The sequence below is a fragment of the Xenopus tropicalis genome, chromosome 8 (genome assembly GCF_000004195.4).
Source record: "Xenopus tropicalis strain Nigerian chromosome 8, UCB_Xtro_10.0, whole genome shotgun sequence".
NCBI classification, from domain to species: Eukaryota; Metazoa; Chordata; class Amphibia; order Anura; family Pipidae; genus Xenopus; species Xenopus tropicalis.
The window spans coordinates 119,609,465-119,897,822 of record NC_030684.2 but is presented as its reverse complement, the minus strand read 5'-3'; the positions used below and the strand labels follow the sequence as shown (position 1 = coordinate 119,897,822).

Genomic DNA, 288,358 nt, shown 5'->3' with positions numbered 1-288,358 from the left:
CAGAAGATCGGCACTGACGATGTTTACATTCCTTTAAAGGTATTCAAAGGATCCACTAATAAGTCATTGTGAAATAATTCAGCTTTGGTGAGCTCCTTGAACAGAAGTGAAAACTGTTTTGTAGTAGATTTGATTTAACTTTTCCCCTTAAGGTCCCCATTCACTCGTTGTGCGACGAACAATTATATCAACAAACGATCGTATGGCGATCGGGTTTCCAATAGATATGCCATCCATGAGCAACGATAATTTGCAAAAGATTTCGTCGTATCATTATCGTACTATACGTACGATCGTACATCTACGTACGATCCAATGTCGTGGTGGAAGCGGTATTTATTTATTTATGTTCGTTGACTTCCGCTGCTGGCAATCATGACAGGCGCAGAGAACAATCGTTTGAAGACAAATGTCTGACACTCACACCAACTGGCAGATTTTATCGTTAAACGACTAAAATTTTTAAACCTGGCCGATGGATTTTGGGGACGATAATGTCGGGTCGATTAGTGGGCCGACGATGGTTCGCACACCATCAACTATACGATAACTTAACGATAGTATCGGATCGTTCGGGAATCGGTCGTTTGACAGTAAAAAATCGTCCCGTGTATGGGGGCCTTTACTCTTGGAATTATATTTTTTATATTAACCTGTACAGTAGCACTCAATCCCCCAAAATCTTCTGCTCCAAATCTTCCCTGGTACCAATTGGACACTAAGCTTCAGATCAGGTGCTTAGCATGTACCTAAATGTCTAATAGTGGTTGGAAAACAAGTGCAGAGAATTATTCGACGTAATGAACCGAAAAAAACTAGTAGGAGGAGGCACAGACCTGCTTTTCACACTAGCTAACTAGTTCTATATAAGGTATCAGGGCTAGGCCAAGCCTGAGAGAGATAATAGTTCCTAAGGCTGCCATGAATAATACAAATACAAATATAGCCGGCCATACACTTACTAATATTATCTTTTAACCTCGCAGCTCAACGAGACGACCGATATCGCAAAGGCTGAGGATATCGGATTTTGATCAGGCGCCCGAGCAAAATCTACGTTTTAGGGACGTTTAGGGCTGAATGGTTGCACGAAAGATCGTTATTGCTAAGTGTTTGGCCACCTTAAGGGCTCTGGCACACAGGGAGATTAGTCGCCCGCGACAAATCTCCCTGTTTGCGGGCGACTAATCTCCCCGAAATGCCATCCCACCGGCGAAAATGTAAATCACCGGTGGGATGGCACACGCGGCGGTGCGATTTCCCTGAAATCACAGAAGTTTCCTCTCAAGGCAAACTAATTTGGATTATCTTGTAATTTACATAGCTTTATAGGCACAATGCTGAAGCAATAAAATGAAATTAAGACAAAAGGAGCAAATGATCTAGACAAACATAAGAAAACAAAATAAGAGCTAGAAATAAAATAAAACTAATCAAGAGAAAGGACAATAAGTTGCTAAAGCCAAATTAAACAAAGGGAAAGAGCAGACTATACCCAGAAGAACTGAGAAGATGAAAAGAATCTCAAAATCTAAAAACAGGCAACAAATCAAAAGGAAAGAGCGGCAATAACTAAATGAAATGAAAATGAATATCACAAGCCAAAACTAACCAATAAATCAAACCCAGAGGAACAACTGAAAGAATGAACTATATGAGGAGGTACAGTCTGAGGGCACAAAGTCTAAAGTCTGGATGTCAAGGGAGGTTTCCCAAAATGGCAACAATAGTTATCAGTCCAGCCTAGCTTTTGCACTGGTGTCTGCCTAACCCTTTAACCCAACTGGCTGTATTTTCTCTAAAACACTTGCCAATCACTGGGGGTTTATAGCCAAATTATAAAAATGCCCAGAAAAATAGACATCACCCTACACAAGGTGAATAAGTATACACAAGTTCAGTATAAAGCTTTGTTTTGATACCTTTCTAGCACAAAAAAGGTATCCAGAGATTTATTTTTAAATGAAATTTGTCATCGCTGACTCAAGTTCTTTGATAAACATCTTAAGGTGGCCATACAGGAGCAGATTTAAGATGCTGATGCAGGTCCCTCAGACTGATTAGCTTCTCTGCCCGTGTATGGGGCCCTCTGATGTACTCCCTGACTGATATCTGGTTGAAAATTGTCCAGCTGTCATTTGGATTTTTCCGTCGGATCCTGTTGGCTCATTGACGCGCTCCTCGCTTCGACAGCTCCTATCCTCTTCATTGTAATGTAAGCATTGGATTAGAACAATATTGCTCACCATAGGAGGGCAAATCAGGGGAAAGATCTGTTCATTTGGTGACCTCACTAAACTTAAAGTTCAGGGGTCCCCAACCTTTCTTACTCGTGAGCCACAGTCAAATGTAAAAATACTTGGAGAGCAACACAAGCACCATAAAAGTTCTTGGAGGTGCCAAATAAGGGCTGTGATTGGCTATTAGGGAGCCTCTATGCACACTATCAGCTTACAGGGGGCTTTATTTGGTAGTAAATCTTGTTTTTATTCGACCAAATTTTCAAGTCAGGAATTCAAAAATAACTCCCTGGTTTGGGGGCACTGAGAGCAACACCCAAGGGGATGGGGAGCAACATGTTGCCCCTGAGCCACTGGTTGAGGATCACTGTTATAGTGTATGGCCACCTTTAGGGTAGACCTAGGGGCTCTATTGCTAATCCTAAGCAAATTTGACCTTGTTTACTAACCCATAGCAGTTAATTAGCTTTGATCAGCTAATTGCCGGCTAAATAATAAAAACAAATTTCTGTTTGGTTGGTAAGTTTTGCTGCACTCTGGCAAACAATTATTAAATGAGACCCTACATATCTCTGGTTGTGTGCAAGTATTATCTTAGCAGAGTATTTGTTAGAACAAAATAGAGCCCTTTTTCACTGGGGATCCCCTACTTAGGCACTGGGTAATGCCAGCTTCAGCTGCTGGCTGGCATGTCTTTTCTGTTGGGCTAATCTGCCTGGGTATCTTTCTTGGCATTCTCCCTCACACTTGTTCTACAAGCCCCCCACCGTTCAAATGTTCCTTGTTGGGTCTCTTCCAGCCAAACCTTAGCAACATCACCTGCCGCTGCTTGGAGAGCACCCCCCCACCGCACAGATCTATGGAAAGTTGAAAATCTGGACAGTTATGGGGGGGTTCTCAGCCTCAGCTATTTTACACTTAGGGGCCGCTTCATTAAAACAAGAGTTTGAATCCCGAATGGGAAAAATTCGGATTGGATACGATAATTTCTGAAGTTCGCAAATATCACAAAAATGCTTACAAAAAAATCGTATTAGTCACGATAATATTGTATTGGAGATCCGAAAGTCACAAAATTTTCGTACCGAATGATTGTAAACAGCGGGAAAACCTTTCTGATTTTTTCGCGCAAGCGTCGAAAAATTCGGCGAAAATACGCTCCGAGCGTTCGTGTCTTAATAAATCTGCCCCTTTGTTGTCACTTGCTTTCTCATATAGGTACAGATATGCAATGGTATTTACTTTAAATATAAATGTAAAACCAAGGCACAGCTGAAGCTCCCCGGCGCCATGTAAATAAAGGATGATAAATAATGTTTTTGCTGATCAGTACATTCTTATTCGTGAATATTTTTCTGTCCTCTATAATCATTTTTAATTTTCTTTCTTCCTCTGCCATCAGTTGCACAGTTCCTCTCCAGCCCTTTCTTTCTCAGCTGAAATGACACTGTGTACAAATAAGAGCTTCCTGTTATCTGCGCCCAAATGTAAATCACTTTATTAAATCCAATTACTGGAGCACAAAAGTAAAACTCCGTATTTTCTAAGCTTCTGTGGGCTGACGGTGATTTAATGATGTTTTTTAAAAGCAAATAAACTATAAACATATTAGGTATTTGTTCGGCTCCTCGTGGGAGCCCACTGTTCGAATTCAATCAAAACACGGTTCTATAAATCAAAAGAATGAAAATTAAAACACAGTTTTGTGGGGAGGGGGTGTATAATTCCCTGCTAGGTGCACGTAGGGTCAGAGCTGATGGGAGCCCAGAACAAATGTCCTCTCCGACCTACCCAAACAACAGCTCCAGTCGGTCCTACATGGAGTAGATAAGTTAGAGATTAATGGCCGCCCAGGTATTTAAGGCTCCACAGAGAGTCTGGCTGGTTACATTGTATAATAAACTACAAGAAGAGCATGTTCAAAGTCATTTGTATGTGTTTGGGAATTGATAGCTGTCTCCTGCTCATCTGTCATTACTGGAGCCCTAGGGAGAGCCCTGGGTGCTATAATGACAAGGCTGTGCATGCTTTAGTGGGAAAGATCACATTCTAATATCCATACCTGCCATGCTCTTATTATTTTTAACTGTCATGATGAATTGCTGTTTTACGTTTAGTGCAAGAACCACAGACAGCGATTAGCTCTAGAAGTGCAGTTTAAAGGCTATGGTAGACGTAACTAAGGGAATTTTGCTCACCATGTTCCCCCCCCAATCAGAAGTCCTGGAATCACCCCAACCACCCCTTGTGTGAAAATGCCAGTTTGGGATTCTCACCGTTTTCATGCCAGTAATGGTGGGAAACATTCAGCAAGGTAAAACCCAGCAGGCAAAAAGCCAGAAATCACAAGGTGAAAACGTGTGTATTGTGCATTGTTTAGTAGAACTGAGTCATTTTGGAAAAACAAATATTTACACTGATATATTAAATATAGCACGTGATATGGTGGAAAGTATTTGGACTTATTTATAGACTAAAGTATCTGGACAGTGTGTCTAAAATACCATGTCCTATGTTGGAACAGTCACTGCTGTGTTCCAAATTCTCCAAAAGCAATGTCAGTACAAGAACTATTCCTTGGGAGTGTGAGGTATATTTATAACAAACAAACCTATCATCACTAGGTGCAATTCCAAACATGTGCTAGAGAACTCACTGCCACTGGAGCAGTTCTGATGGAAAACTCTGTATTTGGCAGATGACTGGAGAACACTCCCTGCCTAAATGCCCAAATGGCTAAGGAGTAATAATGGTATGGGACTGCTTTTGTGGTTTTAACTGGGGACCTTAGTTCCATTGAAAAAACTTAGTGCTAGAGCATGCAATGGCAGTCCTACTATGTCAAAATGGTTTAGGGGGTTCAGTTAAAGCACAATAATGTCCTTATGCAAAAAGCAAGATACATACAGAGTGAGTTTTCTTAGGTGGGTGTGTAAGAATTTTTCTGACCTGTGAAGAGCCCTGACCTTTTGGAACTGCAAGCTACAGTGATTATATCAGTGCTCAACTTCACTAATGCTCTTGTGGCTGAATAAAAGACAGTTCCTCCAACACTGTCCCATCATATAGTAGAAAGCCTCCCCAGAAGAGTAAAGGCTGTTGTAGTAGCAAAGAGTGGAGCAGCTACATACAGTATAAATATCCTTGGATAGGAATGAGATGTTGGACAGGCAGTGGTCTGGATACTTTTGGCCATATTGTGAATGTGTTACTTTGAAATTCATCTAGGCTCAATATGATGCAAAATGACAATTAAAAGACCAATACATCCTTATCCTGAAAAAGGAAAGCTAATTACACACTTTAATTTAATTAAGTTATGTTCAAACGCAATTATCTTGCTGTTCCCTCCACAGATTGTCCTGACTACGTGTACCAAACACGGGTCAGCTCTACTGCAGCCAATATTCCAATTCCCATAATTCTTTTTTCCTATTTGGGTGGAGTCTCTCTTTATAAATGACTGCCTTGCATCTCCTATATGTCAGTGCTGTCCAATCACATTCTGATAATATGCTATATATCACTGGAGTCCTTGGAACATAAAAACCATACAAATATTTTGCAGCTGTTAGCTTTCATTGGGACAGCTTGGTTTTAGGGTTATCTGTCCAAACAGGACAATGTGAAAATGTCCTATATGTCAATGTAGAGCTTGGAACACAAAATCCATTAAATTCCTTTGGGGGCCACATTCCGCTGTTGGCTTCCAGTTGGACACCCTTGCTCTAGGGTAAATTATCCACACTCAGGACATTGCGATAATACTCTATATGTCAGTGAAGCCCTTGGAACATAAAAATCATAAAAATATGTTGGAGGCTACATGCAGCTGTTGGCTTTCACTGGGACAGCCTTGCTCTTGGGCAGGGTCCCCAAACGTTTTAACCCATGAGTCTCATTCAAATATAAAACAAATTGGAGAGCAACACAAGCATGAAACATGTTCCTGGGGAGCCAAATAAGGGCTATGGTTGGCTATTTGGTAGCCCCTATGTGGACTGGCAGCCTTCAGGAGGCTCTGTTTATCATTATGCCTGTTTTTTATACAACCAAAACTTGCCTCCAAGCCAGGAATTCAAAAATAAGCACCTGCTTTGAGACCTCTGGGAGCAATATCTAAGGGGTTGCCCCAAATCCACTGGTTGGGGATCACAGCTCTAGGGTAAAGTGCCCAACCTCAAACAGGACAATGTGATAAAGTCCTATATGTCAATGTAGCTTGGAACATGAAACCCATAAATGCTTGCTGTTGGCTTCCATTTGGACAGCCTTGCCCAAACTCATATCGGATAATGCCCTTGGAACATGAAGGCCATAAAAATCTCTTGGAGGGCCACATGCATGGGCGCACTGTTTTCTAATCTCATAAACTGGGCACATTGCTGAAAATGCAAAGCAATAAATACAGGAGCATTTATCATTTTCCTTTCAGCTTTTTTGCAATATTGAATAATATTGAATTCTTCCAGTAGAAAGAGCCTGACGCTAAGATGATTTATCTCTTCTACTCATGTTTGTTGACTTTGCTGATTTTCCTTTTAGATTAAGGCTGGATATATTTAGGTGTGGTTCATAATCCTAAATACAAATAAAATAAATGCATAGACGAGCAGTAAGAAAATACATTCCACTCATATCCAGTGTAATGTATCTAAATACACTGGATAAACATTGTATTTCCCCCAAAAAATAATAGTATAGTAATATAGTAATATAAGTCTAAATGAAGTAAAATAAAGTGCTGTTGTTGGAATAAAACACGTGGAACTCATAGAAAATGCTAAGTTTCAGGATATTTGGACATTGCTTCTTGGATCCAACATAACAAAGGGATGCAGCAGACCTGTACAAAACCCAAAATGTGGTTGGCACTGCTGCCTCCTGTGTTTGCTTCAACCTCCTTGAGGTCCTGTGGTTGCCATACTCAGTTCCAAAACCTACTTGTCAGCTTATTGGCCTCTTATGAAATTAACCCTTGCTTGTTTTTGTGTGCATTTTACAGGGAAAATAGATTGTAAGCTCCACTGGAAAGGGACTGATAGAGATGCTGGTGCTATATAATGAATAACCACTTGATCACATGGTTCAAATCAAACTTTGATTGCTTTAAAGATGATAATGTTACAATGTTTGAAATGCTCCCAAGGCAAAATGTTCTTCTAACACAAGATCAGGAGGTGTTGCTTGAGAAATGTTGAACTGCTGACAGCTAGATGTACTTATATAAACTGTGCTGGTTCAACTAAAAATGTGCCTTTGGGGAAATGTCCAGCTACACTAGAACAATTTACTAGTGTGTGAAGGAATGAAGGGCTGCTGAAGTTGCACATACTGTATGTGGGGGTAACATGGCAATATCTACATTTTGCTATTAAATTAGAAAGAAATGGGATTGTGCCAACTGGGAGGGGGTTTAAGGCTCAATTGGCAACCATTGAATTGCATTATTTTTTTGTCTTAATGTAGGCATTGACTACAATTTATTGGTTCAAGTGCTATATAAATATCTGCATGCATCTTTCTTGCTTTGTCTTAAACTGATGTGTAGGCTGAGGCCACATAGGAGTTTAGTTTAATGCTGCCAAAAAGTCACCCATCTGTCATTAGTAGCATAAAACCATTTCTTTCTCTCCATGATGAACTCTAGCACACTATAAGACCTTTCCTACTATAGATCAAGTGTAAGACTTACCTTGCAGGGATCTCGATCTTCTTGATACTGTGTCCATTTTAGTTTAGTCACATGTGTATGATACTGGGCCCAGTATGTCATACCAATGCACGGCACAGTCTCCTTAGATGTGCTTAGCTGCACAATTGGAAATGCCTCTCCACTTTGGTGCATGGCATCATTGGAACATTATCATGTTATGTTGGATGTGCCTTAATGTCATTGCAGCATGAAGGAAGAGATTTTGATGAGTACATCATTTGAATTCCTGGTTTCTGATCATGGAGCTTGTCTTGTCTTCTGCCTGCCAGGGCCTGAACCTGTTATGTGGATTTTCCTGTTTGCTGCCTGCCCTGACCTGTGCCTCTTACCAGATATTCCCCCTTCTCACATGCCCTTGATCTTCAGCCTGCCAAAACTTCTCTCTCTGATCTCGACCCCTGTCTGCCCCATAATTCTACTGCTTCCTTCTTGTACAGGTCCAGTTCACAGAAGAGCATTGCAGTTTATTTCACTTTCGGCTTTTCTTTTATTTTTCTTCTTCAAAATTTTGTCTTTTTTTTACAGATAATCGGCCCAGACATAATCACAAATATTGGGAACCAGTTTTTGATCTTCTTGGGACTCAAGAAGATCTGGTTGGGGCTTATTTTGATATTGATCAGATTGAGAGACAATCATTGTCTAACTAAATTCATTCTGCAGGATGGCTTAATCAAGTACAGATCTGCTTATTTGGAAACCTGGGCAAAAAGGGGTCCTTTAATGTATGGACAATTCCAGAAATCCTAACCCTAATACCCTTCAGGCTCCACTGGAAAATTTAAAGGTATTAAGTGACTTGTGGTCTTCAGCTCTAACATTGCTTGAACACTTCTACCTTTTAGTTGATACTGGGTACCAAGTTTTGATCTTCTTGGGGCTCAAGAAAATCTGATTGGTGATTAATTAGAGAGACAAAATTCTTATGGCTAAGAGCTACATTGGTCATGCAAAATGTGATCCAATCATTGTCCCTGGTGACGCATGTTCTAATTAAATTCAATCTGCCAACCACAAGGGTGGCTTAATCAAGAACAGATCTGCTTATCTGGCAACCTGGGCAAAAAAGGGGTCTTTTAATACATGCAACAACAAAAAATTCCACCAGCACACCCTTACCTACTCCAATAATTTGTACTCAGTGCACAACCCTGAGAGTCGACGCTCCCACCACTGTCCAGCAAAACAATTGACCAGCACAATGAATGCGATGCAAGTGGGGCTTAGCCCCTGCGTGTTTATTCAAAGTATAGCAGCAACGTTTCGGGGGCGTACCCCTTCATCAGGCATGGGGTATCTCACTCATTTTTTTCATACATGACCAGTTTCAGAAATCCTAACCCTAATACCTAATACCCTTTAGGCACCACTGGAAAATGTAAAGGCATGAAGTGACACGTGGTCCTCAGCTCTAACATTGCTTGAACAGTTTATCCTTTCTAGTAAACAAAATGTCTTAAAAACAGCAAGTAAACCATTTTCTTGCTCACATTTAGAAACTGGGGGCAAATATTTATTAACATGCATAAGAACAACAATAACTAAAAGATAATCATTATAAATAAGAAAAGAGTTTCCCTTTGACTCAATGAATATGGTTCTAGTAGGAATATTTACCTTTAGGAGAAATACATTCCACACTGAGGTTATGTAGCATAATTTAGGCTTCAATAAGCAGCAGCAATTCAAAGAAGATTATTTACAGGCATGTTATAAATCAGCCATATTTCTATGTCAGACTGTTCTGTGCAATCAGGCGCCCAAGGTCTCCCAGCAAATGGTGCAGGTACATAGAGCAGTACATACAGTATCAACCCAAAGGGCAGAATATCAGCCTTGCAGAGTGCAGAAATTAATTTACCGGCTTTGGGGTCGGTGCCCCATATGTGGGTTATGGGGTTGAAGTGGAATTTGGCTCTTGGGGTTAGTAGTTGTGTTCCACGGGGGGTACCTGGAGGTTAGGCATTACTGTGTGGCACTCTCTGTGCTGTTCTGTGCCCAATGAGCTGCCACACAGGGACATTGTGTACCTGATTGTAAATAAGTGCCAGTGTCTAGAGTGTAACAGCAGCTGAATTATTCATATACGTCTGCTCTGGGCACTGTAGTCGCCCCTCTGCATTTATTGAATGTAAGAGTAAAATCACACTGGCAGTCCCTCAAAGTTCCAACAATCCCATTTAAATATGGTCACTACTGACGAATGCGTTCAGCTACGCTGTGCCAGAGTCTCTGCAGACCCGCAGGTGTCTTCCTTCCAACATTCCTCTTTGAGGAGGGAGATTAATGAAGGACACCTGATACTTGGCTGCACGCATTTCAGCTCGGCTAGGCAAGAGCATTTTAAGCAGCGACCCTTTTTAAAGGACAATGCTGGGTGTTGGTCTGTGTTTGTACTCCTAAAAATCTGTTACTGTCCAAGGGTACGGCACAACCATGCATTCTACTACCTGGATATACACAGGCAGCTTCAGAGGTGTGTTAAATGAATGCCTCTCAGTGGCGTAAGGAGACATACCCAATCCAAGCCCATCAGTATCATGTGACCTGCAATCCCCCCACACCACACATGCACAGGCACGGGCAGGAGGGAAGGCATTACCCAGTCTCCCCCAGGGTCACAGGGTCTGATGTAGTGAAGTTATGCCTTTCTCACCTGAACTATTTGTTTAAGCAAACAAAAAATATCCACTTTGGCAACCAATCAGCATGCTTTGCAGATCTTCCTATATGTACCCAGCTTTACACAACAAGGTGCAACATTGTCTTATGTCAGTGGGCTAGTAATGTAACTAAAGGTGGCCATACATGCTAAGAACCACTTGCTTGGCGAGATCTTCTCCCTATATCCCCACTTACGGGTGGGTGATATCGGGCTGATTCAGTCTACCTTTAGGTTCCAGACAAAAGGAGAACCAAGAATTAATTCTTGCAGAAATAGGCCGGCACAAACTGGACCATAGTCAATAGCTATTGCTCAACATTATATTAAAATGTTTCAACACCCTTTAACAAATAAAACGCGTTTCATAGGCCTATGATTCCGTTTCCTATGCAGGCATGAAACATGTTGGGCTTTATTTGCACTATGTTAAAGGGTTTTGGAACCTTGAGTTCTACTAAAGCTGAAGGTATGGGACATGGGCACCTGGACCCGCCATGTGATGTGGTGAGGAACCTGGTTCTTCTTGTACAAACCTCTAGACAAGGCATGAACATTACAGGAATAAAATTTGTTCTTTCTCAATTAAGTGTCTATTTTGTTCCTGGCTAATTTACTAAGAAGTGCCAATGATTGCAATCCTCAATTTCAGTTGGGGCAGTTGATATAAAAAAATGCTGCATTGTTGGGAAAAAAATGGAAAATTGCACCATTTTGCACCGTGTAACTCAGGGATCCCCAACCTTTTTTACTTGTGAGCCACACTGAGATGTAAAAAGTGTTGGTGAGCAGCACAAGCAGAAAAAAAGTTCTTTGGTGGTGCTAAATAAGGGCTGCGATTGGCTATTTGGTAGCCCCATTTAGACTGATGGCTTGCAGGGGGCTCTAGTTGGTGTAAAACTGTAGGGAGTGGTGAGCAACATATTGGGGATCACTGGTATAAATGCAGCCCTGCATTACCAAACGTCCAAATGCAGCCTCCCCAAGGGTGGAGCCAAATAAAACTGATTAAGAAAAATCAAATGGAGTAAATTTCCACGAACAGAATATCAAATTCACAATAAAGGGGACTGCCTTGCTCTGTTGGAGCCAGCGTCATAAATACAAGTTACTGGGCCTTCCAGTAAATACTTTTAGGGCCCCTAAACTTGAATATGTATCTTTTATGAACACATATTGAAGTTGGTGCCCTATTGGGCCCCATAGCAGTGGCAGGGTCAGCTTCTTCCATGGTTGGAGGCAGACCTAACGGCCCCAGATCTATCAGAATGCTATTTGTTGTGTGGCTTTTACTTCAGCTAAACTTTGCTGATGGCCAACTTCCATGGCGACAGAATCGTAGCCAACACCTTGAATGATGCAAATACTTAAGTAAATGATGCACTCTCCTCTCTAAATTTACTTTCTGTACATTATAATGTTTTCTAATGCTCCTCTGAGTGCATTTTACCTTTTGGCCTTGAGAGTTTTTTTCTCTCTAATTGCCCTGGCCATTCGCCATGGATCCAAGTTTGCTTCCAGTGTCTGAACAATCAGTTCAGGGTTTGGGACCTTAGCAATCATTTTCATCAGACCTTTCATTTTTTTAATGGTTTAACATAATGTCTGCCTGGGATAAATTTATATTATATTGATTGAATGCAAAAGGCTATTTTTCCAGCATTTCATGGTTGCTTTCTCCTTTTGGTTTTTAAAAATTGTAATCAGGCCACAAGAAATCTTTGGTAGCATTTATTGCATCCTTCAGTTAAGTACTCCATGTTCTACTAATGTAACTAGTAACAATTTGCATTGCTTTCCAGTGGGTTAAGAGTTATTTTAGGTCTGCGTCTCTTTATATTGCCATGCAAACCAACGTGTGGCTCCTGGGGTCAGAAACTACACAAACTGTTCATAGCAATTATAACATGACTGTTAGTTAACAGAGTGTTCTGAGTAGGGGTAAGAAACATCCTTGCAAGTGCAACTTTGTCTTTGTAGATGCCCATTAGTAAATATAATACTAGGGGCAAGAGTCCATCAAGTTCAACCCTTCCAAGTAAACCCAGCACACACAACCTATACTGACCTATCTATCCACTCACATACAGACCCACACTGATCTATCTATCCACTCACATACAGACCCACACTGACCTATCTATCCACTCACATACAGACCCATACTGACCTATCTATCCACTCACATACAGACCCACACTGACCTATCTATCCACTCACATACAGACCCACACTGACCTATCTATCCACTCACATACAGACCCATACTGACCTATCTATCCACTCACATACAGACCCACACTGACCTATCTATCCACTCACATACAGACCCACACTGACCTATCTATCCACTCACATACAGACCCATACTTACCTATCTATCCACTCACATACAGACCCATACTGACCTATCTATCCACTCACATACAGACCCATACTGACCTATCTATCCACTCACATACAGACCCACACTGACCTATCTATCCACTCACATACAGACCCATACTGACCTATCTATCCACTCACATACAGACCCATACTGACCTATCTATACACTCACATACAGACCCACACTGACCTATCTATACACTCACATACAGACCCACACTGACCTATCTATACACTCACATACAGACCCACACTGACCTATCTATACACTCACATACAGACCCACACTGACCTATCTATACACTCACATACCCAACCCTGACAGTCTCACCTCATAGCTTAAATCTTCCATCCCCTTTACCAGTTTAGTTGCATGTCTCTGCACTCTCTCCAGCTCATTAATATCCTTCTTTAGGACTGGAGCCCAAAACTGCACTGTATACCCAACTAGGTTCTGATCCCAATACAAGAGAACAGCATACTTGGACATGGGCATGGTGTCAGACTCAAGAAGCACCCATCTTTTACCTTGTTGATTTACATGGAGCACCCTTGTGGTGAGGTAGTCTGATGGGTCACTGGTATCAAATACTGGATCAAAATTATATTCAGTGCTTCTCAACAATTAGTAGTAGCTTTCTGCCCTTCTCACTTATAGCAAATGATCAAAGAGCATAACAAGCTAACACAGGTAATAATAAATAAAAATAAAATAAAATGATATTTCACTACTGACAAGCATGGGTTCATATTAAAATGAAGATATATAGTTGTGCTTCTCTAGCAACTCTACTCCTAATGCAATGCAATGTGATGCTGTGTTGTTGGAATACATTATTACTGGAAATGATGATACTGTATGTAAATCTGCTCTGGTAATGGAAAGTAAAATAATGGAAAGTTAAGGTGATCGTGGCTTTTCACTAGGGTTTTTTCAATTCATCTCTGTCCTTGGTGATGTACTATTCAGGGCCATGAACCTCTGTAAGTAGAAGGGATGTGTGAATCACTTGTACAGCTACAAGAGGATATGTATTCTGCAGACATAAAAGACTAATAATAAAGGCAGGATTCTCTGGAATCCACAGAGTTTCAGGGCTAGGGAGAGGTGGGTTACCAGGAGGTTATGAATGCAGTCATTTGAATTGAATATATATATTTTAGATGAAGCCAGAAGCTCTGCACTCACAGACATGGCTGACATCCTTGTGAGCACAAAGGTCTCATAACATGCAACACTAATATAAAGAATTTCTTGGACTACTGCTGCCATCTTGCCCTGCTGCAGCCATCTATTCTATACACGGCAGAGGGTGGTGGTTAAAACATTGCTGCCATTTTGTGAAGGAATTATGATATACTGTATATCATAACAAGGCACCACACTCAACTAGATCAATTGCAATTTATTACTCAAACATTGGTGCTACATTGCCGTGTTCTCTGCACCCAGGAAAGCTGACTATTGTGTTTTGTGAGTGGCCCTCCATACTGTTATATATAACACCTTTGAACTTTGCCTTAGGAGCAGTTTTTTTGCGTTTAGTCACAATGTTCTGCTGAGTAGTTATAATACAATATGGAATATTATAATCTGATTGTTCAGATGGGCTAATGTTATAATTTGGGACAAACAGATGGCAAATTGAAGTTCAGCAGCTTTAAAAACCCCTAAGCACATGTTTTATTCTTAGCTACAATGCAATGCCAGGTAATTCTCTGATACTATGGAATGGTAGAATCTCATTTGTCAGATGGGCAGGCATGTATGGCAGGCTGAAGCTCAGCACCTGATTTGTCTTTTACCATAAAGCTCTGCTTAGTATTTTTATGATTCTATGGAATGGATCAATCTGATTGGTCAGATAGCAGGCATGGTGTGGGGGTTACAGATTGCAGAATAAAGCCCAGCACCCTTGAAAAACCTTGGTACATAATTTGCCACAGTGCATTGCTGAGTGGCCATGGAATAGATTGGAGACTTGATTTTTGGAGTAAACGGATGGCAGAATTTATCTCTGCTCCTTTGGAAACATGCTTTGCTGTATTTGGTCTTACCCTATGGCAGTGATCCCCAACCAGTGGCTCGTGAGGAACATGTTGCTCCCCACCCCCTTGGATGTTGCTCCCAGTGGCCTCAAAGCAGGTAGTTATTTTTGAATTCCTGGTAAGGAGGCAAGTTTTGGTTGCATAAAAAGTATAATGCTAAACAGAGCCTTCTGTAGGCTGCCAGTCCACATAGGGGCTATTAAGTAGCCAATTATAGCTCTTATTGGCACCACCCAGGAATTGTTTTCATGCTTGTGTTGCTCCCCAACACTTATTCCATTTGAATGTGGCTCACGGGTATAAAAGGTTGGGGATGCCTGCTCTATGGAATACTGATATCTGATTGCCCAGATAGTATGGCGAGCTGAAGCATTCAAGTTTAATGTACAAAAGTTAGTCATTGATCTTCTCCCGGATGTGAGGAGGATCCCTGACAAGTTTTATTTCATTTCATGTCTAACTGATTGATTGGAAATTCAGAATCATTGTACCAGTTGACCTTCACGTGGATGAGAGGATGCTTTCTGAGAAACTCCCTTACATTTGGCCATACTGTGTCCCAACGCATAAAGAATTTGCAATCGAACTTGCTTCTTTAAATACACAGTATATATATATACAGTATATATAAAACAGTCCACACAACAGCACCACACTCCAAAATCCGCTGCTCTGCAGCTGCCCCTGTGCACGGGATATCATATAAATATCAAAATAAAACAGCCAGCACCAAGGGTCTTTGTGTTTCAAAAAATCTCTTGTGTATTATAATTGCATGTACAACCGACGTGCAATTATAATACACAAGAGATTTTTTGAAACACAAAGACCCTTGGTGCTGGCTGTTTTATTTTGATATATATATATATATATATATATATATGAGGGTAGAAAAGAGCATATTTAGGAACACGTCAAGTATAAACGGGTATTACTATCAAAAAGCCCAAGGCTAGCATTATAAATCATGATATTGATCTCAATAAAAAATGTCAAATCAATGTGTATTAGAAAAGGCTGATAGGAGAGAGGCAGATATAACCCAATGAAAGGTAAAGCCACAACCTCTACTATACGTGTCAGAACCGGGGGGGGGCCCCCGGAATTCCCCCCCCCTCCAGTTTTGGAAGTCGTGGCAGACTCACTGCTGCTTCCATCTCTACTCTTCCATTCTGCTACTTCCATCTTTATTATGTAGCAGTCTACGCAGAGTAGAGATGGAAGTGGGAAAGGCAGCTCGGGAGGGAGGTGCAGGTGAATCGGGCAGCTGGTGCGGGAGAGGGACAGGTGGATCGGGCGGGGAGGCAAGCAACTTCTGGGAACTGAAGGAGAACTGAGAAGAAAAGAAAAAAGTAATAAAGAGAAGATAGAAGTGAAAAATGACTTCTTTGAAATGTAAGGACAGAGGGGGCTACAAGGAGAGAACAAATAAAAGAGCATATGGAGAAAAAGGAAAAGAATGGGGACATAAGAAGAGTTTAAGTGTAGGGGAGAGGGACAGAGAAAAATCACTGTGTGATGGGATATAGAACAAAAATGGCTAAATAATGTGGCTTGATTTAGAAGGGAACGTGGCAGAAACAGAACAAAAGGAAAAGTAACCTTGAAAGAAATGAAATAAAAAAGTAAAGCACATAAGTAAAAGAACAGACAGAAAGGGAACAGAATGAAGAAGAGGCCATTGGATAACAAGCTGAGCCATAACTACATGTGTATGTTATCAGCTCCATGGGAGAAAATACAGGGTTAAAGATCATCTTAATATAAAGCTGGTCCAGGGACTGATCATATTGCCCACTTGGAGTCAGGAAGGAATATTTTTGAGGCCAATTGGAGAGGCTTTAGATGGGTTTTTCTCCTTCCTATTCCTCCAACTAGCAGTTATGCAGATTCTAATTAGACCAAAAGGTTGGATGTGTTTCTTTCTCAACCTAAATTACTTTGTTTATGTATAATTATGGACCTTTAATGCTGATGCATTGGGATTGGTGGGAATGTACAACTGCCCCAATATCACATAATATTGCTGTTTAACCAGCAGAAAAAGCATCAATGCAGTGAGAGATATTTGCGTTTTCAGCATTACCAATGCAGTCACTGCAGGGCCTTCCCTTCAACAGGTTACACAGCCCCACATACCTTGCTTTACGGCAGGGGATAGAGTCAGGCAGTGATTGGGGAGATGCTAGAATCTCAATTGTTACAATATACTTGGAATGCCTGTGTTCATTGCTTCTTACTATATCATGTATTTTTGATGCCAATGCCCACTTTGTTTTATTGTATATTGCGCTTGGTGTGCTAGTATTCACTGCCTCTTACTGCTTGTGGTGCCGTTATCCATTGATTCTTGTGTATGCACTTGGTGTGCCCTTTGCTTATTACTATATAATGTTCAGTATGGTGCCATAATTAGGGGGTCAGTACCCACTACTTCTCTCTGTATATAATGTCCTTGGGGTACCCCATAGCCTCTACATGTAATGTACTTTGGGTGCTAGCATTAATTTTTTATGTTGGTATAATGTGCTGGGGATGACAATTGCAATGTCTCCATGGCAGTGAGTACTGCTAAAACATGCTACAAATCAACAGTGTCCTGATACCAATGAATGTATTATGTCTTGTACAGCATTATTCTTACCCTCTTTGAACGAAAACTAAACTCACAAAACTTTCTCTTAAACTTTATCAAAAGTAAAGAAACCAAAAAACTTATTTACCTGGTATATAGCTCCCTTGTTCCATCAGTTTTTACGCAGAAATGTAGGATGAAGGGAAGGGGAAGGTTTGGTAAGGTCATATAACCCATACATAGCAACCAGCCATCTGCTGGCTAACTGCATTTATAATCCTAATCATTTTGTCTTGAATTACCAGACTAAGCAAATGTTGAAAATTTGTTGAAAACACAAATTAAAGTGGGTGGAGCGGCCAGAATTTTCAGGAATCTACCATTTTTTGTTAAGACTTTGCTTTTCCTCTGGGAGGCTGGAGAAATTCTTCCCCAAAATAAGTTGCAAACTACATTTGTCAGCTCCAGGATAACATATGGCAAATGTGCATTATAAGCTTGAATAATGTGCAAGGCTTCTGTGCCTTAGGGGAGCTTTGAATCTAGACATACATAATAATTAAAGAAATAAAATGATAATGAAAAGCTGCCTCATTTGCCTTATGGCATTTTTCATACCTCATGTATTTTCCATAGCCATAAGCCACTTACTATGGGTTGGAGTAGCCCACGGAAAGTGGGATTAGCTCCCACCTACTCCTTCCTTTAGGGTAATTGTTCCCTTCCCTTCATCCTTTCCTTCCGTCTTCCCTCATATCTTTCCATTTAATCTGCAATTCAGAGATACAAACGTTCATACAAAGGAAACACAAATCATTAGAGATTCTGTAAACTTCTACTGATTCAAATTGCTGGAATAAAGCACAGTTCCAGACAATATCTAGAGCAGAAGGAAATCTGAATAGACACAGAGGTGTATCGGGGGAAATTCGCCTCAACCTGTCACGGCAGATCCATCTGTAGGAAGGCAAAGTCTTATGGGACCTTCACCTCCTAGAAACTGACACGCAGATGGACAATACATCTGAAACTATAAAAAGCCCTGTCAATTAGAGCCCTCATTAAGGGCATTTATTGTCAGGCACTGCGTCTCCTTAAGCCCCAGTCCTTGCCTCTGTAAGCGTAACTTCTGCCAATCACCTGCGCTCTTCACTTTATGGGCACTATTAATCTGATGGAATCCTCCTGGGTCGACATTAAATAGTGCTTTGAGGAATGCTTTTCTACTGGAGAAAAGAAACTACTAAATGAAAACATGATGTGTATATGGAAACAGATTATGTTTGCCATTTTCCAGGGCACTATCTACATGCTACAAAGCTACAATGCCAGTGCCGTGTCTTTTCCAGGGTAAATGAACCTCATCCAAACAGCTGCATGGCCACTAGTCTTCTGACCCAAGACTTTCAACCTAACAACAACAAAACCTGACATTTTTGATCTTTTCCAGTGCTGCTCTTACTTCATCTTACATTTTAAAAAGCTTATAGAGATATGGAAACATTGTTGTTGTTCCAGGAATATTTAGAAGAAAAAAACAAATATTCACCCGAAAGTTTATCTTAACTGAGATTCAAGATGGGCCAATTGTCCACTGCTTTGGGGCCCCCACCATTTTGTAATCTATGGTCTAAACATACTAGAGGATCATAGTTCATAGGCTCTTATAGTCATTCCCCTATGTTCTACAGATTATCTGCTCTACAACTGACCCATGTATCATCTGTATGTCCATACCATTCCGGACTATTATGCTAGATTAATTTTCTACAGCCAGGCTTGAATCGTGGATCCCAAAATCGGAAGTGGCCAGGGGTTTTTGGCAGATCCGTGGCAAACAGGTAGTGATCAGGAGCGCAACACAGACACCAAGAATAACTATACAGAAATCCAACAAGCGAAGCTTTAAGTAGCTTAAAGAATGGGGTGGATCTGATAGGCGTGAACCTGATAGCTGTGGATCTGATAGCCGGGGATCTGATAGCCGTGGATCTGATAGCTGTGGATCTGATAGCCGGGGATCTGATAGCCGTGGATCTGATAGCCGTGGATCTGATAGCCTTGGATCTGATACCATGGATCTGATAGCCTTGGATCTGATAGCTGTGAATCTGATAGCCTTGGATCTGATACCATGGATCTGATAGCTGTGGATCTGATAGCTGTGGATCTGATAGCTGTGGATCTGATAGCCATGGATCTGATAGCCGTTGATCTGATAGCCGTGGATCTGATAGCCATGGATCTGATAGCCGTTGATCTGATAGCTGTGGGTCTGATAGCCGTTGATCTGATAGCTGTGGGTCTGATAGCCGTTGATCTGATAGCTGTGGGTCTGATAGCCGTTGATCTGATAGCCATGGATCTGATAGCCGTTGATCTGATAGCCGTGGATCTGATAGCCATGGATCTGATAGCCGTTGATCTGATAGCCGTGGATCTGATAGCCATGGATCTGATAGCCGTTGATCTGATAGCCGTGGATCTGATAGCCATGGATCTGATATCCATTGATCTGATAGCTGTGGGTCTGATAGCCGTTGATCTGATAGCTGTGGGTCTGATAGCCGTTGATCTGATAGCTGTGGGTCTGATAGCCATTGATCTGATAGCCATGGATCTGATAGCCGTTGATCTGATAGCTGTGGGTCTGATAGCTGTGGGTCTGATAGCCGTGGATATGATAGCTGTGGATCTGATAGCCGTGAATCTGATAGCCGTAGATCTGATAGCCGTTGATCTGATAGCCATGGATCTGATAGCCATGGATCTGATAGCCGTTGATCTGATAGCCGTTGATCTGATAGCCGTGGATCTGATAGCCATGGATCTGATAGCCGTTGATCTGATAGCCGTGGATCTGATAGCTGTGGATCTGATAGCTGTGGATCTGATAGCCGTGAATCTGATAGCCGTAGATCTGATAGCCATGGATCTGATAGCCATGGATCTGATAGCCGTTGATCTGATAGCCGTTGATCTGATAGCCGTGGATCTGATAGCCGTGGATCTGATAGCCGTTGATCTGATAGCCGTGGATCTGATAGCTGTGGATCTGATAGCTGTGGGTCTGATAGCCGTGGATATGATAGCCGTGGATCTGATAGCTGTGAATCTGATAGCCGTATATCTGATAGCCGTTGATCTGATAGCCGTTGATCTGATAGCTGTGGGTCTGATAGCCGTGGATATGATAGCCGTGGATCTGATAGCTGTGAATCTGATAGCCGTAGATCTGATAGCCGTTGATCTGATAGCCGTGGATCTGATAGCTGTGGGTCTGATAGCCGTGGATATGATAGCCATGGATCTGATAGCTGTTGATCTGATAGCCGTTGATCTGATAGCCGTGGATCTGATAGCCATGGATCTGATAGCCGTTGATCTGATAGCTGTGGGTCTGATAGCCGTTGATCTGATAGCTGTGGGTCTGATAGCTGTGGGTCTGATAGCCGTGGATATGATAGCCGTGGATATGATAGCCGTTGATCTGATAGCTGTGGGTCTGATAGCCGTGGATCTGATAGCCATGGATCTGATAGCCGTTGATCTGATAGCTGTGGGTCTGATAGCCGTGGATCTGATAGCCATGGATCTGATAGCCGTTGATCTGATAGCTGTGGGTCTGATAGCCGTTGATCTGATAGCTGTGGGTCTGATAGCCGTGGATCTGATAGCCATGGATCTGATAGCCGTTGATCTGATAGCTGTGGGTCTGATAGCCGTTGATCTGATAGCTGTGGGTCTGATAGCCGTGGATCTGATAGCCATGGATCTGATAGCCGTTGATCTGATAGCTGTGGGTCTGATAGCCGTGGATCTGATAGCCATGGATCTGATAGCCGTTGATCTGATAGCTGTGGGTCTGATAGCCGTTGATCTGATAGCCGTAGATCTGATAGCCGTGGATATGATAGCCGTGGATATGATAGCCGTGGATCTGATAGCCATGGATCTGATAGCTGTTGATCTGATAGCCGTGGATCTGATAGCTGTGGATCTGATAGCCGTAGATCTGATAGCCGTTGATCTGATAGCCGTGGATCTGATAGCCATGGATCTGATAGCTGTTGATCTGATAGCTGTGGGTCTGATAGCCGTTGATCTGATAGCTGTGGGTCTGATAGCCGTGGATATGATAGCCGTGGATCTGATAGCTGCGAATCTGATAGCCGTAGATCTGATAGCCGTAGATCTGATAGCTGTGGATCTGATACGATGGATCTGATAGCCGTGGATCTAATACCATGGATCTGATAGCTGATATAGACAGAAGTTACAGAGTGAGCTGACGTGTATATTGTTCAAATCTGCCTCTGTCGCTGGACTGTAAATCATGTTATACAAGTGCTTTGCTTAAATCTACTGTATTGTATTGAATTCTCACTGCTTCTGATGTACCACCACTGGGCAGCTGGCAACATAGCTGTTAATTAAACAGGCCTGCTTTAAGGCTTGATATGGCTTCCTTCGCCCCCCTGAGAGCTGTTTTTTTTGCACTGCCCTGCTCTAGGCTTTATGGCCCTGCAGTTCAGGAACATCTGATTTAAGGGTTCTAAATGTAATTTATGTTCTGCATTTACATGATTAGAGGGGTTTATGAGTCCCTCATTAGTAAGAACATACACTGATTTGCATTCAACCCAACTATAGAATATTGGACTTAAATTACTGCCCGACTGAATGTAATTGCTGATATATGCACAACACAAGGAACCAACCCCCATGCTACAGAGCCTCCTGACATGTATATTGTTCCACTGAGAGGTATTTAAATCTGCGTTTTTCACTGGTCTGTAAATTACGTTATATGACTGGTTTGCATAAAGGAATGGTATCTGAAGGTCCTGGTCCTGTCAGCAAGATAAATGTAAATATTTGCGATGTGCAGAGAGAACAATGGTCACATTGTTTTACATCAAGGGGAAAAAAACGGTCTTAGGAAAAATAAAATATTAAACTCTGCTGCCTGCCAGGTTCTGTTCCAGAATTCCCCTAAAGTTGGTTCAGCCCGACACATTTAGGCTCCTATTACTATAGTTTGCCATCGCTCTGCATAAGATGGGCCTCAGCTGGGACGGTTTAGCCAATGCTGGCACTCTGTATTTGCTAAAAAGCTCCCCATGTAGGGTTGCTAAGGCAGGGCCAGAATTACACATTTACCGGCAATGTAATTGCCATTAAATTTGTAATACCCAATAAAACCATCCCTTTTTCTGACCTTCTAAGCTGCCAGATTCCCCCTTATAAGTGTAGGGATGCATATGGTTAACAATCTCTATGGCCTTATCCCCTACACTTCCTAGTTTGCGTTTACTATGCAGAATCACGTTGCAAAATTTGCTATTTGCATCTGTGCATTTATTGGCCCCTAGATAGGATGACCACTTCCTGCACACTCTAATATAGTGTCAGGTAGGGGGTGGGCACTTCCTTTTTGGCCTTCCTCTTTCCTGCAGAAGGTTGTGTTCTAGGGAGCCTGGACCAACTAGGCCCAGAAGACTTGAGCCCTAGAGGAAGGCAATACTCTAGTGATATAAGTCCGGGACCCCATCAGTCAGTGTGCCGGTTAGACCCCTGTAAGAGCACTCTCTAGGAGTGTGAGTTAGTACAGGATTATTTAGAAAGAGCAGCTGTGTGCTCCAACAAAGGAGGAATTAGTGGGATTAGTACTCCCAAGGCTCTCTTGCCTAAGTGAAGGCACCGCAGTAGCGACAGGGAACTCAGTCTACTTTCAGGGCTTCGGTCTACTTTCCCACATCAGTATCCACAGTGGTGCTACAATACTCTGCCTTTATACAGCTGCACCTGATATTCTTCCATTATACCTGCACATCTTTTGTCTTGGACAAATAAATCAAATTCTAGTTATTTGGAAAGAACCTTTGGTGTCCCAATTTAATTATTAATACCTTTGGCAGTGGAGAGTTCTAGTTATGCATCATCTCTCAAGTGCATTCTTCCCCTTTGCGAAGGCCCATCCTGCGTGTTAGAGTCATGTGTGCCTGTGCATAATACCAGCCAACATAGGATTACATAAGGATAGACCTGCCTATGTATGCCCTGCCCATTTCCCCACCCAGTATGCTCATTATCTGACCAAGTCCACCCATTTTCACGCCCTGTGATGTCATTACCTACCCCCATGTGACATCAGCGCTTACTCCTGAAGGCTGGTATTGTTTTACAAAAAAGGTGACAACCCTATCTCCATGGGGAAGGTGTTGTGTGAGCCCAAAATAGGGATTTTTGGTCCAAGTTCAAAGGGCTACTTTTCATCACCTGGGTCTTGGATTCTTGTTAAAACAGATGGAAGAATGGATGGTGCAAGATACAGGGAAATACTGCAATAGAACCTATTCAGTCTGACAAAAAACAAATAAACTGCAACTTGGGCAAAAATTAATCTTTTGGCAGCACATTGATTCCAAACTCAAACGTTGGAGAGGTTTATTAACAAAGCAGTGATGTCCTAAAATGGCCCATTCAAAGCTCAGTCCAGTTGAGAATCTGTATTTGAATACTGAGGCGCACAATATCCATCACACTAACCTGAATTCAATTTATTTTGTAATAAAAACACTGCATTGGAAGAGGAATTTTCGGTATGTAACAATATTGCAGAGAACAAAATGTCACTGTTTTTCACTAAAATAACAAAAGTGGTCAAGGGCCTTTTTATTTCAAAACATTGTATGGATTTTCTAGGGTTCAGATCCTGGTTATGTCAGTGTCAGGCCGCAGGGTGTCATGCCGCAGGTTGAAGTCAAGCCAAGTGATGGGTCATAGCGAGCAAGCCCACAAACGTTTCACACTAACCGGAGGCTTACCTGAAGATGAGAACAGGAAGCATGGTAGTGAAGAGAGGCCGGAGAGCCAAAACGAAGTACAGTAGGATCAAGCGAAGGGATGGTCAAACGGGTCCGAGTCAAGGCAGGCAGAACAAGCGGTATTCAGGCAGAGATTCACAACAGAAGGATCAGGATAGGGAAAAACGCCAGGCAACAGAGTTAACTTGATAACCAAGCAAAGAACACATGTAATTGGCGTCTATTTACAGGCTGGCGACAAGACACACGTATGTGTTGCGTCAAGACGCACACCGGAGCGTGCGTACGTGCGCGCGCGACTTTTCGCTGTGCCATGCGCGACTACACTCGCGCGACCTTTATCCATAACGCGTATGGCTAAACGCGCGCTTGTTCTTGTGCACCGGCTATTAGGCGCGTGCACGGAACGGCAGACAGCCTTACAGTCAGATGGACAAACATATCTGTGCCATTGGCCGCAGCAGATATAACCCGTCCCTCCGACACCATTGGTCCCCGGTTCCATGCAGCACTTTATAACACAATCACCATCAGAATATACTTAAAAGGGTGGTTCCCCTAATTACTAGCAAAGTAGTTTTTGAATTATTTACCTTACTCTTCTGACCCTTTTGTGCTTTTAAATGGGCAGCAGCTAAACACTATTGGTCTGTAAGGCTACAATATTATTGTTATAGTTACTTTTAATTACTTATCTTTAAGTAAATGGAAGAAGTAGGGTTCTTGGAGCCTGAAGCAGACATAGGTTCCAGTAGGTTAGTAAGTGCTAGATTTGTAATAGCTCGCTCACTTGAATTGCTCACTCTATGAGCAAGAGGCAGGATTAAGGTAGTTAGTAGAGCATCCAAAGGCTCCAACATGGAGGCAAGTAGGGATTAGTTCCCAGTGGTGACAAGGCTGCCAGTATAGGGACTCAAGCACGCTCTAGTAGTGTGACTTAGTTCAGGGCTATTTAGCAAGAGCAGCTGTGTGCTCCAACAAAGGAGAATTTAGTGGGTTTGGTACACCCAAGGCTCTGCTGCCTTATTGTAGGGACCACAGTTCAGACTTAGAATTCAGGCTGTCTTTAACCCCTGAACCACCGTTGGCTGTAGGGATCCAGTCCAGTAAAGGTAGACACCCCTGGGACTCCTGTCTATTATCTCACATCTGTCTCCACCGCGGTGCTACACTGTTCTGCTACAACTGCATTTGACAAATTGTGCTATGCTACCTCAATGCTGTGAGTATTAACCCTGCATATGCTGTGTACCATCAATAAACCAAGTTCTAGTTCAATGCAAAGAACCTCTGGCGTCCATAATTACATTATATACATCTTTGGCAGGGGAGTTGCAATTCAGCAACATCTCACAAGTGCATACCTTCCATTTTGCAAAGGCACCGCCTGCGTGTTGGAGTCACATGTGCCCGTGCTTATACCTACTAGCCAGAATTGGCAAATACTGCCCAAAATAGGGTTACAAGCATTTGAAGCATTTACTGATTTGATCTTGTACCATAAAATGAGCACCACTAAGAGATATTGGAGCTTTTCCATCAGTAAAGAGTTCATTTGTTTTTAAAGAACCACTGGCACCCAAGTTATTTGAGACATCAGGTTCTGTGTGTGGAATCAGCGTGGTTAACCCTTTCATTAACAATACAGTGCTGGGAGTTTGACCCAATCTGACAGGGTCTAAGATATACCAGCTGGGGTATTACATATATATATATATCTATTTACAGCAATGTATATGCAGAGTGGAAGAGAATGTAGACAAAATGAAAATTATAGGTACATTGTTTTATTCCTGTAATACAAACCTCAGGGGAATGACTCTGCTGCGTGGATTTATCTCACAGGATATTTCCGGAGGAAATTCACTTTGCCAAAATCATATTATGTTAGTAGCTTATCCTTTATAAATATAGAAGTCCAACTATCTGAGGAGGGAATCGTCGCTGGTTATTTGCCGCTGTGTGGCTCATACATGCTCTGCCCTATAGCTGTTTGTATTACACTGCCCTGGGCCGGCGCTGCTAGGGAAATAAGCCTCATTCTCTCTCTTCCACTAACTGAGGAAGATCATTTACGCCATTATAATGTCTTTTTTAATTAAGAAAGAAAAAAAAAATCAATAGAAGTACTGCTATTTTCTAACATTTAAACGTAACATAAACTCACACAAGGGTTTTGTACATGGAAAAAGGATACAAAATCCAATAAACCTAAATACATAGTTTTTATACTTACAAAATCCCTTCTACCTGGGCTCTGTATTATCCAGTGTCAGCAGCACTCCATCATTATTTAGGTATGTAAGACTCTCCAATTAGGATTCAGTATATTCTGCAGGCTTCCTAACATGCAGTTTTATATATGTACATGGAATTCATAGGGTTTTACCCCTGGGTGAGAAATGTTGGACCCTACAGTAGTTGTTAACTATAATTTGCAGCCCAACTGCAGCCAAGGAGTCACTTAGGCCGCCTTTATATCATTCTAAGAGTCCTATTTACTATAGTGTGTAAGCGAACATCACCAGTGATGTTGCCCATAGCAACCAATCAGATCTTTGTTTTTGTTTTCAAACTTGTAGGTGACCATTCAAATCTAATTGCTGATCACTGGTGAAGTTGGCTTACACACTATATTAAATATAAATATGCCCCAATATGCTCAGGACAGCTGGAACAGGGTTGGACTGGGCCGCTGGGATCCAGGGAAAAAAACGGTGGACCCCGTCCATAGTGGGATCTGGCGTCCCAGACCCGACCATTGCCGGTGCTCCCACGGCTGAAGGTGTTCCTTCCCTGACGCATTACATTTACGCGCGCTCAGGGTAGGACATCGGCCGGGGGCCCTGCAGGGGGTTAGGGAGGCTCAGCAGGGGCCCTGCAGGGGATGTGGTCGGTGAGGGCACCTAAAGGGCCCCTGGGGTGGCAGCAGATAAGATTTTCAAACCTGCCCCATATCTGAACAAACCAATATTGGTTGGGTCAGCTGGTGGCAATACACGTAGCCAACATCTTTTGAAGCAAAGTTTCATCAATACTGTTGGTTTATGTCATGAGCAGAAACCCATAGCAACCATTTTCATCAATACTATTGGTACTTGTCATGGGTAGAAACCAATAGCAACCAATCAGAGATTGCAAAAATGTGATTGGTTTCCATGAGTCACTGCCCAGGTGCAAATTTGCCCAATGTTTAAAAACAAGCCCTAATATAGTCCTTACCCAGTGACTGCCATTTATGGATACAGTGCTCTGTGTATATGTTAGCCACAAATTCCCCTTTTTCCCAACAATATGGAAGCAAATTAGCAAACTGGAAGTTTTATTTATTACTTTTCAAACCTATAAATTTAAGAGGTTTTTTTTCAGTTCAAATAAACTCGAAATTTTACTAAACTAGACGTCTACTTATTTATTAATAAGTTCAAATATAAACAACTTGATCAATTGTAACATAAAAAAAAAAACCTTATATGCACCAAATTGCTATTTTTCTCCCATTGACTTTTACATGAACTTGCATTCAACTTTTTTTTAATAAATATCGAACTTCAGGTTTTGGAAACCAATCATTCGAATCTGGGAGTTTTTGTGCAGAAAAAAATTGAATTTGCATGTTAAATCAGCCCTGATTTGTTTTAATTCCACCACTGAAAGAAGGGTAAGTCCTGAGGATATCTATTCCCATCCAAATTAGGTACAGGTATAGGACCTATTATCCAGAATGCTCTGGACCTGGGGTTTTCCGGATAAGGGATCTTTCCATAATTTGGATCTCCATAAATTAAGTCTGCTAAAAATCATTCAAATATTAAATAAACCCAAACCCAATAGGGCTGTTCTGCCCCCAATAAGGGGTAATTATATCTTAGTTGGGATCAAGTACAGGTACTGTTTTATTATTACAGAGAAAAGGGAATCATTTAACCATTAAATAAACCCAATAGGGCAGTTCTGCCCCCAATAAGGGGTAATTATATCTTAGTTGGGAACAAGTACAAGGTACTGTTTTATTATTATAGAGAAAAGGGAATCATTTAACCATTAAATAAACCCAATAGGGCTGTTCTGCCCCCAATAAGGGGTAATTATATCTTAGTTGGGATCAAGTACAGGTACTGTTTTATTATTACAGAGAAAAGGGAATCATTTAACCATTAAATAAACCCAATAGGGCTGTTCTGCCCCCAATAAGGGGTAATTATATCTTAGTTGGGATCAAGTACAGGTACTGTACTTTTCCATAATTTGGAACTTTCTGGATAACAGGTTTCCGGATAAGGGATCCTATACCTGTATATAGGTAAAGGTCTGCAGACCGGAAGAATCACACTGACACAACAGGTTCAGTAGTAAGAAACTTCTTCTGTTTATGGTTTTCAGCGCAGGGGGGTTTATACTCAAGGGGGGGTTTAGCTAGCAGAGCTAAGCATCAAAGCAATTTTGCATAAGTCCCGGGGGTGGCCCCCCTTTGGGTAGTACGTGGTTAGCCTTCTTCGAGTCCTATGCAGCGAGGTTTGGCCCTCGGAGAGGAGCGTTCTTGTTACTAGGCAGTTGTGACAGCGTATGTGGATATTATATTGGTTACATATCTGCAAGGTTTGGGTCACAGGTACAGTATGTTGGTTATTGTCATCTAAGCAGAATAGGTATCTGAGCAAAATATCTGAGCAAGGAAAGTGAAGGTTGGGACAGTAAAACCGACTTTTTTACAAAACAGCAGTTAGCCTACGTACACAATATAGAGTATATATTATATATCCTTCACAGTATCACAAATTGCTTTCGGGCAGACGTTATTATTTTGATGACAGCATCCCTTTAAATTTTCCCATGGTGACAATGCCCTCAAGGTTATTTAATATCTTCCTTCCAATGGTGTAATCTTCCTTTATATTTACCCTGGATTTGGGTGATAATGCTCTGCCTCTGTATGTTCTGTGGAAGTTCGCTTCCCAGGGCATCGTTTTTTGTTGGCGGAGGGATTAAAGTCAAATCAGGTTCTGATTCAATCCTCCGACATAGTACATTAAATTATTCCTATAAAAGTATGGGGACTGATATAAATTATTTGATTGTCTTTCAGCTTGTGCTTTAGAGTCAGGAAGAAAAGAAACTTAGCTCGTTCCTAAAGCCCATTGTCACTGCCCCAGTCAGGGTCTTACTGGGGGTTGCTGGGCCCACTGGGGCTTCCGCCTCAAGGGCTCCGCACCCCCCAAGGTACCCCCATCGGCCGTACCCCCGCCTGGCATCCTCCCCGGAACGCACTTAAGTGAAACGCGTCAGGGGCGGGCCCATCGGGTTTTTTCCCGGTATCCCGGCGGCCCACTCCAACCCTGGCCCAGAATAAGTTAATAGAACCTTAGTGAACAATCTAAACTATCATTTTATCATTAAAAATAGATTTTTACATACAACTTGGCTACAAAAATCAGGTCTAAAAAAGAATCTTTTAACCTGGTACAAATGATTTAGGCCCAATAAAATGACAGACACCTGTTTTTTTAGCAAAATGATTGGTGGGTTTGTATCAGTAGCTGTGGTTGAAAAAAACACATCCACCAAGTTGAAACTTTTGTCCTAGCAAAACCTACTTAACTGCTAGCTGCTTGTTTGTGTAGCATACACAAGGGGCCTGGAGAAAATTATGGTCCTGTGCGCTTATGTTTATGGGGGGCCCATATAAATAACTTGCACAGGGCCCCAAAGTTTCTGATGGCAGCCCTGTCTGCAGTAGCGTAACCACATGGTACTGGGCCCCACTGCAGATTCAATTTGGGGCCCCAAAACATTGGCAAATTTACATATTCTATCAATATACAGGTATAGGACCCGTTATCCAGAATGCTTGGGACCAAGGGTATTCCAGATAAGGGGTTTTTCTGTATGTTAAGTCTATTAAAAAATCAATAAAACATTAATTAAACCCAATAGGATTGTTTTGTATCCAATAAGGATTATTTATATTTTAGTTGGGATCAATTACAAGGTACTGTTTTATTATTACAGAGAAAAGGGAATCATTTAACCATTAAATAAACCCAATAGGGCTGTTCTGCCCCCAATAAGGGGTAATTATATCTTAGTTGGGATCAAGTACAGGTACTGTTTTATTATTACAGAGAAAAGGGAATCATTTAACCATTAAATAAACCCAATAGGGCTGTTCTGCCCCCAATAAGGGGTAATTATATCTTAGTTGGGATCAAGTACAGGTACTGTTTTATTATTACAGAGAAAAGGGAATCATTTAACCATTAAATAAACCCAATAGGGCTGTTCTGCCCCCAATAAGGGGTAATTATATCTTAGTTGGGATCAAGTACAGGTACTGTTTTATTATTACAGAGAAAAGGGAATCATTTAACCATGAAATAAACCCAATAGGGCTGTTCTGCCCCCAATAAGGGGTAATTATATCTTAGTTGGGATCAATTACAGGTACTGTTTTATTATTACAGAGAAAAAGGAAATTAGTTCTAAAATTCTGAATTATTTGATTAAAATGGAGGCTATGGGAGGCGGGCTTTCCTTAATTCGGAGCTTTCTGGATAATGGGTTTCCGCATAAGTGATCCCATACCTGTATATTGAAACTGCTCACTAATTAGAGCTTCACTGGGTCCCCTACTCTCCTAGGCCCCCCTGGGACTACTGGGTCTGCTTCCTCTGTAGTTACACCCCTGCCTGTCTGGCTGAATCTGTAAAATGGCTCAGTTTGTATAATGCTCTTCTTCCTTCCTATTTATTGATTCTAAAATTGTTTTTATGTAACATTGTTCCTTTATTCATCCCGCTGAATTAATCACCTATGGCTTGGTTCTGCAATGGCAAGGTAAAGAGCAAATGTGCTACCAAATCTATAAATGAATGGCTTTCTGACATGAATTTTCCATTCTTTTGCTCAATCGTAACCACATCCCAGACTGTTTTCTGAGTGCCTGCCGGTGTGTCATGCAGGGAGGGTCCCTGATAGAAACCTCTTCATCTCAAGATAAATAATTGAAACTCAATAGTATGCGCTGTGTGGCTTCTCCATTAAAAGTTCGTGCAACATAAAAGGGGTTATTTATGAACACAAGTGCAATGCACACACTGCCATTTCATATAAAAATTATTCTTTTTACCCCAATGCATAATTTTCTCCATAAAACCAGCATATCCAATTGCATCCAATTCACTGGGTTTGTGCCGATTGAAACACCTGCTGTGAGAACCATAAATTTACCTCCAGGCTTAGGGCAGTGATAGCTGCATGTTTCCCCCGTATAAGTAGGCAAAGCTGAGCGCCATTCATCATAAGAGGCAGGATGGACATATTAGCAACCAGGTGAAAGTGCAGGAGTGTGTTTGGACACAAATTTGGTCAATACCACAGGCGGAGGGTGACTTTTTTGTTTGGGGAGACTAAAGATGGGCCATATACAGTATAGACTGAAGCTAATGTGAGACTTACTGGATTCGCTGCTGGTGTAAAAAATTAACCTCCCAACTATCTCTTGGGGTTCCCACTGACTTCCAAGGATTCTGTACAAAAGTGCGGGTGGGGGTGCTTTTTCTTTTTTACCCTAAGGGGCCTGCATGGAAAAATAAGTAATAAAAAATGATAATAATAGTAAAATTGTAGCCTCGCAGAACAATAATTTTTGGCCCCCATTTGAAATCTGGAAAGAGGCAGAAGAGAAAGGCAAATTATTCAAGAACTATAAAAAAATTAATTAGGAAGACCAATTGCAAAGTTGCTAGGAATAGGCGATTTTATAACATACTAAAAGTTAACTTAAATGTGAACCACCCCTTTAGATGTGTTTACGTTAGTTTTATAGCAAGAAAGGCAGTGGGTACTGACACCCCAGGCACATTATATGCAGTGAGACACAGTCTGTATTTACAAAACCAGCACATTATATGCAGTGAGAAGCAGTGGGTACTGATGGCAGATATTCAGGTCCTGGCACTATAACACTGGCACGGATACACAGCATTGGCTCCACTGTAAGTAACTAGAAATGAACAAAACAATGACAAAAAAAAAATATAGTAAGTGTAAAAAACAACAACAACCAATATATAAAAGCACAATGAACTTTTTTAGGGGGAAAGAGTTAACTTACCATCCATCTGTTAGGACAGGTGATAGATTATATATTATTATAGATGTCAGGTCAGGCAAAAAAAAAAATGTCAGCTAGTGATTCAGCCTTTAGAACTGTATAGTGCCTGGGTATAGTACCTGTGGGAGTGGGATGAAATCTGCAGCAAATGTTCAAAGTTGGTTCTTAGGTAAAGTTTACAGTCTGCAGATTCTTCTTTTCAGTCTTCATTTCTGCACTGCCTTCAGTTTGTAATATCTCCCAAACCCTGACTGCGTCTGTGCTTTGATTTGTCAATTTTACTGTCTGTCAAGAAAGCTGTGCTCTGATTGGAGAATCCACAAGAAGAAAGATCCAATCAGAGCACAGGAGAACGGGCTTGCAGGAACAGAAGATTTCCAGGACAGTGCAGAAACAGAGTGAGGTTTTTGTTTTGGATTTTTTTAATGTGCCAAGCAGGTTTGGGGAGGCTTAGCCTCCCCTGGCCTTATTGAAAATCCTCCTATGGTCAATACAATCTCTTCATCATAAATGAGTCCTAAGGAGACCCGAACTCTGAGACATACTCATAACCTACTCTTGGGGGCACATTTACTAACCCACGAACGGGCCGAATGCGTCCGATTGCGTTTTTTTCGTAATGATCGGTATTTTGCGATTTTTTTCGGAAAATTGTCGCAACTTTTTCGTTACCAATACGATTTGCGCGAATATACGTGAGTTTTTCGTAGCCATTCCGAAAGTTGCGCAAAATCTGGCGATTTTTTCGTAGTGTTAAAACTTGCGCGAAAAGTCGCGCCTTTTTCGTAGCGTTAAAACTTAAAAGGCACAATGTTTCGCGCAAGTTTTAACGCTACGAAAAAATCGCGACTTTTCGCGCAAGTTTTAACACTATGAAAAAATCGCCAGATTTTGCGCAACTTTCGGAATGGCTACGAAAAACTCGCGTTTTTTCGCGCAAATCGTATTGGTAACGAAAAAGTCGCGATAATTTCCGAAAAATACGAAAAAGTCGCCAAAATGTTCATTTTCCAATCGGAATTTTTCCAATTCGGTTGGAATTCATGTCTTAGTAAATCAGCCCCTTAGGGTGCACTAGAGAACCTGACACCAAGAGCCCACTTTTACAACTAATATATTGTGTTAAATGTTATAAGTGTTATTTTGTTCTATAATAGAAATAAGGTGCCAATAGAAATTGCCTTTAGCTGAGGCTCACTAGGACCTCTGCCCACCAGGAGATCTTCTGCCACTCTTGCAGGCCTGTCTGACTCGTTTTCTTCTGCCTATAGCAGTCACATCTGCTCACACATGTGGCCCTTGAGTAACTAGCAGGTCTTAAATGCCCAAGATACCAGTGCTTCCAGTGGGGCATTTAGGGTGCCGAATATACACTTCAGCCTAAAGTAGAGGAGGGGAAGCCAAAGAAAAGCCAAAGCCTAAAAAAACAAGGCTTGGAATGCTGTAGCCCTATACTGGATTTAGTGCACCTGCTTAAGGTTTAAACCAGGCACATTCAGATAAGCATATTGGTATCTACGCAACTATGTGGTGCTCAGAATAATTACCAATCAGCCGTGCAAAGAGTACATGCTAAAGGGCTGAATGATAATTAGTTCAGATATGAATCTCTGAGCTGCATAGACATCACTGCATTCAGTAATTGGCATCAGCTCTGAAGCACAGAGTATTATTCTGTAATTGTGTGATTCTCAACTCCTTGGATAAAATACCGACCCTTTATCTGAATGAAAAGTTACTACTTTAGCCAGACGATACTTCACTTTGTGCTCGGTATATTGTGCGTCAGTCCCTAAGCCCAGGTGACAGTCACAGATCTTCAGGATGGCACAGAAGCCCAAGACATAAACTGCAGCATTTCTAGCCCAAGTCTTTTTGGGCTTTTGTCCGAGACAGAACAAACCAGTAACAGACAGGCAAAACAGCAGAAACGTTATTAAGCACACAGAGGTTGGGGCAGGCAACAATGGATTACAAATGGTAAAATACTAATTGTAGATTTAGTATCACAATAGCTTTGGATATTGTGCTTGTTTAAGAAATCATCCAGGCTACTTTTAAAGGCATTAATATAATCTGCTCCCTGTAGTGAAAGGGATCACAAATAATATGTCCTGGGGACCCTATCAATGCTCGTGCCAAAGGACACAAACAAACCCCTCTCCATAATAAATATATTTTCATATAACAGGCAAGCTCCTGACAATGACAGAGCTACATGTACTTGCAGGGAATTGCTTTTAAAAATGAGTTTCCCATGGACTGGGCTTGGCAGCCTGTGATGAAGTGGATTTCTTAAAAAGATGGTTTATGAAATTGCAATAAATATAGATTTTCCTAACGCTACGCCATAACTTACTTTGCCTACTGAAACACACCAAAGCCAATGTAGAGTAAACAGAAAAAGAAGGGGAACAAAAACTCTAGGCTTTAAAAACAAAAGTATTATTTTATTATGTACTGTTAATAAATAATTGCATTTTCTTAACCCCTTGATTTCTGATAGTGGCCTTGCTCATCACTTCTCCTTGATCCAATCATGTCCTTCCAGGTTGCCTACTAAGCATTCAGTGGTTTGGGATGTTCTTATGTTGCTGTAGGGAATGGTGTCACCAAGGTTTGGCACATTCATATTAGTGCCTCCTACAAATAATGGTTTTGTCTTTGCCTCCATTGCATACCTCCATGTCATTCCATCCCACAAATTAGGGAGGCTTTGATAAATCTTTCTAAGGGGTGTTTTCTCAGCATATTTGCTTAAACGCGCCTCTGCTGCGATCTGCTTTATGGTGTCTCCACTAAGGGACACTGTGCCTGGGTGCAAACACAATGAGCAGATTTTGGCATGAAAATGCATACTCATATGTTTCAGCAGCAAAATCTGCTCCTTTGGGGTTACACCTGTAATATTGTGTTGCTACTGCCACATGGGGTGTTTCGGCCCCTCTGCCCCGATCTGCTCTATGGTGTGCCTGCACCCAGAGACTCTGCGTTGGCCTGGGTGCTGACATAAGGAACACGTGTCAATAGTCACACTATATTGCGGGGGTCCCTGACCTTTTTTACCTTTGAGCCACATTCAAATGTGAAAAGAGTTGAGGAACAACATAAGCTTGAAAAATGTAGCCGGGGGTACCAAATAAAGGGCTGTGATTGGTTATTTGGTAGCCCCCTATGTGGACTGGCAGCCTACAGGAGACTCTCAAAAATGGCTGAGGTTAAACCAGAAAACAAAACAAGGCAGGATCTGAGGCAGAAACCAGCTTGGGCAGGGATACATTATAAGAACAGACCCCCTAGATGCCTAGAAATGACTCCCAACACCAAAACAAAGTGCTGCACACTTGATAATGTGAGCAGGGGAGCTAAAATGGAGTCAGGGATCGGCACTAGGAAAGATTGGGATGGTCTCCCAGTGCGTGTCTTAGTCCCTTACTCACTGAGAACATACTATAAGTAGAATGGCCAATTCTTAGCAGCTTTTCAATTGGTCTTAATTTTTATATGTTATAGTTTTTACTTACTGTATTTGCTTTCCTCTTCTGACTCTTTCCAGCTTTCAAATGGGGCTTGCTGACCCCAACAGCCAAAAAACGATTGTTCACGAAGGTTACATTATTATCGTAATTGTTAGTTATTATTACTTATCTTGCTATCCAGTCCTATTCCTATTCATATGCCTGTGTCTCATTTAAACCACTGCCTGGTTGCTAGGGTAATATGGACCTTAGCAACCAGATAGCTGCTAGTATTCCAAATTGCACAGCTGCTGAACAAAAAGCTAAAACTTCAAAAATAATAATAAAAAAAATAAGACCAATAGCAAATAGTCTCAGAATAGCACTCTCTAAAACATACTAAAAGTTAATTTAAAGGTGATTAACCCCTTTGAGATAAAGCCATATACTGGGGTTGGGATATAGAGCACCAAGTACTCGTCACCTTGTGGGAGCCCAGGACTGGGTGAGAGACTCCCTATGCATTCGCTATTGGCGCACTTTACAAAAATGACAATTTTTTACAGTTCTAAAAAGAACTTTCTAGGGCAAGGAACAATATTAAGAAGGAGTATTTTCCCCTTTAAATAAAATATTTGGACATTGCCTGAACACTAACATTTAAAAAAAATCTGTACGGATGTTTATCCAAAAGAAGAATCATAAATGGGTCATTTCGGGGAAAAAATAAATAAACATTTCATAAACAAGTCATCCAACTAATTGGCTGAATGTCTCGCTAGCCCTATTTCCCTGGGAAGCTTTGATGCAGTAAGAGGAAGATGTGGCATTTAAATAAGCATTTTGCTCATCGCCTATTACTGGATGGTTGGTGGGAAGGCTAATTAGACTGTAGTTCTCAAGTAAACAACATATGTACTTTGCCAAAGACTGCAAATACTTGTTTTTTTAATAATGCAAGGCTATTTATATTTTTGTTTTATCTTGTTCTTGTACTATGCTGATTGTTATTTACCAAAGCCGAGAGCATTTAATGGAGTTGATACACAGCACTGAGATGGGCTCTTTAATCTCCCGCCGACCCCAAAGCCGCCATAGACTTCTTTATGTGACATCTTCATCAGGTTCATGACATGTGGGTGGCCAACTGCATAGAACGGGGGGGGGGGGTGCCTTCGTTATGATCAAAGCCTCATCTAACAAACAGCTCCCTTTGATGAACTCCTGAAACCTTTGATCGTATTGGAGTAAATGTTTTGAGTGGCTCTTTAATATCGTGTGATATCTCTTTTGTGCTTAGTGGAACCTACAGAACCCCCGCCCCTAGATGCCTGACTTACTGCATTATGTGCCTGTAGACTGCAGTTCATAAGGAGGAGTATCCATCATTGGGCAACCAGATAGAATACTAATTAGCCTGAGCACCGGCATCTTGCTAGCAGTTTTAGCCAGTCATTCTGTCTGCTGAAAATGTGCGTACATTCCAGAATAACCACTGGGAATGAGAGGAAAATTCTGTACTGATTGGTGCACATACCCCAAGTATCTGAAGCTAAAGTCACTCCATGCCTCAATGCCTTCTCCTATACTTTCTTAATTAATCAAAGTATAGTTCAACACTGCTTTTATTGCTATTGAAATATGAGCTTTTTGTGCAGGAATGCAGGAACCCCTGCTTTTTTAAAGGAGAACTAAACCACAACAAAAGAATTGGGCTAGAAATGCAACACATTAGGTGACATGTAGGTCCTCAAGTGCAGTATTGAGCTCCATGTTTTTTCCAACAATGCAACATTTGTTCCCAAATTCCAGCATCATGTGCTTGGTGAAATTGGGTTAAATTTGCCAAAATTACTGCAACTGCATGCACATTTTGTTGCAAAACGAGGCAATTGCACAGTAGTTCATTTGGATTTGTTTCCAGTGTTCAACATGCAAGTGATATCTGTGCCCAAAGAGTGAGCTGCACCTATTGACACTGGGTGCAAAGGGAACCCTGAAGCTATTGCCTGGTCAGGGGGTGGTGGTAGCTCTAGAGTTCCTCTGTATCAATACGTGCAGCTCACTCAGTTCAGAACAGAATGCAGGAAGGACTAAGCGCCACCAAGTAAAACTATACAGAAGTCCAATGAGCGCATTGTGGATGAAAGTGGCTCTATGCACAACTGACTGCGGGGAATTTGCAAGACCTGCAACTTCACTTGCGGACATAAATGAACCCTTTGATGTTTTGAACATCTGTACCAGCTCAAGACCACCATTAATCATTTATGGCTATGACTGACGAGGAGTTTAGTCGAGCACGATAAACCTTCTGTACCACGGGTTACTAATCTCCTGAAACCATTTTCCTACTGGCAAAAATGTAAATATGAATATTTCCAACTGGCGATTTACATTACTGCCAGTGGGAAAACATTTTCAGGAGACTGATCACACATAGGTAGATTACCTCCTTTAGCAGGTGACTAATCTCCTGGTCTCCCATGAGCCTTAGGGCATAATAAATCCTAACTACCATGGGCAACTAATCTCCCCGATATGCCATCCCACTGGCAAGAATGTAAATCGCCAGTGGGATGGCAAACACATCGATTTGGTCGTCTGCAGTTGCCTCGCAAGGAAACTTCAGGCGACTTCGGGAAACCGAAGATTTATCACAGCGACTAATCTCCCCGTGTGGTACTGCCCTTAGCAATGAAGATCTGTGCCTCTGTAGTTGCCCCTAGTTGCTCCCCAACTCCTTTTCAACTGATTCAGGACACATGCTTTGGGCTGCTTTCAGTTACTTGGGACCAACTCACAATATACAGTATAAACAATATAATAATTCATGATACAAGGCTGATTAAAAAGTAATTTAGATTTATATTAAATTGGAACATAGAAAGCAGTAAAGTCTACGTCAGAATTGACTAGTAATCAGGCCTGTGGCCTCAGCTTCTGTGACAGATGTAACTTTACCTTCTGCTGATGTTTTTGTGATTTCCAACGACCCCTAAGCTTAGCTTCTCAACAGCAGCCCAGAATACACTGAGCATGTGCAGTGCCACTGACGTTTAAAAGATGGGGAGCTGCTGTGAACAACTTTGAAGGCCATTAGCGTTATATGGCTGATGAATCTCTAGGCTGGTATAGAAAGCTCTGTATATAAAATACAGCTTATCTAGGTGTAGGGATCCATAGGGTTAACTAGTCCCTATGGCTTTAAACCCTGCAGCTTCCTGGTTTTGTGCTGTTACTGGGCAAAGACCCATGTATCAGTTTTGAGTTCAGATGTGTGATTATTGGTTCACAGGGAGACCACTCCCTTGGCACTCTGATATAGTGTTTAGCAGGGGGGTGGGTCTGCCTCTTTGGCTGCCTGTGTTCACAGGGGAAGGAGCACTGTGCTGGAGGCAAAGGAACTAGGCCCCCAGTAAAGCCATGTGCCCCAGAGTGTGTCAGCCACTCTGGTGAAGTCGGGGACAGGGACCCCGTGAATGAGGACCAGTTAGATAGCAAGTTTTGTGGAGCACTTTGTAGGAAAGTGAGATAGTGAGGGAAGAGAGCACGAGCAGTTTGGCTCAGAGGAAAGTAGCTGTGGGAGTACCCTTCCAAACAGGCACTGTTGCCTTAGTGTAGGGCCACGGTTTAGACCTAGGAGGCAGGTAGATTGAACCCTGATCCAAAGTTGCCGTGGGGCCTGAGGAGTGTGGTATCCAGCTAGCTGTTCCACAGAGTGAGCAACTGATCCGGTGGCACTGATCCTGCCCAGGCTCAAGGGGAGTTGGGAGGAGCGGGTGTGCACCCTCTCTGTGCTGTCCTCAGAGAAAGCTATGCTAACTGATGTGTGTGAGTATATTGTATAACCCTGCAAGTTACTTGTTGCTGAAAATAAACCAGTTCTACTGTTAAACTGCAAGAACCTTCTGGCGCCCATTTGTTATTCTGCACTGCACACAGCTACAGTGGGTTGTAGTTGCACTACACCATAGCTCCGTTTGGTTACTTCCACATAGCGAAGGCCCATCCTGAAGGATTGAGTCACGTGTACCCCATGCTCAAGGCCTATCTAGCCGTGCTGTTGGCTTGTTACAGCCAAGAAAGGGTTACATAGGCATATCCTTTTTATGCTTTAGTTCTTTAAGATGAACTATATGCTGCTAGCCAGGAAGAAGAAAAAAAGGATAAAATTTTTATAAACTGCCACACAGCCAGCTACATTTCCATGCAGATAATTATTGCAAAGTACAAATGGACAGCTGCATTCCCCTAGTCTTTCAAAATGTCAGGTTATAAAATTCTAAATATCCTAATTTCCATTCAATCATATAGACATTATATATTTCCTCAGCCTAATATTCTCCCAGGTGTAACCTCATGAATCATGTTCTCTGTCACCAACGGGCAGCACAGCCCCAGGCAGAATGATTGAATAATTTCCCTGGTGTAACAAACTGACCCTGTTAGGGTTAAACAGTCATGTGGTGTCCCTCAAGAACAAACACTGAGAGAGCATAATTATAAAAGAGCAAATATGTCAAGAACTCTGAGGGAGAAGGAGAAGGAGCGGGTGATTGGTCACCCTCTATGATTGTTCTCTTTTGAGACACAGAAAACTCTTAAGGGTTCATTTATGCAAGTGAATGTGGTTGCTCCAAAATGGACTCAACAGTTCTTTAAGGTACTTGTGTCCAACCACACTCCGGAACTTCTACATGGTTGCCAATGTGTTAATCCTTCCTCTTCCGATGAATGGTGTGCAACTGTGCCCTTAGTTGGACGGTCATTAGCTCCAGGGTTCCCATAGCGGATTGTATCAAAAGGCATGTTCCCAGTGAATTGTAGGCATGTGCGCATAGGGTTGACATCTTTTGGAAACCTCTATACGAGCCGGGGCTGGGGGTGGGTCCATGAGGGGGTGGTTGTGATGTAGAAGGGGCAGAGCTATGACATTGAGAGGGCGAAGTTGGCTTTGGGGATGGATTGGCTGGGGATTCGGCAAGTATATGCACTAGGACAGGGAAAGAGGGGAGGATTGGAGGCAGGCAGGGTGGGGGGTTAACTAACTATTATAGATTTACCAGCAAGTACATTGCAGGTAAATTAGTAATTCTGGCCTCAGCCTTGGCTGGTATTTTACCAGCTAGGCCAGTGAATTACCAACCAGATGGCAACCCTACATGTGCACCAGAAATGATGCTTACCCCCCCTAAAAACACAATTGCAATTGCTTTCTTTTGACATAATTGTAGTGATCATAACTACAGACAAGGGGTACGCCCCCGAAACGTTGCCTTGAATAAACACACAGGGGTTATACACCGCTTGCACTTTACTTGTTGTGCCGGCTGAAATAATTTCTACTGGACTTTGCTGAGAGTGCCGACTCTCTGGGCCATGCACCAAGTAGCTAACCTGTTGGAGGAGGTAAGGGTGTGCTGGTGTAACTATTTTTCCATAACTACAGATGGCCATACACTGTAAGATCCGCTTGTTTGGCAAGGTCAGCAAGCAAATGGAACTTCGTCACCTATGGGTGGGCGATATCGGGCTAATTTGATTGTTTGGCAATAGGGCCAGACGACCAAATTAAAATGGTGGGCATAGGCGCCGTCAGATTGGGGACCGCATAAACGAGCCAATGTGGTCGGAAAAATCAAACCTGCCCGATTGAGATCTGGCCAATTTTAGGCCAGATATCGGTTGGGTAGGCCTGTAAGGGGTGCCCATACATGGGCAGATAATCTGCCGATATCGGTCCTTTAGAACAATTCAGCAGCTTATTTGCCTGTGCATGGGTACCCCCGACGGACCTACCCGACCGATATCTGCAGCTAAAATCGGCCTCTGTATGGCCACCTTAAGAGTTTGGCTGGAATTATGAAAAAAAAGATGTATTATGGGGGAAAAAAATGTGGTGTTTTTTTTCCAAACTTGCACACCACACATGCATTCAGAAATGAGCCCTCTCACCATAAGAATGAAGCTGTATTTGTTCCTGTTGAGATTTCCCTAGCACTGGCAGTTATCTGACGGCTTATTCTCTATCCCAACCCTTTATACAGGTTATGGTGTGTATCAAACAAAAACCTTCAATGAAGAATAAAGAAGGGAAAATAATCCATGACTTATAATAAACCCGCTGCCTATGCGAGCATCCAGACCGCCTGGAGAATTTGCTCAGAATAAAAATGAAACAGAGCACGAAAAAAAAAAAAAATACAGACTAAGAGAAAAATGTTAAGTGAAAACTAAATATTGTCTGTTTTAGAAGCTATTCAATTTGGTGCGCTTTGCTGAGCATCGCTAGGGACCCGTGCGTCCATCCAGCTGGAAATGAAGAAAGCATGCCTGCGGGGTATGCTGAATAGAACATCCCTTCTCTTACAGCTTCTACAAATCCAATACAATCCACAGGCTCATGAACTGGTAGCCACACACACACTTGCCGAGCCCTATAAAGAGTTTGTTGAAGAATACAGTCAGGAAGAGTGCGGGGGGCCACATCCAGTTATTAGTTCAAAGCATTATTACATTGTGCCGGATCTGCTCCACATTCAACTCCACCCTCAGCAATATCTTAACTTTCCTGTCATCTCCGTTTTGAGTTTCTGACTGCCGTGCTCTGTCCTGATTGGCTCTGGTGCCCTCCTGGTCCCACCCACCTGCTGTGCTGTGGTATTTGAGAAATCCATAAGGAATCTTTTTTTCACATTCAGCACTTTCCTAGCTGTAAAGGAAATAAATCAACATATTTAACATAGTTGACAAAGTGTCAGTTTGTCCAAAGTTGTTTCTAAGACATTAATTTTCAATGGGGTGTTTATGCTCAGCGGTGCCCAACTGCAGCATTAGGCACTAACACCTAACCAAATCAGTATTGTACATAATTATTTAGTATCTAAAGATTCTAATATAAAAGCATTGTCATCACTCATTTAAAACATGAGCAAAAAATGATAAATCAGCCCCTTGGTTTTCTCCATAGTTATCTACTGCCTGCAAGGGGCACAGGGGCTGGTATGGGAAGTGTTGCCATATGGAAAGTAAATGAAAGGCAAGTTTACATACTCTGTAATACTCCATAATGCATATTGTCCATCCCTTCCTTCCAACTCGTCCCATCCTTCGGCACTTAAGATCCAATTAGACTCTAGGATGCGCTTCCATAGATGATCTCCAGTTGGGTTAGAACTTCACTTATGGTAGAAAAATTCAAAAATGTCTTGAATGGAACAACGTCATGAGTTTTTTTCTGCAACTTAAATCTTTCTGAATTGGGTCTTTTCTTAATATCATTATCGACCAAGAAAAAAATGGCAAATCGGGAAGTTTTGAATTGAATGGCGAATTATACTATCCTTGGTCTTGCTGCAGTTGGCCAACTACAGTGGCCATACACTGAGAAATCCACTAGTTTGGCGACTTTGTTCACCTTGAGGTGGGCGATTTCGGTTTCATCCGATCATTCAGCTCTCAGTCCAAACCACTTTCCCAGGATACAGGCCATTGGCACAAGGACCACATCAACACACCAATGCGCTTTTTGTCCCAAAGGGATTTATAAACCTGCTTAATCGACACCTGTCTGATTTTCAGCCAGATATCCCATCTGGGGCCCTGTATGGCCATCTTTAGAGCTACATGCTACATTAGTCATTATCAGTCTTCTCTGGAATAAAATCACAGCTTTCTAATTTCTCTGCTGTTGGACTGTGGTGTCAGGGAGCCCACCGGTCTGCCATGAGGGGCCCCACATCCAAGTCAAAAGCTCCTGCTCCCCCTGGTGCGGTGTACCACACACACACCCCTCCGCAATCAGGGTGGGAACACCGATGCACACAGATCCCAGTAGGGGGAGCGGGAGGAGTGGGCTAGGTCAACAGGGGCCACAGGACCCACTGGGGCCCAGTCCAAGCCTGAATAAAGACAGCAATGGAAGATCATCTTCCATAGACTCCATTTTAATCACATTATCCAAATCTTTTTAAAAAATGATTACCAGGTCCCAAGCATTTTGGGTAACAGGTCCCACACAGGTCCCAAACAGAGGACACAGCCCTTGTGGCTGGAGGGGGCCCAGGAGTGTCAGTGGCCCAGTAAGACCCTAACTAATGAGCAGTTCAATCTTGGTAGAAAAGATCGACTTACCATGGTTTTAGGGCCCTAAACTGAATTTGCTATGGGGCCCATTAATGTCTAGTTACACCACTGTTCCTATCTAGAAGTTAGTTGTTTTGGGGAATTATATAGGCACAGAGGAGGCTTATGCCTGGTATTTTGTGGCAGCCATCAAAGCATTGGGATCACCTTCTGGTGTTGGCTGTCCACTATAAATACCGAGCTGCTCCAGTAATGGATATTAACAGGGTGCTTGGGAGTATTTTGTGATCAACTGGAGATTTGTGTGTGTGTGGTTTTGTGTATGTGATGCACAGATAAACTGATATATCAAATAAAAAGGGATATATTTTCCCTACATTCCCGTATACATTCTGTAACATTGATTTATTTCCAGATAATATTCAGTATACCTTTCTGTATATAATATTTTCTATTATAGTCTCTCATGGCAGAAGGAAACTTGAACTCTGTTACTGTTACTCTGAATCAGAAAATGATAGTGATCCTTTAAATAAACAGCGTATGTTTAGTATTTATAATGTATAAGGTTCTGGCTTCTTGCTGCATGTCCGACCATCTGTTCCGGCTGCTCATGATGCAAACCCTACGGCTTTAAATTTGTTAACCAAGTGAAATTTTTGAAGGCGCTGCATTTGCGTTCTCAGGCTGCCGGGGGCAAGTAGAGTCGTGAGATTCCATATCTGCCAAAATATTAAAAAATTCCAATATATTAAGTGTCCGTGTTCCAGTTTCAATAATGCCCAATAATAATCTGTTTTTATTTTTGATTCTAGAATTATTGAATAATTTTTATTTCTCTTCTTATATTTATCTTAGAGTAACCAGTACATTCAGGGGTCTCAGTAATTGGAAAGCAGTTGTTCTCACTGTAAAGGTGGCCATACAGAGGGAGATTTTAGCTGCTGATTCCTTTAGAACAATTTGGCAGCCTATCTGCCCGTGTATGGGCCCCCCCACTGCCCACCCTGATCAATATCTGGGCAAAAATCAGCCAGGTGTTTATTATCTCTCGGATTGGGGACCACATTGGCTCATTGATGCAGTCCTTGGTCCGGCAGCCCCTATACCTGCCAATTTAGGCCCTAGGGCCAAGCAACTGAATTAGCCCCATATTACCCACCTTAGATGGGCATATCAGAAGAAGATCCGTTTGTTTCCCAACCTTGCCAAACAGGCAGATCTGATCATGTATGGCTACCTTTTGATTGTCCCAACTTTTCTATATAAAAATGAATGCTGTGCAATAGCCCTATGTGTCATAGGGAGGCCCATTTATTAATATTCTCATGGTTTTAGGGGTTTTTGAAACCATGAAAAAACAAAAAGCACACACAAATGAAAGCGTCTACAAACCTCTAAAACCACAAAGCAAAGAAAGATAAGCCAATTGAAAAAGGACACCTGCCATTGACTTCTACATGACTAACAGCTTTTATACAGTGTATAGTGATGGGCAAAATGTTTTGCCAGGCATGGATTTGTGGCGAATTTACACGTTTCGCCATTGGCGGATTTTTTTCATGAAACGGATGAAAAAATTCACCACAGAAAAATTCACAGCACGTCCAAAAATTGTTGCAAGCGACAATTTTTTTGAGCACAACATTTTCACCATTTCGCAAATTTTTCGGGACAGATTTGCTCATCACTAATGGTGTATTTTTACTTCCAGATTTGTTACAGTTTTGACGCATAAAAATAAATTGTATCTTTGCACAAAAAATAGGAATCATGAAAAGAAATAAAATATAAACATTAGTAAATGCCTCTTTTAGCCTGTTACTCAGGGCCGGAACTAGGGGTAGGCAGAAGAGGCAGCTGCCTAGGGCGCAACGATTGGGGGGCGCCAGGCAGCAGCCTCTCCAGCCTACCCCTAGTACAGTTTGCGTCGCGCCATTTCGTATCGCGCATCGCACACCACGCCGCCACTACCAACGCACTCGAACTGTGCATGCACATTAAAACACACGGGGGGGGGGTGCGATGTAGTGGTGCAGGGGCGAGGTAGCCGACCAGGTTGCCTAGGGTGCCTGGTCGCCTTGACCCGCCCTTGCTGTTACTACCAACTTCTTTTCCACAAACATCTCTCAAATTCTACTGTCTCAAGCTACAATTAGTTAGTACAATTAGGAGTCCCAAGTAGTGATGAGCGAATCTGTTCCGTTTCGCTTCGCCGAAAAATTCGCGAATCTTTGAAAAGATCCGCGAAACGGCGAAAAATTCGCGAAACGGCGAAAATGTCGTGCGACAAAAAAAATTGTCGCCCGCGGCTATTATTTTGTCGCGCGGCTCTTGTTTCGTCGCCCGCGGCTCTTGTTTCGTCGCGCGGCTCTTGTTTCGTCGTCCGCGGCTCTTGTTTCGTCGCCCGCAGCTATTATTTTGTCGCACGGCTATTGTTTCGTCGCGCGCAGCTCTTGTTTCGTCGCGCGGCTCTTGTTTCGTCGCGCACTATTGTTTTGTCGCCCGCGGCTATTATTTTGTCGCCGGCGACAATTTTTGGACGTGCGGCGAATTTTTCCGCGGCGAAATTTTTCATCCATTTCGCGAAACAATCTGCCAATGGCGAAACGCGGAAATTCGCCGCGAATCCATGCCTGGCGAAACTTTTCGCCCATCACTAGTCCCAAGCCGGACTTGGATTTCTTACTATTGAGTGCTATTCTGATACCTACTGGGAGCTGCTATCTTGCTCCCTTCCCACTGTTCTGATTGGCTGCTGGGGGGGATATCACTCCAACTTGCAGCTCAGCAGTAAAGTGTGACTGAAGTTCATCAGAACACAGGTCACATGGCTGTGACACCCTGGGAAATTAAGAATATGGCAGGCCCGTGTGAAATTTCAAAATTAAATCTGTTTGTGTTTTTGAAAAACAGATTACAATGCAGGATTCTGCCGGTGAAGCTCTATTAACTGATGGGTTTAGATAAAAACATGTTTTCCCATGACAGTATTCCTTTAAAATAGGTGGCAAACTTTACATGCCAAATAACAGGGCAAAGGGTCTGGGGAGGCAGCAAGTTTCACAATCTGTAAACTGGGCAACAATAAGAGCAAGTCTTGTATTCCAGAGAAAGGCAAGGGTAAAACCCAGGCAGATCAACAGAAAAGGTAAGCAGATTAGAGCTTAATACATACACATAAAAACTCACCCATGTTCTATTCATTCCTATGGGATTTTTAAAAGTGTAATTATAGCTTCTAAAAATCCCATAGGAATGAATAGAACATTTGCGAGTTTTTATGTATTAAGCTCTAAACTCATATTTTGACAAATCTGCCCCACCACCAAACTCATTTCCACTAAAACCACAAATCTCTAGTCATTTATTAAAAGGTCCAAATTGAAAAACAAATTATGAAAACCACATTTTTTTTGTTCTTTTTACATTTTTACGTGAATCCTTGTGGACGTTTAAGCAAACCCCCCCCCCTCCCGAAAACCACTAAAAGCTCAAATTAAATAAAGATTGCTGCAATTTGCCTAGAAAAACTTCCACTGACTTCTACATGATCTCAGCAGCTTTAAGAAGTTTTGTATTAGTGGTTTTCTTGGTTTTTGTGCTTAATAAATTATGAGAATTTTGTGTTTTCTTTTTTACCCAAAATCATAAAAAAACACTAATTATGAAAAAACAAACACATTAGCTTGACTGCCCCTCTGCTCAGTTCATACTCCTTCCATATATAGAAATGCAACATGCAGAATCTTGCTATTGTAAAACAAGGTTATATTGAAAATTGTAATTTAATACAAAAATTTATATTTATTCTCTATATTTAAATGTTATATTACAGAACTGAGAGTGTAGGCCAGTGGAATCAATTTTCAAACAACCATAAAACTCAATACAGGTATAGGACCCATTATCCAGAATGCTCGGGACCAAGGGATCTTTCCGTAATTTGGATCTCCATATCTTAAGTTTACTAAAAAAATCAATAAAACATGAATTAAGGCCTCTGGCATATGGGGAGATTAGTCGCCCGCGACTTATTATTACAGAGCAAAGGGAATCATTTAACCATTAAATAAACCCAATAGGGCTGTTCTGCCCCCAATAAGGGGTAATTATATCTTAGTTGGGATCAAGTACAGGTACTGTTTTATTATTACAGAGAAAAGGGAATCATTTAACCATGAAATAAACCCAATAGGGCTGTTCTGCCCCAATAAGGGGTAATTATATCTTAGTTGGGATCAAGTACAGGTACTGTTTTATTATTACAGAGAAAAGGGAATCATTTAACCATTAAATAAACCCAATAGGGCTGTTCTGCCCCCAATAAGGGGTAATTATATCTTAGTTGGGATCAAGTACAGGTACTGTTTTATTATTACAGAGAAAAGGGAATCATTTAACCATTAAATAAACCCAATAGGGCTGTTCTGCCCCCAATAAGGGGTAATTATATCTTAGTTGGGATCAAGTACAGGTACTGTTTTATTATTACAGAGGAAAAGAAAATAATCTTTAAAATTGTGAATTATTTGATTAAAATGGAGTCTATGGGAGGCTTTCCATAATTCGGATCTTTCTGGATAATGGGTTTCTGGAGAAGGGATCCCATACCTGTACTACTCTGTAGTCTTGTGTAATGCAGTAAATATTGATATTCAGGGTGAAATCGGGTTTGATAGTTTCTTCAGAACAATGCCTTTGGCTGTTGACCTGCCACTCATGCCCTGCTAGCCAGTGGGCTTGTAGTGAGATTTTAGATGCCAAAGGGGGTGTGGGCAACCATAATATAAGCCATGAGCATAATTGGCAAGGCTGGAGTACCCATGCATGAGTGACAGAATAAAAAAGTTTGTCTTCCTGGAATTCATATACTCTACTCTAATATAAGCGCATTTTTGGTGCTGAAAAACTTGGCTTATACTCGAGTATATACGGTATATTCTCTCGGTAGAAACGCAAACATGTTATAGGGATTTTTACCCCACGCAGAATCCGTTTATGACGCTGCCCCATTTAACTGTATTTGATTTTTGGTCTACAGGCAGTTCTGATTGGTCGACAGCTGCTCAGATTTCCTTTCTGGCTTCGTCCATATATTTATGTTGTGCTTGGCAGTGAACATGTGATTGATTTGTTTACATTGGCAGATTTCATTGTATGCAGATAGTATATTATGCAATGAGTGAGTAGTGACGCGCTAATGTCATCTCTATCTCCTCGGCCCCAGTGAAAAGCAATTAGAACAGAACAGATGCGGCTTCCAAGCTCCTGATTTTATTAGATCTTGACAGGAATTTGGTTTATGTATATAAAAATACAAAGTTACTATAGTTGTCACCATGTATTACTCTAACCAGGAATAATCATGAGCAGATTGTTTCACCCTGAGTAATAAGAATCCTTATTATCCTGCCTCTCAGAGGCATAGTGGGGATCCTAAACTACAACCTAATTGTTTTATGTAGGATTCAAATGACATTGTGTCTGAGAGACTGTCGTCATATTTTTACTTGTCTGATGTATTTGTAAGTATCATTATACTGTATGCCTCAAATCTATTCAGCCTTGGTGAAATATCATTCGTCTGCTTTTATAATTGTCTTTCATTGATCTTATCTCCAGTGATACAGGGCAGATTGTTCTATTATTCTGACTTTGATTAGAACATACATTATATCCCGCAATAGCCATAGTGATATGTCTAGCTTCAAATGTCCACCTAAAGGTCTTCCTTGGCTGCTTCCTCTGGCACTTTTCCCTTTTTTTAGGGATTCCATGATCATAGTATAGTTTTTTACTATATTATACTGCTGGCATAGCAAATAATTCACTCTAAAGGTCCCCATAAATGTTAAGATTTGCTCGCTTGGCGAGATCGCCAAGTGAGCGGATCTTCACCCAATATTGGGGAACGTGTAGACTAAATTTAATCTTTTGGCCCTGGGGCCAAATGATCGAATTATATTGGTGGCAATGGGGAAGTCGGTTTGAGGACCACATCAACAAGCCGATTTCAGGCCAGATATCGGTCGGGCAGGCCCTCGTATCTGCCCCTACACAGGCCGATAAGCTGCCGAATCGGTCCAAGGGACCGATATCGGCAGCTACAATCGGCCCGTGTATGGGGACCTCGCCATCTAAAATTTTATTTTTAAACCAATAAATGTATTTTTTTAGCTGTAATATTGGTGTGTAGGTGCCATCTCATAGTATTGGGCATGAGCTTTCAGAAGGAGCCAGCGCTACACATTGGTGTAGTCCATAGCAAGTATATTGATGAAAAACACTGGGGTTATTAGCCACTCCAAGAATATCCTACACAGAAAGTGTTAATCATTCTCACTGTAGCTGACCTTCAAGCAGGACTTTCAGGTGTATCTACAAGAACATATAGGCTTTATCCCAAATGTCACACTGCACCAAACCTCCTGCATGGTGGGTGGCAGCCCCACTACTTGCGAACAACTATTATGGAATTCAGATGAATACATTGTATGATAGTAGTAATGTTGACTACAGTTTAAAGGCGCCTAAGTATACCCCACTCTTACAATTCCATTGGTAGGGGCTCCACATGCAGCATAGTAACATAGTAAAATATTAACATATTAAGTTAGGTTGAAAAAAGACATACGTCCATCACGTTCAACCATAATGCCTATATATAACCTGCCTAACTGCTAGTTGATCCAGAGGAAGGCAAAAACTCCCATCTGAAGCCTCTCTAATTTGCCGCAGAGGGGAAAAAATTCCTTCCTGACTCCAAGATGGCAATCGGACCAGTTCCTGGATCAACTTGTTCGAAGAGCTATCTCCCATACCCCTGTATTCCCTCACTTGTACTGAGAGCTATCTCCCATACCCCTGTATTCCCTCACTTGTACTGAGAGCTATCTCCCCTACCCCTGTATTCCCTCACTTGTACTGAGAGCTATCTCCCCTACCCCTGTATTCCCTCACTTGTACTGAGAGCTATCCCCCATACCCCTGTATTCCCTCACTTGTACTAAGAGCTATCTCCCCTACCCCTGTATTCCCTCACTTGTACTGAGAGCTATCTCCCCTACCCCTGTATTCCCTCACTTGTACTGAGAGCTATCTCCCCTACCCCTGTATTCCCTCACTTGTACTGAGAGCTATCTCCCATACCCCTGTATTCCCTCACTTGTACTGAGAGCTATCTCCCATACCCCTGTATTCCCTCACTTGTACTGAGAGCTATCTCCCCTACCCCTGTATTCCCTCACTTGTACTGAGAGCTATCTCCCCAACCCCTGTATTCCCTCACTTGTACTGAGAGCTATCTCCCATAACCCTGTATTCCCTCACTTGTACTGAGAGCTATCTCCCCAACCCCTGTATTCCCTCACTTGTACTGAGAGCTATCTCCCCTACCCCTGTATTCCCTCACTTGTACTGAGAGCTATCCCCCCTACCCCTGTATTCCCTCACTTGTACTGAGAGCTATCTCCCCTACCCCTGTATTCCCTCACTTGTACTGAGAGCTATCTCCCCTACCCCTGTATTCCCTCACTTGTACTGAGAGCTATCCCCCCTACCCCTGTATTCCCTCACTTGTACTGAGAGCTATCTCCCATACCCCTGCATTCCCTCACTTGTACTGAGAGCTATCTCCCATACCCCTGTATTCCCTCACTTGTACTGAGAGCTATCTCCCATACCCCTGCATTCCCTCACTTGTACTGAGAGCTATCTCCCATACCCCTGTATTCCCTCACTTGTACTGAGAGCTATCCCCCCTACCCCTGTATTCCCTCACTTGTACTGAGAGCTATCTCCCATACCCCTGTATTCCCTCACTTGTACTGAGAGCTATCTCCCATACCCCTGCATTCCCTCACTTGTACTGAGAGCTATCTCCCCTACCCCTGTATTCCCTCACTTGTACTGAGAGCTATCTCCCCTACCCCTGTATTCCCTCACTTGTACTGAGAGCTATCTCCCATACCCCTGTATTCCCTCACTTGTACTGAGAGCTATCTCCCCTACCCCTGTATTCCCTCACTTGTACTGAGAGCTATCTCCCCTACCCCTGTATTCCCTCACTTGTACTGAGAGCTATCTCCCCTACCCCTGTATTCCCTCACTTGTACTGAGAGCTATCTCCCCTACCCCTGTATTCCCTCACTTGTACTGAGAGCTATCCTCCCTACCCCTGTATTCCCTCACTTGTACTGAGAGCTATCCTCCCTACCCCTGTATTCCCTCACTTGTACTGAGAGCTATCCTCCCTACCCCTGTATTCCCTCACTTGTACTGAGAGCTATCCCCCTACCCCTGTATTCCCTCACTTGTACTGAGAGCTATCTCCCATACCCCTGTATTCCCTCACTTGTACTGAGAGCTATCTCCCCTACCCCTGTATTCCCTCACTTGTACTGAGAGCTATCTCCCCTACCCCTGTATTCCCTCACTTGTACTGAGAGCTATCTCCCCTACCCCTGTATTCCCTCACTTGTACTGAGAGCTATCCCCCCTACCCCTGTATTCCCTCACTTGTACTGAGAGCTATCCCCCCTACCCCTGTATTCCCTCACTTGTACTGAGAGCTATCCCCCCTACCTCTGTATTCCCTCACTTGTACTGAGAGCTATCCCCCCTACTCCTGTATTCCCTCACTTGTACTGAGAGCTATCTCCCATACCCCTGTATTCCCTCACTTGTACTGAGAGCTATCCCCCCTACCCCTGTATTCCCTCACTTGTACTGAGAGCTATCCCCCCTACCCCTGTATTCCCTCACTTGTACTGAGAGCTATCTCCCATACCGCTGTATTCCCTCACTTGTACTGAGAGCTATCTCCCATACCCCTGTATTCCCTCACTTGTACTGAGAGCTATCCCCCCTACCCCTGTATTCCCTCACTTGTACTGAGAGCTATCCCCCCTACCCCTGTATTCCCTCACTTGTACTGAGAGCTATCCCCCCTACCCCTGTATTCCCTCACTTGTACTGAGAGCTATCCCCCCTACCCCTGTATTCCCTCACTTGTACTGAGAGCTATCCCCCCTACCCCTGTATTCCCTCACTTGTACTGAGAGCTATCCCCCCTACCCCTGTATTCCCTCACTTGTACTGAGAGCTATCTCCCCTACCCCTGTATTCCCTCACTTGTACTGAGAGCTATCTCCCCTAGCCCTGTATTCCCTCACTTGTACTGAGAGCTATCTCCCCTACCCCTGTATTCCCTCACTTGTACTGAGAGCTATCCCCCATACCCCTGTATTCCCTCACTTGTACTGAGAGCTATCTCCCCTACCCCTGTATTCCCTCACTTGTACTGAGAGCTATCCCCCCTACCCCTGTATTCCCTCACTTGTACTGAGAGCTATCTCCCCTACCCCTGTATTCCCTCACTTGTACTGAGAGCTATCTCCCCTAGCCCTGTATTCCCTCACTTGTACTGAGAGCTATCTCCCCTACCCCTGTATTCCCTCACTTGTACTGAGAGCTATCTCCCATACCCCTGTATTCCCTCACTTGTACTGAGAGCTATCTCCCCTACCCCTGTATTCCCTCACTTGTACTGAGAGCTATCTCCCATACCCCTGTATTCCCTCACTTGTACTGAGAGCTATCCCCCCTACCGCTGTATTCCCTCACTTGTACTGAGAGCTATCTCCCATACCCCTGTATTCCCTCACTTGTACTGAGAGCTATCTCCCATACCCCTGTATTCCCTCACTTGTACTGAGAGCTATCTCCCCTACCCCTGTATTCCCTCACTTGTACTGAGAGCTATCCCCCCATACCCCTGTATTCCCTCACTTGTACTGAGAGCTATCTCCCATAACCCTGTATTCCCTCACTTGTACTGAGAGCTATCCCCTACCCCTGTATTCCCTCACTTGTACTGAGAGCTATCTCCCCTACCCCTGTATTCCCTCACTTGTACTGAGAGCTATCTCCCCTACCCCTGTATTCCCTCACTTGTACTGAGAGCTATCTCCCCTAACCCTGTATTCCCTCACTTGTACTGAGAGCTATCTCCCCTACCCCTGTATTCCCTCACTTGTACTGAGAGCTATCCCCCCTACCCCTGTATTCCCTCACTTGTACTGAGAGCTACCTCCCCTACCCCTGTATTCCCTCACTTGTACTGAGAGTTATCTCCCCTACCCCTGTATTCCCTCACTTGTACTGAGAGCTATCTCCCCTACCCCTGTATTCCCTCACTTGTACTGAGAGCTATCTCCCATAACCCTGTATTCCCTCACTTGTACTGAGAGCTATCTCCCCTACCCCTGTATTCCCTCACTTGTACTGAGAGCTATCCCCCCTACCCCTGTATTCCCTCACTTGTACTGAGAGCTATCCCCTACCCCTGTATTCCCTCACTTGTACTGAGAGCTATCTCCCATACCCCTGTATTCCCTCACTTGTACTGAGAGCTATCTCCCATACCCCTGTATTCCCTTACTTGTACTGAGAGCTATCTCCCCTACCCCTGTATTCCCTCACTTGTACTGAGAGCTATCTCCCATAACCCTGTATTCCCTCACTTGTACTGAGAGCTATCTCCCATACCCCTGTATTCCCTCACTTGTACTGAGAGCTATCTCCCCTACCCCTGTATTCCCTCACTTGTACTGAGAGCTATCTCCCATACCCCTGTATTCCCTCACTTGTACTGAGAGCTATCTCCCCTACCCCTGTATTCCCTCACTTGTACTGAGAGCTATCTCCCATAACCCTGTATTCCCTCACTTGTACTAAGAGCTATCTCCCATAACCCTGTATTCCCTCACTTGTACTAAGAGCTATCTCCCATAACCCTGTATTCCCTCACTTGTACTGAGAGCTATCTCCCATACCCCTGTATTCCCTCACTTGTACTGAGAGCTATCCCCCCTACCCCTGTATTCCCTCACTTGTACTGAGAGCTATCTCCCCTACCCCTGTATTCCCTAAAAAGCCAAAAAAAAAGTTTCCATCATAGGTTCTATATGTGGTTTCCATGAGTTCATCTCCATTCTTGGGCAAACGCAGGCCATTTGGTTAGACCCATGGCTGGTCACTTACCTTTAACAAGTCTCAAGGCTTCTAGTCAGCTCCATCTGCAGGCAGAATATAATACCAAGGCAATGTACAAAAGGGATTTCTATGCTTTATGTCCACTCAAAATCTAGAAATACTGTAGGTACAGATGGATATGAGGCAGTAGAGCGCCATGTTTACTGCAGCACAAACACTGCTATCATGCCGGTTCTTGTACTGGATGCTCTGTAGTGTTCAATCATGATCTGCATTGTATATAAGCACGTAAAGATAACATCTGCAGGAACAAAATACCAACAAGACATGAAAATAGATTTTAACTCCAATTACTTGCACAGCACATCCACTTTGTACTCCTCACTATCAGATGGATCATTAAGTCACTTATTGAGTTAATTCAACACAAGCTACCAGAAAATAACATTTTTTTTTTGCAGTGCATTAAACATAATCATGTAAGGGGGCACTTTGTATTTAATTTGTACTTTATTTTCTTATTTGATATAGTTGCCTAGGCAGAATGCAGGAAATATGGGGCTTAAATTTCAATTCCCAAGCTATGCGGGGGAGCTGATAAGTCTGCGTAATTGCAGAGTAAAGATTGAGTGTGCAACTTATTGGCCCATGTATGGGGTCCAACTGACTGATATCTGGCAGAAAATCAATCAGATTTAAGAATCCTGTTGGACCTGTCCTCTCCTGATGGGTTCTGCAGGCTCCAGTTATGCTCCAGTTGTAGCCTGAGGGCATTGTTTGTCTTTAGAGTTAATATGTCTGCATAATTACAGACTAAAGGCTGAGTGTGCAACTTATTGGCCCATGTATGGGGTTCTTCTGACTGATATCTGGACTGACTGGAGCATAACTGGGGCCTACAGAACCCATCAAGAGAGGACAGGTCCAACAGGATTCTGATTGACCAGTCAGAAGGACCCCATACATGGGCCAATAAGTTGCACACTCAATCTTTACTCTGTAATGATGCAGATATATCAACTCTAAAGACAAACCATGGCCCACGTCTCGGTATCACAGAAGCCAGTGCAGTCAATGGATAAACAGAAGTTTCTGTGTATTGGTAACAGGACTGAAGCACTGTGTAGATGTGCCTGATCCCTCTATGTATGAAGGACATGTCTATGCTTAAATCCCAAACTACATTTCTGCACATGGTCCTTACAACGTATTCCAAAGGCCTTACCATTTCATCTAATAAGCACGTTAGCAGTCTCTGCCTTTACTTGTTGAATTGACTGAGATGGAAAATAGATCAAATATGGGATAATTCCATTAAAACATGTCTCTGCACACCTTGCAGCAAAACAATTCACTAAATAAAAGAGATTCACATTCACTGTTTAATGGATTAGAAAATGTATTCCCAGATAGACTGTCCTTCACGTCTAATTAAACATACCTGCAAATACAGAGCTGATAGCACCCAAGACAAATCCAACTCTAGATAATTACAGCCAGACCAGGTAGTTTAGGTCTTGGGTGCAGATTACTGACAGTGGGAGACAGTCCTGTTACTGCTGGTAACTATGGGAAAGGGGCTTAAATCTCAGCTCCCAACAAATGTGGGGGAGTTGATATGTCTGCAAAATAACAGACTAAAAATTGAGTGAGCAGCTTATTGGCCCATGTATGGAGTTCTCCTGATCAATATCTGGCTGAAAATCAACCAGGTCTAAGAATCTTGTTGGGCCTGTGCTTTCCTAATGGGTTTCTGTAGGTCCCAATAATGATCCAGTTGTTAGTCTAAGGGTCAAATTATTGAATTAGCAAGATTTGGTCTTATACTCACTAATTCAAATTGTGCTGGTGTAATAGTTTGGCCCAGGCCTTATGACCTCACCCAGATATGACGATATTTAGGCAGGGCTGCCATTGAGGGAGAAGGGGGGAACAACAGTCATGGGCCCAATGGTTAAGGGGAGCCCACAAACACAAGGGTCTAATTCATGGACTACAAAGAAGGGAAGGCTCATGCAAGCTGTGAAGTTGTGGAATTCCCTCTCTAAATCAGTTGTTCTGGCAGATACATTATATACTGTAGCTTTAAGAAGGGGTTGGATGGCTTTTTAGCAAGTGAGGGAATACAGGGGTATGGGAGATAGCTCTCAGTACAAGTGAGGGAATACAGGGGTAGGGGGGATAGCTCTCAGTACAAGTGAGGGAATACAGGGGTATGGGAGATAGCTCTCAGTACAAGTGAAGGAATACAGGGGTAGGGGGGATAGCTCTCAGTACAAGTGAGGGAATACAGGGGTAGGGGGGATAGCTCTCAGTACAAGTGAGGGAATACAGGGGTATGGGAGATAGCTCTCAGTACAAGTGAGGGAATACAGGGGTATGGGAGATAGCTCTCAGTACAAGTGAGGGAATACAGGGGTAGGGGATAGCTCTCAGTACAAGTGAGGGAATACAGGGGTAGGGGAGATAGCTCTCAGTACAAGTGAGGGAATACAGGGGTAGGGGAGATAGCTCTCAGTACAAGTGAGGGAATACAGGGGTAGGGGAGATAGCTCTCAGTACAAGTGAGGGAATACAGGGGTAGGGGGGATAGCTCTCAGTACAAGTGAGGGAATACAGGGGTATGGGAGATAGCTCTCAGTACAAGTGAAGGAATACAGGGGTAGGGGGGATAGCTCTCAGTACAAGTGAGGGAATACAGGGGTAGGGGGATAGCTCTCAGTACAAGTGAGGGAATACAGGGGTATGGGAGATAGCTCTCAGTACAAGTGAGGGAATACAGGGGTATGGGAGATAGCTCTCAGTACAAGTGAGGGAATACAGGGGTAGGGGAGATAGCTCTCAGTACAAGTGAGGGAATACAGGGGTAGGGGAGATAGCTCTCAGTACAAGTGAGGGAATACAGGGGTAGGGGAGATAGCTCTCAGTACAAGTGAGGGAATACAGGGGTAGGGGGGATAGCTCTCAGTACAAGTGAGGGAATACAGGGGTATGGGAGATAGCTCTCAGTACAAGTGAAGGAATACAGGGGTAGGGGGGATAGCTCTCAGTACAAGTGAGGGAATACAGGGGTAGGGGGGATAGCTCTCAGTACAAGTGAGGGAATACAGGGGTATGGGAGATAGCTCTCAGTACAAGTGAGGGAATACAGGGGTATGGGAGATAGCTCTCAGTACAAGTGAGGGAATACAGGGGTAGGGGATAGCTCTCAGTACAAGTGAGGGAATACAGGGGTAGGGGAGATAGCTCTCAGTACAAGTGAGGGAATACAGGGGTAGGGGAGATAGCTCTCAGTACAAGTGAGGGAATACAGGGGTAGGGGGGATAGCTTTCAGTACAAGTGAGGGAATACAGGGTTATGGGAGATAGCTCTCAGTACAAGTGAGGGAATACAGGGGTAGGGGAGATAGCTCTCAGTACAAGTGAGGGAATACAGGGCTAGGGGAGATAGCTCTCAGTACAAGTGAGGGAATACAGGGGTAGGGGAGATAGCTCTCAGTACAAGTGAGGGAATACAGGGGTATGGGGAGATAGCTCTCAGTACAAGTGAGGGAATACAGGGGTAGGGGGATAGCTCTCAGTACAAGTGAGGGAATACAGGGCTAGGGGAGATAGCTCTCAGTACAAGTGAGGGAATACAGGGGTAGGGGGGATAGCTCTCAGTACAAGTGAGGGAATACAGGGGTAGGGGAGATAGCTCTCAGTACAAGTGAGGGAATACAGGGGTATGGGGGATAGCTCTCAGTACAAGTGAGGGAATACAGGGGTATGGGAGATAGCTCTCAGTACAAGTGAGGGAATACAGGGGTAGGGGAGATAGCTCTCAGTACAAGTGAGGGAATACAGGGGTAGGGGAGATAGCTCTCAGTACAAGTGAGGGAATACAGGGGTAGGGGAGATAGCTCTCAGTACAAGTGAGGGAATACAGGGGTAGGGGAGATAGCTCTCAGTACAAGTGAGGGAATACAGGGGTAGGGGAGATAGCTCTCAGTACAAGTGAGGGAATACAGGGGTATGGGAGATAGCTCTCAGTACAAGTGAGGGAATACAGGGTTATGGGAGATAGCTCTCAGTACAAGTGAGGGAATACAGGGGTAGGGGAGATAGCTCTCAGTACAAGTGAGGGAATACAGGGGTAGGGGAGATAGCTCTCAGTACAAGTGAGGGAATACAGGGGTAGGGGAGATAGCTCTCAGTACAAGTGAGGGAATACAGGGTTATGGGAGATAGCTCTCAGTACAAGTGAGGGAATACAGGGGTAGGAGAGATAGCTCTCAGTACAAGTGAGGGAATACAGGGTTATGGGAGATAGCTCTCAGTACAAGTGAGGGAATACAGGGGTAGGAGAGATAGCTCTCAGTACAAGTGAGGGAATACAGGGTTATGGGAGATAGCTCTCAGTACAAGTGAGGGAATACAGGGGTAGGAGAGATAGCTCTCAGTACAAGTGAGGGAATACAGGGTTATGGGAGATAGCTCTCAGTACAAGTGAGGGAATACAGGGGTAGGGAGATAGCTCTCAGTACAAGTGAGGGAATACAGGGGTAGGGGAGATAGCTCTCAGTACAAGTGAGGGAATACAGGGGTAGGGGAGATAGCTCTCAGTACAAGTGAGGGAATACAGGGGTAGGGGAGATAGCTCTCAGTACAAGTGAGGGAATACAGGGCTAGGGGAGATAGCTCTCAGTACAAGTGAGGGAATACAGGGGTAGGGGGGATAGCTCTCAGTACAAGTGAGGGAATACAGGGCTAGGGGAGATATCTCTCAGTACAAGTGAGGGAATACAGGGGTATGGGGAGATAGCTCTCAGTACAAGTGAGGGAATACAGGGGTAGGGGGGATAGCTCTCAGTACAAGTGAGGGAATACAGGGGTAGGGGGGATAGCTCTCAGTACAAGTGAGGGAATACAGGGGTAGGGGGGATAGCTCTCAGTACAAGTGAGGGAATACAGGGGTAGGGGGGATAGCTCTCAGTACAAGTGAGGGAATACAGGGGTAGGGGAGATAGCTCTCAGTACAAGTGAGGGAATACAGGGGTATGGGGAGATAGCTCTCAGTACAAGTGAGGGAATACAGGGGTAGGGGGGATAGCTCTCAGTACAAGTGAGGGAATACAGGGCTAGGGGAGATAGCTCTCAGTACAAGTGAGGGAATACAGGGGTAGGGGGGATAGCTCTCAGTACAAGTGAGGGAATACAGGGGTAGGGGAGATAGCTCTCAGTACAAGTGAGGGAATACAGGGGTAGGGGAGATAGCTCTCAGTACAAGTGAGGGAATACAGGGGTAGGGGATAGCTCTCAGTACAAGTGAGGGAATACAGGGGTAGGGGAGATAGCTCTCAGTACAAGTGAGGGAATACAGGGGTATGGAAGATAGCTCTCAGTACAAGTGAGGGAATACAGGGGTATGGGAGATAGCTCTCAGTACAAGTGAGGGAATACAGGGGTATGGGAGATAGCTCTCAGTACAAGTGAGGGAATACAGGGGTATGGGAGATAGCTCTCAGTACAAGTGAGGGAATACAGGGGTAGGGGAGATAGCTCTCAGTACAAGTGAGGGAATACAGGGGTAGGGGGGATAGCTCTCAGTACAAGTGAGGGAATACAGGGGTAGGGGAGATAGCTCTCAGTACAAGTGAGGGAATACAGGGGTATGGGAGATAGCTCTCAGTACAAGTGAGGGAATACAGGGGTATGGGAGATAGCTCTCAGTACAAGTGAGGGAATACAGGGGTAGGGGAGATAGCTCTCAGTACAAGTGAGGGAATACAGGGGTAGGGGGGATAGCTCTCAGTAGAAGTGAGGGAATACAGGGTTATGGGAGATAGCTCTTAGTACAAGTTGATCCAGGGACTGGTCCGATTGCCATCTTGGAGACAGGAAAGATTTTATTTCCCTCTGCTGCAAATTAGAGAGGCTTCAGATGGGGTTTTTAGCCTTCCTCTTCCTCTATTCAACCTAACTTATTATGTTACTATGAGAGGGTGGATCATGGGTATGGGATAGATTTACCGGAATATGGCTAGGGCTGATTGGGGAGTAGTTACAGTAGGAGTAACATGGGCAGTGGGAAGTTTCCCCTAATGGGGAAGGGCCCTGACAACGATAACTATGGTGGCCTTGTCTTTTGGTGTGTGGCTAGCTTTTACTGTAGTGAAAATTGCATGGATGTCACTATGGCAGTAACATGGCTGTGACATGGCCATTCACACACAGCCAACACTTACACATAATGTACACAATATATTTGGCACAATAGAAAACAGCATGAGGGCACAGCACTCAAAGGTAACCTTGTCCTTACCCATCCAATGGCGTTGACCAGCTGCTAGAAGCCCCCTTGTGCCAGCGCTCGGTCTAAGCCACAATCCGCAGTTGACCAGCTGCTAGAAATGATAAAAAAAAGGAGAAAGCTTGCCAGTGGTAAATAATGTTTCCAAAAAAAATGGGGTGTTAGTATCACACTTTGGACAAAATATGTAAGCTCACATTCCATGTCAAGGCCCCTCATAGTCAAACACAAGAACTACTTGCAGGTGTAGGATTATTAGCTTAAAGGAACAGTAACACCAAAAAATGAAAGAGCTTTAAAGTAATAAAAATATAATGCACTGTTGCCCTGCACTGGTAAAACTGGTGTGTTTGCTACAGTAACACTACTATAATTTATATAATAAGCTGCTGTGTAGCCATGGGGGCAGCCATTCAAGCTGGAAAAAAGGGGAAAAGGCACAGGTTACATAGCAGATAACAGATAAGTTCTGTAGAATACAATAATGTTTTATCTGTTACCTGCTATGTGCCTGTGCCTTTTCTCCTTTGAATGGCTGCCCCCATGGCTACACAGCAGCTTATTTATATAAACTATAGTAGACTTTCTAAAGTAAACACACAACTTTTACCAGTGCAGGGCAGCAGCACATTATATTTTAGTTACTTTTATACACTTTAATTTTTTGGTGTTACTGTTCCTTTAAAGCTCCTTGTCCTTACCCTCCCTGGTACAGTACATGGCTAGTAAATGGCAGGGTCTCCTTGCAACAAAACCAGCGGTTTGACCTTCAACAGGGGACTTAACTGAAGTTTGACAGCCACTCCCGTAATGGACGGCAATTTAGTTTCCTCCTGGCCGGTACTTTAGAAGTCTTCACCAGGAAAGATGATTCCTGGTACTACAATTATCAGTAGGGAAGCAAGAGAATAGAGACAGTCTGTATTTCTTTCCAGAAACGGTGGCAACAGTAATTGTTGTTGAGGCTGAGACGCCCCCGCCACACAGGGGTTCTGTAGACTCCAGCCAGGTGTTCCCCGCTCTGCCGAGGGCTTATGGGAAGTGACAGTAAGGGCTTTCATGAACTATAAAGCAGAATCCAAGGGACACGTGTACAGTATGTCACAGACAAGGCAGCTAATGTGTCACACCGAGAAGGTTCCAGGGAGTGGGAAGAGTTTGAACCTAATAACAAATGATTGTGGTGCCTGTGCATCTCTCAGCCATTAGTCAGTAATTGTTCCCCTAGCTTGAAGGAAAATGCTGCTGAGGCTGCAAAAATACTTCCATAACAATTGTCTTACTTCACGTTCATTGAGAGAGGCGGCGGAACCCACATAAAGCCTAACAGTGTGTGACAGAATTCAGCACCCAGGGATGGGGGGGGGGGCACTGATCTGATCACTCCTGTGAGGGAGTCCTGGGAACATGTAAATAAACATTTGGGGCAATTAGGAAGTCTGTCAGCCAGCGCTGCATATACAGAGGGAGAGAGGCCATGAACAATGCAAAACTTCATATAAAATCTAAACAAACTGAAGAGATACCTGAACCCCTCTAGCTGTTATGTGCCTTCGTTCCACTGAGTGGCGCCGAGCGCAACTATACAGAAGTGCAAGGAGCGCATTTTGTCTTTAATAAAAGTGCAACTGATTGTAGGAAAACTGTCAGGGGCCGCAACTGCACTTGAGGACATAAATGAGCCCTGATATATGTCAGTGCTGTATCTAGATTCCTTTGATAATATTAAAAATATCTAGTCAGGTTAGCCCAAAAACTAACTGTGTAATCAATCTGCATAATTAGGCCATAAGCATGGATGAAGACAGGTCACTGATCTGGCTTTACTGACCCAATTGGTGATATCCTTGCACTTAAGGGTAGGCCCATGCAGTTCTGGCATGCCAATGGCGATTTAGATCAACCATGGAAGTTTTCCCGCATTAATATCAGGATAGCATAATTTAGCTTGTCAGTACTGGGCTCCCGGCTGCCCCTTAATGGCATTTGCTCTCTCTCCTCGTTAAGGAGTGTTTAAATATATTTTATATGGTTTAATAACGCTATTGCTCTATGGGTTGTTTTACCCTATAACTACAAGGTCACCCTGGGCTGAAGACACTGGCACTAAAAAAATGCCAGTTTACCCAGTATAATGCCATATCATTGGGGCGACCCTAGTCATAGTTCCTATAAGCAAAAACAATGGAACATAGAGCCCCCAATGCAGGGCCTCCATCAGAAATCACGGGGCCCCTCACAACAAAATTTTCTGGGCCCCCCTCCCAATGGCCCCTCCCATAAGTACAAAGGAAACACAGACATAAAAAGTATCAGGGCCCCCCTAACACTATGCTGGCCAGGGCCCCCTAATGCAATGCTGGCCAGGGCCCCTCATACACAGTGCCCTCAATTGCCCCTACACAGTACAAACAATTGCCCCAATACACTTGCCCTCATATGCTATGCTGGCCAGGGCCCCCCAAAGACAGTGCCTCCAATGCCCCTATACACAGTGCCCCCCTAAGACAGTGCCCCCATACACAGTGCCCCCAATTGCCCTCAATCTGCAGCTTCTTCTGCGGAGTCCTGGCTAAATGCCCAACCACAAAGGGGACTGGAACCCAAGCTGAACTCAGCTCAGTTTGCTGGAAGTTCCCAATTGCACCATGCAAATCTACTAAATATGGGGATGTAAAACAAGTTGCAAAGCAGATGTAGCATAATATCCATCATCTTTCAGCAGACAAGGGCAAACTGAGCATGATGGGAGCTTATAGTTCCAATGCCACAATGGATAAGGCAGTAAATGAGTGATGGTTGATTCTGTAACAGAACTGCAAACCCAAAAGCTCTGGTGTAATTGTGAATTAAAAGTAATTGTTGTTTCTATGGCAATGTATGAGATATCAATTAAATGGCAAGAGCTAAAGCTCCTTGGGAAAAATACTCCCTGAAAACATCTGGCGTAGGCTTCCCATTGTACATCAGCTTTATACAAGGCAAACGTTGATTCTTTAAATGCTGCGCTTACCTTTTCTGCTTCTTCAGGGCCTTTTGTCACAATCATTCATCAAGGCAGCTCTGCAGCAGGAACACACGGGTGGCTGCTCAGTGTATACATAGTGTATAAAGCCAGCTGGGAGTACCTTAAATATAGAGGTCAGGACATACATGTGTTTTACAATATGCCTTGGACTCATGGCCTCGGGATGAATTGTCTGCAGTCTGTTAATAATGGGAGTTGTAGTTCATAAGAGCTGAAGGACCACAGGTGGAAGTCCCCTGGCAGATTGTTGCATTTGTTAAACTTAAAGTGACGGATGAGTGGCTGCTAAGGTAGGCCTGTAGCTCAGCTCCCAGGCTAACAGCAGAATTAAATGCAGGGGAGGATAAACAGGCCGGCCTCTGTAACATGAGCTGAATCGAGTCCTGCCAAGCCATGTATTCATGGGAGCTCCCTGGGACACAATGCTGATTTATGCCTGCTGATAAGTAAATTCCTCCAAGGACAGAGGAGATTACACGTGTAATCATTTGTAAATGGAACTCAATACATTCTCCAGCCATGTACCACTAGTCCTGCCTTGTCCAACCACTGCTATGTACAAGCACCATGGAGAGCTGATAACTTTCTATTATGTTTTCATCCCTCGGAGCTAATGCCCTCTTTTATGGAAGAAAACAGTTCCTTGGATCTCATCACACAATCCTTTGAGTGTCAGTGGCACCACACATGCTCAGTGTGCTCTGGGCAGCTGTCAAGCAGAAAATGAGCTTTGTTTTTTTCTAAAAGCTGATGCTACAGGGCTGATTATTAAATTCTGATACTAATTGCACTGGTTTCTGAGCTGCCCATGTAACAATAATCAAAATCAATAATCAGTAATCTTTTATATTGTGTACATACAGTATATTGTGAATGAGTCCCTAAACTCAGGTGAGTGACAGCAGCACAGAGCATTGTTAGGGTTCAGACGAAAAAACAACATGTACACAGATTTTTAGCACTGAGTTCATAATCATATTAACCATTGAAGCATGTGCAGGGAATCAGCAGAAAAGAAGTTGGGGGGCTACTGGGGCATCTTTTGGGGCTGTGATCACCTTTAGAGTTAGATTGTGGGGTTCAGGGTCCATCGGGTCTGCCACCTCAGGGACCCCCGGGTACCCCACCCCAGTCAAGAGTTCACCATCAAGTCCTCCAAAGAATATGCAACAGCATGACCTCCCTCCCTCCATTGCAGGTGCCTTGCAATCTCCAATATGGCAGCAATATGGAGGGGAGATCAGAGGGGAGTAGATCTGGGTCAGTGGCCCCACCGTTTTTTTTCCCAGTGTCCCACTGCCTCAATACAACATTGGTCGCCTTGGAAGCCCAAAATATAAGGTGCTGCATTTCTAGCCTACTTCTTTAATTGTAGTTCTTCTTTAACCGCTATTAGGACTGTTTTAATACATGGGCAAGAGTGGCATTTGCCTAGGGCCCACCAGTATAGGGGACCCACTAGCACACCTTTCATCTGGGATATCTTTTGGCAGAAGTACCTTGCAGAGATGGCAGACCCCTCATTTTCAGCAAATGGAGTTCTACAGTAAGTACAGATTATTTCTTGGGGCAGTGGGGGCCCCCAATGAAATTTTTTTCAGGACCCGCTAGTACTTTAAAGCGGCCCTGCTCTTCAGCATATTTTTTTTATATATATAACAATATATCTACAATAAAAAATTTTTTGATGAAACATTGAAGGGTGTGCTGGCCACAGATGATCATTTTATATATATATATATATATATATAATTTATATATATATAGCAGGCAGGCACAGGTTTTTATGGCAGCCACAGCCAGTTGGATCAGAAAGTAGAAGGGTAATTCTGGCGGAACCACCTGTTCTGCTGACTGATCCCCTGTTCTTCTGCACAAATAGCCATCAAACTTGTTGGCTTCCCAAGGAATGATTTGAAACCCCCTTGTTTTATGTCACCCAAGTGTTTTTGAATAAGCCAGTAGTTCACTGTTTTCTTTAAGTAGCCCACTCCCTGGCTGTGCAGAACTCGACTGTGCCGGGGATGATCCACACACACATTAGAACTTATAGAAAGGTGCAATCTGACTGCATATTAAAAAAGAACAAATAGACCTATTTATTCTTTTATCTGCATAAAAGGCTCAGGCTTATTTCATCCTCCAAATAACCTATTTTTCTGCCTTTTTTACATTTTTCCAAAGGAGACATAATGGAGCAATGCACGCGTTTCATGCAGTGGGTGCTAAAGTAGTCGACTGCATACAAAATGTAGGATGGGGGGGAAATGACAGATAAGACTGATGAAGAGATCACTTCATCCAAAATGCTTTAAAGAGGTCTTTATGTCCTAGAAAATGACACCGTGCAGAGCCGTATTAGTTACTGGGTACAAAAAAACGTATATCATTCACATCAGCTATAATATTGGTGGTATGTATTAATAATTACCTGCTGGAAGAAAGAACATGGGCTTTTATTAATGATTGTTCTCAATCCATTATCTTCTGTGGAGGAAAGGTGCCAAGAACAGACATGATGTTCAATGGAGATTAAGAAAATGTGTCGTCTGGAAAGGATATGAGCTATTAATAACTTCATAGGCCCATAGATGCCTCCAACATCCAGCTGGAATAAAGGGCATATTCCCCTGAGAATAATGTTAAAACAAATTTCATTACTGATTCTGTTTGCATGGGTACGTACATCTGCTTGCTACGACTTGCAATCAGCTAATCTTTATAACTAGAAGTCCCTAAAAATCCCTCCATCTGAAAAGCATTTTAGGGGTATTTACTGGATCAATTATTAATTTAACACATATATATACAGTGGCTTGCAAAAGTATTCGGCCCCCTTGAACTTTTCCACATTTTGTCACATTACAGCCACAAACATGAATCAATTTTATTGGAATTCCACGTGAAAGACCAATACAAAGTGGTGTACAGGTGAGAAGTGGAACGAAAATCATACATGATTCCAAACATTTTTTACAAATAAATAACTGCAAAGTGGGGTGTGCGTAATTATTCAGCCCCCTGAGTCAATACTTTGTAGAAGCACCTTTTGCTGCAATTCCAGCTGCCAGGCTTTTAGGGTATGTCTCTACCAGCTTTGCACATCTACAGACTGAAATCCTTGCCCATTCTTCTTTGCAAAACAGCTCCAGCTCAGTCAGATTAGATGGACAGCGTTTGTGAACAGCAGTTTTCAGATCTTGCCACAGATTCTCCATTGGATTTAGATCTGGACTTTGACTGGGCCATTCTAACACATGGATATGTTTTGTTTTAAACCATTCCATTGTTGCCCTGGCTTTATGTTTAGGGTCGTTGTCCTGCTGGAAGGTGAACCTCCGCCCCAGTCTCAAGCCTTTAGCAGACTCCAAGAGGTTTTCTTCCAAGATTGTCCTGTATTTGGCTCCATCCATCTTCCCATCAACTCTGAGCAGCTTCCCTGTCCCTGCTGAAGAGAAGCACCCCCAGAGCATGATGCTGCCCCCCCATTTGTGACAGTGGGGATGGTGTGTTCAGAGTGATGTGCAGTGTTAGTTTGGCGCCACACATAGCGTTTTGCATTTTGGCCAAAAAGTTCCATTTTGGTCTCATCTGACCAGAGCACCTTCTTCCACATGTTTGCTGTGTCCCCCGCATGGCTTGTGGCAACTGCAAATGGGACTTCTTATGGTTTTCTGTTAACAATGGCTTTCTTCTTGCCACTCTTCCATAAAGGCCAACTTTGTGCAGTGCACGACTAATAGTTGTCCTATGGACAGATTCCCCCACCTGAGCTGTAGATCTCTGCAGCTCCCCCAGAGTCACCATGGGCCTCTTGGCTGCATTTCTGATCAGCGCTCTCCTTGTTCGGCCTGTCAGTTTAGGTGGACGGCCTTGTCTTGGTAGGTTTACAGTTGTGCCATACTCCTTCCATTTCTGAATGATTGCTTGAACACTGCTCCGTGGGATGTTCAAGGCTTTGGAAATCTTTTTGTAGCCTAAGCCTGCTTTAAATGTCTCAATAACTTTATCCCTGACCTGTCTGGTGTGTTCTTTGGACTTCATGGTGTTGTTGCTCCCAATATTGTCTTAGACAACCTCTGAGGCCGTCACAGAGCAGCTGTATTTGTACTGACATTAGATTACACACAGGTGCACTCTATTTAGTCATTAGCACTCATCAGGCAATGTCTATGGGCAACTGACTGCACTCAGACCAAAGGGGGCTGAATAATTACGCACACCCCACTTTGCAGTTATTTATTTGTAAAAAATGTTTGGAATCACGTATGATTTTCGTTCCACTTCTCACGTGTACACCCCTTTGTATTGGTCTTTCACGTGGAATTCCAATAAAATTGATTCATGTTTGTGGCTGTAATGTGCAAGCCACTGTATATATAGATTAGAAGCAACCTCCATCCTTTTTTGTCTTTGGACTTGTTGCAACTGTATTTATCTTGTATTTATTGTTATACTTTGTATTTATCTATCTTTATAACCCGTTTGTATTAATGTATTCTACTGTACAGCGCTGCGTACATAAGTAGCGCTTTATAAATAAAGATATACATACATACATTATACAATAAAGAAATATAATGTAAGCATATTCTTTTATTTGTATGTGAACATGACTTATTATGAAAATCGGGGGCACACCAATATCAAAGATGTGTCAGATTGGTGACTTCGCAATCAAATCCCCACAGAAGTAGAAAAGAGGATTCTCCTTGCACCCCTGTGTTTCTTTTGATAGAGGACACAGTGCAGCGTTTCTGTGCGTGCTGTGCTATGGCTGTATTTACATAGACATTTCTGATAAAGCTTACTTAGTTTTTACCTTTCCTTCTCCTTTAATACCACACACTTCTAGTTTACCAACAATATTTGGCTTTTAGAAACCCTAAAATATAAAGAGTGCAATCCAGTGTTCACAGCCTCTGCAAACAAAACTTACTGGGGCTCATCAATTGTCGACAAAATTGCACCTAGGCAGCAACCAATCAAATGTCTGCTTTCATTGTTGTATTTACAGCTGGCAGAAAAAAAAGATACTCACTGTTCCTATGGCATACTGCCCTGTTAATAAATGACCCCTCCCCCCATGTCTGCAGTTTGTGTCACAAAAGCTCCTTATAGTAAGATTACTCCGCAAAACCTAACTGTCCTGTTTTTAGAAAGATTATGACTTGAGTCAAAGAACATACAGAGGAGTCAAAACTCTATATATGAGTTTCAGAAGAAGTCAGAAAGGAATTCAGAAGGTTAAAATGTTCAAAAGTATATCAGACTGCAAATAGATTAGGTTTCTGAAATTTAGCTAAAATCAACTAAAAATCTGCAGTTGAAAGCATCTTATTTCCCAGAAGCTTTATAATAAAAGGACAAAACATGAGAATAAGTGGCAACCAATCAGATGTTTGAGTTCATTGTTCTACTTGCAGCTGGCCCAAAAAAGCCAATCACTGATTGGTTACTATGGGTTACTGACCAGGTGAAAATTTGCCCAGTGTTTATGAATGAGCCCCACTGATCCACCGTTTATATGTAGCAAAATTATATCCCTACCATCCTGGAAAATTTTAAATGGTTAAATATGGCTTTTTAGGCAAAAACAAAAGGTAACCAGGTGATAAATGGTTTGGATGACTTTTTGGGCTTACAACTGCCTTATATTATAGCTTAATTTATGTCCCAATATATTGTGATCTGCAGAACTGCAACAAACTGCACACAACTAGGGATGGGCGAAAAAAATCACCAGGCATGGATTTGGGGTGAATTTCTGCGTTTCGCCATTGGTGGATTTTTTTGTGAAACGGGCGACAAAATTCACCGTGCACCCAAAAATTGTCACCCGTGTCAAAAGAATTTTTGCGCGTCAAAAAAGAATTTTCTCACTCGTCAAACATACTGTCACGTGGCAAAAGAATTGTCTCTCATCAAAGGAATTGTCTCTCGTGTCGAAAAGAATTGTCTCGCGCCAAAAAGAATTGTCTCGCTCATCAAAAGAATCATCAAATGTATTATTGTGTATTTTTTTTGTTTTTTGAAATGCAACATTTTTCCCATTTTGAGAATTTTTTCGCGGTTTTTGTGAATCTTTTGAAAGATTCGCAAATTTTTCAGCGAAGATTTGCTCATCACTGAACCCAACACATATTTTGAGCATAACACTAGTCTAGGCACAACTGCAGCTACAAGATGCACTACCATTCTTACATTCTATCTCGCAATCACTGCTACAGCCAAAGTGGACCCCCTCCTTTAGCTTTTGGCATGCCTGTTGTTTGAAACTGGTGCCCTTTTTCCCTATAAAAGGCCAATTCCTTTCTGTTTCATTGCCCATGCTGGCTTCATGATCCTGCCTATTAATTGCAATATTTGCTGCCTGCCTTGACCTTTGCCTGTACCTCATTTTATTGAATTCATCTCTGAAATGTTCAGGTCCCCCTGTTGGTCTCTGCCACAAAAAAATGTGTAGGTGAAAACCAGTACCAGTGGGGGCTCTCCTGTTCACAAAGGAGTTAGTTCATTCCAGCAGCCTCACAAGGTCCTACTACAACTGGTCATTACAGGACCAAGTGACATCACTTTCTTGCAGAAGGCAGTAGCTTCAGGGTCGGACTGGGGGGTGCAGGGCCCACCGGAACTCACACTCCTAAACGCAAGAAAGTAGCAATTTTTGTTATTTAACATCACCTCCAATGTCCGGAAAGCTCTCAGCAACCTGTTCCACCTGCAACTATGGACGCAACTCTCATTCAGCAGGCACCACTAGCACGCCCCTCTGCCTCAGCATACCGCGGCTCATTGTATCAAGGAAGAGATTCTTGGACGTCAGTTGGCTACCCGACCTGTCTATCAAGGAGGAAGGCGCTCCTCCCAAAGCTGTGTTTTGAGCTGGAAGTTACACACACGCACAGGAGGGTTGTTATGGAAACAGGGCCCCCCCTAACCCCCCACAGGGGCCCCCACCCAGCTTCCTCCCCTGACCACGCGTAAATTTTAACGCGTCAGGGGGGGAGCGCAGCAATAGTCAGGTCTGGGCCACCGTGGGCCCACTAGGGCCGGGGCCCACCGGGATTTTTCCCGGTGTCCCAGTGGCCCAGTCCGACCCTGAGTAGCTTAGCAATAGTATTGGTGATAAAAAAAAATGCTTGGCATATCCTTCTATAGCTGGCCTAAAGCTCCCTTGGGATTTCCTCCTCAGCGTTGTCAAAGGTTACTATTACCAAACATTGGCGCTACGCCCACTCTGCCAGCATTGTAACATCAATGTTTTAGTCCCTCCTCCCCTGACAGGATTTCAAATGATGCAGAAAGAGAAGAACTGTTTTGCAGTTGGATTTCAGCATATACAAATGATATTTATTCATACTTTTTAAAAAAAAATAGATTACAGTGATAGGTATATTAGGGGTGTCTGTGTTGTATGGGGCTCTTTAACAAACTTTGGTTGGAAGCTGAATCTCCCGGAATGGGCAAGGTTAAAGGTTAATTTTAATAAATACTTTCAGTGGAGGGGAAAAGAGAAAGGCAATGAGAGATAGTAGACAGGAGACGGCACTGTGAGGACACTGGTGGGGGGGTATAGATAATAAAGTGACTGGAAGAACAGAGACTAAGGTGCCACCCATTAACGCTGCAGTTTTGTTGCTGTTCTTATTTCTTTCTAGTTGTAATGCTGCTGTCTGAGACTGACTCTGCAATTCTATCAGCGTAATTGGCTTGAAATGAATATAAAAGGAAGAATAAGTGCAGAAGTGGTGCCTTAATGTGTGTAGATTATCTCATGTCTCATCTTTAATGTGCTTCTAATCCCTACTGGGATGCCGGGGCAGAAATGACTTAGTGAGGAGTGATGGGCGGCTAATCTGCCTGCTGCTCCTGCTGCACTTTTACTATTGGTCTGAGAACGAGCGGCCTTTTCATAAAAGTGCATATATAACCCTGCAAGGACGGACTGCACTGCAGCCATTCTACAGGATTTCTGCACTACTTTTGTGTCCAGTGAATCGGATACAAACACCATTTTTAATAGACGCTGCAATTTGATTGTCTCTACATCCATGATTATGCTGTTATTATGGGGGGTAAGCTGGATTATGGGTAAAAAAAACCTAGCAAAAACCTAGAACTGCGCCTGCATTTCTTAATGACCCCCTTATCTGTGTCATGTGGTATAAACTAATCAATACACCTTCTTCCTATATGTTCTTCACATATATGAATAATGCCATCACTTGGAACATGCAGAAATACAGTATATAGGATGCAGGACTTTCTGTCCTAGAAAGAATTTCTGGAGCATTTGCTTATAATGTATAGTTCTCTGCAGCAAAGACCATTATGATGATGATGGCTGTGATGAGGCAAACATATTTAACTACAATAGCATTTCTGTTGTTGCCAGCTTATCACTGGGTACAGTAATATACAAGCCAGGCAGCCAAGTCATGCATATTAATTCAGTAGATACAGGTCATTCTTGTATCATTATTCTTTTGATCCAGTGTGATGAAAGCTACGAGCCGGTGTATATAACAAGCATTCATTATTCATATATTCTAGAGGACAAAGTGCAGAGTATGTTCCGAAGTAATGAAGGTCATTAATCGGTGCTGGAGATAGGCTTTCATGGTTACGAAAGCCACATGAAAATCAGGCCCAGTTAAAAACCCTCAGTAATTATAGCAGACACAAAGGTTCATAAGCATTCTGGAAGCACATTGTTAGGATTCTTTCATCTGGAAAGCCTTTTATATTTTGTGTACCCAAAAGGAAAAGAAAGGTTAATATGACCTTTATCTAAATGTCATGCTGTTGGGTTATCTTCTTGAGGGGATATTCTCTCGAGCTTACTCTCCATTGGGCTGCCAATGGGGTGCCAGAGGTTAAAGAATGACTGAAGAACCACAGGTTGGTCATGGACTGGTTTGTTTTTATTGGATACAATATACTGGAGCTCTCATCCGTTCTAATTATGAAGAATTATAAAGATGGTCAGTCATTCATCTTGTAGCCCATTAACTCAACTCTAATGTTCACACCAGGCCCAGTTATAGATTTGGGCCTGGGTATTTTTGATTTTCTCTCTACAGAAGCCGGAAGAATAAATCAATGTTTAAAAGAATGATCCCCATGAGGGAATTAAAGTGATGGGTAGGTTCCATGGGACATCAAAGATAAGAGCATTAGGAAATGCCGGTTTCCTTGTACTCACCAACACTGAATGATAGCTACAGTCAACGGAAAAAATAGGTTGTGGGAAAAGAGTCGATTTAATGACTAGGAGGGTTTAAGAGATCACTTAGATTGTAAGCTCTATGGGGCAGGGACCTCCTTCCTACTGTATTTCACACCACATAGCACTTAATCTCTGTGTATTTATACTTATTCATTGTATTTATTATAACACTTGTCCTCCCTGTGTGTAATTGTGTATATTGTAAGATTGTACATTGCTGTGTATCCTTGTAGAGAAGGGTTGAACTGGCTGCAATTAAATTTAAATGCAATCAGTGCAGACCTGCAACATGCAATTATAAGACATGTCCCTAAATTTTCAAGTGATCTGGTAACCCTTGTGTAAAGGGAATATGTCCATGCCACCTCTTTTATTCATTGTAGGGGAGGAAACCAAATACTACACTCTACCAAGGAGAATTGTCAACAAGAAAATACATGGGACAAACTATTCAGAGTTATAATATGGAAAAAGGACTTTTGGTGAACTCATTTACACATTGAAAAGACCCATGCCATATTTATATTAAATGGATAGAAATGGAAAAGACTAGATGAGCTCTCATGCACCTAAGCTCTCATTAACATCCACCCACACTAACTACTAAGTAAAATATAATAAGGCGTCCATAATAAATGTCCCAAATATGCAAGAGAGTAAGAGTAAGTTCTCATCTTAGGCTGATGCCACACGTGGCGTAGGGCTGATATTTTCGGCAAGCGGAAAATATCAGCCCTACGCCTCGTGTGGCATCAGCCTTAAGTCCTTTATCCCTAACCACTCTTTATTGGGTAGTACAGAAACTGATACAATCTCCAGCTGGGCAATTAAAAGCCCATTTTCCACGAGAAACAAATGAAGTCTTCGTTTTTAAGTGTTCAGTTGCTATTAAGGACTTAAAGGGGCATTTAGTAAAGTAGTACAGTTTGCAAAGTGTAATTTTCAGATGTAAATCACCCTGTTTTTACCTGCAGTACAGCAGTTTTTCTTAAAATTCCAGCTTTACAGGAGAAGAAAAGGTATTATTATTATTATCAACATTTATTTATAAAGCGCCAACATATTCTGCAGCGCTGTACAATAAGTGGGTTTCATACATTGGACATACAAAGTAACATATAAAGCAATCAATAACCGATCGTGAAGAGAACCCTGCCCAAAAGAGCTTAGAATGGTAGCCAAAATGTAAGGCAACCCCCAGTTATTGTAATCACTTACCTGATACCCCAGGCCGGTGCCCCTGTGAGCAGAAAACTGCACCGGCTCAGGGTACCTGCGTGCAAGTGATCCTCTTCCCTCGTGTTCTTTCTTCGCAATCCCAGGGCCAATGAATGTGCATTACACATTTTGGCACCCCCAGTGATTATTCCTTTCCTTCTCCTTTGACACATCATTAGCATGTAGTTCTTTTGTCACAAGTCTGTTCTCGACTACTGACACAGCCAGGGTCGGACTAGGCCCCGATGGTCCAGACCCGACCCTTGCGGCGCTCCCCCTGCCTGACCGTTCCTCCCCATACGCGTTAAATTACACGCGCTCGGGGGAGGACGTTGGGCGGGGGCCCAGCAAGGGGGGTCAGGGGGACTCCTGTGGGGGGGGATGGAGGGAATTAGGGGACGCTGCCGGCGGGGGCACCTGTAGGGCCCCTGGGGGCCCTTCACCCCCCAGCCCGACTCTGGACACAGCCTGTTGCAGGAACCATGGAATTACCACCAAGTTCAGGGAGGCTGTAGAACCAGGGTTCCCCTCTGCTCATGGATGGCTTAACGCAACTATATGGAAATGCATGTACCTCTAATGAATGGCATCAGTACAATATACATTTGCCTCTATTTTAGCATGACAGCACTTGGTAAGTGAGGCTTTCAATAATAACCAGACCAACAGGTTATTTGCTTTTGTCAGATTCTTTTCTTTCCTATCAAATGTTTCTGACCGTGTCATTGCCCAGATAAATAACACTTCCATTACTGCTTTAGTTTGCCTTAAGTCTTAAATATGTGTGTACGGTTAACATTTTAAAGACAAACTTACTTGTGAATTTTAGAAAAAAATCATAAGGAATAGGAACTTTAATGCACTTAAGCTCCAAAATGTGGAGCAACAAAATGAGGACTTTCATGTTCACCATAAAGGTGACCCCATACAGCATTTTTACTCACTCTTATCACACAAGTCTTAGTGGGCATCATTTTAATCCCTGTCAACTGGATGAAGGGGCAGTCTAATCAAGAACTGCCAGTGACTGACTTGACAACAATGTATATACCCTTGGAATTGAAGCAGTCGGTCAGATTCAATTTTGGGAGAGAAACGTATCTCCTATTTCAATGGCAGATTTCTCATAGACTTCTGTAGAGCTTCCATAATATAAACCAAGAAATATGTTTCACTGAAATTGAATCTCAGATCCCCCCATCCCAGTTCCACAAACAAAAAGCTTCAAAAACACAGAGCTTAGTTAATTGTGCAATGGAATTAACAGGGATGATTATAAAGAATTACTTTTTCAGCCTCTATGGGTCTTGTCTGTAAATTCTAATGTAAGAACAGAATTAGACTGAATGTGAGAATTATTGGCACTGAGAGAATGAGCATGCCCAAAGAGAGGGTTTATAGAGAACTACTATTAATGCAAAGAGGTAATTATTCTTATACCAACTGGCACAATATTAAAGGTGAGCATCTACCTGAACCAATGCGTTGGTGAGGAAACAGCAAGCTGGGAGGTCCTACCCCAGAGCCTAGCCAAGGACAATTGGTACCAAAGGTAAAAGGTGGCTACCCAGCACCCCTTCCCACCGCCATATGTCTACCCTAAGGCTACCAGGGTTCCAAAGTAAAAATCTATGGACAGGAAGTGGTCTGCAACACATAATTTTTATGCCACACCCACTTTTTGGCCACTCCCCCATTGCCATACACACTCTCAACATCACAGATGCATATTTTAATCTTAATATATTTCCCTAGAAAACCTACAACATAATTTGGTACATAAATTGGCGTGGGAAGTATGGAGGATGTGAATGGAGCGAAGGGGATCAGGTGGCAAAATATCACTCTTCCTTCTGTCCTGGAATAACAAGAATTGGCTGGGGGTGGCTCTGTTGCCATGGAGACAGACGAGGACAGCTTTAAGAGGGAGGGACACTTGCTGGGGTCAATTTTCCAACGGGACAGGAAATCCAAAAATAATTATGGCCTTGACAAGTGGCTCTGCTGCTAGTGGGGTAACTAGAGTTTTGTATAGAGATGCACTGAACCCTACATTTCGGTACTTGGCCAAATCCCTGAATCCGTGGGTATGGCCAGAATCCAGAAGCGGACAATCAGGTCAGGCTCTTGGATTTGAACTGTAGCCAGGGTTTGGTGCATCCCTATTTTTGTGGGACTCCTTCAGAGTAACCTCGGGGTCCCCCTTACTTATGTTAGTTATTGATGTGAAGACCTGGACATGTCAGGGTTTAGGGTGAAGGGACACGGAGCTACTAGTAGCAGCTACTTGTCGTGGCTACTAAAAAAGACAATGCTGATCATGTACGGATAATTGTCTCTACGTGTGTTTTAGCAGAGGCAATTCTCAGTATTTTCTATGGCAGGGTATTTTCTGGAGTTTAGTAGCCTTGAAAAAGTAGCTGCTACTAGTAGCTCAGTGTGTCTTCACCCTTAACCTGATCCTGATGGCAACCACAGCAGATTTGTCAGACTCAAACTGATCAGATTATGTCACCGTCTGCTGCTTACCCCTAGTTCTGGCTCTGTCCCACCTGATAAAATATAATCAAAGGTAAATGGTTAAGACATAGGTGAAAAAGTCCTGTGTTATAAAATGTATCCAAAATAATCATATCATATGTGGGAGGAGAGTGGCATTCATAACTTTTCATTTTTTTTTCTTAAGTCTCACTTACCCTTTCCACACGCTTTTCTATTTTTATTAGCATTCCGCAACTTGTCCTCCGCCGTTTTCCTCTTTTTTTTTTTTTTTACCCTAACAATTATTTGCACATAAAATTATTTCAAATTTACATGGGAAATGTTTATATAAAAAAATTATAACATGAAAGCCCAGGTAACAATGTGAAAAAATGGCAGTTAAATTGTGGCTGCGCGCCGCGAGATATTTGTGCTAAAGTGGCAGCTCCTTAATGAGACGGCCTTATCGGCAGCTCCCTAGATTGCTTTGCAACCATTCCTGGAAACGGCGCAGCAGTAAATGCAGAAATTGTTTGCCCGAACAAATAAATCATTTAATATTTATCTTCTGCAGTATTTCACATAGCGAGAATAAAGGGGGGGGGATTACAGCTCATTTATAGTTGTACAATTACACTGTATATACAGTATAATCGGGGGACCAAGGAAGGCATTAACTGATATATGTATTCCAGTTTGGTACGATTCTTTAATAGGCCACATAATACGATAGCAATATTCATTCTGGGGGTATAGTTTTCCTTTAAAAATGGGTAAAAACTAGTCATTCCAATGATTATCCTCTTGTCTCTTTGCCTTGCCCCCTAATAATAGTCACAAACTGCAGCAAAACCAGCAACAAATTAGATATTTGCTTTCAAAAAAGTGACCTGCTGGTTTGTTGTGCTGGGTTTCTTTTGCAACTTATTTTTCAGTACCCCCGACCTCTATAATAATTCTGCCCTGATTCCAGGTTGTACCTTCCCCTGTCAGAATTATACAATGGTAAGCGCCACAAAGGGAAAGGAGTATCCATCAAACTGAGCTCATGTGATGAATGAGCCCTTATATATCCATATCTATGTGATTACTGCTCTAGGTCTTTTATATGCCTTGGGAGATGCATCATATGGCCTTGTAAATTTATATAGTCTTTCTGCTCTTGTGTTTAACCTGCTGTTTGCTCTCAATAGGAATTTTAAATTATATTGCCATTAAAATAATATAAAATGGCATGTGATGGTCCCTCAGGACTCTGACCCCATTATCTGTTACTTAGGGTTTATCAGCTGATAGATAGAAAGGTATTTTACTTTGATTGTAAGCGCGGCTCTGTCTCTTTATAGAAACCATTTTAATACAGATGCCATGACAAAAGTAAAAGATATTAATGTTCCCCTAGAAATCAAGCAGGTAGGGTTCACTGGGGGGGGAGGCAGGCTGTTTGTAGTTGCCATATTCCTATTGCATAGAGGCCAAGCAACTGGCCACTAGTCCATCTTCAGGTTCAGGACAGTTGGTCCAAGATGATGCATTAGAACTAAAGGAAAAGGAAAGACATTTTGGCATTTTACTGTCAATAGATTCGCCACATTAGTGCCACCTAGAACACTATATTTATTCTGCAGAAAGCATTGTTATACCTAAGTAAAGAGCTCTAGAAGCTTTAGATAGCAACTTCCATTTTAAATAGCCTCCTGTTTGCAGTCTAGCCGTTATAGCCGAGATCACACTTTCCTAAGGGAGGGGGGAGGGAGTTCTTAGCATTCTGATGGGAGGGGGAGCAGGTGAAGGGAGAGAGGAGAGAACTGTGCAGACTCTGGCCACCAGAATTAAGGATTTTTCTGAAGAAGTCAGACACCTGAACAACATGTTCCCAAAAAAGGAGACAAGAAATCCTGTGTTTCTTTTGATGGTGCAGCTTTTGCTGTGAGTGCTTATGGCTTACTTAGTTTTTACATGTCCTTCTCCTTTAAACAAGTTCCTGTGCATTTACTGTTACTGTGGAAGATATATGTCACCTTTAAAGAGAAGTATTAACAGGTGGTTTGAAAAGAATTGAGCTGGATGGACCAGGAAAGGGTAATACATTGGGGGTGCTAATATGTTAGGCACCCCTCCAAGTGTTTTTAATTTGCTTTTTTTCCCCATGCCAATGCTCCAGTTTGGAGAAAATTGCACCTGTTAAGGGCCGGGCTATTATCTTTCCCTAAGGGCAATGATACACGGGGATATTTGTCACCTGCGTTACAAATTCAATAAATCTTCCTAAAATACTTTGCAAGTACAGGTAAATTACATTACTCATGGCGATTCAGCAGGGAAATATCTGCTATTGTGCCACAAGCGAGCCTTGGAGCTCTACGTAAGGTGGTGACGTGGTGCTTGGTAAGATATGATAGGTTCCTGGATTGGAGCCTGACAATTTGGCACCCCCCCCTCAGTTTGTTACCCCATTCCTGTCCTTAAAACAATGCAGGGGAAACAAATATACAGCATAAATATAATATATGTCACAGAAACCACCCAGCGCAGAAACATTTACATTTATTGGCATTTTGTTATTTCTTCCATTGTTGTTACAATATATTTGCTGAGTCTTTCAGCCAGAGAAACAGTCATTCTCTTATGATGATAATGTTCCTTTAAAACTTGAAAGCCTGAGAATGACAAAAAACATAATGGCAAATAACCCAGTGACCCTTTAATAAAAAGCACAGGAATGCTTTCTGTTGGAGAAGAAAAACTTAAAGCTGGAAAGGAGAAATGAAAATTGCTGTAATTTGACTTCTCATTTTCTGTAACCAAAAAGAGCCTCTTTCTTGTTGTAAGGGACAGTAACAAAGGTTTAGAAAATAGGGCTCAGCTAAATGAATGTCAATATTTGTATACATTCATTTATTAAAGTTTATTTATTACCAGGAAACCTATCATCCAAAATCTGAAAAAAATAATTATTCCCTATAGTTCAAATTGTGGTTTTCAGAGGGTAAATATCTTTGTATGCTTGTAGGAAACAATTAGAACCATGCTAAAATATGGGGTAAGTGGCTGGGGTAATGATAGCTACCTAATCATTAATCTGAGGTTTAGGGTTAGTAGTAGGGATTAAGCACTTACTATGCACACAACCATAGGAGGTGTAACCACCAGCAAGGCACTACCACCAGCAATGCACCACCACCAGCAATACACCACCACCAGCAATACACCACCACCAGCAAGGCACCACCACCAACAAGGCACCAGCAATGCACCATCACCAGCAAGGCACCAGCAATGCACCATCACCAGCAAGGCACCAGCAATGCACCACCACCAACAAGGCACCAGCAATGCACCATCACCAGCAAGGCACCTGCAATGCACCACCACCAACAAGGCACCAGCAATGCACCATCACCAGCAAGGCACCAGCAATGCACCATCACCAGCAAGGCACCAGCAATGCACCACCACCAGCAAGGCACCAGCAATGCACCATCACCAGCAAGGCACCAGCAATGCACCATTATCAGCAAAGCACCACCACCAGCAAGGCACCACCACCAGCAAGGCACCACCATCAGCAAGGCACCAGAGATCTTAATCTTTTTGAAGCCTTTTAGTGACCCACCTCTTCCACCTGATAGAGGTCCATCCTCTGTGCTGTTACTGATGCTGAGATAAGTGACTTTGGTTTGGTTAAAGGTGCCACAATTCCACCTTGTCACAGTTATCTCCTCAGATGTGTATGGCACATTTTTAAGGCTGAATGCACCAAGGCACAGTCCACAACATCCTCCATAAATTGCTTCTAACTTTCATATCTGGAGATTCTAAATACTATACATTTATAAGTCTTTAGGGGTCATTTACAACTGAAAGCCAGTTGTGGTTCCACAAATTTCCCCACACTCATTTGCTTATAAAACCCCATTCCTTAAAGGCATTTGTGTCAAAAATGTGCTCCATGTACTTTAGTATAGCTGTGCTCGGCACTTGTCAGTCCTTTATGCCTCCCATTTTGAATAGTATGCAGTTGCACCTACTGATGCAGAGGAACCCTGGAGATACTGACACCTCCAGGCAGTAGCTCCAGGGTTCCCTGAATGCCCTGTGTGAATGGGTGCAGCACACTTGCACCTAAAGGACAGGGTGCACAAACACCACATGCACAACAAACACCAGAAATGGCATCAACCATTCTCCTACACAATTGCATACAATTTGTGAGGAATTGCTAACCGCAATGGCGTTAATTTTGACGCAAAATCCACAATTGTATTGGGCGCAACACCCACTTAAAACCACAAAAAAGCTTTCAAATGGGGGGTCACTGACCCCAGAAGCCAAAAAAACTATTGCTCTCTGAGACTGCAATTTTATTGTTATATTTTATGACTTTTCTTTCTGTTCAGGAGCCCTCCTATTCATATGCCAATGTCTCACTCAGACCACTGTTTAGTTGCTAGTATAATTTGAACCCTAGCAACCAGACAGCTTCTAAAATTCCAGACTGGAGAGCCGCTGAACAAAAAGCAAAATCATTCAAAAACCACATATAATAACAAATGAAGACCAATTGCAAATTATTTCAGAATATCACTCTCTGCAAACTACATCATACTAAAAGTTAAAAAAAAAGTTTTGTCCCTGGTAACTGGCTGGTTATTTCCGTCTAAGGCAAGGTTCTTGTGTAAACTTAAATGGCAATGCAAGCCTGCACTCTGTATTCTCCAAATTGTCAACAGTTCCTTCACTAAGGCCAGTATCAGCAATCATAACTTGTCAGTCAAGGCCCACGATTACAGATAATGCAGGTCCTGGCTCACTTTTGCGAGGTAGTGGATAGTCATTACTCTGTAGCCCCCCAAGCTTATTGTTATATGGAGCCGCAGCTTTATATTTCTATAGTGGTATTAGGGAAAAATAGTAAAACCTAATATGATTGTTGCCACCAAGAGTATTCCAGGGGCCTCTGGCAACATCCTCCCTCCCACTTTCTTTCGCACCTATATCGCCAGATATGTGGGTGGGGTTAAGTGAGAGGTGTGGTCAGATATGTGGGCGGGGTTATACAGGGGATTAAAAAGTTTATAGAAACACTTGAGTTGCTTGCCTGGGCTCATATGCATGGCTTAGGCTAGTGAAATTACTGCTGCGGATAGATGGCTCGTGATTGTTCTGAATCAATGACAGAGGAGGTGTATTTATAACTGCAGGAAAATATGGATATGCAGATGAGTCAATTAGAATGCAGGTGTATGGATGAGGCAGGAATTAGAATGAGTCAGATTATGGACTCACTGACGATGTATTATGTATGAGTGAGTTTAGCCATGAGAAGTTAATAAAAGATAAGTAAAGACACTCTTGAGCACAAATCTAATAACCCACAGCACCCACAGAACTAAATAAACATCCATGATACTTAAGCCATAAATCCTTGCAGTGGCGCTGAAACGCACAGCCATATGAATAATGATTATGTGCCTGGCAATTGGACCTGCGCTGATTTTTAAGCATAAACCCAAAAAGAACAAATGAAAACGGCAAGATGGAGCCACAATCTCTGGGCTCTCTCTAGGTCCATATCTCAGGACTGCACATTAAGGGGCACATTTACTGAGATCTGAGTAACCACGGTAATTTCTGAAGTTCTAAAATGTCTTGTATGAAAATATCGCAATTGCGCTCCAATATTTTCGTGCTGAAAAGTTTGCTATGCCACAAACACCTTTCTGGCTTTGATGCCTTCCATAGGACTCAGTGGTAGTCAACAGATCAAGATAGTCCGAAGGAAAGTGTAACCAAAGTGTTAAAGAATTCCGAAATGTTCGCATTCTTTGCGCAAAGTACAATTTTTTCGTGGGAATTTAACAAAAAACAAAAAAAACTCATGGAATTTTAAGAAACTTTGGATACATTCTGAAATGTTCTATAAGTAAGTTAAAAAATATGAAATTATCTCAAAATTGTGCAGTAAATGTTCCCCTAGCAGTTAGCAGTGTATACCAACCAGTTAAAGGGCTAGTTCACCTTTAGTATGTTATAGAATGGCCAATTCTTAGCAACTTTCCAGCAGCCAAAGCTATTCCACTGTGAGGCAACAATGTTATTGCTACTTTTTATGACTTTCTATTCAGTCTCCTACTATTCATATTCCAGTCTCTCATTCAAGCCCCTGCTTGGATAACTTGGATCCTAGCAACCACATAGCTGCTAAATTCCAAAGTAGAGAGCTGCTGAACAACAAAACAAGCTATATCATTTAGAAAAACAACAAGAAATTACAAATAAATACTAAGAGCAAATTGTCTCAGAATATCACTGTCTACATCATACTAAAAGATAATGGTGAGCTACCCCTAGAAATCATTGCCTTACGTGTATCAATTAATGGGTTCTCAATCTATGTAAACAGTACAGGTATGGGACCCGCTATTCAGAATGCTTCGCAACCCGGGGTTTTCCGGATTAGGGGTTTTTCTGTAATTCGGATCTCCTACCTTAAGCCTACTAAAAAAAATATTTAAACAGTAATTAAACCCAACAGGATTGTTTTGGCTCCAATAAGAATTCATTATATCTTTGTTTAGATCAAATATAGTTACATAGTTACATAGGGTTGAAAAAAGACCAGTGTCCATCAAGTTCAACCCATCCAAGTAAACCCAGCACACCTAACCCACACCTACCAATCTATACACTCATACATGGTACTGTTTTATTATTAAAGAGAAAAAGAAAACTATTAGTAAAAATGTGAATTATTTGATTACAATGGAGTCTATGGGAGATGGCCCTTCCGTAATTGGGAACTTTCTGGATAATGGGTTTCTGGATAAGAGGTCCAATACCTGTATACAGTATATGCACCTATGCCGCCTAAAGCTCAGTAGCCAAAGGTCATATGTGCTATAACTGAGCAGATATAACACAGGCAATACTTAGAAACCTACTACATAAACAACTGTTGCCCTGTTACTTATGGTCATACTGTGTATAAAGTATAACATAATTCTAAGCAACTTTGCAATATACATACATTAGAAATTTGCAATGGTTTTTTCTACTTATTTCTATGTATAATTGCTATTAGAAGGAGCGTCTGCATGTCCTTTTCTATTCTCTGCCCTGGTGGCTCTGGCATTTGAAACAATATAAAACAAGGCAGCAGACTGACAGACCTGTGTTGCTGGAGGAGCCTGAGCTTTGCAACCTTGTTTAAAAAGAAACAACAAGGAGTTAAGCAAATGCTGCTATCAATAGCAATTACATTTACAAATAACTTTTAAAGCACTTTATATAAATTCTCACTGGTAAGTTGCTTGGAATTATGTTTTCTTGTATTAAGCAAAAAAATATTTTGGAGGTTGACCCCGCAGCCAAAATAACCAATTGCTCTGTGAGGCTACACTTTTATAGTTATTGTAACTTATTACACTATGTGTGTGTGTGTCTATCTGTGTATAGGTCTGTATATATCTGTTATCTATGGCAATTATCTGTGGCCACTTTAACTCCATAACTTCCATAAGTAATAGCTGTAAACCTCTCTGTATATGATTATCATGCCGTACAGACTCTGTGTATAGCCATCAGCAGCACTGTACTTCTATGCATAGCCATCGGTGGCACTGTAACTCTGTACATAACTATGAGCTGTATTGTACCTCTGTAGAAAACCAACGTTATTACGGTAGAACGTGCATGACTAGATCTCTGTTTATAAAAGTACCAGCAGCACAGAGGCTATGTATGTACATGTGTCTCCCATCTCTCAGTGATACTAAAGATTGGCGTATAACTACCAGTCATACTGATACTCTGGGAGCATCTCCAATGTTACTGCAGCTACATGTGCTACTGTATATATCAGTGTAACTGTGTAGTATATAGATTAGAGGAACTGAACTTTCATTTGAAGCAGCGTAGGGGGTTTTTCACGGTGAGGGCAGTGAGGTTGGGGAATGCCCTTCCTAGTGATGCTGTAATGGCAGATTCTGTTAATGCCTATAAGAGGGGCCTGGATGAGTTCTTGAACAAGCATAGTATCCAAAGCTATTGTGATACCAATATCTACAGTTAGTATTGATGTAGGTATATATAGTTTATGTATGTGAGTGTATAGATAGTTCAGTGTGGGTCTGTATGTGAGTGTATAGATAGGTCAGTGTGGGTCTGTATGTGAGTGGATAGATAGGTCAGTGTGGGTCTGTATGTGAGTGGATAGATAGGTCAGTATGGGTCTGTATGTGAGTGGATAGATAGGTCAGTATAGGTTGTGTGTGCTGGGTTCACTTGAAAGGATTGAACTTGATGGACTTTGGTCTTTTTTCAACCCAATGTAACTATGTAACCGGGTACTACCACTACTGATCTAAGGCACTGTAGCAGCAACTTGTAAACACTGTAAAGTAAAGCTAACTATACACTTTGCCTACAACCTTTCCAAATGAGTGGACCTCTGCCCGACCTGAGACCCCTCCAAAGTTTAAAAAGTCAAAAGTTTATAAGACGCAACTGGAATACACTGTGCTGTGAGTGGTGTGTAAATAAAAATATGATGTAAAATATTTAATGGGTATATATATATATATATATATAAAGAGTATATTTAAAGGGGCACTTGTTTAACATAAGTGCAAAGAATAAGGCTTAAGCCTATTGCTTTAATCATCCATGGTTTCTATTACTTTTTGAGAAAAACAGGGAACAGGGATAGTGGAGCCATGTTTGGCCCTTGCAAGTTAGATAATTAGATTACCAATATAAAACCCCTTCCCTTCCACATGGCACTGTTTTGCTAGCAGACCAATATGCAAAGAGTTGCCACCAGCCTGGTTAAACAGATGTTTGATGCCAATGTTATTAATAGGGAAGAAAGTAAGGTCTGTATTTCTTTCTAGAAAAGTTGTCAACTCTGATCATGCAGCGGGATTATCTCTGCACTGGTAATCTAATTATCCACCTCGCAAGGACCCAACATGGAGTATCTTCAGTTGCCTATCAAAAATTGAGAGATTTTTTTGTGATTAAATAGGCAATAAGTATGTTCAGCTTAAGTCCTAAACATTGTACTTATGTTGAACAAGGGGATATACTGCTCATTTAATGCCACTGATGCCTAAGCCTCAGCCTGATTATAGGTCAAATCTAAACCCTGTTCCTGTGTGTATTCATATGCCTGGATTCCTGAAATTGCTGGAGGGAAATTCTGTTATTCTCTATTGGATTTTAAGGGCATATTTATCAATGGATGAACTCTCATGTTCACCCTTCGAAAAGATATGTTCCTAAAAAATTCCATACATGTTAAAGTGTCGGAATTTCCCTCTGGCAAGCTCTATTTCACCTTTTGATAACTATGCCCCCGAGTGATGGACTCCTGCCCGTTTTTTTCTGACCCTGTAACATGATTGCCCTGACCTGAACTTGGACTCTGTTTAACCCCATTTGTTACTGTACTTTCAGACTTTGCCTTTAGTATCTTGTCTCTCCTACCTGTTACTAGTACCAGTCCTATCTGTGCTGTCTGCTTTCCTCCTGAGTCCTTAATAACCTTCCCTATATTGCTGTTTATCGTAAGGTATACATTATTAAGAAGCCAGACATTCCTCCCCTGCCATGATGCATAAATATATGAGTATGAATGGCAGTATCTCTTAGCAATGTCAGCAGCACTGCATATACTCTTCAGAGATAGCATATCTGTCAGTGGCACCAAAGGGCTCTTTCACAAACACACGTGATAACAGTTAGGTGGAAAAGCAAACTTTAAAGCAGACATATCATGTTAAAATTAAGAATGTACCAGTGCTAGTAAAGAGTTAATCTCAAGCTGCAGGCATACCTTCAGTTCTCTCAATAGTGCCCTTAAGTCTCTCCATATTTCACCTGTTCAGAAGATCAGAAGCCAAACAGGATGAAAAAACGCTCAGCTGTGTAAAGAAAGTTCCCATAATGCCTCACTCCTGCACAGACACGCAGACCAAGTGAACATGCTCAGTTAGTAAGACTATGGGGCACATTTACTAATCCACGAATGTCCGAAAAGCGTCCGAATGCGTTTTTTCGTAATGATCGGTATTTTGCGATTTTTCCGTAAATTGTCGCAACTTTTTCGTAGCCATTACTACTTGCTCGTAAATTGTAGCGACTTTTTCATAGCCGTCGTGCCGAAAGTTTCGGATTCATTCAAGCTTCAGTATCATGACTTTCCTTGGGCCAGGTTGGAGCTGCAGAGTGCCATTGAGCCCTATGGGAGACTTTCCTTGGGCCAGGTTGGAGCTGCAGAGTGCCATTAAGCCCTATGGGAGACTTTCCTTGGGCCAGGTGTTGGAGCTGCAGAGTGCCATTGAGCCCTATGGGAGGCTTTCCTTGGGCCGGGTTGGAGCTGCAGAGTGCCATTGAGCCCTATGGGAGACTTTCCTTGGGCCGGGTTGGAGCTGCAGAGTGCCATTGAGCCCTATGGGAGACTTTCCTTGGGCCAGGTTGGAGCTGCAGAGTGCCATTGAGCCCTATGGGAGGCTTTCCTTGGGCCGGGTTGGTGCTGCAGAGTGCCATTGAGCCCTATGGGAGGCTTTCCTTGGGCCGGGTTGGAGCTGCAGAGTGCCATTGAGCCCTATGGGAGGCTTTCCTTGGGCCAGGTTGGAGCTGCAGAGTGCCATTGAGCCCTATGGGAGACTTTCCTTGGGCCAGGTTGGAGCTGCAGAGTGCCATTGAGCCATATGGGAGACTTTTCTTGGGCAAGGTTGGAGCTGCAGAGTGCCATTGAGTCCTATGGGAGACTTTCCTTGGGCCGGGTTGGAGCTGCAGAGTGCCATTGAGTCCTATGGGAGACTTTCCTTGGGCCGGGTTGGAGCTGCAGAGTGCCATTGAGCCCTATGGGAGGCTTTCCTTGGGCCGGGTTGGAGCTGCAGAGTGCCATTGAGCCCTATGGGAGACTTTCCTTGGGCCGGGTTGGAGCTGCAGAGTGCCATTGAGCCCTATGGGAGGCTTTCCTTGGGCCGGGTTGGAGCTGCAGAGTGCCATTGAGCCCTATGGGAGACTTTTCTTGGGCCGGGTTGGAGCTGCAGAGTGCCATTGAGCCCTATGGGAGGCTTTCCTTGGGCCGGGTTGGAGCTGCAGAGTGCCATTGAGCCCTATGGGAGACTTTTCTTGGGCCGGGTTGGAGCTGCAGAGTGCCATTGAGCCCTATGGGAGACTTTCCTTGGGCCGGGTTGGAGCTGCAGAGTGCCATTGAGCCCTATGGGAGACTTTCCTTGGGCCGGGTTGGAGCTGCAGAGTGCCATTGAGCCCTATGGGAGACTTTCCTTGGGCCGGGTTGGAGCTGCAGAGTGCCATTGAGCCCTATGGGAGACTTTCCTTGGGCCGGGTTGGAGCTGCAGAGTGCCATTGAGCCCTATGGGAGACTTTCCTTGGGCCAGGTTGGAGCTGCAGAGTGCCATTGAGCCCTATGGGAGGCTTTCCTTGGGCCAGGTTGGAGCTGCAGAGTGCCATTGAGCCCTATGGGAGACTTTCCTTGGGCCAGGTTGGAGCTGCAGAGTGCCATTGAGTCCTATGGGAGGCTTCCAAAATCATGCAAAGTCGCAAAGGTTTGCCCACCGTTTACGAGCGCTCAATACGAAAAAGTCGCGACAATATACGAGCAAGTCGTAATGGCTATGAAAAAGTTGTGTTAATTTACGAAAAATCGCAAAATGTTTGTTTCCAATTCGATTTTTTCCCATTCGGGATTCAGATTCGTGGATTAGTAAATCAGCCCCTATGAGTCAGCTTCCTGCTGATTGGCTCAGATCCACATTCCTAAGGGGGGGGTGAGTTCTAATAATACAGGTATGGGATCCCTTATCCGGAAACCTGTTATTAAGAAAGCTCTGAATTACGGAAAGCCCGTCTCCCATAGACTCTATTTTAATCAAATAATTCAGAATTTTAAAACTGATTTCCTTTTTCTCTGTAGTGTGCTCTGGGTAGCTATTGGGAAGCTAAGCTTAGGGGTAGACGCAATTAGAAAATGAGGCTAGCCTGTCATATAAGCTAATTCTACAGGGCCAATTATTAAATTGAGTTGCTAATTGCACTGATTTCTGCTGCCATGTTCTAATAATCTGTATTATTTAATAATTAGCTTTATATTGTAACATTTATAGTCAATGCATACAGTATATTGTGTGCCAGTCCCTAAGCTTATGCAAGTGAAAGCAACACAGAGCATGTGCAAGGAATCAGCAGACCTTCTGTCCCAGTTCTCCCATATTTTGACATATTTGATGCCTTCTCATAACTGCAGGTTTAAGATATGTCTTCACAAGTGTTCAATGGAATTTAGATCTGGACTCATTGTTCACCAAGTCCAGTGTTAGGCCTTTAACCATTCCTAAGTGCTTTTTGAAGTGTGCTTTGGGTCATTGTCCTGCTAGACGATACATGATCTGTGAAATCCAGATTTCTGGGTTTCAATATTGCTCTCCAAATGCATTGGTAATCTCCAAATATCATGATGCCATGCACACACAGAAGGCACCCAATTCCTGCAAAACAACCCCAAAACTTCAGTGAACTTCCTCCATGCAGTGCCAGTTTATCCATAAGGCATGGTGAGATCCTTGCTTCAAGCAGCAAAAAGCCACCCAGGTAACTTTAAGAGCTACAACTCTGGTTTTATTAAAAATAAATTCAACACTTTGTGATGAGTGCAACTGTGCTCTTTGCATACATTATGTGGCCCCTTTTGACCAGCTCAAATGCTCGAGGCAAGTGCTGGAGGAGGTGAAAGTGGAAACAGTGGGTCTGATGTCTCAGAAGTTGTCATGTTTGACTGTAGAGATGGTGTTCTGTTCTATAAAAGCTTCACTTCATTTTCCCAGTAAACAGGGATGCTGGGCTTTACCAAAAACCAATAATTTCATTACAGTCCACAGGACTATTCCCCAGAAGGATTTTGTCTTTTTCAGATGTGTTTTGGTGAAGTCCAGTTGGCTTTCCTATGTCTCTCAGTCAAAGCTGGAGGGTCTTTATGAGTCTCCTATCATAAAGCCCTCTTTAACTGAATTAGCATGGGGTAGTGAGAAAGTAAACTGTTGTGTTTTGTGTCTAAAGGCCAACTTAAATCTGTCCAGAAGTTGATCAAGGTTTTTTCACCACTGATCATTTTTTATTGTGTCCAGGCAGATTGCCTACAGCGCCATGACCCTTAAAATATGTTTGTAACATTGTATATATGGTGGACACCAGAACATTATGGTCTCTGGAAATTCACTTGTAGTCTTGAGCAGCACCTGTCCAGCATCTTGTTTTTTTTGTTGAAATCTTTATTTATGACTTTTTAATAAGGGGAGGGGGTGTACAGAAAAGAAAGGAGATGGTGGGGGCTGTCCAGCATCTTGTTGTGCCAAAGGCCCGACGTGCTCCCACACAGCCTAACCCATGTTCACAAAACATCCTCCCTCCCCTGCTGATCATTTGATACCACCCCCTCCAGTCACTTGCTTGCTTGCATCCCCTGCACCGGTGACTGTATTACTGACCTCCTAGGTATAAAAGGTATAATACCTGTAGATATGACAGCATGTCTATAGATGAGTGGTACAGTATGTAGGTAGGTATATAAGGTATAATACCTGTAGATATGACAGCATGTCTATAGATGAGTGGTACAGTATGTAGGTAGGTATATAAGGTATAATACCTGTAGATATGACAGCATGTCTATAGATGAGCGGTACAGTATGTAGGTAGGTATATAAGGTATAATACCTGTAGATATGACAGCATGTCTATAGATGAGCGGTACAGTATGTAGGTAGGTATATAAGGTATAATGCCTGTAGATATGGCAGCATGTCTATAGATGAGCGGTACAGTATGTAGGTAGGTATATTTTAAAAAGGAGATTTTAAACTAGGAGTGGGGGGGGAGGGTGCAGTGGGAAATTCTGTGGTAGACAGGATAGATGAGGTAGTGGGCATAGTAAGGGAAAATGGGGGAGGAGACTTGCTTCGGGATACTGATAATGGCAGGGAGGCCCATAAGTTGTTTACACGTCATTCTCACGCCGGAACCAGTATTAAATGTATGTTTACCAATGCAAGGAGTCTGACTGGTAAAATGGGAGAGCTGGAGGTACTGGCGTTGGAGCGGAAATATGATGTGATTGGAGTTGCTGAAACTTGGTTGAATGAGTCTCATGACTGGGCTGTTAATATTGGGGGGTATACATTGTTTTGGAGGGACAGGGGCAATAGAAAAGGAGGAGGAGTGTGTCTGTTCATTAAGCAGGAATTAAAAGCAAATATTAAGGAGGAAGTGATGGGGTTAACAGAGGGAGCTGAATCCTTATGGGTTGAGCTTCTCACAGATAGTAAAGAATCTACCAAACTAATTGTAGGGGTATGCTATAGACCCCCTAATGTAAGCGAAGAGGAGGAGGCCCAGCTCCTGTTGCAAATAGAAAAGGCTGCTAGTTTGGGGCAAGTGATAATAATGGGGGATTTTAATTACCCTGATATTGACTGGGGCAATAGTACTGCCAGGACAGTAAATGGGAACAAGTTTATAAACTTGCTGCATGACAACTTTATGTCACAAGTTGTTGAGGAGCCAACCAGGAACCATGCTATACTAGATCTAGTGATCTCTAATGACCCAGAACGTATAGCAAATGTGCAAGTGGTTGAACCCCTGGGTAATAGTGACCATAATGTTATTTCATTTGATGTTTGGTGCAGGAAACAAATTTACACGGGGGCAACAAAGACAATGAATTTTAGGAAGGCAAATTTTAGCTCCTTAAGGGCAGCGCTTCAGGGCATAGATTGGGGCATTATGTTTTCTGATAAAAACACAGAGCAGAAATGGTTGTCATTTAAAATGATATTAAATCATTACTGTTCTCAATTTATTCCATTAATAAGAAAAAGTAGAAGTGTTAAGAATCACCCTATGTGGCTTAACTCTGAGGTAAAGAAGTTAATAGGGAGAAAAAGGAAAGCTTTTAAGAAATATAAGTCAGAGGGGACAGTAGCTGCGTTTAATGATTATAAACACTATAACAAGTGTTGTAAAACAGCAATCCGGAACGCAAAGATAGAAAATGAGGAGCGCATCGCGGCCGAGGCCAAGACTAACCCCAAAAAGTTTTTTAAGTATATTAATAGTAAAAAGATGCAGGTTGAGGGTGTGGCCCCATTGAGTTATAGTAACAATATGGTTACAGCGGATACAGAAAAGGCAGATGTGCTTAACCAGTTCTTTTCTTCTGTGTATACAGTAGAGGAGCCAGAGGGCCAAGTCCCACCCAATAGCTGCACTGTTACCTCAGCTCCAACTACACAGTGGTTGGCACAGGATATGGTGCTTAAAGGGTTACACACGATAAATGTAAACAAGGCACCTGGGCCAGATGGAATACACCCTCGGGTACTGAGAGAGCTAGGGGCAGAATTGCAGTGGCCCTTGTTTCTGATATTCTCAGACTCTCTTTCATCAGGTATGGTACCTAGGGATTGGAAGAAGGCGAATGTCATTCCCATATTTAAAAAGGGAGTAAGATCTCAGCCTGGCAATTATAGGCCTGTAAGTTTGACATCCGTGGTGGGCAAGTTATTTGAAGGCTTGTTAAGGGATCACATTCAAAATTATGTAGTGGAGAATGCCATTATGAGCAGTAATCAGCATGGCTTTATGAAGGACAGGTCATGTCAGACCAATTTAATTGCTTTTTATGATGAGGTAAGTAAGAAGCTGGACAGTGGGGATGCAGTAGATATCATCTATTTGGATTTTGCCAAAGCATTTGATACCGTTCCCCACAAACGACTGCTTTCTAAGCTAAGGTCTATTGGTCTTAGTGAAGTCGTTTGCACATGGATAGAAAACTGGCTACAGGATCGGGTACAGAGGGTGGTTGTTAATGGTACATTCTCTACTTGGAGTAAGGTTCTCAGTGGGGTCCCTCAGGGTTCTGTACTGGGTCCACTTTTGTTTAATTTGTTCATAAATGACTTAGGGGAGGGTATTATGAGTAATGTATCAGTGTTTGCAGATGACACAAAACTCTGCAGACCAGTCAATTCTATCCAGGATGTGACATCCCTGCAGCAGGATCTTGACCAACTGGCAATCTGGGCAGCTAAGTTGCAGATGAGATTTAATGTGGATAAATGTAAGGTCATGCACCTGGGATGTAAAAATATGCAAGCCCCGTATACCCTTAATGGGACTGCACTAGGCAAATCCCTAATGGAGAAGGACCTTGGAGTCCTTGTAGATAATAAACTTGGCTGTAGCAAGCAATGCCAGGCAGCAGCTGCAAGGGCAAACAAGGTTTTGAGCTGTATTAAAAGGGGTATAGATTCACGGGAGGAGGGGGTTATTCTTCCCCTTTACAGAGCGCTGGTAAGGCCCCATCTAGAATATGCTGTTCAGTTTTGGTCTCCAGTGCTCAAACGGGACATTATTGAGTTAGAGAGGGTCCAGAGAAGGGCAACTAAGCTGGTAAAGGGTATGGAAAGTCTCAGTTATGAAGAAAGACTGGCCAAGTTGGGTCTGTTTACACTGGAGAAGAGGCGCTTAAGAGGTGACATGATAACTATGTATAAATATATATAAGGTATAATGCCTGTAGATATGACAGCATGTCTATAGATGAGTGGTACAGTATGTAGGTAGGTATATAAGGTATAATGCCTGTAGATATGACAGTATGTCTATAGATGAGCGGTACAGTATGTAGGTAGGTATATAAGGTATAATACCTGTAGATATGACAGTATGTCTATAGATGAGTGGTGCAGGTACAGTATGTAGGTAGGTATATAAGGTATAATACCTGTAGATATGACAGCATGTCTATAGATGAGCGGTGCAGTATGTAGGTAGGTATATAAGGTATAATGCCTGTAGATATGACAGCATGTCTATAGATGAGCGGTACAGTATGTAGGTAGGTATATAAGGTGTAATACCTGTAGATATGACAGCATGTCTATAGATGAGCGGTGCAGTATGTAGGTAGGTATATAAGGTGTAATACCTGTAGATATGACAGCATGTCTATAGATGAGCGGTACAGTATGTAGGAAGGTATATAAGGTGTAATACCTGTAGATATGACAGCATGTCTATAGATGAGCGGTACAGTATGTAGGTAGGTATATAAGGTATAATGGCTGTAGATATGGCAGTATGTCTATAGATGAGTGGTACAGTATGTAGGTAGGTATATAAGGTATAATGCCTGTAGATATGGCAGCATGTCTATAGATGAGCGGTACAGTATGTAGGTAGGTATATAAGGTATAATACCTGTAGATATGACATTATGTCTATAGATGAGTGGTGCAGGTACAGTATGTAGGTAGGTATATAAGGTATAATACCTGTAGATATGACAGCATGTCTATAGATGAGCGGTGCAGTATGTAGGTAGGTATATAAGGTATAATGCCTGTAGATATGACAGCATGTCTATAGATGAGCGGTACAGTATGTAGGTAGGTATATAAGGTGTAATACCTGTAGATATGACAGCATGTCTATAGATGAGCGGTACAGTATGTAGGTAGGTATATAATGTATAATGGCTGTAGATATGGCAGTATGTCTATAGATGAGTGGTACAGGTACAGTATGTAGGTAGGTATATAAGGTATAATACCTGTAGATATGACAGCATGTCTATAGATGAGTGGTACAGTAGGTAGGTAGGTATATAATGTATAATGGCTGTAGATATGGCAGTATGTCTATAGATGAGTGGTACAGGTACAGTATGTAGGTAGGTATATAAGGTATAATGCCTGTAGATATGACAGCATGTCTATAGATGAGTGGTACAGTAGGTAGGTAGGTATATAAGGTATAATGCCTGTAGATATGACAGTATGCCTATAGATGAGTGGTATAGTATGTAGGTAGGTATATAAGGTATAATGCCTGTAGATATGACAGCATGTCTATAGATGAGTGGTACAGTATGTAGGTAGGTATATAAGGTATAATGCCTGTAGATATGACAGTATGCCTATAGATGAGTGGTACAGTATGTAGGTAGGTATATAAGGTATAATGCCTGTAGATATGACAGTATGTCTATAGATGAGTGGTGCAGGTACAGTATGTAGGTATATGAGGTGTATAGCTATGACAGTATATAGGAGGCTATAAGCACAAGTAATATAGAAACGGAAGGAAGCAGCCCTGCTGTAGCCCAATTGCAGGAGGGTATGTCCCGGCTCCACTAGCACCCATAGCACCCAGCGGTACACAGCAATGTATCTCAATACGGTGGCACCCAGTTACAAAAGGTTCTGAGCCTAAGGGTGCCCGTAGCCCTGAACTTTGAAGAGCGGACGCCCAAAGTGTGTGGGTCCCTATGAGCCCCTGCTGTAAGGCAAGAGGGCATCCTGTAGACGCCTGCGTTTGTCCCCCCCGCCCCTCCGTATCGCCCCCGTTGTTCGCTTTGCGCCTGCGCATTGTCTCCCTCCCCGCCCGCTCCCTCCTCCTGCCCCTGCCTGGCTGCCAGTATCTGAGCGCTCTCCGCCCGGAGCTCGGCTTCCTGTCTGCTCTGCAAGCACCGCTATCCTACAGGCTCCCGGAGACATAAGGTACCGGCTGTGCCGGCCTGGGGATGCTCGCAGGGAGGGTTGGGAAGGGAGTGGGTGGCTGCTTACAAGCTGTACGTTATATAGATGTGTGTGTGTGCGGTGCTGGGTCTCACTGGCTGTACAGTAGGGGAGTGGGAGACACTGGGCTGCTTCCTAGGATGACAGGGAGCATTGGCACAGCTGGCCATGTATATTCCTGCCAGGGCTTTTACTTTGTCTTCATGCTCTACTGATGGAACTTGCATGGTTCTGATACCAGTGTGGGTACTGTGTTTACACTGTGTGTTTGTGATGTGCTGGGGGGCAGACAATATGCCTGCAGTGCTGGGTGCTCTATTTACCCTCTGTGTTCCTATTGTGCTGTGGGTACAATACAGTGAGGGTGCTGTGTCCCTGTGTTACATTGGGTCACATTAGGGTGCTGGATATACCATGCATGCCTGGGGTAATGTGGCCATGGCTGGGTACTTTGAATAGATTGTGTATGCCTTGGGGCGCTGTGAGTACACATTGGCCCACTGTGAGTACACTACACATGAGGCTTCTGTGAGTACACTATGGGGGCTCTGTGAGTACACTACACATGAGGCTTCTGTGAGTACACTATGGGCCACTGTGAGTACACTATGGGCCACTGTGAGTACACTACACATGAGGCTTCTGTGAGTACACTATGGGGGCTCTGTGAGTACACTATGGGGGCTCTGTGAGTACACTATGGGGGTGCTGTGAGTACACTATGGGGGCTCTGTGAGTACACTATGGGGGCGCTGTGGGTACACTATGGGGGCGCTGTGGGTACACTATGGGGGCGCTGTGGGTACACTATGGGGGCGCTGTGGGTACACTATGGGGGCGCTGTGGGTACACTATGGGGGCGCTGTGGGTACACTATGGGGGCGCTGTGGGTACACTATGGGGGCGCTGTGGGTACACTATGGGGCCGCTGTGGGTACACTATGGGGCCGCTGTGGGTACACTATGGGGGCGCTGTGGGTACACTATGGGGGCGCTGTGGGTACACTATGGGGGTGCTGTGGGTACACTATGGGGGCGCTGTGGGTACACTATGGGGGCACTGTGAGTACACTACACATGGGGGCACTGTGAGTACACTACACATGGGGGCACTGTGAGTACACTACACATGGGGGCACTGTGAGTACACTACACATGGGGGCACTGTGAGTACACTACACATGGGGGCACTGTGAGTACACTACACATGGGGGCACTGTGAGTACACTACACATGGGGGCACTGTGGTTTCATTGTGCCTGCCTGTATTACTCTGTGCCTGCACTATTGTGGGTACCCTTTCTATGCCTTGGGTTCTTTATGTACAGTCTGTGTGTTCTGTGTACTTTGGGTTCCCAGTTCATGCCTGGGGTACTGTGTGTGTGGGCATTGGGTGTACTGTGTATACACCGTGTGTGGTTGGCCTGCTTTGTTTACAGTATATGCCTGGTGAGCAGTCTTTGCGTTGTGATGTGTGTCTGATGTAATTGTGTCTATGGCATTAGTTAAGCTGGGCACAGCTGGTACGTTATGCCTATTGCATTAGTCTGCTGATCCATGTGTACACTGAGTGTGTATGAGCTGCTGAGTTTGCCGGGAGTGTGCTGTGACAATGACAGAAATGTAAATGCAGGTGGGGCAAGTGCTGATGCAGTTCTGTACACACTGACCCAGAGGAAGGAAAGCAAACTCCCCAGCTGCTGGTTCAACCTGACATGTTCCTCTATGTACCTGGGGGTTGGGCAGCACTTTGAATCACTTACAAGTGATTGTTGGAAACTTATATTGTATTTAACTTTTAATTGCAACTCATCAGCACCCTTACTCGTCAGTACGTGACTGCCCTTACAACAAAATGACCCCTTTAGGTGCTAATGGTGAAACCTCCTTTACTCTGCTTTCAGTGGGTGTGAGTGCTGCTGAGGCCGAGGGGCTGTGAGAGTGCTGCTGAGGCCGAGGGGCTGTGAGAGTGCTGCTGAGGCCGAGGGGCTGTGAGAGTGCTGCTGAGGCCGAGGGGCTGTGAGAGTGCTGCTGAGGCCGAGGGGCTGTGAGAGTGCTGCTGAGGCCGAGGGGCTGTGAGAGTGCTGCTGAGGCCGAGGGGCTGTGAGAGTGATAATTTACAATCACTAGAGTATCTGTGCCAGAGTGCTTGCAGTGCCCAATTGATATTTTGGGCACATAGGTATGTGCAGTATGTACTTTTCTTATTGTGACAATATTGTGTGTTATCAAACTGCTTAGGTAACACTTTGCTGGCAGCGTGTAGGTTGCACATAGTGTTGTACCTGATGTGCTACTTGAGCTGGGCACAATGTGAGTAACTGCCTGACAGTTATTATAAATCACCCTGGTAAAAGTTTGCTTATAACATTAACTATAGTTTCAGCAGTTGCTGTTCAGCAACACCAGTCCTGTGAGCATCTTTCTGATCTTGAGTTCTGTTGTGTTTGTATAATTACAATTACACCCCCTCATACCACTATATCTGCCTACAGCCCACTGAATGTAACAGATTGGACTGACAGCCTGGCAGAAACCTGGCAGAATATCTCCTCTTTCTTATCCAGCTGATAATGTATAACCAGCATTGAGCTTGAATTACCCAAATGTTGCCAGTGTTTACCCTTACCTGGATTTTCTGTTCCAATGTGTACAACCTATTTATTTTGTTGGGACTCGGTTTAGAAAAACTTTAAAGGTGAAGTTTACCTTTTAATGAGATGTCTTAGACAGAAGTAATGTAAGCAGTTGTGTTTTTCTCAGTGTTCATATAGCAATTATTAATTAGTTGCCTTTTTAACCCTCCTACTCTCCAGTCAGAAAGTTTGCAGTTGTCTCTGGTTGCTAGGTGCACTGGTCCCAGCAGTCCCACAGATGAAATAGATAGTATTTAGGCTACAGTTATTTTTTTTTGTTTGTTGCTTCTATTCATCCTTCACATTAACATACAAATAAATACCTGGTTTCTAGGATGAGAAGGCCTAGCAGCCATGCAGTTAAATGTATATTTATATTATTGGTGACAGAGAGCTCTGATCTGCCCCAAGGTAACTTCATAGTTTCAACACTATTGCTTTTATTTTCCACAATTTCCAAGGCATGAGGCATGCCGGTTACCAGTGCATATGCCCCACAGAAGCACACTACATATTCTCCATGACTATTGAAATTATTATCATATTTTTCCAATGATTGAGGTAGCCATGCAGGTGGAACCCTCCAATGGGCGTGCTGATTGAGGGAAGTGGCTCGGCTATCCGGCGCAGTAAGAGGAGTGCGTGTAGGTTTAGCGTCCCACAGACTGTACTTCATTAGTAGAAAAGTTGCAGGGGACAGAACTGACCATTTTCTATTGTATTTATGTAAAGGGGCAATAAAGACCTATTCATTTTTTAACAAACCGACAGATTTGGCCCTTTTAGACCAACCCGGCAGCCCAGGCCTGACTCCGTTTTTAATAGCAAGTTATATTGACAAATTAACATTGAAACCATTGAAAATCTTCACTGTTCACTTATGGAAAGCTTTGTAGAATTTCAATCGCTTTCATTTCCTCAAGAGTTTTTGGTTTATATCCCCTTTAAGCCTGTTCTTTCTCAGGGATAGTTACACAGTACTAACACTCAGCCCTGTGTAAACATTGTTACACTTTAACACTCAGCCCTCTGTAACATTGTGACACTTTGTAACATTGTAGCAGCATTTCCTTGTGTCTGCCACATACTGGCATAATATGTCTGACATTTTTATTTGTTCCCGATATAAAGTTTCTACCTCACCCCTTTACAACCTGACGCATAACCTAATCTAACTCCTGCATGGCTAACCCTTAAAGTGCACCTCCACCCAAAAGAGACTGTATTTAGCATAATAAAAATGATTGTAATTTTATTCTGCTTTCCAATATCCCTTAATGACCCATTTTCAGTGGTTTTAAAGTTCTCTGTAGTTGTACTTGGAAGCAATGTTTGCTTATCTCTTTGTGTCCTCTGGTTCTGGAACTGGTTCTCTTCCAGGTCCATTAATTAGCTGGCTCCTGCTACATTGGTTCTGTAGGGCAGAGAATGAACTGCTTTCAGTTGCAATCACGTGTGCAAGTACATCTGAAATCATTGGCAAGGTTTAGTGTATATTTGTAGAATCACATTTTCTTTCATGATGCAGAAAAGTTTTTTGGGTGGTTATTCCCTTTAGTTTAGGATGCAGACTGCACTGATTTCTATGCAGCCATGCAGTATGCATCCATACAACCTACTAATTAAGGTGGCCATACATGGTAAGATTCCCTAATTTGATGAGGTACCAAATCAGTTTGAAAGAAGCTGTGCCACGTGCAATGCAATCCCCTTATATTGTAACTTTATTTAATTTATTGATTTTCTACTGATCATGCCCAGATAATGAAATGTAATTATAGCATTGTGCATCCAGGATACAGTAACCCTGAATATGGTGCTGTTTGAGAAGCGCTCTTGTCAGAACCACGTGCCAGAGAGATGAAGTTTACTCCTGTTAGAGAACGTGGTGTCAGTGGTTTAGGTTCCCCCAGACCTTGCAGCTTCATCATTTCCTTCCTGTTAGAAGGTTGCTTTTCCTTTCTATAGGCCTGTGTGTACCCTGTAATGCAGATGAATTGTGCGCTTTTCATTCAGGATGTATTATATACAAGAAACATACCTAGTATATAAATATGGTTTATACTTTATTCTTAAAGATGTGTTGACTGATCCCATTTTTAGCAGGATCTGGTAAATAAATTCTCTTGTTGCTATGGAGAGCAACCAACAAGGCAACTCCCACTTATACACATAAATGCTAGTACGGAAGAGCAGAAGGAGTTTTCTGTGCCATGTTGCTTTCCTGCTTTTATTAGGGAAACCAAATCATTTCTGCACATAACTCCTCTTAAGGAGTCGATATTACTTGCCGTTTATGGATTTATAAAATAACATAACACCTTTGTGTAAGTTTCCTGACTTTACCACAAGAGGTGTGTTTTTTTTTAATATATAGCTTTTTTCATCATAGAAGTAAGGAACCAGTGACGTACAGGATGTGACTAATAATGTATTATATAAATGAAGAATAATAATGTAAGAAGGTATAACCTGAAACTACATCACCAAGTGCTGTCTATCCTTGCCCTATAATAACCATGGCTGGCATTTATCATGCTCCCTCTTGCCTTCCCCTTACTGTATCACTATAATACATAAAGATGTCTAGAAATGTATGGCTTATGTCACATATGAGAAAACACAGCGGGCAAACACTTAACACATTCATACCGTATGTTTTGTTTATCCTTTAGCACCGGTTTGTTTCTCTAAGCAAATTTGCCCATCCATGGCGTGCAGGTTAGAAGTGTGTGTTTGTAGCCGCACTCCTCTACTGTCATGAGAGCAAATCTTTTGGTTTGTCGAACGCTTTGTGATTATCGCTGCTCTCTGTAATGGTTTTCTGAGCACAGTTAGCCCTCCCCAAACAGTGCGGCTGTACACACAACTGCCCAAATCAGCTCAGGCAGATCTGTCAGTAGTATAGTTAAGGTGATCATACACAGGCAGATTTCAGCAGCCGATTCTGGTCCTTCAGACGGATTCGGCAGCTTATCTGCCTGTGTATAGGCAGGCCAGACGGGCCTACCCAGTGGATATCTGGCCTAAAATTGGGTACATCTTGAGCAGGCAGGTTTGTTGATGTGGTCCCCGATCCGATGGCAGCTATGCTTGCTGTTGAAATTCGATCGTTTGGCCCTATCAAATTAGCCCGATATCGCCCACCTTTGGGTATAACAGGAGAAGAGCCGCTCGTGCATGCCCACCTTAAAGCTGGTTTTTAAAAGGTCTTTTCGTTATTGTAGGACCAAGCTTATCTTGAAACAATCATTTAAAAATACTATTTGTCAATCAATGAATACCATTTCAAGCAATATCGTCTAGCTGAAGCTGGGAGAACTACCTGCCCTGGTAGGGCAAGGGGCAAATTTCATTGTTAACAGTGAAAATGTTTAACCCTGCAGGGTTGGACTGGGGGGCGCAGGGCACACTGGGGCTCCCGCCCCAGGGGCCCTGCAGGTACTTCCACCGGCCACGTCCCATAACCCTCCCCACAGGGTCCCCCCTAACCCCCCATAGGGTCCCCAACCCGACATCTTTAACATCCGAGGAACGGTCGGGCAGGGGAAGCAACGGCAAGGGTCTGGTCTGGGCCACCGGGGCCCACTGGGATTTTTCCCTGTGTCCCGACAGCCCAGTCCGACCTGCCTGATCGATTTTCTGACTGATTGCCAGATGTGCATACAATAATTTGACGGATTAGTCAGATCGCACTGAAATTGGTCATTAGGGAGAGAAAAATCTTAACATGTATGGCCAGCTTTTGGGCTTTTGATCCAACAGCTCAGAGGCCATTTGTCTTTTTTACTTCCCATTGTTCTTTATACACCCGACATGATTAATTATTACGTTAGGCCATAGGACATGGATGTTAAAACAGAAAGATTTTTGGTGGCAGGCTACAGATGATGGGAAATTGTATAAGGACTGCTGTTATATCACAATTTAGGACCAGCAGAAGGAGCCAAGTGTTGCTTCAATTAGCATTAAATGTATTACTTAGAATGATATTTAGATATTTCTGCTTGAATAATGAACAGCTACAGTATACAGTACAGTATCCCGCCATAATGGTTTTGTAGTCCAGCCCCCTACTTGAGTCTGTGACTCTTAGAAACTTAGACAGATGACACCAGGAATTTACTGGCACTTTCCAGCTTTGGGCTCAAAAGGGCCAATACTGTTGGTGCCAGACATTTCCCATGGGAGACGGCACCTTAAATGCTGGCAGTTGAAGTTCATCATTAACTGTGGTCCTGCAGGTCGGGCACCCCAAAAAGCACCCATCTTTCCTGTGTTGCTAGGGACCCCCTGCAACCCCCTTTTTACAGCTGTTGTGTCTTCTAAAGAGGAGCAGATAATTGATGGTTATTGATACTGTCACCTGGGTCTCTTTTGTCTTATCCGTGCTTTTGTTATAGTGACACCATTGACACAGTGGTAACAAATGGACGTTAATAAGTAATGTGCTATTGTGATGCTACCCCCACTATTTAGAGTTGGCAGCAAATATTTGTATGGCTTTTCTATAGAAGGGAAACAAGGCAAGTTCAGTGGGTAAAGCAGCGATCCTGGCACAGTTGCCACAAGACTACTGAATGGATATTTCTGCTAGAAAGCAAAACTCCAGCTCCCACAACCTAATTACTAATTATATGCAGGTAAATAAAGCCAAGTAACCTAGAGACAGTGTATAAGAGATATAAATGATTACCCCCAAGGGGAACATGGGCATTTGTGGAGTACATGTAAGTTAGCTATGCCTTCCAGTACTGTCATTTATTATTTTTATTAAAAACATTTAGTAGCTTTACAATTACAGGGTATGTGAACAGAAGAAAGGTGAACTTTTTATAAAAAAAAAAGCATAGGAAACCCTGTTATTGGGTATTCAGCTTCATAATAAGATAGGGATTAAAGGTACCATACCTATATGGTTAACAGCTGTTGTTTCCCCTTCAATAAAGCAAACGGAGAGGGAATTACCGTAGAAGAAATATTGCTGTCCTTTCCCAAACCCTTGTTGAACAAGTACCAAAGATTGAACTAAAGGAAATCGAATTTTCCCCCGGTCTCTGATTGCCATATGTTTGTAATAAACTCTAAGTTGTTGCAAAATTCTGCAGACTTTTTTTGTTTTTCTTTTTTTTTTGTAAGCATATTTATTTATTTTTTCTACTTGCATTAAGACCTTTCGAGCACAAAGTATATTTGCCCCAATGCTGTAACCCACATCTACCAATAATGCACTTTTTTTCTTTGTTATGTAATATAACGGGAAAGATAGCTTTGACATACCTAATTGTTTTACTGTTGGTCTGTCTGGACAGAAAATCCAGTGCCCCTGTAGGTGCATAGGGAATGGCCTGCCTGGATATAACAGATGTACCATTCTTTCCCTCTGTGTTCTACCCAGTAATTGAAGGTATTTTACCTATTGTGTTGGGTTGTGATAGCAGATTGGCTAGAAAATGTCAGGCTGGACATACAGTAGTTCGGCCATACTGCCCTTTGTGCCATGGGCCAGCGCTCATCGACAGAAAGCAGAAGATCCTGAATTAAATGCTAGACTGTTCCTTAATTCAAAGCATTAAAAGCCTATGTACAGTACAGGGAGAACATCCTGTATACAGCCTTTGATGGAGTCCCTTTTGGTATGAATCGCAGGCTCCTGTACCTTATGTACCCAATTTTAGTGGTTTAACTAAGGTATTATTTTAGTGTTTTCTTCAGCTTCTGAGTACACAAGCTTCTTCTTTTTCTTTGCTTTAGGTATGGCATGTATTATGTGAAGACTCCCGTGTAAGGAATTAACCCTTGTGGTGTTGCTTCTGTTCTCTATTGCTGTCAAGGGAGAAGGAGTCAGTGTAGTGCACACTGTAGTGCTCTTGTTGGGTTATCTTTTGAGTGCCAGTGGCACTGCACATGCTCAGTGTATTCTGAGCTGCTATTGGGAAGCTTATTTTAGGGGTTGTTGAAAATCATACAAACATTCAGAAAGTCATGTTGTATTTCTTTTAGTAGCTGATGCAACTACAAGGCTGGTTCTTATTTAATTTAAACACAGAGTGCACTAATTTCCATGCTGACATGTAATTCAAATCTGAACAATTTGCTTTATAAACTTGAATCTAGTTTATGGAGTGTATATATAAAGTTTGTTGTTAGTCGGTCCCTAAGCTAAGGTAACTGACAGCCTGTTCTGTAAATCAGCAGAAAAAAAGATGGGGAGCTACTGGGGGTGCAAAATATATGTTATAATATGGCTAGACTGATCCTGTGTTTAGCTTTAGTCCTGCTTTAAATGCAACGGGAACATATCCATTATTTTGCCAGTCTCACTATGATTATTCAAACATGTTTTATGCATGCTTGCAGAAATACTCAGATTAATGGGGACAACGTAATTGAACAGGGTTGACAAATCGGTTAGCCTAAAAAAACTGGCACTTGCTTGTATTCGATAATACAGATGTCGTGTGTTTTCTTTCCAGATTGAAAATATATTTTGTTTTCAACTGTACGGCCCGCTATTATCTATTGGCACTATACTGAGACTTTCTTAATGCTATTATTTTTGCCAAAGCAGCCATAATATTCATGTTATTCATCCCTCTGCCAGCAATGCAAACGCTTATAGAAGGATCCAACCAGTGAATAACTGTTCCCAATTCACAAAACTCTTAGCCAGCACCTCTGGTGTAGGAAACAATTTGAGGGTGATAGGTGAACTTTAAGTAGACTTTTTAATTATTTAATATTATCATATATTTTATCCTACATCTCACAGAGACCCCTAAGTCACCAGAGTTCTGTAGTCGTTGAACAGCAGTTTTCTCATCCATGCTACATTCTGTGGCACCCAGATTAACCAATGTATTTACCCTTTAACAGTAAGGAGCAGATCTATCAAAATGTGAGATTGGAGTTTACCATTTGATTCAAATGCTTTTAAAAATCCCATAGGAATAAATAGAAAGTAGGTGATTTTTTTTTCTGTGGTAAACTCTAATCTCACATTTTGATAGATCTGCAACTGCTGTTGTGTGACCACAAAACTCTGGTGTTTCAGGGGTCTCTGGGTGATGTAGTTTAACACTTTTTTGGGGGGTCTTAGATTGCCCAGGGCTGGAATTCAGTATGACATTAATCTGTATTACGATAGCTTTGCTTTTGGCCCAGTTCCCCAGCTTTGGAAATGAGATATAAACATCTTCAAAAATGCTCATTAAAGCAACCTTTTAGATTTAAGTGAGTTGTTTGCCCCACTCTGTTTGTGGTTAAACAGTCTCTGCAGCCTCTTAATACTGGTGCCAGCATAGTTAATGCACTGGCTGTATGCATGGCCCCTGTAAAGAGTCCTATTATAAATTCATACATCCCAGCAGGTAATTGCAGTGAAGGCAGTACCTATCAGGAAGCTCTTCAAAGGGTCTTCATACCCTCTTGTTCAACATGAATAGGGCTTGTGCCTATTGTTTTAATTGGGAAACCTCTGTGGTTTTGTTATACCTTGAGCTAAACAGAACAAACAGGGAAAACTGAAGCTACTCCATATTTGGTCCTTGCAAGCAAGATATTTAGATTACCAGTGCACAGATATCCCCTGCACATAATGGACTCCTGCTAACGAAACCGTCCCAACAAAGAGGGAATGGTAAGTTGTATACAGGTAATTTAATTATCTAACTCACAAGGACCAAATATGGAGTAGTTTCAGTTACCCCCGATTAACTTAAGAAATAACAAAAAACATAGATTTTTTATTATTAAAAAATAAGCAAAAAGTATGTTCAGCACAAGGCGTATTCATTGGACTCATGTTAAACTTTAAGGTCCACATATGGTCATTAAAACTATGAGCATTGATTGGTTTGTCTGTAAATGTTTAATGTATTATCTACCTTCTACTGTACGGTGCTGGGCATTATGTTGGCATGTTATAAATGCATATTAATAATAAGAAGATTTCTTATGTGGCACAATGTGGTGCAGAATGCCGCCCCATGAACATGTTTGTGCAGCTTGAAGGGAAGGTCCTTGGAATCCTAAAGATGCACATTGCAGGTTCTTCTCCTGCAATGATCTAAGATTGTTGGGTGCGAATGATTTCCAGGTTGGTTAATAACCCAGCGTGCTGTCGTAGACTGTACTTTGAATCTCTCTGCCAAGCACGGCACAGCGGCACATTCCGTAAGTGTAAGCTCGGCACCCTGCTGGGTGTTCTTTCTCTTTTTTTATTGCTGCTTTAAAACTATCCGAATTTAGCTGGAAAGTACAAGAAAAATAAATGCCTAGAACAGAATGCCGCTACATCACTTCCGTGGGTTCATAATCAAAAACAACAATTAGGGGTAGATTTAGCCATGGGTGAAAGTAAAGCTCAGCAGTGCGTGCCAGTGGGAAATTTCACAGCTGTCTATTGGCTTGGTTACTTGCCCTACTCTACCTGTTACCCCCAGTCAGTTGATTCCCAAAGGCTCCATAGAGAGGGTATTTGTCATTTGTTCTGGTATTTTTGTTTAAATTACCATGCAAACTATATTTTGTGGGGGTTGAGCATTAGCCTGGGCACTTAAGCAGGCCTGCCGGCAGAGTGGTGATGGGCAGCATGGATTAATATACTAACATAATAGTATAAGCACTCAGCAGAAGATTGGACCAACAGTAGCGCATTTCAGTGCTGGGAAGCAGTGGTGCATTCCTGCTGCATTCTTTCTTTCTGCTGCACAATAGGAAGTACAGACATAACAAAACCATAATGTTTTTATACATCATCCTGCCATATATAAATGTACAGTTTGAGCAAAATGTCATGTTCTGTGTACTTTTATGGGTCTAGTCAAATAAAGCAGCTTCCTGCTGTAAAGTGTAGCGCCACTTACTTGCACATGGTAATCTTGTCTGTCTCTATGCCTGGAAAGGATTGCTGGGAGAAAAACATGCATTGCCTTTAGAAGTAGCGACCAGCTGTACAGAGTAGCCCAACTGTGCATTGGCAGGGGAAAGATGGTTTTCACTCAATGCTTTAGGTCAGGGGATTGACCAATCTGCAGCCCTACAGATGTTTCGGACCTACAGACAGACGTGCTGCTGCAGCATTTATGTTCTCTATGTAAGGTCTTCTTAAATGGTTACATTTACTGTACAGTTAACTTACCCTTTTAGAAACATGTGTTTGCTACAATACCTGTAATACCAGGTAAATAAACTCCTTAGGAGCAGTAAAGCCTGTCATTCTGGATCCTGTAACCCTAAAGAGCCATGTTTCCAGTGGTCATAATGCAGAGGAATCAAATCTGGGTTTTTTTTTGTTTATACCCCCCAACCATGCCTCATTGTGTGCACATCAAACCCCCTACTCTGACCCACCCAGGCTATAAATAGGGGTGACAGCACTAAGCTAATATTTGAATTAGGGATGCACCAAATCCACTTTTTTGGATTTGGCCAAACTCCCGAACCCACCATAAAGGATTTGGCCGAATACTGAACCGAATCCTAATTAGCAGTTTTCAACTTCCGTGTTTACATGACAAAAAGTCACATCATTTTTAGAATTCGGTTCAGCCAGATGCATGGATTTGGCCAAATACGGATCCTTCCGAAAAAGGCCGAATCCTGAACCGAATCCTGGATTCAGTGCATCCCTAATTTAAATTGAGCAACTGGACTGCTCGGCTAAAAACTATAGTGTTCCATGCTGACTAAGCCTCAATAATGTATCTGTATTTAATGTTTATATTAAATGACAAACCATACCTGGCACACAAATGCAATTCAGCAGCCTGTGGTTTGTTGTGTTCAAACCAGATATACACAAACACAACGTTTTAGGGGCAAGCCCCCTTAGGCTAATGTCCCACGGAGAGATTTAGTTGCTGCGATTTTAAAAAAGTGAGTTCCAGCGACAAGTCTTTTCCTAACAATCGTTTACTAGAGATTTCAACAACGGAGCAATTCTATTTTCCACAAATCCAGGTGTCCCCGCCCACAATTAGAAATTACATTCAATGCAATGGGGAAATCGCAGCGACTTCCCACTCAGTGGATTTTACTTCCAGCGATTCCAGTAGTTTTGAATGGCAATGCTTTCTTTGTAAAATCACTTGAAAAATGGTCTCATAGCGATTCGGAACGATAATCGATTTGAAGTAATATCGTCAGTTAAGGTACTGGCGATTTTTAATCATTAAAGACAAAATGAGCGACTTGTCTTTGAAACCGCTTTTTAAAAATCGCAGCGACTAAATCTCTTTGTGGGACATTAGCCTTAACACCTGGCAATGTGGTATTACTCAGAAACTTTGTGTTTTTGTACAGGCCAAACTGTGGATTTTGGCAAATGCCAGAGAGGGTGCTATAAAAGGTCATAGACATAGGCCTCTGTATTTGAAATGCCAGGGCCTATTTTAAATCCCGGTCCAGGCCTCAGAGGTTCAGTGTGCCTGGCTAAGTTTGTCCTACCGTGCAAAGGGGGTGCCATTCCCCAACTAATCCTGTTAGCTGGATTATAGAGAGGGAGAAGCTTCCCAGTGTGCCTGTGTGTATTGTTACCTTTTAATGTTTAAAGAGCAAGGAAAGGCTACTATAGTAGCCCTTAATATAGTTTACAGCTCCCTTGCCCAATGCAAATCGCTCACAAAAATTGTTTTTTTAATTTTGGTGTATTTGCAGCCTGTCACGGCCGCCATCTTGGATTCCAGCTTTCCTTCGCTCGCATTCCCCCCCCACCTCCGTGGCGACCGAACACCACCTCCGCCACCGGCTCGCAACACCCCCTACCGGCATGCACCCTGCCGCTCGCTCCCTGCTCGTCGCTCGCCGTTCGCTCCTCTGCTCTGCGTGCCTGCTCTGTTTGTCACATGATGGGTCAGGGGAGGGGAGCGCGCCGGCTTCTCCAACTTAAAACTATGCAATGCGCTTGCGCCACCTACGATGTCCCGGTGACCGAGTCAGTGCAGGAGCGATGCATTATGGGAATCCTCTTTATCCAGCTTGGCGGTTTTTCTTCCTGTTTGGCTTCAGATCTTCTAAACAGGTGATATATGGGGAGACTTAAGGGCACTATTGAGACAACTGAAGGTATGCCTGCAGCTTGAGATTAACTCTTTATTAGCCTTTCCTTCTCCTTTAAGCCTATTTATGGTGTTACTAGCCTTTAAAATCATGATGTTTATATATATATATAGAGTATTAATTATTTTTCACCATTTATCCATCCAGTTTGCAAATGCGGAGTCGGCAAATAAGTAACACATCCATCTCGGTGTTGCAGGTTCTCACATCATAATTAATCATATTTATCAACAAGGTCCCTTGCTTAGTACTTGCTGCACTACAATTGGGTGCATTGTTACTCCTGCAGGCCCAAGTTAACTGTTTGTGCGCTGTGGGTGGGTTCCTCAACCTTGTGCCTTGGGCCTTCATTTTCTTTCTTTTCAATGTCTCGTTATTTGCCTTTTAACTCTGTTGCCAAAATGAAACATAGGGGGAAATTTATGGAAGGCTAAGTTAAACAAATATTTTTACTACATTTGCGTCTTCATTTACTTAAGCATTTTTTGAATTTGACAAGAAAGCTGGAAGTTGAGAAGTTCTTCTGTTTTTTTATTTTTTTATTTTTGCATCAATCCAAAATTTGATGAAAAATCAAAAAAAGGTGCAGGGGTCGAAATGCGTTGGGCTCATATATTCTTGTATTTAATAAATTTGTCATTTTTTTTTTTTTTGGTTCATTTTTTGGATTGATGCAAATAGTTCAGGAGCAACTAAATGGGTTGATTCTGTGGGCCTGCACCCCCTAACTTACTTTGGATGTGCGCTCTTAAGCAATGTGCTATTTATACTTTTCCCTTAAAGTTATAAGCAGTTGCTAGTGTCAGCAGAGAGTTTCCCACTATTGCAAAATTCAGCTGCTTTGTGCTTTCCAGTCACTTACACAGCAGCAACACTTGAACGTCTTCTTAAGGGGACACTTCACAGTTTACATGGCATATATTCATTTTTTACATTCATTTTTATTTTTTTTAATGTTTTTTAAATTTTCCCTTATCCGGAAACTCGTTATCCAGAAAGTTCTGAATTACGGAAAGGCCATTGCCCATAAACTCCATTATAAGCAAATAATTTTAATTGTATAAAATGTTTCCCTTTTCTCTGTAACAATAAAACAGAACCTTCTACTTGAGATATAATTCATCCTTACTGGAGGCAAAACAATCCTATTGGGTTTATTCAATGTTGAAATGATTTTTAGCAGACTTAAGTTATGGAGATCCAAACTACGGAAAGATCCCTTATCCGGAAAACCCCAGGTCCAGAGCATTCTGGATAACAGGTCCCTGTATATCCTTTTTTTCCCCCTCCCAACTCTTTGAAGACCAGATCGCTGACTTGCATAGTGCCGAGGCACTATGGGCTATTTCTTTTAAAAGAGTCAGCGTTTTTTACGGGAACATATTTATGCAGGACCTATATGAATTAGGTTTAAGGTAATTAAAGGGCTCTACACATTGTTTTTTTTAATAGGCCTTTCATATGGCTTATAGAGTTGATTAAGCTTAACTTTAAATGAGAGAAAATGGAAATGAAACAATTTTAATTGTTAAAGCGGAGAACTGTTATCCAGAAAGCTCCAAATTATGGGAAGGCCATCTCCCATTGATGCCATTTTAATCAAATTATTCTAGTTTTTAAAAAAAGGTTTTATTTTTCTTTGTAATAATAAAACAGTTGTATTCCTTATTGGTGGCAAAATAATCATTGGGTCCTGGGTTTTTCTGGATAAGGGATCTTTTCATAATTTGGATCTTCAAAACTAAAAGTCTGCTAAAAATCATTTAAATTTTAAATAAACCCAATACGATTGTTTTGGCCTCAATAAGGGGTAATTATATCTTAGTTGGGATCAAGTACAGGTACTGTTTTATTATTACAGAGAAAAGGGAATCATTTAAACATGAAATAAACCCAATAGGGCTGTTCTGCCCCCAATAAGGGGTAATTATATCTTAGTTGGGATCAAGTACAGGTACTGTTTTATTATTACAGAGAAAAGGGAATCATTTAACCATTAAATAAACCCAATAGGGCTGTTCTGCCCCCAATAAGGGGTAATTATATCTTAGTTGGGATCAAGTACAAAGTACTGTTTTATTATTACAGAGAAAAGGGAATCATTTAACCATTAAATAAACCCAATAGGGCTGTTCTGCCCCCAATAAGGGGTAATTATATCTTAGTTGGGATCAAGTACAGGTACTGTTTTATTATTACAGAGAAAAGGGAATAATTTAAACATGAAATAAACCCAATAGGGCTGTTCTGCCCCCAATAAGGGGTAATTATATCTTAGTTGGGATCAAGTACAGGTACTGTTTTATTATTACAGAGAAAAGGGAATCATTTAACCATTAAATAAACCCAATAGGGCTGTTCTGCCCCCAATAAGGGGTAATTATATCTTAGTTGGGATCAAGTACAGGTACTGTTTTATTATTACAGAGAAAAGGGAATCATTTAACCATTAAATAAACCCAATAGGGCTGTTCTGCCCCCAATAAGGGGTAATTATATCTTAGTTGGGATCAAGTACAGGTACTGTTTTATTATTACAGAGAAAAGGGAATCATTTAACCATTAAATAAACCCAATAGGGCTGTTCTGCCCCAATAAGGGGTAATTATATCTTAGTTGGGATCAAGTACAGGTACTGTTTTATTATTACAGAGAAAAGGGAATCATTTAAACATGAAATAAACCCAATAGGGCTGTTCTGCCCCCAATAAGGGGTAATTATATCTTAGTTGGGATCAAGTACAAGGTCCTGTTTTATTATTACTACAGAGGAAAGGGAATCATTTTTAAAAATGTGAATTATTTGATTAAAATGGAGTCTATGGGAGATGGGCTTTCCATAATAATTTGGAAATTTCTGAAAACTGGATATATGTGTGTGTTTGTGTGTGTATATGTCAGCATTGCACTGGGTACCTTGTTCACAATCACATTTGGAGCCCAAGCCAAATGTGGGCAGCCCTATGTATTTCATCCTTGCTGGAACTAACAGCTGCTGTAGGGCCACAGGTTTGTCCTTTCTGCAATAAATATACAGGAGTGGGACTGTGTAAAGCTGGGGATAGAGAAGCATGACATCAGCATTCAGAGCGTTATGCTCTGTGACTTCACAAAATGTAATTTGTGGGGCATTTTTACGCTTTGTGAAAGGTGACATATCCAGGAACTGCGCGACACATGATCGATTTGAATGTGCGTCTGTTTTTTTTTTTGTTTGTTTTTTACCAATTAACAAGTAAGTTTTGGCGCAAATGAGAAATCACTCTACACAAAGTTTTTCCCGTTCCTCTGGGCACAAATCCACACGTTACTTGGGCAGTTGTTTGTCGCAGAAGTAATTATGATACCATCATTACTCAAAGCGGAGCGTAATTAGCTAATTTGCTTGAACTCAGCAAAAAGCGGACTAAAAGAAAATAGACATTTTTCATAGGACGCAAATAAGCGAAGCAGTAACTTTGTGATTTAATCTTTGTAATGAAGAGCATTAAGCAAGGCCATTATTTATTTTTTTCCCCCCCATGCCGGTTGTGGCTGCCCTTTAATCATTTGGCTGAATTAATGAATGTGCTGAAACATGTCTACCCCCGAGTGCATCTAATAAAATGACTGCTTGTCTGTCACCGCTGGATATCAGCCTCTCCACTTACCCTGTGCATCGCTCTCCTCTCCATTCTGTTCCCCACTAATATGTTTATTCCCCTGCTAACACTTGCCGGCATTCTTAATATTTTTGAAAGAAACTACTAGAATTCACTCCGTGTTAAGTATTTTTAAACCATTTTCAATTATACAATTACCTAGTCCATATGCATTTATCTATGTGTGTGTGTGTATTATGTATATATAGCTTTAAAGGACAAGAAGTAATGTGTGAGAAGTAATGTGTGCATCATAGGGCTTCTTTAAAGGCCCCCTCCTGTACTGCTTCCCAATTCAGTCATCTCTTTACATACCTGGTAATAAAGTCAGGGTCCTTAATTCCAAGGGTGGATCAGGGTTGGACCCCGGGGTACAGCCGGGGGCCAAATAATGAATAAATCCACCCCTGCTCCCTGTCCTAGCTCTGGTTTCAGTGGCCGACACTGGACATTAAGTGAAGCAGCCAGACATAGCAGTTGCCTACCATGCAATGTTTCCCTGCCTTCTATTATCAGGTATAAGGGAGCAAGGATTGTGGATGGTATGGTTTGGGGCATCAACTTCTACAGGAGTGTTGGGCAGGCAGACCAGAAATCCAATTCCACAGAAGTCACCCCAACTCTTTACCCACTCTCGCATTGTTTCTCTCCTCAGCTATTGCTACACATAGACACTTGTAAATGACTTTTCTATGGTCTCTAAGACCTTACACACTTCTAATCCTTCAAAATGTATTCTAGAATGCACAATCTATTTGCAATAAACTCACTGCAGTTCATAGCCACTTTATAGCCGACTGAGCCATGGCTCAATTGCACTGACACTGCTTCACCTGCTGCCCTCTCCTCTGAAGGCTTCTCATTTAGTCATACACCTGGAGACTGTCAGGATGATGGGGTTAGAATTCTTCTTTCCCCTGGTTGTAGGTTTTACACTGTAACCACACCAAGCTCTCTTTCCTTCACTTCCTTTGATGTCCACAGCATACGCTTATTTTTCCCTCTCCAAGTTGAAGTTTTATATCATCTCCCTGGTCCCTATTCTACTTTCCTAGATCACTTTGCTGCTTGGCTCCCACATTTTCTTTCCTATGACACAACAGCTCTCATTATAGGTGACTCAACAACTTCTTTTGGCCTCTCTCAGTAGACCAATGCGCCTACTCACAGAGGGTCATGTTCTAGACCAAGGGTCCCCAACCTTTCTTACACGTGAGCCACAGTAAAATGTAAAAAGACTTTGAGAGCAACACAAGCATCATTAAAGTTCATGGAGGTGCCAAATAAGTGCTAAGATTGGCTATTAGGGAGCCTCTATGCACACTATCAGCTTTATTTGGTAGTAAATCTTGTTTTTATTCAACCAAAACTTGCCACTAAGTCAGGAATTCAAAAATAACTACTTGGTTTGGGGGCACTGAGAGCAACATCCAAGGGGTTGGTGGGCAACATGTTGCCCCTGAGCCACTGGTTGGTGATCACTGCTCTAGACCTTGTATTCTGCCACCCTTCCAACCTCACTAACTCCCTTTCCTCCAACTGACCCTTGCTTATTTTCCTTTCAGATTACACTGTCTATCTTTCTACCAACTCTGCCTTGAGCTTTCAGACTCTCCCCTTGCTTCCAAACTTTCAGACAGTGCCTAAAGTCCCACCTGTTAGGGAACCATATTCAGTGCACCTTAACTGGTCAGACATCAGAAAAGGGGGGTTAAGGTTGGACTTGAGCCTACTTTTTGTTGACCTGTGCATCACTACTCTGCATGTTTCTGCCCTATGATATATACATGTTATAAATGGATACATAAGTCGTTAAAATCCCTTATTTTTACAATGTCACAGATGTATAAATGAGGTGTATCTCTAGGGATCTGAAGGTTGTAGTTCAAGAGCAGACAAAGGACAGCATGCCATCTGTGGCTTATCAGTCTGAAGGGTCAGAACGCACGTATTTATCAAGCATAGAAGAGCAACTTAATGAAAAAGTCCTGTAGCCATTCAGTAGAAGCGTACCGATGGCGGGCTGTGTGCAGCTCCTAGGTACAATGTTAATCAGTAGTGTGTATTAAAAGAGAAATGGGTCGTGCACCTAGAGAAAGCAAAGTCATTACTACGCTGTCAATTGATTTTAAAAGCTAATGGTCTCAGTAAGCACTGCTCTCGTCAGCACCGGTAATATAGTTCCTTGTTATCACAGGCTACGCCAGCTTTATAGATCTTGCGTATTAGTATATTCGCAGTAGCACTTTGTAATTAGAGTCCAAATAGGAAGTCGTATCTCCAGCGTACATTTTAATGGAAAAAGTGCCCTCTGTTAGGTATAATGTGGTGCGGAGAATCATTCAGCTTTTTTTTTTTTTTTTTTTTGCTGCGTTCCGTTGATAGTCACTTACTCATCTATAATTTAGGAGATATTGTATAATGTGCCCTTCTGTCATGGCATCTTGCTTGATGGAGCCTGGCCTGGGTACAGGCACATCAAACGATGAGGCTATTATCCTACTGCTACTATAGGCACCATCTCTCCCTACTATACCTGCTATCCCACAGCCACAGTCCCTTCCCAGAGGCTATTATCCCCCCACTGCTACTATAGGCACCATCTCTCCCTACTATACCTGCTATCCCACAGCCACAGTCCCTTCCCAGAGGCTACTATCCCCCCACTGCTACTATAGGCACCATCTCTCCCTACTATACCTGCTATCCCACAGCCCCAGTCCCTTCCCAGAGGCTATTATCCCCCCACTGCTACTATAGGCACCATATGTCCCTACTATACCTGCTATCCCACAGCCCCAGTCCCTTCCCAGAGGCTATTATCCCCCCACTGCTACTATAGGCACCATATGTCCCTACTATACCTGCTATCCCACAGCCCCAGTCCCTTCCCAGAGGCTATTATCCCCCCACTGCTACTATAGGCACCATCTCTCCCTACTATACCTGCTATCCCACAGCCACAGTCCCTTCCCAGAGGCTATTATCCCCCCACTGCTACTATAGGCACCATATGTCCCTACTATACCTGCTATCCCACAGCCCCAGTCCCTTCCCAGAGGCTATTATCCCCCCACTGCTACTATAGGCACCATCTCTCTCTACTATACCTGCTATCCCACAGCCACAGTCCCTTCCCAGAGGCTATTATCCCACTGCTACTATAGGCACCATCTCTCCCTACTATACCTGCTATCCCACAGCCACAGTCCCTTCCCAGAGGCGATTATCCCCCCACTGCTACTATAGGCACCATCTCTCCCTACTATACCTGCTATCCCACAGCCACAGTCCCTTCCCAGAGGCGATTATCCCCCCACTGCTACTATAGGCACCATCTCTCCCTACTATACCTGCTATCCCACAGCCACAGTCCCTTCCCAGAGGCTATTATCCCACTGCTACTATAGGCACCATCTCTCCCTACTATACCTGCTATCCCACAGCCACAGTCCCTTCCCAGAGGCTATTATCCCCCCACTGCTACTATAGGCACCATCTCTCCCTACTATACCTACTATCCCACAGCCACAGTCCCTTCCCAGAGGCTATTATCCCCACTGCCACCATCTCTTTCTACTGTGCCTACTATCCCACAACCAAGAATGAAATTTGCTTTGAGATGTGCTTGCTCTGAACAATGAAGAAGGAATCTTTTGTGTTAATCCTTTCATTCTTGTAAAATGTGGGAGAGTTATAGAAAGCATGTGCATATATTACTTTTCAGTAATTAAAGAAATTCCTCACAGAGCTTGAGCTGGAATGGCCTATGTTGGCTGCCCACTCAGTCACACTGTCCTGTCAGCACCCGTCTTCCATTTTCACCGAGCAAACGCTTTATTCTGCTTGTTACAGAGTGTGCGAGAACTCTGCTCATGAAGATAAATAGGGAAATCTCCAGTAGGAAAATGTGTCAGAAAGAGAATCTGCCTCAGACAATTGTTATGATTTATTGACAAGAATTTCTATTATTTTGCGCAGCCTCTAGTTCAGAATTAGTCTCGAGCCACAGAGCATTTTTCTGTCTGTTTATCCCACTCCTGTACAGTGTTTCTGAGTTAATTAAGTTCCTATCTCTCTGTCTTTTTCCCTCTAGTCTTTTAGTGGCAAAGATTTTGCGAGCTGAATTATGCTATGTTTGCAATTAATTTCACTGGTGCTGAAAGCATAGCGCCTTTGTATAAATCATAAATCTATAACAAATTAAAGAAAAATTGGGTATTTAAATTCTGGAGAACTTCTGTTAACCAGTAAAAGCAACAAACGAAGAACATACGTCATTGTGTAACCGTTACAGGTACCCCCCATGGACAATATTTAATCGACAATCCATAGAGTTGGCACACTGACTTTATTATTATTATTAACATTTATTTATAAAGCGCCAACATATTCCGCAGCACTGTACAATAAGTGGGTTTCATACATTGGACATACAGAGTAGCATATAAAGCAATCAATAACCGATACAAGAGGTGAAGAGAGCCCTGCCCAAAAGAGCTTACAATCCAAAATGTACCTGGAACCAGCACCAAAGCAAGAACTATTTATAGGGAGAATTGGGTTTTCATAGGTGATCAAAGGCAAACAAACCTATTATCACTATGTACAATGCCTAGCGATGACTGGAGTGGTAGACTGCCCCTAGACTCTGGAGCACTGGAAATGCTTTCTCTTTGGTCTACATCATACAGTGGTATTGTGACAGTTCTGTGCTTCCTGCTTTGTGCCAATAGTTTGGGGAAGGTACATTCCTGTTTCAGCACAATAAATCATAAATAAGTCATAATAAATCATATATGCACTAAGCAAAGTTGGTATAGAATGGGTTTGCTGAGATGAAAGTGTAGTACTTGAGTGGCCTACGTAGAGCCCTGATGGCATCCCAACTGGGAATGCTAACTGTGAGACCTGGTCCTCTGCATCAGTGCCCAACCTTACTAAATGAATGAAAGCAAATTCCACCAGAAATGTTCTAGCATTTTTCAGAAAGCCTTCCCAGAATATAGGCTGTTATAGCAGCAAAGAGAGAACTAACTTAATATTGGTTTGAATGTTGGGCAGGCAGGTGCCTGGATACTTTTGGCCATATTGTGTGTTTTCCTGCAGCCTTCTTCTGGTTTGAGGTTCATCATGCTTGCGTGTGGTTTTCTCACCTCCCCTACAAAGGAGCTTGAATTTGCATCCCCCGTATGAAATTAAACACCTGTTTGAACATTGATAGAATGTCAGATAATGTGCTGGGTTTCAGCAGGCTGGGGAAAGTAGAATTTCTTTGCACTCCTAAGCAGTAGGATTAGTGTAACTGTGCCGAGACACTGTGGGAAGTGAGGCATGTAAAGAGAAATTGCCCCTGGCAAATAAAGCTTTATATGTATTGGGAGTTTTGTTTTCAGCTGTGGGAAAATTGACATATATTTATGAGCCAGGTTTTTCTATACTGGTGGGGCCTGTATAATAAAATGTATTTTGTATTATGTTTGCACTTTACTTAGTGCAGGGGGATGCATATTCTGGTATAACTTTCTATACTGACTGCAAGAAAACATAAACTAAAGCCAGCCTATTACTGGTCCCAAATGTCTGCCCATGCCCCTTGCAATGCCAGGCTGCTCATACTCTGCCCTGTTATAACCCTTTATGAGGGTGCAGGACTTTTTTTCTGATTGATTTGGATCTTGTATAGATAGGGAATGGGGAGACCAGAAGGCTCTTATCTGCCTTCATGTTCCTATTCAGAACATATGCCTCTGCGCTTTGGCTTTGCTTTTTAAATCTTGGTTTCTGATCCTGTTTCATATTAGGACTCATGCCTTCTCTCTAGTAAATAACAAAGATAATACCTTGAAAATCTGAAATGCCAGCTGATGCTTCAGTAGTGGAGGCACAGAGGAACAAAGCTGAAATGATTTACCTGAATGTGCAGTCTCCTCATTAGAGTCTTGGCAACACCATCATTGTATCTCCAGCGCTGGGAATAGAACCGTGCTGTTTTATTTGCTGATTTCCTTTAGTACATTAGTGTTAGGCTATGTCTGTGTATGGATTGTGAGCGTGGAACACAGCAGTTGCTGTATGAAATAGGCCCCCCGGGAGCAAGTGACCTTGTTATGGTAGAAGTTGACTTGAGATTAACTGATCTGCTTTGGTGCTGGATCCTATGCTAGAAATCCTGGCTTAAATATCTCTTTATCTTGTGGTGTTGTGTTTTGGCATACTTACCTTGTTTGCTGTAAAAAACAAAAACCCATAAAGCAGTATGAGACCCATGGGAGAAAAGCACTATGTACAGTAAATAATTCTATTTTCCGTATCTAAATTCACCAGGCAAATGTCGAACGCTCGCTGTAATCCCTCAGTTATAATACTCATCTTTTCATTTTGTCTGTCTATATGTTTTTCCTTGGAGTATACAGATTTACATCCCTTTATTCCACCAAGTCTCTGGAAGTGTCTCAGTGGGATAAACCACAGTACATAGCCGCTCCACGTGTGCAGCCAAGAAGGGCCTATAGCTCGCAATTAACAATGCCTTCATAATTTACTGTTAAAATGAGCATTGCAATTATTTCCAGTGTATAAAAAGGGTACATTTTCCCTATTAGAATAATATTATCACCCAAGGTGGTAAAAATTAAGGTGATGGTTAATTGCAATGTTATAAATAGGGGAAAGGAGGAGCTATAGAAAAGGTGGCGACGCTGGAATGGAAATCCCTCATGCTCATTTATCAACATGGAATATTCAGCCTACAAAATTAATTTTCTGCCTATGGTTAGCTGAGACAATGTAAGAACAAGGCAACATTTGTTCCAGGTCTAGTAATCCATAACAACCAATCGGTTCTTTGAAAAGCATTAATTGATTCCTGCTGATTGGCAGTTATGGGTTGCTAACTCAGTTCCTGCTAGTATATTCCCCAGTATAGGAATGCCAGTGTCTGTCCTACCAGACGATGTTGTTAGGGTGCTGATGATTTGCTAGGGTGGGTACTTTACTGTGCAAGTAGATATGAGCTATGCATATAAGAGATTTTAGCAGTTCAGCAAAATTTGATGTAGAATTTATAATATCTCTCCTTCTAATGACTATTAGCTATTGCTGTAGGAACTTGTGTTTTGTAGTCTAGTTCCAGTGTTTTACCTATCCTTTTCTATTTATGTACGTCTCTTTTTTTTAATTATACCCCTAACACCTCTAAATCGTAGGTTGTTAGACTTGGGCCCTCCCATATGTATTCTAAAATTTGACTGTGCCACCATAACCCATGTAAATGTTACTATAGCAGTCAGTGCTTTGTTGTATCAGGTAGATGCAAGATAGTATTTCATAGGGATTCTGTCATGTAAAAAACATGTTTTTTATTTTTTTACAAAATGCAACTCTCCTCTAATAGAATCCTGCATTGATTTTTAATATTGCAATTTAAAATTTGATGTGGGGCTACTAGACATATTCTTAGTTTCCCAGGCCTCCTCAGCCATGTGCCCCAGCAGCCAATCAACAGAACAATGAGCAGGTAACAAGATAACTCTTTGATGCCTGTATTGCTAAAAATGCTTCCATACCCCACCTAGTGGTAGATATGAGAATAGCACTCAATAGTAAAACACCCAAGTCCAGCCCTGACTTCTCCAGTTACATTGAGTAGGAGAAACAATAGCTTATCTGAAAGCAGTTCCATTGTGTAGTGCTGGCTCTTTTTAAGGTTAAAGACACACCCAGTATATGTACTGGTTTAAGTATAAATTGTTATATGGTAGAATGAATTATTTGCAATGTACACAGTATAATTAAGTAATAAAAACTACACCATAAGAATCATGACATAATCTAATTAAGGACTCAACTCCCAACTGCCCTGTTAGACTAGGATTGCACATCACTACTATGACTCCACAAAGGAGCCAGCTCTACGATTTTAGAAACCATTAAATTAATTTAATACCCCCTTTGCTTAAAGTGATTCTGACATGTTCCTCTCATCCCTAGGGTGCAATCCTTTTATAGGCTGGAGGGTCCGTAGCAGTTTTACTATTATGGAGTGTCAGGACTAGACTGAAACCATTGTTTGGGTACCCAGCCATCTACCAAAACCTACACAAAAGATTTGTCCACAACCGTTTCTTGGAAATTATTTTCATGCATTGGCAACTTTTTTATGTTTGTTTAAATTTATTACCAGGGTCTTCTGCATCAAGATTATAAAAATTAAATGTGGCCCTTGCAATAGCTACAAAATAAATTTAAAAAAAATGTTTTGCAGAAGGTTAATACGCTCTGTCCTCTCATTTCCCCCCAGAGTACAAAGCAGCACTCGAGGCTCTTGAATAAATACCATATTACAAATGATGTCTCCATTTACAGAACTAGATCCCAACTCCGAAATAAGTCATTCCACTTACAATAACAGCGACAACTTAATTAGCAGGCAGGCATGGTGACCTGGCACGACAGGGGGTTTTTTTTGGGGGTTTTTTTTTCGGTCACTTTGAGCGATCAGTCATTCTTGTAATGTAATCTTTTGTGCGATTTAAATAATATATTGCAGCACTTGTTAGGAACATATTACTTTATAAAATCTTGATCCTTGCTACCGTTCATTAAAAGTTTTAGTATTAATTCTGAATATTCTAGCTGGCTTGTGTTTTATCTGCCGTCCTGCAGCCTTACATTATCCCTTGTAAGGGTGAAGACACACTGGGCTACTAGTAGCAGCTACGTTTTCATGGCTACTAAACTCTACCCTGCCATAGACAATACTGAGAATTGCTTCTGCTAAAACACGCATAGAGACAATTATCAGTTTGTCTTTTTTAGTAGCCATGACAAGTAGCTGCTACTAGTAGCTCTGTGTGTCTTCACCCGAAGACTTCCCCCAAATAATTCTGCGTTATTTATGCAATGGATCAATAGGTGTAGTCTTGGCTGGAACCAAAGGGTTCCCAGGATATACAGGAATCCAAGGGTCCCCATCTGAGGGTGATATAATCACATAAATTAGGGATGTTCTACCTGCACCCCAACCCCATGCTGTGTACCTTGCATCTTTCTCATCTTTTACGCTCAGAACAGAGGTAATCCAGAATCATTTGTGTTTAGTTCCGGAGTAGCAATTAGTGGTTGAATAAAATTGTAATTACAACCTGCCCTAAGCCAGCCTGAAGTCCTCTTCTACTACCATAAGCTGACTTTCTTCCCCACTGATGATTCTCATATAGTCGCTACAGTAGGAGAAAGGTCAGCACTACTACATCATGAAAGGGAAGGGACCTTGCTTAAATTTTAAGCTGCCCAAACCTGCTCTTAGCCCAATCTGGTCACCTGGTCCCCACAGATGCTGGGACATACCACTCATAAGGAGATAATTAGATGGTGATGAAAGTGGAATGAAAGAAAGGTTTAGAGGGACTATTTTAAAACAAGAGTGTCGCTGCACAGGAGTTGTAGGTTGGTAGTAAGTAGGCATTGTAACAGAGGGCCAGTTGAGGGCTTGGATTGAAGAGGTTAGTAAGGCAAATGTGTTTGGTGGGCGCATCTGAGATGCTACATGCTGGAAGCCACCATCTTTTAGTACATACACCCCCCCTTACTAAAATACAGCTGATTGCTCCTATTCCTAAAAACAGGGCAGAGAAAAGGTGTTTAATTAGACACATATTGTGTTTGTTTCTTTTGGGGGGGATTTGGCTGCAACACACACCATGACTTATACCTACCTGGTGAGTGAAATGCATACATAGAGTCTGTTTTCCTTACAGACTGCAATTTTGCAAACGCAGACAACCTCTTCACTCGTCCATCATCACTGCAGAGATGTTACTCTTTGAGCTGACACCACACGTGAGCAGACCACACTCAGAGCCCTGAGGCAGAGAGAGATTACCTCCCTTTGTCGAGTATGAATTCAATTCATAGTGCACCAAATTAAATACCTTATTTCTTGGGGTTCAATTGGGGTTCCCAGCACACAAAACTCTTCCTACGTACATAAAACTTCTTTTCCCAGAAAGCAGTATCCATGCTTACAGGAGGACATGGCCATCTTTTGAGTGCCAGCGACACTGCACGTGCTCAGTGTGACTTAAGTTGCGGTTGAAAAGCAAAGCTTAGGGTAGTCAGAAAAAATCTAAGCGTTAGCATAAAGCGAGGTTGCATCTAATATAATGGGGCTGATTATTAATCGATAAGACAGGGCTGTGGTGGTTTGGGCTGGTTCTTTTCCCAGAACATCAGTGTTTACAGAATCTCTGCTAGCAGAGTACCAACATAAGTGCTCCCACTGAAAGATTTATATGGGGAATCAATATGTCCTGTAAAATAGACAATTAAGGATCATAGCAGTGACATCTACTTTGGTTCTGGTAATAGTTCAAAGCAGACATCCAGTGTCCCAGTTTAAATGGCAAGTAATAGAGTGATAAAGTAGAGCTAGAACCAAGGGGGCAAGAAAACTGCTATAAAAGGAAGCAATATGGATGGAAAAAAATGATAGCTTTTCCCCCAAAGGCAGGAAAGAGACATAAGATATAAAATGTTTTCTCTGATTGATGCACTTATAGTTTTTTTTCTTTCTTTTTACAGAGAAGATCAAGAAAACATAACAAGAAGATCTTGCTGTAAGTCTAACATCTTTTTCGTTTGTTGTTGTTTAATTAGAGTATAAGCATATTTGTATGTAGAAATTATTCTCGGCCCTTTAGAGGGCAGTGTCCTGGTGTGTAATGCATTCTACTGGAAACTGTCATTTTAAGCAGGGTTATTGGATGCAGGAGAATGTAGATCTCCCTTCCCATCGGAAACCATTCTTGGAGGCGAGGGAAACACCTTCAAGATGTCATACATGTGTCATAAGACTCCTCTTTTTTTAATGCCTTTTAGTTTTTAACACAAAGTCTAATAAGAATGTAACTTATTAACTGCCCTTGGGCTAAGGTAGTCATACATAGGCTGTATGGTACTGTATTGTACTCTGCCCAATTGCCCGTTGGCTAAACTGAAGAATGCAGTACAAGGGGACATACATATGCAGGGCTGTAGCGCCTCTTCACTTTCTTTCAATTGACCAATAGAAATGTTCCATCAGAACTAACAATCCACAATGAACTAATATTGTAGGATTATCATTCTTGCCATATGTGCCCAGTTCACAGCTAAGAAGCCCTTGATTATATCAATTAAATGGGACGTGGCTTTATGAATTGGCAAGTCAATTGCTAAGTCTGGTACATAGATAATCTAGCATATAAGCCCTTGTGTTTGCCGTTGGATTAATTATTTTGTTAGTTAAACAAGGTATTGTATGGTGTCTCTTTAACCTCTAGTTACAGTAAATATGCCCTAAACGTTTGTTCATTAATCCTGTGTTGCGCTAAACGAAGGCTACAATAATGACTAGTGGGGAAACCACCAAAAAGGCTACTCTTCTATAAACAAAAGGATATAGCAGGTATCAGCAGTTTGTTCTATTAATTACAAGTAGTTTGCTTTCAAGATAAAGGCAATAGTATACTAAGCATTTAAGCCTTGTCTAGCCTTGCTCCCTGGCAACGCTGGAGTCCTGGGTTTGATTCTAGTCAAGGCACTATCTGCAAAGGGCTTGTCCTTCCTGTGCATGCTTAGGTTTCCTCCAGATACTCCAGTTTCCATTTCCAAAACATACAGGTTGGGTAACTGGTTCTTTGACCATAACACAAGGGTCAGAAACTTAGATTGCAAGCTCCACTGCTGCAGGGACTGATGTGAAAGGTGTATTTTCTCTTTAAATACTTGAAAGTATGTCTGAAATTGAGGATAAAAAATGAAAAAAAGAATTTCTCCAACCTAAAGGGCCAACTTTTACTTTAGAAGTCATTTCTTTTTTTTCTTTACCCTTATTTGCCCATTTTCTTCCCCTGTGAACAATAGGATTTAGTTAAGGAGAGAAAATCAGCGCTAATGTGCCCTCAAGTTCACCCATGTCCCCAGTATAATTGTTACAGGAGGGTATAACCAGGAGATAGAATTTCACCAAATCCCTTCTTCCACAGTTGCTATAAAGATCCAACTGCACTGTTTAGGAGTTAACAAAACAGTAAAATAAGTTGAAAATTATGTTCTAGATCTACATCTTTTTGGTTATCATAGACCTGCTGGACCCTGCACAATTTTAAGCACTTCCGACACTATTTCTGAGGTTTATGGAGGCCGTAAATGTCTTTTGGTAGAGTACTTTTAAGCCAACCTATACACGGGGTGCATTTTAAATGTTACTGGCTTTGCACAGGTAAAAATACGCATGGTTTAAGCTGGTAGTGGATATAGACATCTAATCAAATGCTGATTTGTCCTCTCTTGACCAGCTGGCAATCGAGGCATCTTTGCATGTGGCAAAAAATTATTATTTTGATCAAAATCGGATCACTTTTATCCTACATTTACTATCGCAGAAACATAAACATCTATAAAAACTCTTTATTATTCTAACTTTTAGGCTTTGTTGAGGGGGGTTGTGGCTTGCCTAGAGAGCAACTTGTCTAAATCTATGACAGGATAAAGCCTTGATCATACATTTATAGCATTTTAAGAGGTCTATGGAGACAGTCTGCTCCAAGGCATTGTCAGAACTGTCAATAGTTGGGATGTAATTGGGTGTGATAAGGTGTGGCCAGAAATCACTCAGTAATCAACATCTCTGCGTGGTTGTGTATCTAGAGGGTTATAATAAGACTGCTGTGAAGTCTGGTTTCAATAAGGTCCAAAGCCTTTGTAGTAGTGCCATTTCCCAAAATGTTAGCAGGCCGTTTTCTATGTTAGTTTTTACTGCATATTTCACCTAAAGACTGAATGCAGTGCCTTTAAATTGCTTTATGAATGCAGGTTTAGGTTGTACAGTGCTGCGTATATCCTTCACTCTTAACGAAACAGTGGAGGTTCGGCTCAACTTACTTGCTATACACTCCAATTTCCAGAATAATATGTATTGTACGAGTCTTTATTTTCCCTGTGTGTGTACATATGTAATATTCACACAAAAACATACATGCACTTGTGCACAGTATGGGCATTAATTATCTTGCTGCTTCCATGCACAACCCCTGTAGCGCTTTCAAATCCCCATTGTATCTCAATTGTGAATTATTCATAGGCTGTATTAAAACTACCAGCAGTCCATTTGATGAGCTCTTTCTTTATTCAGCAGCGAAAATGGCTAGAAAGAAGCCATTGACATGAAAACTGTATGAAAGAAACATTAAGGAGATTATAGAAGGAAAGTTTTAGTCCCAATTAGGCAACTTGTACTTTGTGTACATAATGGCGAAGTATTTTATAGCAACTACTGGAAATGGAGGGGAAATTGAAGGTCATTTATGAGCCTTGTGTCTTGTATACAAATACTGTCTTATGCCATCGGTGCAGATTAACATTAATGGCAACATCCTGCCATGATACACATGGGGGTGGAATGCACACTGTGTGCACTGTGACATAGGCAGTTGTCTTTAGTGTCAATCATGATTTGCCAGTATTAGGCAAGTGAAAAAGGCACTATATATGCCAATAGCCTAAGAAAGGCGCCAAACGTATCCTTCAGAGGCCATTTTTTTGCCATATGATGACCAACACCATAATAACTTCACATGGAGTGCAAAAAAGGGATGGCTAAAACAAATGTCCCCTACCTTGCTGAATAGGCTGCAGTGGTGTTGGACTACACACTCTTCAGTTCCTATGTTTCTTATCACATTAAGCCACATTGATAGTGATATTACAGTATAGTCATCTCCACCCTGAGGGCCTGACCCCTCCTGGTGTTTAGGGTCCCTCTCTGAAGGTTACTGTTTGGAATGAATGCTTATATACTCTTGTATATCAGTGAAACAATAGTATTGGAAGCATTTGCTATGTAGCTATAACCTTGGTAGGACATAAACCGAGCACAACTTAATGTTAAATTATAGATGTCAGAGCTGCAAAATAGATAGCTACTTCCCTGAGGGCTTCTGTCAGTCAACCTGAGGGGTCAGGATGTAGTCACAGAGGACATTTTAGGTTTTGTAGGTTTTGTCTCTACCTAAGCTGATCAGAAAACCCTGCAGTACACTGATGAGCCCCAAGAAGGGCAAAACCGGTCTGTAGTTGGGAATCTGATCAGCTTTTATCCTGGCTTCTGCTTTAAAATCCCAGTGGGTGAGCTTTAGCCTATGGGATAAACCCATGTAAATGGGATTTTTCTAAGAGCCTTAAGGAATTTGTTCCCAGAATCCCTTTTGACTTATTTGCATACGTATGAGGCAGTCTCCTCAACCCTTTTTGACTTGTTCTTGTTTTTAAAGGAAAAAGAAAGTCAAAGTCACTTGGGGGTGCCAAAATGTTAGGCACCCCCAAGTGACTTTAACCGCTTACCTCATACCCCGGGCTGGTGCCCCTGTTCGGAGAAAACAGCACCAGCCCGGGCACCTGTAGCGGATCGCTTCCTCCTTCCGGCTTCCACTTTCTAAAATGCCGGTGGCCGGCCATGCACAGAAGAGCAAAAAAGCCGACTTTAATGTTTAAGTTCGGCTTTTCACTCTACTGCGCATGCGTGCGCAGCGAATCACAAAGGGGGAAACGCAGGCAGCTACCGGGGTAAAAGGTAGGCAGTTAAAGTCACTTGGGGGTGCCTAACATTTTGGCACCCCCAAGTGACTTTGCCTTTCCTTGCCCTGCACCATACTATGTTTCCTTAGTGAACCTATTTATTTAGTCAAGTTCCAAATGATCCATATATCTTATCTTCTCAGCCTCTGTACAGTTTCCAGTGTAGAGTTTCCTTCCCTGTGATTTTCTACAAATCCAGTTTTCCTTTTAATTCAATGTAAAGAATATTAGCATCAAGTGTTTTTTTTTTTTTTTAATGCCGAGAACCTTATGTAATATGTGTTATTAAGTCTCATAACAGGCGGTTTGCCACGTTTTCTAAAAAGCACTAGTCATATAAACACTAAGAGATATTTCAGCATGGCTGAGAGGTGTTGTAGAGAGGCTTAGAGAAATAGAAGGATATCTGGAAGTGCAATGAAGGAAAACATTAAAATGCACCTGGAATAATTCTATGAGCTTTTGGTGAAAGAGTGATTGAAAAGCTTCATCATTGAGATGATCCCTGAAGCTAAACAGGAAACATTATAGGCAAATGGAGATGGTGGGTAAATCTGGCCTGGTCAGTTAAGCTGACCATACATGTGTAGATTTTTAAAAGATCTTTTTGTTATTGTACGACCAAGCTTATTGTTAAACAAATGTTTAAAAGTACAATTTGTCCATCAGGGAAAATAACCATTTCAAGCGATATTGTCTAGTTGAAGCTAGGAAAACTACCTGCTCAGTCTTGCAAACAGGACAATGGAGAAATGTTATTGTTAACAACAAAGATATTATACACCTCTAGCAATCTTTCATCTGACGTCGGTTAGAAAACGATTGGGCAGGTTTAAAACATTTTTTATCATTCAGTGCCCATTAACCTTACAGTATTTGCTGTGTAGCAGTAGGCCATTACCATTAGAAGCTATTGAGTAACTTACAGGTTGAGTAGAGACAGTCAGGTTTAGGAACTTCAAGAAACAATTACTTACAAAATGAAACCTATCGGCGAAAAATAATCAGCATGACTTATAGGGAACTTTTCACATATATTCATATTTTGAAAAGTAGTTTTTTCATGCCAGTATCACTTTAATGGTGGCCACACAAGTTACAATTATCATCAATGGTCGCAGGAAAGAACGTTCGTAGACTACACTAATGTTCAGAGCTGAATCGTCTGATGCAGGTAGAAACAAAAGAATTCTACCCCTACCTTATGAATTAGTACTAAATGTTTTGCCGGTGCTCGGGCACCTTCAAAGGAGCCTGATCAAAATTTTCAAAATGGCCCGATCAACGAGACGACCGATATCCAAGGCCTTTGCAGATATCGGTCGCCTTGTCTCCCACCATACACATAGGGGCACATTTACTAACCCACGAATCTGAACCGAATTGGAAAAATTCCGATTGGAAAACAAACATTTTGCGACTTTTTCATATTTTTTGCGATTTTTTCGGCGCCTTTACGACTTTTTCGTTACCAATACGATTTGCGCGAAAAAACGCGAGTTTTTTGTAGCCATTACGATGCGCTCGTATCTTGTCGCGACTTTTTCGTATTGAGCGCTCGTAAGCGGCGGGCGGAATTTTCAGACTTAGCATAATTTTGGAAGCCTCCGATAGGACTCCATGGCACCCTGCAGCTCCAACCTGGCCCAAAAAAAGTCACCATACTGAAGCTTGAATGAATCCAAATCTTTTGTACTCGGCGCGAAGGCTACGAAAAAGTCGCGACTTTTCGCGCAAGTTTTAACGCTATGAAAAAAATTGGCAGATTTTGCGCAACATTCGGAATGGCAACGAAAAAGTCGCGTCAATTTTCCGAAAAATCGCAAAATACCGATCATTACGAAAAAACGCAATCGGACGCCGTCGGAACGATCGTGAGTAAGTAAATGTGCCCCTTAGCGTACAAAATGAAGTATAGCCCTTTATAAGGGCCTCTTACACCAAGCAGGAAAGTCTTGGAATTTATTAATACTACTGATATATGATCACAACTCCTCCATACATGACCTGTCAAAGTGGTGGGTGCACTGGCAAAATATCCATTAGTTGACAACTAGGACATGAGAGCAGAACATTCTTTGTATGGGCAGCTAAATGAGAAGACATTGTTTGTGTAGTTACTTATCTTTGAAGAGATATTTCCAATAATGATGTGGTCCCATGCCTGATTTAGCCTCGTGCAGTATCTACTGCAGGCTGGTGCTGGTATAGGGTGGCAGTATGGGAATCACTTATGATACAGTGTAAGTAGGAGATTTTTTTTGCCTTTTTATCTATCTTCTCAGTAGATACATATTTACGTATTCAAAACAGCTAAAAAGTGTAGAGTATGCATTGTAAAAGCTCTGTTACTTCCCAATTGATTGAAGAGCAGCATCCCTGTAGCATACAATCATTACTCGATTAAGGGCTTGCTGACTTGCAACGTTATGTTTCTGGAAGAGGAAAACACTCCTTAGCTGCCAGGATTTTAATTGTTTGGTTTTGCAGTATAAGAGGATTTGCTACTTTAATTTCACACCACCAGAAGGTTCTTCGTAGCCAAACCCAACATCAGGGTGTGATACAAGGACTCTTCTAGGGTTAACCAAGGAGATGTCAGGACTCAGATGAAGTTTAGAATGGTTTTAAGAACTATGTACTAGTGTATTTTTGGTTCTATTCAGCTTTTTCCTCCGTAGACACATCTCTGACGTCTTCTTATACTAAAAACTCAGACAGCTAGGAGCAAAGCCAGGAGCCTTTGGGCCACTCTAAGCACACTGTGAGCCCAAGGCAGAGCTGGCGAGGAAGAGAAGAACTGCAGTAGGCAGCATAATGAACCAGCTTCTCACACTGATCAGATTAGGCTCTTGCGAATAAGCTCCGCCGTCAAAAGCAAAACGCCGGCACTTTGGCGGGAGGTCAAAATAATCTTCTCTAATCAAATCGATTCTTGTCACTGACCTGTCAACTCCAATGAACCGACAGAGGAGATGTCCATTATGAAGTCCATCCCTTTTAGCTAAATTTCTGCTATTTTTGGTGTCGCTGACCAAGAATAACCTCTTATAAATGTTGTCTGTAAAAGGAAAACTTTTCAACGTTGTTCTCAGGGTGCCCTAAGGGAGTGAGAGAGACAGGAAGCATAATCATAGGGTGTCAGAGAGGTACATGATATCTCAATTATAGCATAGTATTAGACTTAGGTGAGGCAACCTGCAACCTTCTGTGTTGTGTTGATCTTAATAGACCCTCCCAGCATGCACATTAAGTACTGATTTAATTATTACACTGTGCAGATATCATTAAGCTTGGTAGGGGCATCTTCTGGCCAAAGGGATCCCTCCCTTAATATTTGTTGTCAGAGTGCAACACCTGCATTGCTTTAACCCTTGATTATATGTTTATTTATTAACCTTAATTCATGTGGCACTGACATTCACTTCTGTTTCTGATCCAGAGAAGCTTACAATCTAAGATCAGTATGACATTCACACTCCGTTATATCAGGGACCAGTTGCCCTCCTTTTGCTGAAGGAAATCCAAGCAGACAGACTACTACAAAATTCTGCCAGGTGGAAACCCAGCCCAGGGACCCCAGCGCTGCAGGGCAGCAATGCTTTCAGGCAGCTGTAGTCCAGCAGCAGTTAAGAACTGAAGAATAAGAAACCCTGCCTTAAAGAAAGGGGTGCTACAAAGGGATTGGTGTGGAATGCAGTGTACTTCAGTGTGTTTACCTGCTTTTGTATGGCTAAGGTTTAAATGAGAAAAGAGCAGAAAGAGTGCTTCAGGCTAGGATGTTAGTACAGCCAAGCCCATCTCCCAGATGTCACACCATAACCTTTTATCAATCATTTTGCCGAGTTGACATGCTACGCCCTGTCTTCCCTTGCTTCCTCCCGACGGCATTGATTAGAGCGCATTTGTCTATATGCTTTGTGGCTGAATCCCAACGCCCAGCCAGCAGGCAGACACAGCAGGTTGGCACACCGTACTTCCTTTTACTGTGATGGAGTGCCCCAAATGGCTCGCTCTGCAGACTTTGTTGTATGTCAGATTAACAGCCTAAAGCTATGTTTATATTCCTTCTGTTCCTTATTTGAAACTGCTTGGAAAGCAAATAATACATTACAATAAAGACAGGATAATAAATACACAGGTTCTTAACTAGTTTAGCTTTCAGTCTGTGGTCTCTCACACTTTTGTATAGGTGCCAACAGCTGAAATCTCTTGCCGGTTATTTGCTCTGCGTGTACCACACCTACTGTACATTGCCTTCTTAATGGGAACGTTATCACAAGTTTCTAACCCTTTAAATAAATATATCTTAAAGCTAGAGGGGAGTCCTGCCCAGTCTATAGCCGAGGCAGCCATGTCTAGCCTGCTCCTTACCATTAAGTGCTTGCAAAATGTAGTACATTTATGTGGTTGGTGGTGTCAAGTTTGCTGATTGGACAAGTTCGTCTGCCAGTGCGCCATGTCATCCAGTGTATGCTGCATAGGCAGATAAGGAAATGTAGATGTGCTGCAGATCCATTTGCCTTTCTTCTGTACCAATAGAGTTGGAACTAACCCACCGGACAATAAAAAGGTGAGTATCTAGCCCAGGGGACCACTGTGTCAGATACTGAAGAGCAGTGATCCCCAACCAGTCGCTCGTGAGCAACGTGTTGCTCTCCAACCCCTTGGATGTTGCTCTCATTATCCTCAAAGCAGGTGTTTATTTTTGAATTCTTGGCCTCGGGGCCAATAGCCAATAACAGCCCTTATTTGGCACCTCAGGAACATGTTTTATGCCTGTGTTGTTCCCCAAGTCTTTTTACATATCAATGTTTCTCACTGGCAGGGATCCCTGCTGAAAAGTATCAACTGCTGAATGACCACCTTTACTTTATCCATCCAACTCTACATTTTGCAAATCCTATGTTATGCTTTCCTCTGTGCCCCCCCACCAATCTCTTTCTTACCCCCTCACCCTTTTCCCTTTTCCACTTTTTTTTATATATCTCATCCTCTTCTGTCACACCTCCATTTCAATTTCATTATAAAGCAAAAATATAAAAGTGGACTTCTCCTGTACACAGTAGGCTAAACGTAGCGCTTGTATAGTGCAACCGTGTAGGTGTCACGTGTGCAAGAGCTGTTTTTTAAATGTCACCTGCTCTCAAGTGACATTTTACTCTAGTCACAATAATTCTTGCCATTTTCACATAAAGCGGTGATGTGGTTTCTGCCCTTTCACAATAGTATTGGCTTTATGTTCTTTTACTTCTACTTATCTGCTGCTAACCTCCCAAAGAGGAAGAAAAAGTGAGATACAGCACGGTTTAAATGGTTGCCCCTCTATGGCACAGAGTCATTGCTGTATAAGAGCAGTCTGGGCAGTATAAGGAATGAAACGGTAAGGGTTAGAAGCCCTGTATTCATTAAATAGCGTATACAGGTATGTTCCTTTAATTTCTATATTGGTCAAGTTAAATTAATAAAAATAAAATAAGTAAAACTATTCAGAAAAGTCAAACCTATAAGTTCAAATAGAAGTATACATGGGAATCGTAGGAGGTATTGAAAAAATGTGTGCCTTGTCTCCCACGCCTTAAAGGCAAATAGTAGACAAAGTCAATAGAGATTTGTTGAGCATTTGCCCTACCTATGTCTGTCTGTTTTTTTATAACCTCCAGACATTCCCTTTTATAATGGTGAACACTGGTCTTTTATAAAAGAGGACTGCCAGGGGGCGGGGACAAGTCTGTCAGTACCAGAAAGGCTGGGAGGATGGAAAGATTGTCCAGCAAAATATTATTTTATCTATCCAGAGGAACAGTCCTCTAGAAGAAATAAGAATTAAGGGAGCAGTATTGCCTATAGAATAAAAGAGCGAATATTGATCCTTGGGAGGGGGCTATCCAACTGGAGGCCTATGAGCTGGATATGGTCTTCCAGAAAATTTGCATGCCCCCCTTTCTATGTCCAAAATGTTCATAGATTATTATGTGATAACAATGATGTCATACAAGCATGTAACATCCCGTAAATGATAAAAGGAGACACCTAGGCACCATGTCATAATACTGAGCACTTTCCTTGGCACGTGCCCTCTCCTGCTCCTGGGGTAACATGCCCCCAAACCCTAATTATTTGTGTTTCTCTGTCTACACCAAGGGACAACCCTTCCCTAGTTCTTTTGGTGGTGCTGAACTAAAACTCCCCGCATCCTCTCTCAGCCGACTGCAGAAAAATCAGCAGTGGGCAAACCATTCTGGGATTTGGAGTTCAATAAAGCTGCCAACAGAACAGAATGTCTCTATAAAGATTCTCATGAAGTTTATTGATGCTCTTGTGAAGGATATGGTGGAAACATGTGCTCACTGGAAAATGTCTAAATGTTTAATAAGTGCATCAGCTTCTTCCCAGCAAAGAGCTGTTTTTTTTTCCAGAAAGGAAACTTCAACCAGCTGTAGGAGACCATCATTCAGCAAGCCCGTAGTTACTGTTAATAGTTTAATATCCTGCCACCATACCATGTTGGGGGATAGAGAAAACCGCATCTACTATATGGTCAGTAACTGCCTTGCTGCTGTTTTTGCCCTACCTGGCAGTGAAGCTGTTAATAAAGAAGCGTTACTGCTATGGTGCTTGGTCTCCCTCCTCTCAGGCATGTGTTCTTCTTCCAGTCCCTTGGGTTTGCCCCCAGAAGCCTCTCATCGTGCATTAATTGACTGAATGTGATTCATTTGCAACCACAGTGACCTTGTGGCAAAACCTGTCAGTCGCAATCTGTCCACCCCGCTCTAAAGGGTTCCTTCTCTGTTAAACATTCATAAGGTGTCCCTGCCAGGCTGGCGGGCAGCCTCCTTGCTTAGCATTCCTCTTCTTCCTCCTTTCGTGCCGAGTTCACGCTGCTGACATATTCTGCAGTGCTGTACAGCAAAAAGGCAGCTCACTGTTCCAATCTTCGCTAAAGATCTTGCCCTTTTTAATTGCTATACGGTCTAATTAATGGCTTGCAAAATCATATGCTGCCATTCTGGGTGCTGAAATGAATGCAATAAATTCTGCATGCTTGGATGCTATTCACAAAGGCACTTTGCACCCAAACAGACTTCTCGCAAGTGGTGCATAGACCCAGTGCGCCCCTTCAGGCTGCTCTGATGAACTACAGGCAATTGCACACAAATACAAGCAGTCTACATTTAGTGGAAATGCACATAAAAAATTCTGTGTTAGATATAAGCAGTCAAGGAACATTTGGCATTAGATGTTATTATGTGGGCGAGCCTATTAAATAGTGTTATAACATTGGCCACTTAAAGTATTGATGTTTTTTCAGTTCTTTGGCCATAGACTTCCCTTGTTTACATTACATTCCCACCAGGATAAGTAGCTAAAGATCAAATATAATAAGACTTTCGAGGTGGTGAGAGATGGATGTATATATTTATGCTGCTTATAGAGATAATAGGATTTGCCCAGCGCCCCTTTGGGAGATTCCATGCCGGCAAGCAAAAGGTTATAGGTCAACTCACAAACTTGTATATATCTTAAGGCCCAATGGCTGCAAGGGCCTAGGTAAGCACATTGGGAATCTGCTCGTTCGGTTTCACCAAACGAGCAAATCTTATAATGTACGGCCACCTTTAGAGATACACAGGTCTGCAGACATTATTATTTCATGGTATTAGTGTACTTCTGCAGGCCTGTGTAACCCTTAGGGGCTGATTTACTAACCCACGAATCCGACCCGAATTGGAAAAGTTCCGACTTGAAAACGAACATTTTGCGACTTTTTCGTATTTTTTGCGATTTTTTCGGCGTCTTTATGAATTTTTCGTTACCAATACGATTTTTGCGTAAAAACGCGAGTTTTTCGTAGCCATTACGAAAGTTGCGTAAAATCGCCCGATTTTTCCGTAGCGTTAAAACTTACGCGAAAAGTTGCGCCTTTTTCGTAGCGTTAAAACTTAAAAGGTGCGAAGTTTCGCGTAAGTTTTAACGCTACGAAAAAAGCGCAACTTTTTGCGCAAGTTTTAACGCTACGAAAAATCGCCAGATTTTACGCAACTTTCGTAATGGCTACGAAAAACACGCGTTTTTACGCAAAAATCGTATTGGTAACGAAAAATTCGTAAAGACGCCGAAAAAATCGCAAAATACCGATCATTACGAAAAAAACGCAATCGGACTCATTTCGACCCGTTCGTGTGTTAGTATATGTGCCCCTTAGTGTAATCCCAAAAAGCCTTTTGACCATCGCTATCCTCTACCTGTGAAAAGGTGGACCAGCTCCAAACACTAAAGCAAGTGCTGTGGCACCAAGGACTGCCTATTGGCTTTAAAGGTGCAGTAGACTGGTGCTTTACATTATGTAGTACCGGGACCAGTATATAGAGGCATTTTGACCATCTCTCATGGTCAGCCGGTGTGCCATTATCCATGGTAAGGATTATGATGGGTGAGGCTTGAGCAAAGAACATACTAAGCATGCTAAGCTTGCATTAGCCCAACTCCTTCATCTGAGGCAGTGGTCCCCAACAGGTGGCTCATGAGCAACATATTGCTTACAACAGCCTATGATGTTGCCCCCGGTGGCCTTAAAGTAGGTACATAAAGGAACAAATAGGCAGGCACATCTGGGGTCCCTTTTGCGTCAAAAAAGTTGTCAAAAAGCAGCTTGTAGTGTTGATAAAAGTATCAAAATTTATTTATTCCATAAAAAACAACTGCAAAAGCCTTACGCGTTTCGTACCTACCAGGGTACTTAATCATAGGCTCAGGCTTTTACAGTTGTTTTTTATGGAATAAATAAATTTTGATACTTTTATCAACACTACAAGCTGCTTTTTGACAACTTTTTTGACGCAAAAGGGACCCCAGATGTGCCTGCCTATTTGTTCCTGTATGTTTCTGCATGACTCCCCGAGCTGATGGTCTGGGGCAGTGCTGTCCAACCGGCGGCCCGCGGGCCGCATGCGGCCCGCGACCCCCCTCTGTGTGGCCCCCCACCTGTCTGGCTGCTTTGATGGCTTACCTTTGAGTAAGCATTAAATGGTATCAGTACTGAGATTAACTGCCCCCCTGCATAGTTCTCACCTCAGATTCAGGCTGTAATTCCACTGTATTGTTTAAAAATGTAATCCCCTGTGTTGTTCACACCTTTTAATACCTGCATTGTTCACCCCCTGCAGTGTTCACACCTCAGGCTCAGACTGTAATCACTCCCATTGTTCACTTCTTCACACCTCAGACATAGGTACTGTAGGCAGAGTATGGCACATACAGCCAGCATAGGGCAGGTAGAGTATGGCACACACAGGCAGCATAGGTCAGGGAGGGTATGGCACACACAGGCAGGGTAGGACAGGCAGAGTATGGCACACACAGACAGCATAGGACAGGCAGAGTGCTGCCTGTGTGTGCCATACTCTGCCTGCCCAATGCTGCCTGTGGGAGGTGAACCTGGCAGGGGTTTGTTGTTAGCAGTTGGAAATAGCCATTAAATGGTCCCAAAGGTGTGTAATTATGTACTGGGGGTTGCTCTGCTATCCACAGGGGAGGAGGAGGCATATGGAATTTAAGGGTATATCTTAATATGACATAATTCTTTCACATATGAATGATGGTTGATATCCCCACAGTAAGGACCAAGCATTTGGGATTTTGCTGTGCTACCTCCATTGTGATAAAATAGGTGTGGTTTGAGGTGGGTGTGGTTTCAAAAATGGGAGTGGTCAAAATGGCTTCCATTAGCGGCCCTCCACCATGTATGCTAGAGAAATTCCGGCCCTCTGCACCGTAGAAGTTGGACAGCACTGGTCTGGGGCATGAGCACCTGGACCCACCTAAATAGGGGGTAAGATTCTACTCAAATACGATAATTCTGTTAGTCTGTGTGATTTTTGGCATATAATTATTAGAAATGCCTTAAAGTAGGTGCCCATTTTTAAATCTCTGTCTTGGAGACTTTTTTGAGTTATGGAAGCACAGAGACACAGTTTTATTCCAAACAGATCCTTCTACAGGCTCACATAGGGCTACCAAATAACCAATCATAAGCCTTATTTGGCATCCCTTAAGAACCTTTTCATGCTTGTGTGGCTCACCAACACTTTTTTTTCCACTCATGGCACATAAGTAAAAAAGGTTGGGGATCCCTAATCTAAGTGATGGGAATCTTTAGCTAAATATTCTAAGGTTGTAATGGGCTGTATAAGAGCAATGAATATTTCAGTATTCCCACCAGAGCACGTTGCTGATGCATCTGGCACATGTGGGGCACGCTATTTAGTGGCCGTGCATGACAGATGCAGCAGTAAAGTCTGCTCTGTAAATCATGTTAATCGCCTAACAAAGTAATGCCTGTTGGGGAGATGAATAGTAAGTTTGCTGTAACCTCTCTCCCAGCAATAAATCCTATGATACAGTGATCTATCCGCTCTCAGAATCATCCGCCTGTGCATCGCGCCAGCTTGGTGTAATCTATTAGCAGGCGATGAAGGGCCTTGACGAGTTCATCTTGGCAGGCAGCAATAAGCGAGGTGGAGGGAGGATCGGAGTACAGGAGGGAAGCATATGTCAGGGACAGAGAAGGCATGGAACAAAGGGTTAGGATATGAATCCGTAATGTGCCAGACTTTTCCATCTTACGACTTCTTTAGAGGAGCGATTTCTGCAGCACTTTTCCATCAGCAGTGGTACTGAATTATACAATAACTGTGTTAAAAACACTATTATAAATCTGGAAATTGACAAGAATAAAATATGAGCAGTGGTTTGACACAGCAGGCCGAGAATGGGCAGAGCGAGAGCGGCGTACGGCGCTTATCTGCTGTCAGATGTGAGATTTCTATGCCGCAGCGCATAGGCCCCTTTTTTCTCTGTGATCCCATTCAGCTGTCCATCATGTTTTTCCAGCAGGCGTCAATGCAATTTCCTATACCTGTTATGGTATTAATTGCAGCCGCGGGGCGCTGAAGGGCTGCCATCATGCCCAGGCCAACCTTTAATGCCGGTTATTATCAGACCATTGCTTTGAAAGGTTAGCATTGGCCCACGGTCATTGTATGTTGTATCGCTGCTGCGTTCCTGTGCCGCATTGTGCAACTCCCTCATTTTAAATACAGTGGCACCCATTAGCTTCTTTGAGCATTGGGGAATATCAAGATTCATTTTTTGGCTCCTTTTAGCCCTTTATCACCCTAACTTCTATGGTTTTTCCATGCCTAGTGCAAAAGCACGTGTTTTTTCCGGAGCTTGATAGAAAGTTATACTGACTTTGTTCAATGGTGTTTCTCTCTGTACAGACTAGAACTAGTGCTAACACAGCTTATCCACAACTGTTTTAGTCAGGCCTTCTTGAAAGGAGAATATTGTATAACAGGAGGGCTCTGAGGGGCAATAAGGAAATAATGGTGGCCTAAAATTGCTAGTTAGAGAGTGAAATGAATGCAAGTTCCTAAAGAGCTCAGATGATAGCTGTAAAAATTTTGTATGCATTTTGTTTTCGTTTTAGGGGTTTAAGTTTAACTTTAAAGCTGAGCACTTGTACAAAGGTCTTTACTATTGCTGTACCAGCCGAAGCCTTATTGGAATGTTGGGCATTTAAGGCAAAGGTCTAGTGAACTAAAAACACAACAATAAAGTATGGAACACAACTATTTAGGGCTTTAGTGTGGGAGTTACACAAAATCTTAGGAAATACAATAACAAGATCCATCCGTCTTAAGTCCAATGGACCCGAGAGCTGTTCCCACTGCACTTGTCCCTGTCTAAAGACTGTCATGGGCTTAAATTACTTGGTAGGAAAGAGAAAACTTGCTAAACAAACACTATTCAGTTCAAATATATAATTTCAGTAATTCCTATTTTATATTGAATTATGTACTGCTAAAGGGGAAATGAAAGATGGTTGTAGGAGCGCTCCAAGGCTAACTAAAGTATAGTAAAGTATTACTGTTTTTGGCATAATCCCTGCACAGAAAAAGAGGAAAGTTCAGTGCACATTCTCTGGCTGCTTGGTTGCATTTCTTGGCACAAGCCTCTTATGTTAAAGGGGAACTTAACCTGATAGTAGTTTAACTGCTTACCTGCTATCAATTGTAGAATCCACGGGGCTGGCCCATGGGGAAACTCCTACCAAACACAACTTAAGCTTTTTGAAAAGTAAACATCATTTCAAGCAACTTTGCAATATACGTCGGTTAAAAAATACACAGCCTCTTCATGATCTTTAATGTAATAATATGTTTTGGAACAGTTACCTAAGTCTGTCGTGATGTCCGTGAGGAAATGAACAAGAACAAGTGCAATGCATTGATGGTTATGTAGTTCCTGCATGCTGTCTGTAAACTGTGGAGAAATTGTTACAGTTTGTAAATGTTTTAGTCCCCCCTCCCCTGCCTAAATAGTATGTATTTATACTTTTTGAAGGAACAGATTACAGTCATAGGTATATTAGGGGTTTCTGTGTTGTGTGGGGCTCCCTTGCCCATATCCACACCTTCTGTGTGATACCAGCACTAGAAGGGTTTATAGAATTTGAGGCAATGTATAATAGGAAAGATTATTTTGCTTTTTAAAACCATGTTTAAGGGAAGTTGTGCTCTAACCCCTTTTAAAAGAACATCAGCGATTGCAAATAAGAACAGGTATTGCGCTATGATTATAGACCCTCGGGCAACAGAGGTCGCTCTTTCATTAATTCTACACTGAGGTCACCTCCTCTGAGCAAAGATGGCTGCTCCAGTGGATCTGCATGAATACAAATAACAATGCTGGGATCGATGCCAGTGTTGCCGTTCAAGAGACAGATGCTAAAGCTTGTATACTAATCAAAATGCAGTCAAATTTTTATTGCTGCTTTATAGGCAACAGGTACAACTGTAAACTGAATGTCTTCCCCACTTGTGACGGCTTTTTATTGAAAACTCCCCACAGCAGTCTCTGGCTATGAACGGATGTGTTAGTTTACTAAGGCTGTTTTTAGGGCAATCATTGTAAGCCATTAGGGTTATATAAATACTTTACAATGATTATACAATACAAAATGGCATTTGTAAAAACCACTGAATTTCTGTAATTAAAATGAAACAATAGTTGACTGTCCTCAGCCTGCCTTCACCCTGAATCCTCCTAATCCCACAATTCCCTGCAGAAAGTAACATCACAGTGCAATGCATTGTGGGTTATGTAGTTCCTGCAATGTATGCATGTATGTATATCTTTATTTATAAAGTGCTACTTAAGTACGCAGCGCTGTACAGTAGAATACATTAATACAAACAGGGGGTTATTAAGATAATAATAGATAAATACAATAAATAGAAATAAATACAAGATACAGTTGCAATAAGTTAAGAGTCAAAGAGACAAGAGGATGGAGGTCCCTGCCCCGTAGAGCTTACAATCTATATGGGAGGGTAACTTACAGACACAAATAGGCAAATATAAGTGCTGTAGGTCACAGTGGGTGACATTGCAATATAAGTGCTGGTTCCCAGATCAGGTGCTGGGTAAGTGCTCCAAGAGGTAGTCTTTTAGTTTAGTTTAAGGTGCCCATACACCATAAGATCCACTCGTTTGGCGATGTCGCCAAGCCAGCAGATCTTCTCCCGATATCCCCACCTACGGGTGGGCGATATCGGGAGAATCCAGGGTAATTCGATTGTTTGGCCCTGGGGCCTGTCGGGAGTGCCCATACACAGGCCGATTAGCTGCTGAATTGGTCCAAGGGACCGATATCGGCAGCTACTATCGGCCCGTGTATGGGGACCTTTAGTTTTAGTCCCTTCTCCCCTGACAATGCAAAAGGAGAAGAACTGTTTTGCAGTATATAAAAAAATTTATTTATTCATACAGATTACAGTATATAAGGGGTTTCTGTGTCATGTGGGGCTCTTTAACAAATTGTGGTTTGAAAGCCAGAGTTCCCCTTTAATGCATCTTGTTAATTTGCTTCAAATGACATTCACTATGCAAGAAAACCTGCTGGGAACACAATACAGCCCTGAAGCCAATGTGTTAGCAACTTGGGAGCCAATACATATTGGGCTGAAGTTTAGGAGGGAAACATGTACAGAGTGTTAGCGACATGACAACATCAGCTGTAGGAATTCGTTCTCCTCCATCCAGCTGGAAAGAGATTTTTGTTCAATGTGTCTGTGCTTTGGCTTCTTTTTGCCTGAATATTTGTGAGTGGCTCAGAATTCCTTTTCTAACAAAAACAACTTTTGCTGGGGGCAGTTTAGGACATTCTGACACTGCCTTTCACTGGGGATATTAAATGTAATACTCAATAGGGTGCATTCACTTACCTTGGCACAGCAAGCAAAGTGCAATTTCAAGTGGGTTTTTACCACAATGCAGTGTTTTCTCCCAAAATGCTGGTGTTGCAGATACAAATGGGGTATTATGACGCAATAGTGCGGTGCCTCATCAAGTGATAATTCTGAATAATCAAGTTACTTTTGGTCACCTTTAAAGGAGAAGGAAAGTCATTTTGGCATTTTACTGCCAATAGATTCGCCACATTAGTGCCACCTAGAACAATATATTTATTCTGCCGGAACCATTACCATGCCTGAGTAAACCGCTATAGAAACTTTCTCTGTTTGCTTAAGAGAGCACCTGCCATTTTAGGTAGCTTCCTGTCTGCAGTCTAGCTGTTATAGCTAAGATCACACATTCCTAAGGGAGGGGGGAGGGAGTTCTTAGAATTCTTGTGGGAGAGGAAGCAGAAGAGGGCAGAGAGGCGAGAGCTGTGCAGACTCTGGCCACGGGTATTAAGGATGCTTTTGAGAGAGGAAGTCAGACACTAGAACAGCATGTTTACAAAAAAAAGGGACAAGAAATCCTGTGTTTCTTTTGATAGAGGACTTGGTGCAGCATTACTGTAAGTGCTTATGGCTGTATTTCCATAGGCCTTTCTCATAAAGCTTAATTAGTTTTTACCTTTCCTTCTAACTTTTGGCATGTTATAGAATGACCAGTTTTAAGTAACTTTTAAATTGGTCATCATTTTTTTATATAGTTTGCAATTATTTGTAATACTCTTATGGATCTTTCCTGCTTTCAAAGGCCGGGTCACTGACCCTGGCAGCCAAAAAACTGTGGCTCTGAAAGGCTACAATTTTATTGTTATTGTTATTTTTTATAACTTATTTTTCTATTTGTGTACTCTGCTTTTCAAATATTAGTCTCTAACAACACGCTGGTTACTAAGGTAATTTGGACCAGGTAGCTGCTGAAACTACTGCAGTGCTGCTGAACAAAAATTGAAAATTGTTTCAAAATATTACTCTCTAAATCATACTAAAGGTTAACTCAAAGGTGAACTTGCCGCTGTAACTATCTCCCTCTCAGCATCTGTCTGTCTTCATTCTGTCTTCTTTTAGATGTCAGGAGTCTGATTTTGATTGGCAGTTTGGTCTAATACAGCCTTAGGAGGGCTCCTTTTGCCTAGAAGATATAGTAGAGCTCGCTTTTTCAAAATCGGCAGAATTCCTGTCTCCCTACATGCAGGGTTTATGCCAAAGTCAGTTATTTTGTTAGATGATGTTTGTACTGGAATCCTGTATAAAAAGAGAATAAAGAAAGACAAATGCTGAGAAGGAAACAGAAAGAGTTTTTAATTTTTTATATGTAGAAAGTTTCCTATTTGGATGGGTTGAACTTGATGGACACTGGTCTTTTTTCAACCCTATGTAACTATGTAACTATGTAACTATTTCAGTATGATGAAGCTTGTATTAAATTTTCATTTTTGTGATAGATCCCCAATACTGATTTCTGGCAACCCCTAAGCTTAGCTTCTCAACCGCTGCACAGTAAGCATGTGCAGTGTCACTGACACTTAGAAGGTGGCCTAATAGTATCTAAGATGGTCTCACCTCTCTTGGGAATACATACAATACATAAATGACTATGAAGATTTTCATTCATCCAGGTCATGGTATATCTAGTATAAATAAACCTAAAGCAACTGGACTTGTTAAGTAAGCATTGAAGACTTTCACTACTCATCCGAGCAGCTTCTTCAGTTGAACTAACGAAGCTGCTCGGATGACTAGTGAAATGTCTTCAATGCTTACTTATGCTAATGCCAGACGAGGCGTAGGGTGGATATTTTATGCGAATTTCGGCTATATGTGCCTGCACCCGTGCATATTCCATTCATTCAGGTGCAGGCACATGTAGGAGGTGTAGGGCTTTTTTTCCCGCTTGCCGAAAATATCCGCCCTATGCCTCGTCTGGCATTAGCCTTAACAAGTCCAGTTGCTTTAGATTTATACTAGTTACAATACATAAATATGTACATATCAAGCAGCAAGTAAAACCAGGAGTAGGGCAGAGGGAAGATGAGGGGACGATGCTTTGCGTGAGGGATTTGTTGGCTGAATGTGTGCAGCTGTAAGGAAGCTAACGTTTTAATTTAAATGGGATTTTTTTAGGCTGGTTTCATACTCTCAGTGGTCCCAATTGCAAGTGGTGTAACCCATAGCAATTCCATATGGCTGTTTTCTGCAGTCTGTGGTGCTCCATATGCTTGTATACTCCCACCATCCAAAGACTGTTGGGGGAGGAAGCGGGGGGGGGGGGGGTTTAGTTCTGAAATGGATTGCATCATCATCAATGTGTGCCCACCACCAGCTTAGTTGGGTCAATTCACTTATCCTCTGTGGTCCTTATCAACCCTTAATCAGAATAAAAAAAGCATTTTAACAAGTTCTAAAGCTGTGTGTGGGCCATTTCCATTCTGCATAAATCACTGACCCCCCGGAGAAGTGACCCAGCAGTGACCCAGCATGTAGCCTGTCTGTTAAATAGACCATTAATGGGCAATCACACCTAGCAGGCAATACACTGTTCCTTAGTGCACTTTATCCACACAATCAGAGCCCTTGAAATCACTATCACTGCTGCATTGCCGCTGAAAGGTGTAATTTTTATTTATATGCTAGCCGCAGTGGTCTGAGCTCTTTATAGGATTAACTGCTCTGAATAATTGTAATCCCCAAACAAACAGTGGGCCGGGGATAGTTTATTTGCAGCTGTAAAGTTTAAGGGACAATATACGGATCAGTTCTGAATGGTGAACACAGTAACAGTTTCCTTGGCTTCTCTCGCTGAATAAAACATTGTAATATGATTATCTGCCTATTTCTAATTATTAGTACATGATTATGTACTAGGGCGGCTATTCTACCTCCTGTGCCAGAATTAAAGGAAGTGGTCAAAGTATAATGGAAGATTTGGCCAAATGCTTATTTGGAGTTACCAAGCAATATCTTTGGGCCATGTTTGATTATTCTTATTTAAAAGTGGCCATACATGAAAAGATCGCACAAAAGATTGTTCCCACCCTCCACAGACGTTCAGGGCTGAATCGTCAAATATCGGTCGAGCCGCCATACACGCACTGAATATCGTTCAAAAAGAGGTTTCGTACAATATCATTGGTGCGTGTATGGCCAGCTTTACTCAGGGTGAAAAGGGGTTTTGAGAATCTGGGTATGCAAATAAACTGAATTTTGAATATTATTATGCAATGTAGGGTTGGTAATTGGTTCATTATTGTGTTGGAGATTAAGTTTTCAGCCGAATACATAATTGACGAGTTTGGTGCAACTTTGGTAGACACAGGCAGATGGGCAGGATCTCTCAAGTGCTGAATCCCCACGACTGACATGATTCCCATTCACTTCCTGTATGTATTTGCCCGTGACTCAGAGCAGGATGGAAGCCAGCCAGTGAATGCTTGGCCCAGGTGCCCAGCAGCTTGCTTTCCCAAACTGATATGATTTTTATGCATTGTATTTAGCGGCTCTTTTGCTGCCAAGCTTCTTTCATGCAGTGGGCGGATTATCCAATACTCCATGTTTGGGGGCCACATTATAATAAAATGTTGATTGTAGACAAATGAACTTTTGGCAAGGCTGAGGGCTGTAAAAATTCTTTGGAGAGCAATAGCCATCCTACAGGCCTCCAGTTAGAAAGCGCTGTAAATACAATGCTGCTTGCTTTTTAGCTTGTCTTCAAATTATTTTGTTGGGGAGCAGAACTCCACATACTTTCCCTATTATGGGCCGCAGTCAACACTCCATCCAAACCCAGCCAGCCTTATAATTGAACCTATTATCATAGCTAAAATTGTTTGCACACTACAGTTCATGCAGTTGCTCACTATGGTACATGCAGTTGACCACCTGCAGTTCTATTGTGCTACAACTGAGTGTAGGAAAAAATAGTTAATTGTTCTGGGGGCTAATTAAGGTTTATGTCTCTTCCGGGTTGCCTTCTTGAATCACTCAGATCGCCAACTCTGCGCTTGCTTGGGTCACTGGTTGTGACAAGCATAAGTAAAGCAGGCATAGATAGCATCTGTAAATGAAATAGCCAATCTCTGCCTTTTTCTAATAGTGTAGATTTTTACTTTGTCATTGATGTTGTATATACAGGGGCCTGGGTGCCAGTGTTCTGGGCCAACTTTAGAAAAAATACATGGACAGTTTAATTCTTCTTTAATCCAATATACCTTCCCAAGCTCCATATGCTTCAGTGCTGTGGTATTTAGGATGACCATATGTGCTCAGATTAACCTATTTATACAATATTGCCCAACCACCTAAGCATGTATGGAAAATTGGGGGACCATTTTGGCAAATAATCCTATTATCCTGGTAGATCTTTCATTATCTGTTCTAATACTGTCATAACTATCTGCTGCTTCAATCATATAGGCTTTCAGTCTGAATGAAAGGTAGAAAAGTGGGCTTGCATTTGTATGGCCCCTTGTATTCACTCTTCTGCTCTGCAGGGCGATCGCTCAAGCACTGTACTCGTCGGCTCATGTATGGCTACCTTTATGCTTGGCTCTTACACCCAAACAGCCGGGCAATGTCAGAATAAAGGGGTGACAAGGAGAGGGCCTTAACAAAATAGTGAAGTTAAAAAATAAAATCTTCCCTCGCATACACTCTGCTTTCAGTTTGCTGGGGTCTCTGACAGAATTGAGTATTTTACATTGAAGAGAGGCAGAAGAGAAAGATCAAATAAAAATGTATGAAGACCAACTCCAAAGTTGCTTAGATGTCCTCTCTATCTTAACTGAAATGTTATATTAAAGGTGAACTTTCCCTTTAAACCTGTGTGTCAGTTTCCAGAAGGTAGGAACAGGCTGAAATCCATACTCTTGACATTAAAATGATCTGTTCAGCAAATCATAGTTTGGGAGGCTTGATGTTAGATTTCCGACAGATGAACACATTACCTCCTATAAAGCCTGATCGTTGAGGAAATGGCAAGTTCATTGCACAGTGAATTGTGGCTATCAAAGGATTATGACAGTGGGGATGAGCTAATCTGCTACAGGAACCCAAGACAATCGGGTGGAAATGAAACTCCCTATCTGAAGAGTATCAAGTAGTGCGGTGGCTTTATTAGAAAAACAATGTCAAAATGGATAGAATGCAAGAAAGTTATGGAATGTAAATAGAACACGAATGGGAAAATTTAGGATCCCAGTTTCCTTTTTCCAGCTAAAACAGATGGGGGCTTGTGAGATTTCCTTTGCAGCCCCTAATGGTGCTTAAAGGAGAACTAAACCCTAATAACAAATATGAGTAGAAATGCCATGTTTTATATACTGAACCTACTGCACCAGCCCAAAGTTCAAGAATATCTATACCGGTAATGATTCAGGCTTTCAAAGTTGTCATGGGAGCTCCCCATCTTGGAGTGTCCGTGAAAAGAAAAGAAGATGGGGAGCTCCTAGGGGGCATGGGGTTATCGCTCTCAGGACCTCATTTTCTAGGGATTACATTTTATTATCCCAAACAGATAAGGGATCTTTCCATAATATGGATCTCTCATAATATTGAATAAACCCAATAGGATTGTTTTGCCTCCAATAAGGATTAATTATATCTTAGTTGGGATCAAGTACAGGTACTGTTTTATTATTACAGAGAAAAGGGAATCATTTAACCATTAAATAAACCCAATAGGGCTGTTCTGCCCCCAATAAGGGGTAATTATATCTTAGTTGGGATCAAGTACAGGTACTGTTTTATTATTACAGAGAAAAGGGAATCATTTAACCATTAAATAAACCCAATAGGGCTGTTCTGCCCCCAATAAGGGGTAATTATATCTTAGTTGGGATCAAGTACAGGTACTGTTTTATTATTACAGAGAAAAGGGAAATCATTTAACCATTAAATAAACCTAATAGGGCTGTTCTGCCCCCAATAAGAGGTAATTATATCTTAGTTGGGATCAAGTACAGGTACTGTTTTATTATTACAGAGAAAAGAGAATTGTTTTTAAAACTTGGAATTATTTACTTATAATAGAGTCTATGGGAGATGGCCTTTTCATAATTTGGAACTTTCTGGATAAGGGATCCCATACCTGTATTGTTAAACTGCCAATGCTTGGACAATTTTAAGTACTATGTATTCAGTCATATTTGAGTTTGGTGACATTGGATCTCCACAAGCAAAGAACCCACAGATAACTGAGAGGATGTCCAGCCTTCTGGAGTTTGAAATCAATGCAATGAGAATAACTGACATGCTTTTCATGGTGATGTTTCTCTTTATAACAATGGGGTTGGCAGGATTCCTGGCCAGCTGGCACCCGCTGTTTTCTTTGGAATATTATGCTCTCTTGAGATGCTTTACTGTTGATTGCCAAGTTGTCCTTTCTGTCTTAGTGTGGGTTGTAAGGTCGTTATTATTTCCCAACCTAAAATCTAATATCACTTTAATATCTGGCAACTGGGCATGCAACAAATCATTTCTTTCCATACAGCAAGGTTACCTCTTGTGTCATGAAGCTGATTTTATGTCTTCTTTCAGACCAGAGATTTGGTCAGTGGTTTGCAGAGGATGTTTGAAAGGCAACAATCTAAGGGAGCTCTCCTAGAACCCATTCCCTAAACCTGATGTTACATATGAGGATATAAAATTGCCATAAAATACAGGTATGGGATCCTTTATCCGGAAACCCATTATCCGGAAAGTTACAAATTACGGAAAGGCCATCTGCCATAGACTCAATTATAAGCAAATAATTCACATTTTTAAAAATGATTTCCCTTTTCTCTGTAATAATAAAACAGTACCTGTACTTGATCCCAACTAAGATATAATTACCCCTTATTGGGGGCAGAACAGCCCTATTGGGTTTATTTAATGGTTAAATGATTCCCTTTTCTCTGTAATAATAAAACAGTACCTGTACTTGATCCCAACTAAGATATAATTAATCCTTATTGAAAGCAAAACAAGCCTATTGGGTTTATTCAATATTTAAATGATTTTTTAGCAGACTTAAGTTACATTGATCTAAATTACGGAAAGATCCCTTATCTGGAAAACCCCAGGTCCCGAGCATTCTGGATAACAGGTCCCATACCTGTACATCAAATTGTGGGCATCAGCCCTTGCAGGAGACAGAGGGCAATACAGGGAGATTGTATACATTATACACTGTTTCCTTAATATAAAATATGATGTAATAAAGTGAAATAATGCAGTAAACTTTTTTCCTTTTTGTTTTGTATTGGGATGTCCAATATTTAATTTTCCAGGGAATGTCGCAGTACAAATCTCAGCTTGGAGCATCTCCGTTTGTGTTCTTGCTTCCATTCCATTAACGTAGACATGGCTTGCCTTTAACGGCGCTTTCAAACCGCTCAACCGTACAGCTGTGTTAATAATAGCGGGATCCATACAAGTTTTTATTTTTAATCGGCAAACTCCTCATTTATATAAGGCAGACTATTTTAGACAATGTAATGGTAATATTCCTAGCAAGGGCGGGCTGCCACTCTTTAGCGTAACCTGCCATCCTGAAATGTGTTTGCAAACTACCGGCCCCAATTAATTAAGGGTAATATTCTACCTTATTTATTCATTTTCTCTAAAATCCTGCTTCATGTATATTTTATTAGACTGCTTGTGGTGCTGTATCAAGCCTTATAGTTTACAGCCCCTATAATTTGTCGTACATTTATTGCATTAATCAAACTACTTTCGATTACATTCCTCTGGCTCCCAAGAGCACTTAACAGTATTCATTCTGCAGTGAATTTCGTGAAGCACTTTTTTTTTTTTTATGCCAGGTTCGGAATTAATATTTCCATTTAGCGAAGTCTTTGTAGATGTTCCTGTGCATGGAAATGTGCTCTGAAGAACCGTTCCTAGATTACCCATTTCTATTTACATAATGAGCCAAGATGTGAGGCTTCTGCCAGTGTTTCTTCTGTTTGTAGAATTCACAGGATGGCACGTATTTTCCCGGCTATTTATGATGTGATACATCACCTGTCTGTGAAACTGTAGAAGGGAATTGTGTTGAAACTTCAGGCTTGTGAGCTCAGTTGCCTTTTTTAATGCAAGTAGCTTTTAAATGGCATGAATAACTTGGAAATGTAAAAGTTAGAATCTTTAGTGATGTCATCAGTTATCATTAATGCTGAGTGATGTCATTGGTGTCACATGACGTACTGAAACTTATGTAGCTTGTGAACTGCATAAGGGCGATGACACACTGGGCGATTAGTCAAGTTGCGGCGACTAATCTGCGGGCGTTTAGTCGCAGCGACTTTCATTTTACACCATGACAGAAAAGTCGCTGCAATTAGTCGCAGTAACAGACTTTTTAAAAAGTCGCGGCAACTAATCACCCCTGTGTGTTTTTGCCCTAAAGGGCATGACACTTTCATGATCAAAGAACTCCTTGGGGGCTTCTTAGTTATTATTAATATTAAGACGGTGATAGAGAGATCACATAATATGTACAGGTATGGGATGCCTTATCCAGAAACCTGTTATCCAGAAAGCTCCGAATTACGGAAAGGCCCGTCTCCCATAGACTCCATTTTAATCAGATAATTCAGAATTTTAAAACTGATTTCCTTTTTCTCTGTAATAATAAAACAGTACCTTGTAATTGATCCCAACTAAGATATAATTACCCCTTATTGGGGCAGAACAGCCCTATTGGGTTTATTTAATGGTTAAATGATTCCCTTTTCTCTGTAATAATAAAACAGTACCTGTACTTGATCCCAACTAAGATATAATTACCCCTTATTGGGGGCAGAACAGCCCTATTGGGTTTATTTCATGGTTAAATGATTCCCTTTTCTCTGTAATAATAAAACAATACCTGTACTTGATCCCAACTAAGATATAATTACCCCTTATTGGGGGCAGAACAGCCCTATTGGGTTTATTTCATGGTTAAATGATTCCCTTTTCTCTGTAATAATAAAACAGTACCTGTACTTGATCCCAACTAAGATATAATTACCCCTTATTGGGGGCAGAACAGCCCTATTGGGTTTATTTAATGGTTAAATGATTCCCTTTTCTTTGTAATAATAAAACAGTACCTGTACTTGATCCCAACTAAGATATAAATAATCCTTTTTGGATGCAAAACAATCCTATTGGGTTTATTTATATTTTATTGATATTTTAGTAAACTTAAAGTATGGAGATCCAAATTAGGGAAAGACCCCTTATCCGGAATACCCTTGGTCCCGAGCATTCTAGATAACGGGTCCTATACCTGTACCTTAATTTTTAAACAAAAGTATGTTGGCTTGGAGCTCCATGAACTAAATAAATGCACTTGTGATGTGCCTTAATATAATAGTAACCATAAACAAATATCAAGGATCCTTATTAGATATCTTGATAATTATCACCCAACAGCTCACTGCCTTTTTCCCCAATAAAATTTAATGACACCATGATTTGAAAGGGAAGGCAGACATTTATTAACCACAACAGTTAAACTGAAACAGTTAACTTGTCTTATTAGAAACTTATCTGTGTAATATAATCATTTATATAACAAACATTTTATGGTAGCCAACAATCGTAACATATGCAAGAGGGTAAATCCTAAGCCAAAATGTTACGCCTAGTTCCTGACTTTTTTTTCCCCCCCCCAGGCCAAATCTGAGGCTAACTACCTTCCCTCAGGACCCCAGGCCTACCAAGCTACTCACTGTCCTTCTCAAATTCCCACCTTTAACTGAACCCTGGGGTTTAGAGTCAACATGGAAAAATAAAAACTACAACCTACCTCGTAGGAAGTAAGGGTGGGACGTTGCTAGCTGCAGGTCCTCATGCCATTTGTAGGCAACTGAAGAGATAGAATTACATCAGCCTCCATAACCCTCCAGCTAGCCTTCACCCTGGGAATTCAAACCCACTAATCAACACCCCCAAGGAAAGAAGTAGTAGGTGGGCTGCTCTTTCAACCACATCCTGTCCTGCTTTGCTACATTGAGTTTTGGGCCATTGGGCTCCATTCCAAGTGTTGATTAATGTTCTTCAGCATTCCCACCAAGAACAGAATCTGCTTTGTCCAATCTGGTTGAACAAACCTGCTCTAGAGGAGCTTTCTTGGATGTTCTAAAGAAGCCAGTGAACTATGGAACACAAGTAAAACCTATAGCTTCAGAAGGCCTTTAAACTGTGTTTAATGAAATTACTGCATCCTTCACAGTAAAATTTCAGTTGATCTTGACTTGATCTTCTATATTGCATATAACATGTTAATATGTACAAACCCTTAAAGTAGGAGGAAAAAAAAAACATCAGAATTAAACAGGAATTTCAGTGTTATGTTAGGCTATTCAGAAACAATAATAAAAATTAATTCCATAGTAGTATGCTTCTGTGACTAATCCATCGAGTTTGGACCTTGGCCTTTTATTGCTGTATAATTACGGAACAATATAAAACATTGTTTTACTGACATTTACATTTATGAGTGTCCAAGTGACAAATAGCCAAGAATTGGCTTGTAATGTCTAAAAACAGTTCAGGCAGTAAGGTGTGCTAGGAAAGTGACGTCCTCCTCCCTATATAAAGGATAACTGAAACCGCCCATCTTAAATATACTGCAGTAACGATACCAAATTGCTGTGCCATTAAATGGATTAATCTCCTTTAAACCTGATGCTTTACTTCTCTTTTAAGACTGGTATATTTAAGTCTTTAATAGTTGAACCAATTCTTAAAGCCATTTGGCTTCTTGTAAGCCAGTGCTCCATGCTGTGAGCCAGTAATGCACTATTTTACCTGTTTTGGGCCAGATTATTATAAAATGGTCAGCTCATACAGAGAGTTTAGTGGAGATCTTGGGCACAGGGGGACATACAAAATCACTTGGAAAGCTACATCTAGTCAATGGGCCTCTAGTTGAACAGCCCATTTGTTAGGGTATTTGAACACAAAGTTGAACAGATTGTGGGAGTGAATTCCAGAGAAGGGTGAACCCTTGCAAAGTCTAGACCTTATAGTATAGATGATTGGCATATACCTATTCTCCGGTAACAAGGCAGATTTTTCTTTTCTGTAATAATGACATTGACTTATTCTGATGATGTAAGATCAGAAAGCAACAAGAGGCAGGCTTTCATTTGGTTTTCTTTACACTACAGGGTACATGTGCTCGTTCTGAATGCTGATAAATGCAGCAGATGGCAAGCAAAATCTTATTTTTTTAAGTAAATGACATGCATCACTTTATAAATCTCATAGTAATAGATCTTGTTTTTAAAAGTATTTTGACATTTACTGCAGATAGAGAACCAGTTTTTTTTTTTGTTGGAGGGGAGGAGGGCCGGTGAGCAAAAAAATTAGTTTTTGCTTTTGGGCCTGATAGCTCTATAGAAACTATTCAACATAAAAATGTATTTTGTTAAATACTCATTTTGCCGTAATATTAACAGATATAATTGTGTCCATTGTCTCTGCCTTTGTAAGTGTTAATGTGGGATTTCAGTATTCATGTATAAAGCCTTTTGCACAGTCTTTCATTGAAACAGAAGTGAAACTAGGGCATTTATATTTATGGACCCTATATCCTTTAGCAGCTGCACCAATTGGTGATGAATCCTGGAATCATATAAACTTCCCTATTAATAGGTTGCATGCTGTCGGCCTTTATTTGGTGAGGTTTGTACCTATTCGCCTCTTCAGTAACTATCTTAGATATGCTTAGCATGATACAGTGGGAAGGGGGTTCCACCACATTTGTGATCTATGAATGGAGGCTGAAGGCTAATGACTCTTGAGACCAGTGACTGTGAATCCAATGTTTAATAACAGGCCTTGTTGGGCACCCCAACTTTTAACAGACGTTTATCTCCCAGCCACTGATGTGAGAGAGAATACTCCCATAATTTGATTGAGCGTAAAGGAACATTTTTGATTTGCCAGGAACTGAGAAGTGAAGCTGTTGGATGTGATGGGATAGCTCACAGTTGATCCCCTCTCAGCCTCATTAAGCTTCATGGTGCAGCTCCTGATAATTTGCTTGATCAGCTCCAGTGGGAGCAGATAGCTGTTATCTTCCCGTAAACCTTCAAAGCAAACCTGCTCGTACTTTGTAATTCTTTGTGAATTATAATTAGATGCAGCTTTGTGAAGTGTGGCCATGCTTCTGCAATGAAGCTAGTGACATTATAAAAGGCTGCAAATGACTTTGTGTTTTCTGAACTTCTAAAGGTGGCCATACACAAACCCATATTGATAATCAGTGCTTGTATGGTGGGAGATGAGACAACCGAAATCAGTAAAAGCAGGCATCCCCAACCTTTTATACCCGTGAGCTACATTAAAATGGAAAAAGTGTTGGGGAGCAACACAGGCATGAAAAAGGTTCCTGGGGGTGCCAATAAGAGCTATAGTTGGCTACTTAATAGCCCCTGTGTGGACTGACAACCTAGAAAAGGCTCTGTTTGGCATTATAATTGGTTTTTATGCAACCAAAACTTGCCTCCTTACCAGGAATTCAAAAATGAGCACCTGATTTGAGGCCATGGAGAGCAACATCCAAGGGGTTGGGGAGCAACATGTTGCTCACAAGCCACTGGTTGGGGGTCACGGAGTAAAAGGATATCTGCCGCCTTGTCGATCAGGCAGGGCTGAAAATTTTGATTGTGTGCCTTTGAAGTGCCTGAACATTGTAACGTTAATGCTGAATCATTAAATAGGGATAAAGAATGTCTTTGTTTTTACCTTCATATCTCACGATTCAGCTCGTTCTTAATGTTCATAGAGTGGACAATTCCTATTTAGTTTTTAGATTTTCTCCATAGCTGAAAAAACTGGATAATCTTTAATGTTGTGCCATGAAATTAGATTTGGTGTTCTAATGGCAGTGAAATTAAACACACTCGAATTGCCATTGGAAAATAATACGTTTATTGCTACACCAATGAATAAAAACAAAGTGGAAATGATTAAATATAGTAGATATACTTCGCTTCAGTTATTTAATTTTATCTCTGATGTTAACTGGTATTATTTCTTATTTTTGGGATATCCCAGGTGTGACATTATCCCCAGCTTTGAAGGTCGGTTAGCATGAAATTTACTTGTGAATGCTTATTTGTTGACTTGAATATTGAAGTTGATACTAATTGGCTGGTACAGCTATGGGATCTGTTATGTGGAAAGCTATGATCCAATTATAAAATATTTATTTATTTAATTTCCTTTTTTGCTGTGATATTCAAACAGTACATTGTACTTGTTCCCAACTAAGATACAGAGGCATAACAATTATATTGATTTATTTAATGTTTAAATGATTTTTTTGTAGACTTAAGGTATGTAGATCCAAACTAAAGGAAGATCTGGAAAACCCCAGGTCTCAAGCATTCCTGATGCTGGGTCCCATAACTGCAGTTTTTTTAAATATATCTTTAGAGCTAAGGGGGGAAACAAATACTGGACCTTTAAAGAAGTGGTTGATTAACTATGACCATATGACCTCTATGACCTGTGACTATATAGTTAGTGGGTCTTTAACTCCTTCAGAGTATTCAGTTGGCCAATTGTTCATCATCCTTGTTGTACATGCCCATACTAGCCAGTCAGCGCAGGAAGCAGTGCCGATTGTACACCCCACAGTAGTGTATGTAAAGCCATAAATAGGGACATTGCATAAAGGCTTAGGGAAACCTGCCTGTTCCTATACACCTCATGGATCCCTGACAGCACCTGTGTTTCTGGCAGCAACTCAAACAAACGGCTTCTCTGCTCTACATGACTGCCCACACACGGCAAGTTCAGCATGTCAGCTATTAGCCTGGAGAAGAGCATAAAGGGACCTGACCTATTTTCATTAACGTGTTTGGCATCTCCGTTGATGTGCCATTAAGCCCCGATTTCTGCAACTTTGCTTTTAGCAAAGGTTATTCTTACTGGAAAAAAATATATATTTTTAAAATATTTATATAGTTGTATAATGTATTTTTATTGTTTAAATATCAAAAAATACCCAGTATGAGACTCTTTAGTTGTTTGTGGGCTACAGATCCCTTATGCTTTGCTTGCTGAGATGCAGTGATGATTGATTCCAGAGTGCTTGGAGAACATATCTGCTGCCCCTGTTCTAAATGGTAAGGTCTTGGGATTAACTAGTCTTTCTACTTTTTTTATTTTTACCTGTATTTTTAACTCTAGCTATATATTGCAGTGGGGCACTCTGGGAACAGTACATCACTCTAAACTCTTATTTAGCCAAAGTGTTCTGTGGTTTATGTGCTAATTTCAACACATATATGCATTAGTGTAGTAGCCAATATAAAAATCAGGTACAGTCCATGCACTTGACCATGACTCTCTAGTTAGGGGCCCTGGGGCCAAAAGCAGCCTTCCAATGGAATTTTATGGCACCTACTTGTTTCTTCTTTGATTCTTTAGCAAGGCTTTCTTTTCCTGACTTTGGTTGCTATCTGAGCAACTACATCAGGTGGTAGAATCAGCAGACTAAAGGTGGCCATACACGCACCGATAATATCGTATGAAACCTCGCACCATAGAAGGCGCCTGACCAAAATCTCCCTTCAGCGCTGAATCTGCAGAAGGAGGTAGAAATCCTATTGTTTCTATCTCCTTACCTGCCGATTCAGCCCTGAATGGTGTGTGGCGGATCGCCACGTGTATGGCCAGCTTAAATGAGTTTGCATGATCAGTGGGATTCCACACAATTCCAAAGATCATATGATTCTTAAGAAACCTCATTGGGACCCAAACACACAGGCAGATGTTGGCCACTTTGGTTGAAAATTTGTATGCCTGGCTACAGTCACCCTTATTACAGGGGGAAGAAAAATTTCATATGACTAGCCAGGAGCTGGGCAAATGAAGGCACATAGTGGGGCATGGTCAAACAAGGGCAAAGAAGGTAGAGTAGCTGTGTGTTATATCATTGAGGCCCTGGGTTGGGGGTCACACAAACACCTTGCTCCCTCACAGAATCAGGTATCAGGAATCATTGGGCCTAAGGAAAGAAATAGGGCATTAAAAAAAACTGTGCTCCAACTGATATTTAGGGAAGTGCCCCGTTGAACTTGTCCTTTGAATTAGGGAAGTGATCTTGTTGCCTGGCAACAGCTGGAAAGAGCGAGATTGGCTGTCCCTAAAGAATATTGAGTTACCATATGTGAGTCACTGAGTTGTGCTGTAATGTTCTGTCACAGCAGATATTGTTTGATGGAGCGCCTAAATGAAATGTTTTATTTCACTAATCTCTAGCTATATTATAATAAATGGGGTACAGGAAAAACTTGTTAAAGTATGAAAGGTATAATCAGCGTCTGTACTGTAAGCAGCAGCATTGTTCTACAGTGTGAGGGAAAGCATCTTGGCCAAGGGGTAGGGATTCTGAGGGATATTCCAAGTTTGTGATGGGGAGGGGGGCAGGATTGGTTATTAAATGCATTGGGAGTACTGATTTATAAAGAAAGGTGAAAACTAAAAAATGTTAAAGTAGAGAGGACTCCTGTTATTTACAGCATGGGGGGAAGTGTATGGATACTTGTTGGCACCTCCACTGGCTTGCTTACTACAGGTATAGGACCCATTATCCAGAATGCCTGGGACCAAGGGTATTCCGGATAAGGGGTCTTTCCGTAATTTGGATCTTCATACCTTAAGTCTATTAAAAAATCAATAAAACATTAATTAAACTCAATAAGATTATTTTGCATCCAGTAAGGATTAATTATATCTTGGTTTGGATCAAATACAAAGCACTGTTTTATTTTTACAGAGAAAAAGGAAATCAATTTTTAAAATCTGAATTATTTGCTTATAATGGAATCTATGGGAGATGGGCTTTTCCGTAATTCGGAGCTTTCTGGATATCGGGTTTCCGGATAAGGGATCCCATACCTGTACTTCCCTGGAAAGCTAGGAGAGGATGGTGGAGGTCGCTCTATAGAAAACTAACCTGCGCCTGGGCCCTTTTAAAATACAGGTATGGGATCCCTTATCCGGAAACCCATTATCCAGAAAGTTCTGAATTACGGAAAGGCCATCTCCCACAGACTCCATGATAAGCAAATAATTCTAATTTTTGAAAATGATTCCCTTTTTCTCTGTAATAATAAAACAGTACCTTGTACTTGATCCAACTAAGATATAATTACCCCTTATTGGGGGCAGAACAGCCCTATTGGGTTTATTTAATGGTTAAATGATTCCCTTTTCTCTGTAATAATAAAACAGTACCTGTACTTGATCCCAACTAAGATATAATTACCCCTTATTGGGGGCAGAACAGCCCTATTGGGTTTATTTCATGGTTAAATGATTCCCTTTTCTCTGTAATAATAAAACAGTACCTGTACTTGATCCCAACTAAGATATAATTAATCCTTACTGGAGGCAAAACAAGCCTGATGGTTTTATTCAATGTTTAAATGATGATTCGAAGACTTAAGTTATGGAGATCCAAATTATGGAAAGACCCCTTATCTAAAAACCCCAAGTCCTGAGCATTCTGGATAACAGGTCCAATACCTGTACAAGGAAGAAATTCCCTGCCCCATAGAGAGTAATTTCCCCTCATGCGACAAGTCTGAAGAACCCCATGAGATGCCTGGGAAGCTGGAGGAAGATGGCGGTGGCCCACTTTAGAGAAACTACCCTAGGGTGGGGTGCTTTTTAAGGAAAAGGGGTGCCAGCATGGGAAATTAAAGCAATTACAGGGTTGGTGCCACTGCCTCAGTGACTCTAGTGGCTTATTTATCAATTTTTGAGTTTGTGAATATAATTAGATTAAACTCCCATATCAAATACTTTCTTAATGTGGGAAACTCATGGCATTAAAAAAACTCAAATACTTTGAATTTACGATCTCGAATGCAACTCGAAAACTCGAATATCTTGAACTGAAAAAATGATTTTCCTAGGATAAGCCCCATCGACTTCTATAGAAACTCACCAGCTTTTAGATGGCAAAGTTTACTTTCAAGTTTTCTGGGTTTTTTGCAGTTAATAAATACCAGACATTGGAGTTTTTAAACCATAACTCAAATTCAAGTTTTTTTACCACAAAAAAAGACAATGTAGTTCCAATATACATTAATTCATAACCTTTGATGGCTGTCAACACATTAACACATAACTTTATAAACATGGAGGTGGAGAAGAGAGGTAGCAGAACATTGTTTAGACTTGTGGAAACTCCATTTTTTATTGTTCTATTTTTATATTTAGGTTTTTTTTCCGAGGGATTGTGCTGTCAGAAAGCACCGAGCTAGCCCAGAACTATGGGACTTGGGTGTATTCTGTTTACTAAGTGTTGCTTTTTACTGTCTTCTGCTTCTGTGCATTAATCTGTTTATTTCACTGCCACGTCCCATGTGAACTGAGGAGAGGGAAAAACAAGGCCGTGCTTTTCCTTCTAAGTAACACCCTGGGATTTGTGTTTTTAATGCTCTATTGTTCCAGCTCCGGCTAGGAATTGTTACCTGCTCCCTGCAGCCCCTGCCGTTTCAGCACAGAATATAAGGATTAAGACTAGGTGATTAATTTGTATTGTTTATTGAAAAGAAGTAATCTTATTTATCCTAAAGCTCCGCACATTGGAAAGAAAGAACTCTGCGTATGAAACAAAAACCAACAGGATATCGTTATAATGTTACTGCTTGCCAAGGGCTTAATCTTCTCGCAGTCAAAGGGTCCTGAAGCTTTTGCATGGCAATGGGCTCCTGGCCCCGCTGACAGATTCAGGATTAAATGCCACTTGTAACAATCACTCTGAGGAAGCACACGCCCAATATCCACTGCACTTGAATGCACAATTAGTGCTGCATCAGGGAAATGCTGCAATGTAACCTATGTACGGGCTTCAGCCACTGCTCCATCTCCTGCATCTTAATGCATGCAAGTTCTCTGAAATCATAGTTTGTGGGGGTTATATAGGTGGGCTTGTCCTGCTAAGTTGAACAGTTGGTAGGGCATACTTTATTTGATGATTGGTGGGTTTTCGAGGGTCGGACTGGCCTTCAATAATTCCAAAGTTTTTGCTAGTGGGCCCAATCATGGGAGAATTACCACAATTACCACCTAACAAAAGAAAAAGTTCCACCAGCACACCCTTACCTCCTCCAGTACTCCCACAGTCCAATAAGAAATTTAGCCGGCACAACGAGTGAGATGCAAGCTTAGCCCCTGCGTGTTTATTCAAGGCAGCAACGTTTCGGCGGCGTACCCCTTTGTCAGGCACAATTATCCCCTGCCATAGCTCAGTAGCTCAGTGAACAGTAAGCAGACAACATTAAAAAACATTTAAAATGTTTAATTAATGTATATTGGAGAGTTGCTTAAAATGAGATTTTATTTTGGGGTTTATAACAACCCATTCCCAGGCACACTTAGGACAGTCCAGGGTTCTTGCATTCATTTTATATTATATTTTTATATTATGTACAGTGCAATATATATCTGCTGTAGGCAGGTATATTTTCAAATGGCTTTGCATCATCTGTCAATCCAATTTACACAATAAAAGTTCCTATCATCTTGGTTAGTGGGGACTCTTAAAGGGACAGTAACACCAAAAAATGAAAGTGTATAAAAGTAATTACTATATAATGTAATGCTGCCCTGTACTGGTACAACTGGTGTGTTTTCCTTAGAAAGACTACTATAGTTTAAATAATAAAGCTTCTGTGTAGCCACGGGGGCAGCCATTTACAGGAGAAAAGGCACAGGTTACTTAGCAGATAACAGATAAAACCCCATAATATTCTACAAACCTTATCTGTTATCTGCTATGTAACCTGTGCCTTTTCTCCTTTTTCCCAGCTTCAATGGCTGCCCCTGTGTTGACATAGCAGCTCATTTATATAAACTATAGTAGCATTTCTGTTGCAAACTTACCAGTTTTACCAGCGCAGGGCAACTGTACATTATATTTTAATTACTTTAAAACACTTTCATTTTTTGGTGTTACTGTTCCTTTAACCATAAGAGGTTGCTCAAATAGTTGCACAGTTGGCGAAACTAGCATTTTTTTGGGCTGCCTGGGAACTATATAACTTAACTGATTTAAAGGTCCACTTTGCAGTTTCTTCTCTGCATTATTTTCCATTGTTTTTAAATTGGTTGGCGACAGCCTTCTTTATTTTATCTTACAGCTTTCATATAGCTATGAAAAGCCCACTAAAAAGCCAACAGTGGACAATGTGTTTTTTTTTCATCATTTTGATGGACATGGAGATGATAACAACATCTATAGGCATAGCTGCAGCAGTGACATGCCTTTACAGAAACAAGAGAAAGACCCTCGACAGGAATATGTTTTCCCCACCTTTCCTATAATATTTACTTTTCAGGAAGAGCGTAAAATAATAAAGAATTGTTCTGTGCTTTTCACATTTCTAAATCTCATTGTTTTGGAATTGCTCCTTTTATTTCTGAGCCGATTACAGATTAAGAGTGATTTCAGCGCTGCTTATTTCTGCATTTTTCTCCCTTCATTAAAACTGCCCGGGGAGCAAAACCAGCACATTGGTTACATCTGTCTGTGCCCTGAGGAGCTATCTGTAGTTTGCTAAATAACCATAATAGTTACTCCTTGCATAACCGCTCATTTATTTTCTTTGTGCCACAGGAACGCAGCTATGGTTGTGACGTAAGGCACCTGTTTAACCTTCGGCTGGAAATAAGTTATTTGCCTGACTACCCGACGTGAAGCAGCAGCTTTGAACTTTGGATCCTCTTTGGGCTGGAAGAAAGGTGAGTAGTGTGTTTGCTTAGATCTGCCTCTCACACAAGCTCCACAAATGCTCATTGTCATTCACTGAGCTGATGGATATGTGGTACCATTGGGAACCCGGTTGGACAGGCTACAGGCCTCTGTGGTGAACTATAACATCTAATAGGAACATAATAAAAAATACTTTACATGGAAAGTAAACCCTGTGACTGTGTTTTTGCTAAACACACGACTTGCTGTGTATTATTTATAGTTATGGCAGGGATGCCCAATCTCTGGCCTTCCAGATGTTGTTTTAGTACAGTTTATCATTTTCGGTATCTCATTCAGTTGGGTGCTGAGTGTTCTACTTTAATTACACAGGTTGACTGTAGCCCTCTGTTAATGGAATGCAGTATGGCAGATCCCATCGTTTCAACAAATGTATAAGATACGCAGAACTCTTTTGTACATGCTGTGCCCTATTATGGGATGAGAATGTTGCTTTTGTATATGTGCATATATATATATATTTATATATATATATTTATTTATTTACCGCACATTCAGGTTTTGCAGAAACACATTTCGGTTACTGTGACCTTCCTTGTGGACAAGCAAAAAAATAAATATATCTTATCTTACGTTTATCACTATTTTCCTATAGCGTGTACCTAATTGTGTCCCCGAGCCTTTGGCAGGAGCTGGGTGTATAGTGACATTCCCTTGCCCGCCTATCTGTAAGCCTCACATTAGGTACAGATAACACAGTGGCACGTTGCTAGGGACATGTGTCCCTGTGTTTGCCTTTTTTGGACGTGTTCTGTACTTGCCTTGTTGCCGGCGCTCACTGGCCCCGTACTGCTCGTAAACTCATGCTGATATTTTTCTGTGACATTCTTTCTTTTTGAATCTAAGGGGACAGGAACCTTTCCCACTGTAATATGATCATTCTGTTGCTGTTATGGTTGCAGCGTGGGCGTTTTGCTTCAGCTTAAAATGCGTTTATAAAATTGAATAAATATCCTTTAGTGGCCACTTATATACACTTACATAGGCAAAACAATAAATCCTTAATGCCACTGCATTCAAGGGGGGGGGGGGGGGGGGGGGGGGGTTGGGAAAGGCACAAATTATGGATCTCCCAAATGGATGTGGCCTACCAGGAAGTGCGCAAAGTTTAGGCAGATCAGGCATATTCTGTTTTTATTATACTTATATACATCCCTCTGATCTTGATGAGTTCCTCAAAGGTCACAAATGGATATTAAGCCTGACTGCCCTGCCCTCCTCTGCTGATGTCAGGGATGGGCAGGTCGGATGTGGATACGTATATAATGACGGAGCACTAGGTCGGGTAGGACTTGGGATGGTAGAGGTGGGTTAGTGTAGGCGGGTAAGGTTGGCTTTTTCCTGACTCTTACATTGCTAAAGGCAGTCAATTACAATTTTACTTTCATTGTACTCCTTAATCAGTGATTGGTTGCTATGTGTTACTACCCAGCTGCAGATTTACCCAGTATTGATACATGAGCCTCACTGTCTTTTCAAAAATTGCCCTTTTTTTGCACTTTTAGTTTGATTTTCTCATACTAACCGTAGCCTGTCCTTGTAACATACTTATTTTGAATTGGTTCCCATGCCTACAAAGCTTTATGTGAAATGCTCTTAATGAATCCTGCAAAGAGCTCACAATCCTACTGTAATGCAGTGTGTCTCAGGCAGGACCTTAGGCCACAGCGGGCCCCATTGCCGTGCTGTAAAGATGCACAGAATAGCAGTCACAAGGCATGACGAAGCTGCTGCTTTGTTGTGAGAGAAGGAAAGGGGTCCTAACCATGTCGTTACTTGACCCCATGCACACATAAGAAAAAAAGCATTTTTTTACCATTTAAAAATACTGCAGTAACCTATAGGCTGATAGTCATACAAGGCGATTAGCTGTTTATGATCTGTGTGCTGGATAAAGCACAGTTGGCTAATATTGCCCATCGCTGGATATTTTCTCTAGCCGCACGGGCCACTCAGTAATAGCCATAATGGCACTACAGAACATGCCTTCTCATGAATCCACATGGTTTCCTTAGGGACCCGTGGCAATGTAATCTCTAAATCTAAACAGCTTACCTGTAATTATGCCAATTATACTGGCACGCCTTTAACAATCACACAGCACATAATCAATAGGAGAAAATTGCTCTGGCTCTTGACTCTCCGAATAATTATCTGTGAGCTTTGTTTTTTTCCCCTATTGTGCTAAAAATACATAAACAATTACCTACAGTAAATGCATTTATGCCCTGGAGTGGCTTTAATGTATACTTTGCATTCGTTTCTATGTTGAATACAATGTGCCAAAATGCTAATGCATTAGCATTTTTATATATTTTCCTCTAATTAGGTTGCTTTTTTTTTTTTTTTTGCTAAATTAGAGGCTAATTTACTAACAGTGGGTAAATGTGCCCCCTTACTGTAAACCATGGCAACAGATCAGTTTCCTGCCAGTAAAATAGCCTGATTGGTTGCTATTGGTTTCTGTATAATGAGTTAAAAGCCCCTTGGGGCAATGGCACAGGGTTGGTGTGAAGATACTACTCTGTATACAAAGCTGATAAACATATATACATTTACAGTATAAGAACTGGACCTTTATTATATAAAAGTTGTTTTTTTTCCACAAAATTTCTGTGTTTTTTACATTAAAGGGATGCATGACATGATTTTTATGGTGTATTTTTTATTTCTACGTTACAGTGTTTACATAGCAAATAATTCACTCTACCATTTAACATTTTATTCTTGAACCAACACTACACTTTAGAACTGATTTCAGGTAACCTATTGTTTCTTCTGCTCCAATGTAACTGGAGGAGTCCAAAGCTGGACTTGGATTTCTTATTATTGAGTGCTATTCTGATACCTGCTATCTGCTATCTCGTTCCCTTCCCATTGTTCTGCTGATCGGTTGCTGGGAGGGTGGGGGATATCACTCCAACTTGCAGCGCAGCAGTAAAGTGTGACTGAAGTTTATCAGAGCACAGGTCACATGGCTGTGGCACCCTGGGAAATGAAGAATATGGCTAGCCCCATGGGAAATTTCAAAATGATGCAGCTCTCCTTCAGCAAGACCAAGACCTGAGCATGTGTATAAGATAGTATTCCTAATCAGCACATGTGTATTAATGATTTTCGGGAACACGCTTTGTACTGTGCTCACAAACACTGACACCCGATAAATCAAGGCAGCCATCTTAAGGACGCTTGTAAAAAAAAATGCCGGCTGCAACAGAGTCTGTATGTTAACCTATGATTTTGAACAGTAAAAATATAATGTATTTAGGAAAGGTACATTAAAGGGTGCCCAACAATATACCAAAGTCTTGTAGGGAAGGGTTTCCTTGTCCTTTAAAGATACTTTATTAACATGTCTCCCTGGCCCTGAAGGTGTGAAACAACCATTTACCTTGGCAGGCAGAGAACTAAATTCATTAAATGTAGCGTGGGCAACAACATATTTAATTGAACAGAGTTACAAGTCAGCTTGGCAGTCATTTCTGGTTCTTCCATGTGAAACATAAGAAATAAGAAGTAAAAATACATTACTGATACTTTTGTCATTGTTTTAACTTAGGGTAACAGAAGAACCTCGTTACTAAGCAGATGGATCTCTTCCTTGGAAGGTGGTGACAGGAGGAGGTAGAATCCCGCTGCCACAGAGACTGCTGCAAAGTCCGTACAATGTTTCTTTCATGAGACGGCACACTGTGGATTGGAGCTGAAGATGCGGCCATGGACGGGCTCCTGGCGTTGGATAATGCTTATCCTTTTTGCATGGGGGACCCTACTGTTTTACATTGGTGGACACTTGGTGCGAGATAATGAAAATCCAGATCACTCCAGCAGAGAACTATCCAAGATACTGGCAAAACTTGAACGACTGAAACAGCAAAATGAAGACTTGAGGCGAATGGCAGAATCTTTAAGGTAAATAGGATCCAGCAGGAAATTTGCTCTTAGTAGATTGGTTATTGTGTGTATTTAACATGCTGCACGCCTGGAGGTTGTGTGCGAAAATATGGGACTTGCGTAAAAAATGTTAGAAAACACAATGAAACATGGGAAATCTGTAATATATTTTCTTATGGGCAAAAAAATACTCATTTTAAAATCCCATTATTTCTCCGGAGCCTAACCTTATAATAGAAGGGCCTAAATATTAAGCTGGCCATACACGCACCAATACTATCGTACAAAACCTCGTTTCGTACGATATTCGGTGCGTGTATGGCATGTCGGCGAGTCGACCGATATCGCAGGAAGCTGCTGATATCGGACGACTCGCTGATCGGCCAGGTTAGAAAATTTTGATCGGGCGCCATAGAAGGCGCCTGACCAAAATCTGCCGTCAGGGCTGAATCGGCAGAAGGAGGTAGAAATCCTATTGTTTCTACCTCCTTATCTGCTTTTTCAGCCCTGACTGTGTGTGGCGGATCTGACGATGTTTCCTCAGATCGCCACGTGTATGGCCAGCTTTAGCCTTTAGTCTTCTCTGTTTAAACTGCTCCAGAAGTTTCTGTAGCCTCTTGGTCTTGCTCTTATGGCATAACTATTAAGCCTTGTTGCAGCTCTGCTTTGTGTTCTCCTGTTGGGTAGAAGGACCTCTTCTGCGGTCAACCTATATATGTTTGTTGGAGGACCTTAGGCGACTTGACACCTTGCCAAAACACATGTGTATATTCAATTTGACCCAGAAAACCTGTTGAAATAACTAACAAGTGTACTATAGAGTTGCCTATGTGTCATGTTTGTTGTGCTTTTATAATTGTTCCTGGTTGTTAGAAGCCTAGTAACTGTAAAGAGTCAAATACATTGGGGTAGGACTTTGAATGGACAGGGTAGCGTTGGAAATTCATGTGGGTTTTATGGTCACAGTCTTTATTCATAAACCAGTTATACCAAATAGCTGAGACTTGGGTTTCCATCTTTGGTACCTAATGCTGCTTAACATAGAGATAGTAACCCATAGCAACCATAGATTACGATTAATTTGCATTACGTTTTGATTGATTATACTAATGCAGTACAACCCACCCATAGATCCCTTGCTGTTAAGTTCTCAGCACACTATACTGGGTGACAGTGACTATAAACACACAAGATGGATGTTTGCAATAAGAGTGCTGTCTGTTTTGCCTGTGCGTGGCTTTGGGGTATAGCGTTCTAACCACAGTTATCCTGCGTCCGTGATGTATTTCTCTCTGACCACAAAATGTGCACATTCATAGCCAATGTTCCCCCGGAAACATCAGCAAAGTCAGTGCTCTTCATCAAGATAACATCTCCCAGACTCACCACAATAACTCTTACCTCTCTGAAACTGACTGAGGTGTCACAGCTAAAATATTCCAATTGGGCCTCTTCTGCATTGGTATTAATGGTTTTAATCATGATGGGGTGATTAATTGCTTAATTAACTCAGAGTCCACATGGAAGCAGCCGGTTTAAATATACTCATATTTCTCATAAGCTGGAGATTTTCCTTTATATGTAAATTGTTCTTTGATGAAATGGATTGGATTTAAAAAAACTTTATTAACCATTTAGTATTCATGATCTGCTAAACTGCAATATTTATAAAATTCTCTACAAGTGTCTTTAAACACATGGCACCTCAAATTTTTTTTATTTTTTCGTTTGTAAAGGATAGTAGTTTAGGTGCACTCTCGCTACTATATTTTTCACTCCGTGAATTTGAGTTTGCAGTACCATTGACTATAATGTAAAACTAATGGATAGAGATGCTTTCCATCCATAGAGTTGGTTCTGCTGCCTTAGCTAATGTCTCTGGGCTTTGCTCCTTGTCCTCTTCTGGACTGTGATGAGTTCCTGCCCTTCTTTTTAGACCATTATTGTTGCAATCTATATATATATAATGTTTCCTTCATTCCTGATCAGCTGTTTCTCAGTCACTTTCTGTTAGATGTTATAGAAGAAGAAAAGGCAAATTCACTGGCTGGTGACACTGTTAGTACCCCTCCTTAATTCGTCAAAAATGCACCACTCTGGGGTACTATTTTCTGAGAGACATACCACCCTATTTTTCCAGCATATTTGCTCCATATTTTACAGAGAAACCCTTCCAACAGGAAACCCCTGGAGCCAAGCAAATAGGCCCTATACCTGTACTAAATATACAGAACGTATCATGGAGGCATCGCCTTTGCCTTGCTAAACTTTCATACCCCAGAGCCACTCTGCTTATATAGCCACGTAAATGATGGGTTTTAGATACTTTTTCTATCCTGTGCTGTTGGAAACCTTTTTTTGCGAGAGAAAGTAATTATTATTTATTCAGAATGTAGGCGTGTCCTTTCTCAAGCCAAGCGGTGCTTAAGTATTGCGTATTGTTTTTCAGCATAAATGCAAACTTTATTTTTTAATGAAGGAGTCCCCTGAAATGGAATACATACATCATTAATTTGTGCTTCTGTCTTTATCTGGGGAGATCTATACAGAACATCTCTTTAATGTTACAGTGTTGTTTCCTTGCATTTTCTGCTTTATCCTATATGAGCACTAGTAGATTAATGAACAAGTTGTGTTCTCTTGGCAGATCCCAGTAGGTGATAGAGCTGCACTAGGGCCCAAGAGTCCCCCACCAACAACTGTGTTGATTGCACTGTTTATAAAAGCAATAAAGCAATAAAGTTTCACTAAGTCGACAAATTTTTGGTAGACTTTACTGACAGTCAAACTAGCCTGTTATTTGTTATGATTTGTGCCCATCATTTTCCTTTGACATTCTCTCTTTATCTGGCTCAGTATTTCCAGAAAGTGAGACCTAGCTCTCTTTGGACCACTAAATGTGACTGAGATGGCACCTATACTAGTGTAGATAATAGCCTCTGGGAAGGGACTGTGGCTGTGGGATAGTAGGTATAGTAGGGACATATGGTGCCTATAGTAGCAGTGGGGGGATAATAGCCTCTGGGAAGGGACTGTGGCTGTGGGATAGCAGGTATAGTAGGGAGATATGGTGCCTATAGTAGCAGTGGGATAATAGCCTCTGGGAAGGGACTGGGGCTGTGGGATAGCAGGTATAGTAGGGAGAGATGGTACCTATAGTAGCAGTGGGATAATACATACCTCCCAACATTTGAAAAGCAGAAGGAGGGACAAAAATGTCTGCCATATTTTTTGGGCCACACCCACTTTTTGGCCACGCCCCCCCCATCCAAACAGGCCCATTTTACAAAACCACGTCTGAAAAGCATAACATACACAAAGTGCATAAAAATCTTGCTGGTCCTCCCCCAGTGTCCCCATACTATGGGCCGCTCCCAACTGCAGCATCCTCCCCAACATCCTTCAGCTCCCCCCAGCATCCACCCAACATCCTCCAGCTCCCCCCAGCATCCACCCAACATCCTCCAGCTCCCCCAGCATCCACCCAACATCCTCCAGCTGCCCCTTACCTTCCTCCAGCTCCTCCCAGCGTCCTCCCCAACATCCTCCAGCTTCCCCCAGCGTCCTCCCCAACATCCTCCAGCTCCCCCCAGCGTCCTCCCCAACATCCTTCAGCTTCCCACAGCGTCCTCCCCAACATCCTTCAGCTTCCCCCAGCGTCCTCCCCAACATCCTTCAGCTCCCCCCAGCGTCCTCCCCAACATCCTTCAGCTTCCCCCAGCGTCCTCCCCAACATCCTCCAGCTCCCCCCAGCGTCCTCCCCAACATCCTTCAGCTTCCCCCAGCGTCCTCCCCAACATTCTCCAGCTCCCCCAGCGTCCTCCCCAACATTCTCCAGCTCCCCCAGCGTCCTCCCCAACATTCTCCAGCTCCCCCCAGCGTCCTCCCCAACATTCTCCAGCTCCCCCCAGCGTCCTCCCCAACATTCTCCAGCTTCCCCCAGCGTCCTCCCCAACATTCTCCAGCTCCCCCCAGCGTCCTCCCCAACATTCTCCAGCTCCCCCCAGCGTCCTCCCCAACATTCTCAAGCTCCCCCCAGCGTCCTCCCCAAGATCCTCCAGCTCCCCCCAGCGTCCTCCCCAACATTCTCAAGCTCCACCCAGCGTCCTCCCCAACATTCTCAAGCTCCACTCAGCGTCCTCCCCAACATTCTCAAGCTCCCCCCAGCGTCCTCCCCAAGATCCTCCAGCTCCCCCAGCGTCCTCCCCAACATTCTCAAGCTCCCCCCAGCGTCCTCCCCAACATTCTCAAGCTCCCCCCAGCGTCCTCCCCAACACTCTCAAGCTCCCCCCAGCTTCCTCCCCAACATTCTCAAGCTCCCCCCAGCGTCCTCCCCAACATCCTCCAGCTGCCCCTTACCTTCCTCCAGTGTCTTCCCCAGCATCCCCCTGCTCCTACCACCATCCGGCTGCGCCCCAGGGCTCTCCTTCTCATCCTCATGACGTCACACGCACTTGTTAGCGCCGCAGCTTCTGCACTGTGAAGGACTTTATGTTAGAACTGAACTGAGCAGAGCTGCGGCGCTAAGGGGAGACATGCGTGTGACGTCATGCGGGAGACCTTTAAAAGCGGGACAGATCGGCGCCTATCCGGGACAGCGGGACGGGGTAGCAAAATCGGGACTGTCCCGCGTAAAGCGGGACAGTTGGGAGGTATGGATAATAGCCTCTGGGAAGGAACGGTGTCTGTGGGATTGCAGGTGCAGTTGGGTACTATGTTTGCTAATAGGCAGGTATAGCAGGGTAGAAAATGAAACAGTAACTCTATATCAGTGCTATACAACTTACTGAGCACCGTAAGGGATGAACATTGTCATAAAGCAATAGCCAAAGGGCAAATAGGTCTTTATATAAATTATGCAATGCTGGATTTTACTCTTTAGCCACTTTGCTGATAAAGAAGGCCCAGCACTCCCACGGTGAAGAAATCCTTATTACTTCAAATAACAGTATGAGTGTGATTTGATTCAGTGATCTACTAGATATTGTCTCCTACAATTTAATAAAAATGCTGTTCCATGCTGTTAGGATAAAAACTATAGCTTTATTTTTGATTCAGCAAAAAACATAAATAATTGGGTTTTTTCATTTGTTTCTGTCCCGTGCTCATACGCATAAGGAATGCCAGGCATGTATTTCACTAAGAACGTCTAAAATTGCTTCTACTCTCCTCTCTTTAAGGTCACATTGCCCACGCAGATAGTTATTTGTTTCCTCTGGTCAGAACAGAAGAAAATGCCAAAGTGACTCTGACACCATTGTAGGAAGGCTGGGCCTTTCATAATATACTAGCTCATATTTCCAATCCCAAGAAGCTTATTTTAAACATAAATGGACATTCCTTGGATTCTTTTAGTCCCTGGTAATGACCTCTCGCTTCTCTATCTGACCAAGCCACCCCACTGTACTGTAGACCACATATTTTCCAGAGAAAACTGTCCAAGGCCATGGTTTTGATGGAACTTTTGCCATTCCATATAGGTAAGTTTGGGGTATCTAGCCTGCCAGGTTCCCTAATAATTAGCTTTGTTTAGAAGTAGGACTTGCTCAGATAATCTGTATTCCTGTGTGCGAGAGAGAACTGAGGTTTGATTACACGTTTAGCCTTGTCTGCGGAATGAAGCATATGCAATCTCACCGCTAGATTGTACGTACGCTGCTTGTTTGGGATAAATGTTTTATTTATTGTCAGTCTTTGGGCGATGATTTGTTTTTCCAACCTCCTCTCCACATGTTCAGTAGAGATAAACATAATCAATATCTCACTTTACATATCATAGATAACAAGGAATATATAATGCTAGAGAACATAAAGTGCCCAAGACAGATGGGGATTGCAAATCAGCTGATCGCTACTAAAAGATAGGAGGCTGTGCTAAAGTTTTTGAAGGACAAATTGAAATCTTTTCAGTATTGTACATTGGTAAAATAAAGATTTAACTTCTTCTCTAAGTATATTTGAAGTCACCACAGCCTTCCTAAACCTGTAGCCTTGTGTCTTCATACCGTCATGGAACTCATGACACAGTGCAACAGTGGAACATGGAAAACTAATAGTCACAATGTCCAAAAAAGGTTTTGTTTTCATGGTGTATTTTCACATACCCTATTTTTTTCCATTTAAAATCTGGTGGCATCAGAGAGAACATTTTTAGGGGATTGAAAGGCTCAGCTAAGATTAAGACTTGTAGGCTCAATAATGCCAAATGTTTGTAGGGAGTAAAGTAGATAGAATTGGTAAAATAATGGGAAAAGAAAAACACTTCCCTGTTTGGGTCTATAGAAATTGGCTGGAGGACTGTCTTCTATAGAAAAACAAACATATTCAGCCTAATAATGCTAGCTAATGCTAATAATGGTCACCCCTACCAATAGCTGTCAATCTCATATGTGTATATCCATTCAGTCTCTGCTACTAAAAAAGAAAAAAAGAAACAAAGTGGATTTGAATATGAACTTTGAATATGATGTTACCTGTTATGTATGATTTGCCCAATAAGCTCTATAGTATTATATACTAATATAACTATTAAATCTTTAATGGTAGATACGTTACTTTATTCAAGAAATATACTTCCTTTAATCCTTCATTCTATAGGTTAGAGGTACCACATAATACAATAGAATTAGTTTACTATGAGTCACCTCTTATCCTGTCTAGAATATGATTGGCCCATTTGTGACTCTTTCACAATTGATTGGTTAATTAATAATGTAATGCGATTGGCCCATCTTAGGAATCCTCTGATTGGCCCTTGTGACTTTAAATAATGTGTGTCTTCATGTTTGAAAAATAGCCTATGATTAAGTACCCTGTAAGGTACGAAACGCGTAAGGCTTTTGCAGTTGTTTTTTATGGAATAAATACATTTTGATACTTTTATCAACACTACAAGCTGCTTCTTGAAAACTTTTTTTGACGCAAAAGGGACCCCAGATGTGCCTGCCTATTTGTTCCAGTATATTTCAGTCTCTGCTACTGCTTTGTAAGCAGTGGGTAAATCTTCCATTGCAGGGTTCATAACTGCATCCTTATATTTATGCATACCTGACTCAAAGCATATATATTTGGGTTGATTTTCTGTACATGGAAAGGGAAAAAAGTCCTCCCAATCCCTTCCAGAAATAAAACTCTTGGCATCATTCAGCCATAACATTATTACACTCAGGATGAGTATTCACAGAATGTTGAAATTCAGCTAAAGCCTAGAATGACAAATTTCCCAAGAGGTTTAAGGCAGATCAGGGAGAGATGACTTGCACAGAACATGGTCATTACAATAAATTTACAGACGTCATTCATTCCCCAGTACAGATATATATATATATATCTATAATATATTTAGTGCCGCCAGTGGATATTTTTCTATCTTTGTCATTACTGCCAAAGTGAAACTCGACTTAAATGGGGACAACTTTGTCCAAAGTTGGAAGGTTCAACTCAAGAGGTCACTTCTTGCCAAAAACCCGTGGAGCCTCTTATGAGCCCACATTATTGGCTGGGCTTCTGACTTTTTGTTGACCGATTAATAAGCCTAAAATACAGTGGAAAGGCATCAAATTTGTACAGGTGTAACAACCAGAATCCTGTTCTTTTTATGAGCTCTTAATCGGCTCTCATCTAGGAACATCTTGCATCTAACTATAAGCAACACACATTGCTGGCCTTAAAACACCTATTGCAATAAACGACAATTGCACTGTGCTATGCAATCCCTTCAGAGGATCTGTGTACGTCATTTTATCTGATCGATAAAACTGCCAAGACTCAACAAACAGAGGAACACAGGAACGGCCCTTTCATCCAGAGAAAGTTGAGATGTGTCTTGTTACCATGGCTCCTTCTGGATGGCAAATCAATACAACATTCTTCTTTTATATTCCCGCACTAACATTCTTGCAGGGTTTGGCTGACAATCTTTTTCTGATGTGATAGATATTGTGTAAAATGTATTTAAAAAAAAATCAGCAGCAAATAGCAGTGTATGATTAAACTTCCTCTGCGCAAATAAAATAGCAGTTCAACATAAAGATGTGGGTGCTGGAGAGGGCACCCTCCAAAGGTTGGTAGGATCCGTTTTAAGAACTGAGACAGTACCATTACAAATATATATTTTCTGCTACATTTTTGTTCTATCAACATGTAGTAAGAAAAGAGGCCATGATTATTTTCTGCTGCCAGGGCACGCCACTTTGTATAAAACTATGAGAACAGCAGGGACTTGTCACTTTACTGAAGCCTCTGACTTTGTCATCCATTTTTATTTCTCTGTGTCTTTACATTTTCTCAGATCTTCACAGTTTACTTTTTGATGTGTCTGTCATTTCTTTAGAAAGACTAGTTTTTTGTAGAATGTGTCCCATGATCAAGATCTGTCCTTTCTCTGCACCAGTGTATCATGCCCCTTGATTGTATTATGTATTTGTGCTACAAGGAGTGGCTCAGTGCTGGACTCTGGATATATCTCCTATTAAAGTCTCCCATTAAAGCTTTTTATACACAGAAATCTATGTTTAGCATGGTTATACAGCTATTGAACCTTTGTTTATATTGACTTCCAAAGCGGTGGGCCAGATTGTGCTCATCCAGTCATTAGACACCATGGAAAATGATTGGATCTCATGTGGAAGGTCTATGAAGAGCTGGCCTGTGACCTTCAAAGGCGCCCGATCAACATTTTCAGTCCTGCCCGATCGACGAGGTGACCGATATCCAAGGCTTTTACCAATATCAGTCACTCTGTCTCCCACTATACGTGTAACTATTATTGTACAAATACTATTGGTGCGTGTATGGCCACCTTAAGAACCCAGTTGTATACTAAGGACTTGTTTTTGGCCCATACATAGGACAATAGGATATCAAAAGTGGCCAGTGCAGCAAAAGAGAGTTGTTCTACATTCTTTGCTCCAATGAACTCCATGCTCCGTCACGATGGGAAGAATACATGCTAAGTGATTGTTTTTTAAGTAAATGTTACTCAGGCAGGGGCAAGTCCTTAATTCCTCAGCCAGATAAGCCATACAAAATATTCTTTTCAAACTCCATTTTATCAGTGTAACATTCCTTCAGTTTACATTCCATAGGTATAACTTATTTATAACTTCTATAAGTGAACATTCTTCTCCATTATTCCCTAACCCACATGAGCACAGACTGCGCAGTCCAACAAAACCTCACTCCTTTGCAAAACACTAACACGCCCTCATACCTTTATCTGCCTGCTGGTCTGGTATTGTCTTGACTGTGTATGTTTGTCATATAGTGCTACAGAATGGGGTTCACAACCTACATGTATGAATTGGAAAGTGATGGATAAGGCAGAACTGTAAGCCATTTAGCTTTTGAAATACATAAACACCAGAAACAGAAGCTTATAATGTAACTGCAAGTAAAAGAGCACTGTGTACAAAGTAAAATGGGACTGCAGTATTTGTTTATAGGAGCGCTGGAGCCTAAAAACATTACAGCTATAATTGCTTTATTGTATGCACTGAACTTATGCACTAGCCCTGAAGTTCAGTAGCCCTAAAACAGTAATGATAAAGATCTTTACTGCTAAAGGGCTGGTACAGAAGAGCAAGCCATAGGTTTAGGGTTGCTCCCTGTCCAGTTTTGACCAGGACAGCCCAGTTTTTGGAAGGGCTGTCCAATTTTTTCAATTTGGAAAACCGGACAGGACTCTCCAAAATTGACAAGACTATTGACCAGTCCCCATGTCAATCACCATGTCATTGCCCAGTCCCCGCCCCCCAAAAAGGTGGCAACCCTACATAGGTTTATGCCACATGTGATGGATTCTCAGCCATGTAGCAATAGCCATATAATGCAACATGTCTCAATGCTTTGCAAAGCTTTAGTTATAATTTAGTTCCCTATAACTTTCCTTTATTCTTGCTCAAGTTCTTCATCTTAGCCTTTCCGTAATTCCACACACCACTCTCTATATGTTGCAGGCAGGTAGTGGGTTATGAACACTGCAAAACTTAAATTTGACACAAAAAAAGTGACTATACATTGAAAGTTCTTTCCCCTATACGGTCACCTTGAGGTGGTTCGATCATAATTGCTGCTATGCAGGATATCAGATTAAGGACCACATTGATGATGGCAGATATTGGTTGATTAGCAATGAATAGTTTCCCTTGTTATTCCTGTTTATAGGTTTTTCTTACAGGGACACAATTAGCAACAATATCACTCTGGAGAACCACACAAATCAATTAGTTATGTATTTAATGTAAAAAATGCATATTTTGATTTATGCAGTTCTCCAGAATAATAATATTTGTTGGTTAGGAGGGCCAATGGAGGGCCCGATTACTTGGGCTTATAAGCTGCCAACACTTTGTATGGCCACCTTAATCGTTGTGGTTTTCTCAAAAGTAAAAGCTATTTGTAGACCTTAGCATACCCAACCAAAGAGATTTTCAAAACTCCTATGCCTCTAACTCACCGTTCTTTTGGAAATTGCACAAATAGGGAGAATGAATCGAGACAATGTCACTGCTTCTCTTGCAGGTGGTGGTCCTCTCTGAAAAAAAGAAATAATTGGGTAGACTAGAGAGCGGCAATTTAACATTCTCTTTTTGTTCAATGATTCACAAGAGGCCCAGAAAGTAGATAATGAGTTCTAGTGCTAAAATATTAACGTGGCCAATGATTAAATTAATAAAAAAATACTAGTTCCCTATGGTTAGGGTAAGACCTGATAGATCTCTTTTTAAATGACACTATGCATTTATTCTTCCATGGCATCGTTATTCTCAGGTTCTTCTCATTCCCACTCCAGACCAAATGCTTTGTGAGAAACAAATTTTTTCACCATGTTTCGCCACATCCATAGGCTTCAATGGGTGCAAAAAGAGTTGGTTGTCAAAAAAAAAAGTCACATGGTATGGAAAAAGTCGCAATTACTTTAGTAGCAAAATGGGACAGATTCACTCATTGCTACAATTGCTTCTTGCTGCACATTGGATGCAACAGTTTCCATTTACCTTGTGCATATTTTGCCAATACTTAGCAAACAGCTCAGCCCTTCTGTGATACGTTAACTCTTTTTTAGAAATATGGTTTATTCCCTTGATAAACCTGTGGGAGAGACCCTATCTACCCACTGTTCTGTGCCATTATTGAGACAATATTCTTCTAAAAGATCTCTGACCAAATCACGTTGACCCCTTGGCTCAACAATCAGATTATGCAGTAGGCCTAAGAACCATCAACAGACATCAACTCACCAATCCAGTTGACTGATGGGACTTTCTAGCCTACCCAATTCATGTGAGGCAAATATTTGGCCAGATAACTGTCAGGCAGGCACTCCCAAGGGCCCTACCCATGAGCAGATAAGCTGCCATCTCAGTCTGAGGGCCAAAGTTGTTAGACTTTACATATCTGCCAGTACAGCCTATTTAGGTCCAGAACTTTGAAGCTTTCACTGTACATCAGTGATCCCCAACCAGTGGCTCGTGAGCAACATGTTGCTCCCAGTGGCCTCAAAGTAGGTGCTCGTTTTTGAATTTCTGGTAAGGAGGCAAGTTTTGGTTGCATAAAAACCAAGTATAATGCAAAACAGACCCTTCTATAGGCTGCCAGTCCACTATTAAGTAACCAATTATAGCTCTTATTGGCACCCCCAGGAACCTTTTTCTTGCTTATGTTGCTCCCCAACACTTCTTCCATTGAAATGTGGCTCACGGGTATAAAAGGTTGGGGAATCCTGCTGTACTTTTTTTTACATTTTAAAATGGAACCTGTTTTCTTCCAATCTAAAGGGATGTAGAGGAAGATGATAATACTTCAGTCGATGCGGCTTTCGTCCAGCAAGATTTTTCTTGCTTCCCAATCAATATCTAACCAAGCCCTTGTCAAATATTGATGGGAGATTTCATTGTTTTGGCCCACGTGCATGGACCAGCTGACTTCTGGCTTGGTCAAGACTGGCTGAGTAGGCATTTAGTAGATACAGCTTTATTTGTGCAAAGGAGGCTTCTAGTTGTTGAGGATAAACTGGAAGTTTTGAATCAGTAGCAGCAGCAGGGTGGCACAGAATTCTGATCTCTGCTCGCATTACATTTATATATTGGTTATTGTGTTCCTTTGTGACAATAAGTGCAGTAGATGAGTGACCCAGCTCGTTATAAAATTGCTCCTTCTTTATAGATCTATGGAGTATGCCATCTAATACTTAGAACTGAAGAATATAAATATTCAGCTTATGTAATAGGATTTGTTCTTCTACTTTACACAGTCTATTTTGGCAGGTAGAGATCAATACTTTAGGGGATTGATAGGGATTCAGCTTCCTTTTAATACAAGACTCAGTTGTTTAAATGTATTTTTATATACCCTCAGACCAAGCAGTTATAAAGGGTATTAGACCTATGCAGACACTGAGGGAAATGCATGATACAGACTCACCCTTTCCCTGTTTTGCAACACTTATGTTTCCCCAGATGACCTTATCTCTTAATTCCCTTCTCTTCTACTTTCCACTGTTATCCATGGTTTTTATTAATGGGCAAGTTGTATCACAGGTAAATTTTGCAGGTAAACCCCATTTTTTGGTTTTATTGACCAAGTGCAAGTTTTAGTTGATCATATAAAACTGTTTGCTTTTACAAAATGTAGCCAAGAAGCTCGATTGATATTTATTGCTGTACCAGTCATTGCCAGTCATAAAATCTGTGCTGTATTCGAAGCCATTAGAAAAATACCACAAACCACATACGTGACACAGACCCTGACGTACTGCATACTCAATTATACGTAAGCACAATCTTTATTAGAACAGGGAATTAGACTTGGTTAAAACCCATTTAAAATAACCAATCTCCCTCAAATAAGCCCAAACATCATAACCGCCTCCACTTTCCCAAAAGCCTGACGAAGCTTGGTGGCGATACATGTGGAGGTGGCATCTCCCCCAGCCCGCGCTCCCTGGTTATAGACTCCCCGAGACACCTTTTATGAGTATCGACCCTATTTTTGGCAGCCAACATTGGTGTACCGCTGTGGCTATGTGTATTTTTGTATTGGATATGTGACTTTCATTGGGACTGTCCCTTTTATAAATGGGTGATACTTGACTTGCATCTGGATGCAACCGTGAGTCCGTGAACCATACGGTTCCGGTAGGCTTTTTACTTTTAAGAAAGTGTCGGCGGTTAAGATGTATGGGCTCATTTTGGGGAGATTGGTTATTTTAAATGGTTTTAACCAAGTCTAATTCCCTGTTTTAATAAAGATTGTGCTTTTATGTATAATTGAGTGTGCAGTGCTTCAGGGTCTGTGGCTTGTGGTGTTTTTCCATAGGCTATTAAATCCGTGATTGTACCTCTTACTGATTTATGTGATGATTGGGTGCTGGTGCAACTGCCTATTTTCCTTCTCTCTTGTATTCCAAGCCATTAAACTATTCTATCCTGCTTGTACTAATTATTTTATCCTGCATATTCCTTCCATTATTCCTGAACCATTCCATCTTAGTTACTGTTATTATTCTATTGTACTCATCTACTGCATTATACAGTGAATTTACACCATTCTAATCATTCCATTAACTCATTCTCTCCATTTTCTGCACATCAAAACCAATTTTGGGCTGATCTGTTCATCTTCAGTATGAATTATCATTGCCAGCAAGTTATACAGCACCATAAAGGATGATAGTATGAAACAGAAGGCTTATAGATTGCAAGAGCTTACACAGCGCTTAGTTAATAAAAGAGTGCAACTCAATGATGAGTGAGCAGAAGGAAGTGTCTGTTTGTCCAAGGCCATAAAGTTTCCTTTTTATTGCTGGCATTACCTTTCATGAGTGGCATTGTGTCCCTGCCACCAACCCTTCCCTTTTATGATGAGCAATAGGGGATTAGAAGTGTGAGGTTGGAAGCAGATTAACCTATTATTATTGATTTGCATTAATGGGGGTTCTTTATCTTAACAGGAAGCAATTTGAAAGATCTGGTGTTTTGTCATCATGTTCTGCAATCCTGATTGCAAAATGCCTTGTGTGTCATTCCCTTATTAAATGTCTTTCTTTTGCTTCTTCCAAACTTTATGATGTGTTATAAATAATCTGTCACTTGCTTCTCCAGCCAGCAGTGCTGTCAGGGCAATGGTCTCTATATTTCCCAGGACAAGTAACTGATAAAGTACTAGTCATTTTTAATTATATTTTTAAACCTGCCTGATTGACGTCTGTCCGATTTTAGCCTTTATCGGCCCATGTATGGCCACCTTTAACCAGATCTCAGTTAGGGAAAGTGATTATTGTGGCCCCATATAGGCCAACTTGGACAAAATGATGTATATATTCAGCAGCCCTTGAATAATCAGCTTAAACCACTTTTAATTTGACAACTCTTTTCCTATAATTAGTGCGGTATGAATGTAACAAAATGCTCCTGCAGTTCCCCTTTAATAAGCTCTCCTATTATAATTTCACGGTGTGGGATTGTGACTTGTAAAGACCTCTTTGAGACATTTATTTAATGGGCTTTTGCTTTTCTACCAAATGTTTTTATTTTTTTGCATGAAAAATGTATTCTCGTTCTTATTGTCTCCACGGCATCATTGTTGAGAAAGATTGTTGGGGGAAATCTTTTCACTCGAGTACCTGCCATCGTTTTTCTTCCTTGACCTTTAGACAAAGTATTCTCTAATTGACTGCCAATGTCCTTCATGTAATTTTTAATGAGCGAAGAACATAAAAGGATTATTCAGGAGCAAGAAATTGGATTTATTCTTACACTGAAGCGCACAAAATTAACATTGCCACGTTCTCCTGAGTTAATAAAAGACTGAACGAGTTTTCCTGCAAAAGCCTCTTTAGTCATATCTAGTTCAAAGCGCTGTTTTGTCGGAATTTTTCAGCTTTAGAGCATGGAATTGGTTTTTTGAAGCACTAAAATGGATAATGATGGTTCTGTAACACGGGCAAAATCTGAATGACCTCTGCTAAAAAGTATCCACATCGTCCCAGAGCTTCTTCTCCCAATAGATAGAATATGTTACTACTTCATCAGGCAACATATATCCCACCCATCAACCACATTTTCATTTATAGCTGCCAAAATTTATTTACTACGCCCAATTAGTAATGAAGTCTACACACAGTTGCATCCATTTTGGCAAATCAGATGCAGGTACATTAGGTGCAGTGCAACTGCGTCAAGCACAACAGCCACTAAAACCCGCAATGATGCTTGCATTGGAGGGAAAATGCTGCATTGTTGAAAAAAAAAAAAAAAAAAAAAGGCAACTGAAATCAAAATTGCTCTCTGCTTATACTGTCTGTAGATGTAAATGAGCCCTAATAAGTCTTCCTGCCTAGTCTTGGAAATTCTGAATTACTTTAGTGCAGAAAGTCAATTTTAGATACTTAAGACAGTGAGTAAAAATGAGGGATATTTGACAACTACTTCTTCATTCTGTCCAATCTAAACTACAGTCATTGTTGGACAAGAGAACTAGGGTTGCCACCTGGCCACTATTTCACCAGCCTAGACTGTAAAACACCTGCCAAGGCCTGGGGCAGTATTACACATTTACCCACAATGTAGTTGTTGGTTAACTTGTAACACCCTTGAGGTAAGCCCCTGGCCCGCCGCCCTTGATCAGCCCCTAATCCAACCCAAACTTACCTTTTAGTTGTATCCTGGATCACTCCATATCCTGCCCTCTGTCCATCACGCGTCATTTCCTCCACCGATTTTATGTCACTGCTTGTCCCCTTTTATGGCACTGCTCAGCCCCTTTTGTTCCTGCCCCCCTAACCAGCCAGTAAAAGTTATTTAGAAAAGTGGAAACCCTAAGGCAGTGATCCCAACCAGTGGCTCAGGGGCAACATGTTGCTCACCAACCCCTTGGATGTTGCTCTCAGTGCCCCCAAACCAGGTAGTTATTTTTGAATTCCTTACTTGGGGGCAGGTTTTGGTTGAATAAAAACAAGATTTACTACCAAATAAACCCTACTGTGAGCTGATAGTGTTCATAGAGGCTGCCTAATAGCCAATCTTAGCCCTTATTTGGCTCCTCCATGAACTTTTATGGTGCTTGTGTTGTTTTCCAAGTCTTTTTACATTTGATTGTGGCTCACGAGTGAGAAAGGGTGGGGACCCCTGCCCTAAGGAGAACTTGGGTTCACTGGTGAAAACAAGGAATGCTTGAGTTAATATACAAATAGTCAGAGCAGGGATCCCCAACCTTTTATACATATAAATTAAATGGAAAAAGTGTTGGGGAGCAGCACAAGCATGAAAAAGGCTCCTGGGGTGACAATAAGAGATATAATTAGCTACTCAATAGCCCCTGTATGAATTGGCAGCCTACTGTTTGGCATTATACTTGGTTTTTATGCAACCAACAATTCAAAAATAAGCACCTACTTTGAGGCCACTGGGAGCAACATCCAAGGGGTTGGTGAGCAGCATGTTCCTCACGAGCCACTGGTTGGGGATCACTGGGTCAGAGAGTGTAGGTGAACAAGGACTAATGCACCTCAGCTTACCCTTATCATTTTCTCAGGATCCACCTGGTCTGCGTTGTCCACAATCCATTCATGTCATGCTACAAAAGTTCTAGTAGCACAACAAGACCTTTCAGCCCCAGCTATTCTAACTTCCCTTTTATCTTCTCCCACTCAAGTCTAGATTATTAACACCTAAGTGGACTTCAGATTCAAACAGTTCAGTACAAAAATGTACTTCTATTTTACATTTCAGGAGTTCTAGAAAATACAGTTTAAGTTTGTGATCTGCACAAGCTCAGACTTACACCACTTAAACTTATACCACTGTGCAGACCTCGGTAAAGCTGGGGCTTGGACTTTTAATGGCTGCTGTACTCTATGGCACGATAGAGATGAAAAGGGAATAGCTTGAAATTACTTGAAAAGACTCATTGGAAATTTGCAGTTCATAAAACTACAACATGATAAAATGAATATGAGAAATCCGTGGTCTCTGCAACATTGACTCAAAGACCTTGGCTTTGTTCCACTAACTTTATAATTACCTTGTTCCATTTCTGAGAGTGCAAGTTCAAGGTAATTGTGCATGTACATTAAGAAATGTTGGCTGTGCCATCTTGCCCACGGCTCAGAAAGCTTCAGTGATTAGAGTGTTCTGTGCAATGCTTTACAAGGCACTATGCATTATCTCCAGGGCTGGGGTTCTTTCTCTCTCTCTCTCTCTGCTGAATGCAGTATATAGCCAAACAGACATAGCCCACACTTCTGCTTCTTGATTTTTTTGACTCCTCAAATCACCCTTTATTATTACTGCCAATTTTCCCTTTAAATACCAGACAGCCCTATACATCTTGCTTGGCCCATTTGTGTGCCATTTATTCCCTGCAGTCTGGGTTCGGTTAAAGCAAGCTGAATCTTCACCCTTCCCCTCCGCAGGATGAATATGTTGCTATGTTACCCAATTTGTAGTCTAAGAGTCCATAATGAGTTTTGATTTTTTTTTTTCCCCTCCTAGCTACAGAGCACAATTAAAATTGATCGCAGCAATACTAATCTAGAGGTTACTTTTATTCCAAGACTTTGCATTAATTTGTTTCTGCAAGCCTGAATGAGACTTTATTAGCATCAGTTATAGCTTTATCCATAGATAAGAGGCATGAAACGGCTTCAGCTCAAGAAGCGAAGTTGCCTGCCCTATCCAATATTTAATACTGTACTCAATCTATATCTTGGGCCTGCTGGCTTAATTTCATTTTTCATTCATTGTGCAGTCATAGAAGTCTACAATTTTATTTCTCCACTGTTTCTTTTTATGTATTTAGATTTGTTTATACCAGTAAGTATACTGTATCTACCTACCTCTGAAAGTGCATCCCATTAGCTTGATGTTGATTGATCTTCTTCTGTCACCATGGTACATTGTGCCCGGTTCAAAGAGACTTGTGGATATGGATAGGGGTCCCCAACCTTTTTGACAAGTGAGCCACATTAAATATAAAAGAGTTGGGGAACAAAGCAAGCATTCAAATAAGGCCAATAATCTATTGGCTATTTGGTAGCCCCTATGTTGACTGGCAGCCTATAGGAGGCTCTGTTTGGCAGTACCTGTTTTTTTTTGCAACCAAAACCTGCCTCCAAGTGAGGAATTAAAAAATAAGCAACTGCTTTGAGGCCACTGGGAGCAACATCCAAGGGGTTGGGGAGCAACTATCTCACAAGCCACTGGTTGAGGATTACTGGTCTACACCATAATTTTCCATAATGTGGCTCTTACAAACTAGGGGACTTATATAGATATGGGCAAGATGGGCAAAGTAGAGTAAGGAAAAAGTTGCCAACCTGCACTTAACATGCCCAAGACTAAACAGCTTATATTCACACCTAAACCTGCCCCTCTACCCTTTTAACATGACATTTCACAATGTCTCCCTACATTCAGTCCCCCAAGGCATATGTCTGGGTGTCACCCATATCTGACTTCCTTAGCCCAAATTGCAGCCGTCACCAGAACCATGATGCTTCTTTCTATGAAACATTACAAAAATATGTCCCTTCCTCGGCCCTCCACTGTTAAAGCACTGGTTCAGACCCCCCCCCACATCCATACTCTCCAAGACAGACCTGCTTCTGGTCACGTGGCGTATCAAGTATAAAAGTCTTATCCTGCCATTTTTCATAATAACCCAGCCCCTAACCGACCCGCTGTGCATTTCCTATCCCCTGGCTGGTATTATTTCGAAAAAAAAAAAAAAAAAAATGTTTTTCATATGGTATCAATAATGCAACACGTTGTAATGCTTCTGCCAGCTGGTTGGCTGGTGCTGAGCCAATGGGAAATAAGTAGGTGTGTCTTTTGAGCATAGCGCAGTTGTCCATTTTACACGTACTTATTTCCCATTGGCTCCCCCTCCAATTAGAAAATCGTATGGGCACCGACCCTCCTGATAAGAAGAGAGTTTCAAATTTGTTTTTGGTGATGCAGCAGAAAGAATAAGGCATAACTATATAGAAAAAAATTATTGATGTATATTACAAAGTGCTTTGTTCTGATGTATACCAACATAAGCAGCACCCTTTTTTCAGGTTTTAGATTCCCTTAAATGAATATAATAGAAAGAATGTTTCTTCTCGTGCATTTTGCATTCGCACCGCCATTTGTTAACCAAGCTAAGTGTTTAGACACAGCCAGGGGGGCATAAGACGTCCAAGGCTGACTGTCAGTATTATGCACATATTCACAAAAACATTAGTATATTTGACTAAAATAATGGACCCAATGCGTTGTGCAGTGAAACTGAATATGAATGTGTTTAAAGGATAGCAAGTGACCTTGTGCTGTCAGTTGATAGAGGAATGGATTCATTTGAATCTTTGATTAAGCCTATTAAAAGTGCAGTGTTTGGCTGCTTCCCCGTGAGATTGATCTAATGCTGCAGTAGGGAATGGGGGCTGGTACGAAGGCATTCATAAAAGCTGCTGTTACAGAGGGGAATTTTATGCATAGGAAGGAGCATATGCTGACTGACAATAACTGATAGTGACTTTTCCTTTAGTTATAATAAATATATCAATATATAAGCACCCTACTCTGACCTGCTAGCATGTATTTATAGTGTAAATGACAAATAGGGGGACTCTGTATAGGAAACACCTTTCCAGTTGTGATAGATTATTTTGCACGTAATGATTAGTGCCACTAGGGTATCATCACTTGTGTAATTACCCTGTAGAGTAAAATGGCTCCACAACATCAGAAGCTTTGTCTTTTGAGACCTGATAGAAATAGATATGTGTGGTCCCCTGTGACTTACAGAACTGCTCTTGGGAGCTGTTACCCCCTGGCTGGCATTTTACCAGCTCAGCTGATACATATATGCATGATGGCCAATGTCGTTAATCAGGGATATAAATAACAGATATAGAAGGCTGGTATTCTTGTCTGAAAAAGAGGGGTACTGAGACAAGCATGATGATTTACTTAACCATCTAAGGAGTCAACCTTAGTCAAACTCTACCTCAGCATCTTACATTACAGGATCATTTGTTTTTTTACTTACCTGATCAACCAACCAGATTTATTGGAGTGGCCTTGAGCAAGCCAGCAGTGGCAGACATGATCTCACAGAAATTCTGGAAATGGTCATTAGTAACATAGTAAGTTGGGTTGAAAAAAGACATATGTCTATCACGTTCAACCATGATGCCTATATATAACCTGCCTAACTTCTAGTTAATCCAGAGGAAGGCAAAAAACCCCATCTGAAGCCTCTCTAATTTGCAACAGAGGGGAAAAAATTCCTTCCTTACTCCAAGATGGCAATCAGACCAGTCCCTTGAACTACATCAGGTCTGAATAGTTTAACAGGCAACAAAGGCTGGTCCTTCCTTAGAACCCCCGTGCAAAGAAAATAAATCCAATATGGCACCAACGACAAATCACCCATGATCCAAACATGTTTATAAAGGCTGACCTATCAATAATAAGACTGATCCGTCTAAGATTCCGATAATAAAAGCCAACTCCTTCTGCATTGACTTCATAGAAGGCAGACTCACACTCTATCCTTGCATCAAATGAATGCAAATAACATCTTTGCTACAGAATAACAGGCTTCCCTGAATAGTTCTACTAAGAAATCTGGAGTGTAAAAAATAGTCCCTCCACTGAGCTGGATATGATGATTTAAAAAAGAACTTTAAGTGACCACATTGACAACAGCCTTCCCAAGCATGTTGTTTTATCTCTGCCCAGGGATGCCCCATGATGATTTGGCTAGGCTTTTAGCAGGTTAGGTTCCATCCACATCGAAATGATCCATTGAACGTGTCATGCTAGCCTCTGTCTGTGCCTATTGATCTTTTCTATTCAGCGTCTACTGATTCTCTTCAGTGCACTAAATTACTTTATGAGCCGCTCCAAAAACCACAGCCACTTTGCCTTTTATTCATGTATGAAAGTGCAGACCCATCTGTGCACCATCTTATATGCGACCCTCGCGAATGCGGGGAGCGTCAGGAAAATTCGATGCTCTTGAGCTATTGTGCCGTGTTGTTTTTTCTTCTGACCTTTGTTAATGAGTTTGAGAGAAAAGCAGCTGGCACAGGCTGGCAATATTCGTCTTCTTTCAGTAGCTGTGCCTTTCAGCTTTTCCGAATGGGAAAGTAGGCTGATTAAAGAACCGCCACCGGATTTTCTTTTTAAAGGGCCACGTGAATCTTCTTAGCGTGCATTAATATTGTCCAACGGAAATAGTCCAAGATGAATGCTTCCATATATTCCTGTTGTTGGAAGGCTGCACTATAAAGGTTTTATAGATGGCAGATATAGTCTTGGCTCTCGGCCAATGAGCAGCAGTTAACCCATTTTATGTGCCATTCATCTGAGGGATAGAGACACCCATTGCACCTAAATAATTAGTGTACTATTGATTGCGCTGCTCACACAAGAGAAACGATATTGCTAGCTAGGAAAAGGTTCAACATTTGGTCAGTGTTCTCGTTTTAACAAACCTATAAAAACATTGCGGTATTACTAACTCAGTTCCAAGAAGAGGTGCAAGTAATTGTCTAACCCTAAATTCACACTAACTGACCCTCAGGTTGAGCTTCCAGGTGCACCTAGGAAATTCGTAAGCCTAAAGGTGTCCATACACTGGCCAATAAAAGCTGCCAACGGACTGAGTTGCCAGCTTATTGGACCATGTATAGGTCCTTCCGATGGCCCTACCCAGCCGATAAATCATCCAAATGTTGATCAGGCAGGTTTTAAAATTCCATCAGGGCAGGACTGCGCGGGTATCGCTGATCCTTGTATCCCTGTCATTATGATCTGATCCTTTAACCATGGTTTGTACACTGAGGCCACTGAGATTTGCAGTGAACATTAATTTGTTACCCTTGAGTTTCTTGGAAGAATGGCTGATACACCTATTTTTCCTGTACCTGTAACCTTGTTATGAGCTAAGGGGACCCTACCTGAGAAACCAAAGGGGGCTTAACATGGAACAGTTTGCAACTACTCCCTAAATGGAAAGATAGAAGGATAGAAAGGTCAAGTTAACCTCATACACATCAAATGCAAGAGAGTATGGCATAAGCTTTGTTCAGAATGTTCTGTGAGAGTCATATGGCATTAGGTGGGATTATAAACTTAATAACAGGGCAAACTTTACATATTTCTTTCTGTGCCTTAGGAATAACAGATTACAATCATGCTAATTACTGGCTGATCCCTGCTGGTAAGACGCATGCAGATTATATGGTGGCACAGTGGTGTCCTGCCAGCAGGTAACCCATCACATCTGCAGAATTTCCCTGGCTCGGTGACATTGTTTGGAGAAGACTCGGTACCTTTCTGTAATTATTTCCATATGTTTTTTTTCAGGATACCAGAAGGTCCAATTGAACAGGGTGCCGCGGCAGGAAGGATACGAGCATTAGAGGAGCAGCTGTTAAAGGCCAAAGAACAGATAGAGATGTACAAACAGCAGTCCAGCAATGCTGGTAAGTACTCTCTTGCTGGGTAACCTTAAACAAGCTTACAGGGATAATGAAGGGGCTGTAAAGAGATGACAATATACCTTCAATTTTTACTCCATGACATTTTCTCACAAGGTTTTGTAGGATGCGTAGTGCCCTCTTCTGGTGATTCTGCACTGAATTTGTGCCCCATTTTTGTTGCCCTGATTTTATACAAAGACCTTCCCTGGCAGCAGTTCAGTAAACATTAAGTGGCCTTTCAAACAAATGTAGTTTAGTTGAGCTCTGTTTTATTATGCTTCTTGGTCTAAGATCTGATATCTAGAAAACTCCAGAATATGGAAGTGCCAAAAAAATCACCCTAGTCACAACTAGTTCCTTAATCCTTTCCTACTCTTCTCTCAAATGACCCCTGCCCATGGTATTGGATAGTGCGCCATTCAGAATGCAATGTCCATCCACTCATAGTGAGCAGATTGTTTCATGGCCTGGGAACACCTCCACCTACTGTAGTTTTTCCTAAAGCAAATTTGGAATAGCTGCCATTTAGATACCTTACATTGTAAGCTCCTCTGGGGCAGGGACTGGTGTGAATGATGTATAATCTCTGTAAAGCGCCACAGAAATGTGTTGACGCTATATAAATAACAGGAAATAATTATATACTCCAGAGGGCTAATCTGCTCTCCTACCAATGCACTTTACTACATTAGCCACAGAACTGATTTCTGGCTCTGCATTTCTATACCGCTATTATGTGCTCAGTTTCAGGCCTGGGAAAAGACCATGAAATTTTAAGAAGAGCTATTGAAAATGGAGCCAAGGAATTCTGGTATTTTGTCCAAAGTGAAGTAAAGAAGTTAAAGCATTTGGACAGGAATGAACTCCAAAGACATGTAGACGAGATAATTATCGACATGGGACATCAGCAAAGGTAACCCTGTAACCCTGATGTGATGGTGCTTTACGGATATCATGGGTTTGGTTTAGTTATATAGCACTCCATGCAGCCATTGTATAACACTCCATGCAGCCATTGTAAATATCCTGCCTTGTCTGAGTATTTAATTATATTCATAATTATTTATCCGCGCCTTGTGGCATTTGAGATCCATTAATGAAAAATGATCTTCATGTGTAGCCTTAACTTTATGATAATTCAAAACAATATCGTAGTTATTTCTGTAACATACTGTAGGAGGCCAAGGAAGCTCGCTGTTAAAGGGGAACTGTAGGACAGTAAAACAAAATTAAACTTCTGCTCGCACTGCCTTGTAAAAATAGGGGCTTTTCTCAAAAACTGTTATTGATTGGGGGGAGGGCTTACTGTGCCTGCAGAGGCTACCTGCAGGGGTATTTAATCCCTAATGGGTCCCAGTGGTTTTTAAGGTTTGTGTCCATAATTATTAGTAAAAGTGTGTTTGGGTTAATCAATGGTCCCTCTTTGATTCGATTTCCAGTGTGGTTTCATTAAATAATATAGCACTTTCTATATCTATATCCAGGCACATATAGTTATCTGATCCGCGGGTGCTGGATCTCTGCCTAAGCCAGGGGATTGCAGTAAGACCCTGGCAAGGGCAGAATGGAAACATAATTTAAATGACTCGATCAATGCATTAAAGGAGAATAAAAGGCAAAAATCACTGGGCCAGGCCAAATGTTAGGCACCCCCCAGTGATTGCATTCTTTTCCCTTTTACCCCAGGCTGGTAGTTGCGAGAGAGCGATCCAGTGATATTATTCCCTTTAAAGGAAAACTAAAGCCTAACTAAAAGGCTAGAAATGAGCTTAGGGACCCACTCACAATATACAGAATATAAATGACACAATAAAAGGCTGATTATTTATTAATACAGATAATCACTACATGACAGTTCAGAAACCAGTGCAACTAGAAGCAGAATTAAATAATCAGTTCCGTAGCATCAGCTTATATGACCAGCCTCATTTTCTGATCGATAATTTGCGACGACCCCTTCGCTTCTCAGCAGCTGCCCAGAGCCCGCTGGGGGTACAGGGTGCAGGAAGCTCAGTATATAAAATACTGTATGGCATTTTTAGCCATATTCATTTTTAGGGTTTAGTTCTACTTTAACAGTCAGTTTCTCAAAGGAGAACATCTCCTTAAATGCAGTGAATATCTTCTAACGATAGTCATTACATTAAAATAAGGTCATCATTAAGTTTCAATTCTTAAGGCATAAAGCTGACTCGCACACATAATTAGGGTCACCCTCTGAAAAGTAGTTAAGGAGCACTAAGTGAAATGTCTGCTGCTCTGTTCAAAATGTATATTCATTGGGTTTATTGTACCTTTCCTGGATGCCATTGTCTGAACTGACACACATATTGAAGTTGCGGGGTAACCAGTGATGCTAAAGGCACCCCCTGTATCTATACACATCATCCTTCAAGCCAAGCTATTTTTTTTTTTGACTTGGGCACCGCTGCCTGAGTCTGACCATTACCCACTTATACTCCCAGCCCTTCCCCATGTTTGATTCTTCTAAGCATCTGATTTGTAAACAACTTTTTTTTTTAATTTGTACCCCCCCAATTGTGCAATTTCCTCAAGGTTAGTAACATAGGGCCCTGAAAAGATTTTGCCTTAGATATAAAATCATGGCCATAACAGTCATCCCTTCATTGTTCCAGGATATCGACAGTAACATAGTAAGTTAGGTTGAAAAAAGACGCATGTCCAATCACGTTCAACCATAATGCCTATATATAACCTGCCTAACTGCTAGTTGATCCAGAGGAAGGCAAAAGTAATGAATAGGGGTCAGTGCCTGTCCCTATCCCATCACAACTGGCCTTCATGCTGGGCACTCTTAGGGAAGCAACTGCTTTACACTGTGTATAAATTATCATGTGGGTTCATTTTCAGATTCTCTTATATTCAAGTTTTGCTTTGTTGCTTTTACATTAAAGGACATGTAAACCCTACATTTTGCTATCATGTATGTAAGTTGGGCACATCTCCCCCACCTGAACCGGATCATTTGTACTGCAAATATTCTTTCTATTCACCAGCACCTTTTTCTTACTACAAATATCAGCTTTAACCTGGCGGCCATTTTCCCTCTGACGTCATCTGCGAACAGCACATGTGCCCTGTAAAGTTCATGCAATGAAGAATGCAGGCTTACACAGGCAGAACCTGCTTTGATAAAAGGGCTGTGGCAGACGGGGAGATTAGTCGCCCGCGACAAATCTCCCTTGTTGCGGGCGACTAATCTCCACGAAATGCCATCCCACAGGCGAGAATGTAAATCGGCTGTGGGATGGCATACGAGGCACTGCAATTTCCCCAAATTCATGGAAGTTTCCTCTCAAGGTACCACGTATGCCATCCCACCGGCAATTTACAAAGGGAGATTTGTCGTGGGCGACTAATCTCCCCATGTGCCAGAGCCCTTATAGTCAAACTGAGCTCAGGACAGGAGGTTAGGAGAAAAAAAATGTTCTCCAGCAGAGTGCACAACTAGAGCAGGGTTTCTATGGACACCAGCAGTGCCATCACTTTATTGGCTGCTAGACTGGGGGGCGTGTTTAGTAACCTGAACTGAACATGCTCAGTAAGCAAGAGCCAAAGGAAATTCCTGAGGGAGGAAGCTGAGTGGATCAAAGGAGGAGAAGAATCCTAAGTGATTAAGGGGATGCTGCAGCCTTACTATTAACCTTCTAACAAATGGAGTGACATGTATTTACAGATTTTAAAGAGGCTGTTCACTGGTTACAGTTTTTGTTGTGGGGGAGTTACACGTCCTTTAACTAGAAGTTGGATGTTGCTTATCTGCTTTATTGGTGAAATAAATGAACTTCTTTGGGCACAAGATTGCCAATCACAGCTGTCCTTGTGTCTCAAAGCAAGAATCCAAAGCAATAGTCCCTTTAACAGTCTATCTGAGGCTGAAAAGACATTTTCTGCATTTAACAACAGAGAGAAGCATTTGCTTGCGCAGGAGAAAGCACCATTCAGAAACGTTCCTTTTTATTTTGGTTCTTAAAGGACACACCAGGCTTGCCACGGAAATGGCACTTACTATGAGGAATAATGGTTATTATGCTTATATGTTAACTGCCTGTAATATCTGCAAATTGCCTTAATGTACTAGAGAAATGTACAATTCCTGTTATTAAGGGATAATGCCTTCAGTATGTTAACCACGGAGCTTTGTGTGTCTTTCATCAGTGATTATGGTGCAGGATTTGTCAAACTGATATTAATCAAATGGCATTTTGTGCTCGTTTTTATTCCCCGCAAATGGCTCGCGCTGAAGTAACCAGATAGCTAAATCTGCAGTCGGCTCGTTTTATCTCTGTCAAGCCATGCCAGAGAGCTTGTTCTGAAATTCATTTGTTCTGTATGTAATAAACAGGTAGAAAAGAAATATACCACAAATGTCATTTGTCATTATATACTAACTGGGGATGTGCCGAATCCTTTACGAAGGCCGAATCCCGAATCAAATCCTAATAGACATATGTAAAGTAGGATAAGAAAGGGTTAAAGACAACCACGTGTGACAAAAAGTCACGTGATTTTAAAGGGGTGGTTCACCTTCAGGTTAACTTTTAGTATGGTAAAGATTGGCCAATTCTTAGCAACTTTTCAACTGGTCTTCATTTTTTATTTTGTATAGTGTTCTAATTATTTGCCTTCTTCTTCTAAATCTTTGCAGCTTTCCAATAGGGGGTTACTGACCCCAGCAGCCACAAATTATTGCTCTGTGAGGCTACAGTTTTATTGTTACTGTTCCTTTTTATTACTTATCTTTTTATTTAGGCCCTCCTTTATTCATATTCATGTCTCTCTTTCAAATCGTTGCCTGGTGTCTAGGTTAAATTGGACCCTAGCAACCAGATAGCTGCTCGAATTCTAAACTGGAGAGCTGCTGAACAAAAAGCTAAATATGCAAAAACCAGCAAATAATAAAAAAAAAACGAACGACGAATTGCAAATTGTATCAGAGTAGCACTCTCTACATCAGGGATCCCCGACCTTTCTTACTCGTGAGCCACAGTCAAATGTAAAAAGACTTGGAGAGCAACACAAGCACCATAAAAGTTCATGGAGGTGCCAAATAAGGGCTAAGATTGGCTATTAGGGGCCTCTATGCAAACTATCAGCTTACAGGAGGCTTTATTTGGTAGGAAATCTTGTTTTTATTCAACCAAAACTTGCCCCCAAGTCAGGAATTAAAAAATAACTCCCTAGTTTGGGGGCACTGAGAGCAACATCCAAGGGGTTGGGGAGCAACGTGTTGCCCCTGAGCCGCTGGTTGGGGATCACTGGTCTACATCATACTATAAGTTATTGTAAAGGTGAACAAACCCTTTTAAGGCAGTGATCCCCAACCAGTGGCTCGTGAGGAACATGTTGCTCCCCAACCCCTTGGATGTTGCTCCCTGTGGCCTCAAACTAGGTGCTTATTTTTTTATTTCTGACTTGGAGGCAAGTTTTGGTTGCATAAAAACCAGGGGTACTGCCAAACAGAGACTTCTATAGGCTGCTAGTCCACATAGGGTCTACCAAATAGCCAATTATAGCTCTTATTTGCACCCATAGAAACCTGTTTCATGCTTGTATTGCTCCCCAACACTTTCTCCATTTGAATGTGGCTCACACGTTTAAAAGGTTGGGGATCCCTGCTTTAAGGATTCAGTTTGGCCAGGAGCATAGATTCGTCCGAATCCAAATCTTGCTGAAAAAGGCCAAATCCCGAACGGAATCCTGGATTCGGTGCATCCCTAATACTAACATTTATTTGGAATGGGAAATATTTACCCAACCAGCTGATGATTTTGCCCAATGGCGAGCGACCGCCCATTCCCCCCCGAACACCCTGTTTCACCCAAGTAGACAAAAATACTCTGACCACAACTAAAAGGGGATTTCAGTATCACAAACCTTTCATAACAGAATATGTTGCTTGTTATATGCAGGTCAGTGATGACAGATCTCTACTACCTCAGTCAGACAGATGGAGCGGGCGACTGGCGTGAGAGGGAGGCCAAAGATTTGACAGATCTGGTGCAAAGAAGGATCACCTATCTCCAGGTAAAAGACTCTACTGATGAGTACGTTCCAGCCCTATAAGAGGATAACTGAAATGTAGACAAATGGGGAAATGCTTATATTTGCCTCTGCTTGGGTCTTATATTAAAGCCTAAGTAGGCCTGCTGTGAGCACTAATCCCATAATCACTTGCACATAACCTCTTGCTTCCATTAGTTGCCTTGGAGGCCAAGATGCTGAGAGCCCAAGGCATCTATTATGGACCAGTGGTGCTGGATCCCCCCGTGTAATTCATAGCACTTAATCTGCAAGCAAGGATTAATCTTATTTTTAAAAAAGCATGTAATGCTCTTTCTATAAAAGCACATCTTCATTAGGCAAAGAAATTGTAAATCACTTGTAAAAGGAATAGATTACAACTGCAATTTTGTTTCCGGATGTTCCAGGAAAGAACATCTCAAGCCCATTTCTTTCTGTAGGCGAAATCTCCGCTGGCGGAATTAAGTAAATATGGGTTTGAGGTGAAGGGCTTTCAATCAGATTATCAGCTCGAGGTCTTATTTCCCTGCTGCCTGCAGTCATGGGGCCTAACGTAGCCTATCAGTGTGCGCCCTCTGCTGCACATTACATTAAACATGGACAAGGGGCTTCCAGGAAAAGAAAGAAGTGCCTGAGGGGTACTGAGGAAACATTTTATATGCAAAGCAAGGAAAACATATTTTAAACAATGGGCTGTTACTCTGCATTGCTCTGCATAGGGAGCCGGGAACGATACAATGTTTCTCTTACTTTCATCCTTATTTTTTTTAGTGTTTTCATCTCTTATTGCTTCCTTAATTCCCTTTGCTTCCTTCCTTCTCCATTACATACATACATCCTCCTTTCTTTGATTTCTTCTTCCCTTGATTCCATTCCCTATTTAATTGCTCCCTTTGCATCATTCCTTCCGTTCCAATCTCTCTCCTACTCTTCTTCTTTCCTTAAAATGCATCTTGCATCCAAATTATTTCCCTCATTGCAGGGCTGTGGCACCTCTTGAATTAGTGGTGGTTCACCTTTAAGATACATTTTAGTATGTTGGAGAATGTAGTATTCCTAGCAGCTTTGCAATTGGTCTTCGATATTTATTTGTTACAGTTTTTTTAATTATTTACCTTCTTCGTCTAGATCTTTCCAGCTTTCACATTTGGGGGGGGGGACACTGACCCCGCTAGCCAAAAAACTATTGCTACAATTTTTATTTTATTCCTTATAGTTCTATTTAGTCATTCTTCTATTCATATTCCAGTTTCGCATTCTGGTTGATAAGGTAAGCAAGACCCTAGCAACCAGATAGCTGCTGAAACAAACTGGAGAGCTGCTAAACAAAAAGCTTAATAGCTGAAAAACTGCAAAAAATAAAACAATGAAAACCAATTGCAAATTGTCTCAGAATAGCAATGTATACATCATACTAACAGTTATTTTTAAGGTGAACAACCCCTTTAAGGATCTGTAGGCCTAGAGCAGGGATCCCCAACTTTTTTTACTCGTGAGCCACATTCAAATGGAAAAAGTGTTGGGGAGCAACCCAAGCATGGAAAAAGTTCCTGGGGGTGCAAATAAGAGCTACAATTGGCTGTTTGGTAGCCCCTATGTGGACTGGCAGCCTATAGAAGGCTCTGTTTGGCTTTACACTGGGTTTTATGCAACCAAACTTGCCCCCAAGCCAGAAATTCAAAAAGGGCAACCTACTTTGAGGTCCCTGGGAGCAACATCCAAGGGGTTGGGGGGCAACATGTTGCTCACGAACCACTGGTTGGGGATCACTGGCCTAGAGGCTTCTTACCATCCGTTGTTTCTCTCATTTATAAACTGTACCTAGGGCTGGCAGTTCCTATCTATCCAAAAGCCTGGTTTCAATAGACTCAAATAAAGATCAGCCCTAGTGCCAGTTCTGCAGTGAAAGCTTCTCAAAAAGACCCTTCTAGTCAGTAAACTAGTCAGTATGCAAAGTACCAGAGTACCAGTGGGGTACAGCTAGTGGTCCCTATCTGTGTGACATTTTTCCAAGGCTGTGATGTTACATAGTTACATAGGGTTAAAAAAAGACCAGAGTCCATCAAGTTCAGTCCTTCCAAGTAAACCCAGCACACACAACCTATACTTACCAATCTATACACTCACATACATAAACTATATATACAAACATTAATACTAACTGTAGATATTAGTATCACAATAGCCTTGGATAATATGCTTGTTCAAGAACTCATCCAGGCCCCTCTTATAGGCATTAACAGAATCTGCCATTACGGCATCACTAGGAAGGGCATTCCCCAACCTCACTGCCCTCACCGTGAGGAACCCCCTACACTGCTTCAAATGAAAGTTCCGTTCCTCTAATCTAAAGGGGTGGCCTATGTTGAATAGTAACAGAACAATACATTCTCTGGCTTCAGAGACACTACAAACACAAGTCACATCTGTTAGGACTGCCCCTTTAATTATGGGTTACTATAATGTTTGGCATCACATTGGCAGTCTTTTATGTGTTAAGGGTTTACCCAAACACAATGCCTTCTGTTTTTTCCCAGTGTAATACCTTGGATGGGGCTGCTCCCTCGCATTGTATTCAGTGCGATCCGCAGGCAGTCTTCTGCACAATCTTATTAACTGTTCAGCTTTCCAGGAGATAAGTCAGCAGCTGTATCTTACAGGATCTCGCTTCATTCATTCTCTGAGCCTCCAGTAGCCAGTCTGTTGGAAGCACATCAATAGCCTCATACATATGTAGAATACAGCCAGGTGTTATTCATGCCGTGTGTGCCGCCGAGCAAGGTCACCTTGACATGTGCAGCATTGGGCTTTCTCTTCTACTCTTCTTCTTTCTTCTGGGACTTGCCTGTGTCTCTGTTAGACTGTAGCAGTGCTTTTCCTTTCTTTGTTTGTAGATGCTAGCTTCTATTCATTATCATATGTTAGTGTCATTTTTGTGTAAATAAGGGACTCATAAGTCTATAAAGTCTAAGCCGGTGATTTGGAGCCATATATGACAGAGTTTCCCTACCATGTTAACAAAACAGCTTCAGGTGCATTGTTTGCATTAAAAACGGGATTTTTTTAAATAGATTGTGCCATTAATTTTTGACACATGCAGGGGGATTGAATGACCGACGCATGGTGAATTATAATCAAGTGCTGATTTATAATTCACCTTATAGAAGATGCACTTCACCTCATGAAGACGATCCCAATCTTATATTAAAGCCCATAATTCTTCTGAAGCTTACCTCCTTCGTTCCTCTAGGGTAGAAGACCCCAAGCAATTGGATTCTGAGTGCCCAAGTTTTTGGGGGCTAGACAGTCTCTGGGTCTTGCCATATTAGTGCTTTGATTGGCTGGTGGCCCAATATGGGCTATATCTGACACATATTTGTACCATAATAACGTCACCTTATACATACAGATTAGTGTAGATCCCCTGTCAATGATATCTCACCATAACCAGAGATAAGTACAGAAGGTGTAAGGCAGGGATCCTCAACCTTTTATACCTGTGAGCCACATTCAAATGGAAAAAGTGTTGGGGAGCAACACAAGCATGGAAACAATTCCTGGAGGTGCCAATAAGAGCTATGATAGGCTATTTGATAGCCCCTATGTTTACTGGTAGCCTACAGAAGGCTCTGTTTGGCTCTACACTGGGTTTTATGCAATCAACACTTGCCTTCTAACCAGGAATTCAAAAATAACTACCTGCTTTGGGGCCACAGGGAGCAACACCCAAGGGGTTGGAGAGCAACACATTGCTCACAAACTACTGGTTGGGGATCACTGGTGTAGGGATTGCAGCTGCAGTGGGCCAGTGCATATGAAGTGTTGGCATCTCTTCTGTTTAAAGGGACACCGATCCTATATGCATTAAGAAACAGTGATGATAGTAGCAGTGATGTTTAGAGGAAACAGGTGATGCCCCAGATCGTAAGTCACATCTTGATTGTGTCTTTACTGTTGTAGATCCTATTGTTAGAACAAAACGTTGGGTTGCAGAGGTTTATCTCTGGGTGGTTAGAGAGCAAGCATGCCAATGTGAGGCTCCACAAACCTCACCTCAGCCAGGTACAGTATTAGGCAACCTCTATGCTGAGTGCTGCAGGCATTCCTATACTAGGAACTCACTGTACCTGCAAACAGCAGTGCTATTAATAAATGTTCACTTTGTTAAATGAGACTTTGTTTTATTATATTGTGTACAAGATCCCATTTGTCATCATTGAGGCTTTGATGCTGTTTCAAAACTAAATCACAGAATCTATTTGAATTTTGTTGAGTGTAATCTAATACCCGGGGTGAAACGGGTTCATAGTAAGCCTTGGGTGCATGGAACAATGTGCTGCCTGCCATTGTATTATGTCTTTTAGTAGGGAGAGCCAGTAACTTTATTCCACAGGCTTCGTTCCTTCCCATCTCCAATGTTTTTTTAGAATGACAATTTTTTTTTATTGAGTTTTCCAGTAATACACTTCTGAATGCAATAAAGTAGAATACAGTTGACTAAACAATTCAGCTATTATGAAAGAGTAACAAAGAAGAGGAAAAAAGTGTGTAAAACACAAAACAAGCATTCAGCGGCAGGGTTGCATTTTCCAGGAACAGTTTTTTATGGGTGCAAATGCTGCAGACGCTAGAATGGCAGAAATTCATGCACTTGGGCAGATGCGCAGATTTCAATATGTTACAGCTATATTTTTCCCCTCAAATCCTTATTGACTTTTGTTCTTTTACACTTTCATGTTTTCATCCCTGCTGCCTTTAAAAGGCTTTGTGAAATAACTCTACATCTATTTTGAAGCAATAAAAACTGTCCGTGGTCATTTAAACAGAAGGATATGCGGCATGTTGTCCACGTGCCTTTGCATTTTGACGTTTCCATAAGTGCTCTTTCAGCTCAGCTCTTCTGCATCCCTTTTTCTGACTGCCCGTTTGTGTCTGAGCTTTATAAATAAAAGATGGTCTTAAAAGCAAAAGATTTAAATGGAAATTCTCAAGAAAAAGTAAAAAAAAAAAAACTTAAACTAATGCCTCGGACTTTCATTTATTTGTGTTTGTTCTGCGGAATGGCAGGATCCTTTTATTGGCAGGGTTTCTTCCCAGCTAATAGCTGCCAATTTTTCATGGGCTGTGTTCATAGATTTCAAAAGGTATTGATGTTCTTAAAGGGAAACTGATAAGTATACAGTCTTTTCCGTTTCCATGGATGTTAAATAAATTTATTTGCACCTCTATTACAATTAAGTGGCAAATGAATCATTAATGATGATATCTACTTGCACTTTGTATTTATTACTGGGACTTCTTAAAGGAATACTGTCAATGTCAGTTAATAGAGATATAATTACCCCTTATTGGGGGTAGAACAATCCTATTGGGTTTATTTAATGGTTAAATGATTCCCTTTTCTCTGTAATAATAAAACAGTACCTGTACTTGATCCCAACTAAGATATAATTACCCCTTATTGGGGACAGAACAATCCTATTGGGTTTATTTCATGGTTAAATGATTCCCTTTTCTCTGTAATAATAAAACAGTACCTGTACTTGATCCCAACTAAGATATAATTACCCCTTATTGGGGGCAGAACAGTCCTATTGGGTTTATTTAATGGTTTAATGATTCCCTTTTCTCTGTAATAATAAAACAGTACCTTGTACTTGATCCCAACTAAGATATACTTACCCCTTATTGGGGCAGAACAGCCCTATTGGGTTTATTTAATGGTTAAATGATTCCCTTTTCTCTGTAATAATAAAACAGTACCTGTACTTGATCCCAACTAAGATATAATTACCCCTTATTGGGGGCAGAACAGCCCTATTGGGTTTATTTAATGGTTAAATGATTCCCTTTTCTCTGTAATAATAAAACAGTACCTGTACTTGATCCCAACTAAGATATAATTACCCCTTATTGGGGGCAGAACAGTCCTATTGGGTTTATTTAATGGTTTAATGATTCCCTTTTCTCTGTAATAATAAAACAGTACCTTGTACTTGATCCCAACTAAGATATAATTACCCCTTATTGGGGCAGAACAGCCCTATTGGGTTTATTTAATGGTTAAATGATTCCCTTTTCTCTGTAATAATAAAACAGTACCTGTACTTGATCCCAACTAAGATATAATTACCCCTTATTGGGGGCAGAACAGCCCTATTGGGTTTATTTAATGGTTAAATGATTCCCTTTTCTCTGTAATAATAAAACAGTACCTGTACTTGATCCCAACTAAGATATAATTACCCCTTATTGGGGGCAGAACAGTCCTATTGGGTTTATTTAATGGTTTAATGATTCCCTTTTCTCTGTAATAATAAAACAGTACCTTGTACTTGATCCCAACTAAGATATACTTACCCCTTATTGGGGCAGAACAGCCCTATTGGGTTTATTTAATGGTTAAATGATTCCCTTTTCTCTGTAATAATAAAACAGTACCTGTACTTGATCCCAACTAAGATATAATTACCCCTTATTGGGGGCAGAACAGCCCTATTGGGTTTATTTAATGGTTAAATGATTCCCTTTTCTCTGTAATAATAAAACAGTACCTGTACTTGATCCCAACTAAGATATAATTAATTAAGAAGTTCGGCCTTGGAAAGATAATACCGCTTTTCTATTTATACAGCTCATTTATTGCAAACTGTTCTATGTTGCTACAACCCAATGAAAAAAATACTGAGGCACTGCAATCCGTTTTGAGGCAACAGTCATTAAAAATATATCTCTTGCCAAGGATCCATGATAATGTTGGCTTTCAGCTTTCATTTGACTGTTTGGTGTATTCATGATATCTTTAGGATTATGCAGCAATTTCCAAGCAATGTTGACCTTTCATCCTTGTTGGCCTCTTTTCTATTTTTCTTTCTTTTGAAGAACATATCTAGCCTATGCCAGGTTTGGAACCAGTGGCCTCCCACAGAGCTGAGGAATGTATTTTATATTAAATTTGCAATAGGGCCAGTGGGTGAGAGGAGAGAGAAGGCAGCCCATACAGAACAGTTTCCCCTATCTTTCTTATGTTATTTGCTGAGATTTCCCAGCCTATAATGCCTCTTGGTCAGGCTGCTTGATGTATTGTCTTCCCTGAACATTTTGTTGCTGTCAGCAGCCTGACAGAATTCTATGTTGCAGAGAAAGACAAGTACACGCAGGAACCCACTCATGAATTTTAACATTATTCTCTACCTTAGTGCTTATGCCATGAGAAATATTTTTCACCATTTTATAATAGTTCTTAAAGGAGAATATCCTATTTTTCTTGACTTGGGTGGAGGTCAGTGACCCCCAACCATTGCCCCAACAGCTGTAGCTGCTAAGGAGATGCTATTGTTATAATAACATCTATTTAATAGTTGGCACGTGCATACTTCTCCAATAAAAGCTCTAAACAGAGCAAAAAGTCTTCTCTGTCTGCTTTCTTAATAGGAGAGCTGGAGTCTTTTGAATTTACAGATAATTTTTGACATAACTGAGATCTTGTGGGATAAAATACATGACTTAAAATAAAGAAAGCCACAAAATGGGCTTTGTCTTCATGCAAAACCAGATTTAAAGGTGTACACTAAGGGGTCTATTCATTAAAGTACGAGTTTGAATCCTGAAATGGGAAAAATTCAGATTGGATACAATAATTTCTGATGATTGCAAATATCACGGAAATGCTTATGAAAAAATTGTATTAGTCACGATAATATCATATTGGCGAAATTTTTGTATCAAATGATCATAAACAGCGGGAAAACCTTTCTGACTTTGATCCTTCTGCGCATGATTTTGGAAGCCTCCCATTGGGCTCAATGGCACTCTGCAGCTCCAACCTGGCCCAAGGAACGTCTCCCATAGGGCTCAATGGCACTCTGCAGCTCCAACCTGGCCCAAGGAAAGTCTCCCATAGGGCTCAATGGCACTCTGCAGCTCCAACCTGGCCCAAGGAAAGTCTCCCATAGGGCTCAATGGCACTCTGCAGCTCCAACCCGGCCCAAGGAAAGTCTCCCATAAGGCTCAATGGCACTCTGCAGCTCCAACCCGGCCCAAGGAAAGTCTCCCATAGGGCTCAGTGGCACTCTGCAGCTCCAACCTCGCCCAAGGAAAATCATGATACCGAAGCTTGAATGAATAACTAAACTTTTGTACTCAGCACGACAATACGATTTTGGCACAAAGTACAGGAAGCCTTATGGGTAGAAACCTCATTTGAAGTTAACATGACTCAGAAAGCTATCATTGGAATATGCCACTAACCTCCAAGTACAAGTGAGGAAAATGAGGTCCAGATACTATTGCAAATGGAAAAAGCTTTACAACTAGTTTGGGTTGTAATTATGGAGATTTTGCTCCTCTAGTTCAGGAACCAACTGGGAAAGATACTCCAGTAATACAGAATTTATGAGATTTTAGTCAAGGTGATCATAGCATGGTCTCCTTTGATATTATATTGCAGTGACAACTGTATAAATAAGTATATCACTCTAGGTTAAACTGAAACCACATCATGGCACGTAGCAGATGTCTTTTGGTCAGCTGACTTCTGCTTCATTGTTTTAGGTGTCAAAACCAGAAGAGCAGGATACTGCTTGAAAAGCTTCTCAGAGATGCATTTTCTTTCTTTATGCAAAAAAAGCTGTTTTTGGCACACAATCGCTTTACCAAACAGGAAGCTGAATTTTTTTTATTTTTTTTTTAATGTTACTTAGCAAATATGCATCTTTGTATATTTCCTCTATAAAAAACTAACCTGTGGTTAACAGAAAGGTAAGTAGTGAAAATGCTAAGAATATAAAAAGTGTATTATAGGCTTTCCAGTTAGTTGGATCATAGCTTTAAGCAAACATTCAGAAAAGTAATCGGACATGCAAACATTAAAAAATTGAAAGGGCAATATTGCAAAGAGTAAGCCAAATTCCAAATAAAATAAAGCTGAAAGATGTGGGGTCTTTGGTATTAGTCAGGTAATTTGGTTGATGAAAACAGGGAAAAGATTTGCTCCTACTTTGGTTCATTGAAAATAGCACTTGTAAATCGAATGTCACTTTTGATTGAGAAAATGTAAGCAAGCAGATCATTGCCGGGTGTTTATTTGGTAAAGTTGTATAAAGTTTCTGATCCAGGGACCAATCAAATTGTCATGTTGGGATCAAAGGGAATATATTTTCCCAATTGTAGATAAACTAGTTAATGCTTTATTGGGATATTTTGTTTACCTTGCTCTAAATTGCTATAAATTCAAATGAATAAAATCCAGATTTTCATGGACTTCATGGAGCATTTTGTCTACCTGATCAGTAACACCACTTGCATATGATATTAGGTCATTCTTCACACTTGCCTGTGGAGGATGCAGTATCATAACTGAGACAAGAGTAACATATATTTTCTCTAGAGTGTTCTACCAGAATAAGTTTAGCATGTTTAGAAAAGACCTTTAGCCGTATATATAACTTGTGTGGAATTGCAAACTAAACATGAATTAACATTGCACATAACATCCAGTTTGAACCGCAGTACCACATTGGTGTACAAAAGCAACTCTATATAGTAATGACTTTCCAGTGGTTGAGTGTCACACAAGTGACTACAGATGCCAAGATTCCCTCTTTGACACCGTTTCCTGCGTCACTGAACTTAATTAGAAATAAAAGTTCATATTTGACTCCACAATTTTAAGATAAAACTTCTAAAGGAGCCCCCACGTAGAATATGTTGATGTATAATCCTTCAATCTGTTGTTGTTCCAGTATTATTATTTAGTAGAATTTACAGCCTGTTAACATAACTAAATGGATTGTTAAAGGTCTCTGTTTCTTACCTATATCTACTTTTGTCATTCTTGCCGCTACAGAATCCCAAGGATTGCAGTAAAGCAAAGAAGCTTGTTTGTAATATCAACAAGGGCTGTGGATATGGCTGCCAGCTCCACCATGTTGTCTACTGTTTTATGATTGCCTATGGTACACAAAGAACCCTCATTTTGGAGTCTCAGAGCTGGAGGTACGCTACTGGTGGATGGGAAACAGTCTTCAAGCCTGTCAGCGAAACATGCACGGATAGATCTGGTTCCTCTACAGGACACTGGTCAGGTAAGCATTCCAGGGGCTGGTACCAAGATGCCATAGAAAATGATATATTTGCTATATAGTGGCTCTAGGTCATGATAAAAAGAAGGTTATAAAGGATCCAAAATAAACCTGCTCATCATGCAGTTATTATGTATTATGAATTCACCAGATGCAGATACTGTTAGGAGAGTATAGCAAGTGTGTCCATCAGGCCATTACCTACAATGTTATCACCATCATCATATCATATGCAGAATGTGACTTGCAAAAACACCTTTCACTGGCCTAAGTATTCCACAATTCCAACGCAAAAGTCACTCAAGCCCAACCATTCCTTTATTCCAGCACCTGCATTTTACTATTTAAAACATCACTGTTTCAGAACACCTTGTTTACAGTAGGCTTTTGGCAAACAGAGTATGGATCCAATTCAGTGATCTATGAAGGTGCTTAATCACAATATATACTTGGAATTTGATTTTAAAATAACCAAGGCTACTCCATAGTTTAAATTCATCTCAGACTAGCATAAAATCAATTTCTGCTAATGGCAGTGTCAAGCTTAAGGACTGTTAATAGGATCACTATATGGAACTTATATTAGAAAGCTGTTTACCTTAAACCAACAATGCATACATCACTGTTTTCAACATATGCCTATAGCTAAAAACTTTATTTGTTTTAAAGGGGTTTCACCGCTTCCAGCAAACTAATCACTGGCCTGTTTTCTGAAAGCAGTCCTTGCCATTTGGCATTTTAGGAAGCCTCTCAGAGATCTTAATGGTTCTCCGTAGCTGTTCCTCAGAGGGAACAATTTGGCAATTGTCAAATTTGTTATTGCAACCTTGTCCTTGTGTCCTCACAGAGCTCAATATGTTGATACAAACACTATGGAAATTAGTTTTCTTTGGACAGAATGTCCAGAATGGGCCAGGGCTACTGTTCTCTTTCAGGCACAGTTACATGGGTCCATTCCATACATGTACTTTTTTAGTGCTCCCTGCAGCCAGTAAGTCAGGGATCCCCAACCTTTTTCACTTGCAAACCACACTGAAATGTAAAAAGTGTCGGTGAGCCACAGAAGCTTGAAAATGTTCTTTGGTGATGCCGAATAAGGGCTGTGATTGGCTATTTGGTAGCCCCATGGGGACTGCTAGCCTGCAGGAAGTTCTGCTGGGAGTAAAACTGTGTCTCTGGGCTTCCAAAACTTGCCTCCAAGCTAGAAATTTAAAAATGGCACCTACTTTGAGGCCACTGGGAGCAACATCATAGGGGGTGGTGAGCAACATGTTGCCCTTGAGCCACTGGTTGGGGATCACTGCAGTAAGTAATCAGGACGTCTCCTTTCAGTTTGTCATATGGAAAGGTAGAGGCCCTTTCATTAAAACCTATTTCTTTTCTTGTGCTTTTGCTTTTAATACTGAATAACTTCAATGCGGCTAAGCTAGCAGCCGTGGCAAGTCCTGTAGGGACCATTTTGTACAGCATCTTACAAATTAGCTATTTATTATACAGTGAAATTAGTACTTTACTGCTGTTAAACAGAGTTCATAGCTCTCTACCTACCTGTATTGTGAATAAATTTTATATTTATTATTCAGACACTGTTAGAGAAGAAGGTATTCTTTAGTTTGGCAGGTCCTCAGTGTAATGGTCCCTCTACTATTTATTAAACCTGACCTTAAAATCCGGGGGGGAGGGTTACTATAAAATATAATGTTTTTGTTTGATAAAGGAATATTTACTCTACTTAAAGACATACTTTCCCAATTGTCCCTATTGAGGTCAGACACTACATATTTGGGGCCCTAAAAAGTAGTAGAATGTGGGCAGGATTTGTCTAGATAGAGGCAAAGCACAGTTACAATTGGAAATGTTAGGTTTGACATGGGGTAAAGCGACTTATGGCAATTAACCCAGATTTTGGATGCCAATTAGTCAAAATCCCCTGAAGCAGAGTGTACCCAGAGGCTTTGTGCAGATACATAAAATGGACAATAAAGAAATATTTTTCTGTTCTATTTATTGAACCGTTTTATCATTTCATACTCGCAGTTTGCTTGCTTTTATTCTGATCATGGTTTGAAGCCCTTGAATTTTTGCTTTATAAAACCATGCTCTGTACATTATCTACATAGTAATTTGAATAGCAGCTCTAACTGGAAGGTATCATAATATTTTATTGCCCTATTTAGTCCCTCTTGAAACGTGGCAGTAAATAGAGTAATGTGATATTTGGACATAACTGTGCCAGATTGCGTAAACATTGCGGTTTTCTCTCTTTAATTCTGTGCCGTTCTACAACATAAAATCATAACCATTCTATATTTACTGATGAGAACAAATTGGGCATTTGGTTCAGCAAGAATGTTAATCTGGTGACCTGCTAATTTGGCTTTAACTACAACACCCAGCATGCCTTGGCAACCTGTAAATACCAGCCCTTAGCTATATGTTATTACAGACAAGATGTTTTACCAACCATTTACACATTTTGAAAACAATATATTTTAATTGCATCGTTCTCATGTACTTTAATGTGTCTGATTGAGGTTTCATTTTGTCAATTTAAATTCTGAGGACTTATTTTTTTTTATTATTATTTATAAAAGGGGCTATTGGAAGTTTCCAACAAGTATGGCCAAACGGTGCTGGGGAGTCATACAGATCATTCAAAGAATAAGTGGGAAATAGCTTGTCCCTTCCCATTTGTAGTAATTAGCACCTGCATAATAACAATATCATTTCGGATAATGGTTTGTCCCTTTACAATGCAGAAAATTGTATTTTCGTCTAAACACTTATTGGTTACCATGCATCTGAGAAGCGCATGATTAGGCAGAGAAATATTATTATTTGGCAAGATTTAATTCAATTAAGGGTGGCTCAGCCTAATGTTTGACCTGAAATACGGACTATAACCTGAAAACATTAAAGGAATACTGTCATGGGACAGTACCAATCAGTTAATAGAGCTTCTCCAGCAGAATCCTGCATTGAAATCTGTTTTTTAAAAACACAAACAGATTTAATTTTGAAATTTCACATGGGGCTAGCCATATTCTTCATTTCCCAGGGTGCCTCAGCCTGTGACCTGTGCTCTGATAAACTTCAGTCACACTTTACTGCTGAGCTGCAAGTTGCAGTGATATCCCCCCCCTCCCAGCAGCCGATCAGCAGAACAATGGGAAGGGAGCAAGATAGCAGCTCCCAGTAGGTATCAGAATAGCACTCAATAGTAAGAAATCCAAGTCTGGCTTGGGACTCCTCCAGTTACATGGGAGTAGGAGAAACAATAGGTTAGCTGAAAGCAGTTCTAATGTGTAGCGCTGGCTCCTTCTGAAAGCTCAGACTCAGGCACAATGCACTGAGATGGCGCCTACACACCAGTATTACAGCTAAAAACAAAATACATTTGTTGGTTCAAGAATACAACTTTAAATGGTACAGTGAATTATTTGCTATGTAAATAGTGTATTTTAGATACAAAAAGTACCCCATAAAAATCATGACAGTATCCCCTTAAAGACCTCCAGCCTAAGCCTGCATCAGTAACTATAAAAGATGATTATTGGTATTCCTAAGGGGTGCTCTGAGGGCTTATAATTGCATTTTATACATTTACAGCTTGCCCTAAACCTAGTGGAAATAGATTAACTGTGCTTGATTGCTGACTTTTTTGTGTTCTCTATGCAAAGAAAACTTCATAAAGGTCTTATGGCCTTGTCCTTTTCAAGCAGAACAGGGGTGTGCAGCATATATGTACTTATTAATGATACCTTCTTTAACATTTTGTTTTTGTTTGCTTTTTTTTTTTTTTTTTGCTTCATTTCTGGTGTGACAGCATACTGCACTGGATCCACTGACCCTTTGAAGGCAGCCTTCGCACAAACATGTAAAATTTTGACCTTTATCATCCATAAGTGCCTTGATGTAGTTGGGCTGTAGGTTTCGTGTAGCTGCCTTTGCCAAATAGCGATACACCTTTAAAACCACAGTCCCATAGTAGTACCAGTTATTATTTCTCCCAAAGGATTGTGGGCTTATACACACAAAGGAATGTTTCATGCATTTGAGATGTGTTCTTACTGCTTTTTGAATTCACTGTAAATGCATAAAAAATACATTGCATTAAGCAATACGACAACACAATTTTTTTAGTCTTAACAAATATTCTAATTAATATCAGGGTTATAACATATTGTGAAATGCATCATACAAGTGCATGAACTTATTTAAAACTATATGCACTTATGCATTCATCAGAATTACATGTACATTCTCTGTGTGTATAGCCATATAGCTTGCCACTGTCTTTCACATTGTTCTGAAATCTTCCCTTTCATCATCTTGTTCCGTAATTAATGCATTTGTTCTCCTGAGTCTGTTTAGCAAGTCCAATATAGATGAGCTCCCCTTAAATTAATAGAGGTACAGTCATAATCTGCCCATACCGTGATTGTTAATTATTTTTGGTGACCATGTAGCTTCATTTTAAAGGAGAAGGAAAGGTAAAAACTAAGTAAGCTTTATCAGAAAGGTCTATGCAAACACAGCACTCACAGAAAAGCTGTGCCGAGTCCTCTATCAAAAGAAACACAGGATTTCTTGTCTCCTTTTGTGTAAACATGTTCTTTGGTATCTGACTTCCTCTCTCAGAAAAATCTTTTATTCCAATGGGCCAGAGTCTGTGCAGCTCTCTCCCTTCTCCTGCCCCCTCCCATAAGAATTCATAAGAATTTACTCCCCCCCATCAGAATGTGTGATCTGAGCTATCAAGGGCTAGAAGCTGCTGAGACCAAGCTAAAATGGCAGCTGCTATTTTAATCAAACAGATGGAATTTCTAGGGCTGATTACTCAGGTATGGTAAAGCTTTCTGCAGAATAACTATAGCATTCTAGGTGGCACTAATGTGGTGAATCTGTTGGCAGTAAAATGCTAAAATGCCTTTCCTTCTCCTTTAAAAAAATATTCTTTATTGCAGCAACTACTTGCAGGAATATCCAACTTGCTGTAGGAGCCAACCGTACTATGTTTTTGACTGGATGTTTGGCTCTTACAATGCAGAAGACCTCTGTGTACTATTGAATGCTACATGGTCTAGTGGCAAATACACAAAATGACTATCAAATTGGGCCACTGTCCTGTGTCGGACTAATTGGGAAGCCAGGTTGATTGTACACTTTATTTTGTGCATGCCAGAAAGACAACAGATTTAGCTGGGTTTTAAAAGACACTGCACAGAATTCCTAATTAAAGCAGGTTCCATGGAAAGCCATCTTCCCTTAGAAGAGATGTGTAATGGCTTGCTGTCTTCCCTGCAGGGGACGGCGCTTTTAAATCCGTCAAAGTAGCGCACTGGCTGTCCTTTGATATTACAAGTAGCACAGCCTGTATTAGCAGTAGATGTTTGTAGTTCCAGGCATTGCACTGGTAGCGGAGAAGCTCGAATCAGCCAGCAATATTACCCCTGTTCCCTGATCAGAAGAAAATGTACTGCTTGAAGTGCGCTAAATGTATACCGAGGGATTCTGCACAGCTATAAAAGATGAAAGGAAAGGAGAACGGTAACGATTTAATGCAACAGCCCACAAGCCTCGTAGGGTTTACTGGATTATCTTTTGTAAACTTATTTATGGGAATAAATGGCAAGCCACCATAAAATCTCCAGGTTTAATTGAAAGGTAAAAGGCAAAAATCCTGAACTGTACTGTGTATTCAATTCATATTATAATCCTTATTTATTAGTGTCAATAATTTTAATGCACTAAGGATTGGACAGTACGAGGAATGCAAAGGCCAGCAAGTAGACTCTGTCATCCATAAAGAGATGGGAGTTTACTAGTGAAAGGGATGGCAATGGGAAGATTAAGAACAGAGGGGTCATAAATTAGGGGGCACAGGAGGTCTGTGTTGTTGGAGCATAGAAGAAAAGGCACAAACAAACAGTTGGGGTATAGAGCAATGTTCTAAAAAGAGGGAGAGAGGGTTGAGATCAGAGGAATGAAAGTCGTAGGGCTTAGGCAAGTCATTTTACTCTTTAATGGCCCACACTACAAGTAGCAGAATAGTATATTGTGTTGAAAAGTGACCATCGAGTTAACCCCACACCAATCAACGTACAAGTTTATCCCTAGAGGGGTGGTTGGCTGGATTGTTCAACTATATCATATTGATGATTATTTCCCCAGAACAGTAGCACACAGAGGAGAACAACAAGAGCAATGCATCAGATTATAGGTTACAGCCATGCTTAGTGGCCTGCATGCAATGTGTATATAAATATATACACACACACACACACACCAGTCATTGAAAATGGCAGCACAAACCAACTTTGCCAGCTGTAAGGGACAGGGACCTTATTTTTTCTGTGTCTCAACATGTGGTGCTTATATCTGACATATGTATGGTTTGCTTTCTTGCACTAGTGTTAATGTAAAAATTGTACTGTGTTTTATATATATGAGTACACCCTATGAATAAAAATATACATATATACAGGGTGCTCATTAGGCGACCTAGGCTAACCAATAGGATATATGTATATGCAGAATGTACCCCATTGACTAGCAATTCATGGTATGATCCATCCTGCCATATGTAGTTTTAAGACTACCTGCTAGGTTATCGAGCAGCTGATTCTCAGCAATGACTTAAGGACATATTTATAATGTGGTTTTACAATTTCTTTAACAACATTTTTAAACAACTGTTTTACCTTGAAATTTATGTGTATTCATAAAGCTGAGTGGCCATAAAAAGTGCTGTTACAACAAACTGTGCAAGGAGAATAAGTATATAAAAAGTATTGTAGTTAGTAAAGATCCATCAAGAACAGGGATCCCCTACCTTTTTTACCTTTGAGCCACACTCAGATGTAAAAGTGTTGGGGGGCCACACACGCAAAATGTATCTGAGGATTCTAAATAAGGGCTGTGATTGGCTATTTGGTAGCCCCATGTGAACTGCACAGGAGGCTCAGCCTGGAGTAAAACTGCATCTCTGTGCTTCCAAACTTGTCTCCAAGCCAGAAATAAGTGCATCACACACAAGCCTATAGATTAGGGTGCACACATTGCATGCTGAACACTGTAATTGACGCTAAGCAATAGCATTTGTCTCCAATTTGGTGATTCAGGTGCAATTGCATAGGTGCAGCACAATCGCATTAAGAGATCAGCCCAGTTGCTTCTTATGGGGAAAATGCTGCATTGTGGGGAAAAAAACATGGCGATTGTGCTGATTGCACTTGCTGGCATAAATGAGTCCTTTGGCCTCTTGCTGCTTTTCCCCATTGATATGCATAGAGTTCGACCAGAGTACAAAAAGATTGCATAAATTGCCCCATAACTGCAATGTCTGTGCTTCTACATGGGGAATTATCCCACAAGGGAAACGTGGCGGTGTTTTATATTCCGCAGCTTTGTAAATATTCTGTTAATTTCAGTTTGTTTTTTTAATGCAAAATGAACAGAGCATGTTTATAAATAGGCCACTTAGTGACTTATGGCCCTCTTAAGAATACCTGCCTCCGTGGGGAATTTTATGATTGCCTCTAAAAGGACAGCTAACCAATTGCTTGATGAATATTGCTTTACTGCAGAAACAAGCGTTGGACCAAATTAATGACTACGCCTTGTGTTAGCTTCATTTACGCTCCTTTTTCTTTTGGCTAAGTCTGACCCTCTCTCCTTAGAGGAGGTTAATGGAAAAAGTAAAAAATATTGTGACGCATGTAGCAATTCTGGACTTTTTGTCACCCGGGCAGTTAATATCTCCGAGGGCCGGCAACAAAACATTCATTAATTGCTTCCCGTAACTGGGATTGCACTTGCCTGTTTGAAACAAATGGGGGAATATTTCAGCATTTGGTGACTTGCCAATGAAGTTCTTAATCACTTGGGTTACAAAACCCCTATATGTGTATCTACTGTATACAATGGTAGGCTTTTCCAGCTGCAGGTTGAAATTAGGGGTTTATTCTGATTTGTTCCTTGCTAATTTCAAGGGAAGCCCCATTGGCTGTGCCACATTTAGTGCAGTAAACCAGTCACTTGGGGCACCTTGCCTGCAGGTATTATTTCCCATGCCCACCTCATACTGAAGCTTCAGCAGACACTTCATCTACTGGGCCCACAGCATAGTCCTGCTCAGGGCAAGATGAGAATAATGATTCCTTACATGTATATTAAAATAACACAACCCTGAGTTTGCCTTCTATACTTCTGCTTCCCCCCGCAGTTGCATGGTCTACTGTCCCCTTGGTTACCTCATTGATCATGTGTGTTGGCTCATTGCCCCATATGGCTTTATTTTGAGCCTCACAGCAACTCATGTACAGAGTGAGTTTTAAGAGTTGCCTCTGTAAATACAGCTAAGCCACTCATGTGCAAGTAGGAACAATGAGGAGAACACTCGGAAACAGCTGTTGCATATTTCTGCTGCACCACACCCAGTCGGCCCCAGATTTGTTTATCATGTTTTCTGGGATAAATTTACATTTGGCGACCGAACTTGGCTTAGATCTGATTGGGCCTCTCCAGCGGTACAGGATATGCTATTGCATCATTTCGCATTAACTGTTTCAGTTCACTCACACTCGACTTGTTAATGGCAGCCCTCAAGTGTCCTTAAATGCCGTAGCCACATTGTCGGAGGAGTTACTTGCAGTCACCATGCCTTAATTAGATATTGGCCTCATTAGTTTGCAGTCAAAGTACCTGGTGATCATGTATGGTACCTGCTCAGGTTTAACCTTCTATACGCACAGAACTGATATACAGAAATCTCATTGTGTAGCCTGCAGAGGAAAAGGGCTTCAGTGAGAAGATTTCAAGAATAAGTAAAGTTTGTACTCTTGCTCTGTATAATTGCCCTTATCAGGGCTTCAACATATACACTCCAGAGTAGAGCTCTTGTGTTATCACCACAAATAACCCTCTATCTAAAAAAGCCATTAATTTTACTGACTGACCCACTGCCTGGGGAAGTATCTGTTTAATGTAGCCATTAAAGAGGAGGAGAATTTAGCTCTTTCTCCAGCCACAACCATATTACGATTTCACGAAGGCCCCTATGTGGAAATGTGAAATAGGTCTCAAGAGTGTGGTTGAAGTCCATGGCCCTTGCTGACAGACACTCTACAACAGACCCAGGAACAGTGAATGCCCTACTTTAGGCATTTACTACAAATCAGCTAGTTACTGGTTGCAATCCCCTGAAGCCCCTTAGGAAACTGGCCCCACATTCCTAACGCAGAAGGTTCCAATTTCTTTGTTTCAAGACTCTTTATTTATGATCCAAAATTCAGTCAGCTCATAAATGTCTCAGATATATAAAAGTAGGATTGACATGGTCTTCTTTCTATAGTTTCAGGGGTGTATGTAATTCTTTATATCCAGTGTGTAAACCCACTCTTTGTACAGTACTGTGGAATATTTTGGAGCTTTATAAATACAGGTTAATAATAATTATAATAATACTCAACACTAAGGGGCTGATTTACTAATCCACGAATCCGAATCCTGAATGGGAAAAAATCGGATTGGAAACGAACATTTTGCGACTTTTTCGTATTTTTTGCGATTTTTTTATAGCCATTACAAATTTCGTGAATTGTCGCGACTTTTTCATAGCCATTATGACTTTCGTGAATTGTCACGACTTTTTCATAGCCATTATGACTTTCGTGAATTGTCGCGACTTTTTCATAGCCATTATGACTTTCGTGAATTGTCGCGACGTTTTCATAGCCATAATGACTTTCGTGAATTGTCGCGACTTTTTCATAGCCATTACGACTTTTGCGAATTGTCGCAACTTTTTCATATTGAGCTCAAAAAATTTGTGACAATTCGCAAAAAAGTCGCAAAATACCGATCATTACGAAAAAAACGCATTCGGACGCTTTTCGGATGTTCGTGGATTAGTAAATGTGCCCCTAAATATACAACCTAATTTGTCTTCAGTCTAATCTATCCAACCCTCTACTGTAGTGGCCCCCCTATGACCATTCTACAGTTTGAGAACCATAGCCGAATGCGTCCGATTGCGGTTTTTTCGTAATGATCGGTATTTTGCGATTTTTTCGGAAAATTATCGCAACTTTTTCGTTACCAATACGATTTTTGCGAAAAAACGCGAGTTTTTCGTAGCCATTCCGAAAGTTGCGATTTTTTCGTAGTGTTAAAACTTGCGCAAAAAGTTGCGATTTTTTCGTAGTGTTAAAACTTGCGCGAAACGTTGCGCCTTTTAAGTTTTAACGCTACGAAAAAAGCGCAACTTTTCGCGCAAGTTTTAACCCTACGAAAAAATCGCAACTTTCGGAATGGCTACGAAAAACTCGCGTTTTTTCGCGCAAATCATATTGGTAACGAAAAAGTCGCGATAATTTCCGAAAAGTCGTAAAGGCGCCGAAAAAATCGCAAAAAATACGAAAAAGTCGCAAAATGTTCGTTTTCCAATCGGAATTTTTCCAATTCGGTCGGAATTCGTGTCTTAGTAAATCAGCCCCTAGGTGTATAGCATTGATTGGATGTCTACCTGAATCCCTTCCCACTGCTCTCACTAACAAGAGGCCCATGCTGGGTCATGGGAACTTTGGTGGTGGTATTCAAGACAGCTACTGTGCCATAGCACTGAGCCGTAACCATCAATGTCGCAGCATACCTGCTAATAGAATCCTGGTTTTATATCTACACAACTAGTCTATCCATGAAGTGGTGTCATGTAAGGTAATATATCATGTTCAGATGGTTAAGGGATCTGCAGACAGAATGCTAAAATAGCTTTATATTTCCTGACATATTGTGTATGTATGCACTATACGCATGAGTGTGTCCCTGCACCCAGTGCATTAGCTCTGTATCCTGCCTCCGTCTCCCACAGCACGCTTCAGCGCTGAATCATTTATTTAAATTACAAAATGAGGCAATGTTGATCAAAGATGACATTCTGATCTATATAAACACATTTATTTTTGGCACTGGCTTTTTCTGCCTATCAGCAGAATATGGAGCCAGCAATTGGTCCGGGTGGCTTAAATCTTTAAGTGCCGTCTTGTCTTAGTAGGGAAAAATGTCACTGGATGAAGAAAACCGAATGGATGTTTTTGGGTGTATATATATATATATATATATATATATATATATATATATATATATATATATATTTATTTATTTATTTGTTTGTTTGTTTTTTTCAACAACTAGTAAGCGCACTCCAGGGTCTTAGCTTAAAAACTCGATCTTTAATTCAATATTGCCATCTGATCTGGATGAAGAAAACCGATTGGATGTTTTTGGGTATATTATATATATATATTTTCAACAACTAGTAAGCGCACTCCAGGGTCTTAGCTTAAAAACTCGATCTTTATTTCAATATTGCCATCTGATCAGATGGCAATATTGAAATATAGATCGAGTTTTTAAGCTAAGACCCTGGAGTGCGCTTACTAGTTGTTGAATATGTGATATTTCCCAAGCTGTATTCTGATCACAAAGCATAATACTAGGTGCAAATATAATTAGTAAATGTAGTGATTCTGTGCAACGATGTGGAGTTATAATAATTTATATGAAGTAAGTATGAGGAATTATATTATTTTAAGCTGATCTTACATGACCAGATTTGTTTGGACCAGTTTCATCCATACTGCCTGACGATCTGAACCATGTATGGCACCTTGTGGGCTATCAGTTTCAGGAGACCGTTCGGTGATCTCATCAGATTGCAGCTGGTCTTTTGAAACGAACAGATTATTTGGCGGCACCCTTTATTAGCAGTTTGGCATTGGCATACAATGAAGTAAAAGGAGCTTCAGCACAGTTATTGAGGATGGGCATGTCCCACAATGGCCTACTGGTAGGTCAGACCAGTCAGTGAGTTACTGCTTCCCTCAGCCCATGTATGGCTTCATTTATTTAGTAAAGTCAGTAAATCTCTGTAACTACTGTATGCCCTTCCCTTTGGCCAGTGGTTTTCAAACTGTTGAGCTTGGAGACTCAGCTGGGGGTGCCCAGTCTAAAGGTCAGTCAGAGCAAGATTTCAGGTAAACAAATGGCTGTGGCTAATATAACAATGTTTTTGTATATCTCTAATCTAGTAAAGAGCGAAGGGGGAGCCTGGCCAAGGGAGAGAGGCTGCAAATAAGTCCAAAAACCACTGCCTTATGCTTTATGGGCATACTCAAGTAATGGTAAACCTTACTTGAATATGAATATGCCGTGGTTTCCATAGAGAGAGAATATTGCTTTAGGACAGATCCTTGAGTACAAGAACATGTTGCAAGGTATATAGGCAGAAAAATCCAAAGTGCCTTACATTTTACCGGTGATGCAGGAAAAGAAAAGTGTTCTCTTTCATACACCATAATGTACTTGCCTTCTGAAATATAAGAAAAGTAAAGGAACTACAATGCCTGTACATCTTTTCTCAAAAATGTTATTCACCACATTAAAAGGAAAATGTATCTGTATTGTATGTTGCTCGCAGGCACCGTTGTCCATTCAGTGGAGGACACGGTATATCAGAGCTGGTCCTGCTCAACCCTCCTGCTGCATCAATAGGCGTCGTGCATAAACAGCTTATAAATAAGTTGCTGTTGATTTTAGAGCCTGCATTTGCCACAGTACTAAACGGAAGGTTTTTTGTTTTTTTAGATAATGTGCATCTTTTAAGCAAATATTACATTTGCTGTAACCTTAGCACAAAATAAAATATTTTTATAGTGGTCTGACTGGTACTTTTACCCTGGCAGCATCTAGCGAATAAGCTCCACTCTCAGCTTCTAGAAAACAAGATGTTCCTTTTGGGAAATCTCAAAAGCTCTTCAGATTCAAGTGCTGATTCATTGTACTGAGAGGTTTGAAAGATAAGAGAAATACTGGATAAAAATACGATACATAGTAAACCCAATACAGTTGCTAAAGCCTTGTTTGCTTGCGGATCTGTGCCTAATCTGAAAACCCAGGGAAAGGCTGGGGAAGAACCAACCAAGACCGAATTAAAATGCAGGTTGGAGTCATCAGTGTTTTGAGATGAGCCAAAAGTATGTTTCTATGGTTTCTATATAAATGTTATCATACAGTTAGAACTTTAAGAATTCCTAAATAAAGAAAGGGCTTACTTAGAAACACAAAGGATTATGATAGAAGGTCAACAGCTCTATCGACCTATTCACATACCTGTGTAAATGTTGCTGCTCGTTGTTTCCCCTGAGTGACACTTACTAGGCACCAAGTGCTGACCTATGGATATATTGAACATCAAACACATAAGCTCTTTCCTCTCTAGAGCTAGCTGTGTTAAGGTGGCCATACTCTATAAGATCCGCTGCTTTGGCGACCTGGCCTGACGGAGGGCCCCCGTACACAGGCAGGTAAGATGCCAGATCAGTCTGAAGGACCCAAGTTGGCAGCTTTAATCTACTCGTGTATGGCCACCTTTAGGTAAAGGCATAGCAGGAGGCTTGCTTTGTGGCCCTGGCCTACCAAGGTGCCTCAGATGGCAGGGGTAGCAAAAAGCCATACCTGCTAATTTTAATACCCATATTCAGGTATTTTTTATACTGTAAATTTGTTTTATCTAGAGCAGGGGTGGGGTTCACCAGTTGATCCCCCATGGATCACTGGTGGACCGCGATGAAGCCGGGGATGCGGAAGTGCTGCATGAATGTGTACGTACGCTGCATCACATAAGTACGCATTCACGCCGCACTTCCGCATTCCGCATCTGTCTGGTCGATCACGTACGAAAAAAGTCTGGCCACCCCTGATCTAGAGCAATTAGGTTAGCAGTCTCAGGTAGCATTATAGACAAAAGATGGGCGAGAGGTTGGCAGCTTTTAGGATATGCGTTATTTGGTCAGAACCAAATGGTAAGAAGCATCTAGATCTTATAAACATGGAAATGCTGAAAGTTAGGAGGCCATTACCCTAGGATTTCTCCAGCACTGTAGTAAGCTCATGCCATATATATATATAGACATCACCCTCAGGGCTTACTGAGAAGGGATGTAATATAGATTCTCAATGCTTCTCCCTCCCCATAACACCAACAACTTCTTATGCCATATCCTAGATGTGAACTCCTTTCAGACAAGGCAATATGACAGTATGTTTAGTGAGCATTCATCGTAAGGTAAATAGATGATATATTCCTTTATCACGACTCTCCATTTTAACTCTTTACATGCCATGCAATTTAACATCTACAACACTGGCCAGTGTCGTTTTCAAAATATTCCACGCCTCCATGACTATAGGCAACATGCACAATGGCAATAACAAATGAGCTATCCATGTAAAGTGTTTCATTACCAAGATTTGTTATTGGAGCGTGACTTCTTTCTGCTGTTCCTGTGGCATCTGATTATTTTAGCATAGCTCAATAACATGAACATCTGGGTTTCTCCAGTCTTACCCCTAGGGCTTTATACATAATATTCATCCCTCAAGGGAATCTGCAGTGTCATTTTATTTTCACATTTGCATTAAATCTGTGGTTACCGATAGGTTACAGTCCGAGCAAGAAAACCGGTGGGAACATTTAGAGACAATGATAGTAATCTATTGCCTCTTTTCTAGCTGTGACCTTTGAATTTGCTTCTATAATTTAGAAATATTTTACAGCTCTTACAATTACTTTGACAGCTGTAAAGACAGAGCCAGTATGGACTATAAATATCAATACTAAGATGTTGCTTACACTTTATGTTGTTTGACCATTTAGAAAAAATATAAGGCAACATGTACCCACTGTTGTTACCTATAAATATTACAACTAACAACTTATCCTAAAAGGAGTGTAGTACATACAGGGGATCCTGCAAAATTGCACTGGGACAGTAATTTGAAATTGCCATATTGGTGGGATTTTCATGTTTGAAAATACTATTGTGTATCTAATATTTGTGTGATAGGTCCATTTTTTCAATTTTTTTTCCTCCAGTGGCCTTTTTGTAATACATGTGCCCAAGGCAAATCTCTCTTGCCTTCATTAAACTCTCTACAAATCTAAGTGAACATTTGCAGTTGAGTAGATAGAAGAGGAAGCACAGCCAGTGTGGCACCATACTGTATACGGATGGTTACTGGCTTTGGAAGTGGCTCTTTCTCCTCTAGGGCTTTGGAGCTCACCAGTGGCCTAAACGGAAAGCACAATTTATTAAGGTCTTCACGCCTCAAACTCCAGGGAAGATATTAGCTAGGCTGCCCACTAACCCAAGTGATGAGAAGGTCAGATGGCCCACCTACCACCCTGCACCCAGACTATGCAGCCAGTAATGTTGCAGAAGTAGTGGTTGACTGGGGGGTACACAATGATTAACTGTCTTTCCCAGCATGGATTGATACAAAGATAGTGTGAGGACCTACTGTTTTCTCCTGACTCTCAAACTTTTTCTGCAAGCTGAACCTGCCCAAACCACAAATCCCTAACCCACCCTTTGCGTATGGGTCCTGTACACCCTTGATCCCTTTTTACCCATTGCCCCTACAGTCCCAAAGTGTTCTGTATCTAGTTCCCTACCACTTCTTCTGCTTCTAATGAAGCACGTTCAAAGTGATACTGCACTACGAGATGTCCTTTATCAATGCAGTCAGCACGTTGGAATTGGCAAGAAGGAGGGACAAGTACTTTTGAAAGTGTGCGGTGATGCCAGCTCGTTTATTGTCTGAGCATTCCCAGTAGAAGAACAGTGAGATCAGTGTAAAACTAGACATCACTCTCCATTAGAGCTCTCCTCAGGTTTCAGGCATCATTAGCACAAGTGTAATGCAAGGCTGCATCAAGGGACATATGTAGCCTGTTTCACACTCCTTAGTCAGGAAATGAAGAGCCTCATACCTTCATGCACCAACTCAAATGCGACTTCTCTCTTTGCTCGGGAATTGGCAGATTGTGCCATATATGATCTGCTGTTTTACAGAACTCAAACACCTGGTTTACTTGCAAAAGGCAAGAACAGATGGTGGCACATCTCAATATAATGATCAAGAATCTTTTCTCTAAATCATAAGCTTTTTGGGGAGGTGGGGACAGAAGCTTGTTTGCTGTTATTTAAATGTGCTGTTCCTGGCCGTCTTTTGTATATTCTGCAAAGCTTTGTGTTACTGGCATCTTTCAGCTCTTTTTTATGTTTTTAAGACGGTAATTTCCACAGTGCTCTTGTCAGCATTCCTGGGCAGCTATAGGCTTTGGTTATTTAATTTTTAAAGAGTCATGGAGTCAGTTTTGGCCATTGGCATTCTCCTCCTCCTCCAAAGTTCCATGTTTTCACATTGTTCCGCCTCCTCCTACACAGAAACAATGAGCAGAAGGGAAGATACCAGGTGATACCATGTTTAAGCTATATCAAGTAGTGAGGAACATTCCCAACATTTCCCTAGAATTATTCCAGCAGCCTATGACTATATTTGTGGAGTGTGCCCCCAACTAGAGAAATGGAAACAGGCCAAAGATAAGGAGCACTGGAGCATAACGCAACCAGAGGGGACAGCACTAGCAAGTGTGGAGAAGACAGGAGAAAAGATAGCTATAAAAAATTGAGAGGTTAAAGAAAGAGTATTGGTATAGAACTTAGTAATAGGTGACTTGATAAAGGTCCTTCTTATATGATTAACATGTTTTGACCTAGCACCCAATTATTGGACTGGTTTAGAATGCGGAAATGTGATCCCATAAAAAATTGAGTGATAGAAGCAATGATGCTAGTTCCATGTAACTATGGATATAGATGTCCACTTCGAACATTATAGCAGTTAGAAATGTAGCTACAAGTTGGTTAGGAATGTGCAACTCGTGCTGTGTTTGTGTTTAGAAGTCACTAATGCTGGTTACCAATATGAAATTAAAGCAAAAGGAGCAATGATACCAACCAGAAATATTTTGAGAGGGTATTTTATTAGACAATATTCTTAATTGCAACAATTTTTTTAGAGGCATCTGTTCAGTTCATTGGGAAAAACCATGATGAACAGGCAAAGATGAAACTTAAAGAAGATTAATAATATTTGAAAGCAGCTATTAAAAAGGCTTGGGCAATCTGTAGGTTTCTAGTGCTATTTCCATATGCTTACCTGCCTGTTTGGTTTTTACATTACATTACATTAACATTTATTTATAAAGTGCCAACATATTCCGCAGCGCTGTACAATAAGTGGGTTACATACATTGGACATACAGAGTAACATATAAAGCAATCAATAACCGATACAAGAGGTGAAGAGAGCCCTGCCCAAAAGAGCTTACAATCTACAAGGAGAAAGGGTTGAGACATAAGGTGTGGGATTGCTTTGTGTCTCTCATAGAAATGCACCCGCTGCAATTTGCTCTTTATAACTCAATCTCAATCTCTCCTCCAGGCGAAGCAAATGATAAGAATGTTCAAGTTGTGGAGTTGCCCATCGTTGACAGCCTGCATCCACGGCCACCATACCTACCTCTCGGTGTACCAGAAGACCTGGCTGACCGCTTAATACGTCTGCACGGTGATCCTGCGGTGTGGTGGGTCTCACAGTTTGTCAAGTATTTGATTCGGCCACAGCCTTGGCTGGAGAAGGAGATTGAGGAATCAACCAAAAAGCTTGGCTTCAAGCATCCAGTCATTGGGTAAGCATTCAGATTAAATCAAGAGAAAATAAATGGTATAAATTAAGTGAACCAGTTCATAGAAACTTATGCTTTAAGTTGTCTACACCTGAAAAACAAGCAGCTGAAAGCCTTATCTATCGAATTTACATTAAGCATTTGAAGGAAATATTCATCTGCCTCGCTCCATATAGGAATGGGAATTGCAGCCTCTGGTGTGTGTTTGAGATGTTCCCAAAATGCTCCCAAAGTAGATGCCCTTAAGGTGTCCTTAACCATTCAAACCCACTGATGGAAATCTTAATGGAACTAAATATTCAAGCCACAATCTTTTACCCATATTTCATATTGAAATGTCTGATTCACAATATGAATGAACTTTTCAAGTCATATTTATAGTAAGGAAGCTAATATAAAGTGCACTTTACTGAAACTCTTGCCACTTGCTATAATTCTGCTTTTTTCCCCCCACTGTTTATATACGTATCTCTGGAGTTTGTGTGCCAAATGCTTAACCGAAACACATAAATTCTGCTGTTAATGAGCCAGTATGTTGATCTTATCTTAAACGATGATCTTGCTTTTAGTGTTCATGTCAGGAGGACGGATAAGGTTGGAACCGAGGCAGCTTTCCACCCGATTGAAGAATACATGGTGCATGTCGAGGAACATTTCCAACTGCTTGCTCGCAGGATGCAGATAGACAAGAAGCGTGTTTACCTGGCAACGGATGACCCCACACTGCTGCAAGAGGCCAAAGCCAAGTAAGTCCCCAGGGACTATACTAACATACACAGGCATAGCTTTACAGTATCTCTATAGCTTATAAGTAGTATTCCTGATGTAGAGTATTTCTTTTCTAACCCTGGTTGATTGGACTGATCCCCAGAGAATTGATTATTACTAACTATCCTATATAATGGAATTTACCCACTCACATGGGAGGACCTACAGTCATCCAAGTCTCAGCTGACAGTCCACTGCAACTATGGCAACCACCAGAAAATAACTGTGTAAACCAAGATACAATTGTATATGTAATGCTTACTTTATATATACTCAAAGCCCTGCCTCATAGTGATTGGCCATGCCCTCCTCTTTTATATTAGTTTAATAGTATTATAGGGTAACTGTTGAACAGAAGGTAGTGCCCAGCTAACCTTGGACACATGTGGGAGTGTACCATGTAGGAGTGTAACATTTTGGCCATACATTTGCTGATCCACCTGCGGTTGAAATGGGTTTGATCTATATCCTCAACCAGGGGTATTCCGACTTCACTGATTGAAGGTACCAGTTGAGGACTAAGTTTTGGTCTTGCCCCATTTTATAATAAAGTTGCAGATTATAGAAAACCTAGTCATAAGCATCTGACTGCAGTTCCAGGAAAACTAATCTAGTTTATTTGCCCACCCTAGCAAGGGCACCTTCCATATTTAAAGAATTTATGTCCTTTACTGTTCAGTAGCACAACTCCCTGTTAATATATACAAAACACTCTAGCCATAATGAATTCTCTAGAAGATCATGTCATATGAGAAAATGGCAATAACATTTTAGGCACCCTCATTGGGTTCTGATATTTGATTATTAAGTCGGGTATGTGCAATAGACAGCAGGCTCATATAACTGCAGCCTCAGTGGTTCGAAGACGACTGTTTTACACATGCTAATGTAAATAGCACGGGAGATGAAGAACCAAGTAGGTGTTACATCTTCCTCGCTACAAGCCAGCTTAGAGTAAAAGCATTATATTTCATTCAGGTGGGTGAATACTGTGTAATAATTACAACTGAACTCACTTTATGGAGGTCACAATGGGCTCCATAAATTGCCTGCCCGCATGAAATAGCACACAGAATGGCTGTAAATACTTTCCAGCTGTAGGTTTGCAAATTGCCCTGGAAATATTACACTTTATAATTATAGCAGAACAGCTCTGCTCTTTTTGTTGCGCATTACTAAAGATATTCGGATCATTGGGAAGCCGTATCGTTTATGCATTACAGCATTTAACCAAGACAATTTTACCGACATTAAACATATCCTTTGCTATACACGCATGGGTAGGCAAGCTGCCCAAATACAATTAAAATTTATACATAAGGTGTAGGGCTAATGTTTGTCAAAAACTGTTTATTAGACACTAATAAGGAAGGACGTCTCTGGTCGCTGAATCCATAGACCTAATATACCAAGTTGACACTGTTTTTTTCTATTTCCTCCAGCCATCACCCCTGGGATTCATGGGATTTGCCACACTGATGACTGGCCATGCATGAGAAAGCTCTCTGATATTTTGTATATCAATATATGCTAAATATGCTTAAATTTCTTGCCAAGCAGTTATAACATCCCATAGGGCACATCACTGTATTTAGCCCTGCCTCCTACAGCAATGTAACTGTAATAACTACATTACTAATGTTCCTATGTATGAGCAGAAAAGGTGATTTTGGGTATCTCCTTGCAGCTTAAGTTAGACTGGTCCATAATAACTAACATTACAATTAATTTGGCAGAATTTACCAGTGATTACAATTCACACCTTCAAATAAAAGATGAGGTTTATGAATGGTCCAATGCAGGCAGCCAACTGCATAAATAATCCAGGGCGCCAAGCACAGAAGATCTTTAAAAAAAAAAAAATGAGTACCACAAATGCTCTTCTTTTACCCCTAAGGGCTATACAGCTGGAGTAATCCCTCTATGAAGGACCAAACACTACTGTTTGACTGTTTCCTTCTTTGTTTGGTTGTTGCCTAGTTCCAATGTTACTGTCTCTGCTTGCAGTCTTAGACTTTGGCTGCTAACAAGCTTTTTTTCAAAGAATATATATGCCTCCTATTGTGTTATAATGCACTATAATATAGGCTTCCTGTTGTCTTATAATGCCCTATAATATGGGCTTTGTTGTGCTATAGTCCCCCACACCATGCTCACAGGTGCCTTCAGATCAGGAAAAACCCAAAAACTTTTCAAAGGGTTCTCAATGACCCGTTAATGGATAAATGGTGTGACCGACAAAAAGTCAGATTACGGGGGTGATTTCACTGTCAGAGCAATGGGGAGATGTAATCTCTTTCAAGAGAGGCTTTCATCAGGAATGACTATAAAACACTCCGCTTAACACACTCAGATTGGTGCCAAGTGGAAATGAATGCAATCTGACATATGTTAGAAACAGAGAATTACATTATTTATGACTGCGTTCAATCTGATAGGACTTTGAAATGAATAAGTAATCATGTTATTGCCAGAGACCAAAAAAAATATGCCTTTTTATTCCTAGATATCCCCAGTATGAGTTTATAAGTGATAACTCCATTTCCTGGTCAGCTGGTCTGCATAATCGCTACACAGAAAATTCTCTCCGGGGCGTTATTCTCGATATCCACTTCCTGTCGCAAGCAGACTTTCTCGTGTGCACCTTCTCCTCCCAGGTAGGCTACCAACTCACCTTCTTGGCTTTATCTCTTCTGAAACTGAATGGAAGTTCCAGTAATATATTATTTGAGGGTAAATCCTAAATAACACTTCTAGATCCAGAAGAATGTGTAAAAAGCCTACTCCAATCTCCTTCAAAAGTGGATACAAATCCCTTCTGAACTCCAGGGTGTCAATTGGATCAGATGCAGGATGAACATGGAGTAGCCTTGTATTTTCTCCCCGCAAATCTTTCTTGAATCTGTCTACTATATCTTCCAGTGAAACTTCAGGAGAACTTTTTTGGTACTTTAAGATGAAATCACTTTCTTCTAAAGTGAATGACCTTATGTCCCTGGAATGATCTGCTAGAATATGGAATTGAAGAGTTTACTGTATGGAGGCCAGATTTATTTCCCTTACAAGCACTCACTCATTCAACAATGTAAACAATCCCAATATGGGCAGCCTGTCTTCCTCCATACTTTTATTATCTTAGTCACAGTTTTAATAACGCCTGCTTATTCTCCTCCCGTGACTTTATATTCTTTATATTATTTATATTATTTTTTAATGCTTTACTCCCTTGCTGGCCCTTGTAATGCTTTGCAGCATAGTTTGGCTGGGGTCCCTTCCCTGTGGCAGGGCTGGCAAATCTCTGGCCAAAAAGTCTGGCCAGATATCTTTCAGGTAGGTTAGAAAAATCTCATCAAGTATGGACCACTTTGGCTAGCTCTTTCTATCGACAGGCCTCGATATGCTATCATTATAATCCAGATGATTGGATATTCAAGGGTTGCCACCTGTTCAGTTTTGACCTGGATATCCTAGTTTTTCAAAGGGCTGTCTGGAACTTTGGTTTTAAACACTGAAAAAAAAACAAATAGAAATCCAGTCTATACAATGCATTAACCCTGCCCGGCATCATAACCCCATCTAGCATTATTGTGCCCGCTCCTGATATCATCATGCCCACTCCCAGCATAACTGCTCCACCCCTGATGCCATTAGCTCTACCACCTTAGTTCAGGTTTAGATACCGGCTAAACCCTAATACTCCTGATTTGGCTGAGAATGTTGGTGGCAAAATTGTCTACATCCCCTCATTTGGCACGGTCATCAAACAAGCAGAATTATAAAGACATACACCTTCCCAGATAAAATGTCAATTTTATTTGAAACTGCTAATTTAATCTAAAACAAAATGAATATAAATTACAAAAGAGAGAGCTTTGAGCAGTGTTACACTGAGTTATAAGTAAAGTTTATGTCCCCTGCAAGTGTCTGCCCCCTTTAGTCTCATTAAGGGTATAAATAAGCTGAATATTTTTAAATCCCAAGTGCGGAACCTTGCCTTTTGGGCGTTAAATCTCTGCCGTCCAGAAAGCCATGACACATCCCGAATGGGTTTGGTTTTACTGCATGATTGTGTGTCATTGGCAAACACAGATCCGCTGCTTTCGGTGCCCTCCTCTAAGTCATTAATGAACAGATGAAATAAACCTTTCCTGCCGCATTTTCTCCATAGTTGTGTAATTGGAAGTGCTGCCGTACATGTGGGACCTCTCCTGGGAGCTCGAATTCAATCAGAGATATAAGTGGGATTTTCCAGGGAAGAACAACAGAAATGAGTTCATTTGTTGCGTTCAGCAGAATGCCTATAGCCAGAGCCCTTTGTGTTGCACTACATTCTCCTATGTCCTTTTGTGAGGCGACAAAGCTCAGAATTATTGTTCGATACTTTCTGATTGTTCATTGAAAGCCTCTTTATTAGGTCAGTTCTTTTTATCTGGAATTCCGGAGAAGGACAAGCAATTGTTGGCAATAAGGTATTAGATGTTACAAGGGAAGTCATTCTTGCAGCAAGCATTGTCCCAAACAGTGCCACGTAACACAATACAGACCGAGGCTTTCCTTTGACAATGGCAATGGTTTATATACTGTGCCACCAGTGCCGACTGCCATTGGCATTGCATTATGTATAGGAACATGTAAAACAAGTGCTATTATGATAGCAATCCCGCAGAATCTGAGATTTAAGATACTCCAAAAGTCTGCATGGTATAATCTATTACGTTAGCCAATAAGAGGTAAAACTAACTCTACATTTTCATTGCTTTATCAATGGCTAACATGGTGCATAAAATACATCTTTGGTTATCTGACTTTTTTGGTTCAAGCCCCTCTTGGAAGTCAGATCTCTAGTGTGTGCTCATAATAAGGTTGGAAATAAGGGGAACTAATTGGCATTAACAATAGATAAACCAGCACTCAAGTGTTCACACCAATTGTACAGCGCTGAAGAATATGTTGGCGCTTTATAAATGAATGTTAATAATAATAATTCCCATTTAATTTGATCTTCATGCTAAGCTTCCAGGAGTATCTAAATGCAAATGGGCATTCACCCTACAACTGACCCTAACGTTGGCTTTAGACTGAGCAGCCCTACTATATATTCAGCTGCTAAATATCCTCAAAATAATGTGCACAGCTGCTAACATAATGCTGCTTATTCAAAGGGGTAGTTGACCTTTAAGTGAACATTTAGTATGACGCAGACATTGACATTCTGAGACCGTTTGCAGATGGACTTCATTTTGTATTTTTTTTTTGTCATTTTTCAGTTATTTAGAGTTTTGTTCAGCAGCTCTCCAGTTTAAAATTTCAGCAGCTATCTGGTTGCCAAGGTCTTATTTACCCTTGTAACCAGGCAGTGGTTTAAATGAGAGACTAGAATATGAATGGGAGAGGGTCTAAATTGGAAGATAATAACAATAAAACTGTAGCCTCGCAGAGCAATAGTTTTTGGCTGCCAGGGTCAGTGACCCCCATTTGAAAGCTGGAAAGAAGATCAATCAGTGGCCTAACTATATATACAGACCCCACGGTCGCGGGGGAAGGGGAGCCTGGACTGCAGGGTCTGCTGTATCTTAGTCCCCCCCTCTTACCTTAAATATAGCGGCACGGTCAGGGCTGGGGAGGAGACGGTAGAGGAGGGATTAGTCGCAACGCTGATGCAAATAATTGAAAAACTATAAAAATAAATAAATAATGAAGACCAGTTGAAAAGTTGCTAGGAACAGGACATTCTATAACATACTAAACGTTAACGTAAAGGCTAACCACCCTTTTAAATCAAGCTATAAGGTCCCGCTACAAATCCCCTCTATTGCAGCTTCTATGGCCTGCTTTATTGTACACAGCGGGTTAAAAAAAAGTGTTAATATTTTCTTTTGCCTTTATTGATCTAATCTAGTTATATGCTTGGAATTACCAGTTCTCTGTGAAAGAATTAGCTTCAAAATATCCAACTTTTGTGACTTAGCAGGGGATCATTGACCTGTCGTTTTATGTTTTGGGCTGAATCCAAATGTTAACACGTTCTGAAAATCAATACTATCCAGTTCAACTGCTAAAAACCCTGTTAGGGCCGTGACCCCCTAGGCATTTTGATCGACACTCCAAAAGGCAGGGAACAAAATGCTCTGTATAACAGCTAAGCACTTCCCACTGAGTATTATGGGAAAGCCAGAAGCTGACCCGGAGCAGCAGCAGGTTGTTGGGAGTAAAACACACGTCCCAGGGGCCCCTGAGTGCCATTTATTATATGCCATAACCCCTAGAGGCAAGAGTTATCCTTCATAGCGGCCCCAAGTGCTGCCCGCTCCCATTGAGATCATTTGTGCTGCATATTCCCCTAAATGGCTATGCTCGGAGTTCTGTGTCAGGCTTCTTTTTCATCTTTTCTTAATTACCCTGGCAATTTATATTAGAGCAAAGTTTGTTATTTCTTAATCAAATCAGCTGATACAGTAGAAGCAGTGCTCGCCTGACAAGCCATGGAAGGAGAGCCGCGGATAAATACATTTTCCTTTATCAGAGATAATTGAGAGGCTTTGCGAGAGGTTAATTGATTTGAGCTGGAAATTCTGTCAATTAGCTGCTGTCATTCTTTTGTTCCAAGGCTGCAGAGAGATTGTGGTCTCCCTGGCATTTCCCAGGTGCGGCACAGGCAACTGCAACTTATTTGGACAGGAATTAGAAAGGTCATTTTATCACCCCATACTAGTGTTTTTGTCCTGAAGTCAATGATTTAAGTATAACAGTATAAATAACTCTGCTTTAAAGGCTTATTTAAGCCATATCAGTTCTATCACCCATGCTGTCCAGGCTCCCTTTCTGCCCCTAGGGGACAGGGACGGGCTTCTAAAGGAAGCGGGACCCATAAATGCATCCTACAGGGGCATATCAAGGAGTCACTTAGTGACTTTAGCTGTCAGTTATTATCTGCCTACTCCAGATCGAGTCAGCCGCTTATTGGACAGTGCATATCCGATGACTTCTATTGGCCACACTGCATCAGCCTGTGGATGCAATCCTTTCCTAACTGCTCTACATAGCACTCCACTGTGACCTGATCCTTGACCAAGGGGGCAAACAATTGCATCTCATAGTATATGTCCAGTTGTAGACTACTGTCTAAGTCAAACAGAAGGAATTCTGGAAAAAACACCCACAATTGCTGCTTAGATTTACATGGAATACCCTAAAGGCTGAAGCTCGCTCCCCCCCCCCCCCCCCACTATGTTTTAAAGAACAGTCAGGGCAGTTGCTGATCACATTCCCAGTTAAAGACTGGTTTCCCCCATATTGGAGCTTCCCACTCCAGTACAGGGTTCTCTGATCACAGCAGTCCTGGACTTTTTTCCAAGACTTCTTTCTGCTTTGAGTACAAATGAAGAAGGTACAGTATTTGCAGAGGGTTATTTTTTGTGACGCAGAGCAGAATTGGGTGTTACATTTTTACAGCGTTAATGTCCATTTGCTTCAAATAAAAAAAAAAACAGAATCGTTATCCATGGAAGGAGCCATGTGCAAGGCCGGATGTGTAATATTGAGTCAGAGAGATGCCTAGTAACAGTCTCCAAGCATGGGGCCGCTGGTTTTTAGCAGGGACCAATGGACCAATTTTAAATGGGCCTTTTTGCATGTGTAGGAGCCTAGATTTGCTATTAGGACTTCAGACAGAAACAAATACAGGACAAAGGGGACACTCCCTGCTTCACATTCTATAAACATCTCTTATTTTAATACTTCTTTTCCTCAGTCTCACTAGTTCTTTCCCCTCAGTTTCAGAATAGATCCTCACGGACACCTACCAGCCATATGCTGCATCCATTCCAACACCCACCAGAAACTTCCAGTCCACCGACTCCGTGTTAATATCACATAAGTAGAATTGGAGCTGCTACTTGTAGACAGCTAGAAATATGTTTAACTGTTTCCACTGATGGCACCAGAGCCTACTTGACTCAGTAGAAGCCCATGTCTAAGGATAAGCCTTATTAAAACGCAGTGCCATCATCACTACCCCATATGCCTACTAATTCCCTTCTGTAGCTCTCTAAACCTTTATTGGTTTCAGCTACACCAGACCATAATATCAATGCATTTCCAGTGAGGCTTAGCCATCGCCTGATAGGCCAAGCTGGAGACAGTATTGTGCACAGCTGCTATTTATAATGGCACAAAGGAGGGCTGGATTGCCCAGTAATGAGATTTGTTCTTTCTCATTGAAGTGTAAAATAGAAATAGCTCATAAGATCTGCTCCTTCACCAAATCTGCTTTCTCCCAACCAACCTCTGGACCCCTTCGTCTGCTCATCCTCAGCCTTCGCTGCCAAGCCACCTACATAGATTCATTAAAGGGGGGAAATTCTCTATTTCTCCGTTAGAAATGCTGATGGTAGTGACCTGACCGCAAAACAAGTCATTTTATTGCCTCTGTTATAGTTGAATTTTCAGCAGTTAGTCACAGCAGTATATTTTTGCATGGAGCTTACTTTCTTTCCTTTCTCTCTGCCCATAATCACGGAGCTACCCTGTAGCTGGCTGTGCTCTTAATGCAGCCTCTTACTGCCACGTTGGTCCATTTAGACTCCTGCTTGCCTGTAGCTGGAACTCACTGCATTATGTTTAGACTTGATTGCAGCAGAGAGTGAAACCAGCAGATGTTCCATATCCTATTGTATCTCGTGCCCTGCAGAGAACAGTAGCGCAAGTCCGTAACCAAGCAGGAAGCTATGGCAAATGTCCTAAAATATTCCACTTTCATGTCTGATGCCCTCTGCCAGCCATCAGGCCCTGCTTGCTTCATTACCCATTTAAATACTGCCCATTGCAGAACGTTGGCGCACGTTGTAGGCCTTGGCAACAAGAGATGCAAAATGTGTTAATCCAAAGCCATAGCCACATATACCTGGATTATGTAAAGCAGAGATTTAGTATTATCATTTTACAACGGGTAAATAAATGCGTCATTAGAGTCGGTTATGTTTCTTTGTGTCGTGTTATGTGACGGACAGATAAGTAGGCGCCGTGCCTTTAGGTTGAAAGCCCAGTCACCGAATTGTACCTGAATACTAAAGGCTTTCTGTGCAATAATGGGATGAGGAGGGAGGCACAAGTAAATGTTTGCACAATGTGCTAAATGTCAGTTTATTGTTTGGATCAACCTTTCATAATAAATGCCAGTGGGTTAGTTGTATCCCATTACATGAGGCTTCACAGGGCCAGGTTTAAAGATGTTGCACCCCTAGGCTGCAGTTACAGCTTGCACCCCCTTCTCGCCCACCTGCTGCTTCTTTTCTTTGCACAAACACTTCCACTAGTGACTGGGCCGGTGGGGAGATTCGAAAAATCCCCAGGGAAAATGCTGCCCTGGGCCTAGGACTTTGTGGTCTGCTCACCAATTCAGGCCTAAGGATCCATGATAAGAAACTATTTGGCTGCAATACAAATGGGCTATCTGTAAACTACATCAATAAATGAGACAGGCATTTGGTCTGCACCCCCCTTATCCTGTAATGCAAAGTTAACAGTACTTGCCTTCCTCTGGATCAACTAGCAGTTAGGCAGGTTATATATAGGCATTATCGTTGAACGTGATGGACGTATGTCTTTTTTCAACCTAACTTACTATGTTACTATGTTACAATGCTGGATCAACTGTGCAATTAATTATAATTCAAGGATAGCTAGGAGAGCAAGTAAAGGTGGCCACACAAGTACCTCCTTCCAATCCGCCACTAACGTTTAGGGTTGAAATGGCAGATATGGACCCAGGAGATAAAATAGGCATTCTCCATGTATCTCATTCTAAATGGCTTTCAGGCAGAGCCCTGCAGGCTCCACTAGAGGAATTGGAACCACTGAATTAGACTGTACTCCTGTCCAAAAAGGAAAAATATTTCCTAGTGCCCCTATTCAATAAGCATGGAGAGTATGGGCAAACTTGATTGGCATGAATATGTGCATGCATACAGGAGCACCAATCATTTAGTGTTAACAATAAGTGTCAGGGGGTGCAAAGCAGTAGGGGGCCCTGTACCTACCTCCGGTTTATAGCCAGTTATAATTACAGTGGTCCATTAAGTCTTCCTGACTGAGTGCCGCAGCACAGGTATTGTGCCAGTGTCCTAGTGGTTTATTGCCACAAGCAGTGGAAATTTGCACCCCCATGGCGCTCCGACACTTGAGCACCTGATCATCAAAAATGAGGCACTTGTATTGCTGACTTAGGGCTTCCGAGTAGTGGCCATAAACCAGCCCATGTCAAAATACTGTTTGTATGCACCAATATTATTTATCCATATATATCCTTACCAACCCACTCAGCCCAACCCCAGATACCAACAATGGCACCACTTAGTAATAACCTGGGAGCTTCTGCTTAGTAAGTAATAAGAGTCGGGGATGTGCGTCGTACTGTGTGAGGCTAACGTCTGGGTCAGGGGGAGAGTCGTTTGTTTGCTGGGTTTTAGGGTTCTAGAGGGTAGAGGTGTAGGCTCCATGCAGGGAGTTCCCAGTGGCCTCATTCCCTGGGTGCCAGAGGTTGGGACGCACGAGGCAGTGACAGAACTGGTATGAAGAAGACACGATTGTTCTATAGTTTATGCTGATGTAGCAGAGCAAGAAATAAATGATTGTACAGGAGAATGTGCTGCGCAGTGCAGCAAGTACAAGTAATTGTTCCCTGATACACTGTCAGGTCTGTATTGTTACAAGTAATTACACCCAGAAATAATGTCTTTTTTTTGGCAGCTGAGAGAAGTCATTTGGATTTGATAAGTATTTTAACCCCTTATTTGCATCACCGGGTCACCCAGTGTGCTCCTTATACGGAAGGAAAGCCCCATAATGACATTTGCTGTGTTTGCGGGTCTAGAATTGGGCTGCACCATATTCCACTTACCCCCTTAACTGCGCTCCCTTCTAGTAGATGCCGCCCTCCCTCCATTGCCAGAAATAATGGTGCCCAGGGATCATTTTAAATGCATATGATGTTGCCAGTGGGGTAGGTGCGAAATGAACCTAAATTCACCAATGAAAAGTCCTCATTGGCCAATCCTACATGTGTATGGAATGAACGCAACTTACATTGCTTGAATGTAGTTCATATACCAGTAGGAAAATACCAGACTAAAGAACATTATGGCAATTATTTTGCTCTATTTAAACCGTACTATATCTTCAGAGCTAATGAAGTGGCAGATGATCTTCCCCTCCCATCTTCACTCAAGGAATAGGGGCTGCTTATATGTTACGACCGACACTATAGCTAATGTGGCTGAAGACAAGATGAGATGCCTCTACCCACTGGGTTCTAATGCTGCATCTAGCTCCCAGCCACAGATTTCAGGGGAGGGGCCACATAATAAAGTTAATTAAAGCTGGAAAACCAATTACAAAATGTTATGCATCATCAAACAGATTGTGCAAACACAAAGAGTAATATGGAAGAGTCAGTACATGTATGTGCCTGTCATATTGGGCCTTTGTGGGAGCTCTTGAAGGTCACTCCTGATTGCAATTGTACCATAGCCGAGTGGGAGAAATCAGAAGACCAGGATGGCCAGTGAGTGTAATAACTTGTGGCCACACAAATCTGTTCAATCAGCTTTTGGTCCACTGGGTTAAAGGTGTCTGTGTGGCTGAATTGTAAAATATCCATCTAAACTAGGGCTAAAGCATTCTGTATGCCTCGCTTTGGTTAGCTGTGCAGCTTTGATTGGTTGATCTATAGCTTTTATTGATCCCATTTCATTTTGTCCTTCTCCAGGTGTGCAGAGTGGCCTATGAAATCATGCAGACGCTCCACCCCGATGCTTCAGCCCATTTCCACTCCCTAGATGATATTTATTACTTTGGTGGACAGAACGCTCACAACCAGTTGGCAATATATCCCCACCAGCCACGGAACGCAGAGGAAATCCCCTTGGAACCCGGGGACATTATCGGGGTGGCCGGAAACCACTGGGACGGCTACTCAAAGGGCATTAACCGCAAGCTTGGCAGGACCGGTCTGTACCCGTCGTACAAAGTAAAGGAAAAAATAGAGACAGTGAAATATCCAACATACCAAGAAGCCGAAAAATAGATGTCACCCATTGACTGAAACATGTGCCAACTATAAACGAAACCAGAAGGGAGAATAAGTTGCCGTTTTAATTTATATTTTAAAAAAAAAAAGGAAGCTGTTTTACCTTAAACATGTCAGAAAGTGACACTGAGTAACTGCTGAAAACTCCATAAACTACCTTGGGCACTTGTCCTATTGAGTACGAGATGGAAGAGACGTCCATCCAGCCGCTCTTACTGGTTAATGAAGCTCGATGCTCTCCTTCTGCCATTTACCGACGGCGACTCCATACTGCCATACTGTGCAGTTAGGGGGGCAGAACTATGTTTTATACGTGCAAGATTTTAAATGGTGCCTGTGACCCATGGGTTACCTGTGATAAATGCCAGGTACAGCGTTTAAGTACTGTGCAGTTGTTATTTGTCCTTAATTAGCATTCCCAGCGCCGGAAACACTCCAGTCAAAGATTCCAAATGAAGTTAGAATATTTTGCTTAAGGAACCCTGGTTTGGGAGCCAAGTCACGTGATGAGATTCACATCATTATTGGCCAGAAGGAACAATCCACCGGGAAGGAGAAGTCATTCATACTTTGCTACGAGGGTTCTCCTTTGTTTTTGTTTTTTTAAACCTCCATAAACTGATTCTTATAAAGGTGTTTCTTGGCATTGTCTTTGATAACAAACAATTAAATAATACCAAAAAGTTCTGGTTCCGTGTATGTATTTTATGGGGAGGGGGATAAGTGGACATCATCTCAGAGGTGGCTCCATTACTGGTGCATTATATACATTAGCCACTGTGATAGTTTTAGAAGAGCAGGACAATCCCATGTATATGAGATAGGGAGCATGGAAGGAAAGTGTCAGCCTTGCAGTGCCATAAGCTCAGTGCATGAATTTGGGGGCCAATCTGCTCCCTTCCCCAATATCTGCAGTAAAGAAAAGCAATAGCAGCGGAAAGATTCCAAGCAGGGAACCTGTATGTTTATTCCACCGTAATGTAACGTTCCAGGGGCACACCCCTTCATCAAACATTCAGACCAATAGCGAGATGCCATATAAATACACACAAAATATACAAATAACCCACCCAAACACCAATCCCATTAGCGAGTGTCAAGACTTTCCAGTAATAGACTTTGTCATATACAGTGGTGTGAAAAACTATTTGCCCCCTTCCTGATTTCTTATTCTTTTGCATGTTTGTCACACTTAAATGTTCCTGCTCATCAAAAACCGTTAACTATTAGTCAAAGATAACATAATTGAACACAAAATGCAGTTTTTAAATGAAGGTTTACGTTATTAAGGGAGAAAAAAAACTCCAAATCTACATGGCCCTGTGTGAAAAAGTGTTTGCCCCCCTTGTAAAAAAATAACTGTGGTTTATCACACCTGAGTTCAATTTCTGTAGTCACCCCCAGGCCTGATTACTGCCACACCTGTTTCAATCAAGAAATCACTTAAATAGGAGCTACCTGACACAGAGAAGTAGCCCAAAAGCACCTCAAAAGCTAGACATCATGCCAAGATCCAAAGAAATTCAGGAACAAATGAGAACAAAAGTAATTGAGATCTATCAGTCTGGTAAAGGTTATAAAGCCATTTCTAAAGCTTTGGGACTCCAGCGAACCACAGTGAGAGCCATTATCCACAAATGGAAAAAACATGGAACAGTGGTGAACCTTCCCAGGAGTGGCCGGCCGACCAAAATTACCCCAAGAGCGCAGAGACAACTCATCCGAGAGGCCACAAAAGACCCCAGGACAACATCTAAAGAACTGCAGGCCTCACTTGCCTCAATTAAGGTCAGTGTTCACGACTCCACCATAAGAAAGAGACTGGGCAAAAACGGCCTGCATGGCAGATTTCCAAGGCGCAAACCACTTTTAAGCAAAAAGAACATTAAGGCTCGTCTCAATTTTGCTAAAAAACATCTCAATGATTGCCAAGACGTTTGGGAATATACCTTGTGGACCGACGAGACAAAAGTTGAACTTTTTGGAAGGTGCGTGTCCCGTTACATCTGGCGTAAAAGTAACACAGCATTTCAGAAAAAGAACATCATACCAACAGTAAAATATGGTGGTGGTAGTGTGATGGTCTGGGGTTGTTTTGCTGCTTCAGGACCTGGAAGGCTTGCTGTGATAGATGGAACCATGAATTCTACTGTCTACCAAAAAATCCTGTTCATCAACTCAAGCTGAAGCGATCTTGGGTGCTGCAGCAGGACAATGACCCAAAACACACCAGCAAATCCACCTCTGAATGGCTGAAGAAAAACAAAATGAAGACTTTGGAGTGGCCTCGTCAAAGTCCTGACCTGAATCCTATTGAGATGTTGTGGCATGACCTTAAAAAGGCGGTTCATGCTAGAAAACCCTCAAATAAAGCTGAATTACAACAATTCTGCAAAGATGAATGGGCCAAAATTCCTCCAGAGCGCTGTAAAAGACTCGTTGCAAGTTATCGCAAACGCTTGATTGCAGTTATTGCTGCTAAGGGTGGCCCAACCAGTTATTAGGTTCAGGGGGCAATTACTTTTTCACACAGGGCCATGTAGGTTTGGATTTTTTTCTCCCTAAATAATAAAAACCCTCATTTAAAAACTGCATTTTGTGTTTACTTGTGTTATCTTTGACTAATAGTTAAATGTGTTTGATGATCAGAAACATTTTGTGTGACAAACATGCAAAAGAATAAGAAATCAGGAAGGGGGCAAATAGTTTTTCACACCACTGTATACCTATTGGGTTTGGACTTAATCCAATCCACAGTAGTTCAAGCTTTTGTATAGGGTTTATTTGGGGTTTGCTGAAAAACCTATTTTTCTGTGTTCTGCATTGTAGCCATGGTAACGTGATATTTTCTTATATGTTGATTTCTGATCCGCCATGTTGATTGTTTTTAAATGATAGGTAAAGTCAAAACACCAACTTCGCTAACCTTTCACCCTGGGCCAGTGCAACCAATCCGGCTTACTGTGCTTCCAAACCTAGCCCTGACTTATTGGTGTGGCCCCTGGCTGCTCCCTGGACTTGGGGCCTACACGGTACAGCACTGCTTGAAAGCTAAAAACTCCTCCCCGGTTACTATGGCTTAACGTTAAAGCAACAGTAACACCAATAATTGAAAGTAATACAAATATATCTTACTATTGCCCTGCACTTGTACAACTGGTGCCTTGGCTTCAGAAACGTTACTATAGTTTATATAAACAAGCTGCTGTGTAGCCATGGGGGCAGCCATTCAAAGCCCAAAAAAGGAGAAAAGGCACAGGTTACACAGACGATAACAGATAAACTCTGCTTTATACAATGGCATTCTGCTTACCTTTTATCTACTGTGTATCCTGTGCATGAATGGCTGCCCCCATGGCTACACAGCAGCTTGTTTATATAAACTATAGTAGTGTTACTGTAGCAAACGCACAGTTTTACCAGTGCAGGGCAATAGTACATTATATTGGAATTTATTTTTTTTTTTAAACTCTTTTCATTTTTAAATGTTATTGTTGCTGATTTTGGCCACAGCAGGTTGCCTAACTAAGGGAAAATAGAAATAAATATGCGCCATTGTCGTGTTACTATGCCTTTTTTTTTTTTTTTTTTAGATAGAACAGAATGTTGGTGGCCCTTGTTGTAATGGTGTAAATAGTAACAGTCCTGCCAAGGCAAGTGGTATGGCAGCGCCGTCTGTATAGAATGCCTGGAATGTGTTGGTGTCTTAATACATTTATTTTAATATTTCGGTGCTTATGTTGCTGTGCAGTGTATGATGCTACCAATGGAGTCCAATAAAACTGATATTTTATTGGAATGAGCCGTTCCCCCTGCAGCCGTACTATATATAGGGGCATATGTGGGGAGTTTGTTGCAGCCTGTCGGCGAGTAGCGTAACTCATTAGTTCCAGCCTATTTGCATGGGATCCGGATTCCTGCCGCCCGGCTGGGCCTTCAATTAATCGGACACATCTCCCGGAATTCATTAGAGCTCAGTACGTGAGACGTCCCCTGCATGTAAAGCTGGAGAGCGGGGCCTAGCGCTCCTCGCTGGAATACACTGAGCCGGGCCCCGGCGCACAAATCCGCTTATCTGCCCGCAGTCTCAGGCCCATTCCGGGGAATCGTTTAATGTCGCTGCTTAATGGGCTGATGTTTTAAATTTCTAATGTGGCCTTTCATTTCGGTGCAGCCTAGATAAGTCGTGACAAATGGAGGGGCCTTTCGTTGGAGCTCGGGCTGGGGGGGCACATTTTTTACACCTAATTGGTATTTGCAAAGCTGGCACAGCTTGATAAGGATTTGGGGCTGGAGAGGGGACGCGCCATCGACGCTGTTACTTGCCCGCTAGCGCCTTCCAGAGACCTGCTGTCGCTTTCTGCACAGGCGACTACTGCGCACAATAACGGTGGGATTCCAGGAGCGAGAGCTTCCATAGCAGGGAAAGTGTCCCAGCCAGCTATAAGGATTGCTTCCAGCGAAGAAACGGGCCACTTGGCACACTGGCATTTTGCTTCTGCCATTCCTCTTTGCTTCCATAGACTCCTTCAGATCTGGTGCCTTGTTTCTTAAAGGAATACTGTCAAGGGAAAACATGTTTTACACAAAACCCATCAGTTAATAGAGCTTCTCCGCTGAATCCTGCATTGTGATCTGTTTTTCAAAAGCACAAACAGATTTTTTTATATTTAATTTTGAAATTTCCCATGGGGCTAGCCATATTCTTCATTTCCCAGGGTGCCACAGCCATGTGACACTTTACTGTTGCACTGCTAGTTAGATTATTTTAAAATAAAAGGCTTACTTATCCTTTAAGATGGCCACTTTAGATTGCTGCAACATCTTATCTGGCTGTGTATGGCTTAAAAATCGGCCAGCAATCTATTGGGCAGGTTTAAGAATCCCATGGGGGCTAGCTACAGTCATCTCCCAGTGGCCTGCATTGGCCTTTATTATGATCCAATCAGGGGCGGGCCAAGCCAACCGGGTGCCCTAGGCAACCCAGTCGGCCACCTTAACCCCCCCCCCCCCTGTGCTTTGGCGCACATTCGCAGTTTGGGGGGGTGACATGATGGGTGATTGCCCCCACCGCTAATGACAAGCGACAGTGGCAATAACAAAGGAGGGGGACTAGGGGAGACCCCTAGTTCCAGCCCTGGATCCAATCAGTGCCCCGATATGGCCCAGCACATAGGTGCCCGTATGTAGCAGAGATATGCTCGTTTGGCAACAGTGCCACTATTTATATGTTAATTCTGGCAGATAAATGCATGTCGTGCTACTGCCTTTATAAATGAGGCAATTAAATAATAGGTGCAAAGTTTGCTCCAGGTCTAGTAACCCAGAGAAACCAGTCACATGTTCGTTAACCAGTACCTGGCTGCGGCTGGTTTGCTGCCATGGATTCCCTCCTAGTTTTTCAGATGTAAAATGGTTTTTAGCACATGGGCCAAGGAATGTAGTCTCGGCCTAGCCGTGTGTGTATGTAATCTCGGCCTAGCCGTGTGTGTATGTAATCTGGGCCTAGCCGTGTGTGTATGTAATCTGGGCCTAGCCGTGTGTGTATGTAATCTGGGCCTAGCCGTGTGTATGTAATCTGGGCCTAGCCGTGTGTGTATGTAATCTGGGCCTAGCCGTGTGTGTATGTAATCTGGGCCTAGCCGTGTGTGTATGTAATCTGGGCCTAGCCGTGTGTGTATGTAATCTCGGCCTAGCCGTGTGTGTATGTAATCTGGGCCTAGCCGTGTGTAACATAGTAACATAGTAAGTTGGGTTGAAAAAAGACATACGTCCATCAAGTTCAACCATAATGCCTATATATAACCTGCCTAACTACTAGTTGATCCAGAGGAAGGCAAAAAATCCCATCTGAAGCCTCTCTAATTTGCCGCAGAGGGGAAAAAATTCCTTCCTGACTCCAAAGATGGCAATCGGACCAGTCCCTGGATCAACTAGTACTAAGAGCTTCCATAACCCTGTATTCCCTCACTTGCTAAGAATCTATCCAACCCCTTCTTAAAGTTATATAATGTATATATGTGTGTGTATGTAATCTGGGCCTAGCCGTGTGTGTATGTAATCTGGGCCTAGCCGTGTGTGTATGTAATCTGGGCCTAGCCGTGTGTGTATGTAATCTGGGCCTAGCCGTGTGTGTATGTAATCTGGGCCTAGCCGTGTGTGTATGTAATCTGGACCTAGCCGTGTGTATGTAATCTGGGCCTAGCCGTGTGTGTATGTAATCTGGGCCTAGCCGTGTGTGTATGTAATCTGGGCCTAGCCGTGTGTGTATGTAATCTGGGCCTAGCCGTGTGTGTATGTAATCTGGGCCTAGCCGTGTGTGTATGTAATCTGGACCTAGCCGTGTGTATGTAATCTGGGCCTAGCCGTGTGTGTATGTAATCTGGGCCTAGCCGTGTGTGTATGTAATCTGGGCCTAGCCGTGTGTGTATGTAATCTCGGCCTAGCCGTGTGTGTATGTAATCTCGGCCTAGCCGTGTGTGTATGTAATCTGGGCCTAGCCGTGTGTGTATGTAATCTCGGCCTAGCCGTGTGTGTATGTAATCTGGGCCTAGCCGTGTGTGTATGTAATCTCGGCCTAGCCGTGTGTGTATGTAATCTGGGCCTAGCCGTGTGTGTATGTAATCTGGGCCTAGCCGTGTGTGTATGTAATCTGGGCCTAGCCGTGTGTGTATGTAATCTGGGCCTAGCCCGTTGTGTATGTAATCTGGGCCTAGCCGTGTGTGTATGTAATCTGGACCTAGCCGTGTGTGTATGTAATCTCGGCCTAGCCGTGTGTGTATGTAATCTCGGCCTAGCCGTGTGTGTATGTAATCTCGGCCTAGCCGTGTGTGTATGTAATCTCGGCCTAGCCGTGTGTGTATGTAATCTCAGCCTAGCCGTGTGTAACATAGTAACATAGTAAGTTGGGTTGAAAAAAGACATACGTCCATCAAGTTCAACCATAATGCCTATATATAACCTGCCTAACTACTAGTTGATCCAGAGGAAGGCAAAAAATCCCATCTGAAGCCTCTCTAATTTGCCGCAGAGGGGAAAAAATTCCTTCCTGACTCCAAGATGGCAATCGGACCAGTCCCTGGATCAACTAGTACTAAGAGCTCCCATAACCCTGTATTCCCTCACTTGCTAAGAATCTATCCAACCCCTTCTTAAAGTTATATAATGTATATATGTGTGTGTATGTAATCTGGGCCTAGCCGTGTGTATGTAATCTGGGCCTAGCCGTGTGTGTATGTAATCTGGGCCTAGCCGTGTGTGTATGTAATCTGGGCCTAGCCGTGTGTGTATGTAATCTGGGCCTAGCCGTGTGTGTATGTAATCTGGGCCTAGCCGTGTGTGTATGTAATCTGGGCCTAGCCGTGTGTGTATGTAATCTGGGCCTAGCCGTGTGTGTATGTAATCTGGGCCTAGCCGTGTGTGTATGTAATCTGGGCCTAGCCGTGTGTGTATGTAATCTGGGCCTAGCCGTGTGTGTATGTAATCTGGGCCTAGCCGTGTGTGTATGTAATCTGGGCCTAGCCGTGTGTGTATGTAATCTGGGCCTAGCCGTGTGTGTATGTAATCTCGGCCTAGCCGTGTGTGTATGTAATCTCAGCCTAGCCGTGTGTAACATAGTAACATAGTAAGTTGGGTTGAAAAAAGACATACGTCCATCAAGTTCAACCATAATGCCTATATATAACCTGCCTAACTACTAGTTGATCCAGAGGAAGGCAAAAAATCCCATCTGAAGCCTCTCTAATTTGCCGCAGAGGGGAAAAAATTCCTTCCTGACTCCAAGATGGCAATCGGACCAGTCCCTGGATCAACTAGTACTAAGAGCTCCCATAACCCTGTATTCCCTCACTTGCTAAGAATCTATCCAACCCCTTCTTAAAGTTATATAATGTATATATGTGTGTGTATGTAATCTGGGCCTAGCCGTGTGTATGTAATCTGGGCCTAGCCGTGTGTGTATGTAATCTGGGCCTAGCCGTGTGTGTATGTAATCTGGGCCTAGCCGTGTGTGTATGTAATCTGGGCCTAGCCGTGTGTGTATGTAATCTGGGCCTAGCCGTGTGTGTATGTAATCTGGGCCTAGCCGTGTGTGTATGTAATCTGGACCTAGCCGTGTGTGTATGTAATCTGGGCCTAGCCGTGTGTGTATGTAATCTGGGCCTAGCCGTGTGTGTATGTAATCTGGGCCTAGCCGTGTGTGTATGTAATCTGGGCCTAGCCGTGTGTGTATGTAATCTGGGCCTAGCCGTGTGTGTATGTAATCTGGGCCTAGCCGTGTGTGTATGTAATCTGGGCCTAGCCGTGTGTGTATGTAATCTCGGCCTAGCCGTGTGTGTATGTAATCTCGGCCTAGCCGTGTGTGTATGTAATCTCGGCCTAGCCGTGTGTGTATGTAATCTCGGCCTAGCCGTGTGTGTATGTAATCTCGGCCTAGCCGTGTGTGTATGTAATCTGGACCTAGCCGTGTGTGTATGTAATCTGGGCCTAGCCGTGTGTGTATGTAATCTCAGCCTAGCCGTGTGTGTATGTAATCTCAGCCTAGCCGTGTGTGTATGTAATCTCGGCCTAGCCGTGTGTGTATGTAATCTGGGCCTAGCCGTGTGTGTATGTAATCTCGGCCTAGCCGTGTGTGTATGTAATCTCGGCCTAGCCGTGTGTGTATGTAATCTCGGCCTAGCCGTGTGTGTATGTAATCTCGGCCTAGCCGTGTGTGTATGTAATCTCGGCCTAGCCGTGTGTGTATGTAATCTGGACCTAGCCGTGTGTGTATGTAATCTGGGCCTAGCCGTGTGTGTATGTAATCTCAGCCTAGCCGTGTGTGTATGTAATCTCAGCCTAGCCGTGTGTGTATGTAATCTCGGCCTAGCCGTGTGTGTATGTAATCTGGGCCTAGCCGTGTGTGTATGTAATCTGGACCTAGCCGTGTGTGTATGTAATCTCGGCCTAGCCGTGTGTGTATGTAATCTCGGCCTAGCCGTGTGTGTATGTAATCTCGGCCTAGCCGTGTGTGTATGTAATCTCAGCCTAGCCGTGTGTAACATAGTAACATAGTAAGTTGGGTTGAAAAAAGACATACGTCCATCAAGTTCAACCATAATGCCTATATATAACCTGCCTAACTACTAGTTGATCCAGAGGAAGGCAAAAAATCCCATCTGAAGCCTCTCTAATTTGCCGCAGAGGGGAAAAAATTCCTTCCTGACTCCAAGATGGCAATCGGACCAGTCCCTGGATCAACTAGTACTAAGAGCTCCCATAACCCTGTATTCCCTCACTTGCTAAGAATCTATCCAACCCCTTCTTAAAGTTATATAATGTATATATGTGTGTGTATGTAATCTCGGCCTAGCCGTGTGTGTATGTAATCTGGGCCTAGCCGTGTGTGTATGTAATCTGGGCCTAGCCGTGTGTGTATGTAATCTGGGCCTAGCCGTGTGTGTATGTAATCTGGGCCTAGCCGTGTGTGTATGTAATCTCGGCCTAGCCGTGTGTGTATGTAATCTGGGCCTAGCCGTGTGTGTATGTAATCTGGGCCTAGCCGTGTGTGTATGTAATCTGGGCCTAGCCGTGTGTGTATGTAATCTCGGCCTAGCCGTGTGTGTATGTAATCTCGGCCTAGCCGTGTGTGTATGTAATCTCGGCCTAGCCGTGTGTGTATGTAATCTCGGCCTAGCCGTGTGTGTATGTAATCTGGGCCTAGCCGTGTGTGTATGTAATCTGGGCCTAGCCGTGTGTGTATGTAATCTGGGCCTAGCCGTGTGTGTATGTAATCTCGGCCTAGCCGTGTGTGTATGTAATCTCGGCCTAGCCGTGTGTGTATGTAATCTCGGCCTAGCCGTGTGTGTATGTAATCTCGGCCTAGCCGTGTGTGTATGTAATCTCGGCCTAGCCGTGTGTGTATGTAATCTCGGCCTAGCCGTGTGTGTATGTAATCTCGGCCTAGCCGTGTGTGTATGTAATCTCGGCCTAGCCGTGTATTGCAACATTAAAGCAAGGTATAGATCCTTGTAATTCTATTTTTCTGTATAAACTGCTGTAGATGAATGCAGGGTCATTTCCATGGAAAGAAAGGGATCCCCTGCCCAGTGCCGCACTTTCCCGTGGAATGTAGAGTTTGGCTGCAGGATGAGTTCAGCTTGGATTTCAGGGCAATGTTGTTTCTCTTTACTCTTTACTTGTCCAGTCAGGTGCTTTGGGAGCCATTGTTGCTGCAGATAACATTACAATATCCTCTTACTGCGCAAATGTCATTGGAAGTAAAAGGCCATGCCCATATGAAATATCACACCCTGTGCAAATGCAGAAGCTTTTGTTTAACCCCCTGTGTAGCCTCACACTACAAGCCCAATACGCCTTGGTATTAATATTCCTGTTGCCTCAATTCTTCCTATTCCCCCAATGGTTCTGTGAGCCAGCACCCTGCTATCCCTCTCATTGGATCGGCAGGCAGATAATCCAGCCTTGTGGCTACATGAATGAAGCATTGGCAGGTCCAGGAGTGACAAGTTCTTTAATGCTAATCTCCATATCTACCTTACAAGGACCAAACAAGTAGCTTTAGGGTGAAGACAGACTGGGTGATTAGTCGTCACAATTTTTTTAAAAAACAAAGCTCCATATATACATACAGTATATGACAAGCCATTGTGACCACGTATAACAAGTCTAACCATGACTAAATTGTAATCGCGGCTACTAATTGCCCCATTTGTCTTTGCCCTTAGTATCCCTGTTTGTCCTGTTAAAAAAAAAAAAGCATACATGGTTAAAACAAGTATTTCAGCCTAAACCATTTAACCATGAAATAAACCCAATAGGGCTGTTCTGCCCCCAATAAGGGGTAATTATATCTTAGTTGGGATCAAGTACAGGTACTGTTTTATTATTACAGAAAAGGGAATCATTTAACCATGAAATAAACCCAATAGGGCTGTTCTGCCCCCAATAAGGGGTAATTATATCTTAGTTGGGATCAAGTACAGGTACTGTTTTATTATTACAGAGAAAAGGGAATCATTTAACCATTAAATAAACCCAATAGGGCTGTTCTGCCCCCAATAAGGGGTAATTATATCTTAGTTGGGATCAAGTACAGGTACTGTTTTATTATTACAGAGAAAAGGGAATCATTTAACCATTAAATAAACCCAATAGGGCTGTTCTGCCCCCAATAAGGGGTAATTATATCTTAGTTGGGATCAAGTACAGGTACTGTTTTATTATTACAGAGAAAAAGGAAATCAATTTTAAAAATCTGAATTATTTGATTAAAATGGAGTCTATGGGAGAAATGCTTTCTGTAATTCAGAGCTTTCTGGATAACAGGTTTCTGAATAACGGATCCCATACCTGTACTATAAAATAATGCAAGACCCCCCCAGCACAGGTGGCGTTACCCTGGAATGCCTCACAAATAATAATAACCCCTTTCACACAATAAATGTTGAGCCTTTTTCTTTGTAAAGATCCATAAATGATTTTATCAGTGAGAGGGCCCATTGCCGTACCTAAATATAAATATAAAAATCATGTTCAAATCTTAATATAATATCAATATATTTAAAAGAAATTCTGCTTAAAGTGTATTTTCATAATGCCCAGTAAACTAACATGATTTGTATTGGGATCTCATCCTGGTAAAATGGAATTCTGGCCGATGGAGATGGCTTCCTCTATAGATACAGTATATTTTTGAAATTATGTTTTTGTTATTGATCTCATAGAAGGTGTTGTTATTCATCCAGCAATGACTGTACTTGGAAGGAAACTTTTTACCCCTCTTATTGGCTCAAATAGGGTACGTTTTGGGCAGGGAACTTAACTTGCCGTATATCATTTTTAAAACCAATTTTATGATTGGTATTGTGAAATCATTGAGTAACATTAATCCCCCAACCCAACGCTGCCCGTGGTGTTAGCCTATTGCAGGCTTCAGCCTGACTGATACGCGGGGTCCATGCTCCTCTCCAATGTGTGCGTAATAGCCCAATTAAATGAATAAACTGCAAGACACAATACAAATGAATAAACATAGTGCGGGTAATGAATAGACAGGACCGTGCGCTGCATCCAAACTGGTTATTGATCGGCACGGTGGCACCTCAACTCATTAGTGACAGATCAGCAGCATCTGCAGCCATTACTGATCAACCCAACAGCATCTCAGGGCCTCGCAGTTACATAATAGGCTCAGCTAAGGGGAGCCAGGGCCAACGACTTGATGAAAAAATCAGAATAAACAAAGCTTAAATTGCCCTGTATTTCTGTTAATCTAAGCCCCTTTTAATACAAGACAGAACCTTGCTGGCCTTTCCTTGAGCTGACTGGCATTGTTTGCTCCATCTGTCTGTATAAAGCCGGCCATACACTGTAAGATCTGAGCAGATCATTCCCCAATGTGCCCACCTTGAGTTGGGTCGATATCAGATTGATCCGATTGTTTGTCCTTCAGGGCAAATGATCAGATCACAGTGACAGGTTGCAGGCCATCAGGAAAAGAACCAAATCAATGAGCCAATGGGTTTGCTTGCCCCAACAGGACCTTTAAACCTGCCCGATCAATATCTGACCAGTTTTTGGCCTTTTGCTTTTGGCCCACATCCTTGGACAATATATAGGGCACCCTGCGACATACTAACCATACTAAATATTGGTTGTTGGGGATCCTTACTGTGGTACCATTTGTGTCCCCTGATGGGTGCCCTGAGTTCAGGCATCTCAGGTACAGATGCTTCAGGTACAGCTTATCAGTTTCAACATCTGCTACAGCTGCTAATCTGTCCGGATATGTCAAATACAGTCACTAATTTGTCTTGTAGCATCATATGAACTGACTTCCAATTGGCCTTGTAGGATCTGGAAAGTGATCAGTGATCAGTTCAGCACCCCCCCCCCCCCAAACTGTATACCCTGAAGAAACTGATCAAAACTCAATACAATGGGTATACTGTATGCTGTCCCTCCTGCATTGGAACTTCACTCTGACCAATCCTGAGATGTGTCCAGTGGCAGCCATACTGACTACTAATGGCCTTGCAGCCTCTGAACTGTTTGTTGGTTGAAAAAGGAACCAATTACTCCCCACCAGATCAATAATGGACTGTCTGGCCCTAAAGTTTCTTCATCGACTAATGACTGACCCTGCAGTGTGTGCAATTCTGTATATGAAATGAATGTAGATCCGCCCCCTGCATACCTAATGAATACTAATTAAGCGCCTGAACTAATTAGTGAATGACAACATAACATCCTTAGGTGATTAGCCCTGCGGATTTTAAACTAATTTCTGTCCTGTCCCACAGCACCTGTAGCTGTTACTGATCCAACCTGCAGCACTTGTGCCAAATACAGATCAGCCCCGTGACCCTGGAACAAATCACTGATCAATCCTGCAGCAACGGAACCAAGTTTGGATCAGCTGAGCCGAATGTAAACCAATTACTGATCAGCCCTGTGGCACCTGCACTGATTCTGGATCAAACCTAAGGCATCTGAACCAATTACTGATTTCTGCAGTGTCTGAGCCAATTGCTGATCAGCCCTGTGGCACCTAAAGTGATCACTGATCAGCTCTACAGCAACCAATTATTGATCATCCCTGCATAGCCATGTGTTCTGGCTTCTTATAGATGGAATTGGCCCTCAGATGCTATAATGGAATCCTTGTAGAGAACGCTAATTAACTAGACCATTGGGATACAATATTTACCCTGGCCTATGACAGATAACACAGATAACACATTTATTATTTGTCACATAGGCAGCAATGGCAACTCCCCAGTTTTAATACAGACTTCATTCACCCCCCAGATGAGAAGTCGACAGGGCCCTGGAGTTTCCCACTTTCTATGTTCTGCTTAATATTAATATAAGATCAGTGGAACAAGCACTGAAGACCTGAATCTCCAATGTAATTCTCCTTTTACCAACCACTGCCTCCCAGCACAGTAACATAGCTGCACATCTGTCCTCCTCGAAGCTCAACACCTTCCAACTGACCAGCTTTCTGGGTTTATCCTCTAAAAACAACTTTAATATCCTCTCAGCATCCCCATCACTCCCCTATGATAGTAATACAGTCTGATAGCTGCAAACACCTTTTCTCTGGTGGCTTCCTATGGAGATTCATAATGGCTACGCTAAAAAGCTCTCAGCAAGAAGGAATGTTGGCAACGAACCAGTTGGAGAGAATCACCTGAAGGAAAATGAGAAGGCTGGCTTTTCTGCTTTTCTGTTGGTGTTTTCTGCTCTTATATAGGTCATGAAATGCCAAGGCAACGTCTCATATTCTTATATTGTATCCTTGTGCCTTTCAATAGTCATGTAACTTCCGGGTGATTATATTCTTATATTTTACAATAGGAGAGTCATTATTTCCTTAATACCCATTGTGTACTGTCTGTATTTATATTTTATAGATATTCCACGCAAACACACAGTTCTTGGGGCACCCACACTCCCCTGGGTATGTAGGAGCTGCTTCTTATTAACTCCGGACTTGAACTGAAATCAGATAAGCAGCCTTAGCTTTGCATGATAGATTTCCCGTAACAAGTCTGGGGATTTGAGGCTGCTGCTACAGTAGAATTCTCCTTTGTCTTGATTGCTTTCTCGGAATTTGATTTGTCTTAACAGAAAGCTGTAGGTTTCTGGCTGGTCAACATGAGCCATTTATGCCTTTTTTTGCTCCACCTCAACCATAGTGTCACCTACTCAATCTGCAACCCACGTCCTGGAGAGATAACTGGTTCCTTCTGTATATGTCAGAGAAACAGCCAGTGTACATTCCCTTCCCAACATATATATGGAGATGTTACTGACTATTCAACCAGAACTGTGCATTCAGTAATGGATCCAGGCTGTCCGCTTTGCACTATTCTGTAATATCTAGCACAGTGATCCCCAACCAGTGGCTCGTGAGGAACATGTTGCTCCCCAACCCTTAGGTGTTGCTCCCAGTGGCCTCAAATAGGTGCTCAAGTTTGAATGGAGGCAGGTTTTTAGGCATAAAGACCATGTGTACTGCCAGTCGCTCCACATTGGCCTACCAAATAGCCAATTACAGCCCTTACTGGTCACTCCCTAGGAACTTTTCTCATCATATTTTGGTTGCTCCCCAACTTTTTTTTATATTTAAATGATTATCATAGGTAAAAAAAAGGTTGGGGCCCCCTTATCTAGGGGTTAGATCCCAGTACGGTGCACAATAAGGCAATTTTAGTGCAGATAGCTGAAAAATAAATGCTCAGTTTAAATGAGTTTAATGGTAACCCTGGCCCTGAATCACAAGACCAAAACATGTACCCAGGATGCGTAAACCTATCAATGCACCTAAACTGAACCAAGTTGGCACATTATAGAGAAAACAAGTACATAACACATTTCCAATTTGAAGCTTTCTTGTTTAGTAAATTATCACTGTTGGTTTGCACAAGCAGCCATTGTACTTCTGACTAAGCATCTTCCATTTTTTGTTGGTGAAGAGGTTTAAAAGATATTTCATAGATTGTAAGCTCTTTTGGGCAGGGCCCTCTTCACCTCTTGTATCGGTTATTGATTGCTTTATATGTTACTCTGTATGTCCAATGTATGTAACCCACTTATTGTACAGCGCTGCGGAATATGTTGGCGCTTTATAAATAAATGTTAATAATAATAATAATGGAATGCCTGGCTGATTGGGACGCTACTGTCCAACCAATTGGACATGTAAGCCAGACTGGGAATTGGTTTTGAAAGACTATGTTGCCTGGAATTGGATCACACATATTCTGTCTAAACTGAATCTTTCTCCTGTTCACGGACAATGTGGGTGCATGGCGAATCAGCAAATGAAATGAAGCGGAGCTACAATTCCTCTTTGCTTCCTGCACTTCCAACTGTTCAGACTGTTTTGACCAGTCGTGCAGTATCCATCTGTTTGGCCTGTAGATTGGTTGGATGATAGGGAAGGTCAACCCATATATAGAAGTTCCAAAGATCCTCTCAATTACATTTCTTTTTGGCTTTGATTTTCTAAAATATTTTGAAATATATTGTAGTCACATCTTCATAACGAGTATCAGGAAGCACTTAAGCACCAATAAAGTATTCTAGTCAGCAGGGTTGAACTGGGCCAGAGGGACACTGGGAAAAAACTCAGGCCTGATCCTCGACTGCTGTCCCCCGGTTGTGGCAAAAGTAAGAATAAGGTGTGTGGGAGGAGCATAAGGTGTGTGGGTGGAGTATAATGTGTGTGGGAGAGGTGGTGGTGGGGCCCCAGAGGGGGTGTAGCAGCTCCAGTGGGCCTCACACACCACAGTCTGACCTTCATAGTCAATTTCTCACAGTTGTTTTGGATTCCACAAAGCCACAAGCATCTCATGACCTCAAGTCTGAAGCATAACGAACCTGGAAAGTAGAGTATCCAATATTATATACAGCATTTAGGTGTATTACAATCTCTCCTGTCCCAAGGAGACAACAGTAACCTACAGACTGATGAAAGATTTTGTCTTATAGGAAGGACTTATATTCAACTGATGCAGCAGTGTTTGGAGTAGAAGACAGGGACCAATGAGATGGCCCAGTTTGTGACCAATGAGCTTACAGTGGTTCCTATAATTTAGTAAAGAGAGAATAAAGGCAGCACCCCCAAAACCCAGAGTAGGGGGCTCAGTTTAGCATTTATCCATTCAAACTGCATGTCAGTGATATTTCTACTGAATATTTTCTTCTTCTCTACAATTTTAGCCTTCATAGCAGCAACAGCATTATCTTAAACTCTTCCTAACCTGCGATATGAAGAGAAACTAAGAAGGTCTTAAATGGAGATGACTTTTACGTTGCCTGCAAAAACATATCCTCTGAGCATAGTGATATTTATGAGCCATAGTTTATCTGTATGTGTTTCTCTGCAGAACATCACTAGCTATTGTTTAACAACTGCCCTGGTACCAGGAGTGACAGTCAAACAATATGTCGGCTGATAGGAATAAATGCACATAATAAGCACTGGCTTCAAGTATTGTCCAAGGTAAAATACATTAAATATCATTGCTTATCATAAACAGAGAATGGATTCTATTTAACAAATGGAGTGAATAGTTTTCTCTTAAACTGGAGAATAAATTCAGCAATTGTACATATTTGCAAAAAAAAAAAAGCCCTCGCTTTCATCTAATGAATCTCCCATTACTCTTCAGCAAAAGGCATCTCTGAAAAACCAAAGCACCCTGGGAAAAGTGTTTTTTTTTTAAAATTTGATCTTTGTTGCTTTGAACATGATAAAAGTCTGTCCTCCCCAGTCATACATGATCGTGTTTCAGAATGGCTTCAAGGCAATGACACGCAAAGTCAGTTAAAGAGAATACGATGGAGCTGTGTTAACCCATTCACCCGCATAACATTTAGCCCCAGTCACTGGATCGTGGGCTCATTTAGCAATGTCGAACACAAGAACCTCTAACTGTTCCTGTACTACAACCTACTGTCAGCCTGAGGGGATCCGGAGAGGCTTAGGGTTTATTGGTAGGACAGCCAACGTGTAAATAATATATTAACCTTCCTTTCCTTTTATATCTACTTACATAATGGCAATAGGGACACTGCCATCACATAATGACCAGCGTTGTTATACAATAATCCCTTCCTACCCACTTTAACAGCACTGTGTAACTTATGTCACTGCTGAGGATCAGATTCATATATTTATATATATTTTAAATGCTCATTTCTCTGTACCATTGCGTATCTGTTCCATTACTTTACATTAGACATAGGTAGTAAAGAGCAAATCAGCCCCTTTCAAAAGATTAGCGAAACGGCGAAAAATTCACGAAAAGGTGAAAATGTCACGCATCAAAAAAAATTGTCGCCCAGCTATTGTTTTGTCGCCAGCGGCTATTGTTTTGTCACCCGCAGCTATTCTTTTGTCGCCCGCAGCTATTGTTTTGTCGCCCGCAGCTATTGTTTTGTCACCCGCGACAATTTTTGGACGCGCGGCAAATTTTGTTCATCCGTTTCGCGAAACAATCCACCAAAGGCGAAATGAGGAAATTCACTGCAAATTCATGCCTGGCGAAACATTTCGCCCATCACTAGACAGAGGGGCTCAAGGGCAAAAATAGACATTGTTTGCATTGTGTCCAAAAATTACCTTGCATTTCCCTATAGTTGTGCTTGTTGGCCATTTAGCCTCATGTTCTGGATTGTGCAGAAGTGCCTACTGATGCAGAGAAATCTTGGCGCTACCACCATCTTCATCTGGCCGTAATTCCGAAGTTCCCACTGCTAAGTCAATGGGTGCTGCAGACTTGCAAGGGAAAACTCTCTGGAAATGATGCCGTTCCAACTGATAATTTTGAGTGCAATTGTGTCCGACTGGTTTCAGCGCACCCGTGCCACCGTGTACATTTTACCTATCAGGTGTACTTCCCAAACCCAGCCATAATGAAGCTGGAATTGTGAGAAATGATGTATGCACTCTGGGTAAATAACATGGTGAATTATGCCCAAAATTACACTAGTACGTGGTGCTTGCAGTCGTAAATGACACTTGTAGACCTCTATAGACAGCAGTGCTTTTAATTCATCCTTTTAGATAAATGGTAGGTTCTTCTGAGTGTGTATCTAGAATCCCCACCATAATGCCTTTGATTGATGACCATTAGTGTTGAGCGAATCTGTCCCGTTTTACTTTGCCATAAAATCCGCGAAACGGTGAAAAATTCATGAAATGCATTTGTCGCACAATTTTTTTGTCACCCGCGGCTAATTTCTTTGTCGCCCACGCTTTTCTGACGCAACCGCGCCCAATTTTGCTGCGACCACACCCAATTTGACATGACTGCACCATTTTTTTACACGACTACGCCCAATTTATCTCGCGACAAAACAATTTCCTCGCAATTAATTTTTCCACAGCGAATTTTCACCGAAGTCTTGCAAAACTATTCGCCAGTGGCGAAATGCGGAAATTCGCTGCAAATCCATGGCAGGCGAAAAAATTCACTCATCACTAATGGCCATGTAAAGTTATGTATTTAAGAGAAGTTCCATCGCTCTTATGAGGAACATCTAGGCTGGCAAAGAAGCCACAACCAATACAGAAACTCAATGAAGGGGCTGTTTTCTCTCCATGTCCCATAAAAATAAGACAAATCTGAATGGAGGAAGATGAAGAGTTGAAGATTATTAGAAGAAATAACCTTCAAAATACTGTAGACACTACACTAATTACTGAATGTGAAGAAGATCTGAAGACCATAAAAGGAAAGATATACTTGAAGAACTGGTAAAGGAAAGCTATAAACAAAGTGAAAGGATTGGATTACAGCTAACGACAAAGACAAAAATGGTTGTGACAACACAAACTACAACTTGTTGGCAGACCCTTTGGTGTAGCCATTGATGGTTTTGTTCTACTGCATTAGGTGCCCTTAGCATTGCCATTTTCTTTAATAAAGTTCATTGTGACAATGACATTTAGAACAATGTCTTAGTATCATATTTCCTATTCCTTAGCGCACACATTGGGTGAAGGCACCACACAATGAAATCCCATGTTTCCAAGTCTCTACCACTAATTTGCCTGATCACCAGAAGATTAGTTTCCTTATAGGTACCCATATGCTGGGAGTGGGACTGTTCTAGAAGGCAGTGCAAGAAAAGGGTTACCATAATAATCAATAAATAAAAATGTAATTTATTGTTACATTGACTGCATAGAGGAATGGAATAGTCTATTATGCTGTTCATTTATTGTTCATTTATTGTTTTGTATTACAAAAACAACAGCAAAAGGGTTTTCAGAAAGACTTGGCCAGAGCTACATTGAAGTCAGCAAAATTGGCCTGACTTTAAAGTCCGTTTGGAATACAATGACAAAGTCGTTCCGCTTTGCTGTGCACAGAGACAGCCGTTCCTTATTAAAGAGCAAATGCAGTTTGGTTGGTATAAACGGCAGCATTGATGCCAACAATTGTGTCTCACAAGCTCTGTAGCTGCTTCTTTCCCTTCCTATTGGGGAACAAAGGGCACAATATGGGGCACTGGTCTCCTGATACTGTACAGGCTCCTGCTCTTATTGGTTGTTTATAAATGATTTCCACCAATGGGCTGTAATGACTGGGATATGGTGCAATAGTGGAAGACTTATGTAATACAATACACACTCTCCATATGCTTAAACATTTTAAAAATCCATTAGTTTGGTTTTTGTTTATTTCTCTCAAGCACAATTTCTCGATGGGTACGCACTCCAGACACGGGTGAAGGTGGTTTAAGAAATAGCTTTATTCACAATTGTGGACAATAGGACAATTTTGAATAAAGCTATTTCTTAAACCACCTTCACCCATGTCTGGAGTGCGTACCCATCGAGAAATTGTGTTTGTGACGGCTGGGTCTCCCTTTGCTACGGGTCTGGGGTGCTGCACCCGGACCACCGGATCATGGGGGTGAGTGTCCATGAAAAACTGTGATTTAAGTGATAATTTAATGAAGAAATAGTCGTGAAAATAATTTTCCCTGGGTGAAGGGCCCGGGGCACAGCACCTGGACCAACTCTGTGAAGGGCTGAGCGAATGCTAAATTAAATTAAATTAGGCTTAATGTGCTGAGTGGCTTAGAGCAAGTTTTGGTGTTATTGTATTTAACTATTTCTCTCAATACCAAAAATTAAGCTGTCCATACACATAAAGATCCCAATGTTTGGCAAGGTTATCAAACAAGTAAATGTGTGCCCAACTTAGCCGCCTATATGCTGGGACAAATCATTTGGCCCCCGGCCCAACAATCCCATCATAGCAGAGGTCTATGCAGCACTGTATTGAGAGGCCAATGAGGCCCTTGCCCGGTGGGATTTTCAAACCTGCCCAAGAGATACCTAGCTGATATGATACTTTCGGCACTGCAACCCTTGCTTGGGAAAAGCCTTCAAATTAATGTTGGGGGATGGGCAGGTCCAATGGCCACCTTACTTGGCCTAGGCAGGGATAGATAGGCAGTTTTCCTTTGCACATCGACTGCAACCTTGTGGGTTAATTTTTCTGTCTGCTGTTAGGGAGTTGGGTGCACACTACCTAGAAATAGGCTGGTGGCCACCTTACTGTCCCTTGGTAGGGCTATACTGCTCACCATTTAAGTTCTTATCATACAGCCATTGAACCTTAGATGTGAGTGTTTTTACAGGAACTGCCCATTTTTCCTGTTTTTTTATTTTTATTTTTTACAAATTTCTACCCTATGTACCTCAACATAACTCTATAAACAGCTAGGTCGCCATGTATTGTTTATTGCATTTAAAAGGAAACCAGTAGCTCTAGGCCCACAACTGTCCCCTTACATGTACACTGGCATGGGCTTCTGAGTATCATGGCTTGGGGGTTACTTGGGTAATTCCTGCCCCACTGGATAAATGTAACTTTCATTTATTTCAGGCAAGCCCCAACCTATATATATCATACACTTCTTGCAATACAGCATCTTAACAATACAGTGGAGCAAAATGTTGAAGCGAATGCAACAGGGTTTGTCAGGAACACTACATCTGAGCTGGACCCTCTGCTGTTTTGCAATAAACTTGGAATCCCGGCACAGTGTGCATTGGGAGAGTGCAGCTTGTTACTGCCTCGTGCCCTGCATGATAAATGAGTTCTTCCTTCCATATCAGCAGCACGTGCTGCAAGCTACTCCTGGAGATGCCTTGATAAATGGCTGTAACCCCGTGCTGAATCTCTCTGCACTGATTAAACATTGGAAACTTGTGTTATCCAGTCAAGCTGCTTCTTGCTTGCCTTTTCTACTGGGGATTCCACTTAACAGTTATTCTGACTCGTTTTTAAATTGATTTTGTGTTCCTTCACACATAAGAATATAGATGATATTAGGACATTAATTCTGAGGGGGAGAATGACTGAGCATACAGGCTTCTTAATAATGATGTGGCATTAGCATCGCCTTGGTTGGGCCTGCACATTGATATGGCCTGCCATGCCCTCATATACACGTCCTGGACTTGAGAGAAAGGTAACCATATTCCAGTCAAGCCAAAATTCGAGGTATTCAAGTTTTTTATTCAAACAAGGTTTCCTAATACAAGTCCTAATACAGACCCGGCAATAAGTGGAAATAAATGCACAACCAGAAAAGACCAGAAGGCCTCCAAGCTGGGGGAATATCAGCCTGTCCCCAGGCACATCAGTAATTTATATGATTAGAAGGTCCTTGGGGAGAAAGGGATTTAATGGCAAGTTTGAAACATTATTACTTACAGTATTTTCAAAGGGCAAATGTAAGCACTGTTGGTTTATTTAAGTAAGATAACTTTTTTTTTATCCTGCTTAGGCATGAATTTAATGCTTGGAATCCCAGGAGGTGTTTGCTGTCACAATATACAGGTATGAGAGTGGCAACTGGGACACTTTTCCTGGCGGATGGATATTTGCAAGCCTGGCACTGTCAGTGAGGCCTAATGGCAGGTTGGAAATCCTACGACCTACAATGGAAATCAAAAAGATTATTTCATCTTGCAGTGGTGCCAGATCGCTTGTGCAGACACATTAGAACAGGACTTCATTCATGGAAAAATCATCTTGTCACCGGATGGGGCTTCTAAGCCATCCTAAACTATAAATGAACAAGCCCCCTTCATATATCTGTGATTGGTCCCCTATAGCAACCAATAAGATGCCAACTTGGTCTGATAAGCAAAGTCTTCCTGCCTATGGGCATCTTAAACTGCCTAACTGCTCTTTTTATGAACTAGGATCACAGTCAGCCCACAGGGTCATGTACCATTTATAGCAGAATAACTTAAAGTATGGATTATTCCATATTAACCCATTCAGCCTTACTTTGCAAGTGATTAGTTGGGCATATATTGTCTTTCTTTGTCTGCTTAGGATTTTGCATTTCAGAGCTGCCCTGTATGGGTGCCGGAATGTACAGGGTGTCTGTGCCTAGTCCTGTCCTGCTATCTGGCAGCTCGGCCTTCCAGTTAGTGATTTCACTCTGCTTGTTTTTTTGTATTTACTGCACATACAAGATTTCATCTAAAATTCTGGATATTGTGCACAGAAAATCCAGTGTTATTGTAGAAGAAAACTTTTCAAATAGAGCACGTATTGACCTTTTGCCAATTTTAGTCGCCTCCCAATCATTATCTGAAAGCTCCCTGACCCCTGACCCCTGACCCCAAGGCATGGCACAGAGACACAGCAACATGATAATAGTAAGTAAAGGCATATAAAGCTGTCAGAAGCATTTAGATGATTTGGTTAGAAAGCGGAGATTATAACAGCATGGGGCAATAATAATGAGGCTGTTAGTTGGTAGCGATATCCCAAGCTGAGCAATATAAACGTTTCCTTCTATTCTACAGATTACTGAGCAAGTGCTGGAGTTGGAACTATTTTGGGCAAGTGGGGTGTACTGACCACAAAGAACTGGTATGGATATGGGATCCCTTATCCAGAAACCCTTATTCAGAAAGCTGTAATTATATCGTTCTGTTAGGGCCCTATTTATAAATGGTCTAAGTACTAAGTACTATAAAAAATACAAAAAGGAAGACAAATAGAATAGGCCATTTTACAACACACTAAAAGTTAATTTGAAGGTGAACCACTGTGGTAAGATTGATGTCAGCTAATCTAGAATAAATCCATGTTGGTGGCAAAATAATCCCACTGGGTTTTTGAGCGTGTATTTGTTTTTAGTAGCCTTAAGGAATGGTGATTCAAACAAGGCCCTTAACTAAAACAAACCCAGGTCCTAAGCATTATAGGGGGTTATGTAATAAAAGGCACTAAGATTGCCCAGGAGCAGTAGCCCATAGCAACCAGTGAGATCTTTGCTTTTAAACAGGTGACCATTACATTTTACCTGCTGATTGGTTGCTATGGGTTACTGCTCCTGGGCAAACTAAGTGCCTTTTATTACATATGAAAGGGGTGTATGACAAATGGTATTCTAGCATTTCAGAGCTTTCTGAACAATGGGTTTCTGGGTAATAGATCCTGTAGAATATACAGGAGGCCTAAGGTATACATTAGGACCATTGCTTATATTTTCTATAGGTATGGGATCCATTATCCGGAAACACAGATCTGAATTCCGGGAAGGTCATCTTCCATAGACTCCATTTAAATCAAATAAGGCAAATTTTCAAACTTTTCCTCTGTAATAATAAAACAGTACCTGTACTTGATCCCAACTAAGATATAATTACCCCTTATTGGGGGCAGAACAGCCCTATTGGGTTTATTTCATGGTTAAATGATTCCCTTTTCTCTGTAATAATAAAACAGTACCTGTACTTGATCCCAACTAAGATATAATTACCCCTTATTGGGGCAGAACAGCCCTATTGGGTTTATTTCATGGTTAAATGATTCCCTTTTCTCTGTAATAATAAAACAGTACCTGTACTTGATCCCAACTAAGATATAATTACCCCTTATTGGGGGCAGAACAGCCCTATTGGGTTTATTTAATGGTTAAATGATTCCCTTTTCTCTGTAATAATAAAACAGTACCTGTACTTGATCCCAACTATATAATTAATCCCTATTGGAGACAAAACAATCCTAGTGGATTTATTTAATGTTTAAACATTTAAACAATCTTTAGTAGACTTAAAACATGGGGATCCAAATTACAGAAAGATTATCTGGATTATCTGGAAAACCCCAGGTCCCGAGCATTCTGGATAACAGGTACCTGTATAGCTAAATGCAGGTATAAGGAGGCCAGGAGATGTTGGGGGAGCTTATCACACAGAAAAAGAGAGATGCTCTGGTTATAATGGAATCTGAGTTCATTTGGACAGTTCACTTTTAACTGAGAAAACAAGCTGGTTTTTTCCCCTTTCGCTTGCAATTATCTTCAAAAGAGACAGATCTTTGCTGTGGAATTTACGCAGACGTGATCTTTTGTATTTGCTTTCCTCTCACGTCGGCTACATGGCTGGAGAGCAGACTTGTTCCGTTGTAGCGAGCCTTGAGCAGCGCTGACCCGCGCACAATCCCACTGCGGCCAGGCAGGATCAGTACTACGCGCTACTGCCAGCAACAGCTGGGGATACCCGGCCGTGTAGCATCCACTCATAGGCCCAGAGCGACACCGGATGAAATATTTAGCTTGACTTGGGATGTCACAGGGTGGAAATCAACAAAGGGAATTTTGCAAAAATAAGCTTTATAAAATGCTGGGTTTTTGAGCAGATGGAGTGTGGGTAAATCTAAACATTGTATTTACCAACAAATTTAGGGTTAAACTAATTAATAATTTTTTTTTTTCTGGCCTTGAAAGTCGTATAAACTCGAAATGGTATAAATTCGAATTAAACTCGATCATAGCTCCATTTATAAAATATGACAATAATGCTATAATCGTTTGTATGAAAATGTCGAGTTTACATTCGAAAATCCGAATTTTTTTGAGCCAAAAGTCTTGTTGAAACTCACAAATTGATTTGAAAGGAACATTCGTTTCCATGAATCCTATTTATTTTTCCCAAACAGGAATGGCTCCAGCAGCCATTTTAGAAATATTGGCACCCATTCTTGGAAAATAATAATGTGTTTATCTTTTACTTGGAACTGGGGGAAACAGAAAATAATGAGGGGATTAACTTCCCCTTGAAAGCATGCAAAATAAAAAACAATGCGGGAATTAACTTCTCCTTTAAACTGGGTGAAATTGAAAACTATGAAGGGATTTACTTCCCCTTAAAACTGGGTGAAACAAAAAAAACAATGAGGGCATTAGATTCTCCTTGAAACTGGGTGAAATAGAAGACAATGAGGGGATTAACTTCCCCTTGAAAACATGCAAAATAAAAAACAATGCGGGAATTAACTTCTCCTTGAAACTGGGTGAAATTGAAAACTATGAAGGGATTTACTTCCCCTTAAAACTGGGTGAAACAAAAAAAACAATGAGGGCATTAGATTCCCCTTGAAACTGGGTGAAACAGAAAACAATGCGGGAATTAACTTCTCCTTGAAACTGGGTGAAATTGAAAACTATGAAGGGATTTACTTCCCCTTAAAACTGGGTGAAACAAAAAAAACAATGAGGGCATTAGATTCCCCTTGAAACTGGGTGAAACAGAAAACAATGAGGGAATGAACTTCTCCTTGAAACTGGGTGAAATTGAAAACTATGAGGGGATTTACTTCCCCTTAAAACTGAGTGAAACAAAAAACAACGAGGGCATTAGATTCTCCTTGAAACTGGTGAAATAGAAGACGATGAGGGGATTAACTTCCCCTTGAAAACATGTGAAATAGAAAACAATGAGGAGGTTAGCTTCCCCTTGAAACTGGGTGAAACAGAAAACAATGAGGGGGTTAACTTCTCCTTGAAACTGGGTGAAATAGAAAACAATGAGATGGTTTACTTCCCCTTAAAACTGAGTGAAACAGAAAACAATGAGGGGGTTAATTTCTCCTTGAAAATGTGCCAGATCAAAACTTACATTTTTTTTTTTTACAAAAAAAGTTCACTAAAAATTAATAAACCACTTTTCTGGCAAAAACCCATTTGTGAATCTCAAAATTATCTAGAAGTAAAAAAAAAAAAAACATTTTACTTTTTTCAAAATTGCTTAGTAAATGTGCCCCTAAGTGACATTATTGCTGTTTTATTGACTTCATTACAATTTCTTTTGTACCCTGGCCCTAGGAGATAAGGGGCCCCATAGGCAGAAATACTTAGCTCTTTCACCCATAGGGGCAGATTGATCAAAACAGAGAGATTAGCATTTGCCCATAATAACTCCCCCAATCTCTAGTTATTGCTATGGGAGTTTTCCAGAAGCATATTTATCAAATGGTAACTTTTACCTAATGATAAATACACTACAAATCTTATAGGAATGAATAGAAAGTGGGTGAATTTTTCTGGGGTGAGCTCTTATCTCAAATTTTGAAAAAGACTTTCTTTAGAGAAATGTATTAAGCTCGCTTAGCTTGGTTCCTGATATTGCCCATCCCCACATCTCTTTCCCATTCTCCTTTTAGATTGTAAGCTCTTTATCGCTTAGATATAGGTTGTTTTTGTATGGTTATTGTATACACCCTTTTATTGTACAACACTACAGAATATGATGGCATTTTGTAAATATGTGATAATAACAATTTCCCATCGATAGTTAATAAATGATCAGCTGCAATTAATCAATAACAATCAGTGGTACTTATTACTGACATTAATGATCCATAATGAATCAGATCTATCAGTTATGGATTCTGGGAAAGCACAATCATGCCCCTAGGAAAGGGAAATCAATCAATGGATTTGATTAAATGAACATTGTCCATCAACATCATTATGGCATTCTATACTTCTGATTAGTCAGCCTTTTTGGGGCCTAGGGAATGAGTTCATTGCAAGGTAGGGTTCCAGCCTATCCGGTTCTGACCCAGACAGCTAGGTTTTCAGAAGGGCTGTCCAGATCAAAACTGCCTGCTTAGTTTTCCAAATTAGCAAGTCCAGACAGGACTTTTCTTGACTGACACAACAATTAGCCAATTGCCGATTACCACGTCATAGTCCCACCCCTTGACATCACAGTCCTGACCCTGACATCACTGCCCCCCCCCCCCCCCCCCATGACGTCATCACCTTCCCCCTCCACAAAATGAAATGTGCCAACCCTACTGCAAGGCTTGGACAATGGTCCATTTCACTTTTTTATATGATAACTTGATTTATTTGTTTAAAATTCCTATATTGCAAACACTCATTCTAAATGTCCTTTGGTTTAATAACATTTTTATTGGGCTTTTCAAGTTCAGACGTTTGAAAATGAATCATTGGAATTTACTGTAACAAACTCGAGTGTTTTTATTGAAAGCGTGATGGAACAAGTGAGGGGGGACATTACAATGGTCAAGGAACTCATAAACCTGTATTTGTTTTACAAGCTACAGTTTTATGGCTCTGTCCTTCTGTAATGTTTTTTTTAAAATTCCATTACCCATCTCAGCTTTGTTTAAATATGTCACATGTCAGTGCTGTAACCGTAATACCAGGTGACAGGACATTTCTGTTACAGTAATGACAGGCGACACATGACATAACTGCCATACGGCATTACTGTATAAATACTCCACGCTCATGTTATGTTCTGTTTGTTTGAGCCTTTAAAAGGGATCTAAACCCCCCCAAAAATAAATAAATGTCATTTACTGAAAGTGCTTCTCAGCGTTCTTCATTTTCTATTTTTAGTAGTTTCAGAGTTACTAGCAGTTTTAGACAGTATTATGCTGCTAGGCAGGCTTTCAGCCCAACAGCTGACCCTAACTGCTCATGCCTTTCTTGTATCCGGTTAACCCTAGGCCTGCCGATATTAGCAGTCTAAAATTGCTAATTTCTCTAAAACCACTAAAAATAGAAAATACTCGTAAACTGAAAAATGTCTTAGAGAAACACCCTGGGTAAGTTTACTTCATTTATTTGGGTTTAGATATTTGATGCCCATATTGAATTTATCCATTTCTATTCTACTTACTTTAAAAAGTATGAAAAAATGTGGGTTTGTTTGCCCTCACCTGGCAACATCCAGGGGCGTATTTAGGTCTGTAAATACACCCCTACATCCTGCATGTGACATCACTTCTCCCAAAGCCCATGACCTCCTACCCCATCGCCAGATTTCCAATAGAAATCTGCGGCAGAGGCTGGGGGCATTTTTTTTAACATAGAAATATGCACCGAGGGCTGCTCCCCAAAACATGCAACTCTAGGCACTGGCCCTTGGGTGCCTTAATATAAATACGCCCCTGGCAACACCAGTGGTGATGCCACAATGTTGAGTGATGTCACTGCCGCAGTCAACCCAGTAAAGCTCAGAGATGCAGCTCATTTGTTAAATAATAAAAGAGTAAACAGGAGGTCAAGATTCATGTAAGACCTTGGGTTCTTCTCCTGTGCTTTCAAGTGTATTATAGATTTCCCATCCAAACTACAAACGTTGAGAATCTTTGACATGAAGTGAAGGCTAGTTATAAATACTGCTCACAAAAAACTCAAATTCATAACAGAACAATAACATTAACATCTCAAGGGAGACTATATAAAGAAATGGCTGTAATGCTATAATGGTAGCACCTACATGTTTCTGTATCATATTTGGTTCCGGTCTCATTCTAAATAGTTAGCTTTTCAAATCTTGTAGGTATATGGCATCTTGTTTGAGTAACACCGCTTTTAATGTGACCATACACAGTGCGAGCGGATCGCCTCCAACCTAGGGTAGGCAATATCAGCCTAATTAGGTCATTTGGCCCTAGAACCAAACCAAAACCAAGATCTGCCCAATTTTATGCCAGATATCGGTTGGGTAGCCTGGTCGGTGATGCCCATATGCGTGCAGATAAGCTGCAGAATTGGTCTGAAGTGGTAATTCCGCAGCCAGCTCCAGTATACCCATCTATGTTTCTTTCTGAAAGCACCAGTAAGTGCCGTAGCATTTTGGGCACTGTGAGGCACAAATCACATGTGGGCCAGTCTTCTTACATGGCAGTCCAGCAGTTTGTGTCCAATTCTTAATGATTGTTGTACATTCCTGGCATGCACTTAGCTTATACAAGTACACCACCATGCCAAGATTAGATTGACTTGAACATTCTCTGATATTGGTTAAGGCTTCTACAACATCACAGATTCAAACATCATAGATCAAACTATTACTTCAAATGGTTAGTTAGCTATGTATGGAGGGCTTAGCTGAAAATCATCAAAAATCTACTGGACAGATTTAAAAATCTATTTGGATGAGAACCACATACATTTACTCATGTGGGCCTCACCAAACGGGTCCCCGTAGGCCTGCAGTTTGATCTTATCACTGGCCCCTGGACTCCTGCCAAAGAAACCTGTGTAGGGTTAGATGTTAATGGTTTGGAATTTCTTTCTTTTCATGTTGAACCTTTATAGGGTATCATGATGTTTTGGAACTTATTTACCACTGGTACAGGCACAAGTGCTGGACAAAGAAATGAAATATTAGGCTCCTTAGGGCCAATGCACTATGGCAGGTACAACCCACACTCTGCATTTATAAAATCAGGTGCAATGTGCCGAGCGCAGCTCATCCACGTGAGAAAATGCCAATTGCCAGAATATCTACAGGTACCTCATTCTAAGGTAAACATTCAGCTGTTACTATACCAAGAGTGACTCTGGTTCCAAATTGTGACAGTCTATTCAAGCACATACAGTATGTGTGGGTGGATACTTATTTAACCCAGATGAATTAAGGAGCTCCTGGCTGTGGATGTCTAAATTACAGGGGCTGGCACCATTCTGGTTGAGTTATTACTGATAAAAAAAAAACACTGAACTCCTTTATTAAGTGAAAATCCTGAAAACATGAGCATGAAAATGATGTAGCAATAGTTGTCCAGATTTTAGTTTAGTTCTCTCTTCCCCCAGCTGTTGATCTTATATAGTTCTTGTTTAGAATTGTTTTCATATACCCATGAGTTCTTGGCTTTGGGGCCTATCTTTGCCTAAAATATCGATTTAGGGTAGGCTACACTCAATGTTGGTGTGGGGCCATATCTGTAATGAAGCAATGTGAGAACCTTGTCTTGTGTGCCATAAAATATGGGATTTTGAAAAGACTGGCATAAGTGTAATAGTCACCCTCAAATAGATCATTAAGTTGGGCTCCCTGCAATGATTGTTTAATGAGATGTAGCTAAAACAAGTATTGGTCCAATGAGTTTAGACACTGGGAGTGCAACCCCTTCTTCAGTTTTGTTTTATAGCTTGTGTGGCACATTGCTTTATGGAGAAGCAGCCAGCACAGCGTGCCTATGACATTGGTTTCATTGCCATTCCTCACCATGTCCATCTACTTTCCGAGACTGCGGACTAACATTATACAGTTATATGGGAAAATTATTTCATACATCCATCAATAGGTGTTTTATGGTATGAGGCACAGGATCTATTATCTGGAAACCCAGAAACAGCAACTTCAACAACTTTTGATGACTGATTTGCTTTCTTTCTGTAAATCTAAGACCCTGTACTGTACCTGATGTTACCCAAAGCTGCATAAAGGCTTAAGCCTTAAGGCTCTGTATTACATTAGGACCCAATATCTATTAACCCCAGGTCCCAAGGATTCCAGATAATAGGGCTGTGCCTGTATTTCTACTCTAGCCAATAGCTCAGTAATGAATTAGACTGTATTGAGAAGATGACTTCTGGCAGTACAGATGTCTTTCCTAAACAAAATGGAATCTGTAATCTGCAAAGTGATTCAGTAACATATCCTACATATTATTCCTATTGCTCCTACATATCATTGTTTAATTTTAGATCTTAAAGACTGAAGGAATCTGTGTCTGAGGAAAGGAAAAACATTATTTGTCTTATTTAGCCAAGCAATATCATTTAGCTGAAATATACTTCCCACCTCTTGCATTAGGCTTATAGCTGAAGTTGGTCAAGTTGTCCTTATTATATAAAGTATATGTATTGAATACTTAAAGTGGGCCTTAAATATTAGTTCTGATTTTAGTCGAGGCAGATGTGGGTAAAGGAGATGTTTGCAATGGGGACTATATCGAGATGAGATGACCGGATGATGTTTTGATGTTGAAAGGAAGAAGCCAAAGCTTTGACCTATTTTGAAACGTTGGACCTTGACCTATAATAGATAAAATGGATAAGAAAATAGTGTAGAATGGCAGAACTGGAAGAATAGCGACCTACATGACTGATTGAAGAGAACCCTCGATGTTCTAGAAATGCAGAAGGTTCTCATGTTATGCCATTTATCCAATTAAATCATTTGTATTAATGGAAGCAAAGTCTTTTCTCATTTTGTTGCTGTTGCCCCCATAGATCCTTCTTGTTATGAGCACCATAAACATGAAAATAGCCTTCTGCAATTATATGTGTGGTTTGTTCTGTTTCTGCTTAAGCAGGGATTTGCCTGCCTTGAACTTAGTACTTACATGTTTTACAAATCATTTTAAGAATCTGTAATAGCCTTGAGACCTTGCCTCGAATTCAATAATAAAAAGTACTTTATTTCTACCAAAAAGGAAATGAGTCGCAAGCAGGTTTTCCATCGTGTTTGCAATATAAAAACCATCTGTGTTGCACCCAGCTTAGTAATTTGACTAAGTTCCCTTATGAAGGTGGGACAATCTGCAGCCCACCCAAAGCTAAAAAGTGCAAATAACTGTAACTGTGAAACTTCTAGTTTTAAATTCTTCACTGCAGTGGGTCTGCATAATGTTGGGTGTGAAAGAGAGTTATAGAGGGCAATGGGCAGCAATTATAGTAACATTGGGTTGAAAAAAGGCCAGAGTCCATCAAGTTTTTATAGGAAAAAAGAACACCCCCTATCTGCCTTTAATCCCCTCTAATGTACTTGTACAGAGTAATCATGTCCCCTCGCAAGCGCCTCTTTTCCATAGAAAACCCCTACGAACCCAGATCCTTTTCAATTAAGGATCCTCCCAAAACACCACCACAACTAAAGGTGGCCATACACGCCAAGCGAGTGGATCTTCACCCGATATCCCCACCTACGGGTGGGCGATATTGGGGAACGTGCAGGCTAATTGGCCCCAGGGCCATACGATCGAATTATATTGGCGGCAATGGGGCAGTCGGTTCGGAGACCGTATCAATGAGCCGATGCGGTCCCCAATCCGACTAATTTTCTAACCTGCCTGATCAAGATCTGGCCAATTTGAGGCCAGATATCAGTCAAGCAGGCCCGTCGGTAGTCCCCATACACTGGCCTATTATCTGCCGAATCAGCAGACCCATATCGGCAGCTACTATCAGCCTGTGTATGGGGGCCTTAAGAAATTCTTTGTCATTTGGTATAATGATTTCAGTTGCCCCCCCCCCATGATGAATGTTAATTAATTTAGTTATTTAATTAATTTAGCCAGCAAACAGTCTGCACTATCAATTTAACCAATGACACAATAAAAACCTGTTCTAAAGGGGTGCCGTCATTTTATATCAGGCCTTCAGTTCTTTATGTTACAAATGTCCGTGCTATAAGGAGTATTTGACCAAAGCGAAGTACCTGTTATACTTTTTTCCCGTCTTGTGAATGATTGTGGTTGTTATGTGATTTGTGGTTTAACCATCATTATTTACTTTGCGCTCTTGGATAAACATAAAAAGTGTATCAAACTGTAACAGGGCTGAAATTGAATCCAATAAAACTAAGCCCATGGTGGTAACCATGACATCTCTAGCTGATATTTAGCCGAAGATTCATTTTTATTACAGTTGTGGGCTCTTGTATTATATGGAAAAGCAACATTATGCTGCTCCTCATCCCCTTAGGCCTGCTTTACACATTTCATGCTGCAAAATTGTTCTTAGTGAAAGGTTCCATCAAGCCTTTATAATGAGATACAGAAGACTGCTTTTGTTTTACAGACCACTTAAATCCCATGGACATGTACCATGAAATCCCATCATCTAAGTACCGATAGATGAAAGGTCCTGAAAGACACATGAAAGATGTCTCTAGCACAGTACTATTCGCTCCAGTAAGTTAAAGAACATTAAAGTGCCTGAACATTAGAGAACCCCCAGACTCTATTCATGAATGACTAGCGACTGTAGAAGACAGCCTCAGTAATTTTGGACATGGGGATAGCTTTGTGACTGGTACAGTCCAGTGTAATTGAAGCCAGTATAACTTTGCAAACCTGTTCTACAAGTTCAAGTTGGGATATGTTGGGTGTTATTAGGATAGGCCATATATGTGCATTTACACAGACTGCCTCCAGTTATGGTTGATGTCAGAGGGTACATTTAATAGAATATCCGTCAACATCATAAAGGGGAAAAAAGGCACTCAAAAACCCACGAGGATCGCCATGAAAAAATAAATGAAAAACAATTTGCTTTATTTAAGCAACATCTCTATTGCCTTACGCATTTTGTGCTCCAAAAGCACTTAATCACAGGCCTATGAGCACGAAACGCGTAAGGTGATAGAGATGTTGCTTAAATAATGTAAATTGTTTTTAAATTATTTTTCATGGTTTTTTGAGTGTCCTTTTTCCCCTTTTTGTTGATGGATAAGTTTTTCCACATCTGGGGCTGGTGCACCTGGACTACACACAAGATTAGATGAGTTGGTCTTTAGACTATTGGGCTGGACGTGGTTATATTTGATTTGTTTAAATTTAATAGCACCCTGTACCACAGTGTTCAGATGAAGAAGTTTCCTTTACACTTTGACAATGGCGGGTATCCCTTAGACCTTGATAGACTGTTCCTTTGGCCTCACATCACGTTGGTGCTTGGTATTAGCAAACCTTCACCCTGAACTGACAAGAAGCATACTGTAGTAGGACAAGAGGGCAACAGCAGTGAAAAATGCTGACCAACCTTCTGTCGTGTCCATACTGAGCTGTCAGTAGTCACCTGGGCAACAGTCTACTCATGCAAGAAACATTTTGTTTACTGCAAGCTAATAATGCAGTGGTTCCATTTTGAAATGGGAGTCACAAGTGCCTTCTAGTGATGAGCAAATTTTTGTCGGCAGGCATGGATTTGGGGCGAATAGTTTTGGGAAACTTCAACTTTTGCATGCAAAAAAAGTTGCGGTCGCATCAAATTGGGCATGGTCGCGCAAAAAAAAACCCGCGAGTGACAAAGAACAAGACGTGTGTGTCGCGCAATAAACGTTTTGTGGATTTTTCACCATTTTGCAAATTTTGCTGTCATTTCGGGAATTTTTCTGTGAAGCAAAACACCACAGATTAGCTCATCACGAACAGTGACGTGTGACAATTCTTTGGATGAGAGAGACAATTCTTTTGGCTGCGAGACAATTCTTTTGATAAGAGACAATTCTTTTGATAAGAGACAGTTCTTTTGATAAGAGACAGTTCTTTTGATAAAAGGAAATTCTTTTTGGCGCGAGAGACAATTCTTTTGATGCAGGACAATTCATTTGCCACGCAACAATTTTTGGATGTGCAGCAAATTTTTTCTGCTGCAAATTTTGTTGCCTGTTTTGTGCAAAAATCTGCCAATAGTGAAGCGCAGAAATTCGCCGAGAATCCATGCCTGCCGAATGTTTTCGCCTATCACTACTCACCACTAGCGCCTTCCTTTCTTTAGTATTATAGAAGTGCAGCTTCCAGCAGCCACCAAGTACCTAAACCCCCATGAATAAATATATATACTCATCTTACAACTATTCATCACGATATTGATTGAACTTTCTTAGGACAAATTTTGATAAAGTACAAGCCTCGTATTTCTAATGTGTAAATCTTTAAAAGTAAATACCAACAGCCCTGCTTTTCTCTCCCTCCTGTGCATTTATTAAGGGAAGAAACTCAATAATTAGAAAATATATTTATGGAAAATAAATTGTGCTCACATTTATTAGCATTCAGGCGACGTGCGGCAGATCAAAGCGGTATATAAACTAGAGTACGGAGTCGTCTCTCTGCCCCATTGCTCTTGATGTGATACATATTAAAGGATAAAGAACTGAAGAACAAAGGAAACCCAAACAAACACTCTACTCTGCTGGAAATTGAATCCAATAAAACATAACTTTTATTAAATTACAGTAAAATAAACGTATCACATCAAACAAGACACAGTCAATTAAGGGTTTTATGTCCTACAGGAAATGTGAAAATGATAAAAGACCCACAAGCCTTTATATCTCAATCAGCAGAGCGCTGAAGAAAACCGTTGCTGTTATTAAAGAAAACAATGTAGGGAGAAATGAAATTACAAATCTTGTTTGGCTCGTTTGCATCATAGAACTTTCTCTCGGAGCAGTGCATTATGGGTGAGCCACGGTGCCTTCTGTACATGGGCACAGGGAAACCTCATAGCAGAAGGGGATATTTGTAGTGGAGGCAAAAACCAATGTATGTGAGTATGGGAATATAGTGATTAGATAGCAGCCAAGATTATAGCTAAGCAAGGTTGTCCTAAGCCAAGGTTGGGCAAACTGCAGGAATGAATGTTCAGAAAGTTCTGAATTCCGGAAAGGCCATCTCCCATAGACTCCATTTTAATCAAATAATAAACATTTTTAGAAATGGTTTCCATTTTCTTTGTAAAAATAAAACAGTACCTGTACTTGATCCCAACTAAGATATAATTACCCCTTATTGGGGGCAGAACAGCCCTATTGGGTTTATTTAATGGTTAAATGATTCCCTTTTCTCTGTAATAATAAAACAGTACCTGTACTTGATCCCAACTAAGATATAATTACCCCTTATTGGGGGCAGAACAGTCCTATTGGGTTTATTTCATGGTTAAATGATTCCCTTTTCTCTGTAATAATAAAACAGTACCTGTACTTGATCCCAACTAAGATATAATTACCCCTTATTGGGGGCAGAACAGTCCTATTGGGTTTATTTAATGTTTAAATGATTCCCTTTTCTCTGTAATAATAAAACAGTACCTGTACTTGATCCCAACTAAGATATAATTACCCCTTATTGGGGCAGAACAGCCCTATTGGGTTTATTTAATGGTTAAATGATTCCCTTTTCTCTGTAATAATAAAACTGTACCTGTACTTGATCCCAACTAAGATATAATTACCCCTTATTGGGGGCAGAACAGCCCTATTGGGTTTATTTAATGGTTAAATGATTCCCTTTTCTCTGTAATAATAAAACTGTACCTGTACTTGATCCCAACTAAGATATAATTACCCCTTATTGGGGGCAGAACAGCCCTATTGGGTTTATTTAATGGTTAAATGATTCCCTTTTCTCTGTAATAATAAAACAGTACCTGTACTTGATCCCAACTAAGATATAATTACCCCTTATTGGGGGCAGAACAGCCCTATTGGGTTTAATTACTGTTTAAATAATGTTTTTAGTAGACTTAAGGTAGGAGATCCAAACCCCTTATCCAGTAAACCCCATGTCCCGGGAGATTCTGGATAATGGGTCCCATACCTGTACTGAATATTACAATGGGTCTGTGACCACTGTGGTCTCCATCCTGTGTTATAAATATAGTCATTATCAGTGATGGGCAGAAAAAGTCGGAAGGCATGGATTTGCGGCGAATTTCTACATTTTGCCATTGGCGGATTTTATCGCAAAATGGGCATCAAAATTCGCCAGGCAACAAAATTCGCCTCGCGTCAAAAGAATTGTTGTGCATACCTGTATTGAGACTAAAAGTTATCATTTTGACTTTTAAACATCAAAAATCATTGAATGATTGAAAGATTTGCTAATTTTTCAGCAAAGCGATAAGGAACAATTTACTGTGTAGAACAGCAAATACAGCCACAAAGGTGTTGTTCCCATGTGATTTATTTGAACTGCCTCTCTCTGTGCAGCAGCAGCAGAAGAACAAAAAAAATCAAACTGTGATTTGTCCATAAAGTCATGTCTGCAAGGAATGGAGGCCGTGAGTATGATGCATTATTTCACTTCAGATTTCTTCATCCTTCATAAGTACCCTTGGGCTTCCCTGGCAGATTTGTGTCAAGATAACGTAAACTCTGAATGACAAGTGAACTAATGCGCAGGAAACGCCAGCGCCGGCTAACATTCATTAGCAGATCCATGTAGTTACAGCAAAGGGAAAGGGATAACATGGTTTGGTTCCTAATAACAGATGGGTCTAATGGTCCATTAAAGCGTAATTCATGGACAAGAGCAAAAATCCAGTCTGCCTACATTCCCAAATCCAGGGCAATAGATTGGCATTATATCATTGTTTTTCCCACATCTATGTATCCTTTTGTATATGTCTTATGGAGATACGTGTATTATAAGATGAACATATAAATGTCTCCCTTTGAATTCATTCTCCCCGGCGACTACTGACTCATCTTTAAGTTTTTGGCCCATGTTCCTTATCACCTCCCATAGTCCTCCTGTTGTGTTATAATCATCCTGGTAAAGTAAGCCAACATGGTGCTGATATGTAGTCAGTTGTCAAAGTTGGCATTTTCCATTACGGTTATCGCCTTTTTCTTCCAAAAATACAGGTCTTCGGGTTGGGGGCTGGCAGTAATGTCTTTTGGAGGGTGGGCGATGACCTAACAGGAAGGGGAATGGGCAGGCTGGGCAGGGAAATGGGCAGGCTGGGCAGGGGAATGGGCAGGCTGGGAAGGGAAATGGGCAGGCTGGGCAGGGGAATGGGCAGGCTGGGAAGGGGAATGGGCAGGGAAATGGGTAGGCTGGGAAGGGGAATGGGCAGGGAAATGGGTAGGCTGGGAAGGGGAATGGGCAGGCTGGGCAGGGGAATGGGCAGGCTGGGCAGGGAAATGGGTGGGCTGGGAAGGGGAATGGGCAGGCTGGGTAGGGGAATGGGCAGGGAAATGGGTAGGCTGGGAAGGGGAATGGGCAGGCTGGGAAGGGGAATGGGCAGGCTGGGTAGGGGAATGGGCAGGGAAATGGGTAGGCTGGGAAGGGGAATGGGCAGGCTGGGAAGGGGAATGGGCAGGCTGGGAAGGGGAATGGGCAGGCTGGGCAGGGAAATGGGCAGGCTGGGCAGGGAAATGGGCAGGCTGGGCAGGGAAATGGGTAGGCTGGGAAGGGGAATGGGTAGGCTGGGCAGGGAAATGGGTAGGCTGGGAAGGGGAATGGGTGAATTGGGGAAGAGAAATGGGTAGGCTGGGAAGGGGAATGGGTGAATTGGGGAAGGGAAATGGCTGGGCAGAGACTGGCTTCTGCGTAAAAGGGGGTGATGGAGAGGGTCAGGGAAGGGAGGGATTTATAGGTAGCGATGTCACTTACAAATTTACCAGCAGATATATTTCCAGTAAATTTGTAATACCGGCACCTACCCTTCCCTGTGATTGGTCGGCTAGGAATGTCAAATACTGGCAGGGTGGCAGCCCTACTCTCCATGTTAAGCATTCAGTGGAAAAAGTCACTGTTTGCTCATAACCTGTACAGAGAGGCTAGATATTCCCTTGCACTGAGCACAGTTTAGCAGAATAATGTAAATGTACTGACTAACACAAATATTTTATAGCTCTCACTGAGTGATTTTCTAGACTAAGAATAACAATAAAATACAACACTGAAAAGATACTTAAGAAGAATATGGGGTAATGAAATACTGAATAATGAAATACAGGACTGTACGTGGTTCATAACAAATAGGGATGCACCAAATCCATTACTCTGGGATTTGGACGAACTCTGAATCTTTCATGAAAGATTTGGCCGAATACCGAACCATGTTTATGTGACAAAAAGTCACGTGATTTTATGGATTTGGATTCGGTTAAGCCAGGAGCATGGATTCAGTCCGAATCCTGATAAAAAAGGCAAAATCTTTGCTGAATTCTGGATTTCGACTATCCCTAATAATAAATAAAAACATATAATTCAAAAATACTATTGCCATTGTGATTCATGTTAGTATAGAATAGGGAAGACCAAATCAAATTTGAAAAACCAATCAATCAATATATTTTGGAGGTGGAAGCTCTTCTCGTACAGACTTCCAACATAAGAATTCTGGAAAGGTGAGATTAACAAATCTGTTCCCCTGACTTGCATTCAGACTTATGATTGGTTAAAGGAGAAGGAAAGGCTAAGAGTTAATCTCAAGCTTCAGTTCTCTCAATAGTGCCCTTAAGTCTCCCCATATTTCACCTGTTCAGATGATTAGAAGCCAAACAGGAAGAAAAAACCCTGAGCTGTGTAAAGAAAGTTCCCATAATGCCTCGCAGACACACAGACAAAGTGAGCATGCTCAGTTAGTTAGACTATGAGTCAGCTTCCTGCTGATTGGCTCAGATTCACATTCCTAAGGGGGGGATGGAGTTCTTAGCATTCTTGAGGGAGGGGGGAGCAGGAGAGAGCTATGTGACTGTGGCACAGGAATTACAGACACAAGAAATCTTTTGACAGAGAAGTCAGTGCAGCATTTCTGTAAGTGCTTATGGCTGTATTTCCATAGACCTTTCTGATAAAGCTTACTTAGTTTTTACCTTTCTTTCTCCTTTAAAGCTCTACAAATGTTCTAGTCCATTAGCCCAGTAGAACAGGGCCATCAAGTGATAATGTGTAGATGCTTTCATTGGGCTTATTCCTACCCATGGGTGCATGAGAAAATGACATCCTTATTATACCTGGTGGTACATATATTTTTATTGTCCTTCAGGTGTATAAGAAGCAAAGCATATGTGACCCTTATCCCTGGCAGTGAGCAGCCCCTGCAGTTGTTTAACTGATCTTGTTGGGAAGTAGGATTTATCTTTTTATTTGATGGACTTTTGTAGGGAATGCTTCCCTCTCAACACCCAGCCAGTTATCCTAGACCAAGTTATGGACCAATAGCAGCAAGTGACCATTGGCTCCTTGTCGCCGTTAATAGAATCGTAGCTAGAAAGTTTATTTTTAACAAAAGGCTCTTTATTTGCTCTTCTCTAACAGCCCGCTGCCTGCCTTGTTTATGTGTTTTCCGTGACATCTCTTAGCTACATCTACAAGTTCTTAAAGCAGCCCTTAGAGCTCAGAGGTGCAATTCATTATTAATGCCCCTTTTGGGCCTGCTTATGACTGTGCATTAACTTCTCCACTCTCAGTTCAATAAATAATACTTTTCCTAAAGGTCTGTCTTTAGCCTCAGTTTTTCACTTCCCGTTTCTATTTATCCGCTGGGCCGCCTCTTAGAAGCAGAGATTTTAGTACTTTTTAATGGCATCTTATCAGCAGTGATAACTACCACAGTAGCTGGAAAACAAGTGCTTGCGTCCCTGGGATATTTCACCATTTGTTTATGTTTATGTTTTACCAAGTATTATAGTTGGCAATTACTGTAGATCTCTGATTATTGCTGTTTTAAAGGAACGCTGCCCGTGTACAATGCCCCTTTCGTAGCCATTCTACTGCATTTTTTATGGAGTCCAAAATAATTGGCCAAAAGTAGCAGGGTTAATATAGAGAACCGGCAGTCAACGAATGCACAAAACATTCCATTTACTAAACATAGTGACCGCGGTACTTACATTTCCGCTTGCTTGGGAGTCTACTAGAGCATACTAATGAATTGTTTAAACTCTTCATATACTTAATAGGTGAACCGTGACATCCCAACTCAGTGATATATTAAAGCTTTACAGAAACACAGGGCTCTTTGAATAACTGAAGTGTAAATTGGTCTAATACATTATCCTGTTGTACCCATTCAGGAATCAGCTTGTTATAATATAGTGCAGTTGGAATCATTTAAGTAAAATTATAATTGATTGCTTCTGGTTATTGCTCTGGAGCACAGCGGAGTCACTTTTTTATTACAAGGTCCTAAGTGTTTTGAGGCTTGCAAAGAAACTAGATACATAAAATATCCTTAATGTCTCTTCAAGTCAAAGCACAACAGTTCATTTAGCCATATTCCCACTCTATGGAGAATGGTGGCTGTTGTTGGCCTAAGCCTAAGGCAGGAGGACTCAGTAGAAACCTAAGGTGGGAGAAGGCCAATGACCTGGAGAAGATGTAAACTTGGCAACCAGTAGACAGTAGTGAATTCAGGGATAAGAAACTCTATGGATGAGACAAAGCTAGTGGCAGGTAGCTCCTGTTATAGAATGCTATAGTTAGAGTGTTAGATAGACAGTGGGAACTAGTAAGAGCAGTTTTGTGCTCCACTGAGGAGATTGTAGTGTGGGTTAGTTCCCCTGGTGACACTCAACAGATTGTATAGACTCAGTAGACTAAGGGAAACCTTGGTGTAATACTTCTGTGTCACCTGTGGTGTGAGAAATGTCCATTGTGAGCTTAGTGATCTGAATATATCTGATATATATATGTGATATATTATGCCTTAAATATTTTGTTTATAAAGGAAGTACCATTTCGGCTATGTTATTTCTTCAATACATTTGCTGTTCCTGTATGACAGGAACTTTTTGGCTCAAGGGGCCACATTGACTTTTAAAATGTGACAGACGGGCCGGGCTAGTGTTACGCCATCTCCTCTTGTCAGTCCAAGTCTTGCATGATGAGACTTGCAGAGTTGGCGGGCTGGTTAAAAAGACCAATGGGCTGTAGTTTGCCCACCCCTGCTGTATGAGAACCATTTGCATCCATGTTGTCTATCAAGAGTTATAGTTCTGCCTCCAGTACATCTGCAAGGACCCAGCAGAAGTGAGTAGTCTCAATGCAACATTACTCTACCCTTGAGAACCGCTGAAGTCTGTTTTATAGCCAACAAATTGGTTATAAAGAGGCTGTTTGTAATGGTACTTGGTGGTACTAGGACTTTGGTACCAATGAGCTTGACTATAATAATATGTTAGACTTTTTTTTTCCCTTCATCTATACAGACACGGGTGCCATCAGTTTAAGCGCCCTCGGCAGTCACAGGGGGTGGAAGGAGTGCCATTGACTTCTTATTGAGATCCATTTGCATCAAGGAATCACAGAGAAAGGAGAGTAGGGCATCTTGAACTTTTTCTAATAAAATACTTTACTGCGGTAGTGTTACTTTGCCTGCAATATTTATGTTTTACACTGAATCACTTCAACGAGACACATTGCCTTTAATTTATCCCTAATAAATAACTCGATATACATGCATTATTTGTGAACAAATCTAATTTTCCTTCCAGAAAGGCTATCAAGTTGACACATGATCTCCAGGAAAGAAGTGTATGATTTTCAGAGATGAATGCTCTATTTGCTTCTCAGTGTGTCCTTCTACTTCATAAATATGGATGTTTTCATTACATTATTTAACCAGAACATTGATAACACAGTGTTCCCTTATCCACTCCTCAAACAAGCGGCTCTAGTTGAGAACACCTGACAAGACTCTTTAGAAGACAAATGATATTTTCCCTATCTACAAACTTACAATACCAGGCCATTCTTTATTTCAAAAATAATCCATGAAATATTTATTATCAGCAGAGGATAAAGGCACCGGGGCGGGGTGATTAATGAATGCAGCTCGGCTCACAATCAGAATTGCCTGCACGTTACATCATGAAGGAGGAGTGGCTTGTTGGGGCATATTCTGCTTTCAATTTATCAATATCTAAAAGAGCCATGATTCGTTAATGAATTAAGACCTCTGTTGCTAAGGAGCAAAGAAAGGAAATTAGGTAATAAAAGATTTAGTCTCTATTCTAATAGGAACTAATAGACAGAAAGTCTATGGAATGTTCCTTACACCGCCCACAATTTCTGGGTGAGGAGTTAATTTACCAATGGGACTACCTCTTCCCTTTTTCTTACCAGTAATTAAAACTGGTAATTTGATTGCTTGTTGGATCCTGAAGGATCCCGTACTTCCATTCTACAAAGGGGAAAGGATTTTGGAGGATGTCCCTTAGACCAACATCCTCCCAGAATTACAGTCAGTCTTACTGGTCTACAATCACAGGCAAGTTTATACTCTGTAAATGACGTAAGTCAAAAGAGAACTGGTCCAATTGTCTGCCAGCTGAGAACTCTACTTACAGTATATTGAATAGAAGGCATTAATGGGTGAAGGTAACAGGTAGCAGTAATTGCTACTAAGCAAAAATGGTCCCCTGTGGAAAATATTTGGCTTTGATGCCACCTTAGCTTACAAGTACTACACTCATTGTCTGTGAACAGTCTGGTACAAGACTAGGGACAATATCACCTGGTGTTCAACATAAATTGCATCCCTAATAATAAAATGTAGCATGTTGCTTAATGAAAAAATATATAGTTGTAAGCAAATATAGTGAACCTGAATGTTTTCTTTTTATGCTTTGTCCTACCTCCTTCAGTGTGAGAGTAATTACAGAGAAGCTCCTGTAAATTCAGCTCTTGTTTATCAGCTCAGGCCAAGGCCAGCACATAGGACATGGGGAGTGAGTAAACTCATTCTTTAGAGCAGAGGTTCCCAAACTGTTGGGTTGGCTCCTCCTGGGGGTGTTTGGAGCAGTGGTTATGGGACTCAGCCTGAAGGCCTGTTATATTGAAATATAGGGGGAATGCATATTTGCTCTCCTAGTTATACCTAAGGGTTCATTTTAAATGTAAATTAGGGTGAGATTTTGTGTGATAAATAGTGATGAACAAATCTGTCCCGAGAGATTCGCAAAACGGTAAAAAAGTCACGCGGGAAAACAAACTGGCGCGCGAGACAACATGTTTGCCACGCTACAATTCTTTTGATGAGAGACAGTTCTTTTTGGCGCAAGAAACAATTCTTTTGACGAGACACAGTTCTTTTTGACGCAAGAACTATTCTTTTGATGAGAGACAGTTCTTTTTGACGCAAGAGACTATTCTTTTGATGAGAGACAGTTCTTTTTGACGCAAGAGACTATTCTTTTGATGAGAGACAATTCTTTTTAGCACAAGGGACAATTCTTTTGGGCGCGAGAGACAATTCTTTTTGGCGCAAGAGACAATTCTTTTGATGAGAGACAGTTCTTTTTGACGCAAGAGACTATTCTTTTGATGAGAGACAATTCTTTTTAGCACAAGGGACAATTCTTTTGGGCGCGAGAGACAATTCTTTTGATGAGAGACAATTCTTTTTGGCGCAAGAGACAATTCTTTTGATGAGAGACAGTTCTTTTTGATGCAAGAGACTATTCTTTTGATGAGAGACAATTCTTTTTAGCACAAGGGACAATTCTTTTGGGCACGAGAGACAATTCTTTTTGGCACGAGGGACAATTCTTTTGATGAGAGACAATTCTTTTAATGAGAGACAATTCTTTTTCCCGCAAGAGACAATTCTTTTGATGAGAGACAATTCTTTTTGGCACGAGGGACAATTCTTTTGATGAGAGACAATTCTTTTTGGTGCAAGAGACAATTCTTTTGATGAGAGACAATTCTTTTGATGAGAGAGACAATTCTTTTTGGTGCAAGACAATTCTTTTGACTCGTGACAATAAGTTTGACGCGCTACAATGCTTTTGACAAGTGAGACAATTTGTTTTTGACGTGGCAAATTTTGTTGCCTGTTTCGCAACAAAATCCACCAATAGCGAAACGCGTAAATTCGCTGTGAATCCATCCCTGGTGAATTTTTTTCACCCATCACTAATGATAAACATATTTGGTGTCCTAACTTTTCTTGAACTACAGCTAAGCAACTTATTCCTATATCTGTAGCCATGTTGTGCACTGAAGGGAGGCCTGTCAAAAAGGTTGGGCCTACAGGGAAACTTTTACTGAAGACATCCAATAAGCCCTGCTTTAGAGCTATAGCTATTGTTGCACTGACTCTAGGAGCTGTAGTACTTGCACAGTAACACCATACTAATAAAAAATTGCAAAAATAAAATGGAAAGAATGGGTTGAACACATCTATATACTGGCCAAGCAAAAGGATGTTGAGCAAGGGGTCCATTGATAATCATACTCAGGATTAGCCTACATATTGTCCTCCACTGCTCCTGCAAGAGCAACTTGTGGCACAGCATGGGTTAATTCTCAAATCCCCACTCATCAATCAGATGATTGATCTGTAATGTAACCACAGTAATAATGTCTATAGAATGTGCTGCAATGGCATTTCCATGTAAAGTCAAGACGATGTTAGTGAGAGCATTACAGTGCAGCGAGAGCGATACAATAGGAGAACATAAGTACAAACTAAAGAACAGCAGGAAGCAGGAGAAGGAAACTTTAATTCTAAGGCAGGTCTATCAAAATGAAGGTGTTCTTTTAAGAAATCCCACAGATTTGTATCCACTGGTGCAGCTGTGACAGGGACTGTGGGAGATTGGCAGCAATGACAGATGACAATAATTCAGGCGATCATCACGTAAGGGTATTCGCTTCATATCTGTTATAGAGACAAGGTCACAGATGACAGACAGCGGTTGCAATAGTGCATCGGGGGGGCATGTACGGAGTCTTATCAAATCTGACAGGTGAAGTAAAAGAACTGGAGAGTCTACAGCTCAATTGTTCTACTGTCAGAGAAAGACAGCAGTGCTGTACTTAAAGGAACAATGACTCTGCAAGTTGTAGTTGTTATAAATCTGGAATATACCCACAAGGGTGGTGAGATGGAGCTGTGTATGGACAATGTTCTCCATCTGAATCTAGTGGCCACCAGCTCTACCAGATCTACTGGTAGCTTCCGACTGAGCACCCCCAATATAGACTGAAAAATACAAGGAAATACAAGGAAAAATACATCTTTATCTCAGTATAACCCTGCAATGTTTTATAGAATTAATCATTGGAGCTCTCTCTGTATTGATAATTGCCTGTCCTTAGGTAATAATGCTCAATTATCCTTTTAAACTGACCTGTTAACCAAGTAAAGAGGAAAATACCATCTTGTTGAACATGAGTGCAATGAATAGGGCTTACTTTTTGCCTATTGTTTTAATCATGAGAAATGTTTATCTCCCGACATCAGCCAAACAGGACAAGCAGGCAAATTGAAGCTACTCCATGTTTGGTCCTTGCGAGGTTGATAATTAAAGTTTTTTTATAATGGACTCCTGCTTGTCTGTGCACTGGTAATCTAATTATCAACATCGCAAGGACCAAACATGGAGTCGTTTCAAGTCCCCTGTCGAGAAGTAACACAAAGCAGATTTTTTTGGTGATTAAGACAATAAGCACAAAGTAGGTTCGGCACAATTGTACTCATGTTGTATTATGGGATATACTACCCCCTTACCTCTGCAAAGTGTATAAGTTTATACATATATGTGTGCTGGCTTGCGTGTGTTTCCTCAAGATTCTTTATATGGATCCATCATTTTAGCATTTATGCCTCCCAAGCAACATATGGTATCTCGGCAAATCGCCTCGATATATGGAAAATTTGGACAACACTGCTTTAGAATTTTCAGCGTTCTGCAGCCAGGGGATAATTTCCCTTTGTCTCCTTGTGATTACATGTGTGCTCAAAGGATACATTGCTCCCCTTTGCACAATATTACTCAAAGCTCCAGCGGCTTAAATGAATACGTAATGTGGCACAAGCCAGCTGATTAAAGCGATTTTTCATTTTGAAAATACAAATTGAAATAATATAAAATGGGTTTTTCTTTTTGCAAATCGTTTAACAAACCGTGATGTAAAGAATGGGGACTGCATTGTGTTTAAACAGAGCCCAGAGCTACGGAATAAATATTACTCATGCCAATCTCCTGATACAGCAATGCAGAACTATATGTGTATATGTGTATACGTGTATATGTGTATATGTGTATATGTGCGTATGTGTGTATGTGTATATGTGTATATGTGTATATGTGCGTATGTGTATATGTGTGTATGTGTATATGTGTGTATGTGTGTATGTGTATACGTGTATATGTGTATATGTGCGTATGTGTATACGTGTATATGTGTATATGTGCGTATGTGTGTATGTGTATACGTGTATATGTGTATATGTGTGTATGTGTATATGTGTGTATGTGTATATGTGCGTATGTGTATATGTGCGTATGTGTATATGTGCGTATGTGTATATGTGCGTATGTGTGTATGTGCATATGTGTATACGTGTATATGTGCGTATGTGTGTATGTGTATACGTGTATATGTGTATATGTGCATATGTGTATATGTTGTAATAAAATGGCTGGGTTAGTTGTAGATGGACGATATGTTTCTCCCAGGGTTTTGCATAGTTGGTACCCTGGAACATGGAATAATTAATCACAAACCCAGCCCTTTAATACAGACCTTAGCAGCAAGGTGATTGCTGCAGCTGAGAGCCTTTTAAAAAGACTCCAGTGGGGGGAGGGAGAGTCTCTTCCCCACTACACAGGTAGCAGGAGCTGCGCTGCATGGGAAAGGTACTTATGATTTCTGATTTTGTTTGCTTCTATTAAGTTGGGGTTGGAAAAGCCACCCAACTGTAGTTAGGCTGCCAATTGTATTTAGCCAGCGCTCTGGTGCAAGGGTTTATTTTCCTGTTTCTTATTTTGTGTTTGTTACTGAAGTTTTGTAACAAAATAAACTGCTGGCACTTGCCTTTAAGAGAGCAACCTCTGTGACTGCTATGTTTACCCTAAAAGACTGTGGGAAGCGGCCCTAAGACACTGAACCAGATCCCCCTGTAGGTTCAAGTGTCACACGTGGTGGAGGACGCGGGCACCACACTCAAGTCTGAGGGTAAAAGTACTGTTGTTGCCAAGATGGAGGATGTTATAAAAGCTCTCATTCAGTCCACTGCAGTGCAGCAAGAAACAAACAGACAAGCTGCTCAGAGTGTTGCAGCTTTGCAGCAGCTGGTTGTACAACATGGAGAAAGTGTTGCTACCCTTGCCAAAATCCAGAAGGAAAGCACTGAAACGTTAGTGCGACAATTGGCAGAAGTACAGGCAGAGGCCCGTGAGGAACAGCAGGCGGCTGTACAAATGGTGCAACAGGAAATCCAGGCCTTATCAGAAAAGGTCAATGCAAACCCTGTGGCCACACAGCAAGCGAATAAGCTGATACGGGCAAGTCATTACCTGCAAAAGATGGCAGCCACTGATGATGTTGAGGCATACCTACTAGCCTTTGAACGCACCGCTGAGAGGGAAGGATGGCCAGCTGGAGAATGGGCAAGTTTACTAGCGCCTTTCCTAAGTGGAGAACCCCAGAAGGCATATTATGATCTGGAACCTGCAGAGGCCAGCAACTACAATAAATTGAAGGCAGAAATTCTTGCACGTCTGGGAGTGACAGCTGCAGTCCGGGCCCAAAGATTCCACTCTTGGTCTTTTGTTCCAGACAAGGCTGCCCGATCGCAGATGTTTGACCTGATACATTTGGCTAGGAAGTGGTTACAGCCTGACATCAACTCTGCCATCCATATTGTAGAGTTGCTTGTAATGGATCGCTTCCTGAGGGCTTTACCAGCTTCACTACGACGGTGGGTAAGTCAAAGTGACCCCCAGAATGTTGACCAGTTGGTCGCCTTGGTCGAAAGATACATTGCTGCTGGAGAACTTAGTAACCCACCGAGAGCAGAGCGGTTCTCTGGTACCAAGATCCTAAGTCACACTAGGTCTGGTAAGACTGGTTCAAAGTTAAAGGACGATGGGGAACAGCTTGGCACTAGACGGCAGTTTGATAATACAGTAAAATGTTTCAAATGTTTTGAATATGGACATATGTCTAAAGACTGCCCTTTAAATGTTGAACCTATGCAATGTGATATGAGTTACAGGGGTAAACCCCACTCGTTGCTTACAAGAAAGGCAGGTTCAGATGTTGTAAGTTGTTATGCGGGGAAACCACAATGGTGTACCATAAAAGTAAATGGGAAAGAGGTACAAGCATTACTTGACTCAGGGAGTATGGTAACCCTAGTAACCAGGTCCCTTGTGCCTCAAAGTAAAATTAATCATGCAAAACAAGTGGGAGTTGTCTGTGTACATGGAGATAGACAGGATTATCCTACCGCCCAGGTCACCCTGTCTACCCCATCTGGGTCTATGGATTACCAAGTCGGAGTGGTTCCCCAGCTGGCATACGAAGTGGTTTTGGGGAGAGATTTTCCTTATTTTCTGAATTTATGGGCTTTTGTCACCTATAAGTCACAAGAGTCCTTAAGGGGTACAAATGACCTTGAATATGCATTTCCCTTTGCTGATGTGCAGTCTGATGAGGTATTACGTAGTGAGGTAGGCTGCAAGGCCCCAACCCCGCTTCAGGTTTTGGTAGGGGACAATACAAGCAGTGATACAGAGCCCCGCACCTCTGATGAGCCTGAGAGGGAATTAGCTGACTTAGAAGTCAGCCCCGTTAATTATAAGAGTGCACAGTGGGAAGATCCCACTTTGCTGGAACCTAGGCGTAATGTTCAGGTGACAAATGGTGTTAGAAATAACCCAGATGGCTCCCTTTCTTATCCTTATTTTGAAGTGTCTAATGACCTTCTATATCGTGTAGAAAAGAGAGGTGATGACATACATAAACAGTTGTTGGTTCCCCAGGCCTTCCGTAATACTGTGCTAAGGCTTGCACACAGTCACGTATTAGGAGGGCATTTAGGGGTGGAGAAAACAAAAGAACGCGTTTTAAGGCGATTTTACTGGCCCGGGGTGTTTGCTGCCATTAGCAACTATTGTTCCTCATGCCCTGACTGCCAGCGTACTGCTCCCCAGAAAGCATATAGGAGCCCACTTGTGCCTTTGCCAATAATTGATGTACCGTTTGATAGGATAGCAATGGACCTGGTCGGTCCACTTATAAAGTCTGCTAGGGGTCACCAATACATTCTAGTTGTTGTGGACTATGCCACACGTTACCCTGAGGCTATTCCCCTACGCAATACTACAGCAAAGAGTATAGCGAAAGAACTAATGTTCATGTTTAGTAGGGTGGGTATCCCCAGGGAAATTCTGACAGACCAAGGGACACCATTTATGTCCAGGGTTACAAAAGAGTTGTGCAAATTGTTGCAAATAAAGCATCTCAGGACATCTGTATACCACCCGCAGTCAGATGGTCTTGTCGAAAGGTTTAATAAAACCTTAAAAACCATGCTCCGTAGAGTGATTGATAAGGATGGGAAAAATTGGGACTTCTTGCTGCCTTACCTAATGTTTGCAATCAGGGAAGTTCCCCAATCCTCAACAGGTTTTTCCCCGTTTGAATTGTTGTATGGTCGGCACCCCAGAGGGTTGCTGGACACAGTTAAAGAAACCTGGGAGCATGAAACTACCCCTCACCGTAGTGTGATAGAACATGTGGCTCAGATGCAAGATAGGATTGAGGCCATTATACCTATTGTACGTGAGCACATGCTAAAAGCACAGGAAGCTCAAAGAAACTCATACAATAGAAACGCTAGGCTGCGTGTATTTCAGCCAGGGGACAGAGTACTTGTTTTAGTCCCTACTGTAGAGAATAAATTTCTAGCAACCTGGCAGGGCCCTTATGAGGTAATTGAAAGAGTTGGCGTGGTTAACTATAAAATACGGCAACCAGGTAGAAGGAAGCCTGAACAGATATATCATGTTAACCTGCTAAAGCCATGGAAAGACAGGGAAGTCTTAATGGCAACACAGTCTCCAGACTCTCCAATTGATATGAAAGAAGTACCAGAGGTTAATATAGCAGACACCCTGTCAACTCCCCAAAAGCGTGAGGTCAGAGAATTTGTTAACCGTAACAAGGATGTTTTCTCCGCTATGCCAGGGCGAACTAAAATAATTGAACATGACGTTATTACAGAATCGGGTAACAGGGTACATCTTAAACCATACAGAATACCAGAAGCTCGTAGAGAGGTTGTTAGTAGAGAGATAAAGAAAATGCTGGAGCTTGATGTGATTGAAGAATCCCAAAGTGAATGGAGTAGTCCCATTGTCCTTGTCCCAAAACCCAATGGGGAAATTAGGTTCTGCAATGATTACCGCAAGGTAAATGCTATATCTAAATTTGATGCTTATCCCATGCCCAGGGTTGACGAACTGATAGAGCGGTTAGGCAAAGCAAGATACCTCACAACTATTGACCTGACAAAAGGTTATTGGCAGGTGCCTCTTACAAAACAAGCAAGGGAAAAAACTGCATTTTCCACCCCAGATGGGCTGTTCCAATATAAGGTCCTACCTTTTGGGCTACATGGGGCCCCAGCAACTTTTCAAAGAATGATGGACCGAATTCTAAAGCCCCATGGTCGTTATGCTGCTGCCTACCTTGACGATATAGTCATTCATAGCACAGATTGGGAATCACACCTAGCAAAAGTTCAGGCTGTGGTGGACTCAATTAGAAATGCTGGTTTAACTGCCAATCCCGCAAAGTGTACTATTGGGCTTGAAGAGGCCAAATACTTGGGGTTCTCAATAGGAAGGGGACTAGTTAAACCACAAGTCACAAAGGTGGAATCTATTCAAAATTGGCCAAGGCCTTCCACCAAGAAACAAGTCAGGACATTTCTGGGCTTAACTAGCTACTACAGAAGGTTCATACCTGACTTTGCTACTATTGCCAGCCCTTTAACTGACCTTACTAAAGCAAAAGCCCCTGTAGTGGTACGGTGGTCAACAGAAGCTGAAGAAGCTTTTGTCAAATTAAAAGAAGCCCTCTGTGCCCATCCAGTTTTGGTGGCACCTGATTTTAGGAAGGGATTTATTGTGCAAACAGATGCCTCAGATGTCGGCTTAGGAGCTGTTCTGTCACAGGAGATTAATGGTGAGGAGCACCCAGTTTACTACTTGAGTAGGAAACTTAATTCCCAGGAGAGGAATTATTCAATTGTAGAAAAAGAATGTTTAGCCATAAAATGGGCTCTAGAATCCCTAAGATATTATCTCTTGGGTAGACAGTTCAGGCTCATTACAGACCATGCCCCGCTTACTTGGATGAGCCAAAACAAAGAGAAAAATGCAAGGGTTACTAGGTGGTTCCTGAGTTTGCAACCCTTCAGTTTCACTGTAGAACACAGGGCTGGAATTAAACAAGGCAATGCTGATGGGCTCTCAAGGTTATATTCCTTAATGTCCATGGTCGCTCACCCCTCTAGGGCAGAGCTGGGTGGGGGGATGTGTAATAAAATGGCTGGGTTAGTTGTAGATGGACGATATGTTTCTCCCAGGGTTTTGCATAGTTGGTACCCTGGAACATGGAATAATTAATCACAAACCCAGCCCTTTAATACAGACCTTAGCAGCAAGGTGATTGCTGCAGCTGAGAGCCTTTTAAAAAGACTCCAGTGGGGGGAGGGAGAGTCTCTTCCCCACTACACAGGTAGCAGGAGCTGCGCTGCATGGGAAAGGTACTTATGATTTCTGATTTTGTTTGCTTCTATTAAGTTGGGGTTGGAAAAGCCACCCAACTGTAGTTAGGCTGCCAATTGTATTTAGCCAGCGCTCTGGTGCAAGGGTTTATTTTCCTGTTTCTTATTTTGTGTTTGTTACTGAAGTTTTGTAACAAAATAAACTGCTGGCACTTGCCTTTAAGAGAGCAACCTCTGTGACTGCTATGTTTACCCTAAAAGACTGTGGGAAGCGGCCCTAAGACACTGAACCAGATCCCCCTGTAGGTTCAAGTGTCACAATGTGTATATGTGTATATGTGCGTATGTGAATATGCGGCTGTACATTGGGGTTTGGGGGTCAATGGCTTCTGGTGATGGACAAGAACAGGCCTGGTATTAGGGTACAGAGGCTATTTAGACAGACCCCTTAGGGGCCAAATCATGAATAAAAGTAAAAAATACATACTATATTATATAAGCAATTATAATATGATTTCATTATAAACATCAGACTTTTTGCAGCCCCCCAGTTGCATTCCCCAATACTCAATTGACAGCCAAGTGTATTTAGTATCCCCGCCACCATGTTTGTTAGTTACCCTCCCTGAGATGGGGCCTTTTCTGCACTGACTAGACTTCTGGGAGTTATAATGTGCAACCTGTATCCCTTCAGCTGTTGTTACTCTCTTAATAATATATACTCCTCCTTATAGTAACATACCTCCCAACACAATTTTAACAGCTCAGCCCACAG

At 41.6% G+C, this 288,358-nt stretch overlaps 1 protein-coding gene across 2 annotated transcripts; it reads left to right on the top strand.

Moving 5' to 3' along the window:
• The first annotated feature begins 95,924 nt into the window (after positions 1-95,924).
• On the top strand, positions 95,925-235,652 carry fut8 (fucosyltransferase 8 (alpha (1,6) fucosyltransferase)). 2 transcript variants are annotated; one of them, NM_001001232.2, is made up of 12 exons: positions 95,925-95,964; positions 123,905-123,939; positions 161,864-161,988; positions 165,579-165,931; positions 188,275-188,393; positions 189,135-189,303; positions 194,324-194,438; positions 204,283-204,520; positions 221,870-222,116; positions 222,683-222,859; positions 225,388-225,538; positions 234,646-235,649. In NM_001001232.2, exons 4-12 carry the CDS (start codon positions 165,729-165,731, stop codon positions 234,961-234,963), a joined length of 1,737 nt encoding a protein of 578 aa, NP_001001232.1. In that variant the 5' UTR covers positions 95,925-95,964; positions 123,905-123,939; positions 161,864-161,988; positions 165,579-165,728; the 3' UTR covers positions 234,964-235,649. The 2 variants fall into 2 exon arrangements, with proteins under 2 accessions (NP_001001232.1, XP_031746170.1); XM_031890310.1 differs by lacking the exons at positions 95,925-95,964; positions 123,905-123,939; positions 161,864-161,988; positions 165,579-165,931 and adding an exon at positions 170,848-171,393 and having other exon boundaries at positions 234,646-235,652.
• Positions 235,653-288,358: the final 52,706 nt, after the last annotated feature.

Bases quoted from the DNA above. Each gene is read 5' to 3' on its own strand.
- fut8 (NM_001001232.2), top strand. From the start codon at position 165,729: ATGCGGCCATGGACGGGCTCCTGGCGTTGGATAATGCTTATCCTTTTT. The intron at 204,521-221,869 runs GTAAGCATTCCA...TCTCTCCTCCAG, and splicing joins CTCTACAGGACACTGGTCAG to GCGAAGCAAATGATAAGAAT. The intron at 225,539-234,645 runs GTAGGCTACCAA...GTCCTTCTCCAG, and splicing joins TGTGCACCTTCTCCTCCCAG to GTGTGCAGAGTGGCCTATGA.